At 48.6% G+C, this 288,358-nt stretch overlaps 2 protein-coding genes across 2 annotated transcripts; one reads left to right on the top strand and one right to left on the bottom strand.

Moving 5' to 3' along the window:
• Positions 1–127,768: 127,768 nt before the first annotated feature.
• Positions 127,769–128,210, top strand: LOC132438453 (thymosin beta-10). The gene has a single exon (XM_060032667.1). The coding sequence runs from the start codon at positions 127,820–127,822 to the stop codon at positions 127,946–127,948; it is 129 nt and encodes a 42-aa protein (XP_059888650.1). The 5' UTR covers positions 127,769–127,819; the 3' UTR covers positions 127,949–128,210.
• Positions 128,211–149,491: 21,281 nt separating this feature from the next.
• NFATC2 (nuclear factor of activated T cells 2) lies at positions 149,492–288,076 on the bottom strand. Its single transcript, XM_060032666.1, has 10 exons — positions 287,947–288,076; positions 269,835–270,846; positions 265,323–265,494; positions 225,839–226,041; positions 224,723–224,895; positions 210,770–210,910; positions 193,921–193,976; positions 193,048–193,174; positions 190,147–190,836; positions 149,492–149,649 (listed from the first exon to the last, which is right to left on the bottom strand). Exons 1-10 carry the CDS (start codon positions 288,074–288,076, stop codon positions 149,594–149,596), a joined length of 2,760 nt encoding a protein of 919 aa, XP_059888649.1. The 3' UTR covers positions 149,492–149,593.
• Between the last annotated feature and the right edge of the window lie 282 nt (positions 288,077–288,358).

The raw sequence follows: 288,358 nt of genomic DNA, 5'->3' as shown, positions 1-288,358 counted from the left end.
GAAAGCACCCGGGATTGTTAACTGTCCTCTGAAGAGAAAGATGAAAACCTAAGTCTGCTGACTTGGAAGGAAGTTTTTTCTTTCTAATTTTTTGAACAAAAATCATTTCAACATCTAAAGTTGTTTTTTTTTTTAAGGTTTTTCCCATTTCCTTATTTTTAAATGCCTTCTGGCTGCAAGCTATCTGTTAATTTTTCGCAGTGGCTATTTCTTCCCATAACTCAGGAGCCCACACCCCACCCCTCTGCCCTCCGTATCTATTTCCAGAGATATTTTCCGCTAAATTAATGTTTTCCCATTCTAGCAGATTCAATGATTCCCTTTATAACATGTTTTGTAGGGCCTCTTTTACCCTCATGAAATAAAATCAATAGACATACAGCTTATCTATACAATTTTATATATGTGTGTGTGTGTGTGTGCTGCCCTAAGTGTAACTTAGTTTCTTAGTAATTTATTTGGGAGAAATGAAATGAAATGAATTTCTAGTAAAATACTATATACTGTCAGTAAACAAACGCTCCTGTATAACTGCTAGAAGATTAAAAAAGAAGTGCTTTGTGCTGGCACCTATACGTAGCCCTAGAAGAACAGCAGACAAGAGCTACAAATCCAGATATAACGGCCGCTCAGATAACACGGTTGGCATTTCTGTAGGTGATGTGATTTTGCAAAATGGCGAATAACTCTTTTTAAAAGTTTAAAATACAAGGAGGTACAGAGTCTTAATTTATATTTACATGATAGTTGACTTCCTGGAAAATCCAGGATTCATCAAAGTCATGTGAAAAATCCTTTTTTATATGTGAACAGGAGTTAGGTGCTAGCAGTTCATTTCAAACACTTTTTTTTCCTATGTGCAAGTCAGGTGGGACATTCTAAAATTGTGTGGGTTCGGGGACGATTCTTTTCGTGGAGACGTCTCACCTATTGCAAGTCACCTAGCATCCTTCTCCCCCTCCCGCCATCGCCAGTGGAGTGTCCCCATCATCGTATCAACCAGTACATTTCCAGATTTCCAAAGTGCTCGTTCAGGCTGCAGGTGGTGATGGAGTAGATGTGAGAAAACCGTTGTCTTTATCAAGGTGAGATGTCCTGATGGCCTGGACTAGGTGCTGGCCATGGAGACTGAGAGAGAAGTGGGTGGATTCTGGAAGTAGCATCTATAGGACTTTGATCAGGTGTGGGATACATGGGGGGAAGAAAGGGAGATGCCAAGGATAACTTGCAGGTTTCTGCCTGGAGCAACTGGGTGGTCCCCTTTACTGTTGTGGGAAGGACTGGAGGAAAGTCAGGGATGGGCAGAAAGATCATCAAACCCACCTTGGACATTTTAAGTGTGAGACGCCTGTGAGGGACCAAAGTGGGGCTGTCCAATATGTACTTGATTTGTGAGTATGGGCTTAGAAACTAGACACAGGCATAGAGACCCAGTTTGAAGCCCTGGGGATGGACGAGGTTTCCTGGAAAGAGGGTACAGAGGGCTAGTTGAAGATGGCACAGCCTGGGCCCCAGTGAACGCTGACATCCAGAGCTTGGGCAGGGGGAGAGAGCCCCAGGGTCCTCCATCTGCCATTTGTATAAGTCACATCTCCCCAACTCAGTGCTGAGGTCTTTGATGTGGGTCTGTGATTAATGTATCACTGTGCCTTGCCAAGCACCCAGCACGCTCTCCCTGAAGATACAGCTCCGCGTGTATTGATTGACTGGCTGTCGAGAGGTACATATTGATCACATTATATTGATTCCATTTAGCATTTTCACATTACATTTGAAAACAAGATGAAGCCAATCTGTGCGTGCCATTTCTTTCCCCAACCCTGATGACATTCAGAAATCCTGAGTCAGCTGTCTGACTGGGGCTAAGTTGGTGGTGTTCCAAATTGCGATGCTGGAGGGAGCAACAGCTGGGGGTCCGTGGGCTCTGACTAAAAGGCCCACAATTAACCAGATTCACTTCATACCTCATGGAGGGGAAATGCTGTTCATTTTAATTACACATGCCTGCAACATTGTGAGGTCTTAAAAAGGAAGAGAAACCTCTTGTCTGGGGGTCCTGGAAGTCCAGGCCACCAACTCGATGGGGGTATTATGAGATTCTATGACGGCAAATGTATCAGTCACCTAATGCCATAACACTGCCGCATAACAAACCATTCCCAAATTCTGTGGCTGATAAGACTTTCTAATTTTTCTTGGTCATGTGTCTGTTGGGTTGCCTGATCAAGGCTGGGCTCTCTTGGGCTTGGCTCCAAACTGTGTTCTTTTTGAAACAGAGGCTACATGAAGTGTGCGTTTCTCATGGCAATGGCAAAGGTCAGGAGCATAAACCTAACTGCACATAAGCCTATGTTTGTGATACATCTGCTCAAGTCCCATTAGCCAAACAAGTCATATGGTTGAGCCCAAGGTCAAAGCATGGGGAAGTACAGTCTACCTCTAGTGGGGAGGACAGCAAAGTCATATGGACAGGGGGAGTGGTATGAACTGGGAACCATAATGTAACCTATAAGAGAAGGGATCACGAATTCCCGTGACTACCAGGACCAGGCAAGACATCATAAACTAGTAGAGATGCTGGGTGATATTGATGCAGGGATATTTTCAGTCAAGAAAGATTTGGCCATGTTCATCACATCCACAAACTTATAAGATCTATCTCATGTTTCTTGGAATCATTTGGCCACCACTCTTACATTTCCCCGCTTCTGATAGAAACATGGGTACAGAGAATGACTTTCCTACCTTAAGAATGCTAAGAGCACTGAAAATGGGTGGTGCTGGAGAGGCAATAAGGACTAGTAGGGGCTGTGGCAAAGTGGAAAGCATGCGCCTGTCTAAAGTGTGCAGCTGCCACTTGCTTTCAATCCACTGTCGTCAGATGAGAATGCAGGCTTAGCGTGGCCTGGTCTCTGAGATGTCAAGAGAAGCTGAAAATCCAGATTTTTTTTTTTTTTGGCAGTACGCGGGGCTCTCACTGTTGTGGCCTCTCCCGTTGCGGAGCACAGGCTCCGGACGCGCAGGCTCAGCAGCCGTGGCTCACGGGCCCAGCCGCTCCGCGGTATGTGGGATCTTCCCGGACTGGGGCACGAACCCGTGTCCCCTGCATCAGCAGGTGGACTCTCAACCACTGCACCACCAGGGAAGCCCGAAAATCCAGATTTTTATGTGAAATTTCTGAACTTTAAAATATTGAACAAACAGAATCCATTGAATGGTAGGAAAGTGACTATTGGCTACTGTCTTACAACGTCTGTTCTCTAAGTTTGGATTTAAGAGGCCGATGAGAGCGATGGTGAGAGTTTTGTTTGTTATTTTCCTGCTCCCAAGGGGCCACAAAAAGAACAGTGGTTTCTGGACACATCTCTGAGGTCCCAACAGCCAGTTTCCCCATTAGGAGTGAGGTCAGTGAATTCAAAGATGCTAGAATTCTTTCCCTCTAATTCTCTCGTTCCCATAAAAATTCAATTCCACTTAAACTGTAAGGCATAGTGAGTCCTAATTACTATATAAACATTATATACAATTAGAGTGGGGTTTCAGGAACCAGGCCAATTCTCCCCCGGAACATACACTGAAAAGCACATTTTAAAAGGACAAAAGATGCTTTGGGCAGGGCTGTTAATGTGACATCTCTGAGGGCCATTTGGGTCGTTTGTTTTTAGGGTCAGAGTATAGCTTCTTCCTGGGCTCTTTGCTCTAGAACTTGGACCCAAACCCTTCTAAGAACGTCAGGATGTCTTTCTGGAGATTATATGTAGAGTGACTGTATTTCCTGAACCAGAGACAGGACACATGGTTAGCTGAGGACCTTCCTGTAATTTACACATCCGAAAGGCTGACAGAAACATTGAAACTCAGAGGGAGATGGAAGTGATACTTGGTGATAGGATGGCCGCGTGACACTGGTGTCCTCGGATCCTCTCCGGGGACACAGCCCTACTGACGGAGGGGTCAGGTGGTTCAGCCTCTGGTCCTCCTCTGGTAACTGGTCCAGGTGAGACCCTTTCCTCAAACCTGAATCTCAGGGCTCACTCGTTTCCCACGCAAGGCGGAGGTCATAGAGCTTTCCCCCAGGCCAGAGGACCGGAGCCAGAGAGAACATTTCCCCCGAAACTGAGCATGCTCGGGGTTTTAACCGAGACCTTGCCTGTATCCGCAGCACATCTCCCCTCTCCACCTGGCCCTGGCGATCCAGCGCACCAGTTGACCAGCTGTCCCCTGAATGTGCCGTGGCCACTCATCCTTCTAGGCCTCTGCGGGGTTTGTGTCCTCTGCTGGGACCACCATCGCTTCCTTTGCCCATTTGTTAAGACCTTGTCACCGTGGTCTGACTGGGGCGCTTTCTCTGCTGCCCATCCCCCACAGAACCCAGCGCCCTTGCCTCTGAGCTCACTTCCCCCCGGATGCAGAGGCTGAAATTGCTTACTGGAGCTTCACCAGCTGTATCAGAGGCCAGAGTAGCAATGGCTTGAGCCAGGTGTATTCATTTTCTCCTCTTACTCTTGTAAGGTTACAAGGGTAAGCAGTGCAGGGCTGGCGTGTGCTTGCTGGTGCAGGGAGCCAGGTGCCCCCTATCCTATTGATTCCTATTCTCCACCATTCCTGGGCAGTGTCTTCATCTGTGTAGATCACTCACTGTTACCCGGTCGGCATTCCAACCAGTAGGAAGGGAGAAGAGGGGAGAGGGCATGCCCCCTTCCATTAAGGTTCACTCACTGTTACCAGGTCGGCATTCCAACCAGTAGGAAGGGAGAAGAGGGGAGAGGGCATGCCCCCTTCCATTAAGGTTCCCAACTGGAAGCTGCACTTGCTCATTCATTCATTTAACATCCATGTACTGACTATTTTTCACCTGCTAGAAACTGCTTTAGTCACTGCGGATTCAGCAATGAACAGAACTAATGAAAGGTGGTGTACTTTTACCCTGCTAGCATGGAGTGTCCATCCTATTGGTGGCAGAAAGATGTTCATAAAATAAAATAAAATATATATGCTGAGTGGTATGAAAACTACCAGAAAGAGGCAACTTACTTCTTGGGGAGCTTCCAGTGCAAGGAGGGCACTTGGGCTGCGGAGGGAGGTTGTACTTATAAAACAGTCGACAGAGGGCTCGTTGGTGGTTCCCAGAGATGATAACCCAGAAGTGCAGTGCTCTCTCCTGCAGGTGGTGCCCCTGAGCTTGTGCAGGGCAACCTGCCTTCGTGATAGCGAGGGATGTTGCGGCCTGGAGGGGGCAGGCCTCGGACTCTGAAAGCCCATTTCTCTGTTCCCCTTGGCGTCCTTGACAGCCTGGAGCGCCTCTCGTATCTTCTCCAGAGGCTGGATCACTCTTGTTATCTTCAACAACGGAGAATCCACTTCCCCCAAAGTCTCGTTTCATTCATTTTTCAGAAGCAGAGGCTCATCTCTCTCTGCTTGGATACAAGCCACTCTTGTCACTTCTTTTCTGTTTCCTCATTTGAAGTAGCAGGCGCTTCCAACTTCTTATTTTTCTTTTGGTTCCCAGGTTTGACAGAGAGCTATTTGGCTGCATGACGCATCTCTCCCCGTTTCTTTTTGTCTTGCCCCCAGCCCTGCAGCCACTGTGCTGCATCCCCTCAACTAAAGTAGGGCAATAATGATACTTATCTCATGACAGTTAAATGAAATAATATGTTAAGTAAGGTTGCCAGATTCAGCAAATAAAAATCTGGGACACCTGTGCCTAATGTGGTTGATAAACACCTTTTTTCAAGTATAAGCATTTCCCAAATATTGCGTGGGACATACTTACACTAAGAAATACTATAAATTTTTATATAAAGTGCAAATATATATATTTGAACTTTATATAAAGTTCAAACTTACCGTGAATACCCTGTACTTAACCTGACAATTCTAATATAAGGAGCTTAACAGACGGCTTGGCATGTAGTGAGGGTAAGTGGTAATGACAATGATGGGGATACTGATGACGTTAATGTATTCTGGTAAGTGCCTCCCCCGTGGTGGGGGTGGGGTGGGCATTCATAAGAAGGGAGTCCTAGAACAATCAAGGCTCAGACTGAGTCTTGAAGTTCTCCATTTATTCAACAAATATTTATTGAGCATTTATTATGTACCAGACTTTGCTCTAGGTGCTAGGGATTCAGCAGTGAACAAAACAGATGAAAATAACCGTCCCCCCCTGGACTTGAAGTATTAGTGGGGAAAACAGTCTGTAAAGAAGATAAGTAAAATATCCAGCATACTGGGTAAAAGCCAAGGAGAAAATATATGACAAAAAGGAGGTTATGAAGTGTTGGGGTGAGTTGAAGTTTTGAGATGGGTGGGAAGCGAGATCTTATTGAAAAGTCGACTTAAGATGTGAAGGAAGTGAGGAAACGACCCATGCAGATATTTAAGGGAAGATCATTCCGGACAAGGGAAATGGCAAGTGCAAAGGTCCTGAGGTTGGAGTGGACCTGATATGCCCAAGAAACAGTGAGGAGCCAGTGTGGCAGGAGCAGATGAGTGAGGGACTGAGAGAGGAAATACGGGGCTGCATCATGCAGGATCTTGGGGGACACTTGGCTTTTTCCCTGAGTGAGATGGGACCACCTGAGAACTTTGAGTGACATAACCTAGCCTGCGTTCAAATAGATCCTCTGGCTGCTTGTGGAGGATAAACTGTGGGGCAGAAGCAGGAAGACCAGGGAGGATGTGACTGCAATGGTCCAGGTGAGAGAGGATGGTGGTTTGGACCAGGGTGGAAAGTTGTGGATACATTGTGAAGGGAGGATTGGTAGGATTTGCTGATGGTTCCAATTTGGAAAGAGAGGTTGAGCACAATGTAAGTCTGACTTGAAAGAGCTGGCGAGATGTGGAGAAGGGAAAGATGTAATGGTTGAGGGGACCTTTGCCCAGTGAACTGAGGAGCTTGTCAGCAGAGCCGGGGACCGGGAAACATCTTGGAACAAGGATGTAACTTTCAGTGCACACGGGACAAACTGTGTCTTCATCCTCCCACCCACCTCCATCTGACGGCGGTGCTGGGGAGGTGTCTGCTGTGCATCTTGCCTCCCTGACCGCTGTCCAGCTGTGACCTGAATTTCCTCCATGCGAGGAATGCACTTTGCTGCTCCAGATGTTTGCACCTGGCAGACTGTGTTAAGAGAGATGTGTTTCAGAGCAGCAGGCAGGCTCCTCGCCCTGGCAGAGAGGTCCCCTCCCCAACAGGAAGCAAATGAAAATTTCCTGGGCTGGCTGGGTCTAGCCACCGTTCCAGTTGTCTACTGCTCATCAAACCCCCAAACTTAGTTGCTTAAACAAGAGTCATTTATTTGGCTCATGAATCAGCCATTTGGGCAAGGTTTGCCTGGAAGGCTCTGTCCCATATGTCATCAGCCAGGGACACTTCTGTTTGGGGTTGAAGGACCTGCTTCCAGAATGTGGCTGCCAGGCTGGTGCTGGCTGGTGCTGGGGGCTCAGGAGGGTCACGAGCCCTGGGTCCTCTTCATATGGTCTCTCCACATGGCCTGGGCTTCCTTGTAGCCTGGGGGCTGGGATCCAAGGAGGTGCTGGATGACCCAGGCAGAGGCTGTGTTGCCTCTTATGACTTTGCCTTAAAAGTCACGTAGTGTCACTTCAGCAACACTGTTGTTGGAGGCCGTCATGAAGCCTCACCCAGTGTCGAGGGAGAGGGACACAGACCCCACATCCTCATGGGAGAGGAGAGCATGTGAGTGGGAAATACTGGTTTTGGAAAATACAATCTTCCGTAGCCACCAGCTTGAAAACTGACTGGGAGCAAAGACTCTGCCTGAATCCCAGGCAAAGGTCTTTGCTCAAAAGAGACGACTGTAGGCCTCACCCCAAGGGAGGTACTAGTCTGATTTAGGGGACACTGTGCTACTCACAAGGGCCGAGTGAAGGACTCAGCAGGTGAGGTTGGTGCAACACAGAAGGGCTCCCAGAAGGAAAGGAGTATGAATGGGGATTTAAACTTTAATACATCATTCTACGTATCATCACAGCTCTGGTCCAGACCTTCTGGAAGCACTTTACAAGAATTAAGCCATTTAATTCTTATAGTCTGCTTTTGAGGTAAGGACTCCTTTGTTCAGATAAGGAAACTGAAGCACAGAGAGGTTGAGCCACTTGCTCAAGATTACACAGCTAATAAGCTAATAAGAGCTGGGCTGGGTATGAACCCACTATACTGTACTCTCTCTAATACTGTAGCTTGAAGTCATAGATCTGCCTTAATGAATTAATTTACACAGGAAAGATGGCATGGCCCAACGATTGGCTGACACAAATGCTAAGGAAAGGCCTTGGCCCTGCAGACAATGGTTGGTGAATATGCAAAATTGATAACTTTATAAGGAAAATGTTTAGAGTAGGTTGTATCACTGAAATGTTTTTCTCCTGCTTTAACCAGTGGCTTTCAGTCTTGCTGAATAAGACTTCCTCTATATGCACCCATTAAAAACATATCATATTTCTGTGGGGTTCCATTTTACATAAATGTTATCATGCTCTATTATGACCTTGTCAAAATCAAGGGTTCCTCCAAAGGCCTAATTTTGGCTCTTTTAAAATAAGTGATGCACAGAAGGCTCAAGACATTGAAGGATACCAGAAGAAAGCCATTACGGATGGTTAACTGTTCCTTCCCCCCAAATCGGTATTCAGCATGATCCGGAAATGACCCCCCTGGCCTTCAGCCTCTGCTGGTGAGCTTTCAGTTCTTTATTCAAATGTGTGAATATCCATCTCCTCTCCCTCAACTCAAACAGATGCCCCACATCAGGCTTCAGAGAGGGAGACAATCTCTCCTTTTTATCAGCCCTTCCCCCCTCCGCCCCGCCCCTGGTGGACAAGGTGGCGGCAATAACGGGCAGTCACTGTGTTACTAACCAGAGGCCGATTCCACAGACACTCTCTCTCTCTCTCTCTCTCTCTCTCTCTCTCTCTCTCTCTCTCTCTCTCTCTCTCTCTCTCTCTCTCTCCTCCCTCTCCCCCCCTCCCCCTCCCTCCCTCCCTCTTCTCCCTCCCTCCCTCCCTCCTTCTCCCTCCCTCCCTCCCTCCCTCCCTCTCCCTCTCTCTCAATAGTGACAATGAATAGCAATCTGCCATGATCTCTGGGGGGAGAGAGAGACTCTTCAGAGGACCTTTGTAAGCATTTCATGTTCTGCATGTGGCAATGTGTATAAATGCCTTTGGAAAATATTTAGTGATCGTAAATTATTTAAGGATAATCCTCAATGTGGGCTAATCTGATTTGTTTCACAACTGATAAGAAAAATCATTCATTGCTATGTGCGAAGCAGGAGACTTCAGTCCCGTGATGGGGAAACTGCCTGAGGATTTTCCCCCAAACACCTTCTCTAACACTGGATGTTGGAGAACTTTCCATGTCAGTTTGCAGAGAACTCCCTCGTGTTTTTTAATGGCGGCCCAGTAGTCCACATTTTGGCAAGAGCATATTTTATCTGGTTGGTATTGATGTACATTTAGCTTTTTAACAGAGAGGCAGGAAGGGATATCAACTAAGAGCCTTTGGTTTCAAGTCCAAGCTCCAGTTGTGTGATCTGGGACAAGTCACTCGACATCTCTGTGTCTCAGTTCCCTCGTCTGTAAAGTGGGGATAGTCATCGCGTCTGTCTCACAGGGGATTAAAAGAGGTGATACATGCAAAGGATGTAGACGAGCATCTGGGACATAGTTAACGCCAAGTATTAGTTAGCATGACTAGTAGTGAGAATTTTTTACTGGAAAAAGGAAAAATTCACAATGCATCAATTTAACGTGTTTTGCACACTTCCTGGTCTTCATGTTTCCATGAGTAGGGTTTGAAAGCAGTTTTAAGAAACTAACTAGTAAAACTAGCTCATATCTGTTAATGATATCTATTTTAGAAATAGAAGAAGAAAATTACCCACCTAATTACTTTTACTGTCTCTGGACTATTTCCAGTGGTGGTTCTTTCTCTTTCCTTTTTTTTTTTTTTTTTTGAGGTCCAGTTCTGTCAGTCTTTATTTCTGTGCATGTGTAATGGGGGTCATACCAAATTGAGTTTGCATCCAGATCTTTTTCTTTTCTTTCTTTTTTATTTTTTTTTAGTTTTTTCCCCAGCTTTATTGCAGTATGATTGACAAATAAAAATTGTATATATTTAAGATGTACAATGTGAAATGATAACACAGGCAAGCTAACTCGTCCATCACCTTGCAGAGTTATTATATGTCAGTGTGTGGTGAGGACTACCCTCAGCAGATTGCAAGTATACGATATGTTATTATTAACTATAGTCATTATGCTGTACGTTAGGTCTCCAGAACTTATGTATTTGATAACTGAAAGGTTTGGTCAGTGTCTGTTACGCTTTTGCTTGATTCCCCCCTATTTTTTTGAGACATCAATGGTTTAATGGATGGGGGAACTTACGCATCTGAAGCAAGGTCCTGGAGCAACACCCCACTGTGTACACCCCACCGTGTACAGCGCGTGGCAGGCAGGACATGGTGGGAGTCTTTGCTCCCGAGGGGAAGGGGAGATTACCAGTTATAGGGGAATTGACGTCAGGTGGGCTCACTAGTTACCAAGGAAACCAGTAGAGGGGCACATGCCTCACCACCCCTTTGATGAGCTGTCACTGGCTGGGGCCTGGGACAAGTCTGTAGGAAGGGCAGTCATGTGAGTTGGGTGTAGGTGAAACCGGCCCTGGATTACCCCTATTTTAGAGCAGACTTAGCAGCATGAAGAAAGGGGAGGGGGCAGTTGTGTGAAGGAATATGCCCAGCACAAAGTCAGAAACAGAAATTTCAGTACCTTTCAATTCACCTGGAAAAGAGACCACTTGTCTTACGGTTTGAAATTACCCTCATCCTCTCCCAGGTTAGAATGATTGGAACCCCAGGGGCCTTCGTGACGTTTGGGGTTCTCCTTCCCCGTCAGAAACGTTGTGTGTGTTTGTAGTGGGAGTGTGTGTGCATTTTATATTTCAAACGTTTGTCACTGGAGAGCTTCTTCCAACCGGCCCCTTCGCAGAGCCACGCCAGGAAACTTCTCGGAGTTCAGAGGCGGGCATTGATTTCTGAGAGCGCATTAAAGGGGTGTTTTTGATAGAAGAGTGATTCTCATCTGCTGAATAAAAAATCGTCCTCATCCATAATGCATGGTCCTTTAGGAGAAAAGAGAGAAGAGGAAGTCTAAATCTAGCCTAGGCTGGAAAAAGACAGCGAGTGATTGAGAACCATTGAGAACAGCCTGGCTGCATTTCTCACTAATTCCTGGTTCCCTCCCTCCTTGTGGAGGAAGCCCCCAAATGGGGGCTCGAGGGTAGGGGTGCTGGTGTCAGGAAGAGCTGCAAGGGCATCTCTTAGGTGGTAAGGAAGAGGTAACAAAAGACAGACAGAGACCAGACACTTCTAGGAGATGTTTTCCAATTCAAATATTCTAGATCCTAAGGAGGTTCTTATTTTGGGATCCTCATTTTGGCTGTAGTTTTCACCAACTGAAATACAACTACAGAAACCGGGGGAGGGGAACATCCCCACTGGCCTAAATATATCCCCAGACGCAGGAAGGAGCCTGTTTAATGCACTCAGCGGCATCTCTAGAGTCTGCTGCTGGCCATTCACTGTTGCTCCTTATTTGTTCAATCCTGGTGACAGTGGGGGACTTCCCAGGGCCCTCAACTGCTGGAAAAGGTTGAGTTTTGGAAACATTGCGCGAGTATGTTTGTAGTGGATTGAAGTGTCCCCCAAAGAGGTATGTCCAAGTCCTAACCCCCTGGTACCTGGGGGTTAATGTGAGCTTAATGGAGACAGGGTCTCTGCCTGTTAAGGACTGAAATAATGGTTTTCTGAATAGGATTCCAAATCCAATGACTGGTGTCCTTACAAGAAGAAAAGAGGACACAGAGGAAAGATGGCCACGTGGAGACAGAGGCAGAGATTGGGGTGATGTGGCCACAAGCCAAGGAATGCAAGGAGCTCCCAGAAACTGGAAGAGGCAAGGAAGGATTCTCCCCTAGAGCCTTTGGAGCGGCTGTGGCTCTGGTGGCACCTTGATTTCAGACTCTGGCCTCCACAGCTGTGGGAGCGTAAATTTCTCTTGTTTTAAGCCAGAGGTTGTGGCGACTTGTGAGAGCAGCCACAGGAAGCTCATAGTGTTCCAGGCCTGAGTCCCTCTGGCCTCATTTTGTCCCGCTCTCCTGTCACTTTGAGCCTGATTGGAGACCACTGGGAGGGACAGCACAGATGTTGGCCTCAGCGCCTGCTAGTGTTTATCTAGGGGAACAACATGCAACCTTTCTTTGGATTATTGTTTTGGGCTTCAATTTTTTTTGGCCGCCCCGTGTGGCATGCGGGGTGCAGGATCTTAGTTCCCCAACCGGGGATCGATCCCGGGCCCCCTGCATTGGGAGAGCAAAGTCTTAACCACTGGACCGCCAGGGAAGTCCCCTCTCCTGCCACTTTTATGCTTCAGCCACACGGGCTTTCTCGAAATGTCCAGTTCTTTCCCATTTCCTTCCCCGACAGTGTCACCCATGCTGTCCTCCTGGCTGCTGGCTTCTACCACTGACACCAGCCCCTCCTTTCACCTTTCAGAATGAAGCTCTCCTTTCCAGGCACCACCCTCACCCCGGAGAATATTCCATCCCCCAAACTGTACCATGGACTTACCAGAATGACAGTTTACTGGTGTGATCGACCTGCCTCTCCCACCAGGCCATAGATTCATTCACTCAACAAATGTTTATCGAACCCCTACCATTATGCAAGCGCTGGAAATTTTCTTTTTTAAAAAAATATTGTATTCTTACAGATATTGACAGCCTATAACTTATATGGTGGCAATGCAATGTTCATAGCAACATTATTTACAGTTGCCAAGATATGGAAGCAACCCAAGTGTCCATCAACAGATGAATGGATAAAGAAGATGTGGTATATGTATACAATGGAACACTACTCAGCCATAAAAAAGAACAAAATTTTACCATTTGCAGCAACATGGATGGACTTGGAGGGCATTATGCTAAGTGAAATAAGACAGAGAAAGACAAATACTGTATGATATCACTTAAATGCAGAATCTAAAAAATACAGCAAGCTAGTGAATATAACAAAAAAGAAGCAGATTTAGAGAACAAACTAGTGGTTACCATTGGGGGGTGGGCAAGATAGGGATGGGGGAGTGGGAGCTAGAAACTAATTGGTTGTAAAATAGGCTACAAGGATGGGGGCTTCCCTGGTGATGCAGTGGTTAGGAATCCACCTGCCAATGCAGGGCACACGTGTTTGATCCCTGGTCCGGGAAGATCACACATGCCACAGAGCAACTAAGCCTGTGCACCACAACTACTGAGCCTGTGCTCTAGAGCCCGTGAGTCACACTACTGAGTCCATGCGCCACAGCTACTGAAGCCCGTGTGCCTAGAGCCTGTGCTCCGCAACAAGAGAAGCCACTGCAATGAGAAACCTGCGCACCACAACGAAGAGTAGCCCCCCACTCGCCGCAACTAGAGAAAGCCCGCACGCAGCAACGAAGACCCAACACAACCAAAAATAAATAAATAAACCAAATAAATTTATAAAAATATAAATAAAATAAAATAGGCCACAAGGATGTATTGTACAACACAGGGAATATAGCTAATATTTTGTAATAATTGTAAATGAAAACCTTTAAAAATTGTATAAAGAGTACAAAAATAAAAAGAATTAGATGAGAAAACATGTAAAGAGCTTAGAACAGTGCCTGGTCCACAGCAAGAGCTCAGTAGTTTCTAGTTGTTGTTATGGTTCCTGTTATTAAGAAGTTATTATTGGAGAAAAGCATGTAGCCCAAACAGAGCATGACTGAGCCAGCTCCTACCTGTGGACCCCCTATTCTTCTGTAGTGCGAGAGAAGAAGGAAGGAAACTGTTGTCTGTGTGGAAACATGCACACAGCTCTTTGCCTCTGTCTGCAAGGCTCTGGCTCCCGGTCTGTGCGTCACTCTCTGTCTCACACACACATCTCCGCAGCCCCCCGTCTGCCGTGTCACCCCACATAATTGACCATGGCAGCCAGCTTTCCCAGTGGTTCTGAGGCCCCAGGGAACGTTCTCCGAATCCATTGCCTTCCAGGTGTGGGCTGGCAGGAACAGCAAGCAGGGCACCTCCGACTGCTGCCCCGAATCAGCACAAACTTGGTGGTTTAAAGCCACACAATTCATTATCCTGTGGTTTGGAGGCCACAAGTCCAGAGGTGTGTTTCTTCTGGAGGCTCTAGGGGAGAATCCATTTCCTTGCCTTTTCCACCTTCTAGAAGCTGCCTAAATTCCTTAGCTCCTGGCCCGGCTTCACTCCAGCCTCTGCGTCGGTCATCACATCTCCTTTGACTGTGACCTCCCTCTTATAAGGACACTTGTGATTACGTTGCTCCCACCCAGACAATCCAGGGTCATCTCCCAACTCAAGATCCTTAACTTACCCCCATCTGCAAAGCTCCTTTTGCCTTGTAAGGTAACATATTCAGAGGCTTCTTAGTTCCCTGACCAGGGATCAAACCCACGCCCCTGCAGTGAAAGCACAGAGTCTTAACCACTGGATCGCCAAGGAAGTCCCCAGTTGTCAGTGTTTAAAAATGGGCAGATTTCACGTGAAGGTGCTCATCCCAGTGTCTGCAAACCTAGAGAGCTCTGGCCACGACGGGCTGCCGCGAGTTCCTGCACCCTGCAGCCCACCTCTCCCCACCACCTCCCACCTGCCCCGGCAGATCTCTTGGTGTGCGGTGGCTCCCAGGGCACGGAGCTCCACACCTGTGCTCAGGGATCTTGGCCAACCAGCTGAGGGCAGAGGGCTGGTGAGAAGGATAAAATCTTATTTGTCCCAGGACACTTAATGTGGGCTCATTGCTTCTCCTCCCAGGTCTCCAATCCTAGCCTCAGTCACTCTGCAGGCCAGAGGGTGCAGAGAAAAGGAGCACCTGTGCTTATGTCCTGGCTCACAACCGCCCAGAACTCCAGCACCTGCCACATGCCTGGGCCTTGTGCTGCCACACAGCACTGGGAGTTAGAACGGTGTAGAGGGTGTCTTGAGTTTCCTTTGGCTGCTGTAGCAGGTTGCCACCGACAGGGGGCTTCAAACAGCAGATGTTCACTCTCTCACAGTTCTGGAAGCAAGACATCTGAAATCATGGTGCTGGCGGGGCTTCACTCCCTCCAACAGGCTCTAGAAGAGAATCCAGTCCTCACTGCCTTGGGCTCTGGGGGCTGCTGGCATTCGTAGGCTTGTGGCCACATCACCCTAATCTCTGCCTCTGTCTTCACGTGGCCTCCTTCTCTTCTGGCCGTTCTGCGTGTGTCCCTCGAGACCCCCTCTGCCTCTCTCTGATAAGGACACGTGTGATTACACTTAGGGCCCACCCAGATGATCCAGGACAAGTGCCTCCTCTGGAGAGCCTTAATTGAATCACACCTTTTGCCACATCAGGTCATTTTCACGCTTGTACCATGTAAGGAAATATTCACTGGTTTTAGGGATGGGGAAGGGGGCATGTGTTTGGGGGGGGGCACCATTCAACCCACGTAAGAGCAGAACGGCAAGGCCTAAGGTCATAGTTGGAGTCAAATCCAGGTTCTGATGATTGATTCCTGGTTGCGTGACCTTGGGTAAGTTACTTTACCCTTTTAAGTCTCTGTCTCCCTGTCGTTAAAATGGGATTAAGAATCCAACTTGTAGAGTTGTTGCAATGATTCAACCAGCTGATGTGTGGAAGGCACACAGCACAGCGCCTGGCACTTAGCAATCATGGGGTCCACGTGAACAGAAAACAACGTGCAGACGTCAAATGCTGCACATTCTCTTAAAAGACTTGTGATGTTATACCTCTATCTTATGTGAAATAAGTTGAATGTGTCTGCGCCGTCCCAGGACAGGGATGTTTTCTCCTTTCTGGGGGAAATAGCTGAGAGCAAGCAGGGAAATCAACACGCGTGTCTCTCCTCCCTGATGTTTCCCCAGCGCAGTTCTACTCAGATGTGCTCTTGAGTTTTATTCCTGCTTTGCATCTTCACAGCTGATTGGGCAGACACCTATTTTCACAGCTGATTGGCAGCACCTGTTTTCTGGATGGGGGACCCAAGCTGCAGAGAAGTGAAGGGGCTGTCCCTGCCTCCCCCAGCCAGTTAGTGGGGGATCCTCCATCCCTGGACCCTGAACCCAGTGGGATGTTTGCACTCACCATGCAGTGTCGGGAAATTGCTTCCATCTTCTCCTGTTGTTTTATAAGCAATTTGGGGAGAGTGAACTGAGTCTAAAACGTTGTCTACCTGCTGACTGTAATGAAACCAGTTGGAGAGAGGCACACGTGTTGTTTGGAGTCCCCTGGGCACGTTAAACCAGCGGTCCCCAACCTTTCTGGCACCAGGGACCAGTTTCGTGGAAGACAATTTTTACATGGGGGGGGATGACTCAGGCGGTAATGCGAGCAATGGGAAGCAGCAGGTGAAGCTTTCCTCGCCTGCCGGCCGCTCACCTCCTGCTGCGCGGCCCGGTTCCTAACAGGCGGCGGACTGGTAGTGGTCCGTGGCCCAGGGGTTGGGGACCCCTGCATTGAACCACACTCTTGCTAATAGGAGCCAGTACCCCACTGAAACACCAACGGAACGTTTACTCCCCTGAGCGCCCCTGTGTCATTCTGGAGGGTGAGGCTGCCGCTGTTTGCTTCTGGGAGCCGGGGAACTGGCCCCTAAGAAGCCTCAAGTCTCTTTAGGGATGTGATCGACTTAATTCTCTCAGACTGGGGGATGCAGGAGGGTGTGTTGGCCAAAGAATGCCATGGAAATCCTCCCTGGACCTTCTATATGTTTCTTTATAAGACTGAAATGTTTCTGAACACGGGAAAGGAGACTTGACACATCAAGCAGGGTTCCTTTGGTTGCAAGCAGCAGAGAGTGACTTTGCATAAGGAATTAGAACACTATGGAAGTACTCTAGATGGAAGGAAAGGTTGGAACATGAGGTTGGGGGGAAAAATAGAGTCCTGCAGGTCCAGCAGGTTCTTGGTAGCAGGATTGGCCTGATGGTCTCCTCTGGGAACCAGCCCTGAAATGAGCTACCTCTGTCTTCCCTCTGAGTCTTGTTTGTATGACGTCATCGTTTTTGAACACTTCCTCACTTTCTGCACAGCAAGGTATTCAGGCTCACCTTGTAAGTGTCCTGCTCTGACCCTGGATTCAGCCATTTCTCAAGGAGCCCTGGTTCCTTTCAGTGGGGAATGGTATTTAGAAACCAGGATGGGGTTTAGATGCACCCATTGCTACCGGGATGTCACAGCTTCTTAGCCTGTCAGTGGACAGAGCAACATGCGAGTGTGTGTACATGTCTATGTATAATCTAATATGAGTTTCTACCAATATCTTTAACTCCAGCCTAATACCACAGGGCTCCTCTTTGCCTCCCACATTGTGTCTTCCATCTCCCACCTTGGGAAACCGGGCTTTCAACACAATCAAAATATTCACTCATTTAATCCTACAACACACACAAAATAATTTCAGAATTGTTGTCCCCAAACCACTGCAACACCATGACTGCTAAATAGAGTTTAGATGCATTTGAGTCCTTTCTTGTCATCAAACTGAGGGTTGGTAGCCCAAATACTAGGTCTAGAAGTTACTCGGGTTAGCAGTCGCTGTGTGATTATGTGATTGAAATAAAGCTAGCTCCTTTGTTTTTATTCAGTTTTAGGAGTTTTCCCTATTCTTGTTGATATATTTTTTTTATTATTAGCTAAGACCTTGTCAAGATTCCCAAAGACTAGACCACGTAAAACAGTGGCTCAGTAAAACATGACCCCCTCACCTGCCCCTTCTACCATGTTTTCACCACCCCTACAGTTTCATTAGTCTTTGGTTGTCAGACGTACAGTACTTCCTTTGTCACGGCTGTTCCTCATTCCACCTCACCCTGTGGAGGTTTGGGGAGCCCCACAGACACCTGGCAAGCCCTTCGGTACCCTCCACCCCCTCCCACAGAGGTCGCCATGGCTCAGAGCAGCGCCATCCCTCCCTCTCTTGATGCTCCCTCTCCATCCCTTGAAATCTCTCTCTGGTCCCCAGGACAGGTGATGCTAAAAATACCTGTGATGTCCTCATTCGCAGACCCCAGTTCCTGGCGGCCCTGAGGCTTTCTGCTGCAGTGACTCAGCAGCTGATCCTGGGAAACAGAATTGTCTGCGTGCACTTGGTTTGCAGCAGGGTTGACAGATTCTAAGGGAAGGGTGCTATAAGTGGATTCCAGGATATAGACCTTCTTGAAGGCATCCTGGAGAATATTCCATAGAGGAGGCTTTCAATTAAGTGATGTTCAATGTATTATAACAGGAGTGGGGAGGGGAGTTGACTGCCCTGCATCTATGCCAAGTGCCCCCTTCCCACTCTGCCCCCTCCTTTGCCTTGAGCCAGCAGCACTAGTTCTCTCTCTGCCTGTTCCCCCCTCAGGTCTCTGTGCTTGCTGTTTGCTATACCTAGAATTACCTTCCCAGAGATTTCCACCAGGTGGGTCATTCTCATCATTCAATTCCAATGTCACCACCTTGGAAAGGCCTTCCTGACTCTATTAGCTCAGGCTGCCATCACACAAGACTGGGGGGCTTGAAAAACAGAAGTTATTGTCTTACAATTCTCGAGGCTGGAAGTCCGAGATCAAGGTGTCTGCAGGATTGGTACCTTCTGAGGCCTCTCTCCTTGGCTTGCAGATGGCCGTCTTCTCCCTGAGTCTTCACATGGTCTTTCCCCTGTGTGTGTCTGTGTGCTACTCTCCTCTTCTTATAAGGACACCATCATATTGGACTAGGGCCCGCTCTAGTGACCTCATTTTAATTTAATGATCTCTTTAAAGACTCCAAACATCTGACATCAGACACAGCCACATTCTGAGGTATTGCCAGGTCAGCACTTCAACATAAGACTTTTGGGGGGAACACAGTTCAGCCCGCAACACCGACCGTTCTATTTAAATTGCCCCCATCCTGCCCCATCGCTCTTTATCCCATATCCTGTTGTGTCTTCTTCAGAGCATTCATCACTTTCAGAAATGACCTTAACCCATTATTTGATAACTTATTTATTGTTTATCAGCTACTCTACATCGGTGCTGTCCAGTGGGAATATAACTCAAGTGCAAAAACGCCACATATATAATTTTAAATCTTCCAGTTGCCACACTGAGAGAAAGGAAGACAACAAAAAGGGGTGGAATGAATCTTACTAATATATTTTATTAATCCCCTGTTATCATTTCAACATGTAATCAATATGAACATTAGTAATGAGATAATATATAGTTTATTGGACTAAGTCTTTGAAATCTATTGTGTATGTTATACTTAAGAGCACATCTCAATTTGGGCCAGCCACGTTTTAAGTGCCCAAGAGCCACATGTGGCTTGTGGCTCCGGATTGGGCCACACAGCTTTAGAATTTGAGTTCCAGGAGAGCAGTTCCTTACTGCTTTGGTTTGACACTGTCTCCCGGCCCAGAGTAGGTATTCAATATTTGCTGAATGACCGAGTGGGTAGAAAATGTGTTATGCACACGATATGCTTCCCTTCCCATACCCAAGGCAGACTTTGTTAAGCAGAGTGGTCTCTTGGTTCATCAGACTTGGGAGAAGATCCTGAAATCCTACAGTAGATGCTCCCCACAGGTTGGGACTTGTCATGCAAGTTGACTCTATTCACCACGTCTGACCGAATCCATACCCAGGTTGCACGCCCTTGTTTAGCGCTAGTATTTTGACTGTTAGGTTTGCAGCTTTGTAGCAGGCCTGGGGCACATGCATTACCGACATGAAACTAAGACCCAGATCCGCATGTCCCAGGAAGCCCCCTGCCCAGGCAGGGTGCCGGGGGCAGTAGGTTCCGTGTCCATCTTGTCAGGCTGGCAGATAGTTCGACGTTGGGTGACTTTCTTGCTTCCTGAGGATTTGTCCTCTGGAGTAAGAAACAATCGCAAATTTATTATTATTTTTTACCTTGGGGAGCCTACCATACTCCATTTTGCCTGAATTCTTATTCCTCCTGTTGCAGTGTTGCTGAACTTGAGGTTGTACTTGAATCATGAATCAGCCCTTAACCATGCTTCTGAAATCTTATTCCCTGCCTAGTACGAGCAGACCCAAGCCCACGCGTTATTTATGCGTCTAATTTAGCTCATTGCTAGTACAGCTTTCCTGCTGGAGTCTGCATGGTTCGTTGGAGGTTGCTTGCATATAGAATTGTTCATGTGTCTGATCACCTGGAGGATGTACACAGCTGTAGCAAGCCCTGAGGCCCTGTTTTGCAGCCCCCGTCTCTCCTGGGTTCCATGGGAGCCCTTGAGGGGCAGCAGGGCCAGGCCGAGTAAGGCCTTGCCGGCCCCAGTAAGGACTTGGGTTTTGCCCCAAGTGTGCTGGGAGGTCACTGGAGGGCTCTGAGCGGAAGAGGGACGTGACGTGACTCAAGTTGGACAGGGTCCTTCTGGCTGCGAGAAGGTGGGAGCAGGAGACCCAGGGAGGAAGGAGGCTCCCGCGACAGTCCAGGTGGGAGAAGATGGCAGCCTGGCCAGGACGGAGGTCCCGTGGCGCCTCTTCCATCACCTTCTGTCACCTTCCCCGGAGGTGGGAGGAGGAACGGGGCTCATTGCTGCAATGCTGGGATCTTCTTGAGGAGTTTCAGGGACTCTCAGTGATCTACCTGCCAAGTTCTTTCTGGAACATGCATAAGGATGAATGAGATGCCTGCTTGGAAGTTGGGAATGTCTTTGGGAAGAAGGTTCTTTTCTACTGATCTGGAGTTTGTGGAGAGTATGAAATTATTTGAACCTAAAAAAAAAATAAATCTAAGGGTTAGGCTGATCCTGCAAAGAAGCAGTGTGTAGTCAGGCTGGAGGAGTAGAGGAATGTTCCAGAATCCTTTGAACTCCCAAGTCATTGTCCTGCTGCTGCCTGAAATGTCACCATTAGACCCCTTGGGGCCACGCAGTGCCCTGGTCCTGCTTCCTCTTCTCCCCTGACCCCACGCCAGTTTTTCGGTGCAGACACAGCTGGGCATGCAGTTGCGTTTTCTGTGTTTTTCCAGCCACAGTGACATGAAAGCAGTAGGACCGCAGCAGGAGGACTCCCTGAGTGAGAAGGGCAGGCGACAGGAGGGACACTCCTGGGATTCTTTAAAATCGCCGTGAAGAGGGGGTAGGGCTGCTTGGAAGACTGTCTGGCACATAATCTGTGCCCGGTAAGTATTTGCTGAATGAAGAAATAAACTTATAGCTCCAGTAGCCCCGAATCTCTTCATAGTGTTGGCATGTCTTAGTTTGATTCTTAGGTGAGAGATTCTGGTTGGTTCTCTTTTCGGCAATGGCGTACCTACCACTAATGGGGCTTCTAGAGAAGGACGGAGCCTTTTTGACGGGAAAGAGAGGAAATGCCTGTATGTCATTCCCTTGTCAAAATCTGAAATCACCTCCTGTTACCCACAGAATAAGTCTGTGAAGTCTTCACCTTGACCTTGAAGCCCCCTGGAGCCCAGCCATATCCCCTCTCTACTCTTTCGTCTCCAGATTAACCTAGTTCTGACCTGTCTACTCCCCTGTGTTCTCACCTTTGACTTGACTCATCACTTTCCCCACCTGACCCTTTTCCCCTCTTCTAGCCTCACACAATAAGCTTGGAATTCTTCACTTTGTCTAACTTTTTGGAAGATCTTATATGAGACAGAATTGACTCTTCCTTAATGTTTGGCAGTGCTCAACCTACAAAACCATCTGGCTCTAGGGCTTTGGAGGAGGAGAAAAGAGGTCTTTTTATGTTGTTGTTGTTTAGCGGTACGCGGGCCACTCACTGTTGTGGCCTCTCCCGTTGCGGAGCACAGCCTCCGGACGCGCAGGCTCAGCGGCCATGGCTCACGGGCCCAGCCGCTCCGCGGCATGTGGGATCTTCCCGGACCGGGGCACAAACCTGCCCCCCCTGCATCGCCAGGTGGACCCCCAACCACTGTGCCACCAGGGAAGCCCGAGAAGAGAGGTCTTTAAATGCCATTTAAAAATTTTCTTGAACATACTACCAATGCTATTTTAGAACTCCTATCTGCTTACTTTAATACCTGGAACATTTGTGGGCCTGTTTCTATATTCCCCTTTTTCCCTTGGTCTTGTTTCTTGGTATGCCTGGTGACTTTTGACTGAATGTTGGACATTGTGTATGAAGGATTCCAGTCTCTGGGTTGCGATTTCCTCCAGAGGTGAGTCACCCTGTCCTCTGAGAGACAGCTGGTGTAGGAGGGACTGAGATGACTCTGGTTACCTCCCCTTAGGGTGTCATCCTCTAGACATCCAGCCTGTGATGTTGTCTAGGACCCATCCTCCTTGGCAGGTCCTGGACTCAGTGATTTGCCCGCTCAGTACTAGGAGCTGGCCCCAAACTATGCTCTGTTTTCCAGGTGGTTTTCTTAGGACTCCTGCCATGTGCAGCTTAAGAATTCAAAATATGCCTTAAGGGGAAAACCTTACAGTAATGGGCTCACTGCTCTGCACCTTTCTTCTTCAGGGATCTTGTACCATCAGCTCCTGGATGCTTTGCAGCTCAGACCTCCAATTTGTGACCCCTATGGCCACATGTGAGGGGCAGAAGGGCAGAGGAGCTCAGAGGGTGGGCCCTGGAGCCAGGGGGCCTGCCTGTGAGGTCCAGCTCTGCTGCTTCCTAGCTGTGTGACTTTGGGTGAGCTCTTAGACCTCCCAGCGTCCCTGATGAGTAGCGTTAAGAAGATTAAATGAGGCTAATTAAGAGGCGTAAGGCTTAGGGCAGCACCTAGCAGCAAGGTGCCCGCTAGCGTGCAGCTTCCCACCGCACTGCCTGCTTCGTATGCCAGGGGCTCTGCTCTCAGACACCCACTAAATGGAGCCTGAGAGCCGTTCATCCAAGGACACGCAGCTAGGATGAGCTAGGACCTGGCACTTTTCCTGCCCACGTGGTCTCCCTTTCTGGAAAATGTAGGGGCATTGGGGTGAGTAAGGGAGTGGTCTCTCCAGCTCTAAAAGGCTGTTCAAGCCCTGGGATTCTGCAAAAAGGCTCTGCCTGGAAGACCTAACATCCTTCCACACTCCACCCTTGTGTCCTAACAGCTTACTGGAAGAGCCAGTGGGTGACAGAAAGTTGCCGCATGGTCACCATCTGAGGACTCTCCAGGGTTCTTGTGGGACAGGAAGTGTGAGTGCTTCTATCCACTCACCTGGGTGCACAGCAGAGCTGGGCAGCCTCCCCACGCAAGCAGTGGCCTTTCAGTGTCACTCCTGCAAATCGCCCTCTCACTCCTCCCCCATCCTCGCCTGCCCACCCCGAGCAAGAACCGTGGGGAGAGGCTTCTGAGGCAGAGCAGCCCAAGACTCAAGCTTAGAAATGCAGTGGGCTTTTTTTAAAAATAGCTTCTGACTTTTTGGAAGCTGTTTTTGTCACTTCTGGGTCTCTTTCAGAGCCTCTAGCAATGCTTGCGTCGTTTCGGGAGGTGGTGTTTTCTGCTGGGAAATTTGTTTTGCCACTTCTGTGTGGTGCGATCTTGAGTAACGAAAAGAACACCTCCCATCAGGGAAGTGTTGTTCATGCCTCTCCGTGCCCCATCATCCTGAGGAGGAGGTGTGTTTGGTTCACCCATTTTATAGATGACTAAGCTGAGGTTGGGAGAGGAGGAATTTGCAGATGACGGTAGCCTGCTGAGTCATTTGTGCAGAGGTATTTAGCAACAGTGAGCTGCGGGGCTGGAGCAGGGCCCAGAGACCCCAGCTGTGCCAGGCACTGGCCACTTACCTACAGCATCACGGGAAGGTCTGGGGGTACAGGGCAGCCCTGGGGCAACAGGAGGGCATTCATATCTCAGGGCAGGAGTCATTTACCAACCGGTGCCTGTTATTTACAGCTGGTGCCAGTATATTGTATTCAGGATTCTTGGGTTGCAAGCAACAGAAACTACCTCTGGCTCATTTGAGCAGTAAGGGACTGTTTTAGTCTGTTCAGGCTGCCGTAACAAATGACCATGGACCGGATGGCTTAGACAACAGACATTTATTTATCACAGTTCTAGAGGCTGGAAGTCTGAGATCAGGCTGCCAACAGGGTCAAGTTCTGGTGAGGGCCCTCTTGCTGGCTTGTAGACAGCTGCCTTTTCCTTGTATCCTTACATGTCAGAAAGAGGGTGAGCTGTCTGTTCTCTTCTTATAAACGACACTTAACCCCATTCAAGGGGGCTCTACCCTCATGACCTAATCATCTCCCAAAGGCCCCACCTCCAAATACCCTCACATCAGGATCAGGATTTCAATGTATGAATCTGGAGGGGTCACAAACCTTCAGTCCATTGCAGGGACTTCACTGAAGGGTATGGGCGTGGCTCACAGAGTAGATGGGAAGCTAACGAGCCAGGCCCAGGAAAGGATTGGGGGCAGAGAACTCCAGGAGCCTCTGTGGCAGGAAGTCTTGGGCAATCCCTTTGCAGTACTGCTCTAGGGCAGAGCTGGCTTCAGCATTCTGGTCCTCACAGCATCCAGGAAACGGCCTGGTTGGTCCAGCTTGGGTCACGTGCCCCACCTTGCTTGAGAGAGGGCAGCGTGCCTTGACTGACGGCCCCACTGTGTGCGGTGGTGGATGAGTGATGCTCCCAAGAAGTACTGGAGTGTTATTACCAGAAAAAGGAGCAATGGAAGCTGAATAGGCAAAAGCAACAGATGTCTGTTGCAACTGGAGTGAGAGCAGATCAGAGAATGTCTGGGCTGGTCAGCCCTCTCATTGAGCAAATGGGCCCAGAGAGGTTCAGAGATTTACCTGTGATCACAGAGCAGAGTATTATCACCCAGACTATCTGGGGCCAAATTGGTGGGTGATCTTTTCTTCGCCAAACCCTGCCTTACTATGAAAACTTTACTTTAACAAACAGGCTCAATAGGTATTGACTAATCTTCTCTGTGTTTTCACTGTACACACATTGTGTGTCAGTCACTGTGTGGTTGCCTTGGACTCATTTTCTCAAATCATCCCCACAGTACTCCTCCTGGAGTAGATCCTGTTATTACTGTTCCATTTTGCAGAGAAAACAAAGGCTCAGAAAGATTATGCACCTTGCCCTGGTACTGGGGCAAGAATTTTTAAAAGAAACGTTTTATTAAAACACATATTCAAAAAAACAAACAAAAAAACACATATTTAAGAAAATTGTACACATCTTAACTCTTTTTTTTTATTTTGACTCTGCTGCATGGCTTGTGGGATCTTAGTTCCCCGACCAAGGATTGAACCTATGCCCCGCTGCAGCAAAAGTGCAGAGTGCTAACCACTGGACCGTCAGGGAATTTCCCAAATCTTAACTCTTTAGTTCAGTGAATTTGCACCCCCAGCTCGAGCAACAGATCCCGTGTCCCGCTGCGTCCCCCTCCACCCTGCACTCCTGATTGCTAAAACTAAGGATTCATGTTGCCTGACTTTGAGTTTTATGTAAATGGAATCGTATACACATGCTCTTCCGTGTCTGGCTTCTTTGAGCTCAAAGTTATGACTAAATTGATCCATCGCTGTCCTGTGCGCTGTAGGATGCTTAGCAGCATGACCTCTACCCATGAGATACGTAGCGCGCCCTGGCTGTGACGACAGAACTGTCTCTGGACGCTGCCAAATGTCCCTGCTGGGGCAAAATGGCCCCGGTTTGAGAATGGCTGCACGAAAGTACTGCGCTGTGCGAGCATGCCACGTTTCATTGACCTAGTCTGCTGCTGACGGATGTGGGGGTCCTGCCCATTTCGGGGTTATGGAATAATGCTGCTGCCACCATCCCTGCATATGTCTTTTGGGGAGCTCTCTGTTCACATTTCCACCACATGGGCACCGAAAAGTGAACTTCTAGGAAATAGGATGTACATGTGTTTAGCTTTATTAGATTTTTTCTGCCACATTATTTTTCCAAGTGGCTGTACCACTTCCCACCCCACCAGCCACAGATGAGAATTCCAGTTTCCTCCACATCCTCACGAGGCTTGACTTTGAACTGTGGGTTTCTGAAGGTTGGGGCCTGACTCTTAACTCCTTTTGGTGTCCCCACTGCCTGACAGGGTAAACCACACACAGAAACACTGGTTGCTGAACAACCAAAGACATGAATTCTGTCTTTCTGCTCAAGGTCCTGTGATCCTGATGGCGCAGTGCTCAGCTCTGGCCACCGGGGAGCATTTACCCCTCGGGAACGGCTCCTTCCTGCGGGGATGACAAGGTGTCTCTCCCCTCCACCCGCAGCAGCTCGTGAGCTCTGGGGACGAGGCCACGGTTTCACTTTCTGTGAATTCCATATCCTGACACAGCTGTCAAAGCCACGTGTCATAACTGTGATTTCAAAGGCTTACTGACACCATTTCCAAGCTTCGTCATTCAAACAAGACGTGTCAATCACCCGAGAATCAGCTTCTCCCTTTATGCTGAGGCTATATTTTTACAGCAAGGTGGGGCTCTTTATGACGCTGTTGAACTGTTCCAGCTGTTCTGCATATTTCTTTTTTTTTAATTAATTAATTAATTAATTTACGGCTGTGTTGGGTCTTCATTTCTGTGCGCGGGCTTTCTCTAGTTGCGGCGAGCGGGGGCCACTCTTCATCGTGGTGCGCGGGCCTCTCACTGTCGCGGCCTCTCCCGTTGCGGAGCACAGGCTCCAGATGCACAGGCTCAGTAGTTGTGGCTCACGGGCCCAGGTGCTCCGTGGCATGTGGGATCCTCCCGGACCAGGGCTCGAACCCGTGTCCCCTGCGTTGGCAGGCGGACTCTCAACCACTGCGCCACCAGGGAAGCCCCATTCTGCGTATTTCTTAAATATCAAGCATGATGAAGGCGGATGTGGCTTCCTCCTGGCCTTCCCGGCAGACATCGCCACCGCTGTGCCGTCATCATTATCGTCATCATCATCGTCACCACGCTGCTGATCCATGAAGCTTTATATTTTTAGAGCCTTTTCACCCATACGATCTCCTTTGGTCCCCACAATAAATCTCGAAACACGAGCAGAGCAGTGAACCTCCTTTCACTGGTGAGGAAACGGACAGGCGAGTAAGTTGAGACTCAGCTGCCAGATGGCACTGGCTGCTGGTGAAACCAGGTCTCATCAACCTGCATACATTCGGATGCTCAGGTAGAGTCCGATTTTTCAAACTACAAATGCAGACTGCAAAAAGTTTACACTTCTTTTTCCTACAGTTGACCTCAAACTCGCATTCTGCCCGCTGGTGGAAATTGTAATCAAGTCAAAGGAGTCATTTCCAGGTTTTGTTCTTGGTCATTTCAGGTTTAAACGCAGCTGTTTCAGGATTCCTTCACTCCCCCCCCATCCCCAGGGTGGCACGTGCATTTGGAGGGGCTTGTGTTGGGTCGAGATGAGAGGGAGGGAATGTCTGCTTTTCTGCCCTCAGCATCCCCCATGCTGACCACGGCCACTGATATCTGAGTCCTTACTGGTCTCCAGCTGATGGACTGACACCAACCTTGTCCCACCATGAGCCCTTTTCTGTCCACCGACCGACTCTCTACCACTTCCTTGCTTTCCTCAAGGGCTTGGGAAACTTCCAGATGCCCCCTGAGCTCTCTGGGGCCACAGGAGACGGGAGGTCGCATGTTCTCTCATGCTGCCACGTTGGTGGTGAGGGAAACCTGCAGGATCTCGCTGGTCACTTCCGAGCATGTCCGTAAACTCTCAGGTGGTGTCGCTCTGTACCTAACTCCCAGGTCTTGATGGAGACGGGAGAGAGGAGGGTCCCTTTAAGTGACAAACTAGTTCTCTCTGAACCTGCCAGAATCCACCAAGCCTATGGAATCATGTAATTTTAGACACACTCAACTCCATCACATATGTCTTAGAAGGTTTTTTTTTCCCCTCTGTTGAAATGTACTGCCTTTTAAATCATCATTCATTCTTCCTAAATATTATTTTTGGTTTATGTATTGTTTATTTTTGTGGCTTGTTAGGTCATGAACATTGGCTTTTGCCCTTCCTCTTGACCTTGATCTCTGCTGGAACTCTAAAGCCTACATTTTGAGACTCTAAGTCTGGGAATGTTTCCTCTTAACTTCGGCTGTTGTTGCTTTGGACTCTCCTACCAGAGGCAGTAAGCTCAGTTTGTGCCCCCAAGTGTGGGGAAGGGTGATGTCTCCTCTCCAGGCAAAAGTGATTTATTAGAAACGATAAGTCACAGGCATCAACAGCAAGGCATCCCCTGCCTACAGTAGCGATGCTGAGTAAAAGGTTAACGAGCATTCCACGTGCTGTGAGATAAAACATGATTCAGAGAAGGCTCTCCCTTCAGGTTAATTCCAGGAGGGTTGTAGGAGCTTTGAGAAGTCCTCAGTATTCCATCTCACGTTGAACATAAAAACAGGAGTAACAAGTGGAGTAAGCACCCTATGGTTGTTCCCATGGCTGTGCCAGGTGCTTTCCCGTAGTCACGTGATCTTTCCTTGCCGAGGCAGAGCTGTCAGTGCTCCTGTTTTCCAGGTGAATTGAAGGGACCTGATCAAGGCCCCAGAGAGATTCAACTCCAGTCTGTCGGACGCACGCTGGTCCTTGACTCAGGTTTGGGGCCTCCCTTCTTGACGTTCCAAGAAGCTGGACCCGAGGACCCTTCCATTTTCTCTCTGTCACTAAGGGGTAAGCATTTTTACTCCCTTTGACAGTAACTGCTTCCAGTATCACATGTTCAAGGTGAAGATGCTCTTCGTGGGCAGTGTGGTTTTGGCACCACTTTTTTTTTTTTAATTTATCGTTTCAAAAAAGTAAAGTGACAGGACTTCCCTGGTGGCGCAGTGGTTAAGAATCCACCTGCCAATGCAGCAGACATGGGTTCGAGTCCTGGTCTGGGAAGATCCCACATGCTGTGGAGCAGCTAAGCCCATGCACCACAACTACTGAGCCCGTGCGCCACAACTACTGAGCCCCCACGCCACAACTGCTGAAGCCTGCACGCCTAGAGCCTGTGCTCTGCAACAAGATAAGCCACCGCAATGAGAAGCCCGTGAACCACAATGAACAGTAGCCCTGGCTCCCCGCAACTAGAGAAAGCCCGCGTGCAGCAACAAAGACCCAACGCAGACAAAAATAAATAATTAATAATAATAAAAAAAAAAGTAAAGTGAGGAATGTGCAAGGAGCTGGGTTCTTAACTCCAATAACAGCCTCGCACCCCTTCGTTCCAGGGGCTGGTGCCAGGTAGAAGTGTTAGGAGAGACTGAGAAATAGGAAAGAAGGAGCCCCATGCAACTTTCAGGACCCCAATAGGTTCTTGATGTTAGTGAACTTTAGCGCCCTGTGGGGAGTTTGCAGAAAATGGCAGAACTTGGACCTCAGCCCACAGCTTTCCATTCCGTAGCTCTGCGGCGGGTCTAGAAGTTAGGTTTTTCACTAGTTCCCCACTGGCCCTTCAGTGCAGGAGACCTGCAGACCTTGCTTTGTGGAATCCGACACCAAACGTTCCATCCCTGCCAGCAACAGCCCCGAGGCCAATCTCAAGGGGACTCTGGACTTTGAACTAGCTTCAAAGCAGCTTGGTGTAGTGGGACCTCATGAAACCTGCAGCCAAATCCAAGCCTCATCTTAAGCAAGTCGCTGTAGCTTCTCTGAGCCTCGGCTTTATCAACCAGAAGACAGGGACTCGCCCATTCCTTCCCACCATCAGCCCTCGGAGCCTACTTGTGCCAGGTGTTACGCTGGCTTTGGAAATTCAGCAGTGGGCGATGCACAGAACCTGCCTCTCCTCCATGCCCCCCTCCACCAAGGAGCTCACTGATGCAGGGGAACAGACAAGCAGGGTATGGGGATCTGGGAAAGGCTGGAGGAAATTGCAAAATCAGGAAAGGCTTCCCTAAACACCTAGAGCCGAAGCTGAAGCCCGAAAGACCTCAGAGTGAGCAGAGCAGGGGGAGAGCCAGCGTGCTGCACAGAGGGGCAGCCCCTGTAAGCACCTGAGCTGAGCGAACTCACGGGGAAAACTTTACCTGGTTCCTTGTGGCTGGAACACAGCTGGGAGAGGTTAGGCTTGAGGAGTGGGCGGGGTCTTGTCAGCCTCGGGAAGCTTGGACTTCTTGCCCTTTGGCAAAGGGGACCCCTGAGAAGGTTTGGATCAAGGGACAGAGAGACGGGGAGCAGAGGTGGGAAGACAGGTCAAGAGGCTGCTGCAAGAGAGTAGCCAGGATGGATGGTGACCTGCTCTAAACAAGCAACATCACAGATGGAAAGAAGGAGGCTGGAGAGGTAACGGGGAGAGGATCAGGTCAAGGAGACTGATGTAAGTGGAACAGGAACGTAGGAGCAATCTGGGCACCCTCCGTGCTTAACATCTAAAGCAGTGGTAGATACTCAAAAATCGTTATTGGATAAATGAAAAATTGTGTGAATTATCTTTGTTCTCAACCCTGTCTGGCTATGAAGAACAGATGAGATCTTCATATAAAAGCACTGGAAACTTGTACAAATTCAGAAAGTGGTTCAGCTACTAAAACAGAGTCCCAAAATAGTAACGGCTGCAACATAATAGAAGGTTATCTTTCTCTTTCATGCAACAGTCTGTGTAAACATATGGGGCTGATAGGTCAGCTTCACAATCGTCTGAAATCCAAGCTCCTTCTCTCTTGTTGGTCTTCCATCTTCCATGCATTGTTTCCATCTCATGGCCCAATATGGCTGCTTTAGCCCCTGCCACCACATCTGCATTCCATCCATTTCCATTTTATCTGTGTGCCAGCCAGTGATAAAGGGGAAAGGGCATGCACTTCCTTTAAGGACGTGACACAAAGTTGTATACATCACTTCTAGTCATATACTTTGGCCAATACTCAGTTATACGACCATACTCACCTGCAGGAGAGGCTGGGAATTGCATTCTTATTCCAGCAGTCATAGTCCCAGCTGAAACATGACGATTCTATTTCTAAAAGGAGAGAGGAGAAAAAACTGGGGGAGACAAATAGTCGGCCACAGTACTCATCATTTGAAACCCATTTAGCAAATTCTAACACTTGTTAAATCTGGATGGTAGACACATGGGGTTGATTAGATTATTATTCTCTGTAGTTTTCTGTATGTTTGAAACACTTGATAATGATAAAAAGTGCTATATTGAAGTGAGCATCTCCACCATTTATCTCCATTTTTCTCTGTCTCTGCCAGTTACTCATTGTGATTTGTTATTTGGGGCTACAAATAACAGCATATCTGATTAAGAGTAACTTAAAGAAGAGGAGTTTGTTACTCAACAAGAAGCCTGAAGACTGGGGCTTCCAGGTTCCATCAGCAGTTCATTCGTGTCAGGATCCTCATCAACTCAGTGGTTCTCTAAACCTTTCTTCATGGTCCCAAAACAGTTGCCACAGTCCAGATGTCATCTATTCACATCACTGTATCCAGAGCATTTCTCTCGACCTTGGCACCGTTGACATCTGGGGCAGATTAGTCTTGGTCGTGGCACCTGTCCTATTCATTGTAGGATGTGGCCTCTACCCACTGGATGCCAGTAGCACCACCCCCTTAGTTGTGATAATCAAAAATGTCTCCAGACATTGCCAGATGCCCCATGGGGGACAAAATCACTCCCAGCTGAGAATAACTGGTCCAAACTAGGAAAGAAGGGAAGGAAAAAGGAAAATATTTTCTCAGTGCAGCTTATTCTCTCTTCAGTGAGAAACACATTTTCTAGAAGCCCCAGAAGACCTTCCCCTTGACTTCCATGGGCCAGGGTGGGTCACATGCCCACGCAAGAGACCCTGGAATGCAGCTTCTGCCATTTTCTGCTATTCTAGGAGGGAGTGGCTCTGCTGGGGAAGGAGGAGGATGGAGACGGCTGTGGTGTGTGTGCTCAGTAGCATCCGCGTGATGGGATTTCACAGGAGGGACCAGGTATCTTTCCAGAGGTCTTTAAACAGGCGGCAAGGACTGTCTGTGGAGACAGCCTGACTTGAAGGATGCGACTCCTTGATATTAGTGTTACATGCTTTACACCATGGACGTGATGAATTGTCGCCTCACCTCTGTGGGGAGGGACTATTTTTATCCCTCTTACAGAGATGAAGACATGAGGCTGAGAAGGATGAAGCCACTTGCTGCAGGTCCCACAGCTCCTGAACGGGGGAGCTGAGTGCTATATCTGTCTCCAAAGCCCATGTGTGTCACAGAGTCCTGTCAGGGGACAGAAGCCACACCAGCTTTTTTCACAGAAAGAATTAGTATAAAGGATTGTGAACTGTGTTAAAAAAAAACTCAAGAGGCAACAAGAGAACATGAAGGTATCACAGAGGAAGCAACTTCTGGGAGCAGCTGCCACGCCAGGGCTGGGGGGACAAGGAAAGGAGCTGTTGAAGCCTGTGGGAGGGTCACCACGGGCTCGGCCCCGGGCCTCTGAAGCGGGCACTGGCCAGCTGGTGCTGGTGGCCCTGCACAGCACAGAGAGGCCGGCAGTGGGACTCTTGGAAAAACTACAGATGAGAACAGACTGCTCCAGCTGCAGTGAAGATGTACTGGGAAGATGCTGAAGCCAGAGCTGGACCAGGAAACAGACAGGACAGAGCGTGTGCTCCTGCATCCTCCAAGCCCACCAGCCGGAGGAGAAGGACAGAGCGTGTGCTCCTGCATCCTCCAAGCCCACCAGCCGGAGGAGAAGGAAGGTGGTTTTCAGAGACCCAGCCCAGCACCACAGGGGAGAGCTCAGAGAGGTGAGGGGCTCAGGAACAATCCTTAATAATCAGCTCACCGGCCAGCCTTCTTCGCTCCCTGCCGGATGCTGGGAGCTAGGCGGGCTTCCTGGAGAGGGCAGATGATTGGTTATCTGCAGGGCTGGGGCCAAGAGATAGCCCTTCAGGATCCTTCGGTGCTCAGGGGGCCGGCTTGAGAGGAGATGTGGCAAGGCCACAGATAAATCCAACTGGCCGCCGGATTTCCAGACTCCCCAGTGCCTTGCTTGATGTCACATGGCTCTCAGCTGTCATCATCCCATTGAAGCTCCTTCTGCTACATCTTCCTGTACTGCAGAAGCTAGACGGGAAAAAAGGAGCCACTTCCCTGGTTCCTTTGCACCTAGGATATTTGGGATGCGATTCTGCTCCTCTAGCTGAGATTTGAAGGATGGTGAGGCCAAGGCCATCCGTCTTCCTGCTGCCTTGGGTTTTCTGGAAACATCCAGTTTTTTCATAACTGCATTTCAGTGACCATTCGCCAATTATGTGCAAGGTTTAGGGGTCTTTGCAGAGGTGAAGGCTTCTTGTTTCCAGGATCACAGCTTCTACTGTGTGTTCTTGAAGCCAGAAGTTCTGACAGCTGCGTGTGGGTCGGCACTTTCCTGATGGAGGTAGGTTCACCAACTTCCCTGGTAGGGCAGTTCTGCTGTGTTTTTCCTGGAAAGCCAGCCCAGAGACTGCTCCTTTTGAAATTCCAGTGGCTTTTGTAAGCACGTATTACCTTCTAGTAATTTCTTTTTTAAAAAAGTAGGTAGAGGGGCTTCCCTGGTGGTGCAGTGGTTGAGGGTCCGCCTGCCGATACAGGGGACACGGGTTCGTGCCCCGGTCCGGGAGGATCCCACATGCTGCGGAGCGGCTGGGCCCGTGAGCCATGGCCGCTGGGCCTGCGCGTCTGGAGCCTGTGCTCCACGGCAGGAGGGGCCACGGCAGTGAGAGGCCCGCGTACCGCAAAAAAAAAAAAAAAAAACAAACTAGGTAGAGTGGCTCCTTGCTTCTGCAGCTGAACGCTGACGACTTCAATCATGCCCGTGATCTTCACAACAACACTGATTCCATCTTACCGATGAGAAAACCGAGGCCCACAGTAGTTCAGCATCCGGCTTGAGGTTACACTGAGTAGTCAGTATTAGTGTCAGAACCATAATATGAACCCAGATCTTCTGCTCCCTAACCCTGTGCCTTCCCACGTAATCCCAGGAGGGTGTGGTTTTTAAACTGTAGTTGAAAGTGCGGTCTGAAGCCCACATTTCACTTGCAAATCAGAAACCACTTTTGTACTGAATTAATTTGAGCCTGATTCTTGTTTGTTTCAATTGCATGATTGAAAAGGAATAATGATTCTCCTCTGGAGAATAATGATTCTCCTATCAGGTTGAGTGGCTGTGATTGGCAGGGCCCTGCACACACACACACACACAGCAGCTCCACGGCGGCTACAGGTGGGTGCCCTGTGCTGTTGACCCTTGTCCCCAGCCCCGGGCATGAGTGTAGGACAAGATGGTACAGAAGGGTTCATGATTTCTCAGGCCACTCAGTGCCAGGTGCTCGGCCCCGGGGTGAATCACATGATTGTTGACCATCTGTGTGCAGTGCGGGTGGCCACACCCTGGTACAGATCAGAAAACACCATTCTTTAAGGTCGCAGTTGATCAGCAGGTGCATGGGGTGGCTGTAGTTTTGACCAGCTCAGCCTCCTGTCCTCGCCTTGCTGGTAACAGGGTGACAGCACCCTTGTTTTCCTTTGCAGGGGGCCTTCCCATCCTCAGGCCATGTGAGGTTTCTATCGCAGGCTCCAGGGGGAAGGCCTGACTCGGGCCTGAATAAGTACCACATTCCATCCCTGGATTACAAGGATTTGGTCAGGTGTTAACCTGTGGCCCAAGTGAGCTAAAGGAGAATTGGTTCTGTGACTTCTCTTGAATTATTGGGAAAGAGAAGGTGGTTCTTTCTGTTGGAGTTAAAGATGCAAGTATGGATCTGCTGGGGTTAGTTACCCCAGGCAGACAGCCTGTCAAAAGGTGGAAACCGGGGAGGGGCAGTGGGGAGGTAGAGCCAAAAGAGAGAGGAGACAGATTCCCAATGACATTGTTTACAACACTGGATCCAGCCCTACCTGAAACCATCTCCTCCCACCATAGGTTTCTCAGTTATGCAAGACAGTGAACTCCTCACTTTGCTGAAGCCAGTTTGAGTTGGCCTCTTAGTTACTTTCACTTCACTGTATCCTGACTGCTACACAGATCCTTTTTCCAGGGGTGTTCCATGTTCTTTCCACCAAACCAACCTGTCCCCCTACCTCCCACCCCAGGTGGGTTAAGCTTGGATTGATCTAAACTACAAATGACTGAACTCCTCCAGGATTGCCAACCTAGCTTCTCATGTGGCAAACACTCAAGGTTCAGTCTGTCATGCTTCTTTTATTTCTCCAAATTTTTATTTCTCCAAATTAACTTAGGATTGGTTTAAGATGACACCTACCAAGTTGCCCTGAAATCAGTGTCCCCCTCGTAGGGCTTTTGCTCTCTGCTTCCCTGGATTGTCAGTGGGAAGGCATCCTGGAGAAGGGGGACAGCTGAACTGAGTTTTGAAGAGTTTTGCATTATTAATACATTAAAGAGCAGGAGAAATGCCCTCCGGGGAACCATCAATCTGTGTGAAGGCAGATACAAACAAGAACAGGGTGAAGGCTTGGAGTTTTATGGTGAGGTCAGAGAGCTCCACCAATTTTTTCTTTTAAGACTTTCCATTAAAATGTCATATATAGAGAGAAAAATGTGCATATAAGTGTGCAGCTGGGTGAATTTTCACCAAGAGAACACAGCCATGTCACATGCCTATGGATCCAGAAGCAGAGCATAATCAGTGCCCATGAAGCTACATGTCCCTTTTCTGTCACTATGCCTTCCAGGGGGTAAGGTCTATCCTGACTTCTCACATCCACACCCTGGGCTAGTTTTGCCTGTTTTCAACTTTATGAAAATGGAATCAAATTTTTCCTGTCACTGGCATCTGTTATTCAGCATTGTGAGGTATGCACATCCTTATCATCATATGTAGTTATATGTTGTTTATGCTCAATGCTGTAGGGCAGGGTTCAGCAAACTTTTTCTATAAAGGACTAGATAGTAAATATAGGAGTCTTCTCAGGCCATTGGATCTCTGTCACAACTGCTCAACTCTGATGTTATTGTGTGAAAGCAGCTATGGACAATGTTTAAACCAAGGGACAGGGCTGTGTCCTAAGAAAATGTTATTTACAAAAACAGGCAACCTGGATTACAAACAGAGGGCCGTAGTTTTCCAACCGCTGCTGTGGAATATTCCATTGTGTGAATATACTACAATTTCTTCATCTATGCCGTTGATGAGTTTTGGGTTAGGTTTTAATTTGAGACTATCTATGAATAGTGATATGAACATTCTTGTACATGTGTTTGGTGAACAGATGTTTGCATTTCTGCTGGGTATGTTCCAAGGAGCGGAATTGCTGGGTTGTAAGTTGTACATATGTCCAGCTTTAGAAGCTGCTGCTCAGTAGTTTTGCAAAGTGGTTGTACCAATTTATGCTCCTCTATCTACAAGCAGCCGTGTCTGCGTCCCAGTTGCTTCATTTCTTTGCTAACGCTTGGCATTTTCACATCAACCTTTCAGGTGGGTGCATACTGGTATCGCTTTATGGTTTCAACTTGCGTTTCCCTGATAAGTAATGCAGCTCAGCTCCTTTTCATGTGTTCATAGCCGTTTTGGATATCTTCTGTGTGAAGTACCTCTTCCAATAACTTTTTATGCCTTTTATTTGCATCAATTACCTTCTGCCTCGACGATAAGTCTTGCTGTCTCCTTTGGGGAGTGTGGCTATTTTCTAAACTCAGGAGTCTTCAGGAGCCCATGTTATGCATATGTTACTAATTTGCCTTTAATTCTACTGTGAGATGTTTGCCCTCTAAGAATCTGTTTCAGGTTCTTTTCCCTTAAGAAATTTTGATCCTGTGCTTGCATGTGTAAGCTCTTTCCCAATTCTTCTTCCTTCAACACGCGACAGCTGCCAAAAAGATTTCTCTTCTTTATCTACCACATTTAGACAAAATAAAACAAACAAAACGATCTCTACTTCAGCCTTCATGGGTGCTTTGAGTTTGAGCTCTCTCCCTACTTCCCAAATCCATCCTTCTCTCCCCCTGGTAGTTCTCTCCTTCCCCACTGGAACTCCCACTAGCCCCTCCTCATCTTATCTCCTTTATTGACTATTTTAATGAATTAAGAAAAAGCCCCATAGCCAATCAGACAAGTTTCCTTCCCAGAGAGCAAAGGCAAAGCTGATAGAATTTTTCTTTAGAATTTAAGATGACAAGACTGTGAATATTCTCATGACTGCCTATCTTTGTCTTTGCCACTGGTAGGTTCTGTGTCCATGCCCATAAATATCGTCTTGAACGTTTTTAAAAATGGAAAACAAGTTAGGGGTCTCTCTTATTTGATCCTTGCAATTAAGGACACTGAGCCCATGACTACCGTGGGAACTTATTTTCAAGGACTCTGCTTCCTGAGGACTAACCACGGGGCAGGTACTATGTGCATCAGCTGTCCCTAAGATCATCCCTAGGTTTGACGATTTGCTAAGAGGATTGAGCATATAGTTGAACTCAGGGCTTCTTACGGCAAAAGGATACAGAGGGAAATCCACAAAGGGAAAAGGCATGTGCAGCAAAGTCCAGGGGAAATCAGGCACAAGCACGCCGAGCCCTCTCCCGGGGAGTCACAAGACAGGCATAATTTCTCCAGCAATGAGTTGTGACAACACATACGGAACGTTACCTTCCAGGGATGCTCATTAGGGACTCAGTGCCCAGGGTCTTTACTGGGGCTGGTAAATAGGCACTCCTTGCCTGGCATGTACCAAATTTCCCTGAAGGGAAACAAGTGTCCAGCAGAAACCACACTGTTTGTGCAGATAGTTTAGCTACCCTTGTCAGGGAATGATGGGAACCTTCCTGAAATCTGCCTTCCCAGATGCCAGCTAAGGGCCAAATTTGTAAGCAGACCTTTCAAAGGACAGCAGCCAGACCAGCTATGATAACGCATTTTGGCAGAGTGAGGCATTTGAAATTCGCAAACCCTCCCAGCAACATCACAAAGCTGTACAATCATTATCCCTATTTGGAGGAGAAAAGACTAAGTCTCAGAGAGGGTGGAGAACTCTACTAAGAGCTAATAAGTGGTAAAACCTGGACATAGACGAAGTGAAATTACAGACCATGTTGTTCTCACCATGCCCCACTGCCTCTCAATTCTTTAATCTTAATATTTAACTGCTTAACAGCCAACCTTTGCTGAGTCCTTTCTATGGGCCAGGCGCTGTGCTAGATGCTTCTCCTACAACAGCTCATTTAAGCCTCTTGAGGGTGTGTGTTATTATTATCCCCATTTTACAGCTGAGAAAACTGAGGCACAGAGCTATTGAAAAATGAACATCATCAGGCCATAATAATTGTGGCTATGTGCTGGGTGCTTCCGAGGTCCAGACACGGTGGTAAACATTTTCCATGCTCATTAATCTTCATGATATCCTTATAAGATAGAACTGCGGCAGCTCCAGAATTGGGGATGGGAAGGAGTTAGGGATGGCAGTCTGGCTGGAAGGGGCTTGAGGTTTATATATCCCTTTACCTGAGATTGAGGAAACCCGCCTACCCGTGTCAGGGGTGGGGGTGGGGCGAACCTCCAGGGGAGTAGGCACCGCTTTTGTCCCCAGTTTATGGATGAGGTTCAGGACTAGGAAGTAACGTGCTTAAGCCACACAGCAGCTCCCGTGGGTGCCCTGGTTCCACTGCCCCAAGGCACGTTCCTCCTGCGTGGATCTGCCAGCTTTGCCCAGCTGCTTCTCCGCAGCGGCCTCTGTAGAGCAAAGGTGAGCTGAGGGTGGATCTTCATGGAGCAAAGCTAGTATGAGGAGAAGATCCAAAGTTCCAGAAAGCAAGCCTGATGCAGGGCTCCAGGAGTTCAGAGGAAAGTAAGGCAGATGCTTCCAGGAGAAGCACCGGGCAACTCATTCATGCAGTCCAGGAGGAGGGGAGCCGACTCAGGGCTTTGATGAACTTTCAGTGCGAAGTGCCCTGTTTTGTTAGGTGGAGATGGGCCCCACGTGAGTCCTTCCTCATCCTCTCCCACGCCTACCTTTGCCCCACCCTGGCCCCCACCCATCAGAGGAGGAACTTACTTGAGCGGGGGAAAGGGCTCCTTGGAACCCTTGCCCTCAGAGGAGGAGACGTGGATCTGGCTGAGACAGAGCAGCTGAGGACGTCTGCAAGCCCAGGGTGCTAACCGGTACTTCTAGCAGCTACGAGAGAGGGAAACGAGGTAGAAAACACAGGGCCAACCAGAGGGCTCTGCTGGCTCTACTGAGTCCCTGCCGTGTCATGCACACCTGTCCTGAGGCGATGCAATTGGTGAAACATGCCCCCCTCCCTCCGAAAACTGACAACCAGTGTTGATTTTGCCGATTCTAGAAAGTAGTGGCTAATGTTATCGTGCTGATCATGCAGTGTAGGGTGGTGTCGAGTTTATTTTCAGGGAAGAATTCACTTTATTCTTTTTTTAAGACTTTTTTTTTTTTGATGTGGACCATTTTTAAAGTCTTCTTGAATTTGTTACAATATTGCTTCTGTTTTATGTTTTGGTTTCTGGGTCCAGAGGTATGTGGGATCTTAGCTCCCTGACCAGGGATCAAACCCACACCCCCCTGTGTTGGGAGGCAAAGTCTTAACCACTGGACCGCCAGGGAAGTCCCGAGACTTCACTTTAATTTAGAGCATCATGGGGACTGAAGCTGCTGCTTCCATTGCATTTTCCCTGCAGTTTGCAGAGAAATGAAATAAGGCAGCAGAGATTGCCAAGTTGGGCACTTGCAAGGACTCTGGAGGCAGCCCTTGTGAAGTGTGTAGGGTTGTTCCAAGGGCAAATTAATGCTCAGTGGAGACGCGACTTCTGCCTATGTTTGAAGGCCCATCCCCTCAGCTAAGCACCCGGCGCACAGGGGTGACTGAACCTCTCCAACTAGGGAACCGAGGACAACACGGTGCTACCTGACTTTCCAGTTCAGGCCAACTTTGGGTAGGTCACTTCGGTTCTCCAGGCCTCAGCTTCCTAATCTGCAAAATGGAAATAACCATCCTTCCTAAGGCTGTGGTTAAATGAGACAATGAACAGCAAATGTGGGGCACTTAGCATCTGGCACCAGAAAGTGGTTCATAAACGTCAGGTGCTGCTTCTGCCGCTGATGCTATAGTGACCACAGGGTAATACCGAGCAAAGGACGTGAGCGCAGCCCAGTGATGCAGGTGGGAGGAAAGGCTTCCGTATCAGCTCAGGGGCGTCTGCTCCGATTCTCGCCTCTGAGAGCAGACAGTGGATGTTTGCCACCAACCCTTCCTTCCCTCCCACCTTCCTTCAGCTCCTGGAATTTCCTTCAGGTATTAAATACCCCCATGCGGCCAGGGCCTTGGTGAAAGCTGACTCCACCCCCTTGGTCAGGCAGTGAGCCCCGATTGGCTTACAGGGATCAGCACCGTCCATTTCCTGCCCAGTCATTGGTTTGCAGGCAAGCATGTGACCTAGCGGATCCAATCAGGGTGCATCTTGTTTGAACCTGCATTCACCTGCCCCGCATGTGATGTGGAAAGGCGTAGCCGCGGGATGCAGGCAACCTTGATGGGGATGTTGCTGAGATGGCAGAGCTGAGGAATAGAAAACACCTGGGCCACATGTAGCATTGTTAAGTCTCGGGACTCATCCAACCCGGAAGCTGGATCTTACCTGCACTTTCCGTTCGGACAAACCAGATCTCCTCAGTTGCGCCAGCCAGTGCAAGTTGCCTTTCTTGGTTACTTGCAACTAGAAGCACCCTGTCGGGATGCACTCCTGTAGGTGTAATTGTTCAGCTTCCACGTTTGCCTTGGAGAGGACAGTGACCTTTTCTTATCCTCTGTGTTCGCAGCTTCTCGCCAGAGTCTAGGACACCTCAGGCACTCCATCATCGCTTGTTGAATGCATAGGACGTTACTTACCTCATGGAACTTGTAGTCTCCTTGAAAAATGAGACACATGTGTTTGCCTCTAAATAAGATGTGAGACAAGCTGGGACCAAGGCCCGGTGCTAGTTCTACAGGAAATCGATGCTGTCATACTTGATCTTCCTCCTTGAAGCGACCCTATGACGCTGGACAAACAGGACAAACAGCGGACGCCAAAACCACCCGTGTGGACCAGCTGGGCTTGGGAAATATTCATGGAGACCAGGGGAGGTTTTTTTCCTTAAAAGGTAAGTTGGAATTTATTGAAACTAGGAGACAGGCCCCATACAAAGTGTCCATTAGAACACATTTGGTTCAAATGGGGCAGAAAAATTGGTTGCAAAAATGGCTTAAGCAAAACAAGAGAGAGAGGGAGAGAAAACGTATTGGTGTGTGAAAGAAAAATCCAGGGGGAGCTCCACCTTCAGGGACATAGTGAGCAGAACCTTAGCTCTTCTGTGTCACCCAGAACTGCCTTTCTCTGTGTTGGCTTCAGTCTCTTGCTCTGCCTGGGAGCAAAATGACGGCGGCATCTGCCACCACTACATCCCCATGGGCTCCCAGCTGCGTCTCCTCTACCTCGTTGGCCCAAGGGCCCATCCCAGTACCAGTCACTGTGGCTGGGTGAGGGTCATGCTTTGATTAATTTGGGCTTTGGACACACGCTTCACCTCTTTGGGAGGGTCTCCTTGGCTGGTCCCTAAGACATTAGGGAGCACTCTTGCCAGAAGGAGGGTGAGGGGTCCTGGGGACAAAAGCAAGAGCGATGGACAGAAAGAGTGGAAACAAAGATATTCACCCATTTTCACGGCACACATGGTGGAAGGCCTACCATTCCTCAGACTCTGCTGGGACTAGGGGACAAATGAGGGACAGGGCTTGGCTTTGAGGAGTTCACAGCTCAGAGGACAGGTGAGAGTTTATTCCTGTCTGGCTTAAAATAAGGACGAGCACAGAGCTGCACAGGACCTCTGGTGTCTCCCAGCCCCTTTATCCCTTCTCTTTCTGTAGGAAGATGGAAATCCCTTCAACCCTTATCACGGTGTCACGTGAATGTGCTTAGGATTGGACCAGCTTCTTGTCCTCTCTGCTTCGGTTTCTGCATCTTTAACATCAGGATTATAAGAGCATGTGCCTCCCAGGGCTGTAGAGAGGGAGAAGAGACGTGGTGCCTGGGAAACACTGAGCATAGCACCAGGGTCCGAGTGAGGGCTCCATGAAGGTTAACTCTGTCCTGTTTCGTTGGGGTGATGTCAGTGGTATTGGGACAAGTCTGCCTGTAACGTGCTTCTTTTTACTCTTCGTGGAGGATGGATGGAGAAGAGGGTAGAGCCAGACTGCCTGGCTGTGGGTTTGTGTCTTAGTCTGCTTGGGCTGCCATAACAAAGTACCACAGACTGGGGGGCTTAAACAGCAGACATTTATTTTCTCACAGTTCTGGAGGCTGGAAAGCTGAGATCAGGGTGTCAGTATGATTGGGTTCTGGTGAGAGCTCTCTTCCTGACCTGCAGCTACTTTCTTGTTGTGTCCTCACATGGCAGGGATTGAGAGGGGTGGAGGAGGGACAGGGAGGGAAAGGGAGGGACAGAGAGAGACAGAGAGCTATCTCTTCCTCTTCTATAAGGTCACAGTTCTATCAGATTAGGACCCCACCCTTATTATTTCATTTAACCTTAATTGCCTCCTAAAGATCTTATCTCCAAGTATAGTCACACTGGGGGGTTAGCGCTTCAACATATGAATTTTAGGGGGACACAGTTTAGTCCATAGCAAACAACGTAACCTTCCTAGACCTCAGTTTGCACATCTGTGTCTCATAATAGACTTATAAAACTTATCTCATAAGTCTGTTATGTGTATATAGAAAGTACCCAGTATATCTTCATCACTACTTTTTTTGTCTTACTAGCTAGCAACCAAGGACTTTGATTTATCTCAGCAGCCCCCGACAGCCTCTGGCTCCATCCCCAGCACATAGTGCGTGTTCAGCGATTGTTGGTTTAGTGAATCCATAACGTATTGCTTCGTTTGAACAGTGCTGTGTGCACTGGTGAGATGTTGGGGTATCAGGCCACTGTGTGTGACACATTAGCTAAGATTCAGATTCAGGTGTTGTTACAAAGAAACCAAAATAACAGTATCTGAATCAAGGCAGTTTATTTTTCCATCACATGATAGTCTGGATGAGGTGATCCAGAGCTGGGACAGTGGCTTCATGGCATCAGGGACCCAGGCACCTTCCCTGTTGTGGCTCCGTGATGCCTCGGATATTCCTGTCATTTGAATAACCCAAGATGGCTTCCTCTCATCTGCATGGTCCCTGTTCCAGGTAGCAAAGGGGGGACAGAGATGAAGGAAGAGTGCGCCACTTCCCTCCAAAGGCATCCCATTGAACAGAGCTTGCTCATGCAGCCATGCCTAGCAAGGGAGCTGGGTAGTGTGGTTGCCGGTTGGGCATCCATGAGTTCCATCAGAAAGTGGGGATTCTGTCACTAGCAGAGACACGTGGGGATTGGATATTGGGGCACAGTTAGCAGTCTCTGCCCAAGACTTCTGCTTCTCCAGGGGCAAGGGCTAGATCTCTGCCTCATGGATGAAGAAGAGCCCAGGTGGGAGGTGAACTGGGATTTGTCCAAAGAGAGATGTCCTTTAGGAAGATGAAGGCCGTGGAGAAGGTCTTGTTCGCGAGCCAACACAGGATCTTCAGTCAACCGGGACCCTCCCTTCTCACCCCTCTGCTCTGGGACCCTGCTAAGGCCCTGCCCAGGTAAAAGAAGGAGGCAGTTTCATTTATTGTCAGATCCCCAGGGCCCATCGAGGAGATGGAGGGGACATAGGCCTGACCTGCAGAGCTCTGGAGGGACCCAAGGCGAATTGCGCCACTGCTTTCCCCTGAGTGGGAGACGTGGCTTCAAGGACAAGGAGAAATTTCGAAGTCAAGAGGAAATAGCTTTTCTAGGCGGTACCTTCTTCTAGAAGCAGAGCTTGCTTCCTGTTCCTCTGGGCAGCCCCAGTGCTACATGAGGCCTGGCACATAGTAGGCATGCTACTGAACAAACAATTTCTTGCAGTTTTTCCTCCACTTCTTTAGACTTTAAAGACTTGGGCTCAGGAGGTGAATATTGCCTTATGATTTATTTTGATCACTCAGCAACGTGAGGCCCAGTGCCTGGCACACAGTAGGTGCTCAGCTGTATGGTTTCCCAGCACCTCTGGAAATGCATCATGTATCATCAGGCCTTTGGAAAAGGAGGGTCTCCATCCTTACAACCTCCTTGCTATGGAGTCAGGGCTGACCAATTCTTAAACATGCAGAAAGGGAGAGCGGTGATAACAGCTTTAATAACAGTGTGCACCAACTGAGCACCTACTGTGTGCTGGACTCTATGCCAGGTGCTTGACAAGTTCTCTCAAATCCTTCACCAGCCCTTCAACGTGGGGATTATTATCTCCATTTTCTAGAGGCAACTGAAATGAGGCGAGAACTTAGCTCATCCCTTTAGAGCAGAGACTGGCAAACTATGGCCCATGGGTCAAATCTGGCCCGCCACCTGTTTCTGTAAATAAAGTTTTATTGGCATACAGCCACCGCCATTCATTTACATAATGCATGCAGCTGCTTTCCCACTACAACGGCGGAGTAGTTGCGACAGAGACCATATGGCCCGCAAAGCCTAAAATATTTACTATCTGGCCCTTTACTGAAAGTTTGTCCGGTTTAGAGGAAACATGTGAATACTTTCTTTTTGCCAGGCTGGAAATCAGACCAAGAAAGGCTTTGCAAGCCATGGTGAGGCACTGAGCCTTGTTGGGCTGGCAGAGGATTGTCCCTGCAGGGGGCTGAATGTGTGTTTCAGGACAACCAGTCTGGCTGCTGAATGGAGAATTACTAGCAGCGAGTGAGGGAAACCTATTAGGAGTTTGCTGAAATAATCCAGGCAACAGAAGGCTGGGCTGAAAGGTCCCGGTGGGGTGAGAGGTTTAGGAGGGAGAATCCACAGGACTGGCAGTGATTATCTGGAGGTGAGCGGGGGAGAGAAGACGTAGGGAAAAACTTCAGTCTGGGGAGGGGTTAGAGGTGACATTCACTGAGCTAAGAAACCAGGAGGCGGACGAGCAGCTGGTGTGCGGAGCAGGGAGTTTAGTTTGGGAGGTGCTGAGTTTGAGGTGTCTGCTGGATGTCTCAGCCGAGATGGCCAGCTGGAGGGTGGCCCTGTGAGTCTGGAGCTCAGGAGGGAGTGCCGGATGTGCCCTGGAAGGTAGAGAGTTCAGGGTCCCCAGCAGGGAGGGCGTAAAGAATGGACTGAACAGTGGGGTGTGATTCAGACCTGGGGCCGAGTTCTTGAAAACCCAGGTTCTTGTCTCTCCAGCACCGCGCTTTTCCTCATGTCCTCCTGAGACCACCTCTTGAGGGTCGGGTGGAGCTGCAGCCAGGAGGGGCATCCGGAACGAAGCAAAACCCAGCCCATCCCCCAAACAGGCAGGCCCAATCCTGGCCTCAGAAGCAGGGAGAGAATTGTCTGTCTACCTAGAGTCAGAGATCCCAGGAGAACTAGAGGCTGTCACTTTCTGAGAACTTGACACCTGTCACACTGACGAGGCCTTTCCTGGTGCCTCGCACCCCCAGCTGTGTTTCTGCTCTGAAGCGAGGCTCTGGGGAGCTGGGCTGCCCCCCCATAGGGATGCTTTTCTGGAGTTGTTTCCTCCTGTGGGCTCAGGTGAGCGCTTGCCTGCTGGAGAGAGCCGGAATGGGCCCCAGCCTGTCCCCGGGTACCATTTTGAGTATACACGGCGTCCAGGAGGCATGCCTGATACGGGACTGGAAACGGGTGGCAAGTGGGAGGCCTCCTACATGCTGGAAATTCTTTGCTCCTTAAAGAAGGCTGAGGAAGTCTTTCTCCTCCAGAGATATGACTGCTACCTCAGACTTATTTTTTGCCTTGAAAGATTTCAAGGCTGTCTGATTCTTGGAGCGAGGGGAAGCAGGGCCTTCAAAACAGACTGGTTGCCTCCAGCAGAGAGCGGCTCAGGAGCTGGGACGATGCTGGTTTTCCTGTTGAAACCCCCGGTTGACTTCTGGTCGAATCTGCCCTGGAGTTTTGTTTACCTTCTCCCCTTTCTAGCGGAGGATGTTGCCCTCTGTGCCCCTGGCTGCCTTACATGTCTCGACTATCCCACAACTGATTAATGTTCTACGAGTCAGAACCATTTTGGCGACAAGCAACAAGTGTGAGTCCAATTGTCTTAAGCACAAAAAGGAATTTATTGGCTTGGTTCACTGAGCTTTTTCTGGCGTGGCATCTACTTCAGGTAAAGCTGGATCCAGGTGCTCAAATGATATCAGCAGAATCTGTCTATCTCTGGGCTCTGCTGCCCTCTACGCTGGCTTTATTCTCAGTCAGGCTGTCCCCACATGGTGGGAGGATGGCTGTCAGCTCCAGACTTCATCTACCTGGTTTGGCATTTCCCAGCAGAAAGACAGTGCCTCGTGGCTAATTAACGTGCAGGGAAAGTCCTGGATTCAATGTCAGTGGCCCCAGCTGGAGTCATGTGACCATTCCTAGCCAATCACTGTGGCCAGGAAAATACTGCATTCTCCTTGGCCAGACCTGGGTCACACGTCCAGCCCTGGAGCTGGAGATCAGGACGACTCCATCAGAGCTACAGGGGCTGCGTGTGGGGCAGGGGTGGCTCTCCAGAGGTGACACACGGTTCTCTTTCCAGAAGGGAGTGTGCAGGGGGCAAGTAGAAATAACAGATGAATAACATTATGCTTGATACCTCGGAAGAGTGATGTGGAAATAGTATCTGTGAACTGGACTGGCACAAAAGGAGGAAGTACTAATGGCGGATTGTTATATGTAAGGCAGCCATCTGCATGGGGATAGGCCAGGCGTTGGAGTTCAGTGGGGGCAGGCGTCATATGTGTGTAGGGACTGGGAGAGGGAGGTGGGGGGACCCAAGACCTAGAGCATTAGGAATAGAGGCTCTAGAATGGGGTGGGGAGTCAGGTCTCCAACTTCCTCCTCCTTTCTATTTCCTTCCCTCCCTCCTTCCTCCCTCCCTCCTTCCCTTTTCCCTTTCTTCCTCCCTCCCACCCCAAATGTTTGAATGCTTGCTTTGTGCCAGGCATGCCATTGGGCACTAGGAACACACAGATGAACAAGATGGAAATGTTCCCTGCCTTTTAATGCTCATCTTCTCCTGGGGGAGAGGTAATAACAGATAAATAAATGAGATCGGTTTTGAGAGATGAGCTAGAAAGTGACTGAAGTGTGGGCAGCTGCTTTCTCCAGGGTAGTCAGGGAGGGCTTCTTGGAGGAGGTGACATTTGGGCAGAGGCCAAGTGATGAGAAGGAGCCAGCCCTGGGAAAAGTAGGGGTGGGAGAGGGAAGGCCTTGAGGTAGCAAAGAGCCCTGGGTAGGGCAGAAACAGCCAACTACCCACATAGGTAGAGCCTGGGGATGGAGAATGTGCTAGAGGGCAAAGTAGGGCTGGGCGGGAGCAGAAGGGGCAGGCGTGGAAAGCTGGGCAAGGAGGTTGGATCTCAAGGCCGCTGGAAGGGAACTGAGCACCACCGCCTGCTGGTCTAGATGGAAGGGAGTGATGGCGATGGAGCCGCAGTGGCTGTGGCCCCACCTGATAGAAGGAGAAAGAGAAGGAAGATCAACATCCTTCAGCCAACTCTGGACCAGCTGCCATGTACCTGTGTCCCTTAACCTTCAGAATGACCCCGTGAAAGGCAGGTCCCCATTTTACAGATGAGGAAACCGAGGCTCAGAGGGGTAAGTGGCCCAGGGCCTCTTGCCAGCCTGTAATGGAGCTATCATATGAACTCAGGTCTTTTCAACTCCCAGACTCTTCCTCCTACATGGATCTGCCTCTCACCACGTGGATTGCGAATGAGGCAGCAATCCAAAAGTGATTCATCGCTTCTCTTTTCTTCCCACCGCCCCTCATTTCCTTTCTTAATTTCCACATTTCTGAGCTGAAACAGGCTGGTATTTCAATTTGCCGGTAGCAGATGGGGGTGCGGGCAGCACAAAGGATGGGAGGCTGAACCCCACCTGGCCTCTGAGGCTGGCCGCCGCCCCCCCCCAGGCCAGATGCTCCCACAGCCTAAAAGATGGGGAGGGGCATCCAGCAGCGACCGCCCCCCCCTTCCCCAGCTCCTGAAGTGGTTTTGGAGTAGGAAAGAAAATATGCTTCTCCTAGCGCGTAAATGTCAATTTACTTCATGCCTTCCTTTTTTTATCAGTGCAATTGGAAAGTAGCTGCTATCTCCAAAGGAACGGTGCTGGTTTCATCTTCCAAATGCCACCACAGTAGGGATGGCACAGGGCTTAATAGAAGATTACTTTTTTACAGCTTGTGATCTCCCGAGCCTTTGAATTCTGATATCATCTTAGCCAGACACACGAGAGGACAAGTGGAAGATTGCCATCATAAACAACCCATGTGTCCTGCATTATGTCCACTTTTAGGGCCCCTTCACGAGAATCCTGAATTCTGGGATTCTGGGGTACTTGACATGGGCTCAGGCTTGAGGAATTTACTGCGGAAGAAGGAGTTCCTATTTCACCAAGACATTTTGTAGTAGATGTCTGTTGATTTTTTTCTGCCCAGTCACTTCTGAAAATAGGACTTTGATTCCCTGGGGGCATTACTGCCACCTCTACCCTTGATTCCTGCATTTTGGGTGGGGATGAAATCCGCCTCTACTCCCTCACAAATGCACATTTTAGGAGAGGCCAAATTACCCAAGCCTGGCCAGTGGATGTATTCTCTCTCCAATCTACCTTGGTGATTCAGACATGAACAGGAAACCTAAGCCAGGCCACTTGGATTGGGGACTTATATAAGAAAAGGAACGAGGAGTCCTACTAGGAACTGGCTGAATGGGTAAGAGGCAAACTAGGAGCTGCTGGCAACCAGAGTTGGGAGAGTCTTTTTGATAATGAGGCCAACACAGAGGAAAGCAGAGCTAAAACTTGAGGGAGAGAGAGAGAAAGATGGAGTTCTGATGACATCACTTGAACACCTGGATCCAGCCATTCCTGAAGCTAATTAATTTTGAACTAGATACATGAGTTCATAAATTCAGTCTTATGGCAAGGGCACTGACTAACACTCTTACCTGTCGGTGTGATCCTGGCTGCATGGAGCAACCTTATCTCTGAGTTTCCACCCCCACCCCCCCACATGTTGCTTCAAAGGGACAGCTCAAAGCAAGAAGGAAGGGTAGGGTAGGAGCAAAGCATAGGCATTACTCCTTCCCACCAATGCAAACCCCATGGGGGCAAGGGGCAATCTCTGCAAGGTTTAGGTATTCCCTGGGGATCCCTGAAAAGGATGTTCAAAGCATAAATGGCAAGGCTACATTCTGGGACAAAGTTGGCAGTTGTGGGGAAGGGGTAGGATTCTGGGGACCACAGAGTGGAGAGGCTTCTCAGGGCCCTCACTCTTGCTTTAACACAGGGGCTCCCAGCTTGCAGTCGGTAAGACTTCCTTACAGATACCTTCATTCTGCTTATTCACTCCCAGAATTGCACTTCGACTCAGCAAACATTGACTACGGACCATGCCAGGTGCTGGGAGTTGATGGACTTGGGTCCCTGGTTCCTCCATCTTTGTCCCTTAGTGACTGAGTAGTGTTGACAGGGTCCCTAACCGCTCAGAACAGGAATAACAATATCACCCACTCAAAGGACTGTTAGGAAGACTTAATGTTTGGCTGCAGGTCTGGCAAACAGTAAGCAACTGATAAGCGTTTGCCAGCATTTCTGTTCCAGAGACGTTTGTATCCTAGTCCGTGTGTGTGTGTGTGTGTGTGTGCGTGCGTGCGTGCGTGCGCGCGTGTGCATGCACGCGTGTGTGCATGTGTGTTGGTGTTGGTGGGGGGTGGATGGGGGTGGCTCAAATTTTAAAGAGCTATGTAAATAGATTATTTCTATGTTGTATAGTTGATGGTAAGAGGGACAAGAGCCACAAGTACAAACAGCCCCAGGATCCCAGAAGGAGAGGTGTTCCACCTATAGGTGGGATTCAGGGAAGGCTTCCTGGAGGAGGTGAGCACTGAGCTGAGTCTTGAGGACTGAGTAGAAGTTGAACCAGAGAGTAGCAGGAGAGATGCTTACAGGTGTAGCATGAGCAGGAAGTTTGCCCAGTGTTTTGTTACTAGACAGTGGAATATGATGGAAATTGAGCACCAGAGGGTGAATTTAGAAAGGCCAGCAGGGAAAGATGAGTTCGGGCTAGAACAGTACATGGAATCATGCAGAAGATCTGCACGCATGTGTGAAACACAAACGATCAAATAAAACAAATGCGAGCCCAGGTGCACTTTGTTTAAGAAAAGAATATAAGAAACACATACCCGGATCATACAAAATGATATTCAGAGAGGCAGAATTAAACTCCTTATCCTTTCCCTTTTTTTAATGTTTATTTATTTATTTATTTTCTTTTTAGTCATCCATTTTATACACATCAGTATAGACATGTCAATCCCAATCTCCCAGTTCATCCCACCACCACCACCACCCCACACTGCTTTCCCCCCTTGGAGTCCATACGTCGTTTGTTCTCTACATCTGTGTCTCAATTTCTGCTCTGCAAACTGTTTCATCTGTACCATTTTCTAGGTTCCACATATATGCGTTAATATACGATATTTGTTTTTCTCTTTCTGATTTACTTCACTCTATATGACAGTCTCTAGATCCATCCATGTCTCTACAGATGACCCAATTTCATTCCTTTTTATGGCTAATATTCCATTGTATATATGTACCACATCTTCTTTATCCATTCGTCTGTCGATGGGCACTTAGGTTGCTTCCATGACCTGGCTATTGTAAATAGTGCTGCAATGAAAATTGGGGTGCATGTGTTGTTTTGAATTATGGTTTTCTCTGGGTATATGCCCAGTAGTGGGATTACTGGATCATATGGTAATTCTATTTTTAGTTTCTTAAGGAACCTCCATACTGTTCTCCATAGTGGCTGTATCAATTTAATTTCCCACCAACAGTGTAAGAGGGTTCCCTTTTCTCCACACCCTCTCCAGCATTTGTTGTTTGTAGATTTTCTGATGATGCCCATTCTAACTGGTGTGAGGTGATACCTCATTGTAGGGTTTTTTTTTGGTTTTTTTTTTGCAGTACGCGGGCCTCTCACTGCTGTGGCCTCTCCCGCTGCGGAGCACAGGCTCCGGATGCGCAGGCTCAGCGGCCATGGCTCACGGGCCTAGCCGCTCCACGGCATGTGGGATCTTCCCGGACCGGGGCACGAACCCGTGTCCCCTGCATCGGCAGGCGGACTCTCAACCACTGCACCGCTAGGGAATCCCCCTTTTTGTAGTATTGATTTGCATTTCTCTAATAATTAGTGATGTTGAGCAGCTTTTCATGTGTTTGTTGGCCATCTGTGTGTCTTCTTTGGAGAAATGTCTATTTAGGTCTACTGCCCATATTTGGATTGGGTTGTTTGTTTTTTTAATATAAAGCTGCATGAGCTGTTTATATATTTTGGAGATTAATCCTTTGTCCAATGATTCATTTGCAAATATTTTCTCCCATTCTGAGGGTTGTCTTTTGGTCTTGTTTATGGTTTCCTTTGCTGTGCAAAAGCTTTGAAGTTTCATTAGGTCTCATTTGTTTATTTTTGTTTTTATTTCCATTACTCTAGGAGGTGGCTCAAAAAAGATCTTGCTGTACTTTATGTCAAAGAGTGTTCTTCCTATGTTTTCCTCTAAGAGTTTTATAGTGCCTGGTCTTACATTTAGGTCTCTTAATCCATTTTGAGTTTATTTTTGAGTATGGTGTTAGGGAGTATTCTAATTTCATTCTTTTACATGTAGCTGTCCAGTTTTGTCAGCACCACTTATTTAAGAGACTGTCTTTTCTCCATTGTATATCCTTGCCTCCTTTGTCATAGATTAGTTGACCATAGGTGCGTGGGTTTATCTCTGGGCTTTCTATCCTGTTCCATTGATCTATATTTCTGTTTTTTTGTCAGTACCATATTGTCTTGATTACTGTAGCTTTGTAGTATAGTCTGCGGTCCGGGAGCCTGATTCCTCCAGTTCTGTTTTTTTCCCTAAAGACTGCTTTGGCTATTCGGGGTCTTTTGTGTCTCCATACAAATTTTAAGATTTTTTTGTTCTAAGTCTGTAAAAAATGCCATTGGTAATTTGATAGGGATTGCATTGAATCTGTAGGTTGCTTTGGGTAGTATAGACATTTTCACAATATTGATTCTTCCAGTCCAACAACATGGTATATCTCTCCATCTGTTGGTATCATCTTTCACTTCTTTCATCAGTGTTTTATAGTTTTCTGCATACAGGTCTTTTGGCTCCCTAGGTAGGTTTATTCCTAGGTATTTTATTCTTTTTGTTGCAATGGTGAATGGGATTGTTTCCGTAATTTCTCTTTCAGTTATTTCATCATTAGTGTATAGGAATGCAAGAGATTTCAGTGCATTAATTTTGTATCCTGCTATTTTACCAAATTCATTGATTAGCTCTAGTAGTTTTCTGGTGGCATCTTTAGGATTCTCTATGTGTAGTATCATGTCATCTGCAAACAGTGACAGTTTTACTTCTTCTTTTCCAATTTGTATTCCTTTTATTTTTTTCTTCTCTGATTGCCGTGGCTAGGACTTCCAAAACTGTGTTGAATAATAGTGGTGAGAGTGGACATCCTTGTCTTGTTCCTGATCTTAGGGGAATGCTTTCCGTTTTTCAACATTGAGAATGATGTTTGCTGTGGGTTTGTTGTATATGGCCTTCATTATGTTGAGGTAGGTTCCCTCTATGCAGACTTTCTGGAGAGTTTTTATGATAAATGGGTGTTGAATTTTGTCAAAAGCTTTTTCTGCATCTATTGAGATGATCATATGGTTTTTATTCTTCAATTTGTTAATATGGTGTTTCACACTGATTTGCGTATATTGAAGAATTCTTGCATCTCTGGGATAAATCCCACTAATCGTGGTGTATGATCCTTTTAATGTGCTGTTGGATTCTGTTTGCTAGTATTTTGTTGAGGATTTTTGTATCTATGTTCATCAGTGATATTGGTCTGTAATTTTCTTCTTTTGTAGTGTCTTTGGTTTTGGTATCAGGGTGATGGTGGCCTCTTAGAATGATTTTGGGAGTTTCCTCTCCTTGCAATTTTTTGGAAGAGTTGGTGAAGGATGGGTGTTAGCTCTTCCCTAAATGTTTGATAGCATTCACCTGTGAAGCCTTCTGGTCCTGGACTTTTGTTTGTTGGAAGATTTTTAATCACAGTTTCAATTTCATTACTTGTGATTGGTCTGTTCATATAGTCTATTTCTTCCTGGTTCAGTCTTGAAAGGTTATACCTTTCTAAGCATTTGTCCATTTCTTCCAGGTTGTCCATTTTATTGGCATAGAGTCACTTGTAGTAGTCTCTTAGGATGCTTTGTATTTCTGCCGTGTCTGTTGTAACTTCTCCTTTTTCATTTCTAATTTCATTGATTTGAGTCCTCTCCGTCTTTTTCTTGATGAGTCTTGCTAATGGTTTATGAATTTTATCTTCTCAAAGAACCAGCTTTTAGTTTTATTGATCTTTGCTATTGTTTTCTTTGTTTCCATTGCATTTATTTCTACTCTGATTTTTATGATTTCTTTCCTTCTGCTAACTTTGGGTTTTGTTTGTTCTTCTTTCTCTAGTTCCTTTAGGTGTAACGTTAGATTGTTTATTTGAGATTTTTCTTGTTTCTTGAGGTAGGCTTGTAGAGCTATAAACTTCCCTCTTAGAACTGCTTTTGCTGCATCCCATAGGTTTTGGATGGTCGTGTTTTCATTGTCATTTGTCTCTAGGTATTTTTTGATTTCCTCTTTGAATTCTTCAGTGATCTCTTGGTAATTTAGTAACATATTGTTTAGTAACATATTAGTAATTTAGTATTAATATTACTAATAGTTAATATTACTAATATTAACATATTAGTAATTTAGTAACATATTGCCTCCATGTGTTTGTGTTTTTTACGGTTTTTTTCCCTGTAATTCATTTCTAATCTCATAGTGTTGTGGTCAGAAAAGATGCTTGATATGATTTCAATTTTCTTAAATTTACTGAGGCTTGATTTGTGACCCAAGATGGGATCTATCCTGGAGAATGTTCCATGCGCACTTGAGAAGAAAGTGTAATCTGCTGTTTTTGGATGGAATGTTCTATATATATCAGTTAAATCTATCTGGTCTATTGTGTCATTTAAAGCTTGTGTTTCCTAATTAATTTTCTGTTTGGATGATCTGTCCATTGGTGTAAGTGAGGTGTTACAGTCCCCTACTATTATTGTGTTACTGTCGATTTCATCTTTTAGAGCTGTTAGCAGTTGCCTTATGTATTGAGGTGCTCCTATGTTGGGTGCATATATATTTATAAGTATTATATCTTCTTCTTGGATTGATCCCTTGATCATTACGTAGTGTCATTCCTTGTCTCTTGTAACATTCTTTATTTTAAAGTCCATTTTATCTGATATGGGTATTGCTACTCCAGCTTTCTTTTGATTTCCATTTGCATGGAATATATTTTTCCATCCCCTCACTTTCAGTCTGTATGTGTCCCTAGGTCTGAAGTGAGTCTCTTGTAGACAGCATATATATGAGTCTTGTTTTTGTATCCATTCAGCAAGCCTGTGTCTTTTGGTTGGAGCATTTAATCCATTCATGTTTAAGGTAATTATCAATATGTATGTTCCTATTACAATTTTCTTAATTTTGCGGGGTTTGTTTTTGTAGGTCCTTTTCTTCTCTTGTATTTCCCACTTAGACAAGTTCCTTTAGCATTTGTTGTAGAGCTGGTTTGGTGGTGCTGAATTCTCTTAGCTCTTGCCTGTCTGTAAAGCTTTTGATTTCTCCATCAAATCTGAATGAGATCCTTGCTGGGTAGAGTAATCTTGGTTGTAGGTTCTTCCCTTTCATCACTTTAAGTATATCATGCCACTCCCTTCTGGCTTGTAGAGTTTCTGCTGAGAAATCAGCTGTTAACCTTATGGGAGTTCCCTTGTATGTTATTTGTCATTTATCCCTTGTTGCTTTCAATAATTTTTCTTTGTCTTTAATTTTTGCCAATTTGATTACTATGTGTCTTGGTGTGTTTCTCCTTGGGTTTATCCTGTATGGGACTCTCTGCGCTTCCTGGACTTGGGTGGCTATTTGCTTTCCCATGTTAGGGAAGTTTTCCACTATAATCTCTTCAAATATTTTCTTGGGTCCTTTCTCTCTCTCTTCTCCTTCTGGGACCCTTATAATGCGAATGTTGTTGTGTTTAATGTTATCCCAGAGGTCTCTTAGGCTGTCTTCATTTCTTTTCATTCTTTTTTCTTTATGCTGTTCCACAGCAGTGAATTCCACCATTCCGTCTTCCAGGTCACTTATCCGTTCTTCTGCCTCAGTTATTCTGCTATTGATTCCTTCTAGTGTAGTTTTCATTTCAGTTATTGTATTGTTCATCTCTGTTCTTTAATTCTTCTAGGTCTTTGTTAAACATTTCTTGCATCTTCTCGATCTTTGCCTCCATTCTTTTTCCGAGGTCCTGGATCATCTTCACTATCATTATTCTGAATTCTTTTTCTGGAAGATTGCCTATCTCCATTTCATTTAGTTGTTTTTCTGGGGTTTTATCTTGTTCCTTCATCTGGTACATAGCTATCTGCCTTTTCATCTTGTCTATCTTTCTGTGAATGTGGTTTTTGTTCCACAGGCTGCAGGGTTGTAGTTCTTCTTGCTTCTGTTGTCTGCCCTCTGGTGGATGAAACTGTCTAAGAGGCTTGTGCAAGTTTCCTGATGGAAGGGACTGATGGTAGGTAGAATTGGCTGTTGCTCAGGTGGGCAGAGCTCAGTAAAACTTTAATCCGCTTGTCTGCTGTTGGGTGGGGCTGGGTTCCCTCCCTGTTGGTTTTTTGGCCTGAGGTGACCCAACACTGGAGCCTTCCCCTGGCTCTTTGGTGGGGCTACTGGCAGACTCTGGGAGGGCTCACGCCAAGGAGTACTTACCAGAACTTCTGCTGCCAGTGTCCTTGTCCTCACGGTGAGACACAGCCACCTCCTGCCTCTGCAGGAGACCCTCCAACACTAGCAGGTAGGTCTGGTTCAGTCTCTATGGGGTCACTGCTCCTTCCCTTGGGTCCCGATGCACACACTACTTTGTGTGTGCCCTCCAAGAGTGGATTCCTGTTTCCCCCAGTCCTGTCGAAGTCCTGCAATCAAATCCCACTAGCCTTCGAAGTCTGATTCTCTAGGAATTCCTCCTCCCGTTGCCGGAACCCCAGGTTGGGAAGCCTGACGTGGGGCTCAGAACCTTCACTCCAGTGGGTGGACTTCTGTGGTATAAGTGTTCTCCAGTTTGTGAGTCACCCACCCAGCAGTTATGGGATTTTTTATTGTGATAGCGCCCCTCCTCCCGTCTCACTGCGGCTTCTCCTTTGTCTTTGCATGTGGGGTTTCTTTTTTGGTGAGTTCCAGTGTCTTCCTGTAAGTGATTGTTCAGCAGTTAGTTGTGATTCAGGTGTTCTCGAAAGAGAGAGTGAGAGCACGTCCTTCTACTCCGCCATCTTGAACCAGTCTCCCTCCTTATCCTTTCTTGATACACTTTCACTGTGATATAAGTTAGAAGGCTCCATGTTTAGGTCATCCACAATTTAGTTAACTGCCCCTTTTTTTCTTTTCCTTTGTGCTCAGTCTAGTTTCACTTGCTCACAGGGCGCTGCATGCAGAGGCCTTGGCCTGGCTCTTCAGGCCTGAGTTCCTAGTGCGGAAGGGCTGCGCTGACCCTTGGAGGGTGTTCTAATGAGGAAACAGAATGATCATACTTGAGTTTTAGGAGGTCTACCCCATCCTCTGTGTGGTGGGAAGATTAGAGGGAGAGGTGCCCTTTGAGGGGGGAGCTTATTGGTGGCATCTGGACAAAAGCTAGTGTGGTCCAGAACTGAGCAGAGGTGATGGTCTAGAGGTGAGGGGCAGAGGCTGCACATATGGGTGGGAGAGGACTCAGCTGGACTAAACATCAAAGCACCATTTCCCTCTGGTCCTTGGTTTCCTTTGACTGTGATTTGAAAACACATCACATGTGCCTTATAGAATGATGGGCTGTTTACCAGGATCTCTGAACACTGACATCATCTCTCCCTCAATTAGCCTCATGTTTCTCAGCCAGTCTGCCATATCTGGGCATATTGTGCCTTGATGAACAGTTGTCTTATTTTCATTTATTTTCTATCCCCCAATACTGATCCCAACTCTTAGCTATAGATCTGATGCTTCCAGTTCTTTATATGTGTATGGCCCTGGACCACTTACCAAATGCTCTCCTGTACATTATCCCACTTTATTTTCACAGAAACCCCAGGTAGTAATTAGGGTGGATATCATGGTGCCCACTTCAGAGATAACAGAACAGAGGAGCTGGGAATTTAAGTGACTTGCCCAAGACCATACAGTAAATACCTGAGGCAGGTATTAAAAGCCCAGTCTTTTTTAAAAATAAACTTTTTAACTTTGGAATATAAACCTTTCACCACTGACCAGTATTATATTATTAAACTGTATAAAAACTTAATATATATAAGCTATATAAAAATAATAAAACTGTATTAAATATCACACTTAGGTTAATGTCTGCAACTTGAAGACCAATTAGGGAGTTTATTGACACTATATTTTTTGGCATTTTTTTAAAGTTTGGGGTAAGGTTTGCAAGTATCTATCAGAGCTATCTGATAGTGTGGAGATTTTTATTTCTGTTTTATGGGGTTTTGTTTGTTTCCTGTGCTAGTTGCTTGAGCAGTAAGTTAAATTCTGAAAGATGTTTTTTTTGTTTTTTGGGTTTTTTTTTGCGGTACGTGGGTCTCTCACTGCTGTGGCCTCTCCCGTTGCGGAGCACAGGCTCCGGACGCGCAGGCTCAGCGGCCATGGCTCACAGGCCTAGCCGCTCTGCGGCATGTGGGATCCTCCCGGACCGGGGCACGAACCCGTGTCCCCTGCATCGGCAGGTGGACTCTCAACCACTGTGCCACCAGGGAAGCCCTTGAAAGATTTTTGAAATATAGCGAGGCCCCTCTTTTGCTGGGGTTAGAACAGTTAAGGCAGTGTGGGAGACAGCGTGGATTCAGCATCTCTTCCCCCTTCCCTCTTGGCTGTTTCCTGTACATAGGGGCAAGAAAGCTACCAACCACATTTTCCCAGAATCCCTTGCAGCTGGAGTTTGTCAGATGCACATATATGAGATTTGCTCCCCTCTTTAGATAGTTCACTGTGTTCTGTTGTAATATTAAGCTGCTGTGACCTAGCCCGTGTTCACAGATGTGTTTCTTGGACAAACTAAAGGAAATGTATGGAGTCTCATCGCGTAAGGGGATTAGTTTTGAAAGTCAGTCTGCACGTTAAATGCACATTAAATGCATATGTGGACATGTTTTCATTGACTAATGACCAGAAACTCTTACCCCAAGCAAAAACTGCTCAAGTAACTGAATTATACACAGTGCAAGAATCTAACAACTAGCTGTATCAGAACTGTGTTTGGCTGCACGTAGCAGAAACCTGACCGACAGTGGCTTGAACAAACAGGTGTATGTGTGCAGGCGGGATTTGTTCTTCCACATAAGATGTTCAGAGGTAGGTAATTGCTGATGTTGATTCAGTTGCTCAAAAGTGACGTAAGGAACCTGAGCTTCTTTTTCTGTCTTTCTGCTTTGCTTTCCTTAGTGTTTTGGTGTGTTGTTTGTTTTTTGTTTTTTGCCTCATGGTCTAAGATGGCTCCTGCAGCTCCAGGCATCACATCTTTGCTTAAGGCAAGAAGAAGGAGAAAAGACTAGCCTTAGCATATCAATCTTTTTAAATCAAAATGGCAACACTTCTTCCGGAAGGCTCCACATCAGACTTCCTTTTGGGTCTGATTAGTCAGAAATAAATCATGGGACCACCCCAAGCTGCAAGTGAATCTGGGAAATTTGGGGGCATGATTATCACAGTTGCTTTAAATTAATCATGGCCTACTCTTTGGGCTAAGCACATCGCTTCCCTGACAATATTAGGGTTCTGTTAGCGAGGAAGAAAGAAGAATGGTTATTAGGCAGATCATTAACTGTGCCCGCCATACCAGCAAATATTTTCTGAGCACCTCCTAGGGGCCAAGCATCGTGTTAGGCCTTCTAAGGGATTCCAGGAAGCCTAAGAAACAGTCCCCACCCTCAAGTCCTTGAGTCAAGGAGATGTATCCATCGGGACTCTCAGTTGTAAGGGGACAGAAACGCAACTCAAACTGACCTAAGAAGAAAGGAATATATAGGTTCATGTAAATGAAAAGTCAGGGATAAGTGGCTTCAGGCATGGTTGGATCCAGGTATTCATATGTCATCAAAAACCATCTGTCTCTGGGCTCTGCTTTTCTCTGTGTTAGCTTAATTCTTAGGCAAGCTTTCCGCATCGAGTGACAAGGAGGCTGTTAGTGTGAGTCCCACACACTCAGTAACAGTGGGCACGGCTCAGGTCCCAGGCTTGGCATCCTTCAACTAGACTGGCCAGGTCTGAGTTCTGCATCCACCCAGACCTGAGGGTGGGGTCAGCCCCACCCAAACCCTATAAACCAAGAGTAGGTGGGATCGCCTACCTGAAAGGAAGCTGGGGTGCAATTACAGAAAAAAGACAGCCTCTTTTCTGGGAGGAATGCTGGGTGGGGGAAAAAGCAATGAGATTTTCAAAAGAAGACAAGATGTAAACAGGTGAGAAAGTACCAGCCATTCAGCAGCAGCGAATGGTCCAGACAAGAGGCCAGTTGTCCTCCCTGCAGCTGACAGACTTTGCTTAGTGACGCGAACACACGGGGGCTTCGCTTGTGTATTGAGAAAGGCTTCGTTTTTATTGCTTCCTCTCTTCTGGGTTTGGCCAGGATGGCCTGAGCTCCCGTGGCCCCACTTGCACAGGATGTCAGCCGCAGCCGACACCAACACCGCTGTCGCTGAGCAGCCTGGGCAGCCACAGCTGCCGTAACGACGAAGGCAGGCACCGATCATGGTAGTTGATAGTCGTTTCAGCTGTAACAGCTGATCCAGAGCAGCACGAGCGAAGCAAATTCACGAGCCTCAGAATACTGTGACGAGGTGTCTCGGTCACGCCAGCCCAGCTCTGGGGTCTTAGTCTCAGGTATACGCATGCTGCTTCCTCCCTGACCCTGCTAAGTCCGTCACCCCCACCCAGCTCTGGCCACTTCGCTGCTGAGTGGCCCTTGTCTGGGCCCGTTTCCTGGTCTGGACAATGGAGCTGCTATAACTATAGGATGCATTTCCTCCGGCCCAAATCTCAGGGCACTGTAGCAAGGCTTCAGTAGAATAAAGCACACTAATTTCTTTGCCCAGTGCCCAGCCCCGGGTGAACTCTCACGTTGAGTGTGGGGAGGAAGAGGAGATGCGCGTGCAGCCAGAAGAGTCCCTTGTATTCAGGTGACCACAGTTTACAAGGAGTATCCACATACATCGTCTCATTTCATCCAGCCTGGCAGGTGTGGCCACCCCCGTGTTGCAGGTGAACTAACTGGGGTTCAGAAAGGCCAAGCAGTTTGCTCCAGGTCACACAGATCTGGAAGTAGCAGAGTCAGGACTGGAACCCAGACCTTCCGACTGCAAGCGCCAGCGTCAGGAATAACAGGGTCAGGAGAGTGAGGCACTCGCCTTGGATGCACAATGTAAAGGGGCACCCAGCTCAGTGATCAAGACAAGTTATATGAGAATGCAATATCAAAAAAAAATCAGAGGGCTTCCCTGGTGGCGCAGCGGGTGGGAGTACGCCTGCCCATGCAGGGGACACAGGTTCGTGCTTCGATCCGGGAGGATCCCACATCCTGGGATGTGGAGTGGCTGGGCCCGTGAGCCACGGCCACTGAGCCTGCACGTCCGGAGCCTGTGCTCCGCAACAGGAGAGGCTACAACAGTGAGAGGCCTGCGTACCGCAAAAAAAAAAAAAAAAAAAACAATGCAAAAAAAAAAAATCCACAAGGCAAAATATCAAATTCTGAAACAAAAGCAGGATCATTCTGAATGGTCTTTCCTTTTGCTCAGACTCCAGTACAGCTGGGCACAGGCTGTGACTGACCCCGTACTAACTGCAGGCTCCCCTTGCTGGTGGCCCAGGTGGCCCTGGCAGCCTCAGGCCTGCATCCTCCTCCATGAAATACAGACAGAAGCTGTGAACTGGATTCTCGTCAACCCAGACGAGCAGGCCTGAGCCTCCTGGGCATCTCAGAACTGGGAGTGAGACCTGACCCACCCGATCACATACGGTGACCGCTGGGGACGATGGCGCCCCCAGATGCTGCAGTGCTATTTCAGTTCTGAAAAGAGGACTGGATAGTACACATGCAAAAGGGCAGATTCTACTGCAACGGAGCAGTGCCCAACGCAAAGGACTTTTGCTCCAGTGGTGGGAGAGCGGGCTTGGGGCAGAGCCAGACTTCGGCCTGAGATCCTGCCTGACGTCCCCAGGTTGGCCCGGGTCTCGGAGGCAGCTGGCACTTGGGTCCTTTTCCGGCCCTGGTTCCCCGGAGTCTCACACTTCTGCTCAAGGCTGTTTAATCCATGGTTAACATTTTACTCTTGCCTCCTCCTCTTCCTCTTACAAAGCAATCTTGCTGAACTTTCAGGCCAATTAGTTATAATTCAAATCTCTTTTGATCAAACCTATCTATTTTTGCACTAATAATGAATGGGTTTGTGCCGCAGTTCCTCCCCGCAGCAAAGAGTTCTGGGGGAGGAAAGCAGCATGAGCATCCTTGTTTCCTGGAGAAGGAGCCCAGCGAGGCGTAATGAGGGGCCCAGGGCAGACATCCAGCAGTGCTGGCGATGTCTCTTTGTGCAATACAGCAAGGACGGCAGCAAGTTTCTCCTAGAATGTTGCTTCATCTTTGCCATGAGGGCAGGTGGGATGCTTGGGAGCCAGGGCCAAGCAGACAAGGATGGCCAGAGTCAGTGGAGAGGTTGCATCTCTGTCTGCAGTCTGCAGGAGCTGAGGAGCAGCTGCCACCTGGGCAGGGTCTGTGCTCTCCAGTTTGCCACAGTCCTCACCACTCCCTACTGTTTTACCTCCTGTGTTCCTCATTTATAGTACCTGTCTTGCTATTGCAGAATTCCTGTCTTCTCTTCTCCCCCACTGAGACTAAGCATTTGGCATCCTAGTATCAGAGTACCTGAAAACATCACAGGGAAGGAGGGTCATTAGCTCCCAGATCCCCCAGATCAGCCTTTAGATTGGTTTGCAGCAAATGTTTGCTTTCTTCCTATTTCCCAAGCCTCTGTTGTAGGAGTATATTCCCTGCCCCACTGCCATTGGGCTTGACCTTGTGATTTGTTTCAGTCAATGGAATGGGGGTGAAAGCAACAGTGTGCCAGTTCTGAGCCTAGACCATAAGATTAATCTCATATTTCCAATTGCCCTTCTGGTAGCTTCTAATTTTACCCATGAACATAACAGACACTTGGATCATGGCTGCTCTTTCACCCTGGATCCTAGAATAAACACACGTGGAGAAAAGCCAGTAAGTTCTCCTGCATACCTTTGAGCATGAGAATCAGTGCTTATTGTATGCCATTGAGTTCTGGGATGGTTGTTACACAGCAAAAGCTGACTGATACAGAGCTTATGGTCTTTTGAGGTTCAGGGAAAGTGTGGTAGTAATGAGCCTCAGTGGTATTGGGATAAAGGCACTGAGTTGGGGCCAGATCAACCTTGGCTTGACCCTGATAGGATCTTATACTTATCAAACCTTATGACCTTAGGCATGTTCCCTAATCTCTGTGCTTTTGGGGTGTCCTCATGTGATAAATGGGTGCAGTCATCCCTACCTCCTTGGGCTGTTGGGAGAATTGACAGAGATTGTATCTGAAGCACTTGAGATGCAGTAAGTCCTCAGCACCTTAGTTTCCTTTTTTTTTTTTTCCTTCCAAGTGTTGGCAAACTGTTAAGCTTTGAGTCTCTGTGTCACCAGAAGCCACTTGATAATAAGCTTTAGATTTAAAGGCTCTGGAGTGAGGCTGTCTGGCTCCAATTCTAGCTGCACCGTTTGCTATCTGGATGACTTTGGGCAAGCTAATTAACCCCCCCGATCTCCTGTACCTCAGCAGGAAATGGGGGTGACATTTTCTAGCTCAGGGCTGCAGGGGTGGGAGGATCCCCCGAGACAGGACAGTGCCAGGAAGGCAGGCAGGTGGTGCCCCATGACAGCAACCTACAGCCGCGGCCACTGTGGTTAATTATGCAGGACTGCAGCGTTTCTGTCCTACCTCGTCTCTCTCTCCTTCTGGCCAGTGTTTCTCCAAGTCAGAACCGTGTATCACAAAAAGGACGTGGATGGGGGAAGGTAGGACTTGTTAGAATTCAGACTCCTGGGCCCTGTCGCTGACCCGTAGAGTCAGTTTCTCCCAGGATGGGCCCAGTAACCTCCATCTCACGGTCTCCCTGTGGGTTGTTTTGCACGCTGGCCTGGGTGGGCCACCTCCTCCTAGCGCCAACCAGGCTTCCACCCAGAGGGCTGGGCTCATCACTGGCCGGGTGGCTAAGAGTCAATTCAAGACTCAAGTTCGAGGTTCTTTCTTCCAGCCAAACCAGAGCCACGCTCTCTGTTTTCATTGTATTTTATTTTTTGTCCACAAACAGTGCCTGGAGTAGTTGCTTTTCTCCATGTGCCTCGGTGGTATTGATTGTGTTCCCCAGAGGCTACCTGGTTAGTTCAGAGAAGTGGACAGGTTTCCAGGAATGGCCCGTGAGGGTCTGGGGTGACCCACCCTAGGTGTCAGCAAACGATGGCCCAACCCCCAAGTCCATCCCCTGCTGGGTTTTGTGCACCCGGAATGCTAAGGATGGTTTTACATTTTAAGTGGTTGAAAAAAAAATCAACACTTGCTGTTGATTTCAATAATAGGAGACACTAAAGGAAATAATACCCTCCCCCATCAGACATTCTCCTTATTACTAAACATGTATTATTTTTTAAATTGCACTCGGTCGTTATTATAATATTTTGAATTTCATCAGTTAAAATATATGGAGATTCATTTTTTTAATCTTGTAATATAAAACATAATACCTTCAATTTTGCCCTTTGGCCCAAGGAGCCTAAAATATTGACCATGTGGCTCTTTATAGAAAATGTTTCGCAATATCTGGTCTCCTCTCTAGGGAGAGGCTTCTTGGATTACTTAGCTAAATCGGAAGAGTCAGGAAATCAGGCCTCGAAACTCAGAATCAGGACTTCCCTGGTGGCGCAGTGGTTAAGAATCCGCCTGCCAGTGCAGCGGACACAGGTTCGAGCCCTGGTCCGGGAAGATCCCACATGCCGTGGAGCAACTAAGCCCGTGTGCCACAACTACTGATGCCCGCGCGCCTAGAGCCCGCGCTGCACAACAAGAGAAGCCACCGCAATGAGAAGCCTGTGCACCTCAATGAATAGTAGCCCCCGCTCGCCACAACTAGAGAAAGCCCGTGCGCAGCAATGAAGACCCAACGCAGCCAAAAATAAATAAATTTATTTTAAAAACCCAAAAACCTCAGAATCAGAACTGCCTTCTGACATCAAGGGGATTCTTTTTGTTTTAGTCTTTTCCAGAATATCTGTAGCAATTTTTACAACATACACACACACGTCAATAGAAAAGAGGAGTTAACAGGACCAAATGAAAAGTACTGTTTAGAAAACAGCTTTCAAAAGCCTGGGTGATAAGACGTTAGGGAGATGCCCCCAGCCCATCACCCTCCTACCCACATCCCGCCCCACCCTCCAGGTATCTCTGCGCCTATATCCTTCCCAACACCAGCTTGGGTTGTGGGATTGGGCTTTTCCTCTTTCCCACTTGCCTCCCCTTTCTGGAGTCTGGAGTTGCTTAAGGCAGATGGACAGGCGCATTGTTTTATGATGTAGCATAAGGCAGGAAGAGATGGTGAAGAGCCCGTGGGCTTCACGGGACCTGATCCCCACTTCTGCCCACTGATTAACCCACCCCCTAGGAGACCCAGCCGCTTCGTAGATTCCCCGTCCTCAGTCCTGAGCATCACGTGTGGCTTTCCCTTCCTTTCTCTCCTCCACCTTCGGAATTTGAAGCTCCTCCATCCCATCCCCCAGGTGAGAACAGAAAGCAGAGACTCAACAACCCATGATGCTGGCCAGGAAGAGAAGAGGCAGAACCGAGAGGAGGGGGTTGAGGAGAAGCATCCAAAGCACTGAGGGGGAGAGGGTCCGTGGCGTGGTCACCTGGGCTCCCGACACCCTGGAAGCATCGTGCCGGCAAGTGAGCCCCCAGGTGCAAGAGCAGCTCCTAAGTCCCCACCCCCATCATGGACTCAGTGAGGTTTGGAATCTGTCTCTTGACTCTGAGATGGAGAACCAATGGGGCATTATTTCAAGAGTCTGTGTACTTCTTTGCTGGGGCTCAGCTCCCCTGACCACCATCCCCTTCCAGTCAGCTGGGGGGCAGGGACCAGGAGAGCCACAGGCACAGCTGGCCAGAGGGGCGGCAGTCAGGCTGCTTGTGTGTGAAGCCCTCTGCCTCTCACAATGTGGGACCCAGAGCCCGGAGAGCATGAGTCTAAGTAATGATTTATAAACACACCACTTACAGTTTACCAAAAAAAAGAAAGGAATCATGCCACAACATTATCCTAAAATGTGCTTTTCTCACTTTTCTGGAGTCTTCCAGTGAGCGCGGCCTTATCCATTGAATGGCTCTGTACTTTTCCAGTTTCCGTTGGGTACCAGAATGCATTTTACCCACACCCCCACTGACGGACATTTGGGTGGTTTCTGTGCTTGTGACCACGTGTGTGCACAACACATACCATTGCAGTGATGCCATCCAAACATTGTCCAACACAAATCTGACTCAGGCCTAGATTCTTAGTAGTGAAATTTTGGGATAAAAGGGGCTTTGAGTATTTCATTTAAACTGATTCTGTCAAATCATTCTCCAAAGAGGCTGGACCACTTTGTACTTCCAGCAGCAGAGTATCTGGGAGTTCATTTCCCAGTTCCATGATAAACGCCAAATATGATCCATGATCTCAGTTCTAGCCAATTTGTTAGATTGTTTTGACAATTAGTAACCGTGGCAGAATTTGCACTTTGGAATTATGAGTGTGCTTGGCTATCTTTTTACCTATTTTTGGCTATGTGTATTTCTTCTATGAATTGCCTGTTTATAGCCTTTGTTCATTTTTATTCTGAGTTGATTGGAATTTTTCTTGATGTGCGGTAACTCATTGCATATTAGGAATACAAACCATCTGTTGTCTTAGATTAGTGCTTCTCTCTTAGGCTCTCGTTTGTCTTTGATGTTGTTTATAGAATCTTTTGGTGTATAAATATTTCGAATTTTAGTCGTGAAGGCTGTAAAGCACATAAAATATTCCTCCCCTATATATTCTGCTTTCTGTTTTGCTTTAGGAAGTCCTCTCCTACCTAAGATTATACAATTACCCTCAAAGATTTTCTTCTATCACTTTCACAGCTTAGTGTCGTCATTTAAATCATTAATGCATCTGATTTCATGTCTGTATGTCATAGAACCCAGAAATTTATTTAGCTGAGATATCACTTGGAGAGGAATAATAAGTTCCTCTACATCAGGGATCAGCTAACTTTTTCCAAAAAGGGCCAGCTAGTCAATATTTTAGGCTTTGTGGACCATGTGGTCTTTGTCATAACCACTCAGCTCAGCGGTGATAGCTTGAAAGCAGCTAATATGCAGCTAATATGTAAAGAAGTGAGTGCGGCTGCGTTCTGATCAAACTTTATTTACAGAAGGAGGTGGCAGGGCTTCCCTGGTGGCGCAGTGGTTGAGAGTCCGCCTGCCGATGCAGGGGACACGGGTTCGTGCCCCGGTCCAGGAAGATCCCACATGCCACGGAGTGGCTGGGCCCGTGAGCCATGGCCGCTGAGCCTGCGTGTCTGGAGCCTGTGCTCCGCAACGGGAGAGGCCACAACAGTGAGAGGCCCGCGTACCGCAAAAAAAAAAAAAGAGGTGGCAGTCAGGATCTGGCCCTCTGGCTATAATTTGCTGACCCCGGCCCTATACTCTTTGATTTTGGACTATCCCAGTGAATTTTTGTTATGATTATGTTGCTTGCAAGACTTGACTGAAGGTTTTGTGTTCCCCCCAAATTCTTATTTTGAAGCCCGAATCCCCAATATGGTGGTGTTTGGAGATGGGGCCTTTGGAAGGTAATTAGGGTTACCTGCACCTCAGGAAGTGACCGCGTTCGGAGATTGTATTTAAAGAGGTGATCAAGTTGAAATGAAGTCATTAGGACGGGCCCTGATCCAATCTGACTGGTGTCCTCATAAGGAGAGATTAGGACCAAGACACGCACAGAGGAAAGACCATGTGACAAAGACACAGGGAGAAGATGGCTGTCAACAGGCCAAGGAGCAAGGCCTTGGAAGAAACAAGCCTGCAGACACCTTGATCTTGGACTTCTAGCTTTTAGATCCTGAGAAAAAAACTTCTGTCCTCTAAACCACCTAGTCTCTGGTACTGTGTTAGGGCGGCCCTAGCAAATGAATCCCCTCTACCTCTGCCTGGGCAGGAAACCCCGGCCATATACTCAGCCAGGCCCTGTGAAGGCAGGGGGTATGCACGCTCTGGCCTTTGGTCCTTAGAGCCTCTTTGGGAATAGAAACAGGGATTAATCGCGGAAGGGGAAATTTCCTCTAGTGCTCCTTTCTGCAGAAAGCTCATGGACGTGAGTGCCAGGGAGAAGTAGATGGTCTCTCCCTCCTGCAGAGCCGGCAGGGGGAGTGGAGGTTGGGGGACGCAACCAGCTCCAGGAGGACAGAGAGCTGGGTAGTATTCCTGGGCCGGCTTCTCCGCGGCTTTTATTGTCCACTTTATAGAAGTTCACGTCTCAGCATCTTGGGGGCTAAGGCATACTGAGATGATCCAGCTTCGTCTGTAGTTTATAACTCAGGGAGGCTGCAGGCCTGGCTACATGGTTTGTCTCTGATACGACCCATCCAGAGGAAGCTCTGGTCCCGTGGCCCCCTGGCCACAGGCAGGTCACAGCCGCCCCCCCCGCCACGGGCAGATCACCCAGGGGAGCAGTGCAGCTCTGGGGTGTCCACGGCCCACCTGTACCTGCAGGACACACTGCAGCCCGTGTGGCCTTGTAGCAGGCAAATGAGGACCTGGTCCTCATTCCACTCCATCCCTTTCCTGCTGTGTGACCTCGGGCATGTGGCTCCCTCTTCCACATCCCACTTGCTGCGTTTTCATGGTGCCGGGTCTGGGATGGACTCACCTTCCGGGTCCTAGCCAGCTCTAACGCCCCGTGCTGTAGTGCTCTCATGGCCAATGTCACTGTTATGGCAAGTAACTTACCTCTCAGAGCCCCAGCTTCCCCATCTGTAAAGGCGCTATAATAATAGATCCTCTACTGTAGGCTACTAAAGATTAAGTGATACTTTCCACGTGTGTCTTAGAGGGTCTAGAACAGAAGCGTGCAGAAAACATTAGTTATTTCTATTTATTGTTATTGTCCTTTAAGATTCATTCATTCAACAAATATTTCTTGTGTGTCTACTATATACCAAACACTTCTTAGGAGCTGTGGATACCCCCTCGTGGCTCTTACATTCCCAAAAGGGGAGTCAGATGATGAACCAATAAATAAATGAACATATAATGTGAAGGGAAGTAAAGGAAAATTAAAGAGCAAAGGATGGCAGGCATGGAGCTGTTGAGATAAGGTGGGCATCTGAGCAGAGGGCTGAAAAAAGCAAAGGAGGGAGCCATGCAGCTTTCAGGGGTCGGCCAACTATAGCTTACAGGCCAAATGCAGCCTACCACATGTTTTTGTAAATAAAGGTTTATCGGCTCACAGCCACGCCCATTCATCGTGCACTGTCTGTGGCTGCTTTTAGCTGTAAGGGCAGAGTTGAGTTGTTGTGACAGACCATAAGGCTTACAAAGCCTAAAATATGTACCCTCTGGTCCTTTACAAAAAATCGTGACAATTCCTGCTCCAGGTAAAGGGAACTGCAGGTGCAAAGGCCCTGAGGTTGGGCATGTCTGCTGAGCAGTGCACATCACACAAGGGCTTCCATTGCATGACTCTCTGGGCCCCCATGTGGTCAGTTGCATGTGGCTTTGCAGCCCATTAAGATTAGAAGCGATGCCGCAGGCCTCCTATGGACCCTGTACCCAAGCTAATGTAACTTGGTGGTGGGGGAGGGATATAGTAGGAACCTACTAAATACTTATATGAAATAACAGCATTTTAGAGCATTTTAAAGCACTTACCAGTTAGTGCTGTTCCTGTCACTAGATGATTATTTTGGCCTCCTACAGAGCCCACTAGAGTTAGTGTGGGCTCCTTGCTTGTGTAAGAGCTTGACTAGCTTCCTATTGTTTCTAAGAGGCCTCTTTTCTATATATTTCTGTATATACATCCTCCAAACCATAGACCCCTTCTTTCTAATCAGAACACCATCTGGGAAGTCAGCCACCTGGATGCCTCACATCCTACTTCCCTTGTTCAGGCATCTAATGAAAATCCACTGAGATCCAAACATCTGCCAGGAACTCTTCCAGACAATGGGGATCCACCATGAACGAGACAGACACAGTCTCTGTACTCTGAGTCTGGGATGGTAATAGGGTGGGCTCAAACTCAAAAGTCTACAGGGGCCATGGCAGGAAACATGAGGAGTGGGCTAGGGCCAACCTTCAGCCTGTTTTTGAGATCACACCTCACCTGAAGGCCCGTACATTTAATTATCTTTTTAAGACTGTCTGGGGGTAAATAGCATTCACTTGCAAGTCCATTTGGCCCCTAGGAAGCCAATGAGCCCACATTTGTCTGATCTTGCTTGAATGGTGAGAATGCTTAAAGGAAGCTTCATCCAGGCCCCATATTATCTCATGAGTAGTCTGGTGACCCTTCTCACTGGGAACAACCCAACTTTATACTCTAGTCCCAGAGTCCTGGAGCTGGGTTTGGCCTGAACTTGGGGTCATTTAGGATTACAGTGGGCTGAAAAAACATAGAAGTGTGTTTCTCACTCACAGAAAAGAAGTCTAGAGGTAGGTTCTCCAGTGATGGTGTAGTAGTTCCACAGTCTTTGGTAATTCAGGTCCCTTCCAACTTTCTGCTTACCATCCCTAGAATGTGGCCCTCTCCTTCATGCTCCAAAATGACTGCTGGAGATCCAGCCATCACATATATGTTCCTCTGTGCACCTACACAGGGTCCTTGTCATCTGCATAAATTTGTACAGGGAAGCAGAAGTTACCATAACACATATTCACAAAAGGACTGAGCATTTTTAAATTGGCTCCTAATTAACTATTCTTCCTTGTTTCATACCAGCTGTCTGTCCCTATCCAAATTTGTTAGTCAAGCTTGTCCTCAGTATTGGATGTGGCACCAGACAATACTATATCAATTACAAAGTAAAACTGGAAATATTGCCAAAAATGTAGGATTCCAGGGCTTCCCTGGTGGCACAGTGGTTGAGAGTCCGCCTGCCAATGCAGGGGACACGGGTTCGTGCCCCGGTCTGGGAAGATCCCACATGCCGCGGAGCGGCTGGGCCCGTGAAACATGGCCACAGAGCCTGCGCGTCTGGAGCCTGTGCTCTGCAACGGGAGAGGCCACAACAGTGAGAGGCCCGCGTACCGCAAAAAAAAAAAAAAAAAAAAAAAAATGTAGGATTCCATGAAATTGATAAAAGTTATGTTGGAAAACTACTCGATTTCTATCCAAATACTTTGACAAGCCAGAATCTGGTGGAGTTGATACATTTAAAAAACAAGGGATGCAAGGATTCTTCAATATACGCAAATCAATCAATGTGATATACCATATTAACAAATTGAAGAATAAAAACCATATGATCATCTCAATAGATGCAGAAAAAGCTTTTGACAAAATTCAACACCCATTTATCATAAAAACTCTCCAGAAAGTGGGCATAGAGGGAACCTACCTCAACATAATGAAGGCCATATACAACAAACCCACAGCAAACATCATTCTCAATGGTGAAAAACTGAAAGCATTTCCTCTAAGAACAGGAACAAGACAAGGATGTCCACTCTCACCACTATTATTCAACACAGTTTTGGAAGTCCTAGCCACGGCAATCAGAGAAGAAAAAAATAAAAGGAATACAAATTGGAAAAGAAGAAGTAAAACTGTCACTGTTTGCAGATGACATGATACTACACATAGAGAATCCTAAAGATGCCACCAGAAAACTACTAGAGCTAATCAATGAATTTGGTAAAGTTGCAGGATACAAAGTTAATGCACAGAAATCTCTTGCATTCCTATACACTAATGATGAAATATCTGAAAGAGAAATTAAGGAAACACTCCCATTTACCATTGCAACAAAAAGAATAAAATACCTAGGAATAAACCTACCTAGGGAGCCAAAAGACCTGTATGCAGAAAACTATAAGACACTGATGAAAGAAGTGAAAGATGATACCAACAGACGGAGAGATATACGATGTTCTTGGATTGGAAGAATCAATATTGTGAAAATGACTATACTACCCAAAGCAGATTCAATGCAATCCCTGTCAAATTACCAATGGCATTTTTTACAGACTTAGAACAAAAAATCTTGAAATTTGTATGGAGACACAAAAGACCCCGAATAGCCAAAGCAGTCTTTAGGGAAAAAAACAGAACTGGAGGAATCAGGCTCCCGGACCACAGACTATACTACAAAGCTACAGTAATCAAGACAATATGGTACTGACAAAAAAACAGAAATATAGATCAATGGAACAGGATAGAAAGCCCAGAGATAAACCCACGCACCTATGGTCAACTAATCTATGACAAAGGAGGCAAGGATATACAATGGAGAAAAGACAGTCTCTTCAATAAGTGGTGCTGGGAAAACTGGACAGCTACATGTAAAAGAATGAAATTAGAACACTCCATAACACCATACAAAAAATAAACTCAAAATGGATTAGAGACCTAAATGTAAGACTGGACACTATAAAACTCTTAGAGGAAAACTTAGGAGGAACACTCTTTGACATAAATCACAGCAAGATCTTTTTTGATCCACCTCCTAGATTAATGGAAGTAAAAACAAAAATAAACAAATGGGACCTAATGAAACTTAAAAGCTTTTGCACAGCAAAGGAAACCATAAACAAGACGAAAAGACAACCCTCAGAATTGGAGAAAATATTTGCAAATGAATCAATGGACAAAGGATTAATCTCCAAAATATATAAACAGCTCATGCAGCTTTATATTAAAAAAACAAACAACCCAATCCAAATATGGGCAGAAGACCTAAATAGACATTTCTCCAAAGAAGACATACAGATGGCCAAGAAGCACGTGAAAAGCTGCTCAACATCACTATTAGAGAAATGCTAATCAAAACTACAATGATGTATCACCCCACACCAGTTAGAATGGGCATCATCAAAAAAATCTACAAACAACAAATGCTGGAGAGGGTGTGGAGAAAAGGGAACCCTCTTGCACTGTTGGTAGGAATGTAAACTGATACAGCCACTATGGAGAACAGTATGGAGGTTCCTTAAAAAACTAAAAATAGAATTACCATATGACCCAGCAATGCCACTACTGGGCATATACCCAGAGAAAACCATAATTCAAAAGGACACATGCACCCCAATGATCATTGCAGCACTATTTACAATAGCCAGGTCATAGAAGCAACCTAAATGCCCACTGACAGACGAATGGATAAAGAAGATGTGGTACATATATACAATGGAATATTACTCAGCCATAAAAAGGAACGAAATTGGGTCATTTGTTGAGACGTGGATGGATCTAGAGACTGTCATACAGAGTGAAGTAAGTCAGAATGAGAAAAACAAATTCGTATATTAATGCATATCTGTGGAACCTAGAACAATGGTACAGATGAACCTGTTTGCAGGGCAGAAATTGAGACACAGATGTAGAGAACCAGTGTATGGACACCAAGGGGGGAAAGCGGCGGGGCGGTGGTGAGATGAATTGGGCAATTGGGATTGACATGTATACACTGATGTGTATAAAACTGATGACTAATAAGAACCTGCTGTATAAAAATAATAAAATAAAATTCAAAAATTCAAAAAAAAATAAAATAAAATCAAAGGAGAGAAAAATTGAAAAAATAACAGGATTAACTGCTTCAAACATGAACTGCCGAAGTTTAAGAGTCTCCTTTGGGAAAATCGATCCAGCCTTGAAATGACCCTTTTCATAACATAATTTAAATATCAAATCTTGAGTAAAGGATGTTGTTTGTGTTGCGCTAGAAAAAATTTTGTCTCTTGGAAAATTACTCCAAGATAAAATACTGTTCTGTTGTTCACTCTAAGAATTTAGCACATAGCTTTAATTATAACTTTAAAGATTTACAGGTTTTTCAACAGTTTTCTTAATTTTATATTGCATATTTCAAAATAAAGCATAGCATTTGTTGTTGTTACTTACTATGAAATTTAGATCCAAGTTTTAAGTGGAATCCTCTTAGGAGGTCATTTTTCTTGTATCAGTTTCTTCAGACATGAAGAACCCCCCATACTTTCCGGTATATGCATCAGAAATGTGGAATTCACCTGCTGCCATGCTTTGTCCAATCCTGAACGGTCGTGACCCTTGTCACCTGTTTGAAGTATGGATTTGAATAATGCACCTGGGACCATTCCACCTGGCTGCTGGATGAACCTAGCCCACTGCCCAGCATCCACGCCTTAACAAGACCTCCTTTTTTAAAAGATCTACTTTACTGAAGTATAATTTAACATACAATAAAATGCATATTTGTAATGTGCAGTTAAATGAATTTTGACAAATGTAACAACCACCCCTAAATCAAGATAAAGGACATTTCCATCACCCCAAAAGTCCCTCATGTCCCTTTGCAGTCAACTTCCTGCCCCTTCCCCACCTTAGACAACCACTGGTCTGATTTCTGTCATTATAGGTTACTGTTGCCCATTCTAAAACTTCGTGTAAACAGAAACGTAATGGTATGCAACGGTTTGCTCCTGGCTCAACCCATTTTTGAGATTTATCTGTGTTGTTGCTTGAATCATCATTTCCTTCCTTTTCAGCACTAGGTAGTATTTCATGGGTACAAAGAGTGACATCACCACGTGTCGGCAGGATGTGGAGGAAAGCTTCTTGGCAGTTTCTCATGGAGTTAGACATACGCTTACTCTGTGCCCCAGCAATTCAACTCCTTGGTGTTTACCCCAGAGAAAGGAAAATATACATCCTCACGAAGGCCTGTATCCAAATGTTTATAATAGCTTTACTCATAATAGCCCTCAAATGGAAACAGCCACTAATTGTCAGGGTCCAGTCAGGAGACAGAAGCCACACCAGTGTGAAATAAAATTCCTGTTTTATGGCAAGACGAGAAAAATTTAAACATAAAAAATTTTCCTTGCCCTTTGTTCTTCTCTCTACCCTCCATGGTGCGTTGTGTGTCTGCATTCTGCATGGACCGTACCTCCCCCATCAGCAGAAATACCTGCTCAGCCATAAAGAGCGGTGTTCTAGCATCAACAAGACAACTCCTGAAAAGATAACATTCCGTCTTGATCTTGTAAAAGGGGCCACGGAGACACTCAGATCTGGATGGTGTCCACTGTCAATAATATGTCATTTAATGTACAGTGCCCTGTCTCAAGAACTTTATATAACTGTGCCTTGATTTCTAACGGGCAGAACAGTTCTTGGAGCTTTCTGAGATGCTCTTTCCGGGTTATAATCCTCAAATTGGACTCGGATAAAATTTTTCATTTCTTTCTTAAAGCGACTGATTCATTTTTCATCAACACCAGTAATCTGAGCATTAACTAGGAAAAGGCAGTTCACTGCTGAAGGGGTAAAAGAGGGTTTTAAAGGATATAGTAATGGCAAGTCCAGAAAGCAGCAAGTAGGGGCTGAGGGAGCATGAAAAGGGAAAGCAGCAGGAACGCAGCAGACATCCCCCTACCCCCAGGCAGAGAGTCACACCTCTCCTAGGGGGAGAGGGTGCAGCTGCCGCAGGGGACGTGCAGCCGCCAGGGGGTGCAGGTGAGACCGTCCTGCCGGATGGTCTGGAAACTTGCTGCAGGGCGTGTGGGCCAGAGAGCTGCTGGGTGAGTGCAACTGACCTGCACGTGCATCTGCTGGCATCCAGGCCACAAAACCATCACAAGACCTGGAACCAGGATGAGAAGTCCTTCTCTCTCGCTGTGGATCGCAGTGCCCCTCCAGTTCCCTCTACCGATGAAGCCAGCCTGCAAAGGAGAAATGTGGACAGAGTCCAGCTCCAGTGGCACAGAGCCGGGCAGAGAGGAGGAGGTTTGGTGCTGAGAAGCAATAAAGTGATAGCCCATAGCCCCAAATTCCATCAACTGGGGAATGGATAAAAACCCTGCTGTGGGGCTTCCCTGGTGGCGCAGTGGTTGAGAGTCTGCCTGCTAATGCAGGGGACACGGGTTCGAGCCCTGGTCTGGGAGGATCCCACATGCCGCGGAGCAACTGGGCCCGTGAGCTACAACTACTGAGCCTGCGCGTCTGAAGCCTGTGCTCCGCAACAAGAGAGGCCGCGATAGTGAGAGGCCCGCGCACCGCGATGAAGAGTGGCCCCTGCTTGCCACAACTAGAGAAAGCCCGCGCACAGAAACGAAGACCCAACACGGCCAAAAATAAATTAATTAATTAATAAACTCGTACCCCCAACATCTTCTTAAGAAAAACAAAAAATAAAATAACGCTGCTGTGTCCATACAGTGTGATTCACTTTCGTACCTTTGTGCTCGTCTGAGCCACTACCCTTGTGTAGTAATAAGAATTGCTTTGAACCTTCAGAGAGGAAGTAAGCAGCTCTTCTGGGATGATGGGTCTCAGATGGTGGAGGCGGAAGGTCAGCTGTGGTGCTGACGTAGCACCAAAGGCATAGTGTTTAACCCCGGGGGCTCCGGAGTCACACAGTGCTGGCTTCCGATCCTGCCTTTGTATCTACCAGCTGTGTGGCCTTGGGAAACTCACTCAACCTCTCTGAGACAATGTTTCCACCTCTTAAGGTGGGAATAATAATAGTACTTGCTCACTTTGTGGTGTTGTAGGGATTGAATGATAAAAAGCAGGTTTCAAAACACCACAGCCGGTAGACCAACTCTGTCCACCTGCCCGTTGCTCTTTCTAAGGTCCGTGACCTAAGAATGTTTCATTCACCCTCATTTTTAAATGGTTACATTTTAAACCGTTATGTAAGTACCTACATAGTAGCCTCAGTTTTGCCTCTGGCCTGCAAAGCCTAAATGATTTACTATCTAGCCCTTGAAGAGAAAACTTATCAACCCTTGATACAAAGCGTGTGGCTAGAGAAAGTGCTCAGTGGATTTTAAGTGGTGCTGATTCAGCTCTCAAGGAGCTTAGGTCTCCTCAAAGACCTTCCTGTGTAGCCCTCAGGAAAGTCAAGCATGCTTTACAAACAGCCATGGATAAGGAATACTTAGATGGCACTCACCGTGTCCCAAGCATTGTTGTAAGTCCTGTGTATACAGCAACTCAATCCTTATAACGCCCCCATGAGATAGGTACTATTATTATCCCCATTGTAAAGGTGAAGAAACAAAGGCACAGAGAAGGGTGGGTGTCTCCCTAAGGTCACACAGCTGTGAGCGATGGATCTAGCTAGCATTCAGATCTTGTAACTACTTTGTCCTGCTGCACCTGACAGAGCTGGGGCTAGCCCCTAGAGGGTGCTCAATAGATATCTGTTGACTGCACACATGCGTGTGGTCTGAGGGCAGAAAGTAAACCAGTGAATTGCCAAGCTTGTAAGAGAGGGACTTAGGCGCCCATTGGAGCCCGGGTGCCTGGTAGTAACAGCTAGGGGCACAGATTCCACACAGCCGCACAGGCTCCTGCTCTGACAGTCTAGCCTCTTCTGACCCCCATGAAACAGAACATTTATTGCATTCAAGATGTGCCCTCCTTACACATGCGATCATACTGTCTTCCCTCTGAGTCCATCAAGTAGCTCCAATTGTTACGTCCACTTTCAGATTGAGGAAACACAGGCACAGAGAAGTTAAGTGACTGGCCAGACATCACACAGCTGACTCATGGTTGTACCGGTTCTCACACCCAGGTCTGTGTGACTGCAGGGCAAGGCCTTTTAGCCACAGAGCAGGGAAGGGAGACGGTCATTGGCTACTCAGGGCTATTTATGAATGTGATGGCTAGCTTGAGTTTTCACAGGAACCCCAGTGAGCAAATCCTGAATTTACACAACTGTGTGATGGGGGCCATGATTCACATTTCCTCTGTGAGCCTTCCCTTTTAAAAGCATGCCCTTTGACGCGTCTCAGCTCTGCAAAAGTTCACTGTTTGTCTACTTTTCCAGAAGCCATCGGCCGGGGGAGTCAGGGTTCACCTGTGAGCTAAGACGGCACGTGGGCAGCCAGCCATTCATGCATTTCGATGGCATCTGAGGGAGAGATGCTGCTACTCACAGCATAATTCAATGGAAGGCTCCTCCCCGGGAGGGGAGTGTCAGTGCCAGGAATGACATCAAAGGTAAGACAAACAGATGATGTCTGGGGGGAGTGGGGCAGGGGGAGATGGGGATGGTGTGTGTGCTGGAGGGAAGGAAAGAGGTTGGGAAGGAGAGAGAAGAACCCTCAACCTGCTGTATCCAGAGCAGCATTTGTTTGGTGGTTTGTTTGGGGTTAATTTTGCTGCCAATTATCTTGGTCGAGAATTTTATAATTGCAAAGAACAGAAACCTACTCAAAGGAAATCTCACAAAAAGAAAATACATTCGCTCACTCATTGAGTATGATTTGTGGACCTACTCTGTGCCACACACTGTGCCCTCCAGGTTCTCATGGGGAGGAGGGTCAGTAAGCAGGTGTCACATAAACAAGGCAATTGCAGACAGTGCTTTGTGCTCTGAAGAGATTGAGCAAGGCGTGTGGCGAAGGGGGAGGGCAGGGAACTTGCCTCTGGGGAGGGAGCCTCTGAGCTGAGGCCTGACTGACAAGAGCCAGCCATTGGCAATTTGGGTGAAGAACTTTCCAGACGGAGGGATTAGCAAGTGCAAATGTCCTGAGGGAGGAATGGACTTTACGCTGCAGAGCAACAGAAAAGAAGGCTGGTGTGGCAGGACGGAAGGAAGGAAGGAAAGGGTCAGGAGACCAGGTCAGGGAAGGGCCCAGTGGCCTCCGTTTGGATTTTATCCTGGGAGCAGCGGGCAGCCATGGGAGGGTGAGAAGGGCCGATGGGTGTGAGAGCCTCTCTAGGAGGCATGGGAAGTCCGGAGGTGGGCCCAGGCCGGCTCTCTGCTTGGTCACCTCACAGTCTCAAAGTGGCCACCACGGCTGCCAGCATCCGAGGCCCAGAGGATGCCGGTAAAGCAAACAGGAAGCGGAGCCTTTTCCAGAAGGCCCAGCGAGCTCCCGCATTTATGCCCGTGACCAGAACCGAGTCAGGCGGGCATCCCAGCTGTGAGGCAGGCTGGGAGACAGAGTGTCCAGTGAGGAAAATGGCCCCAGCCCGACGTGGTTTACCACACAGGCTGGGCCCGTGGAGGCACTGTGACAAGTTAGGATGCTACGGGAGAGAAGGAAGGGAGGACCAGCCCTTGACTCTAGCAGAGAAGAAATCTCTGGCCAGGGTACTCAGTTGTAAATTAGAGGCCTGTCCCAAGTGGGGGGAAACAGCCAGGAGGGGGGCACCCCCCAACTTCCACCGCCCACCGTCCCGGGCTGCAGTTGGGCAGGAAGTTTCCGGGTCGGGAGTCAGGGGTCTGGCCGTGTTAGGAAAGGCAAGTGCTCCCTCTAGTGGCTCTGCGGAGGTGAGCCCAGCATCCTCCCCAGGGGGCCAGAGCTGGAGGCCGGAGTGGGCATCCCTCGGCTCACAGACCCTGGAAGGGGAAGGGCACCAATGATGCTGGTGAGAGCTAACACTTATGGGGCACTTAGGGTGTACCCTCCATGCGCCTTACAAACATTAACTCGATCCTTCTGACAGCTCTACGAGGTTGGTCCCATTCGTGTTTCCGTTTGAAGGATGGTGTCATTTGCCCAATATCATAGGGACAGGAATTGGACCCACATCCGTCTCACATAGAGGCTGTACTTCCAGCCAGTGGCTTTGGGGCCAACAGACTACAGCCCAACTGTTACCACTGGGGGACCATCACATGCATCCTGAATTACATTTCCTTATTATTTTTAACTTGCTTGTTCAAAAAACCTTGTCTGAGGCTTCTGGGGGACTTAAAAGTCATCCATGGATGGAGTTTGGGACTCCCTGGGATTGGATATGAAATGCCATGTGCATCTCTGTACATCTCCCTGCAGAGAGGCCCAGAGCAGCCATGAGACAGGCAAAGGGGTTGGGACCCAAAGAAGTCACAGAGCCTCTGTTTCGTATTGTTTTGATGTCTTGTTTACTCTTTCAGGACTTTTGGAGGGGGGTGGGATGGAACTGATTAGGAATGCTTGTCACAAAGGCTTGTCTGTGCCCTAACTGACTGGTGATGGGCTTGGGTCTTGCGTAAACTGGCTTTCGTTTAACTCTGGAAACATCTTGATTTTGACACCTAACCGGGGCCTCTCAGAGGTTGAGGACGGCAAGAGCCATTTAAAATTTTTAAAAGATTTAAAGCTACAAGGGATGTGAAGACTGTGGTAGATTTTAAGTTTTTATGTTTAACAAAGTAACGCTTTTCAAATAAAGTTCAGTGATGACTCATCTAAGTTACAGATAATGGCAGAAGTCTAAGGTGGGGAATTCTATGACTAAATGGCCCAGGCCGAGTTGTCCTCCAGCCCTTCTCCCCACTCTGTAAAAGGCACCAAGTAACTGAATTGTATCAACCCAGGTGCTGGCTTCGAGCAGAAATAACACAGCATCTGTTATCTTAACAGTTCTTGGAGAAGCAAGGCCACTTCTGCTGCAGACAAGCGAGGTCCTCTGGGCGGGGGCATTCTGGGGCCAGGTAGAGGGGAGAGTATGAGGATGAGGAAACCTCTCACCTCCCCCAGTTGAATTCTGGACCACCTGGCCTCAGAGCTTGGGTTGAGGTTATTCTCGAGCCCCCAGCCCTCATTCAAAGGACGCACCGAAGCTCATTCCAAAATCAGAAGAAATGACTTTGAATTTCCACCTGTTTGGGCAATAATAGGAGGAGTTTGGGCTTTGGATTTGTTTCGATTTCTGCCACTTTGGGACTGTGTGACTTTGGGTTAAGCTCTTTGAACTTCTGATTCTTCCCCTTTGTGGTCGGGTTGAGAATGGCCCCCTCCCCAGGCAGCTGGAGGAGAAAGTGGGGTTTGTTCAGCCGAGGGGGTTTGTTCAGCCGTTGAGGGGGGTCCCTGAGCGCTGGGGATCTGCCTGGCGCTTGGGACTCGGGGACATGAGCGTGCCAGCCCTGACCTCGGGGTCATGGTGTTAACATCGGAGACACATGGGGCGTTGGGGTTTCTAGAAGATCAGCGCAGAGGTTGGGAACATAGGGCAGTGCTGCGGATCCCACCACCCATGGCTCAGAGAAAGGGCCCTGGGAAAAGGCTACCAGTTCAATGAGAAGTTGGAAACACAGCCCGTGGATGGGGCCAAAAAGGGGATGTAGGACAATGGTGGGCGATCCTAAAAGTCCTTTTTAAGGAGAGGGGGAGAAGCAGTCATCGTAAACAGGGGTAAGGTTTCCTGAGATTTGTACAGGTGAACTCACTCCTAACAGGATCTAGAAAGCCTGTTTCCAGCCCCACTCCACAGCTTGGGGAAGGTCCCCAGCCTGCCTCCACCTGTGCCGACCTCCTGAGGCCCACGGTCCCCAGAGTGTCCACGGTCTCCTGTCTCGCTGACAGTGCTCCTCTTAGGGTGGTCTCACCTGCTTGCTCATCCTGCCGCCTGCTGTTTCAGGCCACATCGACTGGAGGGAGCACCGAATTCTTGGTTAACTTTCACACAGACATACAAAACACTCTCAAAAGGCATTTGGGAGCAGGGCAGAAGGTTTGGCTCAGTGGAGGGACTCACATCTCAGGGACCAAAGACAACTGACACTTCAGGACTGGACCTCCCTCACCTGAAAAAGGCTCTCGGCCACTTTCCCAGTTCTGCCTCCTCTTTCCACCTGTGCTGTCCAGCCCGTCTTCCCTCTTTCCCCCCTTCCCCTCTCTTTGCAACTTTCTCTTCTGAATTCCTCTGTACCTTAGCACAGAGCAACTCAGCACTCTCTTCTGCTGGCCTGACTTCTAGGGTCCCCACAAACAGCTGGGAAAACACAACCCCAGGTGGCGCCGATTACATTATGATCCGCATTGGGGGCTGCAAACCAGAGCCTGTGAGCCAAACCTGGCCCCCTGCCTGTTTTTGTAAGTAAAGTTTTATTGCAACGCAGCCACGCCCATTCATTTACTTGTAAATTGTGGCTGCTTTCACTATTCAACGGCAGAGTTAGAGTTAGGATGGAGACAGTATGTAAACGTAAAATGTTTACTCTTTCTATCTTTGCGATTTGACATTTTCATGAAGTGCCTAGCACAGGTGAAGGGCTGGTTAAGTGTCATTGTCATGTTCCTTCCAGTGGCCTAATGTCTCATCCATTAACAAGTTGACCTAACTCCTGCTACGGCCAGGCTGCCAGCCGGGTCCTATAGGCATAGAGATGACCAGTAACGTCTGCCTACTCTCAAGAAGCTCGCAATCAAGTAGAAGAGGCTGGGGCTTCCCTGGTGGTGCAGTAGTTAAGAATCTGCCTGCCAATGCAAGGGACACGGGTTCAAGTCCTGGTCCAGGAAGATCCCACATGCTGCAGGCAACTAAGCCCGTGTGCCACAACTACTGAGCCTGCACTCTAGAGCCCGCAAGCCACAACTACTGAAGCCTGCGCACCTAGAGCCTGTGCTCCACAAGAGAAGCCACCGCAATGAGAAGCCCGTACACTGCAACGAACAGTAGCCCCTGCTCGCCGCAACTAGTGAAAAGCCTGCGCTCAGCAGCGAAGACCCAACGCAAGCAAAAATTAATTAATTAATTAATTAATTTTTTAAAAAAGAAGAGGCTACCATGCAGTGTGTAAGAGGCACAGAAAGAGGATGAGGTTACCCAGTGCAGGGCTGACTCCTGCAGGCTCCTATAGCAGCTGGGTTTGGCCAATGGGAGGCCCTGCAGGAGGGAGAGAAAAGCAGGGGTATTTCTTCTCTTCCTTTATGCCTCAAGAAGCAACTCTCAGCCCTCTGGGCCCAAAATTGCCAACCTTTTCAATTTTTCACAAAAAGCTTTGAATCTAGACTTTGTGTGAAATCTTCCCATTTGTGAATATTAGCACTAATTGTTCAACTATTATGCAGACTTTTCTGGCTCCACAGGCTGAGAGTTTGTAACTTTTGGACAGAAGGCCCATGACACTCTCTTCACTTTAAAATTTCTACGACTCTTATACAACTGCTGTGGAGAATAAAATTGTATACACACATATCCTATGAAAAGCCAGCTCCACCCCTACATACCGTGGAAAAACTCACTCCATGTACAGGAGCCATGCTCAAGGATGTTCATCTCAGCATTGTGTGTACACACGTGTAATAGAGAAATGTAGGAAGCTATCCAAGTGTCCATCCACAGGAGGACAGAGAAGTGCCTTGTGCCATATTTGCAGTGAAAACCAAGTACAGCTACGTTTGTTAACATGGACAAATCTCAAGACATCATTTTAGAATGACAAAAGCATAGTATTTTATTTTTGTATATAAAGTTTATTCATATGAAGTTGGAAGCATGAAAAGCAATAACGTGTATCATTTATGTACAGGAGCATATGTTCTATAAATGTAAAGGCAACTATGGGATTCGTTTGTTACGATTCAGGAGGTGCTGACGGCATCTGGTGGCTGGAGGCCAGGGATGCAGCTAAACACCCTGCCGTGCACAGGCCAGCCTCCCAGCCAAGGATGATCTGGTCCAAATGCCTGTAGTGCTGAGGTTGAAGCCTTCAAGGGGGCGGGGAAAGGGGAGGGTATAGAAGCCACTTGGAATATCTGACATCTCGTATAAGACTTGCAAATGGGCTGTCATGGCTTGGAAGCATCTTCTAAAGGCCAGCTTTCCTGTAGTTCTGTCTGCAGAGACCCGAGCTCAACTCCACAGGGCTGCCATCGCTCAGCCCGACTCGCTGCCACGGGGTCAGAGCTGCTCGTGGGGGCCAATCTGGAGCCCCTACAAGGACGTATTGGGACAAATTCCTGCACTGGCTTTCTTACCCACCTGAGGCCTGATTTCACACTTTAGTAATAAATAGCATGTTAGAGCCTCACAGCAGTCACTGGCGAGAGCGAAAGTTATCCCCACCATGTGACAGATGAGGAAACCGAGGCTCAGAGAGGTGAGGCTATTGCTGCAGGACACACCACTAGTAAGAAACTTGAACTCGGGCCTGAGACTCTGGAGTTCAGAGCTGTCCCTGCAGACACCACCTCTCAGGCCCAAAGTCTCCAGGGTCTGGACGTTGGGACAATGCACTCTGAGCCATGAGTTAGAGGAAGTGGGAACAGATTAAAGCTTTTCTTTGCATGAGCCGATGTGTAATTGTCACAATCCCTATACTTTACTGAATCCATCTACACACAGAGCATTATTCAGTCCTCCCCGAAACACACGTGAAAAGCTAAACGTTGTTATCTCCATTTTCCAGAAGGAAATAAGATGGAACCTGCCCAGCATGACCCGAATAGAAAGGGGCTGAGGCAGGATTCGAACTCAGGGCTCTGGTTCCATACCCGGGTGCTGCCCTGCTGCACAGTACTGCCTTCACTCCTAAGCTGCTTTAGTCCTTCTTGTCCCTTTTGGACCAGTTAGGACCTCGAAATCCTTGCCGATTTATTTCATATCTTAGGAAATGGAAGTGCCCACGAAATAAACTTGAAGATTTCAGACTTTTAGCTAATCTGTGCTTTAGTTTTTGTGGCTCTGCTGAAAGCATTTCAGAAAGGTTTCAGAGGAACTGTGTGTGTGTGTGTGTGTGTGTGTGTGTGCGCGTGTGTGCGTGTGTGTGTGTGCGTAAAGAACAGAGTTGAAATACTGTTTGCTCAGAGGGGTGTGGAAATTTTTCTGGTGTTCGTTGGTTACATGCTCTTCTAGGGTGCTAGCAATGGCTCCGCCACACCCTGTTAGTCGTATTTTATAAATTTATAAATCTTTCGCCTTAAACCCCCTCCACTCAAAAATCCATAGAATTGGAAATCAATCTTTGTTTATGGCAAGTCCGTTAACAGCTAATTCCTTCCCACAACCATCAAATCCATCTTCGCTTGATGCCAGAAATAGAAGCGACCGGGGTTTGGTGGGCAGACGGAGGGGAACCTCTCACACACATGCTGGGTCTGGCGTCCTTGGGGGTTGCCCTTACGTCACGTCTCGGACACAAGCCGCGGTGATGTCACCTGATGCCACGGTGCAGAGCTCCCCTCCGCGGTGTCTGTGGTCAGCCCAGGGCCCAAAAGTGTCTCCCTTCCTGGGTTTCGGTGTCCCGATGAAGTCAGATTTCCTGGGCCGTGGATCCAGTTACCGATAATTGCCTTGTGAACTGGCAGATGCAAAAGTAAACATTTCTAGAGCCCGAAGTACACGGAGCTCTGGGGGTGGCCCGCCAAGAGGAGCCGGGAGGGAGCTGCCACGGAAGCGATCTGGGCGATGTCCGTGTGGCGTTGATGGGGGCTTACGCTCTGGGTCTAGAATATTCACGCCATGGGGAAGCCTGGCCCGGGTGAAGGGTGGGCGGTGGTGAGCTTTCCCTGACTTGTAGCGTGTGGGGAAGGGAAGGATGAGGCCTCTGTGCTGGGGGCAGGCCTGCGTCCCTGGAGGAGTGTGGGCTTTCCACAGTTACACAGAAAGCAGATATGGCAGTGGGAGGGGCCCCTGCCAGGAGGGGCAGTGAGTCACTTTTTCCACCACCTCCTGTCCTCTCTCCAAGTCTGCTGTCTCACGCTGTGGCTGCTCTATAGGGTGACAGGAGAGCCTGCCCTCGGGCCAAAGGGGGGTCCCGAGCTGGGTTAAAGGGACCCGTGTCCTTCCCACTGACCAGGTGTGAGGAGAGTAGCAAGACCCCCAGACAAAGAGCTATCATTACATAAGAACAAAGAATAGAATCCTAATTCCCACATGGCCCTACATAATGTGGGCCCTGCCGAGCACCCTCCTGCCTGCCTTCTACGCACCTCAATCCTGATATCTGCCCCCTGCTGTTTCTCAGATTCCTCAGGCTCCTTCCCAGCACCACACCTCAAGGTGTTTGCACAGGCTGTGCCCTCTGCCTGAAATGTTGGTCTCAGGTCTCGGCGCAGTTGTCACTGCCTCAAGGAAGCCCTCTGTGATCACTCTATCTAAAATACCGTCCCCATAATTCTATTCCATCCCTCTTACCCTGTTCTCCCCCGCCAGACCCTTTGTAGTTACCTGGCATGATGCCATATTGGATGATTTACTGATGGTCTGTCTCCCCCACTAAAACGTCAGCTCTGTGAAGGTGGGGGGTTTTGTCTGTCTTGTTCACTCACGTGTCCTCGTGCCTGAAACAAAGCCTGGCATAGTAGAGGCTCCATAAAGAGAGGACGAATGTGTGAAGGAGTGCTGACCACGTAATACACAATCAGAGACGCAATTGTGGCGCCGTGAGCTGGGACCCAGGGCACCAGGGGCAGATACAGCTGTGCTTGCCTTGGGTTGGGGAAACTGGCAGGGGACGGCGGGTGGGGTACCGTGAAGAAACTGGTATCATGGTTTTGCCCCTCAGGGGAGGTGATATTTTATGAAATGTACCTGTGGCAGGAGAGAAGTGTGAAGAGGAAAGGCTTTGGAATCTGACTGCTTACGTTTAAATCCCAGCCTTACTCCTTCCCCGCTCGCTGTGTGAGCCTGAGCAAGTCAGACAGCCTCTCTGAGTCTGTTTCTGTATCTGAAAACTAGACCTAATAGTACCGCCTTACAAGCGATTTGGGGTGGATCTAATGAAATAGTACAGCTAATGCATATAGCCCCATGCCTGGCTCACGGTATGCCTGCAGTAAGTGTTAGCTTTAAAAAGCTTTGGTTGTGGGCTTCCCTGGTGGCGCAGCGGTTGAGAGTCTGCCTGCCGATGCAGGGGACACGGGTTTGTGCCCCGGTCTGGGAGGATCCCACATGCCACGGAGCAGCTGGGCCCGTGAGCCATGGCCGCTGAGCCCGCGTGTCCGGAGCCTGTGCTCCAAAATGGGAGAGGCCACAACAGTGAGAGGCCCGCGTACCGCAAAACAAAAACAAAACAAAACAAAAAAAGCTTTGGTTGCATGAGGGACTGTCTTAGCCCTTTCGGGCTGCTATAACAAAACACCATAGACTGGGTGGCTTACAGACAACAGAACTTCACTTCTCCCAGTTCTGGAGGCTGGGAAGTCCAAGACCAGGGCACTGGCAGATTTGGTATCTAGTGAGGGCTTGCTTCCGGGTTCATAGATGGCCGTCTTGTCACTGTGATGAAAGGGGGAAGGGAGCTCTCTGGGGCCTCTTTTATAAGGGCACAAATCCCATCATGAGGGCTCTACCCTCCTGACCTAATCGCTTCCCAAAGGCCCCACCTCTTAATACCATCGCATTAGGGGTTAGGATTTCAACATATGAATTTTGGGGGGACACAGACATTTGATCTATAACCCCACTCAGCATCTGGACCGAGGAGGAAGATTGAGCCATTTGTTACTCTGCTTAGACATTCACAGTCCGGCAATCCCAAATATGTAACTGTTTAGGTCATGCTTTTTATTTTTCTGGGAAATATTTTTACTTGCATGACACTCTTTACTGAAAAATGTAGAACTCTTAAAAGGTAGATACAGTTATAAAGCCTAACAGCTTTTCACGTGTTTGGTGCCTGTATGGTCTGGAGATGGGTGTGTTCATTATTGCTGTATAACAGATGACCACAAACTTAGTGGCTTTGAACAACACCCAGTTAAAACGCTCGCAGTTTCAGTGGGTCAGGAATCCAGGCACAGCTCGGCTGGGTCCACTGCTTCAGCGTCTCAAAAGGATGCAGTCAGTGTCAGCCAGGGCTGGGGTCTCCTCTGAAGGCTCGACTGGGGACAGGTCTACATCCAAGCTCCCTCACGGGTTTGTTGGCAGGATTCAGAGCCTCAGCCCCTCACTGGCTTCTGGGGGGAGCCCAGTCGGTTCCTTGTCACATTGCCCTCTCCGTAGTGAAGCTCTCCACGTGAGCTGGCTGTTGGCCACGTAAGCCTCCCTGGCTTTGCTTCATCACAGCCAGCAAGGGAGGGTCTGCCAGCATGGTTGAAGTCAGATTTAATCACGGTTGGGACATTTCCCCCAACACTGAGGTATTCTGTTGCTTAGACACAGTTACTCAAGGGGAGGGGATCCCTCCAGGACATGAAGGCCAGAAAGTGGAGATCACTGGGGTCATCTCAGAAGCTGCGGAAAACAGGGAAGAGCCTGGCAGGTGTGAGCAAAGGCTTAGCTGAGTGGGTTCGTGACTATCACCTCCTTCGATTTGTAATAAGGTCCCTGAACCTGCCCACACCTCTCCTCAGGTCATCTCACAGTAAACCATCTTTGTTCAGGAAAGAATTGGTCTTTCTTAGTTCATGTCAACAGGGGACCAGTAGACACCCATTGCTTGAGGGTGGCTATAAAGGAATTTCTGTGACCTGACAAAGGCAGGCTTCTCACCATAAAGACCTAGTTCTTGGTGGTGGGGGTGAGGGGGGACTGGATTGCTTTGCACATGGAGCCAGGGTCTCTAGGGAATGAAGGGACTCAGATACCCAACCATTGCTCCTCAAGATTTGAAGTCAGGAAAGCCCATCTGAGTGGGCTCTGAAGCTCCCACCTAACACCCACTGACTAAGAAGGACAAGAAACCCACATGGGAAGTCATCAACAGGACAGGAGCACCTGGCCAAAGTTTGAGAGCCCAAGTGAGCTTTGGGGAGGGCTGCTTCCAACAGGGCAGGTAGGTAAGCTGGGATCCCTTCAGGCCCCAGCAATCCTAGTACAATTGGTCTGGGATCGATGGCTGATCACTAGGAGAGCCAGGATGGATGTATATATCCTATGTTCAACAGTGATCCCTAGTGGCAAGGAGAATCAATGCATGTAGTGGATGGTTCAGACGCACCAGTTCAGCTGTTTGGAGGCAGGGCTGACCCCCTTGGAACCAAGTAAATCCCAGAGTTCTTGGACATTGGGAGTGGTGAGGAAGTAAGAAGCCCAGAGGAGGTGTTAGATTTCCTGCCAATGAAGCTGAATTTATTTACTGAAAACATGAAAGCAATCGGGAAGTATTTGGGTACCTTACTGGTCGCAAAGATTATAGAATAAACCAGAGGTTAGCAAACTTTTATTAAAAGATCATATAATAAACATTTTAGCTCTGTTCCAACCAAGGAACCTTGCTCTGGTAACATGGAAGCAGCCATAGACAATAAGTGAAAGAATGAGCATGGTTGTCTTTCAATAAAACTTTATTTATAAAAACAACCAGCCAGCCATGGGCCATAGTTCACTGACCCCTGGGATAAACAGTTGAGGTCAATCTTTCCACCTTTTAAAATAGAATAAAAAAATAAATAAATTTTAATTAATTAAATTTCATGACTAAACGAAAACGTCCATAAAACGTTCTTTCCTCTTTTGGTTAACTGAAATCTCATTCCTCCATGGATTTGCTAACTGTCCTTTTCTCCTTTAAATAAAATAGAGGCTCACCGGCACATTTTCGAATTGCTATTTCTTTCTTGGTATAAATGGGGAGTTATTTATTCATGATTATTTTCTCCTTGAGGCTGATGGAAGCTGAATCATGGATGAGGTGAAAAGTCAGCTTTCATCTTCTGTGATTTCTACTCAGTTCGGTCCTTTTCATGCATATATGTATGCACACACGTACGAGCTTAGGAATGTACTATTAGTGGTTGTAAAAGTGAAGTTGCTCATCTTCCGCTCTGAGAGTCTGGAAAAGTTTATGAGCATCAAATAGTACCCGCTGGCATTGTCCAACAAGACACATTACTTCCCAGTGAGTGGCCACTTCCCTTCAGTCTAGCTGCGTGCTTACAGTACAGGCTCAAGTTGGCATCAGGATTTTCCACTAGATGGTCCGGTCTGCGTGCTCTGGCAGTCAGCTCGGAGGTGTTCCCGCCCTCAAAGCCACAGACAAGTCCAGGGCCCCGGGGAAAAACCACCTAGTGAATTGGGAGAGAAGTCTGGGTCACAGGCAAAGGGATTCCCTCGCACTCCAGCCCCTCTGCACCTCTCCAGACAGACCTGCCAGTTGTCTTGAGTGTCTTTCTTGAAAATTTCAAGCAGAGCTTTTAACCATGATGTGTAGCACATGTAGGTGTTCCTTACATGCTCATAGATTTTGGATATAGGTATTTGAAAACAGTGGAGCTGTGAAAATAGGCTTAGATTTTTCTATTTTAAAGTATATGAAATGAGAATTCGCCTCCGATTATGGGATAAGGGCTTGGTCAGAGAAAGAAAATCAACTGGAGGGATTTATCCTGGGAGTTTGACCTTATATAAGTGTGAGAGCTGGTTCGACAGCATATGTGAGCCTGTTTCTTTTTTTTTTTTTTTCTTTTTTTTTGCGGTACGCTGGCCTCTCACTGTTGTGGCCTCTCCCGTTGCGGAGCACAGGCTCCGGACGCGCAGGCTCAGCGGCCATGGCTCACGGGCCCAGCCGCTTCGCGGCATGTGGGATCTTCCCGGACCGGGGCACGAACCCGCCTCCCCTGCATCGGCAGGCAGACTGTCAACCACTGCGCCACCAGGGAAGCCTGAGCCTGTTTCTTTGAACGTGAGGCTGGGTGTCAGCAGGTGGCCGCCACAAAAGCAAGACGGATGAGAGCTGAGAGCAGCTGAGGACAAGGAGGGAGCCGCAGGGACAGACCAGTCGCCCCACCCAAGTGACCCGCCGCAGGAGGCGGTCTTCTTCATCACGGAACCAGACAGGCACCTGCCCAGGATTTGGAGAAGCTGAAAGAAGATGCCCAGGCGCTGGAGGCTGCGGGCTTGCTGCTGCCCCAGGCCACCCAGGTCAGCCCACAGAAGAGCAGCCACAACAGCGCCCACGGCGCCCACCCTCCAGGCGTAAAAACTGTAGATCTGCTTCTCCACTTCTACCTTCCAGATCTTGCCTCAAATGTCTCCTGTGGCCCATGCTAACCAGAAACTATGCAGAGCAAGGAATTCTGGGAATTCCAACTTCGCTGAGTTGACACAATCCGAATCCACCACAGTTATTACATCAAAAAGTAAATGGCGGTGAGTGAATTGATTGGGGCTTTTATTAGAAATGTCACTCCCAACTGTCAGTTTTAAATGTAGACATTTAAAACTTTTATGAAGAAGTTCTGGTGTCATAGGAAAGGCGTGGAGGTCAGAAAACCTAGATTCTGTTTTTGAGAATTACTAGCTGTATGACTTAGAACAAGTTACTTAACCTCTCTGAAACTGCATTGCTTCACTTGTAAAATGGGGATTAAAAATATCTACTGCATACAGATGATGTACACAAAATTTAGCACAATCTACTATAGTAGGTGCTGAATTTATCAAGGCACATAACAGTGTGTGGTGCTGTTTTCAGAAGGTACCAACCCATCTGAGTCTCTCACTAAACTGCGAATCCATGAAGTCCAGGGTGATGGTTAAGTGATGAGCATGAATGAATAAATGAACTATATCCCTGGGTACTAGGCAGAATAGATGTGGTTACTCCCATTTAAAAATAACAAACTAAACTTCGGTAGTTTATCAATTAAGTGTCTGAGCCAGGACTTGATGCCTGACCTTCTAACGTCTAACCCAGCGCCCTTTACAACACAGCCTCATGTCTCTCCTGCATATTGGAACATTGTGGGAGTACTATGAGAGAGTAGCTTTGTGTTCAGAAGCTGTTGCTTTTTCTTTTATTTCCCCATGATTCCGAAGTTGTAGCAAATGGTTGGAGTCCTTCACAGGCTGCCCAGGGAAAGGACTTGTTGGAGAGCCAAGCTCCACCTCTCCTCAGAGGAGTCTCTGTGTTCTGCTTTGGCTGAGTTTCACCTGGTCCCATTCATCCATTCATTCAGTCAATCATCCAACAAAATGGATTAAGAATGTATTATGTGCCAAGCATTGTCCTAGAAACTGAAGACACAGCAGTGAACAAAACAGATATGGTCCTGCTCTCATGATATTTACATGCTTCTAAGCTGTGGTAGCCAGCCTCCAGGATGGCCCCAGTGCTTCTTGCCTTCCGGTGTTCACACCCTTACGTGGTCCCCTTCCATCCTGCATAGGGATGACTGATGTCACACACACACACACACACACACACACACACACACACACACACACACACACACAATATAAAGGGGTGATGGAGGTGACTTCTGAGGTAAGCTCGTAAAGACATGGTGCCTTCCATCATGCTCTCTCCTGAATCCCTCCCTCTGAGGGAACCCAGCTGCCATGCTGTGAGGATGCTGAAGGAGCCCGGTGTGGCAAGGTCCACAGGGTGATGAACTGAGGCCTCCCACCCACAGCCATGTGAGGGAGCCATCTGGGAAACAGACCCTCCGCCCCAGTCAAGCCTCTGAATTAAACCATGGCCCCAGCGACATCTTGACTGCAACCTTAGGAGAGACCCTGGGCCAGAACCACCCAGCTAAGCTGCTCCCACGTTCCTGACCCACAAAAACTCTAAGATAATCAGTGTTTGTTGTTTTAAGCCATTAAGTTTGGGAGTAGTTTGTTATGCAGCAATAGATAACTAATACATAGAGAGAGACAGACGATGCCCCCAAATAATGCCAGATTAAGGTTAAGCGCTATGGAGAAAAATAAAGCAGGGAATGGGACTGGTGGGGTGGAGGGAATTGCACTTTTAGATAAGGTAGGCAGGGAAGGCCTCACTGTGAAGGTGGTGGTTGATTAAGGACTGAAAGGAGTTGAAGGATTTAACTGTGTGGAAAAGTCTTCCAGGCAGAGGGATCAGCAGGTGCAAAGGCCCTGAGGCCGGAGCTTGAGTGTGTCAAAGGATCAGCAAAGAGGCTGATGTGGCTGGACCAGGTGAAGCGGGGAAGATGGTAAAGATGAGGTCAGAGAGATGATAAGGGGCCTGACTGTGAGGCATGGGAAGCTCTGTGCTGAGATGATAGTGGTTTGTGACCTCGGGTATGTCTCAGCGCCAGGCATGACCCTTCCCATGCATTGCTTCCTTCGATCCTCACCAAATGGGATGATCCCCATTTGCCAGATGAAGAAACTGAGGCCCATGGAGGTTATATTACTTCAGACCACACAATCAAGTTGTGACAGAGCCAGGAATCAAACCCAGGTCCTCAAATCTGTGGTCTTAATAACAGCTGGAATTTGGGTGGGGAGGGAAGAAGAGGGGGCTCTGTCTGTTCCCCTGAGGAATCACTACACTTCGTGGTGCTCTTTGTCTGAACTGGGGTCTGTTGAATCCGTGTTGTGGGAAGTTAAGTGTTCATGCTTCAGGCCCTGGATTGAGCACAGGCCATAAATGACCCATCAGGGTGGAATCCGGGTTGGGCCCAAGGTTCTGAGGATCAGCAAGGAAGCTTGGGGCAGCTCCAGCCCCAGGGGGAAGCGGGACCAGCCGAGGCCCACTTGGCAGTGGGGCGTGCCAGCTTTGGCACTGGCTCCCCACAGATAGGCATGAGTCACTGCGGGGCAGCACCGCTCGGTCTGCCTAGGACGCGCTGTTCTGCGGGGACCACAGCTCCCACTGGGAGCCAGGGCCAACCGGGCAGAGTCTGTGGAAAAATACTGCGGTGGGGTACACCCTGGCACTCTGCTGTGTTTTGTGCTGCCCCAAATTCGCCCGTGGCCTCCTGCCAACCAAGTGAGATTCAGTACATTGGTTTTAAAAAAAAAAAAAAAAAGCCAAGAGAGCAGTTTTTGAGAAGTCCCAGGCCCAGCAGTTAGGCTTGGCTGCCTTCTCTCTCTCCAGGTTAGGATAGCAGCATTATGTGGACCGAGTGCCGGGTATTGGACCGAGATGTCCATGGTTCGGTCACGTTCAGTCCTCGTCTCAGTCTTACGGAGTTGTGCCTTTATCATTCCCATTTTCCAAGTGTTGAAACAGAGGTGTAGAGAAGTGAGAAAACCAAGGTTTAGAGGGAGTTTTCACACTGTGCAGCCCTCCCGGGGACCTCTCCAGTTAATTTAAAGTCACAGGGAGGGGCACGGAGGGAGCTGAGGGCACCCACCCCTCCCCACTTCAATGCAAGCAATCCGTTCTTCTTATATGTGGGACTTCTGGTTAATAGTATAAATAAACAGGCCTCCCCTTGTTTATTTGTACTAATAATGCAAAGTACACGAGGTAGACTCTCAGTTGCCCACTCACTATCTATTTTTCCCTTCTTCACTAACAGAACCTCAGTTTTATTTAGTGTGGCATTGTGTCTATAGCTAACGGACCCCAATCCCAGCCCTGCTTATAGTGTAGGTAGCCAGTGAGATATAAGCTGAAGTCACCAGATGGGGCTTTTAATAACAGCTCTTAATGAAGAGTTTCTTCACTCACTGGAAGGTGAGACCTTTTGGTCCTTCCTCCGTTTGTCTCCTTTTTCCTGCTTGGAACTGCAATGGAGTGGCTGGAGCTCTGAGCCGCTTTGGACCATGATTCATCATTGAACATGAAAGCTCGTGTGAGACTGTTGATCAGGAGCCTGGGGTATTAATGGTATTACAGCATTGCTGTGCCAGCCCTGTCCTGCCCTCTCCATGAAAGGAAGGAAGCTCACATGTTAAAAGCTGTATTTCAGTTTCTGTTATATTCAGCTGAAGTTAAACGTATAAGGCAACGTTTATTGGGTGTTTGCCTTATGCTGGTCACTGAGCTAAAACTGAGTGCACATAATCACTTTGAACCCTTACAGTAACCTGATGCATTAGGTGAGCTCTGGACCCAGGGAGCCTAGATTCGAATCCTTGCCTCTTTCAACTTAGACAAGTGGTTCCATCTCTCTGCACCTCATTTGTCTTTGTTCTAAAATGAGAGTAGCAGCAGTATTCTCTACCTCGTCAGGTGGTTTAGCAGATTAAGTGAGATTATGTACGTAAAGTATATACCTGGCACATAGTAGGTGCTCAATGAATGTCAACTAGTTTTAAAAATTTATTTTATCGAACTGTAGTTGATTTACAATGTTGTGTTAATTTCTGCTGTATAGCAAAGTGATTCAGTTATATACATTCTTTTTCATATTCTTTTCCATTATGGTTTATCACAGGATATTGAATATAGTCCCCTGTGCTGTACAGTAGGACTTTGTTGTTTATCCATTCTATATATAATAGTTTGCATCTGCTAATCTCAAACTCCCAATCCATCCCTTCCCCAGCCTTTGGCAACCACAAGTCTGTTCTCTGTGTCTGTGAGTCTGTTTCTGTCGTAGATAAGTTCATTTGTGTCATATTTTAGATTCCACATATAAGAGATATCATATGGTATTTGTCTTTGTCTTTCTGACTTACTTCACTTAGTATGATAATCTCTAAGTCCATCCATGTTGCTGCAAATAGCATTATTTCATTCTTTTTAATGGCCGAGTAGTATTCCATTTTATGTATGTACCACACCTTTATCCATTCATCTGTTGATGGACTTTTTGGCTGTTTCCATGTCTTGGCTATTGTAAATAGTGCTGCCATGAGCATAGGGGTGTATATATCTTTTTGAATTATAGTTTTGTCCAGATATATGCCCAAGAGTGGGATTGCTGGGTCCTATGGCAACTCTGTTTTTAGTTTTCTGAGGAACCTCCATGCTCTTCTTCATAGTGGCTGCACCAATTTACATTCCCACCAACAGTGTAGGAGGGTTCCCTTTCCCCACACCCTTTCCAGCATTTGGTATTTGTATATTTCTTCATGATGGCCATTCTGACCGATGTGAGGTGATACCTCATTGTAGTTTTGATTTGCATTTCTCTAATAATTAGCACTGTTGAGCATCTTTTCATGTGCCTGTTGGCTATCTGTATATCTAATGAAAGTCAACTATTATCCCCATTATATAGATGAGGAAACGGGTAGATGGGTACAAGTTTCCACAGCCCAAGTGAGGAGGGGACAGGAATTTGAATTCAGACAGAATTCTGTTACAAATTAAAATAAATCAGATACTCACTATTAGATGGCCTGTAAGGATTATTCTTGTTTTAAGTTCTGTCTAGTCTAATGTTATACGCATCTGTGAAATAATGAATATGAACTAATATATGTCACTGCTTTTCAACTAGTGAAAAAACATTTGGTTTAATGTTTTTTCGGCCTCTCCTCAAACCAGCAGAACCTCTGAAATAGGATGCCTCTTTAAAACATTGGGTTTAATGTCCCAGCTGTGTGCTCAGCGTGGACAGGGCTGGGAATACAACAAACAATAAACTGATAAGATAGAGTTTCTGTCCTTCAGGAGCCCCCAGTCTGGTGAGCTAAAGGGGCTCATCAACAGGGCTCACACACAGTAATGTGTTAAGTATCACGCGGGGATTCCCGAGTTGTATGAGCAAAGAAGGGGCTCCTAACCCAGGAATCAGAGAAGGCCTCTGAGGAGGCATTGACATTTAAAGCTGAAAGAAGGTGTGGTAGACAGCTTCTGCCGTGGCCCCTGGTGATGCCTGCCCACCTCGTCTATTCACATCCTTGTGTCACCCCCTCCTCGTGTGTGGCCTAGACCCGGTGACTTGATTCCAGAGAATAAAATGCGGCAAAATGGGGACTTCCCTGGTGGTCCTGTGGTTAAGACTTTGCCTTCCAATGCAGGGGTTGCGGGTTCGATCCCTGGTCGGGGAGCTAAGATCCCACATGCCTTGCGGCCAAGAAACCAAAACATAAAACAGAAGCAATATTGTAACAAATTCAATAAAGACTTTCAAAATGGTCCACATCAAAAAAAATTTTTTTTAATGTGGCAAAATGATGGAATGTCGCTTCCAAGATTAGGTTCTGAACTCTGACTTCCATCCCACTGGCACTCCCCCTTGCCCGCTCACTCTGCCAGCTGCCGTGTTGTTGCATGTGCCGTAGAGAGGCCCACATAGTGAGGAGCTAAGGAAGACTTGTGGCCAATGGCTTGTGAGGACCTGAGACCCTCAGTCCAACACCCCATGAGGAGCAGAATTCTGCCACAGTCATGCCAGCAAGCGAGGGGCCTACTCAGTCAGGCCTTGGGATGACCCAGCGCCAGAGGACCCAGTTCAGCAGCGTCTGATTCCTGACCCCTAGAAGCCTGAGATTTAAAATGTTGTTGTTTTAAGTTACTCTGTTGTTGGGGAAATTTGTTATGCAGCAACAGATGACCTCTACAGAGGGGCAGGAATTAGCCGTGTGTCAGAAGGAAAGAAAGGGAGGGTGGGAGGTCGTTCTGGGCATGGGGACCAGCTGTGCAGGGGCCCAGACGGAAGAGAGAATGGCTGGATTAGAGAGCAGGCCACAAATGTCCATTCCATGAGGTGAGGAACTTCACCTGTTCACCCACCACCATATCCCCAGTGCTGGAATGTGAAGAGTGGGCATGCAGTAGGTGCTCAATAAATGTATGGGAGATGTGGTCAAGGGAACTGAATGCAAAGAAGAATCTTGGGAGGAGAGCTCAGGGCGCATAGCCGAGGCCTCCTGGCCTCCACTCTGAGCCTGGACTGGTCCTCGGGCCCATGGGAGCCTTGGCTGGCAATTCAGTGGGCTGATTGCCGCCCAGTGAGGATGGCCTGGACACTGGGGCTGGAAATAAGGCTCAGGAGGAGAGGGGGAGGCTGACACAGGCCTGCAGGCCAGGGATGGCCTGGACCAAGCTGGCCGTTGGGATAGGGGAGACCCGTGACCAGATCTGGGGCATCTATCGGAAGGACAGCCCATGGTACCTGCCCATGGATTGGATGCACGGGTGGAGGGAAATGGGAACATCAAGGGACACTGTTTTGGTCAGAGTGACCTGGTGGATGGTGGTGCTGCTTTTGGTGATAGAGAATATTACAGGTGACCCTGGGCAGGTCACTTAGCCTCTGTATGCCTCAGTCTTAGTCATCAATAAAGTAGGGTTAGTAACTCCTACCTAGTAGAGCTGTTGTAAAAATGAAATGAGATGATGGCTACAAACACCTGGAAAAAAACAAGACACACACATAACTTATATGTAGTATATGACTTATATATTATATATGTGATTTTCTTGAAGTGTAGTTGATTTACAGTGTTACATTAGTTTCAGGTGTACAACGTAGTGATTCGATATTTTTATAGATTATGCTCCATTTAAAGTTATTATAGAATATTGGCTTTGTTCCCTGGGCTGTACATTACATCCTTATATCTTATTTATTTGTATTATATTAGAACCCTGGAGAAGGAACAACTTGGGGTGCTGCAGGGGCACCAAGAGAGATGTTCACTTTTGGAATTTTCTTTCTCCCGTTCTATCCCTGGGAAGAAACAAGCCACTCAAAGGAAGTAAGAACCCTCTCGATGAAAACTCACTTTTGCCAGTTGTGGCAAAGGCAAGTGACATTATGTTTTTGCCGCCATCTGCAAATGGCATCCTCCCGAGAAACGGCCTCTCCTCAAACCAGCAGAACCTCTGAAATAGGATGCGTCTTGGGACGATTAAGTTTGGGCCCACTTGCATCTTGACATCATTCAGGGTCTGAACGTTCCGTCTCGCCACTACAGATGTATAGATTTCAGGGTTCCGAGGGCTAACGGGGAATTGTGACATACTTGTGGCTCAAGTCATTTCTTAGCTTTCAGGCCCAATCGTGCTCGCTCACATAACACGTGGCTCAGGAGCTTGATGTAGGTACCAGCTACCCTGTGTGTCCGACATGTGTCATGTCAGTCCCTCCGATGTTAAGTTCCTGATTGTGCGTGTCATCTGTGCAGTCATTCGAACTCTCCAGGTCAAGAATTTCGCCTCCCCAGGAACATTTGTCCAAAGACATCTTTGGTTGTTACAACCATGGGGAATGGAGTGGAGAGGGGTGCTACTGTCATTTAGAGGGTGGAGACCAGGGATGCTGCTAACACCCTACAATGCACAGAACAGCTGCCACCACAGGGAGTGATCCAGCCCCACGTGTCAGCAGTAACGACATTGAGAAACTCTGCTCTAGAGCTACTTGTTTGTTGAACAAGTTCTGAGTGCCTACTGTATGCCAGGTCCCATTCAGCCCTGCAGGTAAGACTGTGAATGAGACCAGTGAAGTTCTTCCCCTCGTGGAACAAACATTCTGATGGAGAAGACGGATAAGAAACTGGTGTACAAATCAGTATGTTTCCTAAGATAATTTCAGATGATGAAAACTGCTGTGTGAACAGGGTCTATGTGTGTTTTCACACACAGTTGTTTCCCTTGTACTTGGCACAGTGCTTGGCATGGAGTAGGGTTCAGTGAGTTTTCACTGATTCCTCAATGATTAAGACCCTGCTGTTGGTTAACTATGTGCCCTTGGACAAGGTCATCTCTCCGTGCCTCAGTTTTTTCATCTGTAAAGCGGGGATTCTCATAGGACCCACCTGGTAGAATTGGGCGATCAAATGAGAGGATATATACAAAGGGCTTGAACATTCCTTGCCCACAGTAAATGCTCAATAAATGGTAGTGACATTCATTCATTCATTCATTCCTCCCCTTTGCCATGGGTCAACTGTAACAGTCTTTGCTCTGACTCCTTGGTTCCATCTCTGCCCTTCACCTTTGGCAGCTCTCATTGGTTACAAGTGCCCAGAACAGTGTAATGGGCCCTCCAGCTGGTATGAGAAGGATGGTGACAAAAGGACTTGGAGAGGAAAGGAGCATGATTGAACGTAGTCCGTGTCACCACTGGGGAGGGCACACATGCAGCTTGTTGGTGCTTCAGGGGCGCATGACAAACATCCGTGGTGACCATTTTTTCACGTCCTGGCACCCTGGTAGCTTACACAGGTCCCCAGCTGGCTTCTGACCTCCTAGTAAGGTTTGCTCTTCTTCCACTGCCAACTTTTTCTTCTTATCTGTATCTGCTTCCCAAGGGGGAACTATGGCCTAAGGTCTCGGTTCTCCACCTAGGTGAGTCAAGAGCCTTTTGGTCAAAGTAAGAGGAAATCAGTTGAAATGGACTTAAGCCAAAAAAGGAAATGCATTAGCTCGTGTAACAGAAAATTCGGGGCATGGCAGGATTCAGGATGCAGTGTTTCCAGGAATCTCTCTCCCTTGATCTCGTTTCCTCTATTCTGCCCATATCCTCAGGCAAGTACTTCCCAAACACGGGCTTAACCTCCCCATTCCATCCCCACCAACAACTCTGGACTCACATTCAACAGGTTGAGGAACCTCAGCTGAAAGACAGCATCTCTTTTGCAATAGTTCCAGCAAAAATCTTGGGGTCAACTGCGATTGGCCCATCCTGGGTCAGGTGTCCATTCCTGAGCCAATCCCTGCAGCCATGGGTATGTGGGGTTTTGATTGGCTAGGCCTGGGTCACGTGCCTGCCCTCTGATCTGGAATAGGAGCAACTCCACCCATACAGTCGAGATTGAGAACAGAGGGGAGGTGTCCCCCCAAAGCACATCAGGGTGCTGTTACAAAAGGTAACAGCCCAAACCACAGATGCCATCTGTACCATCTGATTGAGCATAAAACCCAAAGGCTGAAGTCCCCAATTCTTCCCGACTTAGCCGAGTCAGGGGTTAACACTGTTAGCCAGCTCTCTTTTTTGGTGAGCAGATGTCAGTGTGGTGGGCATTCCCTTGAAAGACAGAAGGCTTCAGGAAGGATAACGCCCAGCTGGGCCCAGCAATCTCCCCAGTGCCAAATGCTTCCTGATATCAACTGGACATAACACCCGCCCCATCACCTCTTCCCTGGAATGACCTCCTGGCCTTTCCGTAGAGCAAAAGTTCCGTGGATCTCCTTTCTCCACATAAAACTCACCTAAATTTGGGAACAAACTCATGAAACCAGTTTAATCACAAAGTAAACTCAGGGTGAAATCTGGCCTATTTCTTTTTTAAGCGAGAGATTTGGACATGCCTGCAACTGTTGTGCTGGGTTGTTTTAAAAATTTAGATCCATTTGTATCTGGTGTTTTTAAACTTCTTCCAGTGTTATCTGCTTTAAAATAAGAACAAGAAATAGAAATGACTCTGAACTTTCTCCTTGTTCAGTTGTTAAGGGAATAAATATAATAAAAGCGTACAAACTAAACATCATGCAATTAAGAAAAACAACGCTTTTCAGGAGGGCTAACTTGGAATAGAAACTGTGGAATAATAGTAATAGTGGTAATATTAGTTCAGGTATATCGCACATCTATGAACCAGGCATCGTTCTAAGCACTTCATCAATATGTGCTAACTTCTAATATTGCCCCCATTTTATGGATGAGGACACTGAGACACAGAGAGGTGAAGTGATTTGGCTAGGGTGACAGTGGCTGCTAAATGATCGAGCAGGGATTTGAAGCCGGCTAGTCTAACTCCACTGGCCCACAGGCCTAGGACAATCTGGTTCCCAGCCATTGCATCTTAAGGTGACTCACTCCTTCTAGATGGCTGAGAGCTTACCCCACTTGAACCTGTTTTCAGGTTCATTCAGCAAAGGCTGCATTTTATGACTGCCTGATGTTTTTGTAGTTAGGGCTGAACCCATATTGGTAAATGGACTCTCTCAAAATTTCTTCCTCTGCCAAAGTTCTGTTAGCCTGCAATCCTCAAAGCACTTCGCATATACAAACTTCAAAGCCAATTACATCCAGCCTGACGTGACCGGAGGGCACCTCCCAAGGCTCTGGCAGAGATGACAATTGGCAGTGGAGCTGTTTTTAATGATGTTTCATTTTGATCAAACCAGAAAAAAATGTGCAACTGCTCAAAAGGCTATTTACAAACTCCAGCTATGGCCACTGACCCGCATCTAATTCTGCTAATCACATAAACACAAGTTTTATCCCCATCCGTGGAATACATTCCCAGCTCATCCCCACCTGCTACCCTCCTCCCATTCCCATCCTCACCCCCCCAAGAGAGCACTTTTGTTTGTCACTTACAATTGCTGTGATTAGTACTGTCTACACAGCAATACCAGTCCCGTTCCCTTTCTTGCTCCTTGTCCCAAGATGTGCCGTTAAAACAGAGAGCTTTGAGTTTCTGTAAAGTCTAAACAATCTCAAATGTGCAGGGCTGCATTTGTAAAAAATGTTCAGAGGATGAGTCCAACTTCAGATTTCCATCTATAACCAATTATATCTGTTAGGATTGGGATTCACTAAATATAACAGAACGCCCCCCTCCAATATGTTATGCCTTAAACAAGATCAAAGTTTATTATTCTCTCATAAAAATATCAGAGATCCAGATGACTGTCTTTCTGTTCTGCCATCTTCAGCATGTGGCCACCAACTTCAAGGTCATCTTATGATTCAAAGTGGCTGCTTCAGTTCCAGGCTTCACGTCTACCTTCTAGGGCAGCAGCCAGAAGAAACTGAAAAGCCAAAAGGCCCTCACACCCTTCCTTCTACAGAACCTTCCTGGTAATAACCCCCCACCAAGTTCTTTTTATGTCTCCTTGGTCAAGTCATAGTCATGTGGTCATATCTAGCCACAAGGGGTGCTAAGAAATGTAGTCTTTGGACATTGGCTCGCAATCAGCAGTCTCTGTTACCATCAGTGATGTAGTATGACTAGATCAGCCCAGGAGAACTGGAGTTCTGATCACCCAGAACAGTGCTGGGGACCAAGGAGTCCGCTTCCTCCATCATTCATTGACCCTAAGTCTTCATTACCTGGGACAAACTCCCTTCTTCCAGATCTGGAGATAGGAGTGACTTATTGGTCCTAGGTAAATTTGGTTCAGCAAAATGAAAGGAGCAATCTCCTTCTGTTCTCAGGAGTATGTCTCCACTCCTATGCCCCAGAGGCAGCCATGATCTCTTTAGCTGAGAATCTGTTCCCCTCTTTACAATCTGCTTCACTCTACCCCACCTACTCCAATAGAAAAGTATTTCAAGGCTCTGCTTTGGGTTTCTTTATCTCCCCGCGAGGTGGCATTGCCAACGTATTGGCTCTTCTGCTATCTGTTTTACCTTCCTTCTCTTATTCTTAATGCCCCATCAGCTCTTTCTGGAATCCTAGAGATTGGCTATAGGGTGGCGGGGTGGAGCTCAGAGGAAGTGGGGAGCCCAGTGGGATGGCCATGGTGGGGAGGGGTAGACAGTGGAGTTGATCGGGAATCACTGGGACTCAAAGACCAGAGGGGAGAACTTGGGTTAAAGCAGAGGTTCTCAACCAGGGCGATTTTGCCCCCCGGGAAAGTTTAGCAATATCTGGAGACATTTTCCATTGTCACAGGGTGTGTTCTTGGCATCTAAAGGGTAGAGGCCAGGGATGGTGCCAAACACCCTACAGAGTAGCGCACAGGCCCCCACAGCAAAGCATTATCTGGCCCAGAATATCATTAGCATTGAGGCTGAGATAATCTGGCTTAAAGGGAGCAGAGGATGTAGCTTGATAGTTAAGAGCATGTGCTCTGATGTCAAAAGCTCGGGCTCAAATCCCAGCTGTGACATGTGGCAACTTTATGACTTTGAACAGGCCCCCTGACCTCTCTAGCTTGTCTGCACATCTGCAGTATTGGGGGCTTTCTGAGAGCTGAAAGAGATAATCCCCATAAAGTGTGTTGTCCAGTACCTGGCGCCCACACCTCCCTCACGTGGGGTTGAGTATGAGAAATACTTACATATACATCAGGATTGCCAGGCTGAGGTTTATACAATTTACATCCCATCATGCAAAGCGAAAGAAAACAAAAGGTTGATTCTAAAGATGAAAAACAAGAAACAGAAATCTCGCGGGATTTTGTAAGTACCGTTCCAGGCCGAACCAAAAGGCGAGAAGGAAGTGCCGTTCCACCGAGCTGTGCGCAGCAGGATGGCGGGAACGCTGGCCACCCGGACCCTCTCCTCCTGCACTCCACAAACGCTCGCGGCAGTGCTCCTCTTAGGAGTGTTTGAGGTTTGGACCGGGCCTTCCCCTCTCCAGATTTCTGGTTAAATTTGGTCTCACTGAGCTGAGGCTCTTTAAACAAAGACTTGACGCAGAAGAAAGAAGGAAACGTTTGAGAAATGTTTCCAGAAAGAGCGATCCAGGCAGAGGAAACAGCAAGAAGAAAGCCCTGAGCAGAAGCACAGCTGGTATTCTGGAGCAGCGAGCGGCCAGCGTGGCCGCAGCAGAGGAGGTTGGGGGGCGGTGATGCGGGGAGACCTGGGCCTCTGGAACTTCACTGGGACCTTCGCTGTACTCTTATTTAGATGAGAAGCTACTGCGAAGTTTTGAGCAGAGCAAGGACTTGATTGGCCACATTTTGACAGAGCCCTTCTGCTATTATGTTGAGCATGGACTGTGGGGCATCAGGGAGGGGGCAGGGAGCCCAGAGGAGGCGGCCACGGGAGTCCAGGTGGGAGGGGATGAGAGGAAAATGGGGCGGGGGGGTGAGGAAGATATTCGGGGTATATTTGGAAGCTGGGACCAGTAGATGTTTGGCTGATGGCTTGGAGGTGGGTTATAAGAGAGAGAGTCACCATCGAGAGTGACCCCAAATGTTTTGACCTGAGAAACTTTGTCGTGGGTTCAGTAGTGCCCCCCCAAAGGCTGTGCCTGAGTTCCAACCCCTTGAACCAGTGATAGTGGCCTTATCTGGGAAAAGGGTCTTTGCAGAGGTAATTAAGTTATGGATCTCAAGATGACATGATCCTGGATTAAGGTGGACCCTCAATCCAATGACAGATGTCTTTGTAAGAAAAGGAGAGGACACAGAGACACACAGAGTTGGGCATGGGAAGATGGGGGCAGAGATGGAGTCAAGGAGCGCCAAGGATGGCCGGGCAGCCACCAGAAGTTAGAGGGGCAGGACGGGCTGGATGCGCCCTCAGTGCCTCCAGAAGGAACCAACCATGTGGACACCATGACGTCTGACTTCCGACCTCCAGAACTGGGGGAGAATAAATTTCCATCGTTCTAGCCACGTAGGTTGTGGTACTTTGTTTTAGCAGCCACGGGACACTCGTACCAATGGGAAAGGTGGATTTGCCACTGATTGAGATGGAGAGTCTAGAAGGAGGTTTGTGTAAAAGCGGGTGGAGTGTGGGAACCCTAATAAATCCTGTGCAGGGAAGCCGTGAGCATCAAATGGAGTGACGTACGTCAAGTGCCCAGCATGCCTGACCCCTGCTGTCACACCTGGAACCTTCTCCCCTGACCTCCTCCCTCCTCCGCTGTCTGAAACGGCCCCTGCCTTCCACTGTGCCCCGTCATCCCGTCTGATTTCCTTCCCAGCACTTAATACTCTCTGGAATAATCTTATTCTTTGCTTGCTTTTTGTCATCTATTTCCCTAACACCAAGGCTCATACTTGCCCTAAACTGAAATTTGCACGAGGTTGGGGGCTTTCTCTGTTTTTATGTCATTTTATCTTTCATTTCTTTGTTTTGCTCTTTATGCGTTATTTTCTTTTATGACTCCCCAGGGGTCAGAGCAGTTCCTGGTCCACAGCTGGCCACTGGGAAGCAGTCCTTGAAGGCAGTTAGCTGGTGTTTGGTGACTGCATTCCCTTCTGCATCTTAGACTGATGGATGGGAACTGTTACTGTGGTGAAGACCCTCCCAGGCCACGTATTAAAATGCATAACATTGAGGTTCTGATTCACTAGGTCTGGGTTAGGACTTAGAAATCCACGTTTTTAGCAAGATCCCCACACGATTCTGATGCGAGTTTGTCAAAGTGTGAACCCCTTTGTTGGGCTAAGCTCTTCAAACACATCCTCACACTGCAAAGGGCAGAGAGGCTCTGGAGTTGAACAGAGGTGGAACTCTGTCACTTACAAGCTGGTGATGACCTTGAACATGCTACTTTACCTTTGGGGGCTTAAAAAACAGCCTTTATTTATTCACTAATCTCATAAATCTGCAAGCTAGGCAGGGCTGAGCGGGGACAGCTTGTTTTTGCTTTACATGGTGTCAGCTAGGGTGGCTTGCAGGAAAGCTGGCATCAGAAATCCCTGAAGTCTCACTGACTCACAGTTGGTGCTGATGCTGATGCAGATGGTGATGCTGATGCTGATGAAGATGGTGATGCTGATGCTGATGCAGATGCTGGTGCTGATGCAGATGGTGATGCTGATGAAGATGCTGATGCTGATGCAGATGCTGATGCAGATGCTGATGTTGATGCTGATGAAGATGCTAATGAAGATGCTGATGCTGATGAAGGTGCTGATGCTGATGAAGATGCTGATGCAGATGCTGATGCTGATGCTGATGAAGATGCTGATGCTGATGCAGATGGTGATGCTGATGCTGATGCTGATGAAGGTGCTGATGCTGATGAAGATGCTGATGCTGATGAAGGTGCTGATGCTGATGAAGATGCTGATGAAGATGCTGATGCTGATGCAGATGCTGATGAAGATGCTGATGCTGTTGCTGATGAAGATGCTGATGCTGATGAAGGTGCTGATGCTGATGAAGATGCTGATGCTGATGCAGATGGTGATGCTGATGCTGAAGGTGGCTGTGGGTTCAAACAGCTGGGGCTCCCCAGGCAGCTCTCTCTATCTCTGGGTGATCTCCCTTCATGGTATGTCAAGTGTGGTGGCTTTAGGGTGGCTGAGTTTCTTACATGGCAGCTCAGGGCTTCAAAGGTACATGTCCCAAAAGCAAACTACAGAAGCTGCGTGGCCTCAGAAGTCATTCTGTGTCACTTCTGCCACATTCTGTGGTTAGAGGCAGTCAAAAATCCATATAATTTTCACATCATGAACTATTATTCTTTTTTAACTTTTTTTCCCACCACTTAAAAATGTGAAAACCATTCTCAGCTCCTGTATGGTACAAAAACAAGCAATGGGCCAGATATGGCCCTTGGGCAGTAGTTTGCAGACACCTGAACTAGATAACCACCCTCGGGGCCCAGACCCTGGTGTTATGGAATTTGGGATGCAGTGAGAGAGAGTGAGGGCCAGGAGGCCATCCCGGGGACCATTGCCAAGCTGGAAATTATGGAGCTGTTCCCTTACCCAGCCTGACTACTCTTCACAAAGGCAACAGCCTCTGCCTCTGGGGGTGTGGCCTCTGGGTTCAGGAAGTTGAGAAATGCGGTCATTCCTCTGTGGCCTCATAAGTAAGCTATGGCCTTGGGGGTGGAGGGTGGGGAATACCAGATGGATTCAGAGGTCAGCTTGTTGGGAGGTTCACGAGCAGGCAAGAGCTGCCCCTTGGGAGATGCACGCGTCTTCTCAGAGCAGTAGACGCCGTCTCCTCACCTCTCCATAGCTGTGTCCTCATCTGCAAAGGGGGGGGGGGTTGGGGGGAGAATGTCTGCCTTGTAGATATGCTGGAGGATTATTAATTAATACATGTAAAGGGCTTTATTGAGCCCTTGGCATAAAGCGAGCACTCAAAAAATGGTAGCGGTTGCTATCTGGGGTAGGCAAAATAGTGTCGTTAAGAGCGTTGGACTCACAGATAATCTTGAGTTGAACCTTGCTAGCTGTGTGACCTTGGCCGAGTTACTTAACCTCTCTGAGCCTTAGTTTCCTATGGAGTTAATAAAACCAGCCTCTCAGGACTAAACCAAATCATGCATGGGCTGTGTTCATGGATTGGAAGGGAGTAAGCAGTAAGTCACTATCAATGTGATGCTGATATTATTATTGTTAGGCTGAGTAGAGACTGCCTACCTCATTGGGTGGTAGCTACTCACAGTGGATCATGATAGTATTCATTGTTGCCATTTGAAACACTCTTTCCCTCAAGCCCTGAGCTTGATGAGATAGAGACACAAAGGCAGTTAGGGACCAAAACCCCAGCCTTATTCTGGTAAAGCCAGCTAGAGGAAAGGCAGGTCCCTTTCCACTGCAAGTTACTATCTGGAAGTTGGGGGTGCCCCTTTAATTCACAGGAGAAGGCCAAATTAATCATGTGACCACACTAAACACAGGGGCGGATGGGAAATGTCGTCATTATTCTGGGCAGCCCAGTGCACAGTGAAAATCTTCAGTTACTGTGGAAGCGAAGGGGAACGGATCCTGAGGTTCAATCATTCACAGTCTGTTGAACATAGGAGAAACAACAACAACAAATTCATGATGGAAGTTGGAAAACGGGCCTTGGATGTGTGGCCACGGTCAGGCTTCTTTCTACTACTGCCCGGACTGAATTTCAGGGGTCCACCCGGACACAGGCAGAACTGGCCACTGCAGGCTTACCCACAAGGGAGAGGGAGGAAGGGGGTGGGGAATGGAGAGTCCCAATAAATACTCAGCTATTTTTCTACCACCAATTGGGTGTCACTCCTATTCCCTTAGGAAGGAGAGTTGTGGAAACGTTTCTTCAGAAAGGGCAGTTTCCTCTGCATGGGCTGAGGCAGGAGTGAAGAAGGGGCATAGGTCTGCCTGCATTTGTCTTTAGACCCTTGTATACCCTGACCTATCCCTCCCCTCAAAACCCCCAACCAACCTTCCTCTGGGTGAGTAGTAGTGGAAGAAATTTCTGGAAAGACAGATCAGGGCCAGGCTTAAAGTTCCCTCCATTTCTGGATGAGTTTAGAGCCCGGTTCCCTTTGCAGTGTGGTGCTGTGGGAGTGTTGAAAGCCAGGGAGACACAACATGGGACAGATGCTGCTGGAGAAGGACACGTGAGCGGAGGTGCACGTGGCGCAACCGGCCTGTCTGCCTGCCAGACCAGAGAGGTAAGGGTTTCCAGCTCCAGGTGATGGGGTGGGGTTAGAAAGGAGGCTGGCAGATTGCTCAGCCCCTCCTAATTCATACCACATGCTGCTGATGACTGTGGCTTCATTTCCGGAAAAACCTCCCCTAGGGGCTGGGAGAAAATCTCCGTGAAATCTGGCACCCCAGGCTCGAGGCTGGTGGATGGGGGAGGTGAGGCCAAGTGAAAAGAATCTGGGCAGCTGCCAGCAAGCAACTGGGGCCACTGGAGGGCATTTGGGAGACGTGAGCGAGTTCGGGCTCAGGGTCCACGCATCTGTGTGGCCTCGGAAGCACTGCGTGTGCCAAGTCATGGACCCCGAAAGGTGGACACGTGGCCCTGGGGGCACCAGGGACAGTCAGGTGTTGCATTAATGGACATGTTTAAGAACATGGTTATGCACTTTCATGTTTGCCTTCTTTCTCTGACAAATGGCACTAATTTATTATCAATAGTAATGATTTTAAGCTTCCTTTAAAGTACATTTATTAAGCGAGAAAATGAGTCCACTTAAATACACACATATTTATCTATCTGTCTATCTATCTATCTATCTGTGTAATAGTGGAGCTGGTACTCAGATGTGGCCCAGATCCCAAGGACCGGCTGGGATGGCTTGAATTTGGCCAGCACCAGTGCGGGTGGCGCTGAGTCTCCAACACAGATCTCTGGGTACTTTGGGGAGTGCCCAAATATTTTAAGCGGATTTATAATAAAAGAGGGAAACTGAAGCACTGGTCGAAGTGGTTTTGCCAGGGCCCATCGTTAAACAGTCTCCCCACCAGGAGGTGCCAGAAAAAGGCCATCAGCAGAGGCCCCTACTGCCTTGGGAAGGGGCAACCTCTGTCTTCGGGGCCTGGCTGTCTGTCTCCCATCCCAGAGCCTTTGGACGCACCCCCAATTCCTCCCCTCTACCGCCCCGTGTAGAACATTTCCGTCCCATTCTTGAGTACCTTAGCAATTTGGGCTGGTGTGTTGCTCCTCCCTGGAGAGGCGTACTTGTGGTTTAATCTCCAAGTACAGGACAAAATACTTGGGTTTTGGTTGAAAAGTTCACAGCAGCATCCAGCAGGTGTAAGAGGGGGTTTGTGTTTGGGATGTTTTTAACCCTCTATAATCATCCCAGAGCCTCACAGACCAGTCCAGCAATGCAGTGCCCTTCCCCAGCTCCCCAGTACGACCACATAGTACAGGACGCCTCGAATCTGATTCCCTGCTCGGCCACTGATGGGCTGTGTGACCTTGAGTGAGTGACTGTGCATCTCTGAGCCTCCGTTTCCTTGGGATAAAAGAACAGCAAGAAAGCCGGCCTTCCAAGTGCGTTGTGAGGCTGCAGTGACCCACACGGAGCCCCTCCACTGATATCAGCCTTCCATGCGGCCCTTCACCTCAACAGGTACCCTCCTACTCACCTTGGAGGATGAGGCCAGACTCTGATCTCCCCACCCACCCTGGAAGATGATGGAGGTTGGTACCACAGGAGAACAGCTCAGGCCCATTACTGCGACCACCCATCTAGGTAAGGAAAAGCGTGCAGGGTTCAAGGGATGTATGCATATGGATGTACATCGTAGTAATATTTGTAATGATAAAAATGTAGAAGCAATTTAGATATCACTTCTTATAAGATTTACTAAATAAATCACAGCACTGCCATAAAGGGGACACACTTGCTGTTTACTGTACGTGTGTCTTTACTGAAAACGGTGGTTGACCACTCAGCTTTTACACCCCCCCCTTTCTCTTTCTTCTTGCCAACCCCACTTTGTTTAGGTATTGATCCCTTTCTGATGCAGCCGTGAGACTCCGGGGAAGCTGACCCCACCCCTAGATCCAGCAGAAAGCTCTACTTAATGGAACCCAGGGGTTGGCAAACATATTCAGTAAATGACCAGATAGTAAATATTTAAGGCTTCGCAGGCCACACAGTGTCACAACTAATCAACTCTGATGTTGTGACAGGAAAGCAGCTGCAGATGACGCATAAATAAGCTTGGCCGTGTTCCAATAAAACTTTACTCACAAAGCCAACGGGCCAAGTGTGGCCCACCCAGCCTAAGCCAATGGTAAACATCTAACCCCCATCGTGACTGGTTCAGAAACTCACTCTGACCCCCGTCAGTACCAAACGTAGCCCTGGTGGGAGTTACCGGTCTGACCTTTCATGAGGAATGACCGGGAGGCCCTTTGTGGTCAGAGCAGGGCTCTCAGAGGAGGTGACAGTGGATCTGGGACCTGAAGGTGAAGAGGCAGTCACATAGGAGCTGTGGACGGGATCCTAGGTGCAGGCAACAGCACGTGCAAAAGCAAGAAGGCTTTGTTCTCAGAAAGAGGCCCAGTGCCTGGGGCAGAGTGAGGGAGGGACAGAGCGGGGGGCAGAAGACGGGCTAGTGCTGGGCCGGCTAGCCTGCAGGGAGCGTGTGCCGTGGTCTAGGCAGAAGGGAAGCCATTAGAGAATTCATTGGAGAGTTTCCGTAAGTTATCTGGTGTCACAGGCCTCGAGAAACATCCAGAAAGCTACATGACCAGCGTTAATGGTCGTTATCTCTAGGAGATAATTGTCCGTTCACATTTTGCTTGACTGTGCTTCTTAATTTGTCCACAATATACGTATGTTGAGAGTCAGAACAATAAACGTGTCCTCAGCTTCATGGCTGTGCAGCTTGTGCTCTTGCACAAGGCCTCGTGCTCAGATAGGCCCTGCACTTGGCACGTTCGTCATCTTAAAATTCCTAATAAAGTTGGCCTGGAATTTGTATTTTTTACGTGAAGTCCGATGGGACAAGAAGCGTGCGTGTATGGGCCCAGAGGAGATGCGCGCCGCGTGCACAGCACCGTTCCATTCCATACGTGTTCGCTGTTCCCCGTGACATCAGAATCCCCGGGTACCCACCACACGCGGCAGGTCAGTGAGACTCAAAGCAAGTCCAAGGCAAGTGTGTTACCTACATAACTGAGCCGTACTGGGGGCGCCGTCAGCTTTCTGCCAGAACCAGAACTTGCTTTCAATGCAGAAAGAAGGCAAAGGCAGAAAGAAACACGAACAACCAAGCAACCCCTCCTTACGCGTGTTACTTCCTTGTATTAGTCAACCATTTACACTGAAAATGATGACTTGGAAGGAAAGGGGAAGACGGTATGAAACCTACGGTTCCTTCGCCTGTCAGTCCTTCCTTACTCACCAGTAAGTGGAAGGTGGAGAGTGTCTGTAGAATGTACCAAGAAGTGAAAGACCCTCGCCCCTCAGTGTCGGGGGTGGACTGTTTCCAGGACCACTGATGGGTTTTGGATAGGTCCATCCAAAACGTGACTGTGACTGATGCATCCGTTCTATCAGCCATTCTATCCTTGGTTCTGCATCTGTGGATTCAACCAACCGGGGATCGGGTGGGACTTTTGTTTTAGGTTTTTTTTTTTTTAATGAAAAAAAGTCCTCCAATAAGTGGACCTGCACAATTCAAGCCCATGTTGTTCAGGGTCAACTGGAAAACAGTTGAGTTCATTTTGTGCGGCGTTTCCACTCCTCTGGTACACATGCATATATGAGCTAGGAAACAGAAGTTGTGTAATTTTGCTGATTCTGCTTACAGGTTAAATGCTCTTCTATTTGTATTTAGTATCGGGATTGTGCCATATAAAAAATAATGGCAAAAAGGCCATTCATGAATTTAATATCCCATGAGTTTAATAGAATTGAATATAATAGTGTAAAACTAAAATGTTTCCCTGTACTGAGAACGTTAAGTGGCAAATAAAAAACACCGTAATAAGTCAAGAGAGAGAGACCACAGAAGAAAGGGAAAAACCTTTATATTTTAGTACCTTTAGTACCTGGAGCAGCGCTTTTTTTCCTGCTGTTCGAACCAGGGCCCTGCGTTTTCACTTTGCACTGGGTCCCACAGGTTGTTTAGTGAGTCCCGTGTACTCTGGAGAAAGAAACAAGAGGAGAAATGTTCAAGGGTGCAGAGCAGGGCTTGGCCAGTGAGGGGCTGGCTCTGAGCCCAGGCCTGGCCTCCCCCCACCAACATTTGCAGAGAGGAAGGAGCTGGGAGATTTGTTTGCACTCAGTCCACTGCATCAAGTGGCCCGGCAGGCATCAGCAGTAACTTAGACTTTATCACAATATTTTCTTTGCCTCCCCAGACTTCACCTTCACCCTGAAGGTGAAGTTTGGGGAGGGGGAGCGGCTGCTCTGAGCTCACTCCCCGGGGTCCTCCTGGAGACGTGCAAGCACAAAGAAAGTTCATTCTTCTGCTCTTAAAAACAATCAGGCCCTTTCCCTCTGTTATTTATTTTTTCATTTTAAGTCCAATTTAGAAAGAGCTGGGGGCCGTGACCCAGTCCTTCCTCGCGCCCCTTGGCGAGGCTGCAGACGGGAGCATGGGGCCCAGCTAATCTCCGGGAGCAATATTTATGACCCTCTGAGAGGTGGAAGGCAGACACTGCGCTGTCAGAGCAGCCAGGAGCTGTGGCCCTGGGGGGCCCAGCACCCTCCCATAGGGACAGCCTCACCATTGCCAGCTCAGCTTCCCCGCTGGGCTCCTTGGCTTCTGGGGCTAGCAGGGCTGGGGAGCCAGGGCAACAGGTGGCCAGGTGGCCTTTCCAGGGCCTGAGGGAGGGGTGGTGCCAACCGTACCCTCAAGCACCTTCCATGGAGCCCCTCCCGCCCCCCCAGGACCAGATGGGAGCAAGCATACTCTGGAAGGAAGCCTTGTGCCTGGGGGGCCCTCAAGGATCAGGAGGAAAGGAATTGAGAGCAGGAACGCTGTCTGCTCCAGACGGCGGGATGATGTCACCCTCTAGGGGGTGGGGCTGTGACATTTACTCACTGGGCCATTCTGAAGCTTTCTCCAGCGTGGCCATCCAACACACAGACAGAGTAGGGGAAGGAGCTTGGCTTTGCCTTCCCTAGGGGCAAGTTTGAATGCCGGCCCCCAGTCTCTGGAGCACCTCCTTCGTATGGCTGATACAAGGAGGGCACATAGAGGTACTCCATGCATGTTAGTTTTACTTATAATCAAGGTGCCCCAGAACCTAAAATGTCCCGACTTTTAAATGTCAGTGTGTCAGAGACTGCTGTTTGTCCCCCAAATTTATTTTCTCCTTCTTCCTGGCTAATGGCATTTCTGGATTTTAGCTGGGCTCGCTAAAATCCGGAAGATGGATAACGGCCATCCCGAATAAGCTACACCTTCAGCAGCTATATGGTCTAGAAATATAATGTTATTGTTACAAAGGGGAAAGAAAAGGGATAAGCTGGTTGTGTTAATAGATTAAAAATTCTTTTTAAAAAAATTTGTTTTATTGAAGTATAGTTGATTTGCAATGTTGTGTTAGTTTCTGCTGTATAGCAGAGTGATTCAGTTGCACATATATATTCTTTTTCATTACGGTTTATTACAGAATATTGAATATAGTTCCCTGTGCTATACAGTAGGACCTTGTTGTTTATCCATTCTGTATGTAATGGTTTGCATCTGCTAAGCCCAGCCTCCCACTCCATCCCCCCTGCACCACCACCCCTGCCTCGGCAACCACAAGTCTGTTCTCTGTCTGTGAGTCTGTTTCTGTTTCATAGGTAAGTTCATTTGTGTCATATTTTAGATTCCACATACAAGTGATATCATATGGTATTTATCTTTCTCTTTCTGACTTACTTCACTTAGTATGATAATCTCTAGGTCCATCCATGTTGCTGCAAATGGCATTATTTCAGTCTTTTTAATGGCTGAGTAGTCTTCCATTGTGTACATGTACCACATCTTTAGCCATTCATCTGTTGATGGACGTTAAAGTTGCTTCCATGTCCTGGCTATGGTAAATAGTGCTGCAGTGAACATTGGGGTGCATATATCTTTTTGAATTAAAGTTTTTGTCTCTTCCAGATATATGCCCAGGAGAAGGATTGCAGGATCATATGGTAACTCTATTTTTAGTTGTTTTTTTTGCGGTACGCGGGCCTCTCACTGTTGTGGCCTCTCCCGTTGCGGAGCACAGGCTCCGGACGCACAGGCTCAGCGGCCATGGCTCACGGGCCCAGCCGCTCCGCGGCATGTGGGATCTTCCCAGACCGGGGCACGAACCCGTGTCTCCTGCATCGGCAGGCAGACTCTCAACCACTGCGCCACCAGGGAAGCCCTATTTTTAGTTTTTTCAGGAACCTCCATACTGTTCTCCATAGTGGCTGCACCAATTTACATTGCCACCATCAGTGTAGGAGGGTTCCTTTTTCTCCACACCCTCTCCAGCATTTATTATTTGTAGACTTTTTGATGATGGCTGTTCTGACCAGAGTCAGAAGAGTCAAAACTACTATCTCATTGTAGTTTTGATTTGCATTTCTCTAATGATTAATGATGTTGAGCATTCTTTCATGTGTTTGTTGGCAATCTGTATATCTTCTTCGGAGAAATGTCTATTTAGGTCTTCTGCCCATTTTTTGATTGGGTAGTTTGTTTTTTGATATTGAGTTGTATGAACTGTTCGTATATTTTAAAAATTAATGCCTTGGGCTTCCCTGGTGGCGCAGTGGTTGAGAGTCTGCCTGCCGATGCAGGGGACGCGGGTTCGTGCCCCGGTCCGGGAAGATCCCACACGCCGCGGAGCGGCTGGGCCCGTGAGCCATGGCTGCTGAGCCTGCACGTCCGGAGCCTGTGCTCCGCAACGGGAGAGGCCACAACAGTGAGAGGCCCGCGCACCGCAAAAAAAATAAAAATTAATGCCTTATCGGTCGCATCGTTTGCAAATATTTTCTCCCATTCTGTAGGTTGTCTTTTCGTTTTGTTTATGGTTTCCTTTGCTGTGCAAAAGCTTTTAAGTTTAATTAGGTCCCATTTGTTTGTTTTTATTTCCATTACTTTAGGAGGTGGATCTGAAAAGATATTGCTGAGATTTATGTCAGAGTGTTCTGCCTATGTTTTCCTCTAGGAGTTTTATAGTATCTGGTCTGACATCTAGGTCTTTAATCCATTTTGAGTTTATTTTTGTCTGTGGTGTTAGAGAATGTTCTCATTTCATTCTCTTACCTGTACCTGTCCAGTTTTCCCAGCACCACTTATTGAGGAGACTGTCTTTTCTCCACCGTATATTCTTGCCTCCTTTGTCACAGGTTAATTGACCGTAGGTGTGTGGGTTTATTTCTGGGCAAGGTAGGGTCTCTTAAAGATGAGGGTACAAAGGTTTATGACATTGAGTATGAACTAAGATATGCTTCGCCTGGGATCAGTGAGAAGCTCTGGGTACCTGGGGCCAACAGGAGGCACAGGGACCTCTGGCATGATGCATTCTAATCACCCACCTCCCATATCAGACACGATAGAGAGGGGGATACAGATAGAGAGGGAAGGGGGTCTGCCCCTGAGCAGACACCCAGGTAGCGGCAGCGCTGGGCCTTGAGAGAGGTGTCACTGCAGGTAAAGAAACAGAAAATTGAAATATGCAAGGGACCCAAGGATTCCCTCACTCACGAGCTGGGTAACCCTCCAACTCCTTTGTAAGTAGCCTTGATGGGGAGATGCCCAAAGGGTCCCCAGGGTGTGTTGAAATGGGGTGGGGAGCCTCTCAGATTTCGCAGAGGGCCCGCGCCTGCAGTTTCCTGAGCACAGCTGCTCTTGAGGGTCCCCTGGCCCCAGGCCCCCATCAGCACCCCTGACTCATGCCTCTGTCATCACAGGAGAGCTGTTCTCCCAAACAGAGGGAAGAGGCTGCAGTGTGCTCATGGGCAGCTGCAGATGAGGGGTCTCTGAGCTACCAAACGTCAGCAGAGCAAAGACTCTTTTTAACCAGAAGAGAGAGGCTTAGGAGGTTAGAAGGATGTCCTGACAAATCATGACTTCCCAGCTTGACCCACAGGTCATGGGTTTCACTGTGTACTGTTCTCTTCTGAACCTAAGTCTTTGAAGATGGAGGCAGGAGCACAACGCATAGGAACATATCCTGGCTCTGCTACTTACTAGCTGTGTGACCTTAGATGGTGTACATAACCTCTGAGTCTCAAGTGCCTCATCTGTAAAATGGGGTAGATAGGAGTAGTTCCTTGGCAGGGTTGTAAAGGTTAAATGAGTAGCGCACAAATCTCATCTGCCTATGAATTTGCACTATGAGTGTTGGATGAAACACTACAAATGGCTACTTTTGTTTTCTTATGGACAGTGTCCTTAACTAGTGTGTTGGTTTCCTATGGCCACTGTAACAAATTACCACAAACTTAATGGCTTAAAACAATGCAAATTAAGGATCTTACTGTTCTGCAGTTCAGAAATCCTAAAGTCGAGGCCAAGTTCCTTCTTGAAGGCAAGGCTCCGTTCCGTTGCCTGTCCAGCCTCCAGAAGCCTCCTGCCTTCTTGGCTTGTGGCTCTTCCCTCCATCTTCAAAGCCAGGAGCATCTTCAAATCTCTCTGTCATCACATCTCCCTCTCTGACTCCAACCCTCCTGTCTCCCTCTTACAAGGACCCTTGTGATTAATCCAGGATAATCTTCTCATCTCATAATCGTTAACTTAATCGCATCTTTGAAGCCCCTTTTGCCACAGAAGGAAACATTCACGGGTTCTGGGGATTAGCATGTGGACACATTTAGGGGGCCGTTATTCTCCTTCCACAACCAGTGATAGTGATTTAAGGGAAAAAATGGGCCTGAGAAGCCATCTTTAAGGTGGCTGTTTGGATTGTCATTTTCTAAGATATGCAACAATGGCTCAAATAAGAAGGGTTAAAACAAGATTAATATCTTTTTTTTTCTCTCTCTCTCTCCTCCCCTCCTCTAGCTCTCTATCTCTCGTTTTCTCTCTTTCTATCAGGTCCTCATTCTCTCTGACCTGATGCTCCGCCACCCCTAGGGGTGTTCCAGGTAACTCTCCACCATGCCTGCAGACTAGCCAATGGGAAACGGGGGGAGGGGAGAGCACACACCCTCTTCCTTTTATGGACACACCCAGAAGTTGGAACCTTGACTTTCGCCACCATCCCATTGACTGGAACTTGGCCACACAGCTGCAAGGAGGGTTGGGAAATATGGTCGTTCTAGGTGGCCACGTGCCCAGTAAAAATGGGAGTCCTAGTACTAAAAAGGAGGGAGAATGTTAATATTAGGAGACAAATAGCAATTCTGCCGTAGGGCTGAGAGAGGAGAGAAAACGGAGCTCTCTGTCACAGACATGGGGCTGGAGGGGAGAATAAGCAGCTCCTCCCAGGTGGGAAGATACAGAATTACCCATCACACACACAGTTAATAGCTTAGTCAGTTTCTAGTCTCGTTCCTCCTTCCTAAGAGGAACCCTGCTTTGGTCAAGATCACAAAGCACTTGGCTAAAAAGTTTGATCTCCCAGTCTCCCTTGAGACCGTGAATGTGAGCAGAAATCTGCTGGGGATATCTGGAACAGCGTTCGGCTTCCTGATAGAAACACCCTCCCTTCTCGCTTCTCTGGTCTTCCTCTTCCTACCAGAAGCTCAGGAGTTTCTGCAGGTGCAGCAGCAGCTGTCAAACATGACAAAGGGGTACCCAGGGGGAGCCTGGGTCCTTGACGATAACACTGAGCCCTACCATCTGTGGACTGCCTGCTGCAGACTTCCTTCTAGCAGAGAAAAGCAAACCCCGTGTTTGTTTAATCCTCTTTGCTTTGGCAGTTTGGGGTCTCCCTGGCCTGACTGTTTGCCCTCTGCCCTTGTACATTATAGTGGGGCTCGCTGGTAGGTGTGCTCTGCCCACATATACACAGCCCATGGCTTATCCCACCATCCCAAGGAGAGGCCCCTTGGGAAAGGAAAGCGTATATAGTTGCAGAAGAAACCCATTCTTCTTACAGTCATTAACCAAGTTGATCCTTTAGTTTTAAATGCAAAACAACATTTAAGGGATCTCAGGAGATACGGAGAAAACAAACATTACAAAAGGGAAAGATCAGGGCTTTCCTGGTGGCACAGTGGTTAAGAATCTACCTGCCGATGCAGGGGACACGGGTTCGAGCCCTGGTCTGGGAAGATCCCACATGCTGCAGAGCAACTAAGCCCGTGCACCACAATTACTGAGCCTGGGCTCTAGAGCCCACGTGCCACAACTACTGAAGCCCGTGTGCCACAATTACTGAGCCTGCGCTCTAGAGCCCACGAGCTACAACTACTGAGCCCATGTGCCACAGCTACTGAAGTCCACACACCTAGAGCCCGTGCTCTGCCACAAGAGAAGCCACCGCAGTGAGAAGCCTGTGCACCGCAACGAAGAGTAGCCCCCACTCACCGCAACTAGAGAAGGCCCTCACGCCGCAATGAAGACCCAACACAGCCAAAAATAAATAAATAAATAAAACATTAAAAAAAAAGGGAAGGATCAAAGTGGATAAATGGAATACTTCACTCTGGAATAAGCATAGAGAATTCAGGGAGAAGAAAAATCATTTTCATTCTACTTTGTATCTTCAGGAGGATTCAAGAGACAGTGCACTGATGAGAAGAGGTTGTTGTGAAAATGGAATAGTCAGAGAAGAAGGAATCAGGCTTGAAAATGAGAAATAGGATTACATTTGCAAGTTTCGATGAGTGGGCTGAGAAATAAGACATGGCCAATGATAAAGTTAGTGATCTGGAGGACAGAATTGAAGAAATCTCCCAGAATGTAAAGAGACGAAGCTGGAAAATGTAAGAGAAAAGTCGAGACAAAGAGGATGAATCCAGGAGTTCCAGATGCTATGAAATGGGAATTTCAAAAGAAGAGAGAGACTGGAAGGGAGGAAATAATAAAAGAAATGAGAGGAACATTTCCCTGAACTCCAGGAAAGGCCTGAGTCCTCAGATTACATGCTTCACCTGGTTCCATTTACAATGCATACCTATAGACCTCAGGGAAAATTTTAAAACATTAAGAAAAAAGAGGCGGGACTTCCCTGGTGGCACAGTGGTTAAGACTCCATGCTCCCAATGCAGGCGGCCCGGGGCCAATTCCTGGTCAGGGAACTAGATCCCACATGCATGCCGCAACTAGGAGTTTGCGTGCCACAACTAAGGAGCTGGCAAGCCGCAACTAAGGAGGACATGTGCCACAACTAAGGAGCCTGCCTGCCGCAACTAAGACCTGGCACAACCAAATAAATACATAAAATATATTTTTTAAATTATTTTTTAAAAAAAGGGCTTCCCTGGTGGCGCAGTGGTTAAGAATCTGCCTGCCAATGCAGGGGACACAGGTTCGAGTCATGGTCCAGGAAGATCCCACATGCCGCGGAGCAACTAAGCCCTTGCACCACAACTACTGAGCCTGCGCTCTAAAGCCCGTGAGCCACAACTACTGAAGCCCATGCGCCTAGAGCCCATTCTCCGCAACAAGAGAAGCCACCGCAATGAGAAACCCGCACACGGCAAGGAAGAGTAGCCCCTGCTTGCTGCAACTAGAGAAAGCCCGCGTGCAGCAACAAAGACCCAACGCAGCCCAAAATAAATAAATAAAGTTTTTTAAAAAAGAATAAAGAGGCTACCCTACAGACTTTTGGAAATAATAATTTTTAAAGTGGTAAACTACCAAAGATTGAAAATCAGATTAACACCAGATTTGTCATCTACTCGGATGCCAGAAGATGATGAGGATATGTCTTCCATGTTCTGAGGGTAAAAGAGTTTCAATCTAGGGTTCCTTATATAACTAAACAAAATAAAGATATTCTTAGACATCGAAGAATTTAAAAATTCACAGTCCATGTACTCTATTTGAAAACATTGCCCAAGGATTTATGTCAACCTCCTGAAAAAGAATCTGAGAAAGAGGATGGCATATACATTATTTAAAAGTGGCAGTTGACAACTGTACAGAAGAGGCAAAGAATACTAGAAAGAAACTAAAATACTATGTGTTATACCTGACACTTGGAAGATTCTCCTTTGAGTGGTAAAGTTTCAGTGACTCGGAATCATATTTCCTTCTGCATGGGTTCATTCACACTTAATGAATATTGCTTACTTGGTGATGTCAGTGCTGTTTATTAGTTTTCAGTTTTTAGAGTCAGCCTATTGACAATTCAAAGAAGATTTAGTTCTAAATTCTAGAGCAGAATTGTGAGAAATAATAGTAACACATCGAGACATTATATAGCAGGCACTGTTCTAAGCACTTAGTGTGAATTAACACTTTTTTTTTATAGTGGATTTCCTGTTTTTATTTTCATTTCTATCAGTATTTGCCTCATGTATTTTAACGTTTTATGGTTAGATACAAACACGCTTAGAATTGTCTTTTAGAAGTATTGACGCCTTTATAATTGGGTAATGTGCCTCTTTATACTTCATTATTTTGCTTGTTTTGAAGCCTATTTTGTCTGAAATTAATATATCTACTTCAACTTTCTTTTAATTAGCATCATTATGGTATTTTTTTAACATCTTTATTGGGGTATAATTGCTTCACATGAATTAACACTTTTAATCTGCATGACAACTTTATGAAGCAGAAACTGTCATTATCCCCCTTTTTACTGAAAAGGAAACTGGAACACAGAGAGGTTAAGTAACTTGCTCAAAGTTACACAGCAAAACGTGGCAGAGGTGGGATATGAATACAGACATACTGACCTCAGGGTCCACGAAGTAAAAATAATATAACTAACGTATATAAGAGGGAAGGGGTAACAACAGACAGAAGTCAGAGTAACTACTCTATTTTCCTTATCTTTCAATTGAAGGAGTTGTTCAATACAGTCTAAGGTTGATAAATCAAGAAGTAGAAGTAGACATACCGTTAAAGGTAAACTCTACCATCAGAAAAACTAGAAAACCCAAGCCAAGAATTGACACCCCTGGGGAAGTACTCAAGTACTCTGGTGGAAGAAGATACTTCGTGTTATGCCTTACTTTTTTTCCTCCTCACATATTTATATCCTGAGATACTACATTCGTCTTCATGTTTGCGGCGAATACTTTATTATTGAAAAAAATATTTTATCATGTGCATGCGTTATTGCTATCATTTTAGAAACGAGTTCAATTTTCCAAAAAAATTAATTTTCTAAATGCAGTGAGTCATCTTGACAACTCCGAGCAGAAGTTACCCGTTTTGGAATAACAGTCAGGGTGGAGGGTCGGAGCCCACCTCGAGCCGCCGCCTCAGCCCATCTCCTCAGTTCTGTCCAGTTAAGCTTCCCTCCCACTCCCGGGAAAAGTTTGTCTGGCAAAGTCTTCCAAGCTCAGAACCTTGGCAGACGCAACATTCCAAAAGGGAGACCAAGAATCCTGGGAAATGGCTGTGTTCGCCCTTCTCCCCGAGGGCAACTGTGTTGGTTGGTGGGCTCTGGGAAAATCTAGAAGAGGAATTGCTGACACTGCAGCTCCAATCATCATCAGGGGCATTGAGCACATCTGTGAAACCCGACGTAGGTCTGGCAGCATCCTCCAGCTCCCTGGAAGATATCGTGGGGTGGCAGTCCCTGCAGTGTTGGGGTCTCTTCACACTCACCCCTTGACTGCTCCCTGGGTCTGCAGTCCCTCGGCCTCCTGGCTCCTCCACCCATCAGTGTCAGGCCCCCAGAGCCCCCTCCAGAGTCGCTGCCCTGGCTGCAGGCCCCTCCAAGGGTTCCAGACTCTGCCCCAATCAACTACACCCCTGTGGTTCTCGCCGTGAGTCACGGCAGGTCTGCTGTGCCGCCTTCCTATCTGGCGAACCGGAGATCGCCTTTAATTCCCTCCAGCTGGGCTCCGCAGGACTGAGATAATCTGTTCTGGCGCAAGAGGAAAGCAGAGGGTTTGTTGTGTCTTTGTTTCATTCAAATGGTTTGGATGATGACTCACTCCATTTCTTCTTTCTTTCTTTTTAAACCAGGGCACCGTCTAGAAGTCGTTTTTGATTAGAAGCTGACCTCAGAAGTACGCTCGCATCATTCTGAAAACATCTGACAGCACCACAGAAACCGACGCAGAACGAGAAAGGACACAGTGGACGAAGGCCAGGACCAGGGCCTTCCCACACGGCTCTCCGGGCTGTCATTGGCCTGAGTCAAAATTGGGATGCCGTCCCCTGTCAGACCCCCGGATACCTGCATTGACATGGGGCCAGCTGGGAGTGATAGTGGTGACTGTCATCATCGTGGTCGTCATCGCATGACACTGGCCGATACTACTGAGTCCTTATTACGTACGTACGGCCCATGCCGTTCTAAGGGAGTTATCCATTCTCGCAGCATCCTGTCAGGCAGGTACCACTTGGCTTTGCGGTCTGAGTGGCATTGTCAGGTACTGCTCAGAAGCTGGGAGGTCAGGGTGGGTAGACCAGCGGTCTCTTTAGGAACACGAAGCCCCGAGGCAAAGCCAGCTTGGCCCTGAGGGAGAAGCTGTGAACCAGCGAGGTGGGAGCGGGTGGCCAGAGGTGGTGAGCAGGGCGTGAGAGGGGTCCAAGGTCAGTGTTAACAGCAAAGGGAAGCAGGAGGTTGGCTGCACCCAGGTGGAGGGCAGCAGAAAGCTGTGGCTGGCCAAGGACATGGCTCTCATTCACTGCTATGCCTCCCCTGTGTGCCAGCTGGTAGGCAGAGAGGTGGGCATGAAGCCTTCACTTCCCCAAGTCCACAGGCTGTTGGAAGAGACAGGCTAGGAGAAACGGAGTGGGAGAAATCACCTCCAACCAGGGCATTCTGGAAAGCTCCCAGCGGGAGGCGGCTTTGGCATTGAGCAGGGTGGGGGCGGGGGTGGACCAGCACAGGAGGGGAGCGAGCACCTTGTGTGTTTAGGTGAGTTAAGCACCTGTGAGGAAGAGGTCGCTCCACGTGGCAGGGGTGTGAACTGAAGGAAAAGGGAATTCTAGGAAATCCAAAAGGTGGGTGAGAAAATACTGTGAAGGTCTGATCATAGTAGCAACGATGACTGATACTGCAATAGAGGCCTGGCGTCTGGCATCCCTGCGGTGGGGCGGGGGGGGGGGGGGGGGGGGGGGCGGAGGCAAGTGCCCCAAAGGCCTGGAGAGCTGAGCTGGCCACTCCTCTGTGAGAGCAGCTCCTTTGATTGGCCCCTAGTGCCTGCATCTTGTGAGCCCTTCTGTGGGGTGTTTGAATATTGATGAACTGTCCATGGGTGGCCAATGTGTTCGTTCCCCGGGGCTGCTGTAACCAATTGCCACAAACCAAGTGGCCTAAAACAACCAAAATTTGTTCACTTACAGACCTGAAGGCCAGAAGTCCAAAATCACGGTGTCAGCAGGCCGCGCTCCCTCCGAATGTTCTAGCTTGGGAGGAATCCTTCACTGCTTTCTCCGGTTTCTGGTGGCTCCAGGTATTCCTGGGCTTGTAGCCTGAGAACCCCAACTTCTGCCCCCATCTTTACGTGGCCTTTTCCTCCTCTTATAAGGACACTTGTCATTGGATTTAGCCCCCCACCCCGATAATCCAGGATGATCTCGAGATCATTAATAACGCCAAGGACGCTTTTCCCAAATAAGGTAACATTCACAGGTTCCTGGTGGGTATTTGGGTGGGGGCCACCGTTCAACCTAATACAGCCAATAAGGCCTATTTCCCCCCATCAAGTGGGAGCTTCCTGAGGATGGAAACTGTGCTCCTTCCTTCCTTCCTCCCTCCTTCCCTCCCTCCCTCCCTCCTTCCCTCTCCCCCTTCCCTCCTTCCCCAGATATTGAGGGAACATCTGCCATGTTCCAGGCTCAGTGCTGGGTCCTGGGGAGACTGAAGCAATGCAAACAGGTCCAGTTCCTGCCCTCTCAGAGCTGACTTTGCAGTGGAGGGAGGTAGACCCAACAGAAGCAGTTACACCAGTGCTCATGGCAGGCAGAACTACAAAAGAAGGGGGGAGGGGCAAGACCAGCAGGGTTGGGGGTGGGTCAGGGTGGACCAGCTCCAACCAGGGAGGTCAGGGAAGGCTTTGCAGAAGACGTGACACATAGCTGGACCCTGGATGCTGAGAAGGACCAGGTTGGAACCTCCCTCTCACTTCCTGGCTGTGTGATCTTGGACAGTTGCTTTACCCCTCTCTGCCTCAGTTTCCTCGTGTATAAAGTGGTGATGGCAAAAACACAGTCTCCTGGAACCATCCTGAGGACTGGGTGAGTAAACCCGTGGGGAGCCTTCACAGCTGCAGTGTTCCCAGTACTTGCTTCATAAGCCGTAGCTAATCCTCCTAAAAGAATACTTAAATGTTAACATTATTGGCACGCTGGCAGAGAGCCACGCACCAAAAACTTTTGTTAACAATTGAGGAATATTTATTTTAAAAACCAAACAAACAAAAAGGACCTAAAATTAGTCATCATGCAAAACTCTGGAACGTCTCGGAGTTCCTTACTCTTATCTTACAACTTGACTTGGGGCTTGTTTGAATCAGGTTGGGGGCCTGGGACACCTATTCTCTTTAGGGTTTGGGGCTTGAAATCTTTGTAAAGGCCTGGCAGAGGTACCGGGGCATGTTGGCCACTATTTTGGGCAGAGCAAGCTGAGTCCTTGGAACTTTGGGACCGGCCAGCGGAGCCAAGGGTCTCCTACATCGTGTTGACTTGGTAGATGGATGGAGGTCAGGCTGAAGGTGGTCCTGGGGTGAGAAGGGGCAGAGAAGCTGGGGCACTTGCAGGAGGCCCACGGAGAGCTCCAGGCCCGCAGGCATCTCCTCCCATCTGGGCCTCCGGGATCCGTCCCTCTAGGGGGCAGTAGGGCTCTACCGAGAGTCCCTGTCTCGTCCTGCAGAGGCCGGGAGAAGCCCCTCGCCTTACAATGTGCCTCGGTGTCAGCATTGAGGGAGAGTTCTTTCTTTTTTTTTTTTTTTAATTTTTATTGGCGTATAGCTGCTTTACAATGTCGTGTTCGTTTCTGCTGTGCAGCAAAGTGCATCAGCTCTACGTATATCCCCCTCTTTTTCAGATTTCCTTCCCACTTAGGTCACCACAGAGCACATCAAGGGAAATTTCTGCACAGACTTTGCCCTGGCTGGGCCCAGAGGATATATCTTTGCACATTCAGATGTCTGGGGGGGAAATGCTCATTAGGAAGGAAAGTATTTAATGTCACGGTAACACGTGAATGTTTCTAAAAGTGGAAGCTGACAGCTGTACCCACTGAGGGAGCACTTCGGGGTTCCAGCCGCCAGGAGGTCAGCCCCCTCCAGCCTGATGGGGGAAGGAAGTTGGATTTCTAAGGCGCGTGCTATTCACAGGGAGAAGACATGCGTTTCCGCACTAGTGTTCGTGGCCAGGTTCAGGTTTTTAGACCCTGAAAACAAATCTCCTTGACCGGTTCTCCCCCATCTGCTGCTCCTCCCATCTTGCTGGGGGAACCAGGGTAGCCCCTGGCTGTGTTTTGATGTAGCACTGTGACCCCAAAGATCCGAGACTCATGGGCGGCACCCTCCCCCCACCCCGTGGTGTGGCCTTATGGTCCACTCTGGGGGCAGGGGCAGGGGTATGGGTACATCTGCATGGGGCGCACACAGTCCTGGGTTCAGGTCCTAAATCTGCCACTTCATGCTGTGTGGTCATCAGCAGGGTCCCCATGGAGCCTCCCACCTCACCTGAAAAACAAGGAGAGACCTGCCCTGCAGGGTGACTTATTTCTGGACGTGATTCCAGTGACACGATTCCTGGAACGGGCTTAGTGGGGTGCCAGGCGCACCCTGACATTCACCATCACACCACCAGCCACCCTTCCAGCTCCCACCCTGCTGCCTACTCCAGCCCGCCTTCCCTGACCTCTACCACTTCCCACTTCCCTGGCACTCCATCCCTTCTCTGTTTACTGTTTACAGTCTGTCTCCAGCTGGAATATGAGCTCTACCCTGCCTTATGCAGGACACATATTCAACATCAATAAATATTGTTGAGGGACTTCCCTGGTGGTCCAGTGGTTGAGTTGCCGTGCTTCCAGTGCAGGGAAAGTGGGTTTGAACCCTTCTCGGGGAACTAAGATCCCACATGCCGTGAGGCCAAAACCAAAACCAAACCAAAACAACAACATCAGCAACGAAACATACATACATACGCACGTACGTACATGCGTACATAAATATTGTTGAGTGCACGCATGAGGGAATGGGAGCTCTAACCCAGTTGTCAGTTTCCCCGGCTGTGCAGTGAGGATGATGCTACTAGAAGTCTCTAGGTGGCTTTGGATGCATCAAACCCTTGTGTGAGCACCTGGCCCAGGCGCTCAGCAGATGCAAGTTCATGTCCCCGGCTGTCGGCTTTATAATACAGGCAGGAGAACGGCCCCTCCACCAGCCCTCGAGGGCAGCCACACAGACTCAGCCAGTGAGGCCTGAGCAGGATCTCTGCACATTGGATCCTTCCACACACCAGGCGGGGAGGCCCAGGTCAGGGAGGCTGTACACACTGGTCTGTGTAAGCGATGTGCGGAGCCTAGGACCATGTCCGCTGTTCCGCGTGAAGCAGCCGGGGGCTCTCACTGGGGGAGGAGCTGGTCCATGGCGGGTGACAGACCCTCACCCGTGGTGGCCAAGAGCAAGGGCACACGGGTGGATGCGGACGTGAGTCCCAGCCTGACTGCTCTTGGCTGGGTGGCCTCGGCAGGTGACTTCACACCTCTGAGCCTCGGTTTCCTGTCAGGTGGGGTGATGGGAGCCCGCCGCTCTGAGAGCTGTGGTGAGAGAATAACCAGCGCAGGAATGAGAGCCGTTACTGTGCTGAATTCAGAGTCGAGCAAAAGAGTTGAGGGAAGCAGAGGAACGGCCCCTCAGAGACATCCACGCCCTGATCCCTGGAACCTGTGAATGGATGCTACCTCGAGAGGGGGGATTAAGGTTGCAGATGGAATTAATCTTGCTAATCGGCTGACCTTATGATCAGGAGACTAGCCTGGGGGATCCAGGTGGGTCCCGTGGAACCACAAGAGCCCTTAAAAGTGGAAGAGGGAGGCAGCGAGAGAGGCTGGACCTGCCACTGCTGGCGCTGAAGACGGAGGAAGGGGCCATGAGCCACGGCATGTGAGTGGCCACCAGAAGCTAGAAAAGGCAGAAGAACCCTGGAGTTTGCAGAAGGAATGCAGCCCTGCCAACACACTGATTGTAGTGCAGAGGCTTCTGACCTCCCAGACTGTGAGATGGTGACTCTCTGTTGTCTTAAGGCATAAGTTTGTGGTAGTTTGTTAGTGCAGTTATAGGAAACTCACAGGAGGACTGCGTCATGGCAGCCTCCACCCGGCCTCCCTCTCAGGAGCAGAACATGGCAGAATGAGGACCAGCCTCAGACCTGCTGACGGGGTTAAATCTAGTGGAACCCTGGCCCTTTGTAGATGAGAAGAGACCGTCAAGATCATCTAGGTCCACATTTCAGAGCGGGATGTCCCCCACATTAGTCCCGAGCAATGTTCTGTTCATAATGGTCCCATGGGTCAGTCGGTTAGGAAATGCTGCATACACTGTCTGGCTTTCAAGCAGTCACAGTACTCTTTTATCTCTGAGAGGCTCTGAGAAGGCCTGCAGCAAAAAGCAAGAAAGGTTTTCTAACTTCCACTCAGCACTTCCAAAGATACTGTAGCATAAACCTTCTTCCTCCAAGTCTTCCCCCCAGAACTTGTACTAACAACTCAACCAAGCTTGTGTTTGGTGGATGGGCTGATCTACTCAAAACAGTTCATGAGACAAATGGAGAAACTGAAGCCCAAACAGGTGGAGGTGCCCTGGAGAAGCAGTGCAGCTTCAACCAGCCACACGGCCCTGGGCAAGTCACATCACCTCTCAGAGCCTCTGATTCCTGATGGATAAAATGCAGACAAGAGGGCCTGCTTTGCAGAACACCATGGATAGCTGTCTCCGTCCGTTGGGGCTGCTATAACAAAGTACCGTAGGCTGGAGGACTTGTAAACAACAGAAATTTATTTCTCACAGTTCCAGAGGCTGGGAGTCTGAGCCCAGGATGCCAGCACGGGCAGGTCCTGGTGAGGGCCCTCTTCTGGATTGCAGACTATCCATTTCTCCCTGCGTCCTCACGGGGTGGAAAGAGAGCTCTCTGGAGCCTCTTATGTAAGGGCACTAATTCCACCCATGAGGGTTCCACCCTCAAGACCTAATTACCCCTAATTAGGTACCTCCTAATACCATCACATTGGCAGCTAGGCTTTTAACTTGAGTTTTCAGTCCATAAGCAAGGAAGTGGCCGTTGAAGTGGCCAGCACCCACCTGGTAGGTAGTTAGGCAAGAGTAGGTACTACTTGGCAGAGCACCGGAACCGCGGGCTTGGAGCGGAACTTTTCGGTTTGTCTTAAGAAAATGGCAGACAAGCCGGACATGGGGGAAATCGCCAGCTTCGATAAGGCCAAGCTGAAGAAGACGGAGACGCAGGAGAAGAACACCCTGCCGACCAAAGAGACCATTGAGCAGGAGAAGCAAGCGAAGTGAAATTTCCTAAGAACCTGGAGTATTCTCCACCTCCATCATCTTGGAGACCCTAGTCGTGATGTGGAGGAAGAGCCACCTGCAAGATGGACACGAGCGACAAGCTGCACTGTGAACCCGGGCACTCCGTGCCGATGCCACCGGCCTGTGGGTCTCTGAAGGGACCCTCCAATCGGACTGCCAAATTCTCCGGTTTGCCCTGGGATATTATAGAAAATTATTTGTATGATTAATGAAAATAAAACACACCTCGTGGCAAAAAAAAAAAAAAAAGAGTAGGTACTACTTGTATTCGTTTCCCATTGTTGCCACAACAAGTCACCACAGACTTACTGGCTTACAACACAAATGTATTATCTTACATTTCTGGAGGTCAGTAGTCCTAAAATCAAGATGTCAGCAGGGCTGGTTCCTTCTGGAGGCTCTAGAGCAGAATCTGTTTGCTTTGTCCAGCTTCTAGAAGCTGCTCTTGTTCCTGGGCTCACACCACTCTGACCTCTGCTTCTGTCATTACGTCTTCTGAATCTGACCCTCCTGCCTCCCTCCTGTAAGGAACTCTGTGACTACAGTGGGTCCCCCTGGATAATTCAGGGTAACTTCCCAATCTCAAGGTTCTTCATCACAGCTGCAAAGTCCCTTCTGCCTTGTAAGGTGACATATTCCCAGGCCCCAGGGATAGGATGTGGACATCTTTGGGGACCACTATTGAGCTGACCACGCCCAGGATGCCTCCTTTGCCGGCCCTGCGTTCCTCCTGCTGCAGTGCATTCTCTCTCTCCTTTGCTCCAGGCTGGACACCAAAGGAGTGATTTAGTTCTAACCTGGGCTTCTGGTTGAGTCAAGTGCAGGAGAAAGTTTGCGTCTCTGCAGACATCCCCCATCCCTCTCAGACCATCACCCCCAGGCCATGCAGGTTGCAGTGGAAGAGCATCTTAGAAGGCAGGCTGCAGCCAAAGATTCCAGAGAAAACTGACTGCAAACTGTATCCCTTCATTCATCAAATATTGGAGTGCCTGCCGAATGCCTGGTCTCTCTTGGTGCTGAAGGCACAGGTGTGGACTGGACAGACCGGGCCCTGCCCTCAGGGAGCTGACTTCTCATGGGGAAGAAGGACAGTCGGGGAGAGATCACATAATGGGCACCAGATCAGAAACAAAACAGCAGGGTATGAAGATGGAGGATGGGGGAGGTGTGCCCAGTTTGCCGTATGGGGCTGGTGAGGGGGAGGGCCACGGAGGCTGAATCCTCGGATTCTGGGTTTGGCAACGGGGTTGATGGAGATGTTATCTTCAGAGAGGGGTTCACAGGAGGAGAGCAACTTTTTGCAGGCCTGCGGGGAGGTGATGAGTTCCGTCCTGGGTATGACAGTGTGATGGGCCCAAGGTCCATCTAACATGGGATGTCAGTGGGTGAGGGAATGTCTGAGCTGGAGCTAATGAACGTGGGCATTGTTCACCTCGGGGTGGGTTCCCCATGGAGGAGAAGACAAGAGGACCTGGGGCCGACGCCTGGGGAGCCTCCGTTTGGGCTGCAAAGGACGAGGAGCTGATGGGTGGAAGCAGAGAGACAGGTGCACAAGTGCCCAGAAAGCCAAGAGCGAAGGAAGAGGCTCACGAGGTGGAGAGCAGTCAACAGGGCCAAACGCTGCAGAGAAGCCCGGGAAGGGAAGACTCGAGAAGAATCCATTTGGCTCAGCTGGAGGAGGGCCCCAGTGGCCTCTGTTGCGGCCGTGTGCCGGGGGCAGAAGCTGCAAAGCAGCGGCGGAGCGGTGAGCAGGAGTAGAGGAAGCTGGGACAAGACGCGTGCACAGCTCTTTCCTTGGCCAGGAAGTACGGAGGAGTCAGGCCAGTGGCTGGAGGTGGCCGTGGGGGTGATGGCTTTTTCCATCATTATTTCTGGTTTATTCAGGCAGGGGACACCTGGCTTGTTTAAATGCTGATGGCTGGGAGCCAGGAGAGGGGGAGGTGAAGATGAAGGGGAGGGGTTGACCAAGGTGCGAAGCGGGCGGAAGGAGGCTCCTCCAGAATTCCAGAGCGGGGGTGGGACAGCCATCTGGGAGGAAGGAACCAGTGCGGGAGGCCTGTGGGCTGGGGGCAGGAGGTGTGTGCAGCAAACACGTGGGCACTGGCTCTGGACCGTGCAGGGATGGGCAGGTCACCATGGGACTTTAAATCTACGAGTGATGCGGTCTGATTGGAGCCTGAGAACCAACATCTGGCAGCTGAGTGAATGGGTGGAAGAGGCCCATCAACCTGTCAGGGACAGGGCTCCCAAGTGTCCATCTCCTTCGTGGAGGTGCTGGTGGAAATGCACCTCATAACTCAAGATGCAGAATATTTTGGGAGGTGGTATTCTTGGAAGTTTAAAAACACAAGATCTAGGGGATAGACTGGGTTTGGATCCTGACTCCCTTCCAACAAGCTGTGTGACCTCGGGCTGGTTACTTGACCTCTCTGTGTGTTTTAGTTGCTTGTAGCTGTATAATAGACTACCTCAAAACTTAGCAACTGAAAACAACACCCGTTTAGTATCTTACAGTCCCTGTGAGTTGGGAAGCCAGGAGCCGCTTAACTGGGGCCCTATGCTTGGGGTTACTCGTGGGGCTGTGATCGAGGAAGTGGCAGAGGCCCGAGTCTGCTCAAGGCATGACTGGGGAGGACCCACTTCCAGGCAAAGTCAGTGGCTGTTGGCAGGATTCAGTTCTCCCTGGGCTGTTAACTGAGGCCCTCATTTCCTCACTGTCTGAAGCCAGAAGCCACCTTGAGTTCCAAATGGAGTTTGTCAAGTAGGGAGGTGGATAATTGAGTCTGGAATTCAGGAGAAGGGTCCAGGCAGGAGATATAAATGTGGGAGTCCTAGGCACGTAGATGGTATTTAAAACCATGCAATCGGTTGAGGTCACCAAGGAAACAGGTGCAGATAGAAAACACGTCCAAGGGCTGAGCCTGGGGGCATCCCAGTATTGGGGAGATGATGGGGAACCAGCAATAGATGGTAAGGAGAGGCCGGTGGAAAAGAAGAAGACCCAGTGGAAGCCGCGTGAAAGAAGCACATCAGGTTTAACCGCCGATTCTGCTGACCAGTCCAGTGAGACAACCATGGACAACTGACTGCGTATGTAACAACAACCTGGGGTCGCTGGTCACTTTGACAAGGTGGTGTCAGTGGGTGTGAAAGCTGATGGGAAGGAGTTCAAGAGGGAATGGTAGGGGAGAGGCATGGGAGAGAGTGGATACATGCAGTATTTCAAGGAGTTTTGCTGTAAAGGAAAACAGAAATAAGACAATAGTTGAAGGGGAATTGTAGGATCCACAATTATTTTTTTTAACAGATCTTTATTGGAGTATAATAGCTTCACAATACTGTGTTAGTTTCTGTTGCACAGCAGAGCGAATCAGCCACATACATACACATGTCCCCATATCCCCTCCCTCTTGAGCCTCCCTCCCAACCTCCCTATCCCCCCCCTCTAGGTGGGCACAAAGCACCGAGCTGATCTCCCTGTGCTATGCGGCTGCTTCTTCCCACCAGCCAACTGTTTTACGATCGGCAGTGTATATATGTCGATGCTACTCTCACTTCGCCCTAGCTTCTCCCTCCCATCCCATGTCCTCAAGTCCATTCTCTATGTCTACCTCTTTATTCCTGCTCTGCAACTACGTTCATCAGTACCATTTTTTTTTTTAGATTCCATATAGAATGGCCATTATCAAAAAATCTATAAACAATAAATGCTGGAGAGGGTGTGGAGATAAGGGAACCCTCTTGCACTGTTGGTGGGAATGTAAATTGATACAGCCACTATGGAGAACAGTATGGAGGTTCCTTAAAAAACTAAAAATAGAACTACCATACGACCCAGCAATCCCACTACTGGGCATATACCCTGAGAAAACCATAATTCAAAAAGAGTCATGTACCAAAATGTTCACTGCAGCTCTATTTACAATAGCCAGGACATGGAAGCAACCTAAGTGTCCATCATTGGATGAATGGATAAAGAAGATGTGGCACATGTATACAATGAAATATTACTCAGCCATAAAAAGAAACGAAATTGAGTTATTTGTATTGAGGTGGATGGACCTAGAGTCTGTCATACAGAGTGAAGTAAGTCAGAAAGAAAAAAACAAATACTGTATGCTAACACAATTATTTTTAAGGTAGGGGAAATAATTGCATGTTTCTTTTCTGATCGGAATTATCTAGTAGAGAAGGAGGCTGGGCCATGTCTTGAGAAGGTGAGAGGGGACGGAGGGGGGTGGTCTAAGGTAGGAACAGGACGGTTTTTGAAGTATCACGAGGCAAAGCCAAGCGAGCACAGGGGCCTGATGCTGGTGGGGCAGGTGCGGTGGTAGGAGCTCACGGCAGCTCTTTCCACCTGCTTCCATGTTCCTCCCGAAATAGGAAGCAAGGCCGGGAGAAGAGAGGGAGAGCAGCAGCAGGAGGTGCTGGGAGTTTAAGGAGAGAGAGAAGATGTGAACGAGTCATCCAGGAGAGTCAAGAGTGGAGGACAGGAGAAATGGACGCTGGTGTCGAGGCAGTGATGGAAGCCCATGCATCACCGGCGGTCACGGGTATGCAATACGTTTATGTTTTTCTGTAGCCAAGTTCACGGGCACAGAGGAAACTGAGCATTGGATTTAACCAGCTTGGGAGGGTGCGTGATGCTTCACCATGGGATTTAAGCTGGGAAAGGGGAGGAGGGAGCACATCAAGAGAAAGACAAGAGTGAAAAAAAAGGTCGAAGGGCAAAAGGATTATAGGAGGCAGGTGGGATGTGGGATTATTGGAGTCAGGTGCTGGAGAGAGAAGCCAGTGTCAAAGTTGGGGGGGGGGGGTGCTTAGGGCTTCCCTGGTGGCGCAGTGGTTGAGAGTCCGCCTGCCGATGCAGGGGACACGGGTTCGTGCCCCGGTCCGGGAGGATCCCACATGCTGGGATGTGGAGTGGCTGGGCCCGTGAGCCATGGCCGCTGAGCCTGCGCGTCCAGAGCCTGTGCTCCGCAAGGGGAGAGGCCACAGCAGTGAGAGGCCCACGTACCGCAAAAAAAAAAAAAAAAAAAAAAAGGGCGTGCTTGAGACCGAGATGATGGGGGGAGGGGCTACAGTTATTGGTAATTTCAAGGTCTCCAGCCATGGTTCTCAGTGCTGTCCTAGGAGCAGGCATCACCTGGGACTTCGCCGGGAAATGCAGGTTCTCTGGCCTCACCCCAGACCTACTGAATCAGAATCTCCGGGGGTGGAGCCAGCAATTTGTGTTCTCATGAACTCCCGCCTCTCCCCGCAGGCTTCCTGATATGCATGAAGGCTTGGGAACCACTGCCCTAGAGTAGAATGGCCAAAGGAGGAAGACAAGCATCACAGGACCAGAAGAATTTAAGAAATTGAGAGGTCGGGAAGGGAAAAGGATTCTTTAAGAAGCATGAAATTGCTGAAAATTAAGACAGGGGTACAGAGACTTCCCCGGTGGTCCAGTGGTTAAGATTCTGCCTTCCAATGCAGGGGGTGTGGGTTGGATCCCTGGTCGGGGAGCTAAGAGCCCACATGCTGTGGGGTACGGCCAAAATTTTTTTTAAAAAGGGTACAGCTGAAGAAAGTGCCCGGACCCAGGAGCTAAAATCACCAAGAAATGAGGACAATGGCCAGGTGGAGAATAGTCTAGAAGTGGCAGAAAACAGTAAGGAGGACACCTATCCCAGAGCCCAGTGATATAAGGGCTGTGGGAGATAGCAGCCCCTCTGCGGGTCATAGCGGGCAGGACAACAGCCCCCCAAAGATGTCCACTCATCCCTGGCACTTGTGCGTATGTTACCTTACACGGCAGCGGGGACTTGGCAGGTGTGATTACTAATCTCAAGATGGAACGAGTAGCCCGGATTATCCAGGTGGGCCCAATGTAATCACAAGCGTCCCTATAAGGGGAGGCCGGAGAGTCAGGCGGAGGAGTACGCGGCACGAGGGGGCAGCGGTCGGGGTGATGCGGTTGCTGGCTTGGAAGATGGAGGGAGGCCCACCGGCCAGGAAGCGGATTCTCCCCTCGAGCCTCCGGAAGGGACACGGCCCTGCGGACACCTTGAGTTTAGCCCAGTGAGACCATTTTGGATTTCTGACCTCCAGAACCGTAAGGTAATGACTTTGAACCGCCTTAAACCGCTATGTTTGTGATAATGTACCGTAGACGTCTGCGAGGGAAGCGGGGGCCTCAGGAGGGTGGTGGGTTTCAGAGCAAAAACACCAGGCGCACTTGGGAGGAAAAAACTGCGAACGTGGGCTTTTGTTTACGGTGGGCCGTGAGATGTGGAGGGCAAAGACGCTGCGACTGTGTTTTGGGAGTTGGGGGGGGGGGCAGAAGGTGGGCTTGCAGAGCTTCGGAGGGGCTAGTGGGCGGGGGCAGAAGGTGGGCTTGCAGAGCTTCGGAGGGGCTAGTGGGCGGGGGCAGAAGGTGGGCTTGCAGAGCTTCGGAGGGGCTAGTGGGCGGGGGCAGAAGGTGGGCTTGCAGAGCTTCGGAGGGGCTAGTGAGCGGGAGAAGCGGGACTGCTTGAGAGCCTGACGCCAACAGGTCTAAGGAACGAAACGATTAGCCCTGAGGGTGAGGACATGGGCGCTGGGTGATGGGAAGCGGCGGCGGCTGGGATCCCCACTTCCCGATTCTCAGAGGGGCCCGGACCTGTTCTGAGAGCGTGGGTCCCCGTCGGGGCAGCAGTGGTGGACGTCGGAATGACTCTGCAAAGCCCAGCATGGGAGGCGGCAGTGCCTCCAGGGTGCCCCGGCTCCTTTGCATCACCTGGAGGATAAATGAGAAGGTTGGCTCGGGAGCAGCGGGGCTGCAGGTGTGTCTGGGGAGGACCAGATGGAGGAGAGCCGCCGCCAAAACGCGTTAACAGTATAACTCGTTGAGCAGGAGTGCCTCGCCTGCTGCAGGTTCCCGTTACCTTGTCAAACAGACTCCCCGGGGAGGTCGCGGTTCACATTCGGCTTGTAAACGGCAGCTGGCCGGCCGCCCTGCTCTTACCTGTCCCTGAGGAGCCGTTGAGGCACGGCAGCCAGCATTTTACAGGCGGGAGGGCCACGGGTGACGGCAGGAAGCCAGAAGGCAGATAAGAGCCTGGCAGGCTCAGGCTCCGAGGGAGCGATGGTCTTTATTGCTGTCTGCAGCAAAGGGAACTGGTTCTTTCTAGAAGCCAGCCTGGAGTCCACAGATGTGTAATTAGAAGTGAATGGGGCTTCCCTGGTGGCGCAGTGGTTGAGAGTCCGCCTGCCGATGCAGGTGGCGCAGGTTCGTGCCCCGGTCCGGGAGGATCCCACGTACCGCGGAGCGGCTGGGCCCGTGAGCCATGGCTGCTGAGCCTGCGCGTCCAGAGCCTGTGCTCCGCAACGGGAGAGGCCGCAACAGTGAGAGGCCCCCGTACCGCAAAAAAAAAAAAAAAAGTGAATGAACTGAGCCATATGGGACAGAAGAAAGGTCTCTCTTGAGTCAGATGTTTAGGTTTTAAAAATGTGTTAAATATTAGGAAAGGATTAATTTTCCATGCATTCCGGATGAATCCATTGTTCCCAATGTCACTTGCATGTGTGAAACTTGGACACGTTTGTTCATTCAGCACGTAGTTCCAGAGGGCCTACTGAGGCCAGGGTCTGGGCATGTGGCATTGAACCTGAACAAAGACTATCCATGCTCACATGGGATTTACAGGTGTAAGAGACAGATTGTAAACCAGCAAACGGGTCTGCAAACAGGAGAGTCCTGTATATGTCGTGGTGGGTGTATTTGTGGGCAGGGTGGAGGTAGATCCCACATTCCATGTTAGGGAGGTCTTCCGAGGATGAGAGGGTTTGATCTGGGGACCTGAGGGATGAGGGAGAGCAGTTCCATGAGCCTCAGGGGTCAGAGCATTTCAAGTCTTGGGAAAACTGAGGCAGAGGTGGGACAGGGTTAGGATTAGGCAAGGAACAGAAGAGAGGCTGACATGGAGGAACAGAGCCGAGTCTGGAGAAGTGGTAGTGGAGAAGATTGTCGAAAGTCTTGGCAGAAATCTGGATCATTCTAAATGCAAAGCGAAGGTCTCAGTCCTGTAGCTGGTGGGTTACTGTGGCTCTTGCACTGTCTCAGACCTGACTGACTAAACTGCCTGTGTTTTTGAAATTAAAGTGATAGCAGCAAGATGGCAGAATAGGAGGCTTCTACCATCATTCTCCCACAGAACATTGGTTTCTTTTTCAGCTTTATTGAGGTGTGACAAATGAAGTTGTAAGGTATTTAAAGTGTACATCATGATGAGATGATAAAAACTGTGAAAGGATTCCCCCATCTAATTAATTAACACATCCATTACTTCACATATTGATCTTTTTCTGAGTGTGAAAACCTTCCAATTGTACTGTTAGCAAATTTCAATTACACAATAGCAATGTCAGTTACAGGCACCATGTTCTACATCAGATCCTCAGAACTTATTTATCTTACAGCTGAAGCTTTGTACCCTTTTACCAACCTCTCCATATTTTGCCCAGCCCCCAGAAACCACTGTTTTCTGTTTCTATGAGTTTGACTTTGTTCTTTCCTAGATTCCACATATAAGTGAAACCATGCGGGATTTGTGTCTCTGTGTCTGGCGTATTTCACTTAACATAACGTCCTTTAGTTTCATCTGTGTTGTCACAAACAGCAGGATATCTTTCTCATGGCTGAATGATATTTCATTGTGTGTGTGTGTGTGTGTGTGTGTTTATACATATACCTACCACATCTTCTTTATCCGTTGACAGATACTTAGATTGTTTCCCTATCTGGCTATTGTGAATAATGCCACAGTAGGGAACATGCGAGCACAGATCTATCTTTGGGACCCTGTTTTCATTTCCCTTGGATATATACCCAAAAGTGGGATGACTGGATCATATGGCAGTTTCTATCTTTAATTTTTTTTATTGAAGTACAGTTGATTTACAATGTGTTAATTTCTGCTGTACAGCAAAGTGATTCAGTTATACATATATATATATACATTCTTTTTCATATTCTTTTCCATTATGGTTTATCACAGGATATTGAATATAATTCCCTGTGCTATACAGTAGGACCTTGCTGTTTATCCATTCTGTATATAATAGTTTGCATCTGCTAACCCCAAACTCCCACTCCATCCCTCCGGCACCCTCCCTCCCTCTTGGCAACCACAAGTCTGTTCTCTGTGTCTGTGAGTCTGCTTCTGTTTTGTAGATAAGTTCATTTGTGTCATATTTTAGATTCCACATATAAGCGATACCATATGATATTTGTCTTTCTCTTTCTGACTTAGTATGATAATCTCTAGGTCCATCCATGTTGCTGCAGATGGCCTTATTTCATTCTTTTTTATGACTGAGTAATACTCCATTGTTTATATGTACCACATCTTCTCTATTCATCTGTTGGTGGACACTTAGGTTGTTTCCTTGTCTTGGTAATTGCAAATAATGCCGCTATGAGCATAGGGGTGCATGTATCTTTTTGAATTATAGTTTTTCTGGATATATGTCTAGGAATAGGATTGCTGGATCGTATGGCAACTCTATTTTTAGTTTCTTGAGGAACAGCCTTACTGTTTTCCATAGTGATTATACCAACTTACATTCCCACCAACAGTGTAGGAAGGTTCCCTTTTCTCCATATCCTCTCCAGTATTTATGTAGATTTTTTTGATGGCCATTCTGACCAGGGTGAGAGGGTACCTCATTGTAGTTTTGATTTGCATTTCTCTGATAATTAGTGCTGATGAGCATTTCTTCATCTGCCTATTGGTCATCTGTATGGTTTCTTTGGAAAAATGTCTATTTAGTTCTGCTCATTCTTCGGTTGGGTTTGTTCTTTGTTGAATTGTATGAACTGTTTATATTTTGAAGATGAATCCCTTGTCGGCTGCATCATTTGCAAATATTTTCTCCCATTCTGTAGGTTTTTTCATTTTGTTTATGGTTTCCTTTGCTGTGCAAAAGCTTGTAAGTTTGATTAGGTCCCATTTGTTTATTTTTGCTTTTATTTCTGTTGCCTTGGGAGACTGATCTAAGAAAACATTGGTATGATTTATGTCAGAGAACGTTTTGCCTATGTTCTCTTCTAGGAGTTTTATGGTGTCATGTCTTATGTTTAAGTCTTTAAGCCATTTTGAGTTTATTTTTGTGTATGGTGTGAGGCTGTGTTCTAAGTTCATTGATTTACATGCAGCTGTCCAACTTTCCCAACACCCCTTGCTAAAGAGACTCTTTTTTCCCATTGTATATTCTTGCCTCCTTTGTTGAAGATTAATTTACCGTAGGTGTGTGGGTTTATTTCTGGGCCCTCTATTCTGTTCCATTGATCCATATGTCTGTTTTTGTGCCAATACTATGCCATTTTGATTACTGTAGCTTTGTAGAATTGTCTGAAGTCTGGGAGGGTTATGCCTCCTGCTTTGTTCTCTTTCCTCAGGATTGCTTTGGCAATTCTGGGTCTTCTATGGCTCCATATAAATTTTAGGATGATTCTTGTTCTGTGAAAAATGTCATGGATAATTTGATAGGGATCACATTAAATCTGTAGATTTCTTTGGGTAGTATTTTAACAATGTTAACTCTTCCAATCCAATCTTTAATTTTTTTGAGAAACCTTCATACTGTTTTCCACAGTGATTTTACCAATTTACATTCCCACCGACAGTGTATAAGGGTTCCCTTTTTTACACATCCTGACCAATACCTAGTATCTTTGACTTTTTGATAATGGCCATCCTAACAGGTATGAATTGATATCCCATTGTGATGTTGATTTGCATTTCCCTGATGATTAGTGATGTTGAGCACCGCTCTATTCTGTTCCATTGATCTGTGTCTGTTTTTATGCCAGTACCATACTTTTTTTTTATTACTATGGCTTTGTAATGTAATTTAAAATCAGGAAGTGTGATGCCTCTGGCTTTGTTCTTCTTGCTCAAGATTGCTTTGGTTATCTGGGGTCTTTTGTGGTTCTATACAAATTTTAAGATTGTTTATTCTATCACTGTGGAAAAGTACCATTGGAACTTTGATAGGGTTTGCATTGAATCTGCAGATTGCTTTGAGTGGAATGGACACAGGATATCTTTCCATATATTTGTGTCATCTTCATTTTCTTTCATCGATAACTTAGTTTTCAGTGTACAGATCTTTCACCTCCTTAGTTAAATTTATTCTTCTTTATTATAAATGGGATTAATTTCTCTTTCAGATAGTTTGTTAGTATACAGAAATGCAACGGATTTTTGTTTATTGACTTTTGTATCCTACAACTTTACTGAATTTGTTCTAATAGCTTTTTGGTGGAATCTTTAGAGTTTTGAATATCATATCATCTGCAAATAGAGGATGAGTCTATAGAAATATAAAGGACTGATTCTATAGAAATATAAAGGACTACTGTGAACAGTTATACACCAACATATTGGATAACCTAGAAGAAATTCCTAGAAACTTACAACCTGCTAAAACAATTGTGAAGGAAGAGAAAATCTGAAGACTAATTACTAGTAAGGAGATTGAATCAGTAATCAAAATTGCCTGCTTTGCAGATGAAATGATCTATTTAGAAATCTCTGAAGACTACCAACAAATCTGTTAGAGTAATGAATTCAGTAAAGTCGCAGGATACAAAATCAGCTGTGTTCCTGTATACTAACAATCAACCATCCAAAAAACAAATTAAAATGATCCCATTTACAATAGCATTAAAAAAAACTTAGGAATAAACTTAACCAAGGAGTGTAAAGATCTATACACTGAAAATTATAAAACATTGATCAGAGAAACTGAAGACACAAATAAATAGAAAGATATCCCATGCTCAAGGATTTGAAGAATTAATATTGTTTAAATGTCTATACTACATAAAGTGATCTACAGATTCAATGTAAACCCTATCAAAATTCCAATGGCATTTTTCAGAGGAACAGGATTTTTTTTCCTGAAATCTGTATTTAACTACAAAAGTCCCACATAGCCAAAGCCATCTTGAGCAAGAAGAACAAAGCTGGAGGCATCACACTTTGTGATTTCAAATTACATTACAAAGCTATAGTAATAAAATGATATGGTATTGGCATAAAGAGACACACAGATTAATGGAACAGAAAAGAGAGCCCAGAATAAACCCATGCATATATAGTCAACTAATCTTCAAATTCACTAAGATTACACAATGGGGAAAAAGTAGTCTCTTCAATAAATGGTAGTGTTAGAAAGCTGGATAGGTACATGCAAAAGAATAAAATGGACCCTTATCTCACACCATACACAAAAACCAACCCAAAATGTCTTAGACTTGAATGTAAAACCTGAAACCATGAGACTCCTAGAAGAAAACATGGGGGAAAACCTTTTTGACACTAGTCTTGGTAATGATTTCCTGAATTTGGTACCAAATGCACAAGCCAAAAAAAAACCAGCAAAAATCAGTAAGTGGGACTACATCAAACTAAGAAGCTTATACACAGCAAAGGAAACCATCAACAAAATGAAAAGGCAACCTACAGAACGGGAGAAAATATTTGCAAGTCATACATTCTGTAAGGATTTAATATTCAAAATATATAAGGAACTCATACAACCCAATAGCAAAAAAAAAAGTCTAATTAAAATGGGCAAAGGACCTGAATTTTCCAAAGAAGACATACAAATGACCAACAGGTATATGAAAAAATGCTCAGCATCACTAATCAGGGAAATGCAAATGAAAACCACAATGGGATATCACCCCACAGCTGTTAGGATTGCCATTATCAAAATGTCAAAGTAAGTATTGGTGAGGTTGTAGAGAAAAGGGAACCACTATACACTGTTGATAGGAATGTAAATTGGTACAGCCATTATGGAACACAGTATGGCGGTTCCTCAAAAAATTAAAGATAGGGCTTCCCTGGTGGCGCAGCGGTTGAGAGTCCACCTGCCGATGCAGGGGACACGGGTTCGTGCCCCGATCCGGGAGGATCCCACATGCCGTGGAGCGGCCAGGCCCGTGAGCCATGGCCGCTGAACCTGTGCGTCCAAAGCCTGTGCTCCGCAACAGGAGAGGCCACAACAGCGAGAGGCCCTAGTACCACAAAAATAAAAAAAAATAAAAAAAATAAAAAATTAAAGATAAACTACCACGTGGTCCAGCTATCCCACTTTTGGGTATATATCCGAAGGAATTGAAAACAGGATTTTGAAGAGATCTGCACTCCCACATTCATTGCAGCATTATTCACAATAGCCAAGACGTGGAAGCAGCCTAAGTATCTTGTCAATGGGTGAATGAATAAAGAAGATGTGGCATATATATATGTACACACACACTGGAATATTATTCAGCCATAAGAAGGACATCCCACTGTTTGAGACAACACAGATGAAACTGGAGGGCATTTTGCTAAGTGAAATACACCAGACAGAGACAAATACTGTATGATCCCACTTAAATGTGGAATTGAAAAAAGTTGAACTCATAGTCCAGTAAGTGCCCTACATATGAACCTTCAAGTTGCAAACTTTCAAAGATGCAAACATGCGTTCACGTGTCTGGCGTACATTTTCACGTGCATGCATCCTCTACAGGTAGTTGTGTTTTTGTGTACTTTACAGTATTGTATACAGTACAGTAGTACAGGATATTTATTTCAAGCCCAGGATGTCCGGAAGCAAACGTGAAAGCAGCAGTGATTTAGCCGGTACTGCTAAGAAGCATCAGCTGTTGTATTGTACTCTTGTACTTTTCAAGGTGCTGTACTGTAAGATTAAAAATGTTTTATTTTTTGTTTTTTATGTATTATTTGTGTGAAAAGTATTATAAACCTATTACAATACAGTACAATATAACCGATTGTGTTAGTTAGGTACCTAGGCTAACTTTGTTGGACTTATGAACAAATGGGACTTACGAATGAGCTCTCAGAATGGAACTCATTGGTATGCAGGGGACTTACTGTAACAGAGTAAAATAGTGCTTACCGTGGATGGGGGTTGTGGAATCAGGGAGATTCTGTCAAAGGGGGCAAACTTTAACTCCTGAGATCAATAAGTTGTGGAAGCTGAATGTACATCATGGTGACTAGAGTTGATAAAAGTGTATACTTGAAACTTGCTAAGAGTGTAGATCTCAAATGTCCTCACCACCAAAAAGAAGGTAACTGTGTGAGGTGATGTATGCATTAAAGAGCTTAATTTTGGTAACCAATTCACAATTTTTAACATATATCAAGATACTACATTGTATATCTTAAATATACACACTTTGTCGATCATACTTTGATAAATTTGGGGAAAAAAAAAGTAAATGCAAAGGGCAGTTATTGGAAGGCTTTAAGAGCAGGTGTGGTATGTTCTGCCCACTGTGCAGGCAGTGAGGGTAGGCGTGAACCAGGGCAGTCAAGAGGCCGCTCTGTCGTCCAGGCAGAAGATAAAGGTGGTCCAATGGGCGTGAAGCAAAAAGGTGTGATTTCAGAGATGGATCCACCAAACGTTGCTGACGTGTGGGGCCCGGGGACAGTGAGGGATCCAGGGTCGCTCCCAGGTTTTTGACTATGCAGCTGCTTAGATGGTGTTGCCGTAAACCGATGGGGAGGACAGGGTGTACTAGAGGGTTGTGGGTGGGAAGAGGAGATTGGGAATTAGGAAGATCGGGGGCATGTTGAGCTAGAGATACCTCCTGGGTATCAGAGTGGAGATGTCACACAGGCAGGTGCATGAGTCTGGAGTGTGCATGAGAAGGTGTACTTAAAATCTGGTGCCAAGATTGTCCTGTGAATGCTTTTCCTCAAGAGCTGTCCTAATGGTATTAATTACAGAGGGCTCTTGATCAGCAGCCATGTGATCTGGGGGTCTTTCTTGGGGAGCCCCATCAGTAGCTCATAGAAAGCCCTGAGCTGCTCCCTCCCTGCTTAAAAAAAAAAAAGCTAAGATCCAATTGTCATAGTGCTTTGTGTCTGGAGTTCAGTGCAGAATTTGAGTTTAAAATTTCTAGTAAACCAAGAATTCCTGGAAATCCTGGGATTGGGCAGGGGTTTCCATCTCTTTGGTGATAACTCCACATTGGGCCATTTACCAAGCTGGACTGCTGAATTTTACTGGGAGGGTGAAGGCAGAGACAGTTTCTAGTGGAAGCCCTTTTTGGAGAAAGCTTGGTGCAGCTCATCACAGCTCCCAGAGCTCCTCAAACAAAAGAAATGACTTTGCTTTCATTTCTTAATGGTCCCTGTGGTCTGTGCTTCCTTCACGGGGTTATTTCATATTCAACCTGCTCTTGCCAAGAAACCAGTTTCCTTTCCATTTATGAACCTGAAAAGCTTGTGTAGGAGTCAGCATTTTGTTTGCTCCTGGAAGTCTTGTAACTTCTTCATTTCCCACTTGTTACTAAGCCAGTGTTATATATCTGCTCCTTGGTACAAAAGTACACCCTGCTGCTGCAGGTAGCAAGGGACATTGACAGACTTGCAAAGTCTCCCCAAGAAGGAGAGGCTGGACGCCCGTGTGTGTTTCCTTTTCATTTCAGGATTTGAAAACTGGATAAGCTCGAGTTTGGGGCTTTAACTATCTAGTTAACTAATTAGGTAGCTAGTTAATTATCTAGTTAGAAAAATTCAAGACCTGTTGTCAAAGCTCTGAATGCTTCCTTCCAGATATTGGAAAAATGAGGTCCAGCCTTGGGTGAATCTTAAATCTTAAATCATTTAAATTAGTTAAATGATGGGAGGTTGTATTGATAGCTAACATTTATTAAGCACGTACTGACTGTGAGGTGGGGACTATGATCTTCATTTTACATTTGGGGAAACTGAGGCCCAGGCTGAATTTTGTGGTACGTACCAAGTGTAGCTCACACAAATGTAGGACACAGACTTATTTTTTTAATGACTATAGTTTTATCTGTATAGTTTTATATTTGTATTTTGTTTTCTGCTTAAGATGATTCTGGGTTCTATTTGGGAAAAGCAACATAAGGTTTTCAGAAAGTGAGTGAATTTAAAGAGAACTGGTTGTATACAGCTACAGCAAAAAATCATGAGGGGCAGATTTGCCCCTAGGGTGGGTGGGTGAGCAGGCGGGCCTGGGGAAATATTTTTTGTGGGGCTCCTGTCTTTATGAGCGATTTGAGTCATCCTCAAATCAATGTTTCAGCACCATTCTGGTGGTCCAATCTCGCCTGATCCCACAAAAAATAAAAAACCTGTGCTGGCCATTAAGGAGCAATCTGCTCACCAGGAAGCTCTTCTGGCAACTGGCTGGGACCCTGTAGGTGCAGGTCCTGGAGCTCTTTGGGGCATCTTGTGTCCTGTTGACCTTGTGCCCCAAAGGAAATAAATGGGAACGAGCTGGCCCCATCTGAGGGGGACCAGGGGCATCTCAAGCCACAACTCATACAGGACCCTGATATGCTTGGGACACCCTACCCCACATGGTACTGCTGGTTCCAGGCACTGGAAGGGGGCTTGGGAAATCCCCAGGAAGGTATCCTCAGCGTAGAGTTATGGTGGGGTGAAGTGGTCCCTGAAGTACAGGGCCTGGGGCTGAGACCCTGCTTCCCTAGGGTTTAAGGGTAGTGCTGAAGAGTGGGATGACATTTGAACCGTATTACATTAAGACTTTAAATAGACATTTTTTTCCAAACCTCGTAGATGCTTTAGCTATAAGGAGAAAAAGCTGCTATAAGGAGGAAGCCAGCTGGAAAATTCTAGTATTTATAATATCTAATTCTGTTTGAGGGTTTGATGGTAAAAGATAATTTGGAGGGAACTTTGGAATTTTGTAAGATATTCAAGCAGAGACTGTTTTGCTCTGCGAGTGACTGTTTTGCTCTGCCCAGTTCCCTGTAAATGCTCTGGGACCCTCTGCGAGCAGACCCAAGGCGGACATTATAAATGTGTTTACCTGGATGCTACTCCTAAAGAGGTCTAGAGACACAGATTATAGCAGAGCTGCAGTGGAGGGAGCAGAGAGAGAATCAGACAAATCCAGGTTGAGCTCATGACTCTGTCACCTTGGGCTTCTGATGTAAGATGCAAATATCGGAGGTTAGATGTAAAATGGACAGTCCCGACCTCACAGGGCTGAGAGGAGTGATAAACCCACACGTGGATGTGCACACAAAAAACAGTCCTTGATGTACGAACTCAAATTGTAAAGGGTATCTGAACAGCATCTCTAGAGAAGAAAAGATATGCCCAAAGTAGCCATTGCTTTCAACTGTTTTATTGCTAAACTATCATGATACAAGCCGTATAAAAATACTTTACATATAGCAAAAATAAACTACATTAAACTGAAGGTTAAAAACGTTTTGCATAGGAATGTGATGTATTCAAACTCCTTTTAACAGTCAAGATTTTCAAAACCTAAGCCTTCCAGTACCACCCCGTGGGAGAAACTTCTATTTGTTGGAGAATTAGCGAGGACATTCTCAACATTTTCTCCCCTCTGAGGGCTGTAGAGGCAACAGGGGTGAGTAAGCTTCTTTGACAAGGTGTGTCAGGATGCTAAGCTTGTCCCAACCACAGCGTCCATCCGTTCGGGCCAATCAGAGTGCTGAAAGCACCTGCTAATAGAACAGCATCATTTGCATCCAAAGCCTGAACTAGGCAGGTGGAGTTTATTCTAATTGGCCAACAGTTGCATAAAGGCAGGGTGCTAAACCTTTCTTCCAGCACCCAACACGCCAGTTCACTTTCGGAAGGGCTGGCTTACGGAGCCACTGCTAGCTCAACAATCACCAGAAACATTTGTTTCTAAACAAACTGAGTTAAGACAGTGATGTTGGCTATAACTCAAGGCACTCATGAAAGCTGAGAGAAATTGATGTCTGTGATCAGTTTCATGTGACGCTTCTTGTTCGTAAGCATTTAGCTGGAATGCAGGGAAACCACTTGCATTGGCTGGTGTGGCTCCATGAGATTTAATGCCCGAGACCCAAGCTTGGGAGATCCAAGGTTAAGATATGTTGGGTAGCTGCTAAGGGCCTGGCCCTCCAAAAGTGAGTTCAGGAAGGTTTACCCCGACTCGTCAAGAATGTCACAACCCCTGTGCCACTTGTAAACGTAAAGCAAACAAAGTTGTTAACCAGACCCCTGACATTCTTTCAATTCTGAACAAGTAAGAAGGTCTTGGAAAGGGTTTGACGTGAAAATAAACTCAAGCCTCCCCTTTAGTCCAGAGTGAGAAATGAGAACACATCAGCTTCCAATCTGTCTACACATGACAGCTCCCGCACTGGCCAAGGCTGGCTTCCTGAGAGGGATGGCTTGGCCACTGGATGTAAACAAGAAAGGCTACATCAGTGCTTCCCAGTTCTTAAAAAGAATCGACTTGATTCGTCTAGTCTGTGTCTTTGCTGGAAAACTCTGAACGTCCTTTGGGTAACGTGTACGGGGGTTTATCTACCAGGATTCAGTGAGCTCTGTAAACATTAGCCTGCACTTCTGTTCTAGGAACTCCCCATTACTCCTGTGTCTTTTTTAGACTCCCCATTACAACACAGGCAGTTTTGTTACATCAAAATCACCTACTAGGTCCCTTATTGGAGGGATCTAAACACTTTCCAGTTCTCAGTGGCAAGATGGCGGCTCAGAGCTGAAGTCAGCAGTGTCCTCAAGCAACAAACAGGTGCTTCCTCCTTCCACAGAGCCACTCCCCCTCCTTTCTCCGGAGACGGTTTCTTCTAGCAGACAGGTGACTAACAGGCTCTGAGGTGGGCTTTTGTTTGGGGTGTTTTTTTTTTTTTCCTGGAATGATTAACAAATCTTCAAGAATACATCCTTTCTCTTAGGGAAAAAAAATCCTCAATGTATACGAAAAAAGAGACACTTGAAAAAGATTTCTGACCACTTATAAATATTTTCTAATTCCAACAAGGATGCGATATCTTGAGGACAGATAAAAAGCATAAAAATACAGATAAGAAAATAAAATTTAATACCATACTTATTAATTTGGGTTGCTATTATATATTATCAAGCAGCAGTATTTTTGTACAATACAGGAAGACTCAAACTTTGGAAATATACTACATTCAGCAACAGGGCAGATTGCTGTTGGAAGTGCTATATATTTACATTACCTCGGTTGTAGCAAGTACAAACCTCTACCTAACAGATCCTTCTAACACACGTGCAACACACCCATCTTGACAGTTCAGACATCCTTTTTCTTTCTCTTCGAGGACCTATTGCCTCTCCCCATACTGAAAATATTTCATGAGCAGTTTACTCTTGGCAAAACTTCCTCCTGGCATCTGTATCTGACAAAACTTTCCTGACTGCTGTCGAGTCTTACTACACATTCTCTCGCCTGTTTATGTCTCAAAACTAATGCTTTTGTTTCCTTCCTTTGCTATTTGGTATAGTTGTTTATGAAAGTGCTTCCTATAATACCCAGCTAGGATGTCTTAGAAAAAGAGTTTGTGAGTGTCTTATACACACACACACGTACATCTATACATACGGGAATCTGAACTACTAGGAGGCCCTTTGCACTAACATGGTTAGAATAGTGATGGAAAACGCATTAGTCCTTTTTCACCCCATGCACAATGCAGCTGAGCGACTGCCACAATAGCAGGAAGGCACTTGGGTAAAACATTCAGATAACTGAGGAAAGGCCAAATTCCCTCATGTGCAAAAAATGGCTCCCAGCCAGGTCAAGTGAGAACAAATCGCTCACCAAATGCTTGAACCCTTCCCCCGTGAAGTCAATATTGCTGGAGAGAAAGTTCTTTAGGTAAAGCTGCTTGGATAAGGAACACTTTATTAATGAGGAAGAATTTTGCATCCCAGAAGCTTTGCGATGGCGGTCAACTTCTTACTGGTATTCTGTTTGTTGAAAAGAATTTTGCTAAACTCTGCTTGGGCTGGGTGGAAAAGTCCCCTGTCCTTGGTGGGGTGGGAGGGAAGAAATGCCAGGTCCTGACCAAAAGGGTACAGACACGTGCTGCATTCTGTCCTCTCTGGAGCCCCAAACACACCAGGCCGGGGTCACAGGTCTGGAGCTCCTGGCCCCAGCTCTCAGAAAGGTTTTGATGACAAAGCCAGGACTTAGAAAGCCCACAGTGGGCCCTTAACTGCCACGATTCTCTTTGTAGAGTGATTTTTTTCAATCAGCTCTGCTAGGCAGAAGGCCTGAGTACAGCCTTTTGAAGAGTGCCAGGAACATTTACACTCTGTGTTTGATTACAGGGAAGCAATTAAATGGCCGAAAAGGAATCCCCAGTTTGTTCTGGGGTGTCTGCAATGAATGTAAACAAACACATCTGTGTGATTAACAGCTCACCTGCCAAGAACTTGGAGGGTTTTATTTGTTTGCAAAAATTGCCCCAAAGGAGGAAGACTTTGGCGGACCGTGGGTGCACCCAGAGGAGAGAGACACTCAGGGCTAAGCTGCACACTCCATGCGAGTGGTCTGAGCGGAGCACATTCACACTAAGGGCTGTGTGGGAGAGGATCTGCTTCTATTCAGATCACATTTGTGCTGCATGAAGCAGCTAATGCAGAGGCGTCTTGGGGACTGGGGCGGGGGGCGGGTTTCAATGGGTTCAGTTAAAAATAACCAGTGAACTTCGGGGCCGAATCGTGAGCTTGAGTATCCTACTTTGTGTCTAGGCCAGAGAGGGAATTCAGCCTTTTTCCTCGATCGTGGGGGCGCCCACCCACCGAAGCACTTAGGCCTGCCAGCTGCTATACTTTGCAACCGTTTTACTTAACAAAAATACCTGCACTTTTTTCTTCTTTTTTTTTTTTTCATTGCTTTAGCCCTTCTGCCGTTCCTTCTCAAAATTCAATGCACATGCTTGAGATTCTTCTTAACTACTGTACTTTCTGGAAAAGCACTTGGGCTGTTAGAGGAAAGAAAGCGGGAACATCAAAAAGCCGCGAAGCTTGTCCGGCTGCAGCGGATGCGTGCTCACCCGGCAGCCTGGGTGACCTCCTCTTGTCCGTGACCGCGTGCTGCATGGGGTAAGGGCAGCTAGCCAAGAGGGCCCCCCTCCGCCCCCCGGCCAGCTTTTTGAAAGCGGAGAAGAAAAAAGTGTACACGTGTCATAACGCCGAGAAGCTTTAACAGGTGATCTTGTATGAGCCAGACTGTTTTTGATTCAGAAGCAGAACATTTAAAAATCAAGCTTGAGCTGTGGCCCATCCCTGGTGTGGACGGGCAATCCCTAGGGAAGATGGGCCAGCTTCTTTGTTTTTCTTCAGCCCAGTGACGTAAGCTGGGTCACGTTCCTTTGGTTGCTGTTGGAGTGCTCCTTTCCTTCAAAAGGTACAAGAGCTGTATCTGTGACCCAGAAAAGTGAAGGCAAGGGCTGGGGTTTAACTGCATCCCCATCTTCCGTCCCCCGAGTCCCCGGCTGCAGGCTCTCAGCTCTCAGGCGCATTCCAGCGGGTGGTCTGGTTCAGGATGTATTTGGGGTCAGCAGGCACTTAAGGTTTGGATGGGACACCTGAAAGTCAATCGAGATGCTCTTTGGGATTCAGAACAAGACTCAGAATGCACAGAGAGGAGGCGAGCTCCGGAATAGAGGGGTAGCTTTCGGCCGGTACATGGTCCTGTGCTCAGCCTCCGGGTGGGGTGGGCACCGGGGAGGACGGTGGGAGGCTCCGGCGTTAGCAATGTGGATGATGTCTTGCTAATGGCTTTCTTCTACGTCTGATTTCGGGCAGGAGGTCCTGAAAACTCCTTCCTGATAATTTCATTAACTACGAAAGAAAAGAGAGAGAGAGAAAGCGCGAGTGAGAGGGCACCCAGAACAGGGATCAGGTTAGCTTTCTAGAACCTAATACAACCGGGCTGTTTTTCTAAAACCTGTTTTTGTCTTTGCAGTAATACATCTGACAATCTTTAACATAAGAAATGCCTTCCCACATCATGATTCTTCCTCACCCCCCATGATGCTATTTTGTGGTATGGGTTTGTTAGTGAAAATTGCCCAAATGGTAACTTTTAAAAATTGCTGTGGCAGAAATGGAGCTGGGCCACAGGGCATGATTTAAGGAACACTTTCTCCTTCTTGTTATTGAATGCACTCGAGGTGCTCTACTGTATACCAAACTCTGTCTGTTATTACAACGTCCAGAAAATACCCACTCCGTGACTAAAAGACAGTTCCTTGACCCACAAAACTTAACGACTCGCAAGAGGGGCCTTTAAAAAGAGAGTGGGTGGGGCCACCCCAAAGCCTAGCCATCAGTGTAAACATAATCTTCATCCCTTTCAGCACAGCCCCCCCTCACCCCTCCTCACTACTGAAGGATCACGCTCTGAGTCTTCTCAAGTACCCAGTGTCCTCAAGGGGCTCTGGAGTGTTCCATCACCCCCTGCCCCAGAAAGCTGCATGGAATTTAGCAGGGAACCAGGAATGCAGTGCCAGCCAGCGGCATCAGGAGCTAGCCCTGCTCTCCCACTCTGGCCACTTATCTGAGGCACCAGGTCCTGGGATCAAGGCAGTAAGCTCTTAGAATAGCGGCTCTTGCCAAAAGGCTTCCTTCAATGTTCTTGGGGAAAAGCTGCCTTCAAAGGCTGCCCAGACACCAGGCGGGGGTGTGCACCTGCCCTAAAGTGTGTGTGTGTGCACTTTTGGTTTCACAGCTGGATCGTGTGGACTGGGTCCGGGAGCAGCAGAGGAGGCAGGACCCCTCTGGGGTCCCATAAAAGGGAGATGAATCTCCGCTCTCCTGGTGCTTGCACTAAGTTCCTCCCACAGCCGCCGCCTCTGTTTTCTCATCTCAGCCTCATCCTCAGGTTACAGAGGTGGAAGATGAACAGTGAGGGTGAACTGTCGATGGGCTCAGACTCCCTCCACCCTGAGCTCGCCTAGGTCCGGGGTGCTTTTCCCTGGAAAACCCCTGCTTGGATGAGTCTGCAACTCCCAGAATAAGCAGAGAGCAAAAACACACTGCTCTGGGGCTGAATGTGCTGGTCTGACTCCTGGCTCCCTCACTAAACGGGCCGTGTGACCTCACCCCTCTGTGCCTCGGCTCTCTCATTTGTAGAGTGAGAATCGTCATCATGTGTCCCTTTTGGGGCTGCTGTGAGGATGCTGGGCATTGATGTATATACAAGCTCCTAGCAGGAGGCCAGGTAACCAGTGTCGTGTAGCTGTCAGTTGTGTGATGGGTAGTGATACCCCACGCTTTGTGTTGGACTCTAAACCTAGTGCTTTACACCAGCGGGCTCTGTTTTGTGGCAGAAACCAATCAGGCGTCGCTCACTGTTCTTCAGATGTGTGCTGAAAGCAGGTGCAAGGGGCGCTCGAGAGTTCAGGTTCTAGAGCCGGGTGGCCGGGGCTGGAATCCCACCTCTGCTGCTTCCTTGCGCGCTGAATCTCGCCCTAGTGATGTAACTGCTCTGTGCCTCAGTTTCCCCATCTGTAAACTGTGTATGAAAATATGACCTTCCTTCTACAGTTGTTGAGGAGCTTAGATGAGATGACACAGTGAGAAAATTATCACAGTCCCCGGCGTAGAGCAGATGTTGGTTCAGAGACTGGTATGTGCATATGTATATATGTACGAGCACATGACACAGTATCTCTGGATGTTGATGGATGAGAATGTATGTATCAGAGTAACAACCGGCTGCAAAGTGTGGGAGTGGATCCACTGATAGGAACTCCGGGGATGAATTCGTGTGTTCGGCTAACCAGCTCTAACTGGGCCCTGACTGTGTAGCAGATACCAGCTGACTCCCGGAGCTGGAGGAAGCAGGACCCCTCGCCTCTGCAGCCCTGGCCGCTGGGAAGTGTGCAGGGCTGGGCGGCCCGGGGGGCCCTCAGTGAGGACAGCCAGGCAGGAGTGAAAGCACGTGGCCAGGGGGGAGGCGGGGTCGGTGCGGCTTCACGCGAAGCTTTTCAAAGCCCGGATTCTGAAGGGTTTCCTGTTTTCTCAACCTAGGAAACGAGAGGAGTCAATCCTCAATGGAAACGTTCCACGGCCTCGGCTTTCTAAAAATAACTGCTGGGCAGAGCCACTAGCACCACCGCCCTCGCCAAAGGGTCGTTTCCCTTCTCGGAGCTCGGGGCCAGGTTAGGGGCTGGGTGGGAGACGGTCTAGCTTCCCCCTCCCTTTGGATGGAAACCACTCTGGCTTTCTGAAAGCCACAGTCGAATCTAGAAAACTCGGGGAACGCTCTGCATCGGACCCCCTCGCGGTCGGGGTACGGAGGCGGCCGGCCGCCCAGTCGGGCCCCAAAGCGAGGCCCACTCGCGCCCACTGCAACCTCCCTGGGGGAGAGGAACCTTTTCTTTCTGAAACCTCAGAGCTCATGCCCCTGGCTGTAGACAGGGAGAAAGCTCTAGGGCAGAAGCGCCAGCTGGGGGGCGGCCACAGCAGTGCAGCCACATGGGTCTGCAAACGTGGGCTCTAAGTTCCCCGAAAGGGTCTCTGCCCAGTCACTTCACCCCGACTCGAGAGGTCCCGCCTCTGCAGCCTCGCGTCTTTGGGTGGAAGGGAAAAGGGGGCATCGTGCTGCCCTTTCTTTGAATCAACTTCCCGACGTCACCATGGAACCTCTCCCTGGGAAGGAAAGGTGGTCTGCCCGCTCAGCAGCCCTGTCACCTCCTCTCCGTCACACCTTTAGTCTCCTCACTCTGGCCCCCTCCGTGCTTAAGGTCTCCTTTATCCAAAAACCCTGCTCTGGGCTTGTCTTGCCCCGATCTGGTTCCCGCTGTGACCTCGCCTCCTACTGCCCTCCCCCTTCCCCCTCCCCCCTGCAGCGAACCACACTGGCTTCCGTTCTACGTGCTCCCCAGGCCGCACTCATGCCTCCCAGCCTCTGCCCTTGCAGGTCCCCTCGCCTCTTCTAATGCTTTTCTCCCTCACTTCTTTCGAGGCTCTGCTCAGTCTCCTCGGCCCCAGGCTCCGGGGACAGTCGGCAGTGCCACGTGCCGCCACCCAGTTGTGCTTGGTCTCCTAATCGCCTTCATATACCGGTTCCTGGCAGTTCACTGTTCTAGTGCTTTAGTTTTCTTGTTCCCCCACCGTATCCCTGGCTTTTGAAGAGTGCCTTGGTACAGAGGAAGCTCTCAATAACATGTATTACTGAGAAAGCAGAAGCTTAGCAAGGGACTAAGTGGCCTCAGGTCCCACTGTCTGCTCTGGGATTTGGCCCCAGGTCTGACTCTCAGGTCTGTGTGTTGAAACCCGCCCTTCTAGGTCACTGCCATCAGTATTTCATTCATCCGATAAATGTTTTGAGCATCTATCCTACGCCAATTTCTGCACCTCTTCTCCCACCTCTTCCCACATCGGGCCATGGGCAGTTCTCCAAATGGTTCCTCTCCCGTCCAAATCCTGCCTTCCCTCCTGCGCCCTTTCCTGAGTATCACCTTTTTCCCAGAAGCCTTCTCACATTCCTACATGGGGTCCTGACTCCCTCCAGAAGCAAACACTGAGTTCTCAAAATGCTTCGCTTGCCCCCCTGTGCCATGTTATTTGAGTTGGCTGTATGCCCACTGTACCATGCATAGCAGCGTGCATACAGCAGGTGCCTAATGCATGCATCTTAGCCCACCACGAGGACCCCACACTGTCAGCCTAGGTCCCTTAGTTTAGGGAAGCTGATTTTTCTGTTATCCAATTGACAAAGGGGTTTTCGGTCTGTTGTTTGCCTGGAGCTTTTTCTCCACAAAAGAATATAAGCCATTCACATTTTTTCAGGGATAAAAATGTGCCAGGTGCTGAACCAAGCACTGAGTACTTCTCACACCAAACCCAGTAATACATTCATCCTCGTTTTATAGATGGAGAAAGAGAGACGGGCAGTCACTTGGCACAGCAGGTGAAGGGGAGGGATCAGGATTTGAATCCATAGCCCCATTTTATTAACCTGTACATTATATGGCTCCACCATATAGGTAAAGAGATGGTGCTATGAGGTTTGCTAGCCATCACCTTTCTGCTGGGACCCCGGAATCCTCAGCATCTTTTGTGTGTCAGGAAAAGGCCAGAGCAGCCTCTGCGAAGTTAATGAGCAGACAAGGCTGTGTGCTGAGTGGTTAAGGTGGTCACTGAGCATCACTTTCTTGGAACAGAATTGAGGCCAGTGGTGTTCAGTCTGCCACAAGCACCCCCGACCTTTTGTTACCCTTACAGAGAGACACCGTGATGAAAACACAGATGTTGAACATGGCTACAGCCTCAGCGTGATTTCTAAGCCTGACACCTAAGGCTGAAACCAGAAAGAAAGAAAGAAAAGACAGATGCATGTAAGTATATAAAAATTATACATTTTTCTTTAAAACTCCAAAAAAGAAATCTGTAGTATATTCAGTATGACAAAGGTCATCCATATATAAAGAAGTGTTACAAATCAATAACGTCTAATAAAAGTGGCTACAGACATAAAGAGAGAATATACCAGGGGTCAATAAACTTTTTCTATAAAGGGCCAGATAAAAATATTTTCAGCCCTGTGAGCTATATAGCCCCTTACTCAACTCTGCTTTTTTTTTTTAAACATGAAAGCAGTCGCAGACAATATGTGAGCAAATGGGCATGGCTGTGTGCCAATAAAACTTTGTTTAACAAAACGGGCCAGGGGCCACATTTGGCCTGAGATATGGTTTGCCAGTCTCTAGCATATACGCCAATGGCAAAGAAGAAAAAGATAGCAAAGTGTGTTTTCTTCCCCTACTTTTCGGGGATGGCAATCCGGGGAAGCCAGTGCCTTTTACTATTATTGTTCATCCAACAACTCTGGGTTGATTAGTGGTAAATTTCTTAAAACTGATTTCTGCTGGCGTCCCACTCTGCCCCAGGAATTTTCTGGTTCACTTGCGGGCCCGGACACCTGCATGCTGACTTTTTTGGCTGAGCTCGGAGGTCCCCAAAGTTCAGTTTGCAGAAGAATGGCCACTCAGGGTTACACACAGAAGGCCACACAGATAGACTTGAGGTGCAATTTAAGACTTTCCAGGGAACTTTCTATAACTGCTGACTTTGGAACTTAATCCCTTGAGAAAGAAGCAACAGGAAAGAGAGGACAGGCCCCATCTTATTTCTCTCCCAAACCTCAAGCTTGTTTCCTGAAGTCTGGTTAGACTATGTGAGGGCCCTCGAGAGCCTGGGGTCGGCCACAGAGTCGCTCCTGAACCAGGAAGGCAGTGTTCTGGAGGCCAAAAGAAAGAATCTGAGAGTTAACACAGGCGCAAGTCCCACCCGCCACCCTTCTCCTGCGCTACCTTGCCCCGGTCAGTCCTGGGACCTGTGCCGGGGCAAGAGGTGGCTAGACACAAGGGTGGCTGAACCAGAAAGCATGTGACGTGTTCTCTGGATGCTTCTACATTCTGTCCTAACCGCTCTCAGGGAAAGCTACTCTGAAGGCCAAGAGTGAACTCTGTGCCCTGAGCACCAGGCCTGTCTTCCCCACAAGCACGTGGGAAGGAGCTAAGAAGGAAAGGTGGCCATTGGCCTTGGCGTCCCCGGTGCCTTGGGTATCACCATGCTCTCACTTGCTAAGTGACTCCCCAGCCTTTTCTCCCCTCCCAGCCATCCCCACACGCTCTGGAGGCACTTGGGAACAGAAGAAGAGCTTTCTAGAAGGGCCAGGCTTCAGCGGCTCAGTGAAAAGGACAAAAACGCCTTGATAGGCCTGTAGCCCAAAGCTGTGGGTGGGGTCTGAAGCGTTACAGGATGGTAAATCCCCTCTGAGGCCAGGCAGATCAGAGCCAGCTTGCCAGAGTTCACAGGCCCCTGCAAGGTCAGGGCGTTGCCAAGTCCTAACATCGGGGAGGGAAGAAGCGCACTAAAAAGGCCCTTTGACGAAGTGGCTGAGTCTCAGCGCTGATATTTCAGCTGCATCTTTGTCATCCTGATTCGCCGGATGCAAAGTTCTCGGGAGGGACTCTGGCCCCGGGTGGGTATCCAGCCAAGTTTCGCTGAGTGTTACTGTTGCCTGTTGATGGTGTCTGAGAGTCACTGGTGGAGAATGTGCCAGGGAAACCCTCCCCCTGCTAAGGTTCATGCTGCTGTTGGGAAGTTTTGGTACTTCCCCGCAGGCCCCACCCTCTGGGAAACCAGGTTTGGGACGTCAGCTCCCTCCGCTGTGTGTGCTAATGGACGTGAAAGCTGATGGTTGTTCTAACTGGGCTTTCAGAGTGAGCCATCACTGCGATGCTGCAGAGGACTCGGGCTGTGGCCTCCGATGCAGCAAACCCACTGTCACCAACAGACAGACAATCCGAGAGCCAAGGCCCAGCGGGACAGCAGGAGGCACGTAAGCCAGCAATACCGATGCCGGATGGTTCCTGGCAAGCGCTCACCACGTGCTACCTGATTCCAATCATTGTGCAGAGAATTAAATAACAGCAGCAGCATCTAAACAGCTGAGGCACAGAAAGGTAAAGCGACATCCTCACTGTCCCACGTGGCCTCTCTACCCCGAGCCTCCGGCTCCCTGCACAGTTCTGCGCAGGCCCAGGACCCAAAGTCGATAGAGGGGATCTACAGCTAAGGCCAGGGGCCCCACTGAGCTCAGTGGGAAAACCACACCCAGCTCTAGCCCAGGTCCAGAGCCTGGTTTCACATCCAGAAAGTGCGGGGCGAGGGGATGGTTAACCCCTTCCAAAGTGCACAAGAAGGCCCCTTGGGGGTTGGGGGGGGCGGTGGTGGAGCTTTGAGTTGATGAGATCAAGACTGGAAATTACCTAAGCACAGGGCACTTCCAGAGGTTCCTGACCCGCCTGCCCCCTCTCTCATTCCCCAATGCCCTGCCGTTGACGGAGAGCCTTCCTTGACTGGAAACACCAAGCAAAGTGTACAAAAGCAAAAGGGAGCTGGCTCAGGGCAGGAGCAGAGCTGCCGAAGGCTGGAACCTGGCGCTGCTGCCTTCTCCCTGGAAGAGGGTGATGGGGCCACTGGGAGAGCATGCAGATCCCCAGAGCCTCATTGCCACCCCTACTCCCCTCCCCGACCGAGAATCTCAGGTATGTCCCCTGGGGGTTCCCCCTCACAGAGCGGTGGGGTCTAGCCCTTAAGAGTAGGAAATGTTGGAAAATGAGAGAGGGCCTTCAGGTTGTAAAGTTTTCTCTTACTCAAAAAAAATATTCAAGTTAAGGAAACACACAGCTGGAAAACAAAGGAAAAAGGCAGAAGATATCAATTACCTTTAACTTTGATTTCTTGGATCAAAGATCACAGTCATTCTGTTTCATAATATGTTTTGTATCCAGCTAAGGTGTGTGTCTATCAGCTCTGAAAAAGATTTGCAAAACCATTTTTGAGAAGAAAAAAAAAATCACCTTCGACCTCTTATGCTTCCAACTCATGCTAATATCATCATTTAATGAGTAGCTCTTCACCCAGGGCCGCTGAGAACCCAGGATAGAACTCAACCCTCTGGCTGTAGTTTAAGCCCCAATTCTATATCGTCTTAACATTGGTGCCAGAATTAACCCCAAACCAGGGTACTAATCACTGAGATGAGGGCCTTTGTACAAAGAAATAGGGATCTCTGAAATCAAAGTTCATCAGCAAGATTATGGTGGTTTGGGTTGTGTTTTTTTTTTTTTTAAAGCAAGACAAAATGGCTCAGTTGCTGGCATATCATGCAGTTTCAAATCACGGCCAACCAAGGAGATAAAATAACACTGGCATCTGTGGCAGAGCACATCAGAAAATCAGAATTTCATGATGGAGCTACTCAAATGGAATTCTCCCTCATTTGACCCCTGCTTCCTTCTTACGAGTGATACAACCTCAGTGGGCATGCAAATTCATAAGACTGTACACTTTCTTCCTGTTTTTCTCTGGTTGGCAAGTTACTGTTTTTATAGCCCCTGCCCAGTCAGAGCACTGAAGGCGCTTAGAAAGGAGACAGGAGCTATATATTTTACAGGCATTCATTTTCTCTTCAATTTTAAATAATCCCTTTTCAATGGCCAAATTAGAAGGCCAGAGTCCGTTTTGAGTGCTTGAGGTAGAAATATTTTCTGGGATTAATTTCTTGCAGGGAGTAATCCCACCTTTTGCTAGATGCTGCTATACTTGCATCCTTAGGTAAACCAGAATAGCCTCTCAAAAGGCATGAGCTCTCTGAACGCTCATCTTCAAGGCAGAGAACACTCAATAATGAGATCTTTTCTGCAGTTCTTCAGTTGCAGGCCTAGACTCCTACATGTTGGGCTCCAATAGGGCTGGTTTGATTGGGACTGGATGGCGTTCGTCACGGGCTGCTGCCGCCCAGGACAAAATAACCACCTCCTCAGTAGTGGCTCTGAACACAGTCTGGACCATGCATTTCAGGCCATCTCTTGAAGCAAAAAGGCCCACTGGCAAAGCCAGGTGCCCGTGGCCCGAAGGCAGCTCCCTCATCACACTTGCCTGTCTCTACTCCACACTGGCTGGTTCTAAACCCAAGAGCAGAGGCTTGTCTGACCACTCCCTCAGGGGCTTATAAAAAAAAAGCCTCTATCCTGACAGTGGCCAAATAATTAATGTTTTCAGCCTGGACCTCACCCCTGAACTTCAGACTTAGATATCGAACTACCGGCCGGGCATCTCACACTTAACACGGTCCAAACCCATCTCCTGATGGCCACAATCATCGCCGCCCTGCCCCCTGCTCCACTCGTCCCATCATAGGAAACAGACACTCCCCATTTCCGGTGGTTCAGGTCAATCTTGGTCACAGCCCACATCCCCTCCATATGCAAATGCTTCTGGATTTACCCTCAAAATAACATCCAGAAACTAAGAGCCTCTGTCACCTCACTGCACTGGAAAAAATAGTTCCAAGTATCACCTCACTGCGCTGGAAAAAACAGTTCCAAGGCGCTAAAATAGTCAAGATGTTTGCACTGTATCCCTCTGTACGCATTCAGATAGCACTTGGGGGGGACCAGGTGCCATGGACGTGTCCAAGGTCACACCCTTGGAACGGCACCTTTGAATCGAGGCCAAACCCCAGGCACCCGGCTTTTAATAGTAGGGGCCGTTCCCTGGGAAGCCCATGCCTGCTCCCTTGTCAAGAGTTCAGAGAATTTATAAAGCTTCAAACTGATAGGTTTGTCTGCAGACTTCTGAGGTGCAGTTTCCTGTTTAGTCATGAAGCAGACACTTTAATCGTCTATTTCCTGGTGGGAGGCAGGTACCAGGAGCCCGAGGAAGGGCCTGTTTTAAATTCAACTAAGACCTTTACCCCACCCCGAGCCGCCCTGCTCTGTAGGGGGCTGTTCACGTGCCCTATTTAATCCTCACAGCCATCTCTGGGGGTTGGGGCTACGATGCCCATTTCTCAGGTCAAGTTACTGAGGCAGAGAAAGATGGAGTGATCCTTCCAGGAACGGCCCCAGCTCGGTGGGTGCTAGTCCCAGGTCAGGGCTTCCACATGTGTAAGGTCATCAAGCTCCCCTGGGGGCTGAGTTAAGATGCAGTTTTGCCTCAGAAGGGCTCGACGCAAAAGCGCTGTCAATACACCCGTGTAAGTCTCACGACCTCTCTCTGAGCCTCAGTTTTCCCACAAAACGGATCAGAATACCTCCTGGAGAGACTGCTGTCAGGATTGAAGGAGATGATGTAGCTGGCTTATTCATAGACAGATGTTTACTAACTCTGCAATACGGACCCATAGAGAAGATGGAAGAATGAGAGAGAGGATGTGGAAGGAGACAGACCAGTCCAATCCAATCCTCTTCCACTAACCAAGAATACAATGCTATTTCCCTACATGTTTAAAGAAGTCGTCTGTTCCGTTGATCAGCTGTTTGTTAGTAACATGGAGGTAGACATCGAGGGAGACGGCAGCATCTCGACTTAGGATATGTTACCTAGGTGACACCTAGAAACACGCCCAAAGACAGGGAGAGAGGCCTCTGGTCCCAGAATCACTGCCCCATTGTTGTGGTCTTTTATGAGACTACCACTGAAGACCTATATAGTGATGGTACATTTTTACAATCCTACAATCCTCACATAAATCAGTGAATTGTCCTGCTAGTCTCATGGGTTAGGTGATGATTTAGGATATGGATTGGAAATGGTTCACTGATTAATCAACACGAATAATTAACACGAAAGTGCAAGGTGTCAATAGATAAACTACGAAAATACTCAATTTGTCACCCTGACAAATTCTACAACTAGCTTCCACCCTCCTGAGAGCACAGGCACGTCTCTAAATGGACGGCATCAGAGGAGAAAACCTGTGTGCATCTGCATCGTAGGGGTTAGACTGCTCTAGGGTACGTTCAGTTTAATGGTTCTTTAATGAAAACCCCAGGGTCCCTCCCAACCTGTGTAGAACGCGCTACCATCTTCTCCATCCTCCGCTTTTTCCATGATTACGCGTCAACTTACAAGCTAGGGAGAAACAACTCAGACATTCTCTAAGCTAAGCTGCCCTGCGAGGGAGGACGAGACAACTGTATGAACTCAGACCTGAGTTGAGCTGAGCTGCTCTGCCCGGTCCTTTTCTCCGATTCAGCAGAATTTCTTCCGACTACATGCAGCTAAGAGGCACCTCTCCTATCAAGCAACCACATGGCTTCTAAGGCAGCAACCACAGGCAGGAAAGCATTCTAAACAAACCACGGCTTGCCCCCTGGTCCTCCTGAAGCTTCCTCACAGCCTCGGCCCCAAAGCTCTGCTGAGAGGCGGCAGCCACAAAGCAAGCACTGCAACATGGGCTGCTGCCTTTCAGAACTAAAACAGAAGCAAAAAGAAAGGCACTTGTTACTACGGCCAGTTGAGATTCGGGAAAGAAACAGTGACCCAAACCCACAGTTCAGCTCAGCCTGCAACCACAAATGAGATGAGAAAATAAATACCTAATTGTTTGGGAAGCCATCTTTCTCTTTGGAGGTTGGCGGAATTAACCAGACATTTCTGTGAAGACATTTGCGTTTCCTTAGCCTTGCGTATGCGGCAGAGAGAACTGAAGGCGGGTCAGACACGCCAGGTGGGTTAAGGGGGGGGAGCGTGGAGCAGGAAGAAACATCTCCATCCTGAGCTACTTTCCTCATGTCACAGAATCTCACAGAAGTTCCCTGAGGCCTTTGAGAAGAGGTCCAAAATCCCAGGCCTGCCTCAAGTGAACTTTCCTTCGAAAACCAGCACAGCCCCTGCTGCTTGCAACAGATTTGTGGGATATTTATGGAATCTTCTAGCCTAGTCTGCACCTTATCCTTCCATAAATTCACCTTCCAGATCATTCTATGTCCTCCCATGTGTCACGACCAGCTCACAGCACGGCACCACCACCCCCCTCCCCACAATCAAGAAGGGTACCCATACATACATCCACGTTTCCAAAGCCCGACATAAGCCCACGTGCCATAAGGAGGCAGCCTGACCCACTTCACGCTGCCATCAGTCTTACGCATTTTGTCCTGTCTCCCTCTCAACTCCCTCAGCCCAGTCTGGTGTGAGAACCGACTGACCTGTAGACCGTCCCCACGTGCACTCGGCAAGCCCTAACTACAGGACCCACCTGATAGCCCACCCGCACCAGCCTGCAGAAGGAGACAGAGGACGATGGTGCAGGGCCAAGTGCCTGAGTGACAGCGAGATAAACCTGGGACCCCTGGGCTCCCCAGCCCACCCCCTTCCAGGCCCAAGAAGTCACTAGCTGCCTGGAAAGAAATTCCACCAGGTCCAAGCCAGGACCAGACCCAGTCCGAAATTTCTCTAAGTGAGATTCACAGGTCCAGGCCTGGCACAGATGGCCAACTCAAAGGCTGCCTGGAGTGACCAGCAAGGACTATGTGTGTGTGTGTGTGTGACATTACACCAGGTGTCCCTAAGATACCTTAACTCTCCCAGGACATGCAGACAGAACCCTAACTCCTGACACACTCCCCTCGATCAAACCTTCACCTGTACAGTCCTTGCTGTGGACTGAACTGTGTCCCGCAAATTGCCATGTTGAAGCCCTAACCCCCAGTGTGATGGTATTTGGAGGTGGGCCTTTGGGAGGTGATTTGGGTTAGATGAGACCATGAGGATGGGGCCCTCAGGATGGGATCAGTGCCCTGTAAGAAGAAAGACCAGAGAGCTTGTTTGCTAACTCATTGGCCCAGCGAGAAGGCATGCAGGCTCACCAGCACCCGATCATACGGGCACCCTGATTTCAGGCTTCTGGCCTCCAGAACTATGAGAGGATAACTTCTGCTGTTTAAGCCACCCAGTCAGCGGAATTCTGTTATGGCGGCCTGAGCGAAGACAGTCCTGTAAGCGCTGCTCTACCCAAGACCGTTCCTCTCTAATATCTCAAGGTGTGCTCACGGGGCAGGCATCTGCTGGTGAAGCAGCTGAGGTTCAGTGATTTGCCCAAGGCCACACTCCGAGGCAGGGTTTGAACAAGGATCAGGAGCTGCTGTGGCCCCAGTGTCCTCCACACCCCTAAACACACACACACCTTCGTGCCATGTGGCTCTGTGCCGGCAAAGCCCCCCTCTCCCTCCTGTGCATCCAAATCCCACTTCTCTGCCGCCATCCAGCCTCAACTGCTGCCCGGGATCCTCTGGCCAACAGCCCCTTCTCCCTTCCCTGCCCTCCACTGACCTCACGGATTCAGCCTTTCTGTGTCTGGTAAGGTGGTACGTGTCTGAGGGTGGTGGCCACAGATGGCCCAGTGCAGGGGCTGAGCACAGCAGTGAGGGGCTCACACCAGGGCAGAGCCACAGGGAAACACACAGGTGGGAGCCAGACTGCTGGGGTCCAAGTCCAGCCTGCCATGCCCTGCCATGGATTTGAGGCAAGCCCTGACCCCCTCTGAACCTGCCCTGCCAAAAATGGGCAATGACGGTTCTTAACAACTTTAGAAGGAATCAATTGAGTAGACACATGACAGGTGCTGTAAACAGCGTCCGACACATTGTAAGTACCCCACATTCACTAACGGAATGTGAGTCAATCGTTTCACTTCTTGGGCCTCAGTTTCCTCATCTGTAAAATGGGAATAATAATGTGCATCCCAGAAAGACGGTGGGCAATGCATACGGTTGGAACGATGCCAAGTTAGCAAAAAAGAAAACCCATGTTAGCAGCTGTTCCTACTAACATTGTTAGTACGTATTAGTCCACCCCACAGAGAACATGTGGTTAACACACTGAATTGACTGGTGACCAGGCCACCTTCTCTCACCAAAGCACTTTCACCTTGGAAGCTATTTCTGAATTTTCAGAGTGGGTGGGTCTGAGGTCAGCCCGGCTCCTAGAGGTGCATTTTTACATCCTGCCAAGGGGGGGCCCCCTCCCAGGTCACCCCACACGGTGCGCTGGCTGCACTGGGCTAGTGACACACACAACAGCCTCTGAGTCACCAACGTTCTGCAAACCAGAGGCCTCCGGAAGCCAGCCCTGGCAGCAGGCCCGCACAGCCCCCAGCCACCGACATCTTACCAGCAAGACCTTGGGGCTTACGAGAAAAATGCCGCACCTCGTCCCAAACGGTCCTCAGCTCTCAGGATGAGTAAACATGGCAGTTCTGAGGCTCCCGTTTCGAGTAAGAAGCCTAGGTGCTAACTGGGAGGAGGGCAGATCAGCTACAGCCAAGAAGATGCCAAGCCCTGAGGGGTGGGAGGAGGTCCCCTGCCCTGAGCCAGCCTCCAGGGAGATGCACTCATCCTGCTCTGGTCCAGCAACATGAGACAGGCCCCACCTCCCAGCACAGCTTCTTGGGGCCTTCATGCCAGCATCCACCCTCAGGCCCACCCTCCACTCAAATCAGACTTCACAATGCAGAACTCTAAATCCACGTGCAACACGACTCCATCAAGGCCGAGAAAGCGCGGTGCCTGAGCTGCTCCCCAGGCATTGACAGGGGAGCCTGGCCATTTGGAAAGACCTTGGGGGGAGGGGGTGGGCAGGTGGCCACATTCATCTCCACACTTTCTAAAGGACCACGTGTGCACGGGCTGACGAAGCAACACTTAGTGGCACCTTCTATGCAGGACCCCAGCTTTCACATGTCATCTCATTTATGGCCACCGTGTGTGCACTGTGGGCACAAACCAGTGTTCACAGAAGCTCAGCATTAGCTGCATCAGGGTGAACCCCGCCTTTCCCTTGCACATGGTTACCATGGTGATGGAGCCTGGTTTTGGGGTGGGCAGTTAGCATGGCTCAGGCTATAAGGACCCTGTATCTTGAAGCTCAAGACATGGAAGCATCAACCCCTCATGGGGTTGTCATCACCCCATGAGGGCAGGGACCTCTTCTCTCATTCACTGCCATGACCCCAGCACCCAGGACAGATCCCAGCACATAGTAGGTACTCAGTTAATTTTCCTGGAGAGGTGGTTGAATGAATGAATGAATGAAACACAAACTCCGAATTGATCTGGATTTAACCAGAATTTGCCCAGTTGAGTCTGGTTTTTGACAGTCTCCAGGAGCTGGTCTGAAACTCTAGTAGGAAGGTTGCTGGCCAGCTGTTTTATTAGTTATAGATGAGATATCCTGATACATATAGTAGAATAATAATTACCATTATTTTATTAATTTATATAGCACTTTCTACAAAGCACTTCACATATATTTAATCCTCACAGTAATCCCACAGAGTAGGTACTAACTGTCCCCATTTTACAGATGGTGAAACTGAGGCACAGAGCGATTAAGGAACATACCCAGCTTATACAGCTACTAAGTCACAGAGCCAGGATTCAAACCTACCCAGTCTGGCTCAAGCTATTGAAGATGGGAATTCTTTTGTAATTATCATCTGGCAGTCAGAATTTGCTTCTTTGAGTGCAACTCTGAACAAAGACTGGTCCGTGGGAGACCCCAACTTTTATCAGGGTTACCCAGTAGAAGTCACCCATATAGTATTCAAGGAAAAATGGGGGTGAGCTAACATATATGTTTGCTGTAGTTAATCTGGGGGATGAGATTTAAGAAGCAAAGAGTGACTTGGCCCCTTTGGGACCATGATGCCACGCCCGGGGTACATCTAAAAGGTGAGATGGTGCTAGATTTTCCTAAGCCTTAAAGTAGAGCCAAGGCCTGGGGTTCAGAGAGAGACGGCAGCTTCCCGGTTGTGACTGGGGCCACCCCAGCTCGCTTCAGCTGGCAGTATTCTCCTGCAGAAGAGGAAAGTTGAAGCTCACGCCTCACAAAACCACCAGCAAGCTGGGTTTCTAGATCTAAGGAAACCAAGCCTTCCCATGGTGTCAATCTGATTCTGGCTTTGGGCTCTGATGGCATATAAGTCACCCTCTCTCCAAAGAAAGTATAACCATCTTAGCCTCCACAGTCAGGGGCCTATCTAATGGGGAAATCCAGGTTATCCCAGAAGGTGACAGAGGTGAGTGGCTGCCTCTATCTGAAACTACCGCAGCTGGACACCTGCTGGCTTTCTAGTCAGAATTGCATTTGGATGGACTTTCACCAGCCAGCACCAACCCACTGCTGGGACCCAGGGACCCCACATGGCCTTGGGAAAGGCCATTCCTTTGAGATCAAAGAGTATGCATTTCTCTTCCTCACTCTTCTCTAGTCCCCCCAGCCTTCCTTCTACACTCTGCATGCGCCAAGTATACTTCCACCCCAGGGCCTTTGCACTTGCTATTCCCTCTACCCAGGGTGCTCTTTCCTTAGGTATTTGCAAGGCTCTATCAGCAAGATCTCTGCTCAAATGTCACCTCCTCTGGGATGCTTCCCTTATGGAACAGCAGGCCCCCTATGCCACACACCACTCTCTATTCCCCTCCACCCTGCTTTACCTTTTTCCATAGCACTTATTCTAGCTGGTGTTATCGTTTATGTTTAGACTGTGAGCTCAAAGAGGGCAGGAACTTTGAGCCTTTGTGTTCCCTTCAGTGTCCCCAGTGTTGACCTCATCATGGCCAAATGTGGGGTATTGTAACATCCGTCTCAGTAGAGCAGATTCCAAGAGAAATCATGCTTTGCTGTCATTAGGGAGAAGCCAGGGCTTCTGAGTTTTGGATCATGCTGTCCCCTGCCTGGCTCCTTATCTGACTAGTGAAATCCTGGCTCCAAAGTTCCACAAGGCCCACACCACCCACAGAGCACCTAGCACCGAGGGTGGTACACAGCTGGCGTATTAAACCGTGCCGCAAATGGGCTTAAGACAAGACTGTGGAATCTGGAACCCTCAACCTTTGTTTTCCACTCAGTCCAACTTCAAGGAGGAGAAACTGTTTCTCCATTTGTGAACATCTCTATCCTGAGCCCATTTCATACGCCCACTGGGATGTGGCTAGAAATGGCCCATGAAAAGACCTTAGCAGGAGGCAGGTTTTAAGAGTAGCATATCCTCAGGGAACTGGAGACACTTAGAGATGGGTGGGTCAGCCTTTCCAACTATAGCCCTCTGTCATCTCAACCCTGAGGATGCATCCACTGAGGCCACTAAGCTTCGAGGGGGGCGGTGGGTTTAGGGACCACCATGATGGGCTTGTGAGATGCAGCCTAGCCCGTGCCGCAGGGCTGGTGGCCAGAATGACAGCAAGCCCCTGTGAGAAGCGGCTCTAGCTTTACTTCTGTTATAAAAGATGACCTTGAGCAGGTTTTAGAAGGACCCCACAAACACTCAGTACTGTACAATGTCCACTTTCCCCCATTTGAGCCAAGGATTCCACAATCTAAAGTTGACACAAAGACTCAATGCCATGCTGTGGAGCCTGGCAGGCTGACTCTCCAGCGTGTCTGCAGAACAGCAAGAAGACACTTCTGGGGACTAAACCTGCCAGCAGCCCAGAATATCTACAAAGCGGCTGTAATTAAGAACTGGGGACAAACTCTCCTATGGAACAAAGCCGAGAGAGCAGGAAGGGGCCTGCACTTACATGGAAACGATATTTCCAACATGGATGGATCACAGGCCCGTGGGGAGAGGACAGACTTCTCAATAGATGGTCGGGGGCCACTACTTATCCACACAGAAAACGATGAAATTAGAAATTTACTTCATACTGGACACAAAAATCAAATCCAGGTGGATTACAAACTTAAGTGTGAAAGATAAAACTGTAACATGTTTGGAAGATGATACAGGAGAAGCTCTCTTTATGACACAGGGGTAGAAAGGGATTTCCTAAACCAGTTCTTCAGACTTGAGGAATCACTGGAGGGCTCGTAAAAGCTCAGGTTGCTGGGCCCAACCCTAGTGTTTCTGATTCAGCAGCTCTGGGTGGGCGGGGCCTGAGAATCTGCATTTCTAACAAGCTTCCACGTGACACGCCTGTTGCCAGTCCAATGACACATTTTCGGTAGCACCGTCCCAAATGACATTCAGAAAGCTCATTAACCTTTCCAAAAATAAATTTAACGACATTAAAAGTTTCTGTTCATTGAAAGATACCATCTCAACCACAGGAGTTTTGCAAACACTTCAGCAATCTTACAGTATCAAACGTTGGGAGGACGTAGAGCCATGTACTTACTTCTGTGTTGCTGATGGGAGTATAAACTGGCACAACCGCTTTGGAAGACAATTTGGTATTGTCTACTGATGTGGCAGATGTGTACGCCCAATGACCAAGCAGTTCTACTTGTAGGTACAACCCGACAGAAACACCTCTGTGTGCAGAGAAAGAACATTTTGGAAAGCACTGTTTGTACCAGCATAGGGAAAAAAACCTGGAAATGACCAAATGTCCACCATCAGCAGAAAGGATAAATGAGCTCTACGATGGACTATTACACGGCAGACAAAAGGAAAGAATTACAGCTACAAAAATGACACCCTATGAATGCCAAGAACGTAATGTTGAAGGAAGAAGCAAGTTGCGGAAAACTACTTACAGAATGACTGCATTTATGTAAAGTTCACGAGCATGGAAAACGCAGTGTGTTGTTTAGAGAATCAAACAAGTGGTAAAACTATTTTTTTTAAAAAAGGAGAGTGACAAACACAAAATTGAGGATAGCTACTAGTCTAAGGTGGGAGGGAAGAAAATACACTCAAAATTCCATGCTCAGTCCAGGCGTGGAACATCATGGCTGTGAACATTGCTGAACAGAGACAGACCCCAGACACCTCTGCTGGAGGAACACACCACGTATGAGGGAGCCTCACTCAAAACATCAAACTCAATCTGATCCAGCCACTCATCTCACTACTGATTTACGGGAAATGCTGAGGACAAAGCAACGACTGATGGCACCTTGGGGCTGCAACCAGCAACACCCAGCCTACATGCAAACCACCTGGCTTCTTCAACGCAAAGATGGCAGAGGGGAAAAAGATAAAGGGGGCCTGCACAGATGAAAGAAATGGAAAATACATTTCAAACAACCACACCGTGTGGGCCTGCCATGGATCCAGAGTCAAGACGAACCGTGGGGAAAAAATCAGGGCATTTATGAGGCAGCTGGAAATTTGAGCATTGAGTTCGATATTAAAGAATTATTTTAACACACTACTATTTATAAAGTAGATAAACAATAAGGGTTTACTGTACAGCACAGGGACCTATATTATTCACTATCTTGCAATAACCTATAATGGAAAAGAATCTAAATAAGGAATATATATAGATCTGTGTGTCATATATATACACACACACACACACACACACACACATATGTGTAATTAAATCACTTTGTCATATACCTGAAACTAATACAATATTGTAAATGAACTGTACTTCAATTTAAAAAAGTTAGACCCCAAAAAAGAATTAGTTTCACTGTGAGAATGAAAATCAGAGAAAAATTTTTGACGAGTGCTCTTGTAGAGAAACATAACCGAAAGATTTGCAAATAAAAAATGATTTTAGAAGGCACAAGAGTGCAAAGGTAATGGTTATATTCTTTTTCTTTAAACTTGGGGTAGGCACACGGTATTTGTATTGTTATCATTTTTTATATCTTATGTGTGTGTGTGTATATATATATATATATATATATATATTTTTTTTTTTTTTTTTTTTTTGTGGTACGCCGGCCTCTCACTGTTGTGGCCTCTCCCGTTGTGGAGCACAGGCTCCAGATGCGCAGGCTCAGTGGCCATGGCTCACGGGCCCAGCCACTCCGCAGTATGTGGGATCTTCCCGGACCGGGGCACGAACCTGTGTCCCCTGCATCAGCAGGCGGACTCTCAACCACTGCGCCACCAGGGAAGCCCTATCTTATGTATATTTAATGAAAGTCATTTGGCAGTTAAAGAAAGGAGGGAAGGAAAGAAGGAAGAAATGGAGAGAGAAGGAGGGAGGGAGGGAGAAGGAAGGAAGGAAGGAGGTGGGGAAGGAAATGGAGGGAAGGTAGACAAACTGAGACAGACTACCTTGTGCCTACCACACAAGAACTCGGCTGGGGAACAACAGCAGGGTGCCCGTGGGGACTGGGGGAGGGGGCCTTCTGGCACACTTGGGGCAGGAGAAGGTCACCTCCTCTGAGAGACCCTGTCCAGGGTCTCCTTTCACAGCACCTGTTTCTCTCCTTCATAGCATGTCTCGCCATCTGAAATACGTTTCTCTGTTGTATTTATTATCCTTCTTCCCCGTGAGACTGTAAGATCCACAGGGCAGGGACCGCCCCTCATTCACCCAGCACCTGCCAATTGACCTGGCTGGCCTCAGGTGTCAAGAAATCGTGCTGCGTGGGGATTCACCACACAGCTGAATGGAATCCACAAGGTGGTCTGTCTTGGTATCGATGGTGGGGAGAAGGAACTTTGGATAATTCCTATGGCGCAAATCAGAAAGAAACGGTTTGATTCATTCAGGAAAAAAAAAAAAAGAAATCGTGCGGGAGGCTGGCACGTTCTGAGCACTTGCTCTGTGCCAGGTTCTGGTCTAAGAAATCTACGTGCATTAACCATTCAGTGTTCACAAGGCCCCCTGAGTAGGTGGTATTATTATTATCCCCATTTTGCAGTCCAGTAAACCAAGACTCAGAGAGCTGAAGGGACTTGCTCAGAGTGACACAGCCAACAGGTGGCCGAGCCCGGATTTAAATGCAGGCGGGATTCCAGGGCGCAAACTCGAAACCACTCTACCCTGCCTTCCTGCCTCGCCAAGAAACGTTGGTTTAATGGTAAAGACAGAAGCTTTTTGTTCAGACCTAAAATGATCAGAGTTAACCGTTGAAGTCCAAGGAGGACCTGATTGAGGCAACTTATATCTTCTGCTGCCCATTCTAGCTCTTGGGCTGTTCCTTTGCATGCCTGATTTTGGGCACATGCGCGCAAACACAGACACACAGACACACACACACACACACACACACACACACACACACACACACACACACTCTCTCTCTCTCTCTCTCTCTCTCTCTCTCTACACGTGGCCATATTACAAACCACGGTGCGAGTTAGCAAATCAATGCCCTTTGACTTGTTCTCTGCCTGGCACATAGTAGGTAGGTCCTCAGCAAAAGTGTGGCGTAGAATTGACTAAATTGCAAGACTTTGGGTTAGGATGCCAAACCTTCCGACACAGAAACTAGAGGTGGCAACCTCTGCATGAAAACATCCCAGCCCATTTCTCCCTGAGAGACCCATCAGCATGAATGAGCCCCCGTGGGAATTGGAGGCACCCACAGGAGGGGGCCCTAACCTTATCAGTCACTCCTATTTCAGCAGGAATTACTTTCAATGGATTGCTTTCCTTCCTGCCGGCCCCCAACACCAGCCCCACAGAGGGAACCCCGAACGCCTAGCAGCTCCCTCAGGACAGCAGTTGCCCCAGGGCTGTGATCTAGAGTTTGAATTTAGGAAACTCTTTCCAGGGTGATCCTGGCCACAGTCAGGTGGCAAGAGCCCACGGCAGGGTCCCCATGACCTGTGCTCTGACATCAAACAGCTGCGGGACTGGGGTGGGAGAGGGTCCCGTGACCAGAGAGATAGGGCCACTGCGAATGGGGCCAAAGACCTTCCCAGAAACTTGCCCTTCATCGGAAGAGACAGGAAGCCAGCTTGTGGGGAGCAGGTACCCTCTTCTCTGAAAGGGGCCGGGGGTGAGCGGAAGCAGGGAATTTCTGGGCTGAGGCATGAACTTCTCAGAAGCCTGGCAGCCTGGAAAACACAGGGCTGGTTTCTGTTTTCTGCCCCCAGACATGCCTGGAACCACAGCGGGAGGGAGGCCCCACTGGCCGGGAGAGCCCTGACCAGGCCTGGGATGCAAACACTGCGCTGTTTACAGAGGGAAGCCCCGGGCCAGCTGAGATGCTCACTCCCGGGCGTCCCCGGCCGCCAGCTGGGCCCACAGGGACGCACCTTCGGGAGGAACAGGGGGCTGGAAGGCGGCAGCCGGAATCGGGGCGTGAGAGCCAGCTGGGCTGCCTCTTGGCGTGAAAAGGGGGAGCGAGCTCGCGGGTCTCCCTGCAAAAGAAGCGCTTCTGAGTCCAAAGCCAGCCCAGGCCAAGCACAACAGGATACCAAGGGGAATGGGAGGAGGGCAGATGGAAGCTGCCCCGTCCCAGCTGAGAGCAGCTGCCCTGCTCTCCAGGCAGCCCGGGGTTGCACAGGCGTTTCCATGGCACTTGGTTTTGCTGTCACAACAACCCCAGGATGGCCCGGGGCTGGGCAGGGCTGCCGGCTGGAAGCAAGAAATGGATTTTCTAGTGGGCCCAGCAGCCAGCACATTTTTGAAGGCCTGCCCCGGCCTGGTCTTCGGACTCTGCCTCTGGGACTCAAGTCCACTGGGCAGTCTGAGGCCAGGAGAGCGTGGCATCGAGGGGCAGACCAGGGGCCCGCTGGAGCCTCCCCGCGCTGTTCCCTGTGCCCCCCTGACTGCCACCCCACAGAGAACCAGCAGGACATTCGAGGGCCCCGGTGCTGTTACTTTTGAAAACTCCAGGCTGGCCCTACGATGCCAAGCGAGTAAAATGCCCCCACTGCTCACAATAAATACAATTTAAATATTGCTGCAAAGGTTGAAGGTGACTGGCTGACATCTTATGTTTACAGGCAGTTCACTGAACATTTGTCACTTCAATTCTGTGCTTCTCTTTTCGGATGGAATTTATTCCTCCACTCCAGCCCCCTAAGTCTCTCAAACTTTTCTTCAGGCCTTTTGAAAAGCTCACAGCCCTTGCTTCCAAAGCTGTCGTGAGGCCTGATTCTAGGACCAGGACACAGGCCATCTCCCTAGGTTTTATATGCTGTCACACCTTGCAAGCAGCTGCTCCAGAGTGTTTTTGGATTTGTACTCCTGAACTCCCAAAGAAATGCATGGCATCTTTCCTCCCCAAAAACCTAGATAAGGAACATCTACATACTTACTCACTCGCTGTGTGACCTTGGGCCAGTTACTGAACCTCTCTGGACTAGGTTCCTCATTTATAAAATGGGAATAATTATAGTCCTTGCCTCATGGGGCTGTTGTGAAGATTAAATATGTTAAAATAATAATGTCTTAGAAGAGTGCCTGGTATGCAATAAATGACATCTAAGTATTAGCTGCTATTATTATTAAAAAGACGTATTATTGTTGTGGTTTTATGATGAATAGTTTTCAATCATTTAAAACCCAGGCAGTGGGCTTCCCTGGTGGCACAGTGGTTAAGAATCCGCCTGCCAATGCAGGGGACACGGGTTCGAGCCCTGGTCCTGGAAGATCCCACATACCACGGAGCAACTAAGCCCGTGCGCCACAACTACTGAGCCTGCGCTCTAGAGCCTGCGAGCCACAACTACTGAACCCACATGCCTAGAGCCTGTGCTCCGCAACAAGAGAAGGCACCGCAATGAGAAGCCTGTGCAGCGCAACGAAGAGTAGCAACAAAGACCCAACGCAGCCAAAAATAATAAATGAAATAAATAAATTTAAAAAACAAACAAAAAACCCAGGCAGTATATGATCTCCATTTCATTCTGGGATATTCATGCAGTTCCACAAATATATGGTGAGCATCTTATGTGCAGGGAGCGGGGCTAGACTGCACAAAGGCGACATTAGAAAATGTTATTAAGGGCTTACGTACTCTAAGCAAAGTCAGCCCAGGGGCAGCCGGGGTACAGACAAGCCAGAGACATCAGTCCTTACCAGCCGGAGACTTGGACTTGAGGTGGGGGGTGGGGAATACACAAAAGCACCTGAAAGGAACATGGAATAAACAGCAACTGCAAGGGACCAGGTGTGGCTCCAGTGCTCAGAGGAAGAGAGAAACCCTATGGCTGCAGGGAGAAGAGAGCTTGTCAGAGCCTCCAAACGCTAGTCAGATTTCAGAAGGCACCAGAGGGAGGGGTGGGACATTCCAGGCGGAGGTTACGGCGGGCGCAGGTCCAGAGGCAAGAAAATCTCAGCACAGCTGCGTGTCCTCCTCCACTCAAAGCCCAGAAGGGTGCACAAGGACAATTAGGCATCCAAATGGTGGGAGACGCGCCCCTGACCGGGACTAAAAGCTTCCTATTTCTTAATCCCCATTTTTTTTATATTAGCTTCTAGGGTCATTGCTAGGACCTGAACTGTATCCCTTCATCTTTTTTTTCCCCTTAATTTTTTTTTAAAGTAAATACATGCATATGGCAAAGGCGAAAAGAATCCCAAAGCATAAACATACAGACAAGAAAAGGTCCCCCCCTCCTACTCCCATCCCCAGCTGCCCAGTACCCCCTTGTGTGACTGGCTCTTATTAACAGACATTCAGGTTGCTTCCGGCCGTCTGCTGGTACGAACGAGGCTACAGTCGACCTCCCGCACCCCACACGCAGCAGGGTGTCCGGAGGGCCCGGGCCAGCGTCCCTGATGAGGCTCACTGTGGGGCCTGAGCAGATGGCCTCGACCCGGAAGTGGTGAGAAGATATTAAAGAAGGGTTGGCACGTCCCAAATGCAGAGACTAAGACATTTCCACGACCCTGGACAGAGGAAGATGATGAAGCTGACAGTTACGCTAGGGAGCGCCTGCCATGTGACTGACCTTGCTATACGCACTTTCATATATCACTTCATTTAAACCTGAAGCACTGCTATTAGCCCCATTTTACAGATGGGGAAACTGAGGTCACAGACATTAAGTCACTCGCCTAAGGCCACACCCCAAATTCCTCAGGACAGGTAGGGGAGGGGAGATAGTAGTAGAGAAGGGTCGGGTATGAGAGCATTTCAGCACCGGTTGAGTCTGGCATTCCTGCAGGGTGACCACGCAGAGGTGTCCAGGAAGCAGTCAGATCAGCGGGTCTGGAGGGAAAGCAATTTTCTGGCGTCTCATCAGATACACGGAGTGAAAGGCCCAAGATAAATGCTCCATTCTGTTTATGAATTGAATCTAGATCATTCTCTCACACACATGCCTCCAACAGCTCATCCCCTGGGCCTTGAGCTCTGTGACCCGAGACAGATCACTGCCTCGCTCCTCAGCCTGGTCTCACAGCCTTGATTCGGAGATGATAGTCTCTGCCTTCCAAAGGTGCTCATTAAGGGGGAGGGATTATTGTTATGATTATTAACTGTACTTGCCAGCCTGGCCAACACACCCCCCAAACGGCAACCTTCTACCTGCCAGCAGCTTCCCTTCCCTCCACGAATCAAATCCAAACCTCTCGCTGCGGCCCCTGAGGCCCTCCGTGGTCTGGCCTGCCCTCAAACTCTCATCTCCTGGGCATGAATCTCAACGACCCCAGACCTCTTTCTGTCCTCCACACAAACCAGCGCTTAGACGTGCTGTTCCCTCTGCCTGGGATTCCCTTTCCCCACCTCCTCCTTCAGGTCTCAGCTCAAGGTCGCCTCCTCTAAGAGGCTGGCCCTGACTGCCCGGTCAGAAGTTATGCCCTCCCCTACCTTCACCTGTTTGTTTTCATCAGAGCACTGAACCCCATCTGAAATTCGCATTACTCATGGATTAACATCTCCCCTAGAGACTTGGTCAGATGAGGCGAGGACCTCGGTCATTGCACTCACTGCTGTGTCCCAGCCCCTGGCACGAAGCCCAGAAGACAGTAGGTACCCAGCGAATATCCATTCAAAGAAGGAATGAATGAATGGGCCCCAGCAGATTAAAGGCAAACCAAGAAAGCAAATGCCCAAACGAGATGCCTCCTGGCAGTCTCCTGAGGCAGCAGCCTGCTAACCCCACGCTAGAAGAGGCCCTCCCCAGTATCTGTGGGGCACATGCCAGTCTATAAATCGCTTTTCACACATGCCTCGCCCAAGGCCACAAGTAAGGAGGCAAAGTGGGGCTCCAAGTCAAGCTTCCTTTGATAACAACTACTCATCAACATCTCTGACCCTGAAGCCACTGTCCCAGGCGCTCAGCAGGGAATACACTGAACACAGCAAGAAAGAAGTTCCTAGTGGCTTCTCACACCCAGAGAGAGCCAAGAGTTCTCCAGTCTATGAAACAGGCCTTTACAGTCAACACTCAACATTATAAAGCTGTTGTTTCCATTCGAATCAGGCACAAACCCTTCCGACTAGTGGTTCTCAACTGGTGGCAATTCTTCCTTCCATGGGGAGAGTCAGCAATAACTGGACATGTAAGGGCTCTTCCCTCTTCTGTTTTAGACTTTCTTCATAGACTATAACCACATCCACAGATTCAACCAACCGTGGATTGAAATGTTCGGAAAAAAAAATTCCAGACGGTTCCAAAAGCCTGGCAACTGTTTACATAGCATTTACCTTGCATCAGGTATTACGGTTAATCTGGAGATCATTTAAAGTATACATGAGGATACATGTAGGTTATATGCAAACACTACACAATTTTATATAAAAGACTTGAGCACCCATGGATTTTGGTATCTGCAGGGGACCCTGGGGCTAATTCCCTGTAGATGCAGAGAGACAACTACATATTTGTTTAGCTGTTTGTTTGGTTCCCTAACTAGGAGGTAAGCTTCATGAAAGCAGGGACCTGTTTAATGCATTTCTGTGTCCCCAGGACCTAAAATTGCACTTGGTACATAGGAAGCATTCAATAAATATTTGTGGAATAGATGAAGAAACTCCTAAGAATATTAAACAATACAAAATATCCAACCTCCTTTTAGAGCTATTTTCCCATTATGATCATGCTTCTTGTGCAGAGACCCAGAACCCATTCTTCCTGTCTTCCACAGTAATAGGCTTTAGCTCTGCACACGGTTGGGTAAATATGAAAACTACATTTCCCAGACTCCCCTGCAGCTCACTCTGGTCACATGACAAAGTTCTGGCCAATGAGGTATCAGATGCTGGGATATATGAGATTTCCAGGTTATGCCCTCAAAGAGAAGGGGCATGCCTTTCTTCCTCTTTTCCTCCACCCTCTCCTGCATCCAGGAGCCATCTTAGTGCAGATGAGGGTACCACCCTAAGAATGGCAGGGTGATAAGACAGAAAGAGCCTAGTCTTGCCACCATGGGACCAGTATACCAGCCCTGGACTGCTTATGCCTGTGCTGTTACATGAGAAATCAATCATCTATCTTGTTTAAGCTGCTGTTACTTTGGGTGCCCTCTACATCCTCATCAATACATAACTTTCCCCTGCCCTGTAAACTCTGTTCTTAAACCACGCTTAAAGACTCGTCAATGCTGCGAGGGATCTCTGAGCCAGATGGCACTCAAGAGCTATTTTATGATTTCCCCTTCACACATGTAGGGAACACAACCCTTAGTCTACGTATAGGGTTCTTTCCTTCCTGATGTCTCAAAATATCTGAGCACTGGGGCTTTCCTGGTGGCACAGTGGTTGGGAGTCTGCCTGCCAATGCAGGGGACACGGGTTCGGGTCCTGGCCCGGGAGGATCCCACGTGCCACGGGGCAGCTAGGCCCGTGCGCCACAACTGCTGAGCCTGCGCTCTAGAACCCACAGGCCGCAACTGCTGAGCCCACGTGCCACAACTGCTGAGGCCTGCGCACCTAGAGCCCGTGCTCCTCAACAGGAGAGGCCACAACAATGAGAAGCCCGTGCACTGCAACGAAGAGTAGCCCCCGCTCACAACAACTAGAGAAAGCCCACACGAAGCACTGAAGACCCAACACAGCCAAAAATAAATAAATAAATTTATTTTAAAAAATATGTATCTGAGCATATTGCTAAGCCAGGTGAAAAAAGGAGAGAAAGTCATATTATTTAGATCCCTCAAATGATAAAGACAAAAGGAGCAAGCACAAAAGCCCATTAAAATCTTAAAACATCAGTTATGCTTAAATCTATGAGTTCATAACGGTACCAAAAAAAAACAACCCTTAATTGATCACCACTGGACAATGTTAATGAACAACCCGTTATTTTAAAAACTGGTAAATAAAGGGAAAGAATCAAGCATTCATCCTGCTTTTCCTATATGAATCCTACCATTGTTGATGAAGGAAAGTTTCTCTTTATAGAAGTTTTCCAGCTAACAGAAGAGGAAGGGAAGACAGAATTAGAACAGAATATCACCATTTTGCAATCAATGCACCACTGAATTAATGGAGTTTCGGCACGGACCATCAGTAGCTGGTAACATCACCAAGAAGGGGACAGCCTGACAGCACGTGCTGCCTGACAGAAAGATGCGCCCACCTATGAAGCAGTCTTGCCCAATGAAACCTGAATCCATGAAACCACTAGAATTGACTGCCAATTTACAGGAAGATGCTAAACCTCACCATGGGGACATAATTGGTAAAAACCTGACTGTGAGAAATTTTATAGGATGAACAATCTGGTTTTTTCAACAAATAAATTGCAAAATAACAATAATGATGATGATAAAACCAAAAAAGGGTTCTGTTATTTAATCTAGAGGGGGAACCTCTGGATGACAACAGTCTTAGACCCCAAGGCATCCACGTGCAGTGTGTGGGCCTGGTCTGAATCCTGATTCAGACTCTCAAATAATAAAAACAAAACAAAGAAGGAGGAAACCTTTATGTTATGTGTGAGAAGACTGGAAGTTTAAACACCAGATATTTCATGATTTTACGGAATTTTCATGAAGTTTCATGTGTGTTATGAGTATTTTCAGAAACCTTTTCTTTTAGAGATACATACTGAATATTCACACACAAAATGATATGGTTTTGGTATCTAGGAGTTTTGATGTGTAGGATTTGCTTCAAACTATTATTGTGAAATCGAGGGGGTAGAAGACAGAGGCGTAAAAGAAACCCGACTGGCCACGAGTTGACCACAGTTGGAGCTGAGTGGTGGGTAAGTGGGTACACTGTGCTACTCTACGTTTATATATATTTACAGCGTTTCATCCAAAAAGGTGTTTTTAAATCTTACCCCCGGCCACAAGGAGGGAGAGGGAAGAAAGAGGGAGCTGACACCTCCAGAGTCCCCACTGTGCACCAGGTGCTGGGTTAGGTGGCCACGGAAGAGCCACTTCCAGAAGAGCGCTAACAAATGCAGATGCCGAACGGGTCTGGATGGAAGCCTTGACTGAGTGAGGTCGGCCAAGTATAAGAGGAACAACAGTACCAGCGTGCTGGTAAATAACAACGGACACTCCATCCATCTTCAGGAGACAGAGGGGGAGGGGGAGCACCACGGACAAGTACATGCTCTGTCTGAATAAAGGAGGTGGTCTCTACTCAGGACCAGCCTTGACTGTGACTCCAGGTAGCCGCCGTGCAGAATATGGGGCCCAGGGTGGCCAGATGCTTGGATTTTCCAAGGAAAGCCGGAAATCTGTATTTTTATGTGCAATCTCCTGGTTTTTAAACGTTGGCATCTAATCCAAATATTTTTTTAAATACTGTGTGGGCCAAACAAAATAGCTGCAGGCTCAATGCAGCCCATGGAACACTAGTTGGCCGCCCGCATGCCAAGTCCTGAAGCAGACCACAACTCAATCCATCTGTAAGAAGTGGAAAGGGTGCATTCATCAATTTTGGGTCAATTCTTTTTTAGGCTTCCAATAAAGCTGAGAATTCAAAAGACTGCATCGACTTCCAGAAATCTATAAGAACCGGCTGCGGAACATTTCAAAGGCGTTCCCCACGCAGTCGGCTTATGCAACAGAACAGCCACTCTGTCCAGAGTTTTGGAAACTAACAACCAGGGAGTGGCCTTTCAACTTTCCCGGGATGGTGGAACTAACAGGCTTCAGCTGAAACCCATTTGTTGGTTTGCAGAACGCCTGGGACTTAAGTCCAAACCACTTGCAGCAGACAAGCCCGCCGCAAAATCGAGTTGGGATACTCGGCCCTCGTTGTAAAACGACCACGGTGCACTCTGCTTCACTTGCCTGGCCGGAGATCTGATTTCATGGCAGTTGAAAGGGATGAGGCCAATGTCATCCTGACACCTGAAAGTGGCAGGATTGGTTGCTGAGGACCTGAACAGACTCTCTCTTCAAATTCGACCCTCGGTTTGCCTTTGACTTCACCTAGAGACAGACTGTGGACATCGGAGATGGGCAAAACAGGCCCCAGTCCTGCCTTCAGAGTCACAGTCTCAGCTAGCCAGATCCCGGGGTCAATAACAAATTAAAGAGGTGTCAGGAATGCAGTGGAGAAGAGCCAGAGAAATGGTTTCATCACTTCCCAAGAACAAAGCCCTTCCCGGATGAAAAGTAAAAGAAAATGGTGCTAACATAAAGTTGAATAGGTCCAGGGCAAAAAAAGAATCCAGAACTATACTCGGGGGCAACAAAAGACAAAATGCACCCAAATCTCAACTCTACAGAAAGGAATAAAACTAGGGCTATTTCATTAAACGTTTATTTTTTTCTTTTTTCCGGAAAATAAACTTTACTATTTATCTGAAATGGGTTAGGGCTGATTGATGGAGGAGAAGGTAGGGAGTACAGGAAGAAATTCAGTATTAAAATAAGATTTTGATTAACTGCCCCCCCCATCTAATTCATAGCCTCAAATAACTAAACTGCTTTTCAAGTTCTAACTTCTCTAGAGAGAAACAAATTACAGCTCGAGCTGATATTGGGGAGTTATGCATTTTTTAATGCACACATTCTGGATTATGTTAGGTGATGGCCTGGGACGAGTGAAGGCCATCACAAGTACAGTCCTGCATGGAATGGCGTTCACAATAATCACCCAGTTGCTGCATCATCCTGAAACAAGCCATGTTTCCAGCGCGTCCGGCACATCCACTAAGCGGGGAAGTAAGTCCCAGCACTTCTGCAGTAAGTGCTAGTAAGAATGAAAGTCTAGAAGGGCCTTGGAAAAAAAGGATGCTGACCTCCCCTTAACTGATCACCTTATTCCTTCACCAGGATATTTACTTGTTTCCCCCAGACAATAACCTCATTTTGGAAGTGGAAGATAAACACAGTCCAAATGACTCCGAATCCTTAAAGGCTGGGGTTTGGTGGCTGACTCTGGGGCCATCGGATGACACCAAATGATGTCTCCTTGGTCCTCTTTCTTGGGTCCTGTCTGCTCTTTGTGGGTCAGAGGCTACTCTGGAATACGGGCTGAGTGGACAGCAAGTCTGAGAACGGACTATCTTGTGGTTTGGTAGCTTCTGACCTCGAAATACAAGAACACCTTCCTTTGAAAACAGCTGCTTTGCAGAATTTCAAAAAGATGGCTGAGCACTTCTGGGCCTGGAGTCAGCTGGAAGGTGGTTCCTTACATTTACATAAGCCAGCAACACAAAGTACACATGATTTGGGATGAAAGGACAACGAAGTGTCACAGCTAGAAATCTGAGGTTCTTAGAAGGTGGGGAAACATCAAGAGGGGCAAAATAAAGATGCCCCTGGAACAGACACCTACATGAGGTTTATTTTCCTGGGAGAGGGATGCAGACCTTCTACTGGCTCCGTGAAGCGATCTTCAACCAGGAGCTCCTGCAAATTTTGTGGGCTTGTCTCTAGGCAAGCAGTTTTCTGGACTTTGGCATTTTCCACTGAGACTCTAAATATTCTTTGCTGAATTAACAAGAAGTAGCCCAGCAGGGTAATAAGGACAAGGGCTAAGAGTCAGCCTCAGGGCTCTTCTTCAAAGCCCAGCTCTGCCCCCACTACCTGCCGGCTGTCTTAGTCTAGTTAGGAGGCTACAACAAAAAAGCCACTTGATGGCTTATAAACAGCAAACATTTGTTTCTCACAGTTTCAGAGGCTGAGAAGTCCAAGATTAAAATGCCGGCAGATATGGCCCGCTTCTTCACAGATGGCTGCTTTCTCAGCATAACCTCACACGGTGGAAGGGGACTAGGGAGCTTGGTGGGGTCTCTCTTAAAAGGGCACTAATCCCATTCAGGGGGCTCCATCCTCAGGACCTAAGCATCTCCCAAAGGCCCCACTTCCTAATACCATCACATTGGGGGATAGGTTTCAACGTATAAGCTGTGGGAGACACAAACATTCAGACTATAGCAATGGCCCAGAAGTGATGATGATGACGATGATATTGGCGGTAGTGGTGGTGGCAGAAGAGTATATGAACAACTACTGGAGCACCCACCATGCACACCGGGTACTGGTCAAAGCGCTTTCCTTACAAAGGATGCTCCCATTTCCATGCATGCAATAACCCTGAGAACTGGGGGCCATTATCATAAGTGGCTTACCTGAGGTCACAAAAGAGTGAAGTGGTGAGGCCAGACTGAAAGCCAGGCAGGACAGCTCCAGAAACTCTACACCCAGCAGGCCCTGAATCGAGGCTGGACCCTCAGACCAGACATCCCATTCCAGAGAACGGTCCCCTGACATACCCGCCCATTCACTGAGTGACAGATGTGTAAGTGCTGCCTGTGGTGGCCAGAGATACCCAATTCCCCACCCACAGGGGACCTGTGTGTATATGTTACTACCTCTTACAGACTAAAAGGGGAAAATGAGAAGATACGTTTGCATGTGCTCACGATTACATACAGATACTCTAACGTGCATTCCCAGTGGGAAGGATACCACCCCAAAGGGGTGAAAGTTGGTTCTATTACAATGGTTCGTGACCCTGCAAAGGGCCCCGGTACCTAAACAGGTATATAGTGCATCTATGGGATTGACAGTTCATGGGGGTGGCGATTAGGAAAAAGTTATCTAAAAAGGAGCCTGAGTGGAAAAGGTGGCAATAGTGATCAAAAGACTAAGAAATACTACTCCAGAAGGCTCAAGAAAACTAGTCTCAGGGAGCAGAGCAAAAATGGGAGTGAGACTTTGCTGGATCTCTTTTCATATTGTTTTGTTTGTTCAAGCATGTAAACATAGTGCCTCTGTAAAACACAGATACTTTTATGTGGTCTTTAAAGAGAATGCTGACCAAAGCCCTCAAAGGAAGCCTGGACTCTACTGGTGCCCAGCTAAAGGTGGCCGTGTGAATTAAACTTGGCGCTCGTGGTTTCTGGCAGTTTCTGGTGCCCCGCACAGCCCTGCACTACAACACCTGACTCGGGCTCTCCACGGTGCCGGAAGCCAGGCAACCACTTTGCTTGGTTCTCATCAGAACAGAGAATCCCTGCGTGTCACCCTCCATCAGCACCACCGCTGCCAGGGTGGCCGCCAGAAGCCGAGCCCTCCTGGGCCAACACGGCGGCCAGGCACATGGCCGCTGTCAGCAGCAGCCAGGCCATCCGTGGGCTTTGCACGCCTCTCCAGACAGGAGCTGCTTTGTCACAGGCTTTGCCGGAGGCATGGACCGGCCCCAATTACAGATCCCTGACCTGCTGAACAAAGCCAGGCCAGTCACAGATGGCTCTTCCCCCCTCGATTCCTCTCCCACTTCCTGCACATTGGAGGGTGTGGCCCTCTGTCCATTCTTCCCTGGCCTGTTCTCACACTCCGGCACATCCAGCCTCTGGGTAAAGAGCTTTTTAAAAGGACACCCTGGGACCCTCTGCCGATGGCACAACTAGCAAAACTTGGGCTTGCGGTTGGGCCCTGCTATGCTCCACCGAGGATGCATAGCCGGGGACACGCTAACTGGACTTGCCAGCTGTCCCTGGGCCCGGGGCATCGTCCCCTTGTGCAGGTAAATGTCCCGAGGTCCCTGAAAGAAGCTTGGGAAGGAAACCTTGAGCCAGTGCCCTGGGGGCTTTGTCCCCTACTTTGGCTCACATGGAAGAGATGGGGCACACAGGCAAGTGGTCCTCATCGCCAAAGACCAGAAGAGCCCATTTTCTATTCTCCTATGCAGATATATGGTAAAAAATTTGAACCATGTCCTACAAGAAGTCAATTAAATTCACGAAGAAAAACAGCAGCTAACGTTTATCGGGAAGTACTTTGGGCCACGCCCTGTTCTAAAAGTACGATGCGCATTAACTCAATACATTCTCACCACAGCCTCGTGAGGGAAGAGCTGGGATCGTGTCCATTCTGTGGATGGGCAAACCGAGGCACGGCAAGGCTAGTCACTTGCCCAAGGTCACAGGGAAGTACGAACGCTGATATTCAAAGCTCCATTCAACGTGTCTTACAGAGACATGGCAAGTAAGTCCTGAGAACCGGGAACAAGGCAAGGGGAAGATTCAAACTAGGCCCAACTGAGGAAAGAGAATGCCCACGGGCAGGCCACTACCCTGCACACATTTTATGCGGCGGGGCAGCACCTTTGGCTCCACCGCCTGGCAGCCCCAGGAGACCACCCCATGGAGAAATGCACAAGGTGTGGCCAGCTCCTCCCGGTGCACCCGAGTGGCTTCCGAGGGTCAAGGGCAAGCTCTTGCCGGCCGCCTAGCCTCCATGGGCGAGTTTGGGGTTCATTCCAACCTGCCGTGTTCACTCCTGGGGCGGAGGAGAGCAGGCAGCAGGGAATTGAAATTGGGCCATGTCTGGGCCCCGAGGTGAACAGCACATGTACACTCCACTTCTCTGTAGCTGAAAGGCAGCCTCTGTGAGCCACAGATCAGTGCGTTCTCTGGGGCTTTTCCCTACCTTTTTTCCATGTGGAGTATTCTCATCTAACAAAAAAGGTCAAAGTATTCAAGTGGCCAAAATAAAGGCAAGGCTGGAAAAGGCACCACAAGAAACTTCAAGGGAAGCAAGGTTATTACAATCATCACCATTACTATTAATGGAGCGAATATTAATCGTTGAACGTCTTTTAGGAGCCTTATTTCCAAGTGCAGATCTTAATGCATGCTTGGCAGTTTGAGTATCTGAACAGGAGGTGTAGTTTTCATGGGTAAGAAAACAGAGGCCCAGAGAGTTTAAGTAACTGGTCCAAGCAGGGGTCAGAGCAGCTGATAACCAAACAGCTTGCAGCCCCCTGGGTCTGCAGCCTGGAACCCCCATAACTAGGCACCTTCATTAGAACTGAGGGCAGGTCCCAAGGTGAGAAGATATAAAGTGAACTAAACTTAAAACCGCTTTGTAGGACCCCCTGCCCTGCTGTGGGTGTATAAACGGGTACAACCACTTTGGAAAACCATCTGGCAAGGGCTCCACTCCTGACCTGTGTGGGCAGCAAAAGAAGAGTTCAAGAGTGTTCATGGGGCTTCCCTGGTGGCGCAGTGGTTGAGAGTCTGCCTGCCGATGCAGGGGACACGGGTTCGTGCCCCGGTCCGGGAAGATCCCACATGCCGCGGAGCGCCTGGGCCCGTGAGCCATGGCCGCTGAGCCTGCGCCTCTGGAGCCTGTGCTCCGCAACAGGAGAGGCCGCAATAGTGAGAGGCCCACGTACCGCAAAAAAAAAAAAAAAGAGTGTTCATGGAAGGCTTCTTCATAAAATTGGAAACAACCCCAGTGTCCATCAACAGGAACATGGACACAGAGATGGTAGAATGTTTCCCCAGTGGAATAATCCATGACAACAAAACGAATGAACCTCAACTACAGCCACAATATTGCCGGATCTCACAAGCTAGTGGCTGACAGAGGGAAGCCAGACACAAAAGGGCACAGCTCTGCGACTCGTTTCTACAAGAAGGCAAACTGAACCTCTGGGGTTTAGAAAGCAGGGTCATGGCCTCCTTTGTGGAGAAGGCAGAAGATTACATGTCGGGGTGCTCCTGGGGTGCTAACAAGATTCCATGTCACGCATGGTCTGGGTGGTGATTACCTGGGTGGTCCACCTGGTGAAATGCAGAATACACTATTGATTTCTAAGTGTGCCTATATTTCAATATTTAAATATATAGAAACATTCAAACTTATTCAGTGTATTTCAATAAATGATTTTCAAGTATGAAGAATGGGAAAGCAGATTGAAAAACAAACTGGTTTGTGCTCTTCCTACGTGTATAAACACACACACACACACACACACACACACACACACACACACACACACACACACACACACACACACACCCGGCTGCCATCCTTACAAGCCACTGGCAGAGGCTCTGGCCAATCACTGAGACCTCATCCTTCTCCCTAAGACATTTCCAGAAAGGGATGGAGGATCTCCTTTGAGTCCCAGGCCTCATCCCCGTCCCTGGGTGTGCTTGTCCGTGGCTGAGTCTCGAGGCTGCCGGTGTAGGCTCACTACCCCAGAGCCCATGGTGAGATGGCCTGATGACCTGAGAACCCCCAGCTCTTCCGAGAACGCGTCACCTGAGGCACCCGGCAGGAGTGCCCTCCGGGTCCCAGTTCCCCAGTGCCTCTCTGGCCTGCCTGCCCCCCACCCCGCCCCATCCCGGCACTGCACGAACGCTGGTACCTGCTCCATGCAGGCGCCCTGGGCGGTAGAAAGTGGAGCCGCCCTTCAGTTCTAGGCAGGGGAGGGGATCAGAATTCCTTGTGAACTCATCACATTTTGGCTCTTCCAGTTAGGTTTCCAATAACCACACTAGTGGACGGAGGCACAAGGCAACCTTTTAAATTGTGCCTCCCCTGCCCCACCCCCAACATTCCCGCCACGGGGCTCACAGTCTAGTACCTGGGTGTGTCTAAAGCGAGGTAAACCCTTTGTTTCCCACCTCTGCCTCCCTAGTGTCCATTTTCCAAATGCAGCCAGTGATCTCTTCAGAAGGTAAATCGAATCGCGCTGCCCTGCTGCCAGAAACCCACCGACACTGGCCCAGCCTCTGACCTCACAGCCTCTGCCGCCCGCTGCTCCCCAAACACCCTTCCCTCCGATGCTCCCCGAAGCCCCACTCCCTCAGAGCCGGCCTCGCTGTGCACTCAGTCTCAGGGGGCCAACACCACCTCCACCCGGCCATACGCCGGCTCCTGACCTTGTGTGCTTTCCCTCGTGGCTTTTTTTTTTTTTTTTTGCGGTACGCGGGCCTCTCACTGTTGTAGCCTCTCCCGTTGCGGAGCACAGGCTCTGGATGCGCAGGCTCAGCGGCCATGGCTCACGGGCCCAGCCGCTCCGCGGCATGTGGGATCTTCCCGGACCGGGGCACGAACCCGTGTCCCCTGCATTGGCAGGCGGACTCTCAACCACTGCGCCACCAGGGAAGCCCTCCCTCGTGGCTTTTTATCACCACCTGAAATAAGCTGGTTTATTACCTCACATGCTAACGTCTGCCTCGTTTCCCCAAAAAAACACCCCACAAGAGCAAGGACTTTTGACTCGCTCACCAGCGTACCCCCTTAGTCCCAGAAGGGTGCCTGGCACAGAAAAGACAACCAGTTGATGCCTTTGGGTGAGAGGGAGGTAGGCAGGTGGAGGAGGGATGGAGAGGAGGGCTCACAGTTCACAGGATCGGGCTACTGCTAGGAGCTGAGGGTATTTGCCAGGTACGACCCGGGGCTTGAGAACAAGAAACTGGTTACAGAGGAGACAAGGGGACAGAGGAAAAAACAGTGAGTGCGTGCAAAGCACGCATTTCTCAAGAGTGCGCCTGAGTTGGGGCGGGCAGAGGAACACGAGGAGAGGAGTGAGGGTATATTTTGCCCTGAAATATCACTTATTTTGTTAGCTCAAAAAGAGACTTTTGGGGCTTCCCTGGTGGCACAGGGAAGAGAGTCTGCCTGCCAATGCAGCGGACACGGGTTCGTGCCCTGGTCTGGGAAGATCCCACATGCCGCGGAGCGGCTGGGCCCGTGAGCCATGGCCGCTGAGCCTGCGCATCTGGAGCCTGTGCTCCGCAACGGGAGAGGCCACAACAGTGAGAGGCCCGCGTACCGCGAAAAAAAGAGACTTTTGGAAAACGTCTCAAGTCTTTGGAGTGGAGAAAGCAGAAGCTGCATTTTGGAGTTCCAGGAAAAAAGGGGGCCAAGACAGACGGCAGCGTCTGTGTGCAGGAATGCAGCTGGGGAGGAAGAGAGGTGGAGCCAGGTAGGATGCCCAGACCAGACCATGGATCGATCTGATCATTAGCAAAGGGTCGGGGAAAGATAACCAAACACTGGGGCTTCCCGGGATCACAGGTGAGCAGCGTGGTCCACTTCTAGGACGACGTGTTTGCATTCGGGCCCATATCCTCTGGTGACTCTTCTCTTTGCAGCTGCAGAACCTCCCTTTGACCCTCAAAGAACTTAAGCCCAGCTCTCACAAAGCTTCCAAGCAAAGTCCAGTTTGCCAAAAATCCCAAAAGGCAAATGAATGGCTGGTGAGAAATAGCCCCCAACTGGGAAGCACGTCCCACTGGAGCTTGGGCAGCCAGAGCTGTATTTTGTGGGGAGACCTCCTTTGGGGAATTGACGAAAGGGATGGAAAACGACCTAGGATGCCTCCCAAGCAGACTAGAGAAATGGCCCAGGGATTTCCAGTTTACCTGTCAGAAATGCCAGAGAGCTGAGGAGTCTGCGTCCCACATTCACAAAGCCAGCAGTGGAGTCTGAGAATGTTTCGTGAGTGCACAGGCCAGACGGCGTCTGTGAGAGGGATCTGAAACCCCAGCAGCTAGGAGACAATGCTGCACCCCTCTTCCTGGCGGCTACAGCGGTGGTGCAGTTCGGGGCTCACCGCTGGCCATCAGGCCACATGAGCACCTCCCCAGCAGAGGGACCTGGGCTGGGCAGAGCCTTGGGGACAATTCCAGTCAAGCACGGAACATCTAACCAGCAGCCACATTGCTGCCTTTTGGGGACCACACGGGTGGAGATTATTCCCCTGCCCTGTCATGCTCTGGGCCCAGGAACGTGAAGCCCCCAAATTGAGAAGACTGCATACAGCACATGGGACGGGGCGGTGCTTGTTCTGAATTCTCAGATTCCTTCATGTCATTTCTCCCGTACATCAGGGGAGACGGGTCCTGGGCCTGCCACGCTGTATAACTCCAAGGGCCCCCGTTCACAGAGGGTACAATCAAATACAATGTGAACAGCACCCCCTGGAGTTGTGAGGGTGATCAAGTAATTCTGGCAAGTGCTACCTCCCCCTCGTTTCAGAGATTGAGAATGTCCACTAGCTCAGTAAAGGCTCTGAGAAGTCCTATAGTAAACAAGGTTTTTAAAAACTTGGTTTTATCAAGTATTTTTTGCTTTCTCAGCCACAGAACCCGCATTGCAGAGAATACCTCCTAAAATCCCAGGGAACTGGGCTTATGGAGAACGTACTTAAGAAAAGCCTCCACCAGTAGAAGCAATTTCACTATCTCGGTTCTCAGAGACAGCCTTAGAGCTGACTCGTGTTACTGACCCTCTGGGAGATCGCCCTCACCACGACCTTGAACCTGCCTGTGTTCAGAAAGACACTTAGGAGGCCCCAAAGGGTCTCCATTCTCCACTGCTTTCTCCGTAACACAAACTTCTGTCTGGGGCTACCACAGATACTTAAAGGTTACTCATGACCATGTGAGGCCCACTTGGAATCTGATGTACCACGGAGAACCAGGGATGGACTCCCACTCTCCACCCGAGATGCTCACCACTGGTCTACGATGTGGGATGATGGACAGGGTGAGCGGGAGGGACTGGCACATTTCTCACTCTAGACACTAAACCAGCGCCGGACAGAGTCCACGGGGGAGAGTGCCAGTCCCTGCTCTGCCATCATTTATTTATGAAGCACCTCTGCCCTGCTCCAGCCCCTAAGCGCACACGTGGAGAGAGGTTCCGGTTACAGCCCCATTCCATTTACCCTCTCACTCGGGTAAGGCATTCTGCATTAGTTGAATTTTCTACATGATAGCCCCCTTTCAGGTAAGCACCAAAACTTTATCTTCACCATTTTGGGTGTAAATTGTTCAAAAGTGGATGACACCTTGGTCTCTCTTTTAAAATGGAGCACAGCGCCCCGAACTCAACCTGTGTTTGATTATTCAGGACAGATCAATTATTAACTCAGCAATACCTTGAGGTCAGCCCTGTAAGGCACGCGGGGCAGTCTGACCCTATACTAAGTGGCTCTAAGCATCTTTGCTGGATGCATTTGGGGGAAGTTTTTGAAAGACTGTTTTACTAGAGAGAGGACATGGAAACTACAAGAAGTCACTGAACCCCCAGATAACCCGGATCGTCAAAACTTTGCATAAAGGAAAAGTCAATGGTCCCCGAGTGAGCACCAAAGGATTCCTGCCGCTGGAGTGTCTGATAACCAGCACCTGGTCTTTGTGATAACTACTGTGGCTATTCTGAAGCTTTCTGCCTTACTTCCTACTTCTTGGCTGGGTTCCTGAGAGGACATTTTCCTAAATAATTGAGGTTTCAGGGTATATCAGATGCTACTGCCGGTAGAGTGGGAGGCCGGAGCTGTGGATGGCCGCCAGCGGTATAGGCTTTCCTTCTCCCATTCAGAAATTCAAACCACCTGTCTTCCTTCTTCTGGCGCCCCCAGGGGAAGGCTGCTCTGCCTGCCCCGCCCTCTCTGTCCTTCACCCGCACCTGGCTGACCCCAGGTGAGTCCTGCCAACACAACTGGCCCTTCCTCCCTGCGATCACAGACCAATGTCACACACACGGCCACTCCAACAAGACTACCGTCCAGCTGGGCCCCCGCCAACAGACTCAGGCGCCTACAGACACACGAAGCTGCCTCTGCCTCTTTTCATTGGTCCAGCCACCCCATCAGCTGGGCTCACCACAACGGAAGCCCGCTGCTTCCCTCCCATCAATGCGCGGCTCTGTTCCACTGGCACAGGGCAGAGATATGCCCGCAGCCTGCCCGCAAGCCTCCATTCATGCTCCCTTCCGAGAGAGCCACTTTTCAACGAGATTTCTCCTTCCCCCGGCCCCCTCCCCCTCCCCCAAACACACAAAAGAGGGCTATAAAGTGGGATTTTTTTTTTTTCTTTCCGGGAATAAAAGGTTAGCTTTCCTTCCTGTTTCCCTATCCTTGGTCTAAATGTGGCAAGTGGAAAGAGTGGAAGCAGTTAAACTGACCCAGTTCGTGACCCGGGGGACACCCCTAGGGCCGGAAGTGCCCTCCTTTGCTCTTTCTGTTGCAATGGTTGTAGGGGAGCAACGAAAGCTCCTACCACCCAGCCCAGAACTCCTGCTTGGAGGTGATTCTCGCACAGAGTTGGGTGAGGCCTTAAAGGTTATCTTATTCAACTCCCTCAGATTAAGGAGGGGGACACTGAGGCCCAAACAGGTGAAGGAAGATACCCAGGCCGTGCAGTAAACTTGCTGGGGAGATGCTTCGGGGCACCGAACTCACGGGCCGTGAGAAAAACAAGCATCTTACCGTCATCCAGGTAGGTCTGGTCCAAGTTCTGCTCCTGTTTAATGGTCACGCCCGCGGGTAATACTTCCTTTTGGTCACTGACCGGAGGTCCGTTTTTGGCGGCTCTTTGGCTTGTGGCATTCTGCTGCTGAATGACCGTCGGGTAGGAGCCCGGGCTCAGCCTCTGACCTTGACTGACAGGGGGTGGGCCGGGCCTGGTGGTGCCGGGCGCGAAGTTCTCGCAGTACACGATGTGCTGGAACTCCTGGTGGCTTCCGCAGCGCAGCTGCTGGTTGGTGGGCGAGTAGTGGATCACCGGTGAGGCCTGCTGGTTGGCTGGACTGGAGTGGAGCAGGGCCGAGCTCTGGCCCTGGGAGCCAGCATGCACTAGCACGGAGCGGTGGGCATCCGCGAGGGACAGGGGGGCGGCCATGAGGGCCGGCTGCTGGTAGCCCAGCAGGCTGGGGCTCAGGCTCTTGCTCCGCTGGTAGAGGACGGCCGCTGGGTTCTGCTGCTGGTAGCGGGTGTCGGGGGATGAGAGCCCTGAGCGGAATTGCTGGCAGGGAGCCATGGTGGCCACGAGGCAGGAGGGGGACTCGGCCACCATTGGGTGCTGTGGGTAGTAAGGCTGGCTCCCCAGGCCCCCGTGGGCAGGGCTGCAGATCAAGGTGGGGTCGTATTCATCAGTGGGCTCCGTCTTGATGGCTGGGACTGAGAGAAGAGAAAAGCACACGGGGTGCACCATTCTTAGTGCCACAGGGGTGCACAGAGGATTAGAAGACAGCGGTTAGGAACACGGCCTTAGGAGTCCACAAGGGTGGGATCAAAGATCTAGGCTCTGTCACTTATTAGCCTTGGGCAAGAGGCTCCCTGTGCAATTGTCTTAGGTTAGAAATTTTACCCTGGGTGATGATCTTGAACTATAGGTCTTTCTGACAGTGGAAAAGTGGCTGGTGGGTCTGTGTCAGTCCTTGTGCAGCCTTTTTGCCCAGGGGGAGAGCTCGGGGAAGAATGCTTGATGTAAAATTATGCCTCCGCCGCCTCCTCCTGCTCTGGCAGCTCCAGCCCCCTCCCCTGCTTGCTGTCCTTCATCATACTCACCACGAGCTGAAGTATCTGTGCACTTTACGTGCTCACTTATTATCCGAAACCCCCCACTAGAATGTCAGCTCCTCAAAGGGAGGATTTTTTTTTCAGTGCTGGATCCCCAGCACCTAAAACCGTACCTGGCACTTAATCGGCACTTAATCGGCACTCAGATATTTTCTGGACAAAGGAATGACCAAACGGTGACTGTCGGCCTCCTTAGTTTTGTAGTACTTTGGGGGAATGAGGCCTGCTGGCCTGGGCCTCAGTCTCCCCATCTGTTAGCTGGCAGGAACAATCATACCTACCCCATGGGGTTGTGGGCAAGATTAAACGAGATATGTATGCACAGTGGCTGCATACAGTAAGTGCTCAATGTTTGCTGTTGTTGCTACTATCACTATTACTACTGTGAGTGTTGGTGAGGTCACCGTTCCTCTCTCCCCGCCCAGGACAGTCACCAGAATTCGTACTTCTCCGACATCCTTTACCAAAGCATCACCAGGCCCAGGAACTGAGGAATCAGTTTTCTTTTCACTGGAGTAAATGAATTGGTGACAGGACCATAATAAAATTGTGGGGGGAGCTCCCAAATGCTGGGGCCTGGAGGGGGCAAAGGAGTTTCAGCATCTACAGCAAAAAACGCAGCTTTGACTCCAACTTCTCAGGAAGCCACTCAAAGACCGTCTCCAGGTACCTGGGCCTCGAGTTCTCACTCGAGCCAAGTTCAGGCAGGTGAGTGCTGATGCCCAGACCCAGAGAGGCCTCATCGCCACGCAGGAGGGGCGACAGCACGTGACACATAATTGAAAACCTCTATGTTACAAAGGATCGTTGAAGTGCGGTCTAGAGCCCTCCCAGAGATTCTCCCCCAGTTCCGGGTCCCATTAGGCCTCTGCCACTCAGGGCATGGTACACAGTCGTGGGACAATGGAACACTCACCGTGCCACACAAACCTGTGGACGCACGCATCCCACCCAAGCCAGGCCCTCACTTTTGTGCTGCCGGCAGCCCAGAGGCTCCATGTGAAACTGTCACAGGTTGGAAATTACACCCTGGCTGACATTCTCAGATTGTAGACTTCCTGGAAAGGCTGCTGACAGGCCTGTCTCAGCCTTGGGAAGTTTGTAGCCTCTTTCTGCAGCCCTAACCACAACCCAACATATCAGTAATATCAGTATTACTTATGATCTGAATCCCCTTCCATCAGTATTATCTTTCATCTGCATCCCCTGTTAGAACATCGGCTCCAGGAGGGCAGGGACTTTTGTTGTGTTCACTCTTGTGTCTCCAAGCTAAAACAGTGCCTGACACTCAGGTATTTTCTGGACAAATGAATGAATGCAAAATGGCTCTCGTCGTCCTTCTCAGGACTGTAGTGCTTTGTGAGAATGAGGCCTCCTGGCCTGGTTATCCGCCCGGCAACTCCATTTGGCCACCAGGTGACCACCTGATGTGGGGTCCCTAAGATTCCACATTTTAGGGCATATTCACCTTCTACTCCTATTGTGATCAAATCTAAACCAGGGATAGGAGTCATCAGTTTTGCCACCTTCTGGTGAACAAGTCTACATGTGCCCCATTATTATTCTGCCCTCGCAAGAAAATATTAATAACAACAATAGTTAATATTGTTGATGTGTGCCATCCTAAGCACTTTATGTGCATTTGATTTATATAACTCTTATAAGGAAGGTGCCATTTGACAGATGAGGAAACTGAGGCTCAGAGAGGTTGAGTCACCTGCCCTAGGTGACCCAGCAGATCGCGTGCATCCTCACCCAGAGGCCGATGCTGCCTCCACACACAGGGGGCCTGCGGAGAGAACTTCTTACCTGGATGGTAGGTAAAGTGCTGAGGCTGACTTCGTTTTCTTTTCCCGTTAATGACATAGAAGTTCACCTTCACTGATGTCCGAATGTGCTTGTTCCGATACTCAGGGATCTCAACGAAAAGCATGTTCTGAAAGAAAGGAGTTGTCAATAATTTAACTGCAACCACATCTAAGTTGCCATCCAAGGTCCTAAGCACAGTGAACCAGCCCATCTAGAAGGACTCGTGGTGGTGGGGGGATAAATTGGGAGTATGGGATTAACAGATGCACACTACCACATATTCAGTATAAAACAGATAAACAACAAGGAATTACTGTATAGCCCAGGGAACTATATTCAATATCTTGTAATAACCTATAATGGAAAAGAATTTTTAAAAGAAGAATATTGATATATACATATACATAACCGAGTCACTTTGTTGTACAACGGAAACACACGCAATATTGTAAATCAATTATATAAATAAAAATAATAAAATAAAATAAAAATAAAGAAAATAAAAATAAAGAAATATAGAAATAATATTAATAATAAAAATAAAGAAATAAATAAAAGTAAAAGGACTCGTGACACGTTCCGTACATTTACAGGCAAAATTCTAATTAAGGGGAAGCTGACTTTTCAGCTGCAGCGAAGAAAGACTTACCACTTACTCTATCAAGGTATATGAAGATGTCACTGCTACAAATCAAAAGGGCGTGGTGCTCAATAAACGTGTAATTCATTCATCAATTCAATACCCACTGAGTGCCTTTTAGGTCCAAAGCACTGGGACTTTGATGAAGGAAGGGGAAAGAAGAGGGAAAGAGAGCACGAGGGAGGTGGGGGAGGGGAGGACAGGGCGTCCGGTCGTCGCATCCGCGTGCTTACAGGCTGGCTCTTGTCTTTATCCACCGTGGCCTCCATCTCCCAAATCTGCTGCCCATCTGGAAAAATTTTAAAATGACAGACTTTGAAGGAACTATTAGCAACTGAGAATTTAAGACAAAAACTCACCAACTTATATATATCTTGGCTTACGTGTTAGACGATTTCAATAAAGTACACCTGTGCGTTTGCATTATGGATGCATATATGTACATATATGTATTTTTATTTCTATAAATGCATATTTGTTTTTGCAAAGAGAAGGCACCTCAACAACAGAAAACTGGGCAACAATACAAGATAAGGGAAAAAACAGAAATTGCCCATCGTCCCAATACCGCTATCTTTTTTCTCTATATTTGAATGGCTACATATCTTTCTTTCTTTTAAAAAAAAAACCAAGTATTGTTATACGCTTTACTTGCTAATACGCTTTGTTCAACCAAAGACTATTTCCAAAACACTCTGCATATGCCAAGACTGTCACAGGGGCCCCATTACAGATCCCTGGCTGTCCCAGACATGACTTCTTCATTGTCTGAGAACACAGGTGGCTCACATATTCTGTCCTAAGAGGCTTAAACAATGTCCTGGCTCGTGAGGCCTTGGAGTGAGTGGAAACACAGGCACCCATCCTTCACCTTTCAGTCAACAGAGAGCCTGGCTCTCATGTGACTCATTACAACAGGCGCTGAGAGGTTTGCTCAGGGGTAAACCCTCCTCCCCTGGAGCAGGGCACTGGTTCCCCAGTTCGGGGCCAACAAGTTGGGCCAAACAAAACTCTGCATTTGCAAATAATAGATTTTTTTTGCTGACCACCTACATCGGCCAGTGGCAGTTTTCAGCTGAAACAAATCATTTCCACAAGTCTTTCCAGGGTGTTTTGTGGAACACTCGCTCTGAAGAATATTAAATGGGTTTATGACAAAGGGAAGCAAGTTCTACCAGCTAGTAAGAATTTGGAGAAGGCGGAGTCAGAGTCAAGTGGGTTTCTTTACTGCAGGATTTCTCAGAGCCTTTAATCTGCTCAGGTGCAGCATTAACTCTCCAAGGTGGGCTGCCTATGCATCATGTCCTGACACTTAGCCAAAGCGTCCCGCCTCTTTGTAAGCACTATTAGCAGCCTCTGCGACAGGTTAGCTTTGAACCCATATAGTCTCGGCTCTTAAGCGTCACCCAAAGAAATCGGGTTTCTAAGCATTATTTGAACTTGTATAGGACATATTTCCCCAAATAATAACTAATAAAAGATCTTGTGATTGCTACCAGAGCTAATGCAATCTAGATGATCTGAAGAAAGAACAAGCGCTGAGCCAGTTGGAGCCTTCCCCAACAAGTCAGTCTGCAAGTCTTGGCCTTACAGTTCTACTCACTGCAATCCCTGAAATGACTAAGGAAGACACAGCTTTACGTCCAAAGGGAAGAGGAAAACATGGTTAGTGTACCACCTCTCGCTATGGTGTGAGATCCCTGAGGGAGGGACCAAGTTATAGCTGCCACGGTCTCCCCAACACCCAACATACTGTAGGTGCCGAGTAAACATCTCACGTCTGAGCATACAAAAGTGTCAGCAGCTCCAAAGGCTGCTCATGGGGCCAGGATGAAGCCAGGAGCTGACACCAGCCACTGCTCAGAAGGAAGCAAGAAAGGATAGACGGATAGATGTCAAGGAATTTGAAGTTCAGTCATCAAGATAGGGTATTTCCAGTGTGTAAAGCCCGGGACAGAACTCTTCAGAGAAAACCCTCATTTCTTTATCAAAGACAGGTCAAAGGTCATCCAACAGAGACGGTACGAGCTAGGCACAGGTCCTCATCAAAAAACCACGTCTCGGGCTTCCCTGGTGGCGCAGTGGTTGAGAGCCCGCCTGTCGATGCAGGGGACACGGGTTCGTGCCCCGGTCCAGGAAGATCCCACATGCCATGGAGTGGCTGGGCCCGTGAGCCATGGCCACTGAGGCTGTGTGTCCGGAGCCTGTGCTCCGCAACGGGAGAGGCCACAACAGTGAGAGGCCCACATACCGCAAAAAACAAACAAAAAAAAACCCACATCTCTATTCACTAACTGCAGTGCAAGCTCTAAGTCAGAAGATCAAGTAATAAATTAATTGAGGAAATGAACAGCATGTCGACGTCTGGTGTGTCACCCTCCCCCTAGCCTTTCAGTGGCTGAACTGAGTTCTGCCACTGATGGTACCATGGCTCTTTGGGTTTGGTTCATTACCATGTATGCGCATCACTCACTTAGAAAAGAAAGGCCCATTTTCATGTCTCAAAATTGGGAGGAGAGAGCGAGAAGTACCCAGAAACGTGATTGGGAAGTATTGAGCTGGGTCCATAAAGCTGCCACCCAGCTCTCTTCCTTGACTCACGCCAATAAGCGGGAGATGAAGCATAGAAAATACAAAATGACGGTGCGATGAAAAGGGTGTCACCGTGAGGAGAGTCCTCAAAGTCCCTTCCCCTGGTCTAAGGACCCGAGAGAAATGGAAAGGAGCCCTTCTCCCCAAATTTCACACTTGTCTCCATCTCCGGTGAGCGTACATAATACCCAAAACGCCACGCAGCAACAGCCATAGAATTCTAGGGTACAGGTGCTAGACAGTAGCCTTAAAAATTAGCCAGCCGAACACCATCAGATAGGGAAACTGAGGCCCAGAGAAGGAAGGGGGGGTGTCCAAAGACATGCAGTAGACAGTTATTAAACCAACAACTGGCACAGTCCAATAACAAAGGGAATGCTTTCAAGGAAAGAAGCTGAAGGTTACTAAGCAGAGAGAAGATGCCAGCTTTCTGGGAGGCTGGAGAAAGGTCCTACATAGGGACGATCTTTTTATGTCGCATCCACCGCATAGGTTCACGCACATCTTCTCAAACCTTTCCCTGCTTCCCCTGTGCCTCCAGAAATACCATCTAAAATCCCACGGCGGCCTTGAAGGCCCTGCCCCACCTTGCTCCTGCCTCCATTCCAGCCTCTTGGGGCACCATTCTCACCCCTCCTACTACTTTTTTTAAAAGCCAACTGGCCTCACCCCAGAGCTCTGGCTTGTTTTGTGGCCTACAGTGTGGCTTAGCAGCTTTTTAATTAGCTGCTGCCATTTCAAAATGAGATTTCACCAGAAAATGACGTTTTTGCTCCTGAAAAAAAAAAAAAGAAAATTCAGATGGTCTGGCCACTCTGGGCACCCCCGACAGGAACTGGACCACGGCGGCCTCTCCGGATGGTGCTGCAGGTGCCACCTCACCACAGCCCCCTGCCCTGGCCCGCACATCTCCCATCTACCTTCCAGGCCCTACCTTAGTGGACCTTTGAGAGACAGGTACCTCTCCCCACACCGTGACGAGGGGAACTTGTCAGGGCTCTGCAGAAAGGCCCTCCACTGGGATGTGCCTGAGGTTTTCTCAGGACTGTACGACATTTTGGCCAGAAGAAGCCACCGCCCAATATCATCTCAGGCAGCGTCCCACTCTGCTCCTGTTTACCGCCACCCCCCCCCAAAAAAAAACAAAGACAGACCCCCAGCCCTTTCCTATCTGTCAGGACAGGAAAACTCGCTTCCCTTCCTCCTGGACCACAGGCCCCTTGCTCCAAGGATCTGACCTTCTCTTTGCTTCAAAACCAGAACCACGTGCCCAGGAGGCCCTTGGCCACCACAACGCCCAACAAGGGCCCCGGTGTGTCGACACGGGGCTCCCAGCATGGGCCGCAGAGGGTCATCCCTCCACCCGCTCACTAAGAAGCCCTCCCACCGCCATCCCCCGAGCCCCAGCCTGGCAGCCAGGCGGCCACACCCCAAGCTCCAGATGTCTGCCCAGGAAAGCAGCCTGTGGGGTTTCGGAGGAAATGCCTACTCACCCAGCGTCCTCCAGCGACACGTGTACTGGAGCCCCCAGCGTTCTCGGGCGTGTTCCGTTGCCGGAACAGACTTCCCCTCTATGGGTCACCAGAATGCTCTCCATTTTATCCTACATACCCCAAACTCCGGAGCGGACAGACCCAGCTTTGAATCCCTCCTTGTGTTGCCCCCAGTTAGCTGTGTGAGCTGGGATAAGATACTCTACCTCTCTTTGTCTCTTATCCAAAATACGGGGATAATCAGAGCACCTACACATCACAGGTTCATTCCAAGAGAAGAGACCCAGACAGAGTATAAACATTCAACAGACATTGGCAAGCATTAGCAGCAGGGCTAGCAGCAACAGATGATATAAATATTGGCTCCTTTATCATTTTTTTGCATTTGTTCCACGATTGAAAAAAAACACAAGCATTTTTCAATCAGAAAATAATAAAAAACATTCTCTGATTGCAGTTATAAATACATTTGCCTGCAGGCATGGGCTGGAGGGAATTTACAAAAGGACAATGTCTGTTACAGGAGACAGGTGGCATGGTGCCTGAGTTTCTTTCCTTTCAAAAATGGGTGTTTACACCATTATCTCAACTTTTTAAAAGCCCCAAGGGCAGCTTCAGGCATCTAGCCTGGCTGTGCCTCTCCCGGCCCTGCACTCCGTTCTGAACAAACCAGCCCTCAACGGGAAGTGACAGCTGCCGTTGCGTCCTTGATGCTACATAGCATATGGTAGACACACCAAGGGGGCTGGTCTCTAAGGGGAGCATGCGGCTTACAAAACACCTCAAGGCCATTCCTGGGCTCTTCTTCCATCCCCCCACCCCACATGAAATCCCAACTCATAGGTCCTGGGTTTCACCAAGAGAACATACTAATCCCATCCTCTGAATGGACCTTCCAGGAGGCAGTGGAATTCACAGTAAATGCTGGCAGGACTCTCTCAGCCTGATGTCACTCTGACTGGGTTCAAGTCCCATCACTGCCATGTACTCGCTGTGTGGCCCTTGAATGGTATCTTAACCTCTGTGCCTCAATTTCCTCATAGGCCAGACAATAAACTTAATTTCTTGACTTCAAAGAGCTGTGGTAAGAATTCAAATAGAAATTGTACGTAAAATCCTTAGCAAAATGCCCAGCCCACAGTGAGCACTGTTATCACTATTATTATTTTAGAATTTGGTATCTTAGGTCCAACTTTAAGGAGAAAGAATTGGCTGGCCATCTCGACCCCAGTATTCTGGTGGGTATCACAGCTTCTCGTTTCAGTTCTTTGCACTACACTTCTCATTGCAAATAAATAAAATGGCCATAGAAAGTATTCATTGATAGGGACAGACTGAATCGATCATGGGCCATCCATACTTGGTATGGTATAGAAATATCTTCAAATAAGGACGGTCATATTTTCTGACCTAGAAATGCATCCCTGCTATATTAAAAAGCAGATTTTTTTTTTCTTATTTCTTTTTTTTTGGCTGCGTTGGGTCTCCGTTGCTGCACGCGGGCTTTCTCTAGTTGCAGTGAGCAGGGGCTACTCTTTGTTGCAGTGCGTGGGCTTCTCATTGCAGTGGCTTCTCCTGTTGTGGAGCACAGGCTCTAGGCATGCAGGCTTCAGTAGTTGAGGCACGTGGGCTCAGTAGTTGTGGCACACTGGCCCTAGGGCACGCGGGCTTCAGTAGTAGTGGCGCACGGACTTAGTTGCTCCGTGGCATGTGGGATCTTCCCGGACCAGGGACTGAACCCATGTTCCCTGCACTGGCAGGCAGATTCTTAACGCTTGGGAAGATTCTTAATCAGGGAAGTCCTAAAAGCAGAATTTTTTAAGTGCAGCAGACTAGTACATGAGGCATGACATCACTTTGTGAGTCTATAAACATCTCTGCTCATGCTTAAGGAACCTGTGCCCCAAGCTGCCTGGATAGTCACAACCCCACGCCTGGGACTGGATGGATGGGGTGAGACCTTCACATCTTCCTTCACATGATTTAAGAAACATGGTAGAATTATGGGCGATTTTAATTGATGTGCATTTTTAAAATAAAGTTTTTCTCTTAAGAAAAAAGTATATTGCAACTGCCTGTTGATTTGTCTGTCTCCCAGGAGCCCCCTGGGGCCACGATCTTAGAGGGACGCTGGGCATGGACCCCCAGTGTGGATTAAGCTCCTACGGCACAGCAGGCCCCCTGCAGGCTGCTGGGGCCTTGACACAAGCCACACATGCCCTCTTGCCCTCAATGGCCCCCAGACAAGGAGGCAGGGCCCTGGGTCCCACCGGAGCTCAAAAGAGAAATGGATTCAAGGTTCCTCACCTCTGCTGGGATGGGGACACTGCCTCCTTCCTCAGCTTCTGACCCTCGACTCAGCTCCGGATACACTGGCCTCCTCTATCCCTCCAACAGCCATGCCTGCCCTTCTCCATACCTCACCAGGACCAGTTCCTCCCCATCCTTCAGGTCTGGCTCAGGGAGGTCCCCCCATCCTCTGTCAGTTTCTTCTCCTACCTTCCACTCTCTGACATCATTTTATCAGCCCACTGGTTTTCCATCTCTCTCTCCTGCTAGGCTGGGGGCTCCCGGAGAGCAGGGCCACATGGCGGTCTTGCTCTTGGCTTTCTCCCCAGCACTACGTGTCTGGCCCTTAATAGATGCTCAATAAACAATGGTGGGGCTTCCCTGGTGGCACAGTGGTTGAGAGTCCGCCTGCCGATGCAAGGGACGCGGGTTCGTGCCCCGGTCCAGGAAGATCCCACATGCCGCAGAGCGGCTGGGCCCGTGAGCCATGGCCGCTGAGCCTGCGTGTCCGGAGCCTGTGCTCCGCAATGGGAGAGGCCACAGCAGTGAGAGGCCCGCGTACCGCAAAAAAAAAAAAAAAAACAATGGTGGACTAAATGAACAAACTGACCTCATATTCCCAAGCGCTCAGCCCACAGCCAGAGCTCAGGAAGTGTCTGACTACTGGCCTCTCCAGCAAAAAGACCCCACAAAGAGAAATCACCGAACCCTTGTAGAAGAGTCCTTTCTGTGAACGGACTGAGGAGGAATGAGCCTGGAGTACAGATGCAGACAAGGAATGAAACTCAACCAGAGCCGCTCAGCCCGAGTTCGAGATGACCCACCTCCGGATCCCTACCCCAGGTCTGGGACTTGGAAAACCTGCCCAGGACAGAAGAGGCTCAAGAAGACCAAGTCTGCTTCTCCTGCTCTGGCTGAGATGAAATAAAGGACTTCGGTCTTTCAAGCAGATGTTCGGGCAAACTTCCCCTGTCCTAAATTAACACGGGCTGGCAGCCAGCACAAAACAGGCTCTTCCAAGTCTTTACTCAGAGGCGAAGAGAAAAGAGCCAATTTCTTTGGGCAAAGAGGCTGGGTCTAGAGAAGACTTAGCGAGACTCTGCAAGAGAAAAAAAATGGGGTGGGAGGAAGCGCATGGCCCAAGTAACACCACAGCCTTTGTTTTAACTTGGCCGCGGTGCCAGGGGAACAATGCCTCAATGGCCAGTGCGTCTGTGGACGGAGGGCCCCTGTACTTGGGTTTGCTGAGTGGATTCTCTTTGCAGGCAGCTCTTGAACCCTACGATGGAGCAGAGCAGCAGGAAGCAGCAGGGCTGGCGCTGGATCCGGGCTACAGCCTTAGCAGTCAGCCTCGTGTCAGCAACGGGCTCGTGTCAGCACTCACAGCAGAAACGCGCACGCTTTCAGGAGGAGGAAAGCAATCCGTCCTCACTGGGGCCGTGAGCGTGCCACCGGGCTCGAGGCAAACGGAGAGGAAATCAAAGTGTCTGCTTGGGTTAGGAAACTGTGTGTGACGCTTCCCAGGCCTGGCCCTGCTTTTTCAAATTAGCTAGATGAAGATGGTTGAAGTCATTTCAGTCTGCTCTTTACGACTGCTAACTAGCAGGAAAACGCATGCTCCCTGGATGCACGGGCTTAACGAGCCCAGCAGATGGGGGGACTGGGAGTGGCCCCTTAGTTAGGATTTCCCCCACCCGAAATGGTACCACTGCCCCTGTGTATTTCCTGAGAGCTGGAGAGGAGTGCCTTGATTCCCACACCTCCCACTCTCCTCCTGCCCCGCCACTTCCTGGTGGGCTTACCTGCCCTGTCCCACAACTGCAGCCGCTGCTCAGTCACCTCCCAGCTTCCACTTGTCCCTGCACTCAACCCCCAAAGACCATTCTCCATCCAGATTGCCAGAGCAACCTTAAAAATGTAAATGAGGGCTTCCCTGGTGGCGCAGTGGTTGAGAGTCCGCCTGCCGATGCAGGGGACACAGGTTCATGTCCCGGTCTGGGAAGATCCCACATGCCGCAGAGCGGCTGGGCCTGTGAGCCATGGCCGCTGAGCCTGTGCGTCCGGAGCCTGTGCTCCGCAACGGGAGAGGCCACGACAGTGAGAGGCCCGCGTACCGCCAAAAAAAAAAAAAAAAAGGTAAAAATGTAAATGAGATCATGACACCCCCATGCTTAAAAGCCTCCAAGAGCTACTCGCTTTTGGAATGAAATCCAAACTCCTCGCCACGCCTACATGGCCCAGAATGACCTGACCCCCCCTCCCTGGCGACCTCTCCAGGCTTGACTGGTGTCACACTCCCGCTCACTCTCACCCTGCACCAGCCACCTGGGTCTGCTTTCAGTTCCCCAAACACGCCAAGCTCATCCCCATGCTGAGATCCTGGCACGGGGCAGTTCCTTCTGCCCTGGACACTCTTCTGACCATCCACATGGCTCCCTCTTTCCTGCCTTTAGGGCTCTGCTCAAAGCCACCTCTTCAGGGAAGCCCTCCCTGACTGCACTGTCCATGGTTGCCAGATTTAATAAATAAAAATACAGACCGTTCAGTTAAATTTGAATTTCAGAAAATGATGAATACTCTTTTAACTACCAATTTGTCCCAAGCTCTGTGCCACTGCACAGGACATACTCATACTAAAGAAATGCACTGCTTGAGATCCGAAATTAACTTAGCATCCTATATTTTTCTCTTAACTTCCAGCCCCTTTGCTCTTGCTCCTAGGACTGGTTTCCCTGTCTTCACAGCACTCGCCCTGTCTCAAAGTGACCTGCTTATAAACAAGTTTGAGACTGTCCACCCGCTGAGAGCAGGGATCTCGTATGTCATGTGCCCCCAGTGCCTGGCATAGAACCTGCACACAGTAGGGGTTTAATAAACATCTGGGGAGCAACTAAGGCAGTCCTGGGGGCTGAGTGAGCAGAGGAGTGAGGCTAAAAGAGCAACAACAGGTCATTTACATAGAGGCCGGATTTCAGCTCATCTTTCATGCCTCCAGGGGCACCTCTTCTCAGCGATGGGCTGTCATCTCTAGATGTCCCACGCCAGCTCACACAGTCACCCTGGGAACTGGGAAGTGGGAGTTTGGGAACCCGCCTTCCTCTGATGTGCCCTGTCACCTCAAGGAAGTCTGCCAATCTCCCTCAGTGAGTTGGCTTCCCATCTGTAAGATGGGGCCAGGGGGCGGGCCATTAGTCATGTTGCCTCCACTGTATCGGGTGTGACAGCAGGAGTCTGAAGGGTCAAGGCTGAGAGGAGGGGAGAGACGCACCCGTGCCAGGAAGGATTCTTCTCCCAGACAAGAAACCAACACAGGCCTGCCTTCCCCACTCCCTGTTAAGTAAACTGAGCTCCCAGAGGACACATGGAAGGTCAGCTGACATTTTCCGGGCACCTCCTATGGCCCGACACTTTCAGATCCTTGATCTCCTTTTATTGCTGAAATACCACCAACACCATTTTAGAGATGGGGAAACTAAGTCCCAAAGCACATAATATGAGGCCTATCCAGGCTTCAAGCCAAATCTGCTGGGTGATCCCAAACCCAGCCTGCCGACCCCTTAAATACACACAATTTTTACTTAAAAAAAAAAAAAGTATGCAACCACAACTGTAGGGGAAAAAAAAATAACACAAGAGGGTGTCAGGCCATTCATCAATAAAAGATATCATGATTTTCTCGACGGAGGTGGAAATTCCAGCCTGCTAATTGCAAATTACAGAACGTCTGTGGGCGCCAAGAACAATCTCTGATGGTGGCAACACTAGGACCCGAGTTAATTAGAAAACATTTCTCTGTGTCCTCTTTTTCAGGCATTTAAACAGAAGGATCCTTTCACTCCAAAGTCTGTTCTCGCATGCAAGAGGACTGAAGTTTGGGCAAATACTCAGCCCTCTGAAAATAAGACCATTTTCTCTACCTCCAGTGGGGCTCCCGAGTGGCGATCTGGCCTCTTTGGAGGAAAGCTGTGTGTCCCAGCCAGCTGTGTGTTAAGGGGTGGGCTCCAGCTCCGGGGGCCAGTGACACCGTGGACGTGAGTCACCGAGGGCAAAGGTCTACAGAGCCTTAGTCATGGGCAAGCCCAGCTTGGAGTCTGACCTCTCCCAGTGGGAAGACCAAAGCAGAGGGACTCCCAGACCAGGTCAATTTTTTCAGAAGACACCAGACCGGGTGAAGCCCAACCCACGGAGAAAAACAGGTGGGAAGAGGAGGTGTCTTCTCTAAGCGAGTTCCAATGTTTCCAGGGCACTAATTCATGGAAAAGTACTTAATTTAGCAAAAAAATTTTATTTTAAGCATATGCATTTGTATTTATTAAACAAAGCTCAAAATACAACCTTTGGGAACCTCCAAGTCATAAAGTGACTCACATTAGGATATGATGACTCAGTGGGAAAGAGGGAATTCCACCACCCACGCCTCCTTTCTAAAAAATCAATTTGCCCTCTCAACAGGTGATAGGAGCCTCTGCCATCAGAGTGGTCCAGAAAGTCGTCCAACAAAACAAAACACAAGCTCTCTTCAAACAATTTACGTTTCAAAGCTGAGTAATCCGACGCGGGCAGGTTTCCAACCTACGCCCCCGCGGGACACAGAGAGCCAGGGAGCTACTTGGCTGGGGCCGGGGGCCTGAATTAAGAGAGATTTACCAGCTGAAAAATTCCAAAACCCTGTGTCATGTGGAGGAACCTTCCAAAACATTGGATCCCACCCAGGCGCAGCGAGTCGCTCAAAGCCATGGCAACCCGGTTTCCGCTGCCACATCACTTTTATTTTTGTGTCCTTAGATTTTTTCCTGTTTTGCAATGTTTTGCTGGGACCCCCGACTCCGCCTGAGGCCCGGGTGGCCGGGCGCCAGGGTTACCAGCTGAAGTCAGGAACAGCCTGGACTTCCCGGCGTGACCTTCGCCTAGAAGGTTACACATTTTTTAAATTTCACAGAATATATAAAGGCTTTTCAGCAATGACTGAAAATGGTAAATAGGAAAGACGCTGATCGTTCTGCTGGGTTCCTCTTTGTCCTCTTGGATGTGCCTAGAGAGATTCCTTGGGGATTGATGATAAATGTTGCCTGGGATGCCAGCTCTGTTACCTGCTGTGAGCTGACCTGGGGCCCACGGCTTGACCTCTGTGAGCCTCGGTTGTCTCATCTGTAAAATGGGGGTAACGCACCTGCCTCTCGGGGCCAGTATGACTATTAAAGGAGAGGACACATTCATTCAACAACATGTATAAGCACCTACTAAGTGCCAGGGGCTGTTCTAGATGCTGTACGTACAGCCGCAAACACCACATCCCCGTCCTCAAGGAGCTCTGACGCGGGAGACATCAGAGACAAGATGATTCCGGCAGAGCTAACTACTACTGGGAAAACAGGGCAGGGCAATGGGACAGAGAGGGACAGGGCTGTGGCAGGGGTTGGACAACTTCAGAGCAGTTGGTCAAGGAGGGGCTCCTTAAGAAAGTCGCCCTGAGCTGAGACTTGTAGGAGAAGGAGGCCACAACCCATGAGGAAACAGCAAAAGCAAAGGTCCTGTGACAGAAAGGAGTGTGGGGTGTTTGAGGACAGAACGAAGACGGTGTGGCTACGGCCAAAGGAGCAAGAGGGTGAGTCCAAAAAGCTGAAATCAGAGAGACGGGCAAGGGCCAGCACATACGGTCTCCTGGAAGTCATGCAAATGATTAAAAATGGTAATAAAAACAATATAATAATCATTACTATTACTGCTGCTATAAATAAGATGCCATTTTCCAAAACACCGAGCTTTTCTAACTTAAGAAACACCACGCTACCCGTCTCCTACTGTGTTTCCACCGTCCTCCAATTTGTCATCCTGCTGGAGTGGAACTGCCAATTCCATCTCAGTCGACGGCTATAAAAAGAACTTTGGAGCTGGTGGTGCCGATGACCCAACAGGGGGGCTAAGATTAGCCCAGGAGGCTGTCCACCTTTCCTTAATGTGAGAACCAGCTGGGGTTCCCCTTCCTTGGAAAACTTCAACTGTTCCACTCCGCCCCACCTCGCAGCGGCCCTGCTGGCCAAACTGTCCATGGAGATGGGAACGGGGCTGCGTTTTGGAAAAAAGAAGTTGAGCAACAGGGATTCCCCCTGCAGAAGGCAGTCCTGGGCTGGGAGGCAAGTTCTTGGGGTCAAAAGAGCAGGGCTGGCTCCCTGCAAACACAAGACAACTCCCCACTCTGTCTGTCAGAGCCACCCGGAGCCAGACGTCCCACGAGAGAAGCCCACCACTTCTCTGAGGGCCCAGGGACACCTCAGACACCCCGGCTTGTCTGCTGGCATCGATCCAGGGACCATATTCACCCCAGGTCCTCATACGTTAGGCATGCCACAGTCCTAAATGGACCTACCTGGCCTCGGTGACTTGCTGCAGAATTCAAGAGTCCAGCTCACCACAAAATGGTTCAAGTCAGTGGCTCAGAGCAGCTAAAGGATCTTCAGACAAATTAACCTGGTTCTGAACTTTTTCAAAGTAGAAAAGCTAAATGATCAAGGATACAGATTGTAGAGCCAGGCTTCCTAGGGGCCAACCCAGCACTGCCATTCACCAACTGTGGGATCTTCGATAAGTTATTTAACCTCTCTGTGTTCAGTTTCTCATCAGAAAATAGCTATCTTGTAGGGCTGCCACGAGGAATCAGATTGTTACTACATATAAAGTGCTTAGAACAAGGCCTGGCACATAGTTCATTATTACTTATTCTTGTTTTTCAATGTCTCTTGGTTCCATGAGATAAAATCGTACCCATCCTTGTCCTTCCACAGCCAAGATATGATGATGATGATGAGAATAATAATAAAAGCTGACATTTAATGAGCATCTGTAAGGTGCTAAGCTCTATGCAAAGAGCCTAAACTGTATCATCTCATTTAATCTTGTCTCTCAAGTGAAGTAAATCATCTGTATTTTACAAAAGAGGAAATATTGGCTCAGAGAGGTGACATGACTTACCCAGGATGACAAAGCTACCAAACACAGATCATGGGTTCAAACCCAGGCCGTCTGACCTCAGAGCTATGCTGGTAACCAGTGCAGCTTACAGCCTCCCAAAGTCTGCCTGCCAGGCCCGCACTGGGGCAGTGTGTGTCCAATAAACGATGTCTATGGCCTAAGCAATGAGAATACTGGAGAAACCGTAAAAATAACAACGAACACTCCACAAGCACGCCCGACGTGCTGAGTGCCCGCTGCTTGCTTATGCGTTTAACTCTGGGAGGGCAAGACCGTCATTAACTCGCTCACTGGAATCTGAGGTCCAGGGAAACTGAACAACAGAACGACGCTGTATAATCTGCAGGTGAGTCCGCTAACTTCTCCAGGCTTAGCCACCTGCCTCCCGCAGGTGTCCGGTTCGATGAGACAAGATGCGGAACGCAGCAGGCAAAGGGCCCGCCCACAGACAGGCTTCAATCAGAGAAAACTATTGTCATTCCTCTTCTTGTTAACATGCAATTTTTCAAAGTTGAAACAGACTCTCCTCCTCCCTTCAAGAGGTAAACTGAAATTTCTTCTGAAACCAAGAGAAGGAAAGCTAGAGAGTAAATGCCTTCCAGCCAGCCAGCCAGCCAGCAAATACCTACTGGAGGCCCTTGAGTAGACCTCACAAGCTCTCTAGACAGTTTAAAGCTGTCTGGCTCCTAATTCCACAAGGAACTTGGTAGCACCTGGCCTCCAGGCCATCCCTGCACACTTCCAGCAGCCCCTCAAAGAGACTGCCAACCTGGACACAGAGAACAAGATGTCTGTATATTACTAGCATTTCCCCTCTGCCGATAAGGTGCCTTGAAGCCACACACTTCTTGTGAAAGTCAGCAGATGGCCAGCAGGATGATTTCCTGGTCCTGGAGATCCATCAGGTAATGTTTACTTGGCCATTTACATTTCATGCCACTCTCTTGCTCAAGAACCCACCATGACTCCCTATTACCTTACTCACGTGCAGACTAAACCAAAGCCATGTCTCTACCTGGCATCAGGAGACCTCTCTGCTCTGGGCTTCGCCTGCTCATCAAAGCACGTCCTGGTGATAACCAGCCTCTACTCCAGCCACACAGGTTTGCTCTCTGTCTCATGAGAGCCTAGTACCTTCTTGCCGCGAGACTGCTGTTCCACCGCCTGACAGAGTCTCCTCCAAAATGTATCAAGACACTTAAAAGTACATGCCCCTTGAACGCACTACACCACATGGAGGCCTCAACCCTAGGAAATAACAGTAACAAACAGCGTTAGCTAATACGTATCAAGCACTTGGCCCTCCGAATCCACAGGTTCCACATCCATGGATTCAACCAACCACAGATAAAAATATCCCCCCCAAAAATTCCAGAAAGTTCCAAAAAGCAAAACTCGAATTTGCCATTCACTGGCAACTATTTACATAGCATTTACCTGGTATTAGGTCTTATAAGTAATCTAGAGTGATTTAAAGTATATGAGAGGATGTGCATAGGTTCTATGCAAATACTACACCACTCTATACAAAGGACTTGAGCATTTGCAGAGTTTGGTATCCACGGGGATCCTGGCACCAATCTCTTGCAGATACTGAGGGACAACTGTACCAAGCATTTATGAACTCTTAATCGTAGGACCACCCTATGAGGTAGAACTGCCACCATTCTCTTTATACAGAGAAGGAAACTGTTGCCCAGAGAGGTTAAGTAACTTGCCCAAGGTCCCTCAGCTAGAAAGCAGTAGACCTGGGCTTCGAACACAAGCAGACTGGCTGGAGAACATGAGTCCTTACCTAGCTGACCAAAGGAATATCGAGGATGTTCATCACTGAGTTACTTACAATAGCACAGAGTTGGAAGCAGCCTAACATCCAATAAAGGGAGAATGGTTAAATAAAGTACTGGACAACCATATGACAGATGCAATGCACCCACTTACACATCTGCGTTGCTCTCCCCTCACAGCGCCACCACAGCCCCTCAAACCCGCAGGGACTGACCACATGCCTTCTGAACCACTCAAACCCACCTGTCCGTCTCCCCACTGCCACAGCCTGACTTGATGCCCGTTTTTTGTGGGGTTTTTTTGGCAATGGCTTCGTCAAACTTCTTTAAAACCACCTGCCTTCTATCACGCTTCCAAAGTGTAAGGAAGCAGTTGTCACACCCTAGTCACAGGGCCAGCCCATCTCACGAGGAGGCTTTGTGTGAATTGGGAAGAAGCACCCCTTCTCTAAGACATTCCGCTTCCTCCCATCAGAAGTTTAGTAACACACAGCTGCAGGATGTATCCAGTTTGAATAGCAGCCCCCAGAGGAGGTACCCTCATGCAGCGCAGAATCCCCACAAGTGGACAACCTGCCTGTGACAGTCTGTGGTTCCTCCTCAGGGCAGTAAACAAACAGACAAACACCCCTTTGAATTAACTGGAAATCATGTCATAGGAAGAAAAAAAAAAAAAAAAGCTTGGCCTAGCATCGATAACTATCAAGTAAATTATATAACCTGATATTTTTCCTACTTTTGATCACTGTCTTTCTACCATGTCCTCATTGGTAATCACATTAACAGACAGTCCATATAAGAAGGAATACACAGGTCCAATAAACAGAAACATTAAACCTCTCATAGCAAAGGAGCGCCAAGTCAAAACAGTACCAGTTCAGCAAATATTTTTTTAAATTAAAAAACACGGCACTTCTGGGATGGGGTGAAACCATCACTGACACAGTATTGGTGGAAGTTTCCCATTTGTATGTTTCTGGAAGGTAATTTGAATTCTAGAAGCAATATGTATTTCAAGCTCTCGAAATGATTATCCAAAACTGTACTCTGGAATAAACCCTAAATAAACAAAAAAGATACACATGGAGATTCATGTATAAGAAGATTAATTAATCCTCCAAGTATAACAAGATTAACTGCAGTACTATTTATAATAAAAATACAAGCAGCCAGTATTTGTTGACTAACAATATACCTGGTGCCATTATAATCACCTGACATGTATTAACTCATTTAATCCTCGCGACAACCCTATGGGGTGATAACTCTTGCTATTATCATTCTATACATAAAGAAATGGAGGCACAGAAAGGTCAGGTGATTTGCCTAAGATCACAGAGCAAGCAAGTAGCAAAGGCAGGATCTGAACCCAGGATACCCAGGGCCAGAGCATGCACGATTAATCATTGTGTTGCTAGCCCTCCCTTCTTGATAACAGTAAAAAACTTAAAAGAATGTGTCTCCTGATGTGAAAATATAATTTTTTTAAAAAACGTTAGGGGTGGGGGGCTTCCCTGGTGGCTCAGTGGTTGAGAGTCCGCCTGCCGATGCAGGGGACGCGGGTTCGTGCCCCAGTCCGGGAAGATCCCACATGCCACGGAGCAGCTGGGCCCGTGAGCCATGGCCACTGAGCCTGCGCGTCCGGAGCCTGTGCTCCGCAACGGGAGAGGCCACAACAGTGAGAGGCCCAGGTACCGCAAAAAAAAAAAAAAAGTTAAGGGTGGGCAAAACTTTATCATCCAACAAAACAAGCAAGGATGAGTTAAAATACATTATAACACGCTCATGCAATGGTGAACCGTGTCGATATCAAGATCACTGGAGACAAGGGAAATTTCTCATGGTAAGGAGAGCAGGACAGGAAACTACACAATGGGATCTATCCCCCAAATCAATGTCATTGGAAAGAAAAAGATGGTCAATTTTGTATGGCACTCAGAAGGCCCCCTGACCTGTGGTCTTCTCGGTAAACACGACTTTGGACTCGGCCGTGAAGTTCTGTCCCGTGAGGATCATCTGCTGGCCCCCGTAGACCAGGCAGCTGTCGATGTCTTGTCTTTCCACCATGGGCAGCTCATGGGCGGATCGCTGGGCTGCGGGCGGGAGAAAAAGAAGACAGTGTGATGACAGGAGACGCCCATGCAGAATCGTCCAGTGATTTCACGGGAACGGGACACAATGCACTCTGCCCACCTTGGTCACTTGTTGTCATTGCAAACATGGAAGCCTCACCCCTGGCAACCAGTGACTATGCAAATGTTATGTTCTTGTCAAAATGCCCCAAGTAATTTCGGCTAATTTTCTCCTAACAACACTTTTCATTTTCGTGAATCGAGAGACAGATGCCTGTTCTCCTTTGAGGGAGGAAAGGAGAGTAAGAATTTGATTTTTTTTTTTTTAATAAAAGGATGGGCAAATCAACTTTTTTGTAAGAGATTTCCTTTGCTAGAACGTACTCTCTTCTCCTGCACTTGATGTCAGCAACACACGAAGGGCTCACGGATGTAAACTTCAGGACCTGATTCCTAAAGGTTCAGATGCCTTGGCCTTGGAATTCGTTTGCCATCCTGAACATGATTTGCCCCCATCACTTCTCTGACCACACTTCCTAGAACTCCCCCTTGCTCACTCTGCTCCAGTCACACTTCTAGAATGTTCTCACCATCTCTCAAACATACATCGCATGCTCCTATCTTTCAATGTCTGCCCCTTCAAGTCTTTCTCTCTGGAAGGTTCTTCCCTGATTACCCGCATGGCTACCTTCCTTACTTCTTGCAGGTTTCTCCTCAGATGTCACCTCCTCAGGGCAGCTTCCTTACCCCTACCCTTCCATTCTCCCCCTCAGAGTTAAAACAGCAGTACCCATCCTCTCTCCATCTGTCTGGCTGTGTCTCTCCCTCTTTCCCCTTTATCCTGCTTAATCATTTCCAAAGAACTTTCCACTTTCAGACGCACTACATGTAGCTTTATTGGTTAATCTGTCTTTCGTCTCTTCCCCACGAGAACGTGAGCCCAGGAGGGAGGAGCGTCGCTTTGGGCATGCTGTGAGCCCAGGGCTGGGGACAGTTCCTAGGACTTAGCAGGGGATGCCTGAGATGGATGGATGCAAGTACTGATAGATGGAAGGAAGGGAGGAAGGGAGGAAGGGAGGAAAGAAAGAGAGAGAGAGGGAGGGAGGGAGGAAGGGTTGATGGATGGATGGAGATATGTATGGATACAGATGTGTCTCAATATATCTTGACACACATATACATATCGATATCTCTACACATCTGCACCTACATCTTCATCTGTATCTACAATGAGGAATGGCACAGGTTGAGTGTTTAACCACAATGACATATTTGAATGCTCACAGTAACCTTCTAAGAAAAGAAGTACTAAAATTATTCACCTTTGGGGAGCAAACGAAAGCCTAGGAGAAGTCAGATGGGGTGACGCTTAGATCTGACCCCTCCAGAACTGGTTTGTCCAGCTCCAGAACCCCATCTCCTAGCCCCTCCAGCCAACCAATTCTTCTGAAGGTAGGCTGCAGGAAAGAATGAAGACCCTCTCCAGATGCCTTCCCTGGGCAGGGTGAGAAATGGGTCCCATCCAGCATGAGGGACCATCTCCTCGGCCTCGCCTTGGCAGCGTGGGCCGAAGAGGCCGGCCCTCCCTGGGTGAGTCAGCCTGAGCTCCTGGCGTTCCTCCCAGAGCCCAAGAACTGGGCAGAGGGCCAGCCCTTTCCGTGCCAGGGGCCTGCGGACCTCCCCATCCGGGAGCCGGGGACGCAGCCACGTGAGGCCCGAGGCTCAGACCCAACCCTGTCCTCCTGGCTGGCCTGGGCCTCCAGGTCCAGCACCCCCCTCCCTTCGGCCCCAGAGCCACGTTGAAATCAGTCCCTTCAGGAGCCGCCACACACTTGGTGACATTTAAGGAGTCTGCTGCGGGCCAGACGCTCCCAGACACTTTACACTGAAAATGCAGCCGGATGACTCTCAGCTATGGCCCTGCCGGTATCTTCCCATCCCAGGCTCGGCCCAGGCTCTCTGTTCCCAGGGGCCCACCAGCCAGCGCGGTTCTAAGGGGCTGCCAGTTAAGAGTACGTATTAAAAAGGCCTCTCTGCAGAAGCTGCTAATTTCTCCCACATGGGCCAGGTTATTAAGCCTTTCTTTCAACAGAGGAGTTCTGTATGACTTCCTAATTGAGCTGCCACCAATGGGGATTTACTAGCAGTGAAAGCAGCAGCCACACCGCCTAGAAGAGCAGGTCCCAGCTTTTAAGATCTGCCTTTGATGCATTCAGGGGGCCAGTGGGGGCTTTTGGTCCCAGGGATGGGTGGGGAGGCGGCAAGAGCCATCCTTCCCATTTTGCAGGTGGAAAGCCTGAGTCATGGCTCCTGGGCAAGCCGGCCAAGGGCTCCCAAGCCAGCGAGGCCGGGGCCTGGACGTGGCCATGAGCTCTCAGCAGTGGGCGGGAGGCTGGGCCAGACGGCTGCTCCGTGAATCACTGTGCATTGCTGTGAACACAACTCTGCTATTTCCTGAAGCAAACTCATTGCTTCTCCCTCCACAGCCTCACAGTTTCAAGCAACTAACTGATTCTCCCTTTGCCAAGTCTGCATTTCCTGCTCCTTCCCCTTACTGAAGGAAAACTATCTTTTCTAATGAAAATTTAAAGAGTCCAGTCCGGCTTCCTGTGAGCTCTTATCTGGACTCCAGTCTTGCAACTCGAAGTGTGGGCCGAGCACATCAGCATCAAGGGAAGCGGGGGGCGGTATTATTAGAGGTGCAGAACCTCGTGCCCCACCCCAGACCTACTGAACCCACATCTGCAGCTTAACAAGGAATCCAGGTGATTCTTATGAGCTATCAAGTCTGAGAAGAACTGCTTAGTGCTGGCTACACATTAGAATCAGCTGGGGAGTTGAACCAATAATGACCCCCTGGCCCTAATTCTACCATTTTACAGACAGAAAGACAGACGCTCAGAACTCGCTTCACGGAGAGGCAGCTCCTGCCTGGGTGAGGCTGTCGTGTTGGAGGGTCCTCAGTTCCAGCGCAAGTCCCCACCAGGTGATCCTTGCACAGGGCTTCCCAGCTCTAAACCTCACTTTTCCCATCTGAAAAATGGGGCTGTTAGCAGACCCGTCTCACAGGCTGTTGTGAGGGTTAAATGGGAGAATTCACAGAAAGTGTACTTGGCTCAGTCAACACCGGCCACTATGGCGAACAGGAAGAGCTGGAGCTCCCTGAGCAGCTGCCCTGTGCTCAGCGCCGGGAACCACTGTTGTCTTGTCTTAGCTATTTCACCAAGTAAGTACGGACCGTGTCCACGTGGTTACACACAGTACTGCTCTCTTCACTGCTGTTCTTGGTGGATCCCGACCCAAAACCCATCTTTCTTGGCCCTGAATCCCAGCATTTTTCAAAGGGAGCTTCCCGGGTCACCTGCAGCCTAATCACCTGGTTGGGGGAGGTGCTTAATAAAAATGCAGCTTCCCCAGGCCACACCCCCAACCCCCCCGCCCCAGAATCTCCTAGAGGAGCCTGGACATTTGCATTTAAACAATCTTTCCAGGCGACTTGTTACACACATTCTGTTTGACAGCCAGGTCTCACACTTAAGACGCCACCTGAGGACGAGAAGACCTCCTCCAGGGGAGGCCCCCCGCATCCTCAGAGAGCCCAGAGGCAAAGCAAATGAATCCAATTAGCCCCTGAAAGAGGAACTGAAGACAGGCAGACAGCAACCAAAACCACCCTCCTGGGGTCCACTTCCTTCTCCCTCTCTGACGCAGCCTCCAACACCTAGGGCTACTAATTGGGGTGACACGGTCCAGGGCCTATGGGAGGGCTCTCTGCAAGCCCACTGGGCCCCCCAGGCCTGAACCACCACCCGCAGCCGTCCCCACCGAGTCCCATTCGGCTCTTCGACCACTGGAGATTCCAGACCGTCCAAACCCCAAACCCGGCAGTGTTCTAACCAAACAGGGGGCCACCAGCTTAAAGCCAAGCCCACGGCCCAGGTCTCACCTGTGGGTGGAGGCTAGACCCTCAGCTCTGGCTTAAGCGTCAAGGTGGCCCTCGAAGCCAGGAGACTACCTCAGGCTTCCCTCCTGCCCCTGGATTCTCGCGCGTCATAAAGTGGCTTGGGGCTCCTCTGTTTTATGAGCTCTGAATCAACAGGGCGCTGTTGGTTTAGCCAGTTTGGGTGTTTACTTTCACTAGCAACAGCGGCTGATTGGGAGCAGAGCTGGCGGTAAAGGCTCAGAGAGGGAAATTCACACCAGGCGGGGGTCCTCCAGGTCAGCCTGGACAGGGGGCTGCCTGGCCAAGAATGATGGTCTACCCAAGAACCCCAGGAGAGAGGCGGGAGAAGCTGGTCAGGGAAATTTGGTTGTGCAGAGTGGGTGGGTTCTGCTAACAGTGAATAATTACAGCTGCCATAGAGAGTGCCTTGGATTCCAGCACTTTTTATATATGTTTTTGTTTATATTATAAAGCACACACATGAAGAAGCAATTTACGGTCATGGGTCAAAGTAAGGATGCTGCCACGTGACAGCCTGAGTTCGAAGCCCAGCTCGGTGACATCCAAGCTTTGGGACCTTGGGCAAGTCATTTAATCTCTCTGCGCCTCTGTTTTCTCATCTATAAAATGGGACTCATCATAGGGCCAACCTCAGAGAGCGGTTTGCAGATTAAATGAGCTAATGCACAGGAAGTGTGTGGCGCCTCATCGGGGCTCAATGAATGTCTGTTATGTTTATTTTTATTGCTAAACTTCATGAGACCACAAGCAGGAATGAGTCCCATTTTGGAGGTGAGGGCGCTGAGTCTCCCAAAGGAGAAGTCACATGCCTGAGAGCTCACAGCTACGTAAGGCGGACAGGCAGAACTTGAACACAGACTGTGGGATTCCCCTACCCAGAGGGACCTCTTTTTAGTAAAATGGAGAAGGACCCACTGGGAAAGCCGCCAGCCAGCCCGGACCAGGAGGAGGGCCCCCTTCGGTCTCACTCTGGCCCAAGCTCTGACCACCCCTCATCCCAGCTGCTGTAAACGCTTCCTGTCTGTACATCAGGCCCTGTCCTTGGCTGTGAGCCTGGCCCGGCTGAGCCGGGCCTGGCCCAGAACATGGTGCTGACTCAGGCCTCGCCGGGGAGGGGCCGGGAGCAGGGCCGGCAGACTGGCCCCTCAGGCTCCCTCAGACCCCGCCCTGGCCACTGATGGGTCTTCCCTGGGAAGCGGGACCCTGGGGCAGAGGAACCCAATTCTCCCCGAGTATGGGGTTCACCTCTGGGAGGGACCTGTCAGCATTCACGGCACGGGACTGGGGCGCGGTGTCTGCAAATGCAGGGGGTCTGCAGTGCATGAGACCACCTGCCCGTTCTGACCTCAGGGGGTCTCAGCTTCCTCATACGGAAAAAGGAGCACAAACAACGGCCCTGAAAGACTGGTACCTCTCGTCCAATCCCCACAGTGCTGGGTCCATAGGAGGGGCTCTTATTCTTCTCCATTCCAACACATTAACAAGGAGCCCCCGCAGAATATTCCCACATATCTCCAGTAACCAAGACCCTTACAGGGCGCTCCATGAAGCTCCATTTGACTAATGAGCTCCCTGGTCACTGGCGGACCCAGGCAGCCCAGACAGAGAAAAGGACATGGGTTTTTAACCCCCAGTTCTTGCCCCTTCCCTCGCCAGCCACGTGACTCTCAGATCAGTCAGCGCTTCTGAACCTCAGCCCACTAGATATAAGCTCAGAGTCTCTGAGTCTTCCCAGGCTACGATGAGGGTAGAAACAAGTTAATAGATGTGACAGCTGGGGGCAGGTGACAGCTCTTCAATAAAGGGGAGTTTTGCCTCCCCAGCCCCGCCAAACTAGCTCAGTAAAAGGCCATAATCGCAGGGTCAGGTAACCATATCAATCAGTGGAGAAGCCACCCCAATCCTGGGCTCCCCAAAAACCCAGCTTTCCTGTAATCACCACGCAGCCAACCCACAGCACCAGACAGATAATCATCTAAGCTCCTCTCAGCAGCAGGGCTTGCGGCTAGCTGCCAGCTCACCTGAAACAATTAGTGTTTGTTAAACTCCCACACCTACTGCTGCCTGGGCTGTGGGCTCTCGGCAGTGACAGAGTGGCAACCAGAGGTATGTCACGTCTGCCTTGCAGAGCTACAGGGAGGGCTGCAAGTGGGAAAATATGAGACATACCAGAAGAGAGGCATTGGGGTTATTCTACTGTACTGAGATAGGTACTACTACCATCCCCATTTTACAGATGAGACAACTGAGGCACAGAGTGCTAAGTAACTTCCCCGGGACTAAACAGCTAGTAAGTGGCAGAGGCAGGATGTGAACCCAGACCCACAGTCCTAACCATCACCCTAACCCTGCTTCCTCCCAACATGTTGGTTTTCTGATGTTTCTGAATGTGATCCCTTAGTCATCACTTAAAAGCCACCTTAGAGAGCCGGGGCAGACAAAGGCCTGGCCTACCTGCCCTCTGCCCAAATTTCACCCAAGATTTACTGCTACAGGGTCTCGAGGGAGACAGTCCACTGCAGAGCGGTGGGAGGGTGGCCACAGTTCCCTAAGGGTCGCTGATCTGGTCTCCAGTTTATATGAGATGACGTCACCCTTTGGAGTTCTGGCCCAAATTAGTCTGTCACTCGTGATGTAGCTCAACCTTGGTGTCCTGGGATCCAGCAGGACATGGTCGTCACAGTTGGCTTGGTCCCTTACTAGCTGTGTGACCACAGGCAATTAGTTTAACCTTTCTGTGCTTCAGTTTTCCCATCTATAAAATTGGAACAGATGCTGAGTTCCTGGTGTCCTCCCAATGATTTAGCAGCAACAGAGAAAGTGCTCGACATACAGTAGGTGACTGATAATAGTTCCTTGTCCTTTACCTCTTCCCCTTCATGTCCCCCTCACGTCCTACCTTCCTTCATTTGGTCTTCAAGTATTTATTAGCATCTACTCTGTGCCAGGCACTGTGCTAAACAAGTTTTAAAATATAAATCACATCATGCCAGTCCCTTATGTAGAACTCAAGGCTTCCCGTTTCACTTAGAATAAAATCCAAAGTCCCCTGCTTCCTCTCAGACCTCACCTCCTACACCTCTCCCTACCCGTCACTCCACACTGCCTCCCCGGCTGCCTTTCTGTTCCCTGACGATGGCAAGCTTATCCCTGCCTTAGGGCTTTGCACCTGCTCTACCCTCCAGCTGGGCCATGCTCCCCCCTCACTCAGGTCCAGGTTAACAAGCCACCTGTTCAGAGAGGTCTTCCCTGGTCAGAATGACTAAGGTTGCTGCTCCCCCACCCCCAAGTCACTAACACATGATCTTTGTTATTTTCACCATGACAGTTAGCTCTGTTTGAAATGATGTCTCTGCCTGCTTGCTGACTGTGGGTTTTCCCCACTAGAATGTGGCCTCCATGATGGCCACGACTCTGGTTTGGTCACCGCTGCATCCCCAGTTCCTAGTACTATATGATGCACTCCAAATATATTTTTAATTAAAAGAATAATGTTAAGGGGCCTATAAGAATCATGTGGGTCGTTTTGGCTTCTGGAAGGAGCAGATGGGCAAGAGAGCATCTCTGATTTATGAAGCAAAGCAAAATCAATTTGCCTGTCTGATCTCACTAATTCTAAGGATTTCCATACAGCACTGCTGTGTGATCCCCCATCTTCCACGTCAGACTTAGGAGCGTGTAGTGGAGGAGTAAAGGGGAGGTGGTGAGGGAGGCAACAGTCTTCGGTTGTCTAAGCTCTCACTTTCAGAAAAAGGCATACGAAACGACTGAATTTCCATACGGAAAACAACGCAACTGGACCCTATCTCACACCATACACAAAAATTAACCTGATATGGTTTGTATCCCTAAACCTAAAAGCCAGAATCAAAAACCTTCTAGAAGAAAACAGAAGAGAAGATGTCTGCTACCTTCAGATAGGTGGCGATTTCTTGGGAGACTAGAACGAGTAATAATCCCAAAAGAAAAGAAAAGAATATACTAGACTTCATCAAAATAAAATATTGATGCTCTTAATAAGACACAATTGAGAAAAGAAATAGGCAAGCCACAGACCGGGGCAAAATATTCATAATACATAAATCTGACAACAGGTTCATACCCAGTGCGAAAGGAGCTACTGTGTATGAACGATAAAAGTATGAGCCACCCAATAAAAAACGGGCAAAAGCTCTGAACAAACACTTCACCAAAGAAGACACAGGACAGCCAATAAGCACACAGATTAGGGCTCAGCGTCGTTAGTCTTTAGGGAAATGCAAATTATGGGTTATACACAATGAGATACCATTTTACTCACTGTAATGGCTACAATTAGAAAGACTGGCAAAGCCAAATATTAGTGAGCAGGTGGAATTCTCAGACACTCTTGTACAGAGTGTAAAACGATTTGGAAAATACATACATTGGAACACATGGGTTTTTTTCCCCGTGACCCAGCAATTCCATTACCGGGTATTTACCCAAAAGAAATGAAAGCATCTGTCCACAAAGGCCTTGAAGGGGAATGTTAGCAGCCTTATTCATGATCCCCAAACCCCAGAAACAACCCCAATGTCTATCAGTGGTAAATAAACAATTGTTATATTCATACAATTGAATACTGTTCGGCAATAAAAAAAAAAAAAAGAATGAACCAGCAAATCACGCAGTGACAGCGACGGATCTCAAAAACATCATGCTATAAGTAAAACAAACCAGACACGAGAGAGTCCATACTGTACTATTCCATTACATGAAGTTCTAGAATGGGGAAAGCGCATCTATGGTTATAGAAGTCAGAACAGTGCTTGCCTGTGTATGGGGCTGGGGAGGGGGCACTGGCTGAGGGGTAGGAGGAAACTTTCAGGAACGAAGGAAAACGCCCTGTATCTTGTTTGGAGTGGTGGTCACACTGGTGTATACGATTGTCAAAACCACTGAACAGAAGATTTACGGTCTGTGCAATTTAGTGTATCTTAATTATACCTTGGTAAAACACAATTATGTCATGAAAAGGGAGAGACTGAAAACACCACGTGAGAAAAGCCATTTTCTAGTCCACACCTCATACCCATGCCCCCAGCTCCTGCAAAACGAGCAAAGTGAATTTACACTCTGTGCTCTGAGCGGGCAGGGCCTGGTGGGAAATTGCTTTAGGTGTTTCCTGAAATGTGATGCACAGAGAGGCCCCTTTGCAGGGCAAGGAGAAAACCCAAGGAAAGTTCTCACGGGAGAAGGCATCTGCCCCTGGGGACACATCCACTCTGTCTCATGGCTGCCTCTCTCTCCTGCTGGGCAGCCTGGGGACACTGTTTTCACACTTTCATTTTTTTCAACAAACATTCTAGAGACAGTTGCTATGTGCCAGGCCCTGGCTAACGCCCACTGGTCCCTAACCTTACCTAAGAGAGGTTGATAAGTAAATTGGGTGTCAGTGCACAGAGAGGGGACCCTATACCCTGTGGGGTGAGGGCAAGCTTCGTCCTCAAGGGGCCATCTAAGGTGGGGCCTTGGATAAGGAGGGGTTAACTAAGCAACTGAAGGATGCGGGAACCCCACCTCCCAGCAGTAGGTCTCTAACTTTGCCGCACACGTCAGAATCACTAGGCATCTCTGAAAGTCTCCGGGTTCAGGGCTCAACGCAGACCAACTGAATCAGAGTTTCTGGGGTGGGATTCAGGCATCCTATTTTTTCTTAGAAGCCCCAGGTGATTCCAACATGCAGCTAAGATTGCTCTGGATGGAGGTGACAGCATAGGCAGAAGCCTAGGAGCCAGAGGAGGATGCCCGTGCATTTGGGAATTGCAGAGCAGAGAGAAGAGTGAAGCCGAGAAATGCAGCTGAGGAGGTGTCATGGGTTGAACTGAGCCGCCATCAAGACTTCCTGCCCACCCAGAACCTCAGAATGTGACCTCATTTGGAAACAGGGTCTTCAATGATGTGAATAAGGATGAAGATGAAATCATCCTGGATTGCGGGGTCCTAAACCCCATGAGAGTGTCCTTAGGAGAGAGAAAAAAGGGCACACAGAGAAGGCCACGTGAAGATGGAGGTAGAGATTGGAGTGATGTGTCTACAAGCCAAGGAACGCTGGTGATTGCCGGCCACCACCGGAGGAGAGGGGCCTGGAACAGGCTCTCCCTCCCTCAGAGCCTCCAAGAAGGAACCAGTCCTGATGACACCTTGATTTAGGGCTTCTGGCTTTCAGATCTGTGGGAGAAGCAATTTCTGTGGCTGGAAGGCTCCCAGGTGGTGGTAATTGTCTTCGCCAGCCCTGGGAACTCGCACAAGAGGGAAGCAAGGGTTCCACCAGCACAAGGGAACTTGGAGTTGAAGCTGAGAGCTCTCAGGAACCCAGGGGGTAAGGCGAACTGTCCTATTCCAAGGGTCCCAGACGAGGAAAGGCTGCCCACAGCTGGGACCGTGTGCAGGGTCTCTGTTGGGCAAGACAAGGGTGTTGCTTCCTGACCTCTTCCACGTTCTCCTCCAGGTGGGAGGAGGGTGGGGCAGCCTCCAGAGCTTGGGAGACAGAGAAGGTTCGAAAGAGTCTCTGCTGAGAATAGGGGAGGGAACTCAAAGGACCTCCCTGGCAACACTGAAGATCCGCTGGAAACAGAAAGCTAGAAACATGGGGTGTCCCTCTGTGCACAGGTGAGATGTGCCCTTGGGCACACAGGCCTATAATAAACAGAAGAGATCTGCCTTTCTAGCAAGTAACTCCACTTTCCAAAGAGTGGCCTCCAGCAGCTTGTTCCAGACTTTTCTACTAGATTCTGAGAACTCAACCTTGATCCCTGAGACGTCACGTAAAAGACATCTCCAAAGTAAATAAGTTAGGCTTGCAAATGAGCACCAGCCCACTGAGTGTTTTTCTTACCCACCTACCTTCCCCAAGGGGTGGACATGAAGTCAATGAGTCAACACATATTTACTGTACACATACTGTGTTGATACGTGTCACAGACTAATTTGTCAACAAATACTGAACATCTCCCTAAGGATCAAACAGTCATTCAATTAGTCCATAAATGCTGATAGAACTGCCAGACAGAACAAAGAAGGAGATAAAAATGACAGAAGGCTCTGCCTTCTCTCCGCGAGAGGGAGGGTGGCCCATCGGTAGCTCCACTTGGTATTGCCAGAGAGGCTGGTGGTGAAGAAACCAAAAGAAGCTATTTCACAGAACTAGAAAGTTGGAGACTCTGCCTCTGCTCCCTACCGAGTAAAAATGAGTAAATCACCTTAACAAGAAATCACCTTACCAAGAAAGTCTCAGTTTCCTTATCTGTCAAAGCACAGTAGTTCAATCGGCCAAACACGTCTTTATAAGAATAGGAAAGCAAAAAACTGCTATGTTCAAAGTTCACGCAACTTTTAACACCCTGAGGATCTTGCTGGAGGTGCGTGCAACCAGTGATGACGCTTAAAGTCTCAGATTGACAGGAGATAGAATGACTTGAAGGACCCAAAGATGGAGAGAATAGGAGCTCCTATCAACGGTCCCTCCTGAGGCCTCCTGATCCCCACCTTGCTACAAACCACAGCCCCATCCTGGAGACTGAGTCATTTGCCAGAAAGGCAAGACCTTATCTTCTCAAAATCCCCCAAATCACTGAGGAAGAGCCTGAGTTTCCTTCCCCAAATGTCTTGAGATGTTCAAAACCAAGACCAGGGTGGGGCAGTCACCACGACTAGCACTTGGGGGACAGGGGTGGGGTCTGCTGGGCAGAGGAGGGGAATTCCTCCACTGTTTCTGTGATGATGTTTTTCAAACGCTTGTTTTCCTCTGTTGTCTGCTGTTGGGTCTTTCTCCTCTAACTTCAGAGTACAAACCCACCACCACATTCAGCCTGGTCCCCCATCCTGACTCACCAGCCTGGAAGAGATCACAGGCCTCCTTCATCCTTTTCCAAAGACCAATCAAGACCAAGTTCTGGCTTCTCTACCAAAGAGGGTCTGCCCTCTCCTCTTGCTGGCTGAAGGCCAGTCTTCCTCAATGCTTTCTGCATAAAATATTCATACTTTCGCTTTCCTCATTAGTGTCTGATTAAGACTACCTCTGATGAAACCAAGCCACGTGCAGTTCTCAGCTGACCTACAAAGTATTTTGACTTTGTTGTCGCTTTTCTTAAAAATCAGGAGATTATTGGTTTATCTTAAAAACAAAATCAGGGGCTTCCCTGGTGGCGCAGTGGTTGAGAGTCCGCCTGCCGATGCAGGGGACAGGGGTTCGTGCCCCGGTCCGGGAGGATCCTACATGCCGCGGAGCAGCTGGGCCCGTGAGCCATGGCCGCTGAGCCTGGGCGTCCGGAGCCTGTGCTCCGCAACGGGAGAGGCCACAGCATTGAGAGGCCCGCGTACCACAAAAAAAAAAAAAAAAAAATCAGATTTGGCCACACTGAGTCGACACTCCCACATGGAAACACTGGCTGGATTTGGGTAGCAGCAACCCATTTAGGTGGGGAATGTGCCACCCTGGCCCCCAGTCTCTACCACTACTACCCACCCAACCCACTCCACTCATGTCCACGACCTCCCTCGTCTCTGCAGGCAGCTGATTCTGTGACACCTAATTATGGTAAAGTGTCCAGTAAAAAGGTGGGAAAAAAACCCTGAAACATAATTGAATATGGAACATTATTGTAAGAGCACAAAAATATTCTTAGAAGAACGAGACTTTGTAAAACTAATAAAAACAGCTTTTGTTTCTGGAACAATGCTTACTTCTTTCTTTATGCTTTTAAAAATGACTTCTCAACTCTCAAAAGCTGAGCAGACAATAAGCTTTGTCACCTCTAACTACAAAATCCAACAACAAACTTGCCCAAAGTACCTAAGAATGATCTCAAAGTGATTTCTTCTTTTGAAGCCTAATGTAGCTGGGCCAGGTCTCTGCTCAGAGACCTTCCAAACAGCAGATCTTGGCCACTCTGTACTGGATTCTGAAAATCTTCTGCATCTTTGTGTGGGTTAGCTTACACCAGACTGTAAGCTCACTGACGACAGAGAAAACATCTTGCTCATCTGCAGGCCCCCAGCACAGCACCAGACACTGAGCAGATTCTCAGTAAACGCCCAGGGATGGGCTGAGGGTGATGGGCTGTGCTGAGGGTGATGGGGACGTGTGGCTCCTGCATGCCAAAGCTCCTGCTCAAATCCCAGCCCTGCTGAGACACGTTACACTGCCCCTCACCTCTCTCCCTCCTCTTCTCTAAAATGGGCATCATGACACCAGCCATTGCCCAGGACTGCTGTGAGTATTTAAAGAGTACTACACACTGAGCACTTAGCCTAGTGACCAGTGGAGTCACAGTGCAGTAAGCGAGAGCCACTGTGATACTATTATTATTCTACTGAAAGAGAAGAGGAAAAAGGGACTTCCCTGGTGGCACAGTTGATGGGACTCCGCGCTCCCAATGCAAGGGGCCCGGGTTCGATCCCTGGTCAGGGAACTAGATCCCACATGCATGCCGCAACTGCGAGTTCGCATGCCACAACTAAGGAGCCCGCCTGCCGCAACTAAGACCCACGCAACCAAACAAATAAATCTAAAAAAAAAAAAGGGGGGCACTAAGTACAGTGAGCTCACTCCAACTGCATCTACCCTTTTTGAGACCAGCACAACACTTATACATTTCAAATCTTCTAAACTAAGCTGTAGACTACTTATCAGCCATCATTATTTTTGACAGTAAACCCTCCACAAGTAAAGAGAAGCAGAGAGAAACCCTGAAATGTGCTCTGTCTCTGGCCCCTTTGGTCATCTTGGGCCACCGCTGACCCCTGCGGGTCACACATTCTTGCTGGGTACCTTGCCCAGGCTACACCGCCCAGGGTCACATACACTGCACTTGCCAAAAACCGACCCTGCCCAGAACCCAACTTACAGCACTCGATGGGGTTAGATGCTATCTGCAAGGAGACGATCCTTCCGCTGGACTCTGGAATGTGCACCCGGAACACCAGCCTCACCCGCGTGTTCTTCCTCCCGATGTCCGTCTCGCCTTTCCGCAGCTCAATGTCCGCGTTCCGAAGCTTCAGGATCCCCGCACAGTCAATGCTGCCGGAAAGCCAAGAACCCCACTGACAACTGACCATCTCGGGGAGCAGGAAAGGTCACCCGCAAGGGGGGCGGGGGATTGCAATACACGGATAAATTTTTCAGCCAGGAATTTAAACCAAAATGGGGGTAAAACACAAAGTAATTAGCAAAATCCCCCAGTGGAAATCACCTCTCTAGGGAGATTCTGCAGGCTTACTTTTCTACTCTCAAAAGTACCTGAAAAACTCAAAGACGCAACTGGGAAAAATTGATTATGGACTATGCAATAGTGAGAGTAGTCATATGGACATTAAATACCTTGATTTGATAAATGTACTGTGGTCCCGTAAGAGAGCATGCTTGTTCTTAGGAAATGCATGCTTAAGTATTTAAAAGTAAAAAGGCATGAGGTCTGCAACTAACTCACAACCGGTTCAGGAAAAAATAGAGGGGGAGAAAAACAGTAATAAAGCAAATGTGGAAAATGTTAACAATTGGTAAATCTGAGCGAACAGTGTAACAGGGGTTCTTCGTACAATTCTCGCAGTTCTCATGTTTGAGATTATTCTCTAATAAAGTTTTTTAAACTCCAACACACGGGTGCAATGTTTCCCACAGTTTAGCCATATGCATATCCGCTCTGTGAGGTTAGACCTATCTGCATAGTTGTTTAATAATTTTAAGTCAAACAAATTTATAAATGTAAATAAATTTAGCCTCATCCCAAGCAACATAAACCAAAGATGCATAAGTATTCTTCCTCTCAATACACATGAAAAACATCTAGGTCTAGAACTTTGAAAATGGAGACTTTTAAAACAGACACCTCTGTGGGTCCTTCACAAATTGGGAACCACTGTCTACGGTTGCTTCCATCAACTCCATCCTCCTCCCAAATCCCCGCCACTTGGCCCCATCACTTCCCCATGAAGACCCACTGCCCTCAGCCCCCAGCCCTTACGTTGCCCTCATGTTGTTTTTTGGCTCCAGTGGAATCTCCAGGACTTTGGTGTTGCCCACAATCTTCTCGTAGCTGGTGGTGGTGACGGTTTTCCCCGTGATCCGGTGTACCTGGTAGAAGGCATGGGGCTTAAGGATCCGCTCGTCGGCCGTCCCAATGAAGATCTGAAGCCCCAGCGGCTTGTTTTCCATGTAGCCATGGAGCTGAGGGGGAGAAAACAAAACCAAATTATTACAGCACCATTAACATACAGGGTATGGTGGCTACAGTCCAGCAAACAAAAACATCAAAGAAGCTCATGAGCAGCAGAAAGAACACAGAATTGCTGCAATGTCTAGAGCCATGGAGAATTGGAAGCAACTTGCATGTCCAGCCAGAGGGGGCTGCTTGGATAAATTATAGGGATCCTCTTTAAAATGGAATATTAAGCAGCCCTGAGAAAGACTGTGATAGATCAGATTGTATTTATGGAGAAACAGCCAGAAACTATGCTTAATTGGTGACCGGGGGTCAGGGGGTGGCAGTGAGAAGAGAAAATAAGTGGAAACGATAAACCAGAGCTCTTGACAATGGGTTGCCTAGAAAGAAGGAACTTTCAGTTTTTATATGACTATATTCCAATTAACAAGTTAGATTTTATCATTTTAAAAAAGAAAGAGCAGGACAAAAGTACCGTCATCTAAACTGATAGAAAATTAAAGACTGGAAGAAAATATGTGTAATGTATAACATGCAAAGGATTAATAAAGAGTGCCTACAAGTGAATAAGCGAAGGACAAGATTCCTGGCCATCCTACTGAAAATCGAGTCCTACCCCCATGGCTGTCCCTAGCTCCTTTCCCTTCTTTTTAATCCCATAAAATATACTATATATTTTCTCAATTCCTTTTGCTTGGGTCTTTCTTCTACAACTAGACTATCACCTCATTGAGGGCAGGGATGTCTATTTATTTAACTTGCCACAGAATCCCTAGCATCTAGAATAATGCTTGGCACACAGTAGGCATTCTAGTACGTATCTGCTGAATGAATCAATAATGAATTTTTCAACAGAAAATTGGACAAGAGATTTGAACAGGCAATTCACAGAAAAACAAAGAAAAGCATAGAAAAGATGTTCAACTTGCCTTGTAAACAGGAAAATACAAATTAAACAACTATGAGATATCATTTTTTGCCCATTAGATGGGCACCCATGTAGATATTTGATCATATCAAGTGTTTTGGAGGCTGTGAGGACACAGACACTCTCCCATAGCTGATAGGAACATAAACTGGTATAACTATTTTTGGAGTAGCAGTTATTAATATTAAAAGTACATATTCCCTATGACCTAATAAATCCACTTCTCAGTATGGACCCCAGATGAAATGCTGTGCATGCAGGAGATATGCACAAAAATGTTTACTAACACGAAGAGAAAAATGAACAATTAGTTTCATCCATCAGGCTTATGAGTAATACATGTCCAGGCTATGAAAGACTACAACAGTTAAAAAACCAGTATGGTAAAGATCCGTGAACTTCACCCGGAAGATCTAAGACACACTATTAAAAAAGAAAAGCAATTCGTAAAAAAAAACATGGATAGCAGGATACAACTTATTTTTTTTAATGCTGAATGTTTCGATCCATTCATTTATACTCATGTAAATGCAATAGGAAAAGGTGTGGAAGGATGCGCTCCAGACCGACCACATCATGATCACTTCTAGGGATGCAGGAGATCAAGGTTGAGAAGGTGATCAAAGAGGAATTAACTTCATCCACAAAGTTACAGGCAGAAGAGCTGCCTGGAAACTTGTGGAATTTAACATTGGTTTTGAAAATTATACATAAGAAAAGAAAAACGGATGTTGAGCTAAGAGTCAGAAGGTGGGTTCCTGTCTTGCCACTCCCCAGCTGAGAAATGCTGGGCAAATCATGTAATCCTTCTGCGCCTCTGCTCCTTCCTCTGCAAACAGGGCGGAAGCGGGGTTATGACAAGTGACAACTCACTGAGACCCCACCCTTCCACAGAGTTCTACAAAATTTCAGTAGGATCTCCAGTCAAATGCCCAGAACCAAAGGCTCCAGGGCAATAGATAATCACACATGGTCTAGAACTGCACTGCCCAGTATAGCAAGCAATACAAAAATATAATTGAAAGGTCAGTTTCTCAGTCACACGAGCCGCACCTTCCAAGCGCTCAATGGTCACAAATGGCTGGTGCCATAATGAACGGCACAGATACAGGACGTTTCCATCATTGAGAAAAGGTCTTTCAGACGATGCTGGTCCAGAAAGATGGTGTTCTCTTGTGCCCCTCTAAACGCTGGACCAAGAGGCGAGCTAAGGGTGGAGCAGAGCCAGATGGCAACCTTCTTCATAACCTGCCAGGCTGACACCTACAACATTTACATAAGCGTCTGATACACACCGGAGAGGCACCCTGGGGCAAAGGTGGAAGTGAAGTCAGTCTGTTATCTTTCTCCCCCATGCAAACTGAAGAACAGGTACTGTTCTTGAGAAAAATCAAAGGAGGAAGGGCAGCTTCGAGGACAGATTCTGTTTTTGTTGTTCTTGCTTTGCATTTGGACCCAAGATACATATCTTTCCTCACCTCCTGTCCTGGATTTATCAGGAGGTGGTAAACACAGTATCATCAGAATCAAGGAGGAGAGCAGGTAGGATAGAGAGTGACCCTAATGGTCTGAGGTTCCTTCCTCCTTCCCGGGATCTAAGAGCAGAAATTGCAGGCTGCATGTACTCAGGGTAAACAGCCAGAGAACACCTGGGGATAAAATCCATCACATCCCAAAGGAGTCCAGCCACCTCTAGTCCCCTCCCCTGATGGTACACTAGTCCAAGCCGCTACTGCCTCTCCCTGGAGTGACCACCACTGCTCCCTAACTGACCTCTTGCTGGTCTTTAACAGAATAGCCCTCTGATCTTTAAAAAATGCAAAGCAGACCCAGACGTTCCCCTGCTTACAACCCTCCAAAGACTTCCTGTGGCCGGCGAATAAAATCCAAACTTGGTACCATGGTCTATGAGGCTTCCAACAGCCCAGCCTCCGTCTTCCAGCCCTTCCACCCCATTAGGCTCCTGCCAGCACCAGCCATCCTTCTGTTCCCTGAGCACACCAAGCTCTCTCCGACCTCAGGGCCTTTGCACAGCCATCTTCTCTGCTGGCATACTCTTCCACTGGTACATTTAGCTCTCAGATCTTCAGGTCTTTCCCAAACCACATTAGTTACATACACCCAGTGCCGGAGCCAGCTATTCCACCCTTGCAGTTGCTTAAATTTTCAGGAATTTTAAGAGCCATTAGACATTACTTTGATAGCCTGAAATTAGCCACGATGAGAATATTTACACCACAAAAAGTGCTAAATGCTACAAATCGGGGCTTTTTCTAGAGAAGTAGATGTTAAACATTCACTGACACACCCCAGGAATAGTTACTTCGTTACCATCTGGAATTTTCTTGTTAGTTGTTAATTTGCTTAGTATCTCTCTTTTCCACTTGAACAGGAAGTCCATGGTAGGAGAAAGCGTGTTTGTTTTGTTCGGTGTGATCAATAAGCATGTGGAATCAATGGTCACCAGCAACAACCGGGCAGCAGCTAAGTGTACACCGTCCCCAGGCCAAGCACCACACTCAACGTTTTACATGTATCACAGCAATTCTAGGTAGGAGGGGCCCATTTTATAGATGAGAAAGCTGAGGCTGGCAAAGTCCTGGCAACTTGCCCCAGTGGACACTGTTAGTACAGGGCAGGGCCAGGATGCGGACTCCGGGCCTTCAGGCTCTAAGTCCATTCCCAGCGTGCTGACAGACTCACGGCTGCTCTCTGATCTACAACTACAGCTCAGAAAGTGCAGATTACGTTCTCAAAGGAAACACGAGCAAGTGCGAAATTATAAGATCAAGAGTGCTCTTCCTGCTGAACAAGAAGGGGCGGGGGCAGGGGAGGAGGAAGGGAGATGGAGGGAGCCAGAGAAACCGGCAACAGCAACCAAGACAAACAACGCTGCCCCTCAAGAGAAGAACCCACTTCTTTAAGCGGGAACTTTGTGTGTCCCGGGCTGTGCAGCCCCTAGTTGAGCTGGACTAGCTGATGCCATGTGAGCAGATGGAACCCACCTCACCCTCGTGAGCGCCCCCTCCCACGTAAGACAGGTCTCTGCTGTCAGAGGGCATGGTAGAGCAGGAAGGAGAAAGGATTTCACGTTTGGTCAGACGTACCCAGCTCTCAGTCCAGGCCCTGCTTCTTATCAGCAGCTGTGTGACCTCAGAGCAGTGACTCCACCTCTCTGAGCCTCCATTTGCTCCTATAAAACAGGGACATCACTTCCCACTGCCCAGGGCTCTTTGAAGGCTAAAGAAGATGACCTTTATAGGGCCCCAAAGCCCAGCACACAGGAGGTACCCATGAAACGAGAATTCTCCTTGTCATCGGAGGCTGATGCAAATCAAAACACGGAGGTGATAGGACGGAACTGAATGGAGAAGTGAAGAATGAATGTGAAATACCCACGAGGTGAAAAACAACCCCAAACATCCTGATGTGTGGTGAAACCCAGGCACTCATTCCCTCGTCTCTGTGGGCAGCTGAAGAGCCCCTGACGTGGAGGGCTGGGAGGAGGGGGGTGGGGGAAGAAACCACACCGTCTAGCGTGAAAAAAACACTTCCCCTCCGATCCCCACCCTCCCCTTCCCTGAAGGTGGCAGAAGATGACCAGAGCGTGTGCATTCTGGAGGAGGCTTGCCAGCTCTCCGGAGGTTTGGTAAGACCCTATGGCTATTTACTTGCCTCTCCAAAAACTGAGTGATTTGGGTCTTGCAAACAGAACCTGATGCCTTGGGACGGCATGACCTGCCCTCAAGGTCTCAAATGCCCCATTGCCCCCATTTTAGGAAGACCTGGGTCTCGAGGCCTCTTTCCAGGCTTCTTCAAAGATAAGGTCATCTCAGGAGCATGGCAAGCAGGGTGGCCTCCCAGCCATAGCAGACTCCCGCCTGCCCACCCATTGGAACCTAGAAGCTCAAGGTCAGCCAACCTCCAAAGCACAAGAGGCTCCACCTCCTGCAGCCAGGGTGAGAGCAAAAGTCTTCTGCTTTTCGCAGAAAATTTCCCAAGCAGTCTACAAGATTCCAGGAAGAAGGGGTGCTTCTGGGGCACATCATGAGGGCCTGCCGCACAGCTAGGGGGTGTCAGAGCTGATTTAATCTGCACAGCAACACACGGAAGGAAAAGCAAGGTGATCCCTTTTCTGGGTGAGAAAGCCAAGGCTCAGCGGGGTTAAGTGACTTGCTCATGACCCTAAGCTCCAAAGCCATCGAGTGGAAGCTCAGGGATGTGGCCAGATTTGCTTCCCCGGTGTCGCAGCTGCCTCCTGACGCTCCCAGATGCTGGACTATATATATTACGACAGGCAGGTCCATCCCACCAGCTCAGCCAAAAGAACCCAGACTTGAAATGGTCTCCACATCTCAGAGACCCCCCGTTTCCCAGAGAAAGCGCATCAGAACCACGCCTGCCCCCAAATTCAAGCTCTGCCCCCTCTTAGCAGCAACTGAACTGTCCTGAGGCACAGGTACATGTGGATACTTGCTTTCCCTTCGTCTTGTTATAAAAGTTATAAGGGTTCATCATTCATTGCAGAAAAAATAGACAATATAAAAATATATATATTATAGAGAAAATACTCTCTCAAAATAAATAAGCACTTTAGTGTACATCCTTCCAGACGCTTCTTCTAGGCACTTCGAGAAACATATCTGGGATTCTATTTCAGATATTGTTTCCACTTAACAATATAATGTGACCATTGCCCTTTGTCATTAAATGTTGTCCACTGGGACAATCTCAAATAACTGCATAGTATCTCCCTGGGCTTAGACTGGCACAAGGCAAGTGAGGGTCCCCGGGCACATGGTTTAAGGAGGCACCGGCTCTCAGGGCTGTGCAAATGTTATCTGAGTACCTGAAAGTGAGTGCTACCTTAAATTTTGCCCTGCCCTGCATCCCTTGTTTCCATCCTATGTTTGGACTCACAGCTTAACCTCTACAGTTGGGCATTTAGGTTGTTCAAACATTCCCCATTATATAATGTTGCAATGAGAACCCATAAATGACACTTCCTTGAAAACAATTTTTCTATCAACTCTGTTCAGAGTTTTTAAATACTCTCAGATGGATGGGGCTGCCATCAAATCTGAAACGTGGGATTGATTTTCAAAATGGCAACAGGCCAAGGAAACTGTTTTGAATTTTACTAAAATCAAACTTTAACAATGTTAAGTAGCATTTTTTTGTTGAATCTGGAATATTAGGAAATTGGTATCGTCCTCAAATATTACATTGTGAAAGAAGGGAAAAGCCCATGGGGATGTTTTATTGTAATTCCCAACTGCCACACAGCACGCAGGGAGAAAGTTTTTTACAAATACACGTGGATCTCAAATTCTGCCTTTACTTTTGGATGCAAAAATTGCAGAACATAGCTGCTACCCCAAGCCCACTCCCATCTCATTCTCTCTCTCTCTCTCTCTCTCTCTCTCACACACACACACACACACACACACACACCAGGAAAACTACTCCATGATTTTACTCTTATCTCAGCATTACGTATCCATCTAATGGGCACATATTAATAACATCATTAAAAACCCTAATTCATGATAACTCCCTCCGCCTCACCTCCATATCGGATCCACCTCAGAGTCCTGTCAATTTGATTTCCTACAGTGCACTCAAATCCATCACCATTTCCACATCCATCACTTCCACCCTAGTCCAAACTACGACTATTTCTCTCCTAAAGAGTTTCCCTGCATCCCCTCCGGTCCCCACCCACGACTTTCTACCCTGTGGCCAGAATGGCCTTTTATGAACTCCCAGCTCCCACTGACGACACCACCATGTGCGATCTGACCCCACCTCACATCACACCCCGACCCCCTTACCAGGGGTTCTCTGTGTCTGATCTTTCAGAAACAATCCCCCAGTCACCGTCTCCACCACCTCTGCCCTAGGTAATTCCTAGTCATACCGCAGAATGTGACTCAAATACTATTTCCCAAAAAAAGTCTTTCCTTGCTCCCCGGACAAGGCGGGGCCTCCCAGCAATAGTCTTCTTTGTTATATTTCTCATAATTGCAAGACATAATTAGGTGTCCAATTAATTGTGGCGTGCCTGTCCCCTTTCCATCCTCCTAAAGTTCCATCAACAACTCAACTGCCCTTTTACAGAAGAGGAAACGGAGGCTCAGAGACATGAGGTCCCCAACCAAGCAAGCAGCAGTGCAGGGATTTGAACCCAGCTCTGACGCCAGGAGGAATATTTCCTTCATCTGCTCTATGTGCGACTGATGCAAAAGACAGAACAAGGGTGCCAACCAGGTAAAACCTGACCTGGTTGAAATATGTAAACCTAAGAGCAGAGCCCACAGAAACAGGGTGTACCCAAACCTGTGATAGACAATTTTGCAGTTATTTTTCAAAATTACAAATGTACACTCCCTTTGCTGTAGTAATTCCACTACTGGTAAGTGGGTTATCCCATGGATGCCCTGGCAGATGTGCAGAGAAAAACTAATGACAAGGTTATTCAATGCAGCGCTCTTTAAAACAGCAAAATATTGGAAACGACCTAAGGTCCATGAAAAGAGTACTGGTTAAATCAGTATTGGGATATTACAGAGTATAATACTGTTATTAAAAAAAAAAAAAGAACGAGTATGCTGGGGACCAGCATGACAGTGAATATGAATGGCAACCCCTGGAGTTGTGCAGTGCACAATCTGGGCAACCACATGGGGCACCCTAAGGAAGCTTTTTATATAGCAATATAGAATAATCTCCAAAATACACCATAACCGTGAGAACAAATATATGTGTTTTTAAGGTGGAGAAGGGATGGATGTATGTGTGTGTGTCTGTGTGTGTGTGTGTGTGTGTGTGTCCAAAATAAAAGTAGAAAAGAAACCAGGTCTTGTTTTAAAATGCCCACTGGACTTTGATCATTCCCAGTAAGGAGCTCTGTTGTCCCATGACTCCATGGTTGTAGCTCCCCTAAACCCAATATATTGGTTAAAATTCAACTCAAATGAATGTATACCACAAAAATAAAGCCAAAATATTCATTCAAAGAAAGAGACACCCCCCCCCCATCTGCTTTTCTCTTTGTAAACCTTGACATTTCTTTTAAGGGACACAAAGAAGGTAAACTAAAGGGATGAAGGTACAAATGCATGTGCAACGTCCCATCCCATCCTGTAAGAAAAGTCAAGACCCAGGACCCACCCACAGAAACGTCAAGAGCAGGAGTCCAAGGTGGAGGGCTTCAGCAAAGGAAGAGGCAGGCAGAGGTGCCAGCAGGGTCCCTTCGAGTTAAGGGTATGGGGCCCACACCAACAGAGAAGCAAACCGCACACCACATCCACTGGAGCAGCAAGTCTTGGTGGCTCAGCGTTTGAAATCCAGCGAGAATCTGCTTCTCGCAGCCCGATTACCACCACTAGGGTCTGAGCTACCATCATCTCTTGCCTGGACCATTGCAGTAACCTCCTTCCAGGGTCTCCCTGCTTCCATCCTTGCCCACCTCTTCTCCTCCCTGCTCCACATGACCTTCTGCACACAGCAGCTAGAATGATCTTTAAGACTGTACATTAGATCTTGTTGCTCCTCTACTCAACCACCGCTCCCACCCACCCCGCCACAGCAAACATCTTTTTTTTTTTTTTTTTTTTTTTTTTGGCGGTACGCGGTCCTCTCACTGTTGTGGCCTCTCCCGTTGCGGAGCACAGGCTCCGGATGCACAGGCTCAGCGGCCATGGCTCACGGGCCCAGCCGCTCCGCGGCACGTGGGATCCTCCCGGACCGGGGCACGATCCCATGTCCCCTGCATCGGCAGGCGGACTCTCAACCACTGCGCCACCTCGGAAGCCCACAGCAAACATCTTTTTCGGATCAAAAAGCCAATGTCTTTAACGTGACTCAGAAGATCCTATATGATCTGAACCGTCTCCTCCATCTCCAACCCTCCCTCCCCGCTCCCTCCACTGCAGCCACACCGGCCCCGTTGTCCTCAGACAAGCCACGCACACCAGGCACGCTCCAGCCTCAGGGTCTCAGCACGAAGCGCTCCCTGTGCTTGGTGCGCTCATGCCGCATCCTCCCAGGGCTCATCCTCCTTGTCGCTCAAACCTCTCCCCAAACGACCCCTTATCAGAGAGCCCTTCCCCGACCACTCATCCCAACACGGCCCCCAACGCCCATCTCACTCTTCACCTACCCACCCTGCTTTATGCTGCAACAGCCATTTACCGTAGCCTGCTGTCGCGTGATATATTTATTTGATTTTTTTCCCTTCTCCCTCCCTGACTAGAGCAGCAGCAGCTTACCTGTCTGGCTCACAGAGGCATGTGCAGTGCCTAGAACACCACGCAGGTGCTCAACACGTGAGCGACCCTAGGAGGGAGGGGAGCCCCACCAGCGGGGTCTCAGTGGCTATCAGCCCTCCAGACCCTCCCCTCCGCCATGACGAAGGGCGGTTGTGCTGCCCACGGCAGCTAGCTTCCAGGCCCACAGCGAACACTGTGTCCTGCTCAGCGTGCACAGGACTCGGCTGGTGAGACAACCGACACCGGGACTCCCCTGCTCCAAGGAGAGGTGACAGCATCTCCAGGGTGTGATGGAAGAGGGGCCCCACGTCTGCTTTCTCACCCAAGCGGGGATCCCGCTGGCCGGATATGTCTTCAGCCTCGCAGGGAGACCTCTGTGACCAGACGCCTCTCTGCTAGCGTCACATTCTATTTTATTATTGTATTTTATTTTTTATTTAACTTGAGGTAGAGTTGATGTATAATATTCAAGTTTCAAGTGTACAACATAGTGATTCACAATTTTTAAAGGTTGTCTTCCATTTATAGTTATTATAAAATATTGGCTCTGTTCCCTGTGTTGTACAATATATCCCTGTAGCTTGTTTATTTTATACCTAGTAGTTTGTACCTCTTAATCTCCCCTACCCCTATCTTGCGCCTGCCCGCTTCCACAAGGCCACGTTTTAAAAATCACATGGCGAGCCATAAAAAGAGAATGAGACACTTTGCACGGGCTCGAAAACAAAACAAGTCAGTCTCTCTCAGTATTCTAAATTAAGAATCAAGTCATTCTATATTTCTCACATCACTGGAAATTAAAAACAGACATATCTACCGCAGAGCAAGCACGATGACTGAAGAGAGAGGCTTGATGGCCTGAAACATGCTAAATTTGTTTCCAATTACCATGTCCACATTTGAAACCCCAAGGAAGCCATAGAAAACAGAGTGGCGAGATCAGAGACAGGCACATTAGCCTAATGGGATTCAGGACCCAGTGCTGTACTGCATTCTACTCTCCCCACAGCACCGCCCCCCAGGGGTCTCTGAACAAAGAAACTGGATCACTTTGCCCCCTCCCTCCTGGAGACACCAACTTTCCCTTCTCCGGTCCCACCTGCCCCACTGTACTCTCAGCCCCCTGCTTCGGGTCCACTCAACAGAAATGTCAGAAAAAAAAAGAAAAAAAAGAAATGTCAGCTCCCCACCAGCATCCCCATCCCGACCAACTATCTCTCCAGGCCAAGGAGTGACTGAGTCATAGAGGAGATGAGTCTGGAAGTGCTGGACTGAAATATGCGAGCCTTCTCGGAATGGACCTTTGGAAGGAGTTTTGGTTTTTTGTTGCTTTAAGAAGCCAAACGAATACTTTTCACATCTTCTCTCTGTCCCATGCCTTGGGTAGAACCAATGTAACACGGAGATTAAGAGCATGGACCCTGGAGAAGCCAGACCATCTGGGGTTACATCCTGGCACGGCACTGACTCTGTCGTGGTAGGGAAGTTAGTTTACCTCTCCGGGCCTCAGTTTCTTCATCTGTATATGGGACTAATGACAACGTACCCTCACTGGGTTGCTGGGAGGATCGAGTGAGTGACACACAAAGCAGGTTGTAGGCGTTCGATCAATATCAACTTTCACCTATGGCTGGTGACTCTGGACAATGAAATTCCTCCCTCTAGTCTAAGTTCTTGGAGGAAATCATCTTGAAGGTTATCTTTCGGCCCTAACGTGTGATACTCTTCAGGTGCATTTAGAAAATCCAAATGCCTCATCACAGTCTACAAAACCCTGCATGATCTGGCCCTTGCCCATGTCACCAACTTCATCTCCCCGACCCTGGTCCAGCCACACGGGCCCCCTTGCTGCTCCTTAAACAGGCTGAGTTTGCCCCTACCACAGGGCCTTTGCACTTGCGCTCCCCCAGCCTAGAACACTCTTCCCTCAGGTCTTCCCATGGCTGGTAATCCCCTGATTCTTTAGGTCTTAGCCTAAATTCAGGGCCTTCTTTGAGCAGCCTGGCTAAAGCAGAGGCTAGGCTCCCCACTGTCGCGCCATCATTCCTGCTGATTTCCTTCGAGAAGCGTTATCTTATACATTTGCTCATTGCTGACTGTCTGTCCTCCCCACCTCAGCCCCTGCTAGAATGAAAGCTTATTCATCACCACGTCCCAGCACCTTGAATAGTACCTGGCATATAGCAGATGTCCAATAAATATTTGCTGAGTAAATAAATGAACAGATTAATTTTCAGGTTCCTATGTGGCTCAGTATACTGCCAAGTGATTCATCCTCCAGTGACCCTGAGAAAGGAGGCTTATTCATGTCTAGAAGAGAATCCCCATGTTTGGAGTCTGCATGAATTCACTACCACTTGAGCCAGTCTGCAGGAATGTGTCTCACCGTGAAAGAGACATATTATACCAGGCTAATTCCATTGGAAGTCAAAGAGGACACAAGCTCAGGCTGGAAAAATGAAGTGTACAATCTCTTCTCTAGCAGCATTTAGGAATGGACACAGGGAGAGACTGAGTCAAAAGTACAATGACTCGGCAGCCTCTTGGAGGTGGTGAGGAAAGGTGAGGCACGGGCAATGCCCTCTGCCACCTGTGCGTTCACCCAAAGACCAGACAACAAGAGAGGCTATGCTTCAAAAACATTTCTCCACGAGGCTCTCGCTCAGGGCCCCAACCTGATACTGAGGAACAAAGCGTCTGATGTCTGCATGGGACCTGGTCTCTGGGAGAAGAAGGGAAGGGGGGAGAAACTGAGTCCCCCTGGAGGGAGCAATTGAGGACTGAAGGCAGCTCATGCAAACCTTGTGCACCTATCTGACCCTGACCAGTGGTACCCAACATGGCAGTGTGAACACCCAAGGATGCTGGGATGAGAATCCCACGGCCGGCTCCAACAGCAGCCCCTCTGAACACTTGGATAAAACATCCCAAAGAAACTGCAGCTCAGCCTCACATAAATGTTCCAGCAAAGACAGGGTCATCTGGGCGAGGCATAAACTTTGGCCCTTCCTCTTTCCCTTGGGCCAAAAGCTGAAAAAGAACCCAGAGATGGTGAAGTGGGAAAAGCCAGGACTTGTGAAATGCAAGACAGCCAGCTGAGCCAGTCAAGGCCTTCAAAAGGTGAGTTATTCCCAATCAAATGACACACCTCCCCCCCCTCACCCCAAAGGCCACGCAGGTCTCTCTGGATCCAGACCAAAAATTCTGAGTCACTTTTGCCACAAAGGGGAAAAAAAGGAGAAGGCAGACGTGATGTGTACCTTTCCACACGCTATTTTGGGATTTTAATATCCAATTTCTTTCGTTTCAAAGGGTGGGTTTTTGGAGGGCTCTGCATAACGTTTGTACCGTGCACAGGCGAGACAGCGCGGAGACAGGCCTCTGTCGGTGACCTGGGGAGAGGCGGGGCCCCTCTGGCAGAGCAGCAAGTCGCATCATCCAGGAACAAGGAGCCCGTTCTTGTGCGGAGCCGCTCGGGGCCGGCTTTCATAACACGATGGAAGCATGTGGGCCGATCCGATCTGACTCACCTCTTGCTGGAGGCAGCTCCGTGCTCATTCACTCATGCGTTTATTCATTTATTCATTCATTGAGCAGAGGGCCTCTCAGGGAAGGGTCGCTAAACTGAAAGCTGTTCTCACAACAATGACTACGCATCCCTTGGGTGAAGAATCGGGTACCTCTCTGGATGGATGGTGACACCTGGGACTATCGTTATCTCACAATTTGTTTAAGATGTGGGGTAAAAAAACAAAAACAAAACTAGTGAATCAGGATTTTTCAGCCTCAGCACTATTGCCTAAGGTTGATTTGGGGGCCAGCTCATGCTCTGTGGGGGCCTGTCCTGTGCATTGTAGGGTGTTTAGCAGGGTCTCTGGTCTCTACCCACAAGATGCCAGTAAACTGCTCCCCCGCCCAACCCAGTTGTGTTGATCAGAAATGTCTCTGGACATTGTCAAACGCCCTCTGAGGGACAAAATCACCCCACTTAGGACCATTCTTCAATTACACTGACATTTGTGGGGAAGGGCCTTTTTCTGCAGAAAATCTGTATTGGAACCCTATCCGCAGTCCATCAGAAAGTGCAATTGGCAGAATCTTCAAAGGGCACCTCTAATCCTTCAATCTCTCACCTTCTCTTCCACCTTCCCTGGGTCCCAACACCACCATCTCTTGCCCGGACCACTGCACCCACCCCCTTGATAATCTCCCTGCCTTTCTCTTGCCCTCCTCCTACCTCACCATCCTAAATACTTTCTCTACAAACAGCCAGAGGGATCTTTTTAAAGCAAATCAGATCACATCACTGCTCTACTCAAAACCCACCAATGGTTTCCCGGTGCATAAAGAATAAAGTTCAAATTCCACGCCCCGCAAGGTCCTGCATCATCCAATTCCTTCTTCTCTCTCCAGCTTTAACTCCTACTGCTCCTTCCCTCGTCCACTACAGGCAGCCACACAGGCCTCCTTGTCAGTCCTCAGACACCCAAGCTCTCCTGCCTCAGGGCCTTTGCACATGCTGTTCGCTCTATAGGGAAGGCTCTGTCTCTGGTTCTCATCCGACTGACTGCTTACTGTCATTCAAACATCAACTTAAATGAACCCATGCCTGGAGAGGAATCCCCTGACAATGCCAATATAAAGTAAACCACCTCTCCAGGTATTCTCTCCTATTACCCACGCTTTCCCCTGAACACATGTCATCACAATCTGAAATGACCCAACTTATGGTTTACCCTGTTCAATGTCTGTTTCCTCGTTGGAATGAACACCTCATTTTTCTCCTTCACTTATAACCTTTGTCATAAGAAAAACAACTTATTAAAAAGTAATAATAGCCACACTTTGCCTAGTCTCGCAAGCACTGACTTTCAAGGCCCTCGGCCCCTGACACCTCCATGGCTCCTCAGAATATGCGCCATCTGTGAAGGCCAGAAGGACGAGTGGCCAGTGCGCTCATCTGGATTTTCAAGATAAGGAAACCAAGGCTCAGATTCACTTACCCTTTTACTGACTACAGAGAAAGTGCCTATGATGTGCCACGCAGAGTTCTAGGCGCTGGAAAATCAGCTCTGAGACAGACCAGACTAGCAGGAGGGAAGGCTGGAGGTTTTTGACTTTTGGGTACAGACATGCCCTCAAAAGAGAATCCCAAAGGTCCCCAGGGACCATCCCTCATAGGCGACCTTTCTTGCCCTCTCATCAGCTGGCATGTTCCATGGACCTCTCCTAAAACCCTGCTACATCTTCAAGTTTAATATTCACCTCTCTAGACCACAGGCTATGGAAGATCAGGTAATAAATGAAGGACCACAGCTCTCAAAACGTTAAAACTGTATTATAAAAACTGTTACAGTATCTTTCTTCAAGGTTACCCGTTGTGGCAGAGACCACTTGCTCTCTATCTGTTACCCATTTTCCCTTCCTTAGTAACAGGATCCCAGTTATCTTAGGTGGCAACGAGTCCAGCTGACAGTCCACACTTCCTAGCCCCTTTGCAGATGAACATAGCCACGTTACTAGGTTTGAGTCAACGAGATGTAGGCAAAAGTGTGGAGAGGACTTGCAGAAAGGTTCCTGAGAGGAAGCTAACCCAGATGGGGAGTGGGCCCCTTTTACCCTGTCTTCTTTCTTCCTTGGAATTATACTGCTTGGAATATGGATGTGATGGCAGTGGCTCCGGCAATCATTTTGGACTATTAGGTGACCCTGAGCGGGACAGGAAGAGAGGAGGGGCCTGGATTCCTGATAACTTCATAGTACTTCAGATGACCCATCTCTAGACTCTCTCCATAAGAAAATAAGCTTTGGGGTGTTTAAAGCAACTGTTACTTTGGGTTTCTGATAGATGCAACTAAACCTAAGTCTAACTGAAAGACCCATCATCCCATCACCCATCCCATCATTTCCTCCATACGTTCATGTCCCCTCAACTGCATCTCAACGGGAATAAGATGACCATGCTTAGGTGAGCTTCAGTTGAAAATAAAAAAAAAAGACTCAAGATTCAAAGAGTAGATGTATTGGTGCACAAGTCTGCTTTACAAAAGGCTTCATAAAAAACGATTTCTGTTAAGAGCCAGTACTGAATGTGAATCTGAAAGGAACTGTCATACCCAAAGAGTCAAAGATCCAACTGCTCAGAACCATTTCAGGCAACGACACCCAAGTCAGTCTGCTCTCCCTCTTATGCATAATTGGAATGAGTGTCTAGAAAGGCTGTCTGACACATGCAGGGGTGACGACGGTGCTCGCTAGAAATAAAATTGCTGCTTACTTTCTGTCTGGTTTCCGAATTGCTTTTTCCTGGTTGAAAGGTGCCAGGCCTGGCAGCTTTCTAAAAATTTAAAATTCAAGTCAACAAATATTTGTGGAGCACTCTCTATTCACAAAAAAAAAGCCACACTAGGGAAAATCTGTATAAAAGGGGGATGCTGTAATTAATCATAATAATAACAGTAACGACAGTAGCAGCTAATAATGTATTGAGCATTATTGCTTGCTAAATATTGGGCATTGTTCTGAGTGCCAATATCTATCAGCTCATTCAATCCTCAGGGCAACCTTCTGAGGCAGATACTATTATTTTATTTAAGAGGAAATTGAGGCACAGAGAGGTTAGGCAATTTGTTCAAAGTCACACAGCCAGGAAGGGAGAAGTCAGGGTTCCAAGCAGGCAGGTCGGGCTCCAGGGCTCATTCTCCTGACCCTGGTATGATATTCTGCTCCTGTTGACTCAGAATGGGGGAGACAGCACACCCACAAGCGGCCACACAATGTCCCCAAACCTCGATCATTCTCTAGCCATGTTCCTGAGCTTTTACTGAACCATTTGTGACTGAACTTTCTCTTTAAAAGGTAACTTGTATTTCTACTTACAGAAACTTATTTTAAAATAAATTTTACATTTTTTGCATAATATATAAATACAAATACTTATATAATGTATACTATATGTATACCATAAATAGTTATACAAACTATTGTGTATAAAATAAATAAGCTACAAGGATATATTTATTGTACAACACAGGGGATATAGCCAATATTTTATAATAACTGTAAGTGGGGTATAAACTTTAAAAATTGTGAATCACTATGTTGTACACCTGTAACTTATATAATATTGTACATCAACTATATCTCAATTTTAAAAGTTTAAAAAATCAATAAATTCAAGTTAAAGCTACTAGAAATATTTGGATAAATAATAACCCTCTTCAAAAATCTTCCATAAACAATGCCGGCAAAATGTTGATAGTTGTTGAGTGATGGGTATATAGCGGGTTCACTGCACCATTCTCTCTAATTTTATGTATGTGTGAAATCTTCCATAATTAAAATTTTAAAGAATATAAATAAATAAAATAAACTTTATGTCACTACCTCAAATAGGAACCCAGGATCATCAGTCAGCAATCAAAGGTGCACATAAATACACAATAAAGGGCTTCCCTGGTGGCGCAGTGGTTGGGAGTCCGCCTGCCGAGGCAGGGGACGCGGGTTCGTGCCCCGGTCCGGGAAGATGCCGCGGAGCAGCTGGGCCCGTGAGCCATGGCCGCTGAGCCTGCGCGTCCGGAGCCTGTGCTCCGCAACGGGAGAGGCCACAACAGTGAGAGGCCCGCGTACAGCAAAAAAAAAAAAAAAAAAAAAAAAACAATAAAATACCGGTGCCAAGAAAATAATTATAAATGTTTTTTAAAATGCTAAGTACCAGAGAATTCATTGACCAGGGAACCCCAGGAAACCCCAGTTTGAAGAACACTGACTGACACATAAGTCTGTCACAGGCAGTGCTAGGGGAAGAGCAGAGCCAGGGTTGGGAGCCAGGCGATCATCAAGGGACTTGTTAAAAAACTACCTGGGTCAGCGCCCAGACACAGGAGAGGCTCAGGAAACCTTTTGCTCAAGGAGCCGAGAAGCTCTACAAGAAGAAAAAGTACCACTGCCCTGCCCGCGTGCTAGCAGAGGGGTCCTTTGTGCAGAGAAGGAAGTGGAAAAAGAAAATCCACCAATGTATAAAACTTCCATGCATTTTCCTGAAACCATAAGTGACAATCTTCCAGGCAGCTGCTTGCCTGTTTGTCTTCCTTGTTCTGTGTGTGCAACTGCAGGGTCTCCGGGGTGGGCTAAGTGTTTAACAACCAGTTCTCCACGGGAAAAAGCTCAATTTGTAATGTTTGCCAATTTCCGTGGTGTAAATACTCCCACCATAGCTGATTCCAGTCTACCAATGCAATGTCACCGGATTTGGAAAGAGACGTACAATGGCGGACCATACGGACTATTTCCCCTGTACAGAGACAATGGATGTAAATAACCTCAGGGGCGTAGATGATAGGAAAATGTAGCAGAACTCCTGAAAATTTAACAATCGGTTCCCACGAGCCAGTACAAACTGGCAGGGCCACACCCCTGGGTACACGCGGGTCTCTACACACGTCTGTGCTCGTGCACATCCGCTCATGTGTCCGTCTGTCCATTTCTCTCTCTTCTCCCACTGATGGAGAGCGTACACACACTTGCCCCCCGCCCACGCTCCGTGAAAACCGTAAGGATCTCTCTGCAGTCTGGCCCCCCTCTCCACTCGGCCTCCCCTCATCTCCCTGCTGCCCCTCCTCCAGTCTCCCGCCCCCCCATTCCACCTCCCCCGACGCGCCCCTGCTACACCAGCCTGGGCTCCTCTGGAGCGACCGTATCCCCGGTCCCGATGCTCCAGGCTCCTTCTCACCCCACCAGGAGCTAGAGCCTGGTCTTTCAATCCAATCACACACATCTTCCTGTCTAGACAAGGCCGCTGGCTGCGGGGCCCGGGGGTGAATGAATACGCAACCCTCCACACCCTGGAGGGGCCACGCTCGCCAGAGCTCCGTGGGGCTAACCCGGGGGGCGGGGAGGGTGGCTAGAGGACCCTGCTCGGACCTGGCACAGCCCGGGCTTGTCCAAAAGCCACAGGGGAGACTGCACTGCTGCCGGGAGCAGGTGTGCGTGAGTGTGGCCGGGCGTGTGGCGTGCCGCCCCCAGAGAACCGGGCGTCGGCAACGCCAGAATCATCCATCAGCCTCGCGCTGAAAATGGGAAAACAAACAACAAAACCCCGGCCCGGCCTCACTTAATGTGAGCCAAATACAAAAGTCGCAGGAGAAAGCCTTTCCTCTTTGCGCTTCCCTTTTCCGGTCCGGAAACACCAACAGGCCAAGATAAGGGCGGCGTGGGCCCCCCCTGGATGGTTTCAAAGGGTTGGCACCCACCCACCCCCGGGCCCACCCCCACCGCTAATGGCCTCCCCCGCCGCCGGAGCCCGCGGTGGGAGCTGGAGGCGGCGGAGCTCCACGCCAGGGGCTTGTTAGAGGTTTAAGGCTCACGTAGCAGCAGGGAGGAAGCGCAGCCTGTCAAGGGGCGTGATAAAGCGTCTCTTTATCGGGAGCTTTCCTTTCAACTGCCTCCAGTGAGCGCCGGGGCTGGGCCCCTGTCAAGGCCAAGCATGTTCCTTTCATGTCGCCCTGCGTCCCCCGGTCACCGCCGTGTCCGCGCGCACACGGAATTGCCGCATTGGTGCTGGCGTCCTCAGCTTGGGGCCCGCATCTCCAAGAGGACAGGATACTGACCTGCAAGCCTGGGCCTCTGGTTACCACGTGACATTCGCAAAGTCACCCAAGCCTCTGGGCCCTGGTTTTGTCATCAGGAAACCAGAAGAAGAGATGTCAAAGCAGTAGAGGCCAGGGGTGTGGACTTGGGGGGGTGGGGGGTGCGGCTGGGGGCTGGCAGACCCAAGCTCAAGCCCCAGCTGTTGAACTCACTGGCTGGCGACCTCGGACAGGCACTCAGACCCTCCAAAAATGCTTCTACGTGTGTAAAATGGAAACAGCGCCTACCTATGTCATAGGCTCGTGAGAAGGAAATGAGTTATTACATACGCAACTCTTAAAACAGTGACAGCACATAGTAAGTGCTCAATAAACGTTATCCATCACCTTCATTTGATTTTCAAGGGGCTGTTGTGGATACGGAATGAGGTTTGGTGGCATCATGTCACAACTGCATGATGTGAAATCAATGATGTACCAGAGAAATCGTGCTGGACTTACAGGCCATTCTACTCACCTTCCCACTCACAGGGTGAATGGCCCCAGATGGACATGGTGAATCTACTATCCTCCATCGGGGAGAGACCCTCCCCTTCTGTGATTCTCATTTGCCAGGCTCTGGACACAAGCCAGCTCCTCCACCTGAGGCAGCTCTGCAGAAACAGCCCCCTGGCCCAGCGCGCCAGAAAGATCCAGCTGTGCTGATCCCCCGAGAGGCCAGGGAGCAGAGGCAGGACAGAGTCCAGCTCGGTCCACACACGGTTCCCTCGTCTGTGCCAGTGTCAGCACCAGGGCCCCGGGCATGATGCTCTCCCACTGGGATGGGCAGAAACACCAAGCAAAGAGCCTGGCCCGGGACACGGTGGCGCTGACCACCAGCTTTCTCAGGCCCCATCTGTGTCTCAGATCTAAGATTCGTCAGAACACTGGCCCCCATCTGTACAAGGGGGATAATAACAGGTACCCACCTCGTGTGTCCTCACTGCCATGAGGATTAAATAATACATGTAAAGAGCTTAGAACGGCACCAGGCACATAGTAAGTGCTCAATATATGTCAGAGTTACCATCATCACCAGCACCATCGTCATCATTAATTTCAAACCTTCCTCTAAGGTAGCTCAGTGTCATCATTCATTAATTTGGTTCATTAGTCCTCCTTAGAAGAGAGGAGAAGGGCAGGGCCCACGCTGCTGCCCATGCCAAGCCCGGAACCAGGCACTGCACCTCCAGACGACAGCTCAGAGAGGCTAAGTGAGCTGCCTAAGGTGACCAGCTCAGAAGGGTTACAACTGGGAACGAAAAGCAAGTCCAGAGGCTTCCCCAGCCCGTTGCTTTTCTGCTACACCTGCTCCTCCTATTTCCTCTTTGTTTAAAAATCATCCTTTTGGGGCTTCCCTGGTGGCGCAGTGGTTGAGAGTCCACCTGCCGATGCAGGGGACACGGGTTCCTGCCCCGGTCCGGGAAGATCCCACATGCCGCAGAGCAGCTGGGCCCGTGAGCCACGGCCGCTGAGCCTGCGCGTCTGGAGCCTGTGCTCCGCAACGGGAGAGGCCACAACAGTGAGAGGCCCGCGTACCGCAAAAAAAAAAAAAAAAATCATCCTTTTACTTTCGAGTGGAAACACAGCACACATCAGTGATTCTCTTACACTTCACTCTTAAGAGGTTTGTTATTTCATGCCCCAAAGCCCTTTCCTTTGCTACCATTTTCAGATCTCTGTTCGTTCCGTCGGCAGCCTACCCCGGCCAAGAGTTGAACACGGCTCCATCCGAGTCCTGAGACTCGGGATCTGTGGGGTGTGAGGGGCTGGAACCCGGCTGGCAGCAGTGAGGCACCACTGCCCCAGTCACCTCACAGCGAGGGAGAGATCCTCACCTCCCACGGCAGGGAGGTGAGAGGTCGAGAAGCCCCAGTTTGCCGAGAAGGACTTTTGGAAGGAAAGGGAAGTGAAGTTTGTTGTAAGAAGGAAACGCTCACTCTAACTCCTTAAGGATTAGAGAGGCCTGGGTGGCCGCCCAAACTGTGAAGTCCTCTGTTAACGGAGAGAGATGGTGACAGAGAGGACGGCCACTTACTGTACCGAACGTGACAGCAAATGGCTGTGCCCGCTGCCTGCGAGTCACCCACACTTGGAAAGGAGGCCAGCCTGGGGCCTAAATGGACACCCAGCCACCCGACAGTCAGTGGGCTGTCAGAGCTGACCTCCAGATGGGCAAAGTAAGCCTCCACCCAACTCTGTGGGGCTAGAATCCCAGCTACCCCAAAGCCTCCTTTCTGACGGGGATTTGAGCGTGACCCTAATACTCAGCTCAAAGAGAATGCGGCTTCTCCATCCTTTCAGGGGAGAGGAGAGACAAATTCCATCTTAAATGTCCGAGATGAAGCTGAGTGCTGTGTCAGTACCATATGTATCCTGTCTGGGGTTCAGCCTCATCCAGTTCTGAGCTGGGATTTCCTCTGCTGACTCGCAGAATGCAGATAGAATCCGCCGCGCTCATTTTTTTTAGCAAGTGTGGAATTTTGAGGGGCTGAGGGAAGCAACCTGGCTCCCTGTTCTCAATCCGTGGGGTTCAGTTCCCTTCCTTTCTGAGCTCGAAGCCCACGACAAACACACCCATCCCCACTCCCAGGTGTAGCAGCTCAAATCAACCCCGCTGGCCAGGTCGACACCCCAGCGTGTCACCTGAAGAGGAATTTAATTCAGGTCTCAGTTATCCCTCCTTTCTTCCCTGTGAAAAATCTGTGGATCAGAACAGACCCCCTTAAACAAACTTTGATACATCAATGCAAGGGAATTTTACTTGGCAATAAAAGGAATAAAATACTGACTCATGCAAAAAACAAACAAAAGAACAGACCCCCACCTACCTCCTTCTACTGAAATGAAGGACAATAATGTGGGAAAGGGAAGGTCACCTTTTGCTATTCAAAGTCTCACTTCTATATTTAAGAAAAATCACTTTGGGTAAATGTTTAGACATTAAAGTCAGTGAGACCTGGGTTCATTTCTCCAAACATTTCCCAAAACAGGTAACAAACCCCTGTCCAGGATCACCAACAAGGTGCCCAGAGGGACCAGGTAAGGACTTGAATGAGCAAACTGGGCCTGGTTAGAACTGGGGGGGATCTGGGATTCCAGCCCTGGTGTAAAGGGAGGGCAGCCCCCAGCTCCTGACCACTACTACCATGCAGGATGTGGGCCCAGTGTTGCCAGATCTTCTGATTATTAACATCAGCCAGAAATCCCACTTTTTATGAGAAATCTCCTAATCTGTAAATGCTGGTAACTAATGTCAACTGTTGTTTGAAGCCCTGAGCTGCTAAAACCATCTGTGGACAGACTCAGGCCTCGAGCTCTTAGACAGTGTGCTGTCAGCTCTGCATGCTTACCAGGCTGTTCCTGGAACCTGGAACATTCTTCCTTCACATCTCTCAACACCCCAATCAAATGTCACCTCCTCCAAGAAGCTGTCCCAGATTCTCTGAGGCAGAGTGATCTGCTGAACCCAGACCGTCACCATCCCCTCCCTCTATCACATCCCTCATAGATGTTACCCTTATCTCAGTTAAAAAAACGAACAAACAAACAAAAACTAACATTTATGGGACTCATTTTACCAGGCACTCTGCTTAATGCTTTACAGTCATCATCTCTTTTTCAAGTACCATCATCATCCTACTTTATAGCCACAGAGAGGTTAAGTAACTTGCCCAGTGTCACACAGCCAAGCCAGTAAGTGGCAGAGTCAGGATTCTAACCCAGGCCATCTGACTCCATTACCGCCTCCTATTAACCTCTTTGTTCAACTGCCTCCCTCGTGACTTCAATTATTCCCATATCTGGTTCTCCCTATCCCAGTAGACTGAGCGCTCCCCGGAGGCAGGGACTGATCGATTTCTCTCTCCATCCAGGGTGCACAGCTGACACATGGTAAATATTTGCTGACTGAAGAAGGGCTGCTGCCCAACCTGACCTCCTAGATACCCCTGAAAGGCTCTGGGGGCGGGTGTTAGGGTACCATCCAGGTGCACTGCATCCAGGTGTACCTTGTTCTCAGCAGCTCAGCCGGGGGGGTGGCAGATGGGCACAAGAGGTGACGCAAAGCTTCCCTTTGAAAAGCGTCACTCCCATCCTGGCCCTGAGAGGGGACGCAGGTCCAACCACAAGGCAGGACTCGCACCCACGCCCCCAGCAGGTCACAGCCTCCCAAAGTCCGCCTGCCACCTGGAGATGCACTTTCCAAGGTTGTGCCTCGGCCCAAGAAGGGGGCAGCAACGGGCCCCCCTAACCTCCTCCCCAACCAGGGATTCAAAGTCAAGGAGCCAATTCTTCTGCTCCCCTGTCAAGAAACATAACACATCCACCAAAAAATAAACACACGAGAAAAGAACGCGTGGGAGCAGGACACATGGGTGTAGAAAGAACAAGAGTACGTGGGGTCTCTAGATACACACTTGCAGCTGCTCCGGGGACACCGTCTGAACTCGGGGTGAGCCTGTTCCTATACAACCAGCCCTTGGTAGAGATGCCTGGCTGAGCACGAAACCACCTTTAACCCCTGCACAGGAGCCCACGTTCGGACGCCCCCCTCCCCCCGCCATTGGGCATCACTCCGAGCCCAGTTCTTGCAGCTCCTTCCACCCACTTGGCCCTCCTCCCCGTTGCTCCAGGGGCAGGACGGGCTGTGGAGGGTATATCGGAACAGGAAGAAGATGGGGTGAGATCTGGGAGGCGGCCTGTGTGGACAGGGCACTTGGGACACAATAAACAAGCCTGTTGCCTTGTTCAGAGCAGGACCCCAGGACCCCCGATCCCAGCGCAGCCCTAAAAGCATGAGTTCAAAGTTAAAGTTAGACACACGCAAAGCTGCAGCCCCCAGGGGAACTCGGAGCTCAACAACAATCCTCTCTTTGACTGAAAACCACAAGGAAACACCCACGGCATACTTCTTGATTAAAAAAGGAAAGTGAAAAATAAGGTTTTTCTTTTCTTCTTCTTAATCATTATAAAACTAACTGGTGCCCATTCCATCAAGTCACGACTGCTGTTTGCCGCAGGCAAGGCCGAGTCACGTCGGGCAAAGAGACGAGGGGCCGCGGAAGCCTGGGCATGTCCCAGCGCTCTGAATTGGTCCTTCTTAATTGTTGTACTTCCTTCCTTCATTTCCTTTAGCACAGGAAAGCCACCGAGGGGCCGCCCGTGTCAGCACACCCGTCACCCCAGCTCCCTGGGCACTGTTCATCCAAGGGGCCAAGGCAAACCGGGGCTCACTAACACCTGCAAGGAACAGCGGTGACACTCTGCCAACGTTCACGCACAGATCAAGTGCCTCTAAGCGACAGGCACTGTGCTTGGGACGGGGATGGAGCAGTAACGGAGGGCTGATGGGGGGACGAGTGGGAGGGAGGGATGGAAGGAGGGGAGGAAGGAAGAATACATCAGGCTATAAAAGAAAACACCGTAAGTAACATGGGAGGGGATGGCAGAGGAAGGGGTAGCTATTTTGATAGAAGAATCAGGGAACGCTTCCTCGCAGTGACAGTTAAAGAGAGACTTGAGTGAAGCAGAGAAGAGCACTGTGTGGATATCTGGGAATGTGAATAGCAAGTGCAAAGGCCCTGAGGCAGGAGCCTGCGTGGAGAGTTTGAAGAACAGTGAAAGGCCAGTAGCGTGAAAGTGGAGTGAGTGAGGACGAGCAGAGAGGCAGGCAGGGACCAGATGACGCAGGGCCTCGCAGTCCATGCTAAGGAGTCTGTGTGTACTGGGTGAGAGGGGAGACACAGGAGGAATCAGAACAAGGGAGTGCTGTGGACCCATTCACATCTCAAACGGATACTCTGGCTGCTGTGTGGGGAGCAGACTGGGCAAGGGGCACAAGTGGAGCTAGGGAAACCAGTTAGGAAGCTATAGCTGTCTCCTCAGACAAGGGAAGATGACAGCTCAGCTCCAGGAAGCAGAGGGGAAGATGGTAAGATATGGTTTAGCCAGGGGCCACCCAAGTATCAGCATCACCCTCCCCGGCACAGACACACAGACCTGTAACAGAGGCCAACAGGTAAACAGGATGCACATAAAAGTTCACAAAGCAGAGAAGTGCGTGAGAAGGAGAAAAAGATCAGAAATCTGAAATGGTTCCACTTACTGCCTGCGTAAGCCTTGCCCTGGACAAGCCACACATTTCTTGGGGGCTCCGTTTTCTCATTATAACAGGACCCAATTCATAGGGTAACCATGGGTAATGCAAGCTGGTACTTAATGTCTGGCACGTTGTACACGCTTGATAAAAAATACATTCCTAACCTCTGCTTTTAAGTCTGAGTGGTGGCTCAGCCAATTTAGTCACTGTGTAATCTTCATAATTCACATAATTTAGTCACTGTGTCAGCTTTATAGTTCACATCATCTCTCTGAGCCTCCATCCGAGAAATGCAAACCAATGATGACGGTACCTACCTCAAGTCCTCAGCGTGAGATTGAATGAGACACTGGCTTAGGAAAAAGTCTGGCCCTCAGTGAAACAGTAACTGAAGCCCTCAATAAAATGGTAACCGAAGCCCTCAGTAAGATGGCATGAATCCGACACACCAGTCATTCAGCTAGATGATTTCTAAGTCTCCTAGCTCCATCACCCCCGAGCTCTAAACAAGCCAGCTTCAAGTCCATGAATGAGTCAACCCTGGAGGTAGGAAATGATGCAAGTGAAGGCAGGCCAAGGTGAAGAGAAGCTGGAACTGCCACCTCCAAGCCAACAGAACTAAACGCAGGCTTCTACTCAGGTGATACCTATTAATCTGAGTCACAGAATCGTGTAAGTTTAGTGGTGGGAGGAGCACACGGAGCACCCTTGTTTTGGAGCTGAGGCTCCTACAGCTCAGAGAGAAGAAGTGTGTGGGCTGAGGTCGCACAGCCAGGCCAAGGCAGAGGTGGAAGCTGACAAGGCTCCCCACGCCGTCCCAGCCAGTCTGGTTGGTTAGAGGGTAGGAAGGAGAAAACAACAAGAACCCCATCTGCGAGAAAGAAAATAATTGAGTAGGGATGTCTTTTAGACTAGCAGAAATGCCCTTCTTGCCATCAAGAGTTCAATTCAAATGGCTTAAAGGGCCAGGTAATGTAAATGAACTGAGCAACCAGTGCAGACAGACGAATGTCCCTGACCTGAAGACATGCACACTCAGATTTTTTTCTCTTTTTAAGAATTATACCACCAGGGCCACTGCTAAGATGCCTGGCACTTCTGTACAAATTAGGAGAAGACACCTCTTCCTCTACACCCTTAGAAGGCGTGTGTCAGAACACTGTCTTGATAAATATACAAATGTGAATGGTGCCCTCATGAGATGCAGTGCTCTTGTGCAGTGCACTGTCTGTGCAACTGTACCCAATGACACACAGAAGACTTCCCTGGGCTGCGAGTTGAGGACCTCTGTCTACATTCCATGGTCATATAAAAGGCACTGAAATGCCACAGCAAAGGTCATGTGAGAAAAAAAAAACATGTTCACTGTCAATACCTAACTCCTAATCAGAACCCACCTCTGAACTGATGTCCAAAATGGACACCAGGAAAGCTCCCGCCTCAGTGCCTTTGCATTAGCTATTCCCTCTCCTACGGCACTTTCCCTCAAGACCGTGACACAGCTTACTCTCTCACTGCACTCAAAATTCTGGTTAAATGTCATCTCTTCAGAAAGTTCTTCCCTAAATAGCATCCTCACCACCTCACAATCATCTTCCATCCTCCCCTCCTGCCTTATTTTTCTTCTTATGGCTCTTTACCAACACTAGGTTTACTGGTTTGTTGTGTATCTCCCTCCACCGGAACACCATCTCCGTGAGAACATGGGATTTTGTCTGTTCTGTTCACTATTCTATCTCCGTCTCCAGTCAGCAAACTTTTCCCACAATGGACAAGACAGTAAACGTTTTAGGCTTTGCAGGCCACATAGTGTCTGTCGCAAGGACTCAACTCTGCCAACGTAGCACCAAGGCAGCCACCGACAATATGTAAATAAATGGCGTGGCTTTGTTCCAATAAAACTTTATTTAGAAAGGCAGGTGGTGGGCCGGACTTGGATGGCATAGTTTGTCGACCTCTGTCCTAGAATAATGTGCTCCAGACTCCAATATGCACACAAATCACCAAGGCATCTTGTAAAAGGCAGATTCTGACTTGGCAGACTGTGAAGCCTGGGATTCTGCATTTTGAACGAGCCCCCAGGGGAGGTCTGTGCTGCTAGTCTGTGGACCAAACTGAGTGGGGAGCACCCAGCACAGGGCCTGGCATGTGGTGGAAGCACAATCAGTATTTGTTGAATAAATAAGAGAGAAGCAGAAAACCACTCAATCCTGCTCCACACTCTTCTTGCTACTTTGTAACCATGGCATCCTGCCCTTGCTGATACCATCCATTGCTTTTATCTTCAATGTATCATTTTCTGATGGAGAGAGAAAGGATACAGGCATAGGCGGGGGATACAGCCAGTGTATGCTGATGGATTATTTTACATCATTACGCCCGGAGTCAGGTAAAGCCAAGGCTTAACAAACATTTACTTGAGGCAGGTTCCAAACATTGTATTCATTAGATCAGTATTTACAGTTTTATAATAAACGTCAAATTAGGAAGATGGGATTCCTTTAACAGAAACCTAAGTTTCAAGGGGAGAGGTCAATTTGATTAAATAAATGATGCCAAGAAGATCAACTCAGCTTCACTTTCTATTTGGAAAATCACAACGTGATGCCTTTTTAAGCTCCACAGTAATAACTGCTTTGACCATTTACAGGGAATTTTAAACGTGCAGGGCATCCTGCCCATGACGATGCCCATGATGATGGCGATGACAACAACGCAGCCAACCACAAGGACAGACACAAACCCTCTCTTGAAGGACACTCAAGGAACTGGTGACACTGGGGCCTCAGGGAGAGGAGCTGGCCGCTGGGGTATGAGGAGGGAGGCTGGTCTTGCCCTGCGCATCTCTTGTATCTTTCAAATTCTGCATCATGTGAATGCACTTCCTTCCCCAAAGTTAAACTATAAAAGAAACCAGAGCAGCCTGCACTTAGCACTGTCTTTTACACACATGCTCGTCTCCTAGATCCTAAAAGAGAAGTAACTTTCTGTACAATTTGCCGTGGGGGACCTTGAGGCCCCAGGAGGTCAGATGATCCTTGTTCAAGGTCACACCACTAGTGTGATAAGAACAACTCAGGCTGAAGGACAAGGATGGCCAGGTAGGTCCCATGACCGGCTCAGCACAGGTGGGATCATGGTTTGCATTTGGGAGCCAAACCCTCTGGAGATGCTGAGGTCTCAGAGCCCAAGTGCAGGCTGCACTGGAGCTCCACCACGTGTGGGCTACATGACCCTGAGCGAGTCCTCTGACCTCATCCAGGGCACGTGTCAGTAAATTATGGGCACTCGTATCATCCTATCATCATTATCTACCTCATGTCCATCCCAGCTCTGGGATGACAGCATGAAATCCAAACTTCCACGTGAGAACAAAGGCTCCCTTTTTTTATCCTAACAGGATGGTGCGGAGGAAAATAAACAATAACAGGAAAGAGTGACAACGCGTGTACATGGAGTGCTTGGTGCAAGCCAGGCCCCGTTCTAAGCACTTTCCCGTCTTAAGTCTTTTATCTTTACAGAGACCCTAGGAATTGCCCCCTCTGCTGAGTGGTATGACCTTAAGCCTCAGTTTCCTCATCTGTAAATGGGGTTAATAATAGCACCATGACCTCCTGCAACTGGCACACAGGGGAAGCTTGGTCAGGGTCACTAGTGACCACGTGCTCCCCGGGGAAGGCACTCGACACCTCTGAGCCCCATTCACAGAGCAGGGGCAGCAAGCCTGCCTGAGCCAGTCCATGTGACGTGCTTGTCACGTAGTAAGTGCTCGATAAACAGATGCAATTATGGGCAGAGTCAGCCCACAGCTTTCCAGGAAGCTCAGAACAAGCAGCTTTTACCTCCACGCTCTCTCCCAGGATCCAGAGAATGGCTCTGCTGCTCTCACAGAGGGAACAGGGCCCATGTGAGAAGCCATCACCTCCCCTCTCTCCCAGGCCATGTTGGAGCTAGCAGGTACTTACAATCCACCTCTAGCAGACGCCTCCTGTCTCAACAGGACCAGAGACAGTCTTTGTTTCTCCCGGGGTCCCTCAGTGAAGAAAGTGAAGGCCATGATGGGAGCTGGATGCCCAGCGCTGGGTCCAGGGCTCAAATCACACCACCAGCCGGGTGCTGCCCAAAGATGCTACAGAGGAGCCTTTCATGAGCCCTGTCCCATCTTACCCTCATGTTACACCCCAACTGGAGCCCTCTGTGCTGGGGCTTGAGGCAGAGCCGGCTGGGAGCAGGTCGTGGATGACTGAATAGGTGCCTGGAAAGATGAGAAGCCAGAAGCTAAAAGCCGAAGTCAGGGCTCCAGTGCTTACTGGCCGCCTGACTTTAGGTAAGTGACATTAGCTTCCCCCCTGCCTCTTTATCCACCTGTACAAGGGGAATAATAGCACCAACTCACTGAGTGGTTGCAAGGATGAAATAGTATCACGTATATAACAAACGATGTCTAAATAAACCACCCTCAATGTGTAAATAAAGTACCCTAAGCTAGTCTCAGATGTGGTTAACTCAACCAGAAAAAACCTGAACGGGCACCAGGATCTAATCTTGGGCTATCAGAGCTTAAAATACCCCAGATCCATGTCAATCTTTCCCTCTCAACCAAAGAACATCAGCAGATTAAAAGACCACTTTGTGGGACTTCTCTGGTGGTCCAGTGGTTAAGAGTTCGCCTTCCAATGCAGGGGTTGTGGGTTCGATCCCTGGTTGGGGAGCTAAGATCCCGCATGCCATGGGGCCAAAAAAACCAAAACGTAAAACAGAAGCAATATTGTAACAAATTCAATAAAGACTTTAAAAATGGTCCACATCAAAAAAATAAATGAATAAATAAATAAATAAATAGTCCACATCAACAACAACAAAAAATCTTAAAAAAAAAAAAAAAAGTCTACTTTGTACCCAAGATCACACGGGGCACTTTTGCTTAGAATCCTAACAACTCTTAACAAAACAAAACAAAAAATCTGAAAGATGTAGGTCTTTACTCTTTTCTAAGTGAAGAAACTGCAGGCCAGCCAGTTACCCAGAGTGCCAAAGCTAATGAATGCTAGGACGGCCTTGCTCCAAACAACCTGCTCTTTCTGCTACCAAAAGGCAGCACAGACTGATGGTTCAGTGTGGGCTCTGGCTTTAAACCTCCTATGTCCGAATCAAAGCCACCGCTCACCAGCTGGGTGACATCAGCCAAGTTGCTTAACCTCTCTGTGTCCCAATTTCCTTGTCTGTAAAATGAGAGTAATTCTACCACCTGCACTCCATAGCATCGCTGCAAAGATTAAGTAGGTCACTCTAAGGAAAGTACATGGTAGATGCTGGGTAAGTGTGCCTGTGTCATTGTTACATCACAGTGCCTGGCCAAAAATCTGTTTATAGAACAAATGAAGTTTCCTCTCTATGTTCCCACTGGTTGCCAGACACACTGAAGGCTCAGACTTAATCTCTCTTTTTGGAACAATTATTCCTTCAAGATTCTGGAAATTTTCTGTTTTCTGCTTACACTGGGGGCAGCGGGGGGCAATGTCTGACACTCATTCATGATCATTTATATTCTCATGTGAGCTGAAAGCACCTCTTGCTTCCCTCGGTGTGTTTCTGACACGCAGATGTGTTAGCACACGGCACCATCCAACCCTGCACTTCCTCATCCCTCCACACCTGTACCTGTGCAGGCTCCACCCCCCGACACCCTCTCTTCGGCACCTGGCTCACCCCTGGAGGCCAACACCCGTCTCCACGCTTTTACAAGGCCTCCATGACCACTCCAGCCTCAGCCAAGGTCACACGCCAGGGCTACATCTGGCCCACAGATGCACTTGGTTTGGACTGTACTCTTTTTTTTTTTTTCCGGTACGCGGGCCTCTCACTGCTGTGGCCTCTCCCGTTGCGGAGCACAGCCTCCAGATGCGCAGGCTCAGCGGCCATGGCTCACGGGCCCAGCCGCTCCGCGGCATGTGGGATCTTCCCGGACCGGGGCACGAACCCGTGTCCCTTGCATCGGCAGGCGGACTCTCGACCACTGCGCCACCAGGGAAGCCCTGGACTGTACTCTTTTAAAAGATGTTTTAATTAACGGCCAGTGTTATCATCAAGAGACTGGCATAGACAAAGAGAGCGTAGTGAGGCTGGGTCCTCCCGAAGTCAGCCTCAGCATCCCCTCCCCACCCCATCCTCACCTTAAAGGAAAAGGCTGGGTCAAGCCAGCCCTAGATGTCTTCCCTCTGAAAACAGGAGAGTCTCAGTGTGACGGGCAGGGCTGCTCAACCCTGGGCACTCCGGCCTCCCCCCAGACTACAACCACCCACGTGCCTCCCGCCCATAACTGACCTCTCAAAAAATCCAGCTTGCTTGACTTTCAGAATATACCCAGAGTCCCACCATTTCTCATGCCCTCCACTCCCCAGTCCTGGTCCAGCCGCAGTCCTGTCTCGCCTGGAGCACCGCAGCAGCTCCTAGCCCATCTCCGTGCTCCTTCCCCCAGCCCCCCGACGGTCTGTCCTCATCTGTAAGGCAGCCAGAGGGATCCTGCTGAAACCTAGGTCAGACCCGCTCTTCCTGGCTCCCACCTTCCTGCGAGTCCAAGGCCCAAGCGCGCCCATCCTCTTTCCTCTGGGCCTGCAGCCCCTCCTCCCCTGCCCTGACTCAGCCTGCCCTTCCCACGCAGGCCCCCTCTCTGCTCCCAGACCACACCCAGGGTGGCCCTGGCTGTCCAGGCCGCCGTGAGCACTCATCCCCAGAAACCCGGACCTTTTAGTCCTTCAGCTCCTCCTTGGCCCCAGTGCTACCTTCTCAGGAAGGCCTAACTGACCACACCCAATTCCCCTCGCCCTGGCAGCCCTTCCCACAGTACTTATCACCTTCCAACGTACTACTGAACTTTCCTATTTATTAGATTTATTGTTTATCTCACTGCAGCCAGAACGTCAGCGCCACGGGGGCAGGAATTTCTGTCTGCTTTGTTCACGGCTGCATTCCCAGCACCTGGAAGAGTGCCGAGCACCTAGGAGGCGCTGGGTGAATAATTCGAACAAACGAATGAATGAGCAGAATGCACCCCCGATGACCTCAGAACACGTGCCCCCCCTCTGAAGCTTGGGGGTCCCTGTTTCCCTCTTCTCCTTTCCTTCTGCAGAAGGTCTCATCGAACCTCTGTAGTTCTAAGCAAACGCAGCAGCCGTGATCAAGACAAAGTAGCATCTGCAAGACCTGTTTCACGGAGCCAGCCTCACCGAGCACAAAGTTTTATTAGTCAGTGGAAGCCAACACGCCCAGCCAACGCCAGGGAAGCGCGGCTCCCCGTCACGACTCCAGTTTCGCCTGGTCAGGAGGAAACCCCATCTGGCTTCTTTCTCCCCTGTCTTAGATATAATTTAAAGTGAGTCGCAGAGAGTACAAACGCCAAAATCCAACAGGATGAAAATCACTGTCCCGTAATCTGTTTTACGAGATGAAAGCTCGGAGACTTTACTAGCCTCCTCCAGGATGGGAAGGCGGTACCCTGGACAGGTGCGCCCCGGCCCCCCACTCTTCTCTCTGCGAAGCTCATTACTGTTCCCCAGGATGAAATCGAGATCAGGTTTCTGCATCTGCAAGGAATTTCTCCTAAAGGAACTGCCCATGTTTTCGCCATATGTCTGAACATCTGTTTGAAAGAATCAGGAGTATTGTCTTTGGAGGTGTGTGCTGTGGTTAAACAATCTTAGATTTTGACTACTTTATAACGAAAAGGATGGCTTTCCAATCCTTCTGCCAGTTGCAAACACGTCCCAGAGAGTGGTAAGAATAACGTTTATTGAAAGCCCCGGCACAAAGATGGATGAGGAAAATAATGAAGTGTCCTCTACCGGGAATTTCTATGCAGGATTATGGTTAAAGGGTCTGGAAGCAGCCAGGGAAAGGATTAAATGACAGTGGCATTATACAGGCAACTCTCAGCTGGGGTATTATGAGATCCCATAAGCTGAAGAGCTACGGAAACGCTTAAAGCCCAACCTTGCAAAGCTGCCTTTGAATGGCAGTTCTGTCCACCAAAGGACCACTGCTTCCTGTCCTGACACAGAACGAGGAAATGATGGCAGGGTTCCACCAAAAGGCACGTGGCTCTTTCAAGGTGAATCAAGTGGTTCCCTTTCTCTGATCCCTACAGGTCATAGTCACGTCAAAGAACTAAGATTCCCAGGCTCCTCAGAAAAAACCGTAAGGTTGCTCTAGTTCCACGGGATTTAGAGCTTTATAGGAGAAATGTCCAGGGTCTGGCTGCGAACCGAGCTCCTTCCCTAACTGAACAATTCTTAGAAATCGTATAAACGTAGCCTCTCTCCTACCTCCCTTTCTACTGATAACCCTTAACGTAGCACAGTCCTTATTAACCCCCAGAGGCTATGAACTTGAGGATATTTGCCTTGAGCTAAATCTAACTCAAACTTTGATTTAGTAGCCAAAATATAAAAATCAGAAATTCCACATCAAAATTCAGGTTCCTAGCTCCCCTTAATAAAAACTGTGAAACCTGGCAACTTTGGTTCCCACATGGCATAACCAAGGGGTGCTGAGTACCAGCTGCCTCCTTCAGAGAAGGTACATACTGTGCTGTGCCCTACTCCCCACCACTCCCTATTGCTCCCTGCTTGGCCAAGGCAGTCATTTCCTTCCGTCGTCTGGCTCCCACGAGCGCTCAGTTTGTAATCTTGTTTCTGCAATCACTTCTTTGGTTCTCTCCTTAGTCCTCTGCTTCTAGAGAGATGCAGCTTGTTCTTGAGGGTATGGGAAATAAATCCTTACAAGTGGATATGCACTAAGACCTGTAGTGATGGCCTGAGCATTAGAAAGTCTAGGACTCTGCTTCTGAGCTCCAGACTCATAGACCCAACTGCCTACTTGCCGTCATTGCTTGGACGCCCCACAAGCCCTTCCTAATTCCCTCACCCCAAACTGAACTCGTAATCTTCCCCTAGGAAACTGACTGCCTCCCCAGGTCTTCCCACGTGGCATATGACAACACCCTCTACCCAGGCGCTCCTTCACACCCCCACACCTAAGCCAGCACCAAGTCCCGAAGCTCACGCCTTGGAATCCATCCCCTCCTCTCCCAATGCCACCTTCCAGTCCTCACCGCCTTGACCTTCCAGCCGGCACTGCCACAGCCTATCAAATTCCCCTCCCTGCTTCCTCCCATAGAGAAGCCCACTCCTTAGAGGGAAGCCCAAGTGGTCCCAAAAATATTAAATTGGAATCATCTTCCTCCTCTGCTCAAAACTCAGCACTCCCTTCCCCTTGACCTGAAATAAAACCCAAGCTCCTCATCTTGGCTTATGAGTCCTGCCAACCATCACGCTCCAAGCTAAACTCAAGTGACACTGGCCCTCCTTCAGCTCCACAGACACACCAAGTTCTTCCCTGCCTCAGGACCTCCGTGTGTGCCGTGCCTTGTGCATGGAACGCTCTCCCACCACCACCAAAAGAGACAGAGACAGACAGAGGAAGGGCAACATTCCTTTCTTTGCTGGCTCAATCATCTGCTCCAGGCCCCAGCTGGTAAGTCACCTCCTCAGAGGGATCCTCTCTAAAGCAGGTCGACCAAGTAGTACTTTCCTGACATGGTTTGTTCTGTCAAAGCACTTACCACCACCTCCCGCCCCAAGCTGTGAATCCAACAGATGAACTCCTAATCAGCTGTCACTTTCTACCTTGGAGTCCAGATGTCATCCCAGATGGCCCTCGTCTGGCCTCCCTGACACGCCCACATCTCAGCAACGGTCACACCAACCATCCTGGTCTACTTGGCATATCCAGTGCCCCTTGAACTACATCAGGGCAGGGACTGTGTCCATCTCACCCATCATTACATTACTGGCGCCTAGCACAGCACCTGGCACACAGCAAGCCCTTGAGAAAATGTTCACCGAATGAATGAGTCATGAGATCTGAAAAGCATTTAAGGTTTGGAACAAACTTTCTTCCAAGATCAAGTGACATTCAAGAGAGAGGAAAGCAAAAAGAAAGAAAAACAGCTGAACACGGCATATGCTTAAGATATGAAATTTTACATGTAAAGAAAGAGAATGAAATGGTCATGTACTCATTTTATTTTCATATAAAGAGGAGCATAAAACCACTAGGCATGCAAAAAAAAAAAGTGAAGTTTTATAGTGTGGCAAATAAAAAAGAGAAAGGTGAGGACGAATCATCGAGAGGGGAAAAGTGAGCCATGGTACAGTACAGAAATAGAAACAGATGGAGAGATAAGGAGAGAGACAGAGATCAAGAAAGAAACCAGCAGAAGCATCTAGGCAAGGTACAAAACAGGGCTTCGCTGCTCTTCTGGGAATGAAAGGGCAACCCTCCAGATTTCGAAAGGGGTTTTCGCACCTACTTAAAGGTTAAGAGCCCTTGTCTTCTTAAAGTTCCCTCTTCTCTTCGTTTTTCAAAGAAGTTTTTAAAAAACTGACTTCCTACGTTAAAAATCAGGGGCTAGCACATCTCGTTTTGAAGAGAACCCAATCTATTCAAGTGATTTTTTTTAAAGACTTCACTTTGTGTCTTTTGAGGATATGGCTACAGATTTTTAAGTCATACGTTGAGTTTTCAAAGTTACGAACAAGAAGAGGGGCGGATCCTGGGGAGCTGTTGGAAGAAGGGGCGTGAACATCAAGCACAGTGCAGTGGGCATCCTCGGAACTGCACGTCCAGCCCATTCCCTTCTCTGGAACTTTCCACGGCCCCGGCCCCTGATGAATGGGTGAGCAGGGCCTTGCACTGCACATGCTCTGGCCAAGCTAACTGGACCAGAGGGTGGCACCCTTCCCCTCCCCGCCCAGGGCCAATTAGAATCTCCCTGAGGGTCAGGACTTGGGCTCCAACGAGCTGGTGAGGGGTTAGAACAGGGACAGCATAGAAAAGTGATAGGCAGGAAGGCCTGGTGGGTATTTCTCCACCAGGACTTCCCTGCCTGGTGAGAATGAGGCGGCAGGGAAAGCTGGTCTGCAGAGTGATGTGGAAGACGAGGCAAGTTGTATAACAGGCAAAGCCAGACACCTGAATCCAAATCCTGAGTCCACCATTCAAGAGCTATGATCTTGAACAAGTTCCCTGACATCTCCTTGACCTACTGTAACTGCTGCTTGGGGCTTTTTTGAGGATTAAATAAGTTAACACAGACGGCACTTGGAATAGGGTCTGACATGTGGTAAATGCCCACTAGGTGTTAACTATTATTAGCATCATCTTGCTGAACTGCACGTTCATGACGGTGAGGGTTTCTGGCTGGTTCGTTCATACCACATCCCAGAATCTAGAACCATGCCTGGTACCTAGCAGTGCTCAACCAACGTTTGTTGAATAATCAGAGAACAAAGATACCACATAGCCCCGAAAGGACAGACACCATGGACAGAGCCTCCTGAAGCTTCTCCTCGTTTCTTTCCTGCTTCTCCCATCTCAGGGTAAAAGCCAAACTCGCCCCCATGGCTACTCAGGCCCTGCCCGCTCGGGCCCCCTCCTCTCTCCCTCTGGCCCTTCACAGTCTGGTTCCACTGGCTTCCTCAAGGTCCGCTGACACAGTTTGCTTCCTTCTGCCTCTAAGCACTTGCACATACCGTTCCCTCTAGGCATCATCCTCCGCCCAAGTCTCTTCTTCAAGGAAATCTCACCAGGGAAATCCTCCCCCCTCTACACGGCCTCCTCCATTTCACACGCCTAGAGCCTCACGCACGTTTCCTTCCTGCCGCTTGCCACAATTTGTAATTTTATCGGGTGCATGATTATTTAGTCAATAACTTTATACCCCCGAGATCATGAGCTCCATAGAGAAGCTAACCACCGCTTCTCTTTTAGTCTTCACTGTATCTCAGCATCGAGCACAGTATATGGCCAAAGGTAGGTGGTCAACAAATACTTGCAGAACGAACCCGCTTGTTGAATGGATTGACTGAGCAAAGAAATAAACCTTGGACTCATGACCATGAGTCCAGGTTCTTCTTGAGCCGAATCTCCTGACCCGATGATATGTTACCCCAGTAGCCTCTCCCTATAATCCCCTTTTTCTAATCTGCTCTGAATGAGTTTCTCTCTCTGTGACAACCAAAGGCTTTGACTCCAGCACACACTACCACCACCTCCAGGCCAAGAGGTTCCCATCCTAGAGCAGATAAGCCTTGATCGATAATGATATGAAGACTTTCTTTTCCAAAAATCAGTGTTCAAGCATGAGTAAATAGTACCAGACCAGCCCTACCACCCTAAACAACTATCAAATAGGACAAAAGTTGCTAAGTCAATTGCTTTCAGGCACTAGACAGCAGGCAGCATAAGACTGTGGTCCATGAGAGAAAGGAAACATAGGGGGTGAGCCCACGTCCACTGCAGCTCTCTGCCTGGAGACAGTTTCCCTCCCACGTGCAGGGAGTGGAGTTCAAGCAGAACACAGTGGGCCTGCTCAGTTGGGGAGACAGAGTTCAGAGTCCCAGGCTGGAGAAGCAGCTAGGATCTGTGGGTAAAGCATCGGAGAGGAGGAAGGTGCTAGGGGAGCTCCCCAAGTCCTTGGCCACGGGCTGGGCTGTGTAAGCACAGGGAAAGAATGTGCAGAGTTTACCAGAGAGAGGCAGCTATGGGGTAAAAAGGGAAACAGAGAGACTAGAGGTTGAGCAGGCCTGGAGTATTGGAATTCCAGCCCACCAGAGAGGAGTGACCTCCCCACGAAGCATCCAAAAAGACTAGGCCTTAAGAGTAAGGTCATGCCTTAGAGTAAGGGCCACTTTAGACCTGCCCTAACATGGTCTAAAACCTAGCCTCAACTATATCCACAAAAGAAGGAATTTGATAGCTAACCCCATGAACCTGAAGGGCATGGGGAACACCTCAGGCTTTCCACAGGTCTACCTTAACAAAGGGTAAAATCAAGCCTATAAAAGGTCAATGTGATCAGCCAGTAACTGAACTACCTTTAGAGGAAGATAACAAAATCAAGAGTCTCTACAATGTCCAGTACATATCATCATCACAATGTCAGTACGGAGTCAACAATTACTAGACATGCAAAGAAATAGTAAAATGTGACTTGTGGCAAATGAAAAGAAGCAACGAATGGAAACAAAATCCCCAAAAGGCTGTGATGTTAGATTTAGAAAAAGCAACTGCCAGGATTTGTAAGTTCCTAATGTTATCATTAAAGTCCTTAACCAGGTATATACACTCAAAGCTACCTGTGCAGATTTTAGGGTTAGGGGTTTGTAGGTTTGTTTTTTGTCTGAATTGTTCTTATGTCATGGAGTTTCAGGGGACGCTCAAGAAGCTGCGTTTTTAACAACTACCCTAAAGGGTTTTGATGCACCATCAGATTCTTATCAAAGAATACTTTTACTTTAAGGCAAATTTAAAAGAGTTAAATTAATTTAAATGTATTAAAGGGCTGGTTAATTGAGTTGGTTGGTGGCCACCAGTCAGCAGTGCCTGGTTAACTAGACTATACAATCAAGAAGATTTCAACTCAATATTTTGGAGGAAAAAAACAGTTCTCTACTTATTTTGAAAACAAAAATCTGAGGTTAAATCAAAAGCCACAGACATAAAAGATAATGATTGGGTTTCCCTGGTGGCGCAGTGGTTGAGAGTCTGCCTGCCGATGCAGGGGACATGGGTTCGTGCCCTGGTCCGGGAAGATCCCACATGCCGTGGAGCGGCTGGGCCCGTGAGCCATGGCTGCTGAGCCTGCGTGTCCGGAGCCTGTGCTCCGCTACGGGAGAGGCCACAACAATGAGAGGCCCGCGTACCGCAAAAAAAAAAGATAATGATTAAGGAAAAACCAGGAGGAAATGCTCAGAGTATAATGTAAAGTGAAAAAAAATCAAAGTACAAACTACTATAACATCAAGTATACAAATGTACAGTGATAGACATTGCCACGTTCATGAATAGAAAAAAAGGCAACAGGAAATATATCAACATGCTAATAATAGTTATTTTAGGTATTTGACTCTGTGTAGTTTTAACTTTTCCCCACTTTTCAATATATTGATTTTCCTCAATGGATTCTCATCTGAAATTTAAACACAAAATGATGGCTTCAGAAACCTTCAGTACAAAAACCTCTGCAAAACTCTAGTGGTCTCTCAATCAGAAAGAGAAGAAAGAAGAAGCTTGAGCATGAATATCATTTCTATCCTTATCCAGCTCAGTAAGACTTTTGTCTATGGCTTTTGAGTAGCTGGATTAGCTTCTGATACTCAGTCTCAAATATCCCATCCCTCAGAGGAAAAGGAGGCTAAGACACATACCTCAACCTAAAAAGCACCAAGCAGTAGCTCAGCAGAAGTAAATCACCCGGCGATAAATGAGGACGCAAAAGGAAGAGAACTCAAGTCCATACCTGAACCATAGGGTGGCCGCCGGTCGGAGCTTTGACAGCCCCTCGGCTGCCTTCTGTCTCGTAGTGAGCTCGGTGATGTGGCTTGGGCTGCACCTCGATCCTCAGCTCATAGGAGCCTGACTGGTGGGAGAGTGGCCACTCAAGTGGTGGGAGGGATGCAGTCACTGGGATGCTGAAGGAGGAAACAGAATCAGTCATGTGTACAATAAATCATATCCCGTCAACCTGTACAATAAACATAAATGGTCCTTTTTCTGAAAATCATGTCCAACGGGCATATGAATAATGTTGGCTGTTGGGAGGCACACATTTCTCAGACATGATAGGTAGGGCTCTTCACAAGGTAGAGATCTTTTTCATTCTCTTTCTTTGTTTTCTCTTCCATCTTGATGAAGACAGAATGACTGACCTCTCAGTTTATGAAGCTAAGTTCACCATATGATTGTTCTAGCACGTTCTGAACCACTGTAACTTCTTTTCCTCTGGAAATTTTGAAGAATATCACCTCTCACCTCTAAAGAACATCCCTTATCCAGGATGTTTTTCTTTTCCCAAGGAGTAAGTGTGGGAGAAGGAACACTGAAATAGAAATCAGGGGCCCCACTGTGTCACAAACTTGCCATGTGACATTAGGTATGCAACTTCATCTTTCTTATCCTTAGTATCCTGTAACCACAAATGGACTAGATGACATCTGAGAGTTTTTCTAGCTCTTATTTCTATGTCTGATGTCTCAATTAAAAGTAAATTTAGGGACAGGCCATTCCCAGTCACAATCATTACTTCTTGGGTCAAGTGTAGAACATCTCACCACAGAGAGGTGTCTGGTTTTGGTATGGATGAGCCAAACCACTCAGACTTCCTACAATTAAATGAGGAGTAAAGGTCAAGAGCATGACTGGAGTTACACACCCAAGTTCAAGTCCCAGCTCCACCTCTAACTACCTGTGTGACTTAGAGCAAATGCCTCTATCTCCCTAGGCCTTAGTCTCCTTCAACTGTGAAATGGGGATACTGAGATCATATAAAGAGCTTAAGCACAATAACTGCTCAATAAATATTAGCTATAATTATTTTTTCATGTAATATAGTGTATATTTCAAATAAATAGTTACTTCCTGTAGACAATCTGACTACAGTATTAACGGTATTGGATATGTACGCTTTGGCATCTGAATTTGTCAAATCTTTGAGGGCATGACATTAAGTTTCATTTTATTATACAGTCTCAACCCTACCCAGCACACACATCAGGTACTTGATATGAGGTTAGTATTAGGTCACTGAAGAGGTGAATGACGTCTTGACAATCTATCTAGACCATTCACTCAGAGTCCAAAAGAACCTAGAGACATTTTCCCAAGATCACAGAGCAAGACACAGCCAAGGCTCCAACTTAAGTCTCTTGACTCCCGGTCCAGTGCTCCTTCCACATCTCTACATTGTCTCTTATCTTATTCATTTCTTTAAAATAGGCCCAAGAAAATACCTCATTGATGGAATGAGTCTAGAGCAATGCCTGACATTTGCTAGGTCGTCAGTGAATATTCGGTGGGTGGGCGGACGAATGAATGGAAGGATAAATGGATGAGTGAACAAGCAGTTTTATTTCAAAGAACACCCGTATGTTCAAAGTAGCTTTGAAGTTACAAATGCATGGATTTGTGTCACTATGTCCTGATTTTTCACATGCAGGAGAAAACATTGATCTAATCAGGACAGTCTTTCCTGCTAAGCCCAAAACTGCTAGAAGCTAACATTATCAACTGGACTTAATTAAACATTTGCAGTGAGGCCAATTCTATCCCTTCTCTCTTACAGCAATTCCAAGGGGAGAGTGGAGTGGGGCAGCAGCCCCACAAATTCCATCAGTGCCAGAGCTGAACCTGAACATACAATCCAACTTACGATTCCACCCTCACTATGCAAGGAAATCTCCAGCCCTTCTTTATAACCACATTGCCTCCTGAAGCCCCTTTAACTCTGAAGTCTCAGGTGTCCAAAGTGCCTTTATTTCTACCTCAGTTACAGTTCCAAGATGCCTTCAAGCTTCTGTCTACATCCAAGGTGCCATATGTGTTAAATACTCTTATTCTCATGTATGCAAGTTAAAATTTTCTAAAGTTAGCAAAATAAGGCTCATGAAAAAAATCACTCCACCCTTGTATGAATCAAAACATTTAGTGAATAGAAGATTCAATGGAATATCCCTAAGTATCAACTTCTAATCTTGTGTGGTTCTGGAATAGGTGTTTGACAACCGAAATATAATCTTAAGACTCAGACCATTGGAGCCAGTCTGACACCCTGCATTTGAATTCCAGCCCCCTGCTGAGTTATCCACACTCCCTGGGATAACTATCATCGGGAGACTTCTCTGAATGCCCTATCTTCTCAATCGAATAGAAAATTCTTGCAAATATCTCACTGGCTGGCACAGATTGGCACTTGCTAGGGACTAAAGGACTCTAACTCAACAGAACCTCTCAGATCAAGCCACATAATGGAGAGGGAAAGATTTTATACACAATAAAGTCTCAGATAAATGCCTCACAATCGTATTTTATATTAATGATCCTCCTCACTCCCAAATAAGTCACGTTTTGGAGACGGATCAAGGAGCTGGCCGGAAATAACAAGGAGTCAGGAATCTCGAATTCTGATTTCCAACTTGGTCGTGAACTAGCTGGGTGCTGATGGGCATACCACTTCACCTCTCTGAGCCCCCGTTTCTCAACCTGCACCAGGCGTTGATCTCGATCAGCATTCCTAAGGTGGCTGCAGGAAACTTTAGTCTCAGAACTCCGTGATCAGATGGCCTTTGAAACCACCGCACATTCTGTCCACAGCGGGGAGCGGCCCCTCCACAAAGGTATCTATTAAACTCTATGAAACCCAGAAACTCCTTTCCTTAAGGGACTGACTGACCTATGATGGCACTAGTGTTCTCAGAACCTGCTTTGGAGGGAACATCAGACCAGAAGCTCCATTCAGTCCATTTCGGTCGGGGTTGGGGGCAGGTGGGCGTGGGGAGGCCAGGCCCAGTGGACAGGACCCTAGGCTACTCTCAACCCCACATCAATCAAAACGGCTCTACATTACCTATTTTGGCATTCAACATTTTATTTGAAAAGAAGAGGCTTCCATTTGCTACAAGCAAATAACACTTTGAAAACCATTGGGATAACGGGAATAGCATAAAGCTTAGATTCTTCACCTAATAAAACAGATAAAATAATCTCTGCTCCTAATCTGTGTACCTCATTTTCCTTATTATCAAAATGAAGATAAATATATAACCAGACCAGGTTTATGTGAGAATAACATGAAATAATCCAGAGAGAGTACTTAGAAGTGTGCCTGGCACACAGCTAGCATCCTGAAATGTTGGTGATTATTATTGTCGCTATCATCACTCTAACAGCTATTGGGGACTCAATCTCCTAGCACACGGCTCATCAGTGAGGAAGCAACAAAGCGCTTCCTCTATAAGGTTAAGATTCCCCAATAACAATAACAGCTGTCTCTCTCATGAGCTCTTACCTATGTAGGTTCTATGCTAAGAGTTTGAGATATATTATCTCACCTAATCCTTAAAAAACCAACTAACTAACAAACAAAACATGCGGTAGGTACTATTATCATCCTCATCTCACAGGAAATGAACCAAGGCCCAGAAAGGTGCTCAGTGAGAATGAAGGTCCTGATTGATTAGCAATGTCTGCCCTGGGCACGGCATCAAAAAGGTGCTCAATGAGAAAGAGGGCCCTGCATGATTAGTGATGTCTGTTATGGGCACAGCAGGATGGCAGCAGCAGACATGCCCATGATCACACAGCCAGTGAGTGGCAGAGCCAGGACTCAGATCCATCCCTGGAGACCCCAAGCCTACATGCTGCTATTCATGCATCTCTTCAGCTTGCCAAGATTTTAAGCTCCTTGAGGATTATGGCTCCCACATTTTTTGAAGACCTCCATATCACTGATTGCAATACTGAGGCACACAGCAGATGCCAACAAACATCAATTCCTCTTATAATAAGACAGCAAATTCCACATGTTCAGGCTTGCTTTGAGCTTACTAGAATGTCAGCTCCACGAAGGCAGAATTTTTTTTCCCATTTTGTTCACACTGTCTCCCCAACACCTGTAACAGTGCCTGGCACATAGTAGGTGTTTGAGAAATACTTGTTAAATGAGCGAATGCATGAATGAGCTCAGTGTCATATGAGCAATCACATGCATCTTATGACTGCATCCTCCTAACAACCACCCAGGAAGTCAGGGACACTTACACCCATTTTACAGATGGGAAAACTGCAGCTCAGAGTTTTGTTTTGTTTTGTTTCGTTTTCCCAGAGAATTTAACTTCCTTTTCAAGGTCTGGCAGCCAGTAAATGGAAAGCCAGGATTTAAGACCAGTCTAGCCAACTCTGAATCCCATGCTCATAACCAGAAAACCTTCTCTTAAAACTGGACCATGGAATAAATCGTTTTCAAAGCCTGACTCACCTGCAGATGGGAATGGCGGGCACCAGCTGCTTGGGCCAAGTTGGTGGCACCAGTAAGATGGACTCGGGGGCTGAGTTCCTCCTCTCCTCCTGCTCGCAGGGCCCCAGGAACTCCACGGCTGGGTAGATGTGGCGGGGCAGGCCAGCCTTGGACGGGGCGCTGGACACCGGCGACGGGTCGGGGCTGGTCTTCCACATCTTGGGGGGGATCCCACAGGGTGAGTCGGCAGCGAGACTGTTCAGGGCATCCATGAGGACGGCAGAGCCAGCCGCGGGGGGGTACCCGGCAGGGGCGCCGTCGTCCCGGGGCTGCGGCGAGGGGCTCCGCGAGCGCTGGGGTGAGGCTCCGGGCAGCGGGGCAACCAAGGCCCCCGCGCACGAATGCCTCCGCTTGGTACCAGGCGACGAGGAGCGGGAGGCCGGACGGGGCACGGGCGAGTGGCGGCCCAGGCAGCTGTCCTCAGCGAGGCCGGTTCGAGGTGACATTATTGGCGAGGTTCTGGGGGAATAATGAGCAGGGATGTTTTGAAACTGGGGACACAGGTCGTCGGGCCCGCCGTTATTGGGCGAGACGCAGGGCGAGGTGTAAGGGGAGAAGGTGTCGGAAATGAAGCTGGCAGAGGAGCCGCTGCTAGCGGGGCTCAAGCAAAGCGGCTCGCGGTAGCCCTCGAAGCCGGGCACGGGCAGCGTGAACCTCGGGCTGGCGGCCACCCCCGGCAGGGGCGGCTGCTCGACCACGAGGCCAGTGTCTCTCATGCGGAAGGGCCCCCCTGACTGCATCAGTTCGTGGGATGGAGTGATCTCGATCCGAGGGCTCAGGCCCGAGGCCCCCGCTGGCTTGGCAGGGCACAGAAAGTTCTGGGGCCCTACCCTATCCGGCTCTCCCAACCGGTGCGGGGGCTCGCCAGAGAGACTGTCTAGGGGGCTGTATGGCTTGAGGCCATAGTCCAGGACATCATCGGGGTATGCGAGTCCGGAGGGTGGGCTGGCGACCTTATGTGCATTCGGTTCTTCTGGAAAGAGAAGGGGGGAGGGAGGGGTCTTTTTAAGCCTCTAAAACACAACTCCGGACGCAGAGCAATCCCAGATTGGGTTTGTCTCCTGTTATTATTATTATTTTTTTAATCCCCGCCACACCAAACCCGAGCTAGAAACTCCGTCCCTCACAGAAGGAAAGTGAGGCCACTTCATCCCAGATTCCTTGAACGGAGAGATCAAAGCGGAAGGATTTTAGTGCAGGTGCACGAGCACAGCTGGTCCAAGCCATGCAGCAGCAGCCGGAGACCTGCATGGCTGGCTGGGCTAACGGCTTCCAAACTTTTGTTTCAGTGAAACGCTTAAAAGAAACGTGATTTGATTTCACAATTCAGTTCACACCATCATGTTCACTGGCAACTGAAACAAAAGCTTCCCAAAACAATACTTACCCTGCTACGTATGATGCACTCTTATCTATCCTCCTGTCTGGGGTTATTTTGTTTAAATTCTGGTCATAACTCATTAAACAGATTTCCTGTCCCACCAGTGGGTCATGACCCACAGTTTGAAAAACACTGACCTAGGCCCATCTGCTCTTTCTACCTGTATGATACAGCTACAAGATGCAGGGGGAGGCCACAGCAGCTCTGAAGCCCATGAAGCTCTGGGTTCAAATCCCAAATGTTTATGCCCACACGTAAAAAAGTGACTTAATTTACAACCAGAACTCCTGAGCCATATCTCATCTTGTGCCATTTTACAGATGAGGAAACTGAGGTCCAGGGAGGGGAAGAGATTCACCCAAATACAGAATGAACAGGATTAGAAATCCCCCAGAAAAGCTACTTGGCCCCCAAAAGACAGAGCCATAGCTATAGAGCCTCCCAAACGAGTAAAATCAGTGGATACAGAATGATCCAATTTTGTTCTTTAATCGTGGCCACCTAGCTCAGGCTTCTGCTGCCATCTCGAAAGAACCCGTGGCTGGAGAGTGAGATTAGAGAGGGAACTAGCTATCTGCTCCCACCATCCCACACCCCGCCCCTCCTGCAAGCTCCCCAGCTCAACAGAGGCCCCTCCACCCTCTCTGTCGTTACTTGGGTCAGCCTCGACTCTTCTCTCGTGACCTTACATCCAATCCATCAGCAAAGCCTGACCGCTCTATTAAAATGTAAACTAAACTCATGTGTCACCACCTCCCGCCACCCTCTTCCACTTGGACTGTTGCCGTCACCTCCTCCCTGGTCTCCCCGTTTCTACACTCACCCTCTATGGTCTGTTCTCCACGCAGCCGTCTATGGAAATGTCCATTGTAAAGTGAAACCCACTTTAAAGGCTTCCCTAGATGTCCCCAGGACAGTCCTTAACACACTCGTCCCCTAGCCCTGGCCTGTCTCACTACTCCCACCCGCCCCACTTTTCCCCAAGCTGACTCGGCACCAGCCCTGCTGACATCCTCACGATTCTTCAAGCAGCTCCTGCTGTGGAGCTCCCTCTCCCTAGAATGTCTCCCCCCAAGATCTTCACCTGGCTGCTTCCCTTAATTCCTTCACATGCCTGCTCAGTCAGCAGCTCCTTAGGCCCATCCCCACCGCTGTGTCATTCTCCACCCCATTTCCCTGCCATCTTTTCTCCACTGACACCTGTTAGCAGCTCACATCACATCAGATATTATCTGTTTAGAGAATCGCACGCTGCTAGATCAGAGGCAGGCAAACTGCAGCCCCTGGACCAAAGCTGGCCCACAGGTTGCGTGTGGAAGTAAAGTTTTATTGGAACAAAGCCGCCCCTATTTGTTTGCACATAGCCTGTGGCTGGCTTCTGCCCTGTAACAGAAGAGCTGGTTGGTGCACACAGGTGATCCTCCACTTCCTTGGTGCCCTTTCTGGGCCATCCTGGAGTGGTTCAGCTGAGCTGATCTCATAGGGTTCAGGTGGTGCCCCACCCCAGGTGAGAGCTCAGAAATGGCTTTCCACAGCTCCTAGGATCAAGATAAACAACCTCAACTAGGTCAGCCCGGTCGAGCCTCTGCCTGCCCCTCTAGCCTTGCCTCTCTCTCCCCTCTCCCCTCTCCTCTCTCCCCGGACTCCAGCCAAACTGGCTGTCATTCTCAGAAAATGCCAAGCTCCTTTCTGCCTCAGGACCTTTGCACTTGCTGGTCCCTCTGCTCAACAACTCCTCCCCCACCCAGCTCTCTTCGTAACTAAAACTGCTCCTTCCCTGAAGCTTGGCTAAAGTATGCTCTCAGAAGTCCTTCTGACCTTGACGAGATCAGACCCCACTCACACTTCCCTGCTCTGCTCCACTGCACTTCTCACAATTCTAATTCAGTAATTCTGTAGTTAACTTATCATCTGCCTCTCCCCCAACTCCCAGCCCCACCTCCACAATCAGTCAATTCCATGAGGACTCTCTCACCACCCCACCCCACCCCCACTGTATTCCTAACGACTGGACAGGACCTGCCACAAAGCAGGCCCTCCAAAAATATTTGTCGGTCTGCTGAACAAAGCATGACATATTTAAACTACTCCTCAAAGATGCTAACATCCAAAACAAACGGTAGAAAGACATAACCTTAAGAGAGGGTGATTTGGTAATATCTATCTAAATTCCAAACGCACGTATACTTGGAATCAAGCAATGTCACTTTTAGAAATTTATCCAGCACATGTGCAAAATCAGGTATGCATAAGTTTAGTCAGTCCAGCCCTGTTTATAATCCCCAAAGACTGGAAGCAACCTACGGTCCATCAGCTGGGGATGGGTTAAATTCTGTCATTCACATAGTGAGATACAATACAGTTACAAAAAGGGTTGAAAAGGTTCTTTTTACATTGATATAGAATGACCACAAGATACTGTTGAAGATGCACACAGTATGCACAGGATAGAAACAGAGGGTGAGTGTGTACACACACACACACACACACACACACACACACACACACACACACACACACACACACACACACACACACAATGCTTATGGGTACACAGGCTTTCCCTGGAAGTTACAGGTAACAGTGATTTCCTCCAGGGAGAAGAGCTAAGTGATTAGGGGCAGAGGCAGAAAGGAGACTCTGACTTCTGTACTACACTGAGAATAGAAAGATAATTTCCAAAAGGCACATGTTTTTATTTTATTTATTTTAAAGGGGGGGGTGACATAACATGATATATAGCAATGACACCTGGTTTAGGAAGCAGGAAATTGCGTTCTAGTCCTACTCTGCCACTAACTAGTTGTGTGACCTTGGAAAAGTCCCCCACCCACTCTAGGTCTCAGCCTCCTCATTTGTAACCGGACGGCGTTAAACCAGATCGGTCTCCTTGGCTGCTTCTGGCTCTGACGTCCTTTCATTTTTCTAACTAGAGTCTGTAGGGTCTAGAGTTCTTGTAAAGCTGCAGTTCAATATAAACTTGTACTTGTGCCTGCACGCGCGCGCGCACGCACACACACACACACACACACACACACAGCCTTCCTGGCAGGTAACAGAGCACAGATTTTTCATCTAGGAAGAGATCCAGGTCAAATCCGTGTCCGACAACATTCTGATAATCCATTGCCCTGCGAACGAGCAAAACAAAACACAGAAAGCCTCTTAGCAAGAATTCCGGCCTTATCAGAAAAACTGCATTACATCTTATCAGAAACACCCCCTCGGGGCTGATGTGAAAGTCACAGAAACTTTTGCCATAAAAACACACATCACTCACACTCCGGGGCAGCAATGAAAAAGAGAAAAGGCCAGTTTGCTGAGCAGAAGCATTTAAAGCATTTACATTGGTTTTAATTAATCCAAGCAGCGGAGTTTCTTTTTCTTTTCTCTCCCCAAGATTTTGAAAGTTTACCCACAAGCAAGTAATATGGAGGTAATTTATAATCATTTAATTCTCATTCCCCTGGGTATTTGACAGTAATTCTCACAGACAAAAGGCTCATGATTAAAATATTTCTTTAAGTAGCTAGGATTCTCCACTATTTCTCCGTAAACAACCGCCACCCTTGCAGAGAGCTCCCTCGCTCTGCCCGCACAGCACTGGGCCAAGCTCGTCTCATCTCAGAAGCACCACATTCTCTCAGAAGGGTTTCCAGAAAGCTTGCTCTTCTTACCACTTGCATGATCTTTGCTGTATTCATGCACACCAGTGAATATTATTCACTTAATATTTCAAGTTAAATTCGTTCGCCTATTACTTTCTTTTTTTTTTTACGGAAACTTTACACCCATACCACAAATGGAAAATCAGTGTCACTTCCATAAATAGAAGGTAGGGTAAAACTACAATCAAAATAAAAGTTACTAAATTCAAGCGAGACGCTGTTGCTAGCCAAAGGCTCTGAGCCTGAGGCCCACTTTTTTTCCTCCTTGATGCTCTTTATTTAAATGAGGTTATCATTTATACGTACAGATTTTGAGGGCAGAGTTCAGTGAGTTTTTGCCAGATGTTCTACACCCTTGTCACTACCACAATCATGACGCAGGACATTTCCACGACCCCAGAAAGTCTGCCTTTTTTAAAGTTGGAATTGGGGGAGGAAACAGCAAGTATCAGAAAGAAAGGCGTTTAAGACACAGTAGCACCTGACGGAGGCCTCACTCCTGACTCAAGAGAAGGTGCCCTGCCAAGGGGATGACCCGCGTATGCAATGTACTCATTGGGGCGGCCCGTGAAACCGTCCCACTTGCCGTGCGAGGTACCCAGCCCACACTCGAGGCATCAGGATTCCGAAAGAGGCAGAAGGTGGAGGCAGAGATGAGGGATTCAGAGGTTGCTGCTCTCAGTCCTCTGTGCCTCCATGCTTTTGCACATGCTGTTCCCCATGCCCAGAACACCCTTCCATACCTCCTGTCCTCACTTTACCTAGAAAGCCACTATTTGTCCATCAAGATTTCACTTGGGCCACCTCTTCCTAAAAGCCCTCCCTAGGCTGGATCAGACACTACAGACTCTGTAGTGTTGCCAGAACCTGAGGAGTCGTGTAGTGAAGTCTATCAAGTATAGATTCACTCGTCTGTCTCCCTACTAGACAGTGAGCTTTCTGAAGGCAGATAAAGGCCGATAATCATAATAATAACAACAGCAGCAGCAGCTAACATGTGCTGAGAATTTATCTGCCAGGCTCTGTTGTAAACACATTACATGCAGTAAATTATTTAATTCTCACAACCTAGGACATGGGCGCTGTTTACTCCCCTTTTACAGATGGGCTAACTGAGGCACAAAGAGGTGAATTAACTCGCCCGAGGTCTCACAGCTTGAACCCAGCAGACCTGACACCAGGGGTTCTCAACCTCAGAACTACTGACACTGGGGGCTACAGACTTCTTCACTGTGAGGCTGTAGGATGTTTAGCAGCAGCCCCGGCCTCTACCCACTAGATGCCAGTAGCACCCCCTCCCCTCTCTCAGCTGGAACAACCAGAAGCATCTCCACGCATTGCCGAATTCCTCCTGCGAGGCAGAATCACCCGCAGCTGGGAACCACTGCTCTAGGCCCTACAGTTCCGGGCGCGGCACACAGCCAGGGCCCAAAAGAATGCTGGGAGCATCCATCCACGAGTCAAACCTGAACTGATTCAGAAATGAGACCTCCGCTCCCCGTCAGCCCCGGCAGGTAAATCATTTCTGCAGCAGACATCTGAAGGTCGAATTATCCTCGCCCTTCCTTCCGCCAAGTCCCCAGGGGCTCACCCCAACATCTAGGCCCCATGAATATTTGGGGAGATCTCTGGCCACTTCCCAAAACCGCAAGACAAGATTGCTGGGGAGGCCAGTCCAGCCCTGCCCTAGTAAGGCGTCTGAACGGAGGTCCGGGTCTCGGTCCATATACAGTGCTAGGGGCGCCCAGCTCCACGGCGTCACCCCTCTCCCCCACCCCCCGTCCAGCTGTGTGACCTGGGGGACCTCTGAGTCCCCGTGTATAACACAGTTGCTGAGGCTGGTGACAATACCCACCTGACGTTTCACCTTATCCACATGAAGCCCAAAACACACAAAATAAACACTCAGTAAATGGGGCCTTCCAGTGTACTCGTATTATCATTACGGAACGAACGATCTTCTAAGTGAAAATTCTCCCCTTGCTCTGCTTTCATTGCCTTATTTTACAACTTGAAAGTGTGACACACACTGGCCCCCAAGTGCCTTCCAAAGCATTAAAAAAGAAAAAGGGAAGAAATTTTTATAAAAATAAAATGGATTGGTCAGAACTTTGGGAATTCTCTTTTTCTGCTAGCCTTCAGAAAATATGTGGAGTAGGTAAAGAATGCCTGAACACCCCCTCCACTCCATGCTTTGTACTCCCTCTTCTGGGGTACCTGGGGTATCAACTAAATCTTACTAAAATGTTAGTGACACAGTGAGCTAGTTGCAGTAACAAAAATGATTCTCACTAACACATCTCTACCCTATACTTTATACCAAGAACCACTATGTATGCACTTAGCATATACTAATGTTTGTCTTACAAAAGGCCTACGAAGCAGGTGATAGAGTTTCCTCATTTTATAAATGGGGAACGTGAGGCTCAGAGAGGGTGATTAATTTGCCCAAGGTCACACAGCTTCTAAGCGGCAGAGCCAGATTCAGTCTCAGGCAGCCCACCCAGCTCCTCCACCCGCGTAACACATGAAAGGGGATATTTCCTGGATGGCGATACCTTAATTCCAACACATAGAAATGAGGTGTCCCCTGAATAGGAACTGCTCTGGAGCCCCATCATGAGGTAGGCTGCCCTAGACAACTAAAGACACGGATTCCTTTCTTCTGGAATATTCACAATCCCTCCATTTGCCCCAGGATTGAGTCAACGATTATTTAAAAATCCCACTCAGGCCACAAGGAGCTCTCTGCCAGTGCCTGCCCTCTGGGAGCCTCTGGCGGGCCTGTTGCTCACCCTTAAGGACACACGGCCAAGTCTGAGACAGCCGCCAGCACCAACTCACCAGCCAACAGATCGCTTTTGAAAAAAGGAACAGCAAGAGAACATCTTCTCCGCCTAGAATGACAGGCGGGTGGGATTTTCAGGAAGCAGAATAGAATGACCAAAATAGAAACCCAGCTAAGGAACCTACATGAGGCATCTGTCCTTTGGGGAAGGGGGAAGGGGGAAGGGACCGCACGAACCGGTGCTCTCAGGCTTGAACGACTCGGAAGAGAGAAGCCAGGGCATGGCCTGGAGGCCAGACGCCCCTCAGGCTGGCAGCAGGGCCCCAGAGCTGCAGTCCATCCCTGTCTGAGGTGATAGACCCACCTCTCAATGAGCTGACACCCCAAGGTGGTGTGAGTTCCGGGCCCTGGGTTTGAGACATCACAGTCTGTTGCCATGGCAGCATTAGGATGCCACAACCTGGCACTGTACACGTGCAGCCAGAGGACAGGGGGGAAGATGGAGGGAAGGAATCCTGCCTCCCTCCATCCCACTACTCTCATAACCTCCTTTGTGTTGGGGGCTGCAGGAAACGCCAAGAGGAGCAAAAGGTGGATGGATTTTTCATCCGGCAGCTTGCACCACCTACAGGAAAGACCTTCTTTGAAAAATTACAGATTGCGCTTCAAGTAATAAATTCAGCACTTAGCAAACTTTCCAAAGGGCCCCCCATGCCCCTACTGTCCCCACCATGCACAAATGCCGAACAGTAACTGGATTCCCAATCAATGAATCGTGTGTATTAATAATGACGGAGAATCAGGTTGTCACACCCATCATTCAGAGATGACGTGTCCAGAAGCAGGGCATGAGAGGTGAGAAATTCCATCCAGATAAGTCAGGTCCAGAAATGCCAGAAAGGGAAGAAAGGCAGTTTACCATCCTGTCTCGTCAGTGTGGAACCACTAGAAAAAGCCACCTTGAACGCTATGCTCTTTGCTGACCTTGCCCCAGCTAAGGCAGCTGTCTGCCTTCTCCAGACAGGGCAGAAAGGAGGGCTCGGTCCTGCCTCCCAGGCAGCCTGCCATGAGGCCAGGCGCCTGGAACACAGGATCCAGGACCCGGGACAATTTGCAAGCACCGAGCCTTACAGACTGGCTACTGGCATGGCTGTTTGCAAAAACACACGCACCCGCAGGCTGACACGTATTCCTTTTGGAGAGAACCAGAGAAATGTATGGAATCTGCAACCCATGTGCCTCAAGGTCAGCTTTTGGATGGGGGCAGCAGGGCCCAGGCATCTGGCAGACATGGGACCTCACCTCTGTCCTCAAATTAGGATAGAAAGAACCGGTTGCAAGTCATTCCATGGGGCCCTCGCGCTTTTAAGAAGTTCAAAGACCTTCCTATTTTTAGTCGTTCACCGCGCCTCGAGCTTTCCCGTGTATTACCTCTCTCTCTGGGGTTTACAAGCACCCTGGGAAGAAGCCGGAACCATCAACTCCTCTGTGTTGCAGAGGGGGGCCCTGAGACTCAGGGGCGCGAGGATTCACCCAAAGTCACAAAAACAGTCAGGGGCAGAGCTGGGGTTCAAACTGAGACATCATTTAAATGCAGTCAAATGCACAGATATTAGAAGCACACCTCGTGCCTTTTTACAAATGTACGCACCGTGTAGCCAACCAATCAAGATACAGAATGTTTCCATCCTGCCAGAGGGTTCTCTGGTGGCCCTCCCCAGCCAATAACCCTCATTCAGGGGGACCCGCTCGCCTGCCTTCTCTCGCTATAGCCTGGGTTTGCCTGCTTTGACCATTGTATAAATAAAACCGTCCGAGATGTACATGTCACAGTTTTCCTCAACCTTATGTCTGAGATTTAACCATGTCGTATGCATCTGCACTTTCTTTTGCATCTCTGTGTAACAGTCCATCAATGATGACATCAGACTTTACTTGCCTGGTCACCTTGCCATACCGCCTCCGTTTTTCAAGAAGACAGGCATTTGAGATTGAACTTGTGCTTCAGGGAGATCTGTCTCTAAGAAAAGACAGTCTCTCCGCATTTGTCACGCAGTACTCAACAGAGAGCGACTTCCTCGCCAAAAGGAAAAGGAAAGATCTGGGCAGAAGAATTAGCCAGAAGTAGACCTCAGATAATCCTTCCTCAGAAACAGGGCTTGCGTGGCTACCCCGCCTCTCCGTCAAAGCCCTGCACAAGGCGACACGGGCACGGCCACCTTCCTTGCTTTCCTTCCTCTAACTCACTCAGCAAAGGCCCCCTCGCCTTTACGCCAGCCCCTCAAAGAGCTGTACCCTTTATGGAGTCCTACAACCCCTGTCACGGCCTGCGAAGCTGATTTCCACCTTTCTTTCAGGCACCTTGAAATCCAAGTGGAAACTTCCACTTGAAGACAGTGGGGCCCCATAACCCTGGGCCAGGGGCAGAGACTTAAAATTAATACCTGATCGACAGATGGGTGTTTTATTTACACTCGTCCCCAGGAGCTTTCACTTTGGTGCCGTGTTCCCCAAGGGCGGGCACACTTCATCCGTGGCCCCTGCCAAGCCCGGTCATTAATGACATTCCTCCTTTCTCCTTGGCAACGGAGGTGATGTCACCTGTTGCGGATTTCAGACCCTCATCCCACCTTCTTAGGATCACACAGGTAAAAAACAGCCCCTTTCTGAAGTCTTTACAATGACTTTCGCAGGCACTGCAGACTTAAAGCGTTCCCCACCTCCTCGTCTAACGGGCACCCTTTTTCAGCACACCCAAGCAGGTTTGTTTTGATAAGGACCTTTATAAACCCTGAGCTTTGCAGGCAACTTTCTGACTTCAGACAGCTCACTCAGGCGTGGCTCAATTAAAATTCACACAGAAGGACTGGCTTTTAGAAATATGTCATATTAACTAAAACAGGTCCAGGTGAGAAAATGCTCTTTCCCCAAACCTCAGACTAGGACGCATGGAGGGTCCCCAAATGCCAACTCGGGAAAAGCAATCTCTCTGCTCCTCCTGTAGCTTCCCGTCTACCTTTGATATATTTCTCTTGCAGAGGAAAAAAAGCACTAAAGGTCCAAGGCATAGGACTTTAGATCTAAATGCCAGTCTGTAGGAGATGCAAGGGACAAAGGAACACGTTAAAAAAACACCACAGGGATGCCACTGGCAAATCCACCACGTGGAGAACAGCACAGGAAAAACGACCCTGCTTCTTCCACAGATAAACGGCAAGAAAACAGACTGATGGCGATTTTTATAAAATAAAAGAGACATAAATGGCCATGTCAACCAATTACACTGTGAGGATCTTGGTTCAAACAAATGAACCATAAAAAGATCCTTGTGAGACAAGCAGGAAATTTAAACACTGGACATTTGAAGTTAAGTATTATTCCTTTTCAGGTTTGATAATGGTGTTTGATTTTTTTTCAAGAGCCCTTACTTTTGAGCTACATACTATTTATTAATAAAATATTATGCCACCTGGAATGTGATTTAAAGTAAGCAGGGGTGGAGATGCGGAGAATACACTGAGGCAGAGATGACATAAGATTGGCCTTATGTTGATAATTGTTGAAGCTGGGCACGTGGGAACATGGGAGTTAACTATACCACTGTCTCTACTTTTCCATATATTTGGAAAAGTTCGTAAGAAAAGAAGTTCAGGAAAAAGTCAAAGGCAGTTCCTCTTGCTTTGGGGGAACCTATGTGGGGCTCTGCTCCAGGCAGGAAAGCTCACAGCCCCTGACGCATCCCAGGAAGAGCCTCAGGACCGAGTCTTGCCTTCTTCCCTGAGCTCAGTTTGGGAACAATCGGCAAAAACCGAACCTCGCACTAGCCCAGGGAAGCCGAGTTTGGCTGGAGCTCTGTGGAGCCCTGTGGCTATTTCCTGTGCTGGGCAGAGAGGAAAGAGGAAGTCCCTTCGTGGGGGGAAGCCACAAGGCATCAATCACGCTGCACTTTCCAAGGCTGCCTCTTCCTGGCCCTGGCTCAGGGGGTCCTGGGGGGCCAGGGCAGGACACCTGGGGAGGCCCTGCCTCTCACAGAGGCAGCCACAGGGAACCTTGCAGCCTGCGAGTCAGGTCAACTGAGAAAGCTTTTGCAGCCGGCCAAGCTCTGGGGCTGAGGCAGGGGCCCAATGAGTCAGAACTGATCGTACGTAAGTTGGATAACCTGCTGTGATGCCAACTGAAGCCCAACAGCCAGTGGCTCCTCGCCAAAGAGCATCTTCTCTTAAGACTCGGGATTCATCAAAGGCCAAGGCAAAGACTCTCTCCTCCAAGGAACCAATGCTCTCAAGAAGTCAGGCGAGCCAGAAGACATCTCGAAGCCCACCACCACGGCCACCCGACACTCACACAGCCCCGCTGCCTGCACTTAATCACACCGCCTCGTGGGCACCTGCCATCTCCACCCCCATTTCACAGATGAGAAAACACAAGCGCAGGGGATCAAAATCACCTGCCCTGAGGCATACCACTAATAAGGAATTATGCAACTTTTCATCCATTTATTGGGCAACGATTTATTGCATGCTTGCTAATGCCAGGTACTTTTGCTTGGCCAAGGTCACGCAGGTAGGAGACAGCTAAGTCAGAATTTCAAGCCAGGATTCCCAGATTTCAGATCTGGCGCTCTGACTTGCTGAGCCAATGGCCCCTGGAGTTGGGGGGAACATGTACCCCAGGAGGCATGCATGACAATCTACTGGGATGTAGAAAGAAATACAGGAACAGCAGAACTCCCGTTTATATGCTGTCCTTTCCCACTTTCATTTTTGTTGCATGTTTTAGGAGTATAATCCCATTAGGACAGCAGTGAACATACAATTGATAAGTACATAAATAGCAAATTTATGGGGTGAATGCACCCCATGCTGGCGTACAGGGGACCCAGGAACGCTGGAGTCAGTGAGATACTGGCTGAGCTGTAGTGCTGAGGGCAGAGACTGGGATCCTCACTGCCTGGGTTCGAGGCCTGCCCTGCCATGTACCGCTCAACGACTCTCAGCAAAAGTTAACTGACCCCCAAGGAGTCTGACTTCACCGGTCCTGGGTACAGCTGGAACAGTCTAGCGTGTAGCCAGGATTGAGGACCACTGGCCACCAATGCTGCATTTTTCCAATTTATTCAACCCCATCACCGTACAGGACTAAAAAGCCTTGGGAACAAACTCAAATAACACAGCTTTAAGATTCTAAGAACCTCTACTCCAGATCAAAAGCTAAGGCCACCTTAAGAACAGAAGGCCTTTAATTTGGAAGCTGGGATGGCATGTGTGCAATAGCAGAGCGTGATTAAGGCAACTTTCTCCCTAGTCCTTTTGACTCCCTTGACGAGGCCGCGGCTCAGTTCAGCCCTCATTTCACCTTTCCAGCTGCACCTGGAGACACTATTTGTACAAAGCAAGCTTATTAAGGCCTGTCCTTAACTCGACACAGACGGCAACGTCTCTGAATGTCACATGTGTTTAGCGGACTGCTTGCTTAGGGTAGAGCTCTATTTATAGTAAGCACCAAAAAAAAACCCCATGATACTATATCCCAGCACCTCATTTGTCCCAATTTGTTTACCAGGCTGTGGCCCACATTGGCCTGGGGGCCAGGCAAGGGCAGGACCACATCTCATTCGTCTCTGTACCCCTACAGGGCCTGGCACAAAACCAGCATTCAGTGAGCGAGTGCTGAAAGAATGAGGTTTAAATTGTGCCCTGTGAATGGGTTGGGAGCAGGTGGCCCTGAGTCGAAGTGCAGGGGACGTTAGGGCTCCAGCAGGGCCTGTGACTGTACTTGGAAATGGTATAAAAGGTGCGCTGGGGGCAGAGGGGATGCTGGCTGGGGTGGGGATTTGTGGAGGGGGGAGCCGTGCAGGAGGGTGTGCACATCTGCAGTGTGCTCCTACAACGTATGGGATCTATGGCTTTTATCAGCCTTTCAAAGGGCTGTGACCCGAAAAGTTTAAGGATCACCAGAGTAAACTTTACAAGCAATGACCAGGAGTCCATTTTCCTTTCTGAAAGGTCAAAGTTAATGCCACGTGCATCGGCTTACCAGGAATCGGAGGAGGGACACACCAGACCCACTGAGGTAGACTAGAAGCAAGCGCTCCTGACATGTCAGTCCCAACGCAGCCCGGAGGAGATCTGGCACCTCTGCGAGGTGACCGGGTGTTCCCAGGACCAGCCCGTCTCTCCCAGTGTATTACAGGTTGGGAGAAGTAAGACTGCATTGACTTCACAAGCACACACGAAGAAATTAAACTTCTGATCTGTCTGATCACAGCCAGCACACCTCTCCCCTCCAAGGTGGGCTCAGTAGCACTGGTCAGGACTCCCATGGTCCCGTCCCCATTCTTTCTATCAATATTACTACACACTTAGCTCTCTCCCTCAGTAGAAAAAAAATAAGAGTTTACTTTGAATGCCTCTAGGCAAATACATCTGAAAATCCAGAGAGGGGAAATAATTTCTTAGAAAGATAAAGTTTACCAAAATTGACTCCAGTAGAAATAGAAAAGGTAAACAGACCAGTTCCCATAGACACAATCAAGAAAGCTATCGCAGAACCAGCCCATAAAAGGCACCAGATCTAGATGGCATCACAGAGGAATTCTATCGCAACTGTAGAAACTGGATAGTCCCAATAATACACATGCCGTTCCTGAACATAGAGAAGGAAAGAAATTTAAACCTAACAGCATACCAGAATGGACATTACAGACAAGTATCACTCATACATACCGCTAAAAGAAATCCTGAACAAAATATTATCCAGTAGATGCCGGCCCCATCACCATAAGAAAATAATACACAGTGAGCAAGTGGGGTTGATACCAGGAATATTTCAATATTAGGAAATCTATTAATATAAGTGATCTTAGAAGAATAAAATCATATTTTTCCAGAGATGCTAAAACGTCTACGGCATAACTCAACTCCCATTCTTAATCAAAACTCTCATGAAAATAGAAATGGATGAATACTTCCTTAACCTAATTAAATACATATGTCTCGATTCCAAAGCCAACACTGAAGGTACTCCTGCTGGGGTCAGGAACAAAGCAAAGATGTCTACTTTCCAGTACCAGGTAGATGCTACTGGAGGTACTAGTCAATGCAATTAGACGAGAGAAAACAATTAGAGGCTCTAACTCATTGAGGGCAGGGACTGAGTCTCATTTCCTATTATATCCCCAGGATCTAACACCATAGGTGCTCAATAGTTAGATGGATGAGTAAATGAATAATGACTCACATTACTGAACACCTCTATTAACAAAATCAAGGCTTTAGTAAAAAGCTAGTAAGAAATCACACTCTGTGTTAACTGATTTAAGTGGGTTAAGCCATTCAAGGCAAACACCACCATGAGGTGAGCACTATCATTTCAGTCACGTGACAGCTGAGCAAACAGAGGTCCAGAGAGGTTAGATGACTTTTCCAAGATCACTCTGTTGGTAAATGTTTTAAATTCCAGTCTTGCATGGTACCAGGCCCCTGACAAACTGCTTTACATGTGTCTCTCATCAAGAGAGGGAACGAGGCACAGAAAACAGGCTCTGGAGCGGGACAGCCAGGTTCGTATTTCAGCTCTGCCGTTTACCAGCCCTGCTTTCTTGGGGAAATTCCTTCACCTGTCTGTGCCTTTGCATCCTCCTCTGTAAAATGAGGGTGACAACAGTGCCTACCTGCTAGGGTCGGAGGGGTGCTACACGAGCTAACAAACACCTGCCACACGTTCAGTCTCCATAAAATGAGCCCCCGACTTGCCCCAAGTTCCCTAAGTGCCGACACCAACTTCTGACAACATCTGGCCCGCGAGCAGTCCCCTTCCCTCTTTGGTTTTTCGCCAAGCCCACGCCCAGAGTTAAGCAGAACACCTCAGGTGCGTCACCAACGTACTGTCACCTGGGACAAAGCCCAGTAGCAAGATAAGGGCTAGTGCTGGCCCTTGGGGAGACCCATCATGTGGAAGAAGAGAGAGGGGACTGCTGTTAACATCTGGGTGAGCCAGACCCACACCTGGTACAGCTCGCTTTAGCCTCTCAAGGCTCCCGACACCCCTTCTCTTCCTGAGCCACGATGTTTCTGTGCTGCCGACTTCCCAGCAAGGGGTCATTATTTTACAGATTTCAGAGCACGATGCCTCACTCCTCAAGTGAGGCTGCACACAGTGACCTCCTTCCAAAGAGCACAGTTCAGAAAGGAGGAACCTTACAGTGGAGGAACCTGCCAAAGGCTACCTCGGCCAGGTGGTCAAGGCCATCATCAGTAGTGATAAATCATGTTGACAGCAGGCACCCTCGATATGATGTGATGGAAATGGTCACTTTACCTCTGTGGTCTTCCTCCCCCAAAACCCATAGCCCTGTCTAACCATAAGAAAAACATAAGACCCCATTGAAGGGACATCCTACAATGTACTTTATCAGTACTCCTCAAAACTGTCAAGCTCATGAAAAAAAAATAAAATAAAATAAAAAACGACAGTCTGAATGCGAATAAAGTACGGACTTAGGTCCACACTACTGTATCATAATATTGGCTCATTAATTTATAACAAATGTATCAACTACTGTAAGATGCTCATCATATAGGGAGGGGGCTTGGTGCGGTGCTGGGTATATGAGAACTTGCCGTACTATCTTTACAACTTTTCTGTACATCTAAAACTGGTCCAAAAACTAAAGTTTATTTTTAAGAAATAGATTCTGGGGCCTTCGTTGTGGTCATTTAGACACCCATCTGGCAGCCACCAGCACCCCTTGCTAAGAAAAACTATAAAAAGCACCTCCCATCGGATTTGGCTTGGAAACTGTTTCCCCGGAAATCTCCCCCCACTGCAGGAAAAAAAAAAAATCGTTGATTGTGAATCTGGGAGGGGTGTAAGTATTAGTTCCCTGCAAAACAGGAGTTTAATCTCAACAAACAGCAAGACCACTGATGCTAGAGGGATCGTTTGCAGATTCTTAACTGTATCTTTTCAAAGCAAAGGATGGCCTCCGGATTGCAACTCAAGAAGACCGGTCTCTTTGGCTGGATAATTATTTCCACCTCCAGCCAAAATAGAGAATAATTACGAATTACCGTCTTCACTTGGTATCCGAGCGAGGGCGTCTCTGAAATCAAAGCAAGCCCCTCACCTAGGGAGCTTCACCTGAAGACGCTGTGGAAGGAAAGTTCAAACTTCTCTGCCTAACCCAGCATCTCTGGGAAACAGCAAGCCCCGGAGAGTCTGGAAAAGGCCTCCTACACATAGCAGGCAGCACAACCCCTTCCTGCTTTCCCTAATGCAGCCAAGCCCAAGTGCATCTGGAAGTTACCACCAGGCCTGCCCCAGAGGCTTCAATAAGCACTGGCTGGGCTAGGCTGTCAAAATCAGGAAGCCTAGTTGGGTTGTTTTTTTTTTCCAAGACAACCTGCTAACCAGAAAAATACAGTGAGGTTGGGTGTACCACCTTCTCCTTCTGACCAAGGCTCCTGTTAAACACGTGAAATGACGGGCCAGCCTGGGGAAATCCCCGGTCCCCAGCGCAGAGCGCACTTGAAGGCACAGACCGACAGGTCGCTGAGGCAGGAACAGCCTGCATCTTCCTGAATCCACAACCGCCCACGGCCATGATGACCGCGGGGTGGGGGATCCCTGAATAAAGCTCACACTGAGCCATGGGGGTGATGTGCAAACAGCGGCAGACCCGAGGGAGGAAATGGGCCGGCCGCCTAAGATGAAGTCAAACCACCCTCCAGCATTAGACACAGACAACCTCTTCCTCAGTGTCAACACAAAGTCCCCAACGACGGGCTCGCACGCGGTGGTGCCCGGAGGTGGGAGGATCCGCTTCACCTGCCCTCTGTTTGCACCAGCCCCTTCCCACGAACTCCATTCTCTGGCTTCCTCATCTCCTCCCTCCAAAGGCAAACCAGTAGCTTCCTTTGCCCTCTGACGACCAGCTGCAGGCAAGAGGCCAGCTGAGACCCCTGCCACCCTTGGCTTTGCTACCAGTGACAATCAGGGAGAAGTAACTGGAAACCAACGCCCTACCCGGCAGAGTGAGCCTAGCGCCCCCTAAAGGCGGCTGCAGTCCCTGAAGCCTCGCGCCCTCCCTCTCAGCCGGGGGGAGAGGCACCCCCGCCCCGCTCCAGGCCCCCCAGTAAGTGTGACACGTGGGGCAAAACGGGGCCCTGTGTCCACTGTCCAGGCCCAAGCCCCAGCCCGGGCTCGGAGGCCAAGCCGGGGCGAGCCTCCACCGACCTTCGATAGGATTCAAATAGTCATAATCGAAGAGGATGGAAAAGTCGAACTCGTCTTGGGGGCTGCCTCCAGGCTCGTGGCCCGGGGCGCCCCCGCCGTCGGGGTCGGGCTGCGGCTCCTGGGCGTCCATGGCGCGCAGAGCGGCGGGAGGGCGGCGGGCCGGGGGCGAGGGCAGGCTCGGCTGTTTCCTGGGCCCTCGTCGGGGGTGGCGAAGGAGGCAGGAAGCGGGGCGGAGAGGCGGGTGGAGCGGCGGGGTCACTGCCCTCGTGGGAACGCACGCCGGGTCCAGGGACGGCGCGCCTGGCGCAGCGGGTCCTGGACGCTCCTGCGGGAGCTTAGCGGCGGCGGCGGCGGCGCGGGCTTCCTGCTCCGGGAGGCACCTGTTGCAGCCCGGGGAGGGGAGAGGGGAGGC

This window comes from Delphinus delphis, chromosome 15 (genome assembly GCF_949987515.2).
Source record: "Delphinus delphis chromosome 15, mDelDel1.2, whole genome shotgun sequence".
In the NCBI taxonomy this organism is placed as follows: domain Eukaryota; kingdom Metazoa; phylum Chordata; class Mammalia; order Artiodactyla; family Delphinidae; genus Delphinus; species Delphinus delphis.
Note: the sequence above shows the minus strand (reverse complement) of the source record. Positions and strands in the feature narration are given on the sequence as shown.

Excerpts from the sequence above, each read along its gene's own strand:
- LOC132438453 (XM_060032667.1), top strand. The coding sequence starts at position 127,820 with ATGGCAGACAAGCCGGACATGGGGGAAATCGCCAGCTTCGATAAGGCC.
- NFATC2 (XM_060032666.1), bottom strand. The coding sequence starts at position 288,076 with ATGGACGCCCAGGAGCCGCAGCCCGACCCCGACGGCGGGGGCGCCCCG. Across the intron at positions 265,495-269,834 it reads CCCGCCATTCCCATCTGCAG|CATCCCAGTGACTGCATCCC; the intron begins GTGAGTCAGGCT and ends TTCCTCCTTCAG. Across the intron at positions 190,837-193,047 it reads GCACTTTACCTACCATCCAG|TCCCAGCCATCAAGACGGAG; the intron begins GTAAGAAGTTCT and ends CTCTTCTCTCAG.